The 273514-nt window shown below is 41.4% G+C and overlaps 8 protein-coding genes and 1 non-coding gene across 19 annotated transcripts; 4 read left to right on the top strand and 5 right to left on the bottom strand.

The window, feature by feature from the left end:
- Positions 1-35802: 35802 nt before the first annotated feature.
- On the bottom strand, positions 35803-57602 carry calcrlb (calcitonin receptor-like b). 2 transcript variants are annotated; one of them, XM_072683630.1, is made up of 13 exons: positions 57375-57602; positions 46545-46643; positions 46285-46423; positions 44214-44327; positions 43843-43955; positions 43568-43659; positions 43340-43466; positions 42672-42825; positions 42514-42574; positions 42298-42364; positions 40805-41023; positions 38551-38592; positions 35803-38343 (listed from the first exon to the last, which is right to left on the bottom strand). In XM_072683630.1, exons 2-13 carry the CDS (start codon positions 46593-46595, stop codon positions 38125-38127), a joined length of 1398 nt encoding a protein of 465 aa, XP_072539731.1. In that variant the 5' UTR covers positions 46596-46643; positions 57375-57602; the 3' UTR covers positions 35803-38124. The 2 variants fall into 2 exon arrangements, with proteins under 2 accessions (XP_072539731.1, XP_072539732.1); XM_072683631.1 differs by having other exon boundaries at positions 57379-57602.
- A 35362-nt stretch (positions 57603-92964) lies between these two features.
- On the top strand, positions 92965-156610 carry gulp1b (GULP PTB domain containing engulfment adaptor 1b). 4 transcript variants are annotated; one of them, XM_072683626.1, is made up of 12 exons: positions 92965-93327; positions 130355-130423; positions 138431-138492; positions 141352-141423; positions 143833-143931; positions 144242-144379; positions 145776-145892; positions 148254-148352; positions 148511-148738; positions 149839-149974; positions 151436-151530; positions 155442-156610. In XM_072683626.1, the coding sequence occupies exons 2-12, from the start codon at positions 130393-130395 to the stop codon at positions 155511-155513; spliced, it is 1149 nt and encodes a 382-aa protein (XP_072539727.1). In that variant the 5' UTR covers positions 92965-93327; positions 130355-130392; the 3' UTR covers positions 155514-156610. The 4 variants fall into 4 exon arrangements, with proteins under 4 accessions (XP_072539727.1, XP_072539728.1, XP_072539729.1 ...); XM_072683627.1 differs by lacking the exon at positions 130355-130423; XM_072683628.1 differs by lacking the exon at positions 148511-148738 and having other exon boundaries at positions 92971-93327.
- A 286-nt stretch (positions 156611-156896) lies between these two features.
- On the bottom strand, positions 156897-176483 carry col5a2b (collagen, type V, alpha 2b). The gene is made up of 48 exons (XM_072682965.1): positions 176478-176483; positions 176146-176223; positions 175904-175948; positions 175755-175808; positions 175551-175604; positions 174854-174907; positions 174697-174750; positions 174313-174366; positions 174164-174208; positions 174010-174063; positions 173818-173862; positions 173612-173665; positions 173370-173468; positions 173210-173254; positions 172968-173066; positions 172695-172748; positions 172255-172362; positions 171765-171818; positions 171491-171589; positions 171042-171095; positions 170806-170904; positions 170588-170641; positions 170406-170459; positions 170263-170316; positions 169084-169137; positions 168948-168992; positions 168763-168861; positions 167452-167559; positions 167240-167293; positions 167056-167109; positions 166873-166926; positions 166530-166583; positions 166297-166404; positions 166053-166106; positions 165911-165964; positions 165561-165722; positions 163864-163971; positions 162547-162654; positions 162401-162454; positions 162128-162235; positions 161948-162001; positions 161741-161848; positions 161580-161633; positions 161338-161445; positions 160692-161010; positions 159621-159808; positions 158517-158759; positions 156897-157678 (listed from the first exon to the last, which is right to left on the bottom strand). Exons 1-48 carry the CDS (start codon positions 176481-176483, stop codon positions 157532-157534), a joined length of 3969 nt encoding a protein of 1322 aa, XP_072539066.1. The 3' UTR covers positions 156897-157531.
- An 18155-nt stretch (positions 176484-194638) lies between these two features.
- On the top strand, positions 194639-198058 carry pjvk (pejvakin). 2 transcript variants are annotated; one of them, XM_072682885.1, is made up of 6 exons: positions 194639-194849; positions 195094-195289; positions 195687-195828; positions 195915-196032; positions 196190-196333; positions 197760-198058. In XM_072682885.1, the coding sequence occupies exons 1-6, from the start codon at positions 194639-194641 to the stop codon at positions 198056-198058; spliced, it is 1110 nt and encodes a 369-aa protein (XP_072538986.1). The 2 variants fall into 2 exon arrangements, with proteins under 2 accessions (XP_072538986.1, XP_072538987.1); XM_072682886.1 differs by lacking the exon at positions 196190-196333.
- A 2433-nt stretch (positions 198059-200491) lies between these two features.
- senp2 (SUMO specific peptidase 2) lies at positions 200492-208109 on the bottom strand. The gene is made up of 17 exons (XM_072683625.1): positions 207771-208109; positions 206960-207015; positions 206617-206729; positions 206381-206465; positions 206200-206287; positions 205957-206107; positions 205764-205870; positions 205541-205614; positions 205012-205069; positions 204793-204874; positions 204496-204651; positions 204273-204404; positions 203916-204122; positions 203457-203536; positions 203264-203348; positions 203064-203159; positions 200492-202468 (listed from the first exon to the last, which is right to left on the bottom strand). The coding sequence occupies exons 1-17, from the start codon at positions 207944-207946 to the stop codon at positions 202403-202405; spliced, it is 1812 nt and encodes a 603-aa protein (XP_072539726.1). The 5' UTR covers positions 207947-208109; the 3' UTR covers positions 200492-202402.
- Positions 208110-209872: 1763 nt separating this feature from the next.
- Positions 209873-213754, bottom strand: c7h21orf58 (chromosome 7 C21orf58 homolog). Its single transcript, XM_072682884.1, has 9 exons — positions 213698-213754; positions 213444-213501; positions 212465-212538; positions 212095-212280; positions 211817-211928; positions 211043-211170; positions 210763-210941; positions 210023-210061; positions 209873-209933 (listed from the first exon to the last, which is right to left on the bottom strand). Exons 1-8 carry the CDS (start codon positions 213752-213754, stop codon positions 210037-210039), a joined length of 819 nt encoding a protein of 272 aa, XP_072538985.1. The 3' UTR covers positions 209873-209933; positions 210023-210036.
- Positions 213755-215117: 1363 nt separating this feature from the next.
- Positions 215118-252674, top strand: pcnt (pericentrin). 3 transcript variants are annotated; one of them, XM_072683622.1, is made up of 56 exons: positions 215118-215293; positions 218902-219075; positions 219806-219994; positions 220589-220738; positions 220991-221086; positions 221238-223265; positions 223500-223688; positions 224010-224105; positions 224233-224376; positions 224596-224851; positions 225473-225549; positions 225630-225864; positions 225963-226063; positions 226329-226440; positions 227003-227249; positions 227412-227490; positions 227647-227863; positions 228371-228612; positions 228731-229173; positions 229827-230433; positions 231020-231229; positions 232187-232339; positions 233052-233198; positions 234957-235117; positions 235321-235499; positions 235803-236017; positions 236123-236285; positions 236507-236698; positions 236967-236993; positions 237357-237589; positions 237801-237920; positions 238074-238094; positions 238565-238801; positions 239000-239167; positions 239293-239445; positions 239534-239695; positions 239967-240905; positions 242322-242492; positions 242707-243201; positions 243840-243942; positions 244039-244211; positions 244460-244654; positions 245341-245511; positions 245764-245959; positions 246168-246390; positions 246480-246630; positions 246874-247362; positions 247575-247772; positions 247946-248116; positions 248219-248377; positions 248763-248927; positions 249126-249352; positions 249713-249789; positions 249877-250018; positions 250322-250452; positions 252221-252674. In XM_072683622.1, exons 1-56 carry the CDS (start codon positions 215246-215248, stop codon positions 252262-252264), a joined length of 12891 nt encoding a protein of 4296 aa, XP_072539723.1. In that variant the 5' UTR covers positions 215118-215245; the 3' UTR covers positions 252265-252674. The 3 variants fall into 3 exon arrangements, with proteins under 3 accessions (XP_072539723.1, XP_072539722.1, XP_072539725.1); XM_072683621.1 differs by having other exon boundaries at positions 235800-236017; XM_072683624.1 differs by lacking the exon at positions 236967-236993 and having other exon boundaries at positions 235800-236017.
- Positions 252675-254055: 1381 nt separating this feature from the next.
- Positions 254056-254128, top strand: trnak-uuu (transfer RNA lysine (anticodon UUU)). Its single transcript has one exon. It is a non-coding gene; the product is annotated as a tRNA-Lys (tRNA).
- Positions 254129-255837: 1709 nt separating this feature from the next.
- On the bottom strand, positions 255838-268232 carry atg9a (ATG9 autophagy related 9 homolog A (S. cerevisiae)). Of its 4 annotated transcripts, none has more exons than XM_072683617.1 (16): positions 268102-268232; positions 267685-267825; positions 266627-266747; positions 266288-266331; positions 265779-265843; positions 265436-265585; positions 265175-265316; positions 263995-264743; positions 263751-263904; positions 261906-262085; positions 261519-261767; positions 260130-260368; positions 259769-259886; positions 259289-259493; positions 258806-258948; positions 255838-258145 (listed from the first exon to the last, which is right to left on the bottom strand). In XM_072683617.1, the coding sequence occupies exons 3-16, from the start codon at positions 266727-266729 to the stop codon at positions 258137-258139; spliced, it is 2550 nt and encodes an 849-aa protein (XP_072539718.1). In that variant the 5' UTR covers positions 266730-266747; positions 267685-267825; positions 268102-268232; the 3' UTR covers positions 255838-258136. The 4 variants fall into 4 exon arrangements, with proteins under 4 accessions (XP_072539718.1, XP_072539719.1, XP_072539720.1 ...); XM_072683618.1 differs by having other exon boundaries at positions 267685-267822; XM_072683619.1 differs by lacking the exons at positions 267685-267825; positions 268102-268232 and adding an exon at positions 266849-267671.
- Positions 268233-273514: the final 5282 nt, after the last annotated feature.

Here is a 273514-nt window from a genome sequence, read left to right as displayed (position 1 = left end):
AACTGGACGTTTGCCTGGACACTTGCACACTGTTTTTCTCTACGCTGAAAAAAGTGACGCACTGGATTCGCTTGATGTGTCAACATCATTTCAGCAGGAATAAAACATGATTACATCAGGACACTTTTGTCTTTTAGTTCAGTTACTTTTGACAGTTTATGAGTTTATGTGATGTATTTTATTAGTGTGGAAATTTGAATCATGTTTGAATTATGTACATTTAGAGTATTCGTTAATCCCTTAAAACTAGGGATTCTCCGATCACAGCTAATCCAGGCATATTTTAATCCCAATCCAGTTCTGAGTCTTTATTTTAACCATGGTGTTCAGAGCACCATCTGGTGTCCTCAAGGCGCCATTAACAGACATTATTGCCCAGCCGGCAGCAGTAAGGACGATCTCAGAAGGTATAGAAGAGTTTAGAGTCTGCAGTGTGGAAGATTTTAACCTATTTTCTTCTCAATTTGGATCACCTATTACCCACCTCATACATAGTCTCCCCCCATCACATGCAATGCTCCCGACACTGGGAGTGTGAAGACACACGCGCAGCTAGCCAGCATCTCTTTTTCCACACTGCCGCCGATGCAACAGTGTACCTGGCTCTGATGCATTGGCCAGCAGACGCCAGTCCCAGCCAGCATTGCACTAAAGTGATTTGGGGAAAAGGACCATCTACCAACCCTGGAGAGAGCAAGGCCAATTGTGTTCTCTCAGGGCCCTGGCTGCCGAGACCTGGCAGCACAACCCTCTGGTCATGGTGACAGCGCCTTATTCCACTGGACCATTCGCATTTCAGAGAGCTTTCTGACAACTTGAGCACTGCCAAAATAAATGTGCCCTGTGTCACGCCCCGTTTAATTTTTGGGTGGGACAAATGCAACTGTTTCTCACTCTCGTCTCACTAGGTTCCTACACCAATGCCAGGGGATCAAACTCATGCCCCACTCCTAGTTGTCCTACTGAGGACACTCTTTACTGTGTTAACCTTTTTTAAATGACGTAAGTACTGTGTTTTCCCATCTTGCACCAAATGTCACAGCAAAAGGCATCTTTCGTGAGATCATTCTAACCAAAAGCACTCTGCTATTAGTTTCACTTCTTTTCCCACCATGCCTTGGTGCTCGGCGAGGGGATGAGGAGGGGTCTTCCCATGGGAAACTGAAGCAGATACAGTGCTGTCAGAGAGCGTTAGTATTTATGTTAGAGCTGCTCCAGCAGGGCTGGGGTAGCGCAGTGCAGCCGGCCAGAAATGTTTCCCATGTGGGTGTTAACCGTGACGGCCCACGTCCACTGAGCCTTGCAACCAGCTCCTCCTGATTACAGACTACAGAAGAAACATTAGCTGTGCCAAATTTGTAGAACTATCGGGTATAATTCAGTATACTCTAAACAATCCAGAGTGAAGTTTCATGTATGACGTTTAATTTAAAGTGCAGGTGTAGAAGCCACTGGAAAACCACTAGGAACCCATTAGTGTCTCATTACTGTTGCACAAATACTTAATATCTCCAAAATAGCTTCTTCACCCCAGTTAAGATGTCCATGTGGGGCCTGTATGGGAAGCTCATCTGGGAACCAGACAGTTTTGTCCTCTGGTTCCATGTTGGCCCCACATATGGATGGCTACCAGGGTCAGTGATATGACCAGGAGGGGTCAAACATGGGCCCCATCTGGGTTGTACACTGTGCACTGTGCCTAGATGGGACCCATGTGAGATTACAGTGGTCTGTAACAATACACACAAACGTTTGTACAAACTCACTCACGCCAACCCGGAACCCACCTAGCTCACGTTCCACCTGTGCAAGCTCCACATGATCAGGACTGGGACAGGAGAGAGAAAAAGGAAGTCAATGTAACGAGATTTAATTCCAGGTTATTTTGGAGCATTTCTGTTAGTCCATTCATCAGGATACAGTATTAAGGAAAACTGCTGGATTTGCATTACGTTGAAAAGTTGGTGGCAAAATCAGTTCAAAAAAAGGTTACCAATGAAACAGCTGGGGAAAAAAAACCCTTTTTAGTTCATGTGCTGCTCAGATTAGGAACTTATTCTTCATTTCACACCATTTAAAACAACATTTACTAGCAGTTATACCTTAAAAGCATGTTTTTAAATCCTGTTGATTCTCCACTGACTGTTATAGGGAGAATGGCGTCTCAGTCATTTCCACCCCAGGCTGAAATGCTGCTACTGCACTAGACTGAACTTTGTAAGAACTTTACAAAACTTCTCATGGGAACTGTGTACCCACACTGCGTAACCCGAGTTATATTTGTGTAGAATTCTTTAAAATGACCTTACCTTGTCAGTCCACATGCTTCTTTTACTTTAGCCTGTCAAAAATATGCACGTGTACAGCTGTCCAAAAAAACATGATTTGTATTTACAGCAGTGGTGTAAAAGTAAATACACTCCCCAACTGCAGGGGAAGCCAGGTAGCAACAAATACCAATTCTTTTACCACTGCTATTAATCAGTTTTAAGAAATTGTGAAAACACTCAGCTAGCTCTCTACAGAGTGCTGAAAGAAAAATGTCAATTCACATCAACTTTTAGATGTTCTTTGAAAAAAGGCAATAATGCTTTCCGAGAAGATCACTTGTTTCTATGTTGCCATGCCCCACTATATTAATGGGTAAAGGTCAATACATAACTTCTTTGTAACTGTATGTAACTTTCCAACATAAACATGACCACACACATTTACTACAAACACTATTGCAGCAGTGTCTGTCCTTCAAATGTCTTTATTTTCCATTGGGTCAGGCTGTAGGGCAACTGTTCTTGGTACAGAGCTAGCATTAGGTGGACGTGGACATACACAATCATAGACCTCCAAAGTCGAGCACTATGCCCAAATTAGCTACCCTAGATCTGCATGTATCTAGAAGGATATATCTTTTTTTTTTGCTAAAAGTTCTGCCAGTAGAAAATGACAGGGTGTAAATTATTTAAGTCATTTTATTGATCAAAACAGACAATTAGTTATACTTATATTACTTAGAGGTTCTTCAGTTTGAAACTGTGGAGGGACCTCTTAAAGTGCTTTAAGGAACCTTCAAGAAAAGGTTTTTAGAAGAAAAAGGTTCCTTGAAGGTTCTGAGCCCTGCAAATGATCAAAGGCATTTTAAAAATCCTATACATTTTTTTGATGGTGGGGATAACCTCAGCTGCCAGAGTTGTATTAAACCACTGGAAATCACCCAAATGTCCAACACTCCAAGAGTGTTGTTAGCTAGAGGGTCATGTTAGCCAAGGGTTATGTTAGCTAGAATAAGGTGCAAAGGGCCTGTGGAACTGGGAATTTGGGATTATTTCATGGACCATCTAACCTCTAACTAACAGCCTGATTATAAGACTAAAACTAAGAGATGTTTGTATACCTTATTATTTCACTTTATTATTATTATTATTATTATTATTATTATTATTGAAGGATTGGTGTTTGTACAGTGTGTATCAGTATGTATATATGTACCACATGAGCATTTCTTTACTGTGTTTAATAAAAACATTAACAATGAATAGATTTAATAAAAAGGTATGGTACCAGATTATGTTCTATTGTTGTTACAAGCCCTTTCTAGTTTGAGTCTGTGTGTCAGTGCATAAAGAGAAGGCATAACTGGCTTAAAGAAGGAGAGATGGACAGGAATGGAAGGCACTGTGAAAGAGAAACAGAGAGAGTGCAGCAGATATAAAGATAACACAGAGGAGAGGAAACAGGGCAGGGAAAAGCTGTGATCTCTCATTCCTGTTTGGATCCCAGGAGGTGCAGTGGAGACGCAGGCTTTCCTGCTGTGTGTAAATCATATGGCCAATAATAAGCTTATTCTCCTATTATAGTGCTAATGCCAGCTTACAAAAGCACACACATACACACACACACATACATAATAAATCAGTGTGACACAGAGGCCTAAAGAATGCGAGGTAACATGACACCAGTATGACACCTACATAAACTGTTTGCAATAACTGACACAAACCCTCATAAACTTTTTATAAAGCCTTGTTTTACAAGCCTCAGTTGTCACAAAGACTGCTGACTTTTGTTCATTTTGGAGAATTCTACCCCAGAAAGCATAAAAAAATTGGCGCTTAATGGAATAAGCGCATGTAAGACATGTACATACACTGATCAGCCATAGCATTAGCACTACAGTGGAATCTGTCAAGGGGAGTGTTATATTAGGCAGCAGGTGAACTGTCAGTTCTGGAAGGTGATGTTGGTGTTAAAAGCAGGAATAATGGGCAAGAATCATAAGAATCTCATAAGAGTCACTTTCACAACAGCCAAACTGTAATGGCTAGACGACTGGGCCAGACCATCTCCAAACATCAGGCATGTCTTGTCTGGGTTTTCTGATATGCAGTGGTCGATACCTACCAAATGTGGTCAACACAGCATATCTGCCCATTCTTACTCACAAAAGGCTTCTTGGTCCGTCTTGCTGCACTGCTCGTTTGAGGTCTATCCACAAGGATATTTAGGGCAGGAACTGTGAGGTCTATGGCAAAACCTTTAGCCTGCACCTTTTGAGGTAGATTTTGTTGTATACCCTCATCATCATGTTTACAGATGGTGGGATGTTTGCTTCTAGGACTTGCTGGTATTTAATTAATTCCCTCTACAAATGAAATGTTCCCAGTGCCACTGGCTGCAACACAACCCAAAACATAACTGATCCACTCCCATGCTTAACCGTTTTAGAGGTGTTCTTGTGATGATATTCTGCATACCTTCATCTTCATTGTGGTCAAAAAGTTGTATTTTAACTTCATTAGTCCACAGGAAATGTTAACAAAAGTCCTCAGGCTTCTTTAAATGTTCCTTTGTATTTTGCTGTGGGGATGTAGGAAAGGTCTTCTTCTGGTGATTCTTCAGTGTGAGGCAAATTTGTACAGTAGAACAGTGTGCCACTGCTACAGAGTAATAAAAATACATAATTCTTCACACAGATCATTTGCAGTGAAAAGGGACAGTTAAGACAGTTGAGAGTGCTAGACAGCTGCTAAGTGGAGCCCATGGCTGCTGATTGTTGGGACAAGGTTTGAGGGGTCAGAGTATTTATAAAGCTTTGAAATTTAAATCACATGGCCCATCCTATCGATGATTGTGAACAAGCCATTTCCCTAACAAGCTAATTAGGGTCTGAGAGCTTGTTAAATGTTATATGTGAGCTGAAATCTATTGGGGTTCCTAAACATTTTGACACTTTCTTCTGACACTAATCTGGTTAGAAATTACTCACGTTACACAACTCTTAGAAGTCAAGGTGCTACAATGGTTCTTTGAGTGATGTCATATAAGAACCACCTCTATTTCTAAAGAACCTTGCCTTGATGTAAAGGTTCTTCACCAATTCAAGTGGTTCTTCTCACTCAAACATCTCCCTTACAAACATGAAACCAAAAGTGGATCTTTTTTGCCATCACTCAAAGAACCATTTGTAGCTCCTTGATTTGAGTGTATTCACAATATTTTTTATAATAAATAAACAATTATAATAAAAATATATAATATAATAAAAGATAATATAATAACATATAATACATTTGATAATTAATAAATTTTAAGCAGGGGGCCCAGACCTTGTGCATGCCACACTGAGTCTGCTGAGAAACACTTTAGTCTGCTGCAAGCCCTACTCCACTGAACTCCACTGAACATAAGGCTTAATGTACTTCTGCTTATCTACTATCATCTACTGACATGTTGGATTATCCTTCTCAAACATGAGCTGTCAGCTTCCTCATGGAAGGAATTACACCAGAGGCTGCTCTGTAACATGTGCACGTTCAGAACGTGGGCCATGCCGGCGGTTCCACCCAGAGAAATGACCTAGAGGGGCATGCGCTCATTCGGCTTTATTCTTTCGTTACTTATATTATGTGATCCCTGTTTTTTTTTCTCTCCCTTTTTTCAGAGGAAGGAACCTCAGGAAAGGAGCGGGCTAAAAGTTCACGCAGCACATGTTGTAAGGTCAGCACCTCATTCAGCACCAGGGGAGGCGATGCACTCTCCCTCCCTCCCTCACACCTTCACTTTTGTACTCCCTCACAGAGATACATATGCTTGCATACTCACATGGACACATGTTTACAACCAAAACGTGGTACTTTGAGACATATTTGACATGTCTGATAGAACCAGAATTGAATATGTATGGGTTATTTTATGTGCAGTGCTTGTTAAGACTGTAAGGTGTATAACATTTTCCCTTCAATTTTAAAAAGTTAAGGCTAATTATAATAATATTCACACAATTAATCTGCAAACTTTAAACTGTTAACCTTTTTTAACACAAATCAATAATCATACTTTTTTTGGCCCCAACTTCCTCCCGTATGTCACTCCCTAGTGATGTATTAGTGATTTTGTTTAGCGATGTAAACACAGCGTCGCTACTGTTGAGCTCAGAGGAGAGATTACACTTTATTTATACTGAAATATGGATTAAATCTCATAACTAACTCTTATTCTCTCACCCCTCCATTATTTCTCTCTCTCTCTCTCTTTCTCTCTCTCTCTCTCTCTCACACACACAGCTGCTCCTCTCTTAGCTCGCTTAATCCAGCTCAATGACTGATCATAAATTTATCTCATAAAAAGTTTCTGTATTCAAGCTTTGTCGCATTCGAGACTAAAGTTTATTTGTTTATTAGGCATTTTTCATGTGGTACTGCCAATAAACTCATCTGTTTGTAGCTCCCCCTAGCATTAGCATTGTTCCCAACACTAGGAAGGACTTAACACACGTCTCCTCTGATACATGTCAAGCCAGCCATTGCCTCATTTCGAACTGCCACCAATGTGGCATCACCAGGCAGCCAACATGTTCACCCGCAGCACCAGCTAACAAACTCCTGTGCCAGCCAACATCGCTTTTAGAGTGACAAGGCAAGAGAGCACCATTTACCCACCAGGAGAGAGCACAGCCGATTGTGCTCTCTCTGACTCTGGCCGCTGATGGCAAGGCGGCATGGCTTGAGATTCGAACTCGTGACCCCCAGGACCATAGTGGTAGCGCATTAGTCCACTTAACCAAGTGAAAATTAAATAATCTTAATCAAATGAAATCATTGTGATGTTAGAAATGTACACACCTAATATGGACTGATTTTTGATTGCATAGAATTCTGTACATATTGTACATACAGCTGGATCACACTCTGAGAATGTTCCTGGTAGCCACATTAGACCGCCTACCCACCATCTAGCTACTGCTACCTGCCTGGGCTAGTAGCCCACCCTCCATTCCTCACTATGTTGAAGCTTACATGGGCTCTAACTATTTGGATTGGTGGAGAATGTTTTTTAGATGATTAAAAGTGGTTATATAAAAGTGGTTAGCTGCATTTGTTAGCTGCAGCTCTGACAACAAACAAATCAACTAATCGACTACAGCTGGGTTAAATAAAAAATAGTATACATTCGACTTCTTTACTTCTTCACTTCAGTTACAATCACAGAACCTCTTTTGCTATGAAGGCAGTCCACTTCAGTCTACGTAACCAACTGCGCTATCTGTGATTTTTAGAAACTAGGAGAAACTCTTGGTATTAATGCTTGGCAGATGCTGAGGGATCACAAGAGCTTTAGGGTTTCCTCCACAGCGTGGGGGAGGCCTGCACAGGCCTGTGAACCATCGGTCAACCGTGAGGCACCGGTTGACCCCCAAGCAAGCACTAGAACACAATATTGCAGAGTTTAAGGAAGCAGCCCTTAATTTGTACTGCTTGTTTTTCTTTGGGAGCTCATGCTTTGGGTGGCCTCCGGTGAATATGCTTGCGGTCAACGTCACGGAAAAAGCAGCTGTAATGAAAGATCTGACACACTGACTCTTAACTCCACGGTTTGGCTCCCCTCGCTGTGACATGTGTCAAGAGGGTGTTCAGGATTAGGAAAAATCTCGCCACAGGCCAAGACCAGGAGGGCACTTAGTGCACTAAATATAGCCTTGGCTGCAGAAAACTGTAAAGCAGAAGTTTGAGGAAAAGTCTACTTTACGCTGGGGTTTAATCCCACAGCATGTTTAGTGACGAAAGTGCCATCAGTAGTTTGCATTGTTCAAATTTGGGATCCACTACCCTCCAGATTGGATCCATTTAGAGCTTAGTGGCCCTTGGTTGGAAATTCTGGAAAATCCAACCAAGGGCCACTAAGCTCTAAATGGATCCAGGCAATCTGGAGGGTAGTGGATCCCAAATTTGACTTGAGGCACTTAGGAACACAGCTAAACACCTTGAAGCTGCACTGCGTTATTTGTTTTGGCTCAACCTTTAAAAAATAGCTGCTGACAGAAACCGCCAGAAGTGTCTTGCTGATTAACCACATTTGGGATCTGAGGGAAGATTGTGTGTGTTTCGCTTTTGATCGGACTGTTGCTTCATCTGTAAATTGGCTCAGAAGTTTAAGTTTTAACGGCTTGTTCAAAGATTTATGTGACTCTGTGGCGTTTCAGCTGTTGACCCCCTGTCTGTTCCTGTCTGTACACAGTTAACCTCATTCAGCTGCTCACAACACAGCTATGAAAGTTAATTAGCTAATTGGATTGACATGACATTTTTGACCTACACAAATCAGCAAACCCAAATCCGATTGCATCTCAATCTCGTCAGATTTGTAGAGATTGTATCTCTATGTTTGGTGGTTACAGATATTAATGGATTTTTACCTGCCCAGATATTTTCCTCAGTATTATTCTGTGAAATTAATCACATTAGTGTTTTAATGAATGCAATTAATTGGGGTTTAATTTCATTATGTTAGACTAGTGACATTTTGTACTGCTTTGTAATTAGTAAAGTAAAGTAAAGTAAAGTCTTGTTTATTAAATCATGATTTACAGCAATCAGCCATAACATTAAAACCTTAACAGCTCTGTCCTGTCGTGGCATTCACAGACTCCATAAGACCTCTGTAGGTATGAGCAGCAGATCTGGTCCGGATCCTTCATTGACACATTTTTGGTAGGTACTGACTACTGCATACTTGGAAAACCCCACAAGACCTGCCTGATGTTTTGGAGATGCTCTGACCCAGTCAGACCCCTTGTCAGACCCCAGGCTAGTGTGTTAGTGAGGGGCTAATATATTAGCTTGTGGCTACAAGGCTAAATCAGGACATTAGAAAGCATTTTTTTTTCGTTTTGAAGTGACGCACATCAAGCAAATGAAATACCTAGCTTCTTCTCTGAAGTCTTTAAAATGGTGTAGATAAAGCCCTTTAGAATATTGACTTCTGATGGGATGTTCTTATCTGAAATCCTGAATGTAGGCCACAGACACCCAGAAACATCTGGTTCTGCTCGGACGCTTGTCCAAATCCTGTGGACCCTCTCCAGCCTCTCCAGGCCCAAAGCAGAGTACAGGGGCTCCTCGGGTCACGTAAACCCAGCAGTCACACACACACACACACACACATACACACACACACACACACTCGCACACCCACCGCGCCACCCAGATACAGAGCTACAAAGCTAATGGGTGGACAGTCAGCTAGCATGTAGTATAGCTAGCCCTGTAGGCGGCAAGCCAGCAAGCCAGTCAGCAGCTGAGCCAATAGAGTGGACAGTCAGCCAGCTAGCTGCACGGCCGACCGGTAGCCTCCCAATGCAGTGTGTGTGGCTCAGTGAGTTGTGGAGTGTACAAAGCATGGACAAATGGTTGATAGTAAAGAGTAAAACTTTCTTAGTATGGTAAACGTTTCATAACATGAATTGATATGCATAGTAAACGTGACCTAAAGATTTTGTCCCATTACATGTAAGATTTAGACCTAAATGTATTTTATAGTTTACTTTGGCCTGATCAGGCCTTAAAGGCCTCAGATTTGGCTTCCCTTACTACGTCACAGGCCATCTCACAAGGCTACATCCAGCTACAGTCAGAAAAACCTGTAGGCTATGTGTGTGCTAACCGCTTAGTGTCTGCTTTCCCAACCTGGGTCAGTACAACAAAGTCCTGTCAACGAAACTTTGGCTAACAGAGGGACTAAATAACTGCCCATGGTATTACTGCCCTGCTGAAAAAAGCAGCCTGGCCAGCTCAAGCTGGACAAAAAGTCTGTTTAAGCTGGTTGCCCAGCTTAGCTCATGCTTTAACTCTACATGATCAACCTGGTCAAGCTAAACAACAAGAATGCTCATTACTTTTTTGACCAACACAAATTGGCAATCCCAAATTCAATTATATCTCAATCTGTTCAGATCTGTGGAGATTAGATCTCTCTGTTTGGTGGTCTTTGATGAATTGGTACTTGCCCAGGTATTTTCCTCAGTATTATTCTGTTAAATTAATCACATTAGTGATAGTCATTATCAAATTTAACAGACACTATGCTGGTCGAGTGCTGGGTAACTAGCTGTCTTACCCATGTAGCGTATGTTTTTCCCTGGGTGACCAGCTATTTAACCACCTTGACCATCAAAAACCAGCTAAGACCATCTTAAAAGAGAAAGACCAGACACTAACCATAGCTGTTATCAACATTTCTTACTTATGGGGAAACAGTTCAAAAGTAGGTATTTTATTAATCATTTTAAATTACAGATGAAGCATTCATTGTAGCTGACAGATTAAACAATTTCCATCAAATTAACATAAAATGCGTATGTGTAGGAGAGTTAGTGAGGTCAGGATATTGGATGATCACCACAGCACCATTATCCCCAACTCATCCCAAAAGAATTAAATGGAGAACCAACCATCATTCCATACAACACAGTTTCACTGCTCCACAGTCTTTTAATGTTGGGGCATTGTATACCCCTCTAGCACACACCTGGAATTGGGCATGGTGTCATGTTTATCTTCTCTACAGGGACTGGACAAGTGGTGTAGGTGTGCATTTGCACATCAGTATCAGCCATGGGGGCTTAACTTAAAGTAGCTGGATGCTTTCATTACTATTTGAACTTCTTAAATATTGTAAATGAATGCTAGTCAGTTGATTTGAGTAAGACTGACTCTCCAATGCAATAACCAATCATTGTTTTGGCTCATAATAATTTGTCCTTATGTAATACAGTTGTGTAACTCAGAACAGTACAACCAATCATGCCCGTATAAATAAAGTCAAGGTTTCTCAAACAAGTCATAACAAATAAACTCCATAAAATTGTTTCTGTGTAAACAGAACAGCTGGGTGGCTTTGCAGTGTAACAGAGCCTGGCTGTGAATGGGCAGGGCTTGGAGAGGGACACTGAGGGGAGCTGTGTGGATTGAGTTCAGGCGGTTCATGGCATGAGGAAGGTCCTGACAGGGCATGGTAAAGACACTTGTGGAAGCTTTTTCTAACACACCCAGCAGAGGCAGAACCTCAAACCTTTCTGTGTTCTGTGCCGCTCCCCGGACCCCAGGCCCCACACTGCCCATCGGGGAGGTGAATATTTCTTGTTTCCTGGGGAAGTGAATTTGGGCCCGCGGCTAAATCTGTTTAATCTCTGATTCGTCCCTGAAGGCAGATGTTACACAAGGCCGAGCCGCGGCGGTCCGAGAGGCCTCTCCGTGCCCGTGACCTTCCTCGGGACGCCCTACGGTGACGGCAGCATGCTGGCAGGGGGCTCCTTCATCACGCTACGGTGCGTGTGTCTGTGTATGTGTGTGCATCTGTTTATGTGTGCTCTGGGCCTTCCCAACCTTTTCCCAGACTCCCTCCTTATCCTTCCTGTCTCGAAAATGCCCCAAAGAACCCTGGGAAGGATCTTTTCCCACCATCTGAAGGAGTCAAACACCTCAGTACCCTTCGGGACCCGGCAGACTGGGCGTTTAGCTCCTTTTTTTACGTTTCAGCCCATCCTCCGCTCGGCCGTGGAAGACACTGTGTACAGTTACAACATGCATTAATATGTGTTGTAATGGACAACAGAGACAGGCCAAAACGCAACATCTGTCTTCCCTTAGAGAGTAAAAGCCAGAGACGATTCGGGGTTGCTTTATGTTACATAATTGAACCTGCTGATTTTAGCGGATGAGACAGAGACTAGAGCACAGATGGTAAACGCAGAGCTATTTATGCAGCAACTTCCAAGCCAAATTCTCAGACTATGAGCAATCTGCATTAATAATTAGGAACAAAACAAAAACACAGCTTGTGAAGACCACAGTTTGTAAAGTGCAAGTGCATAGGAGACACATTTTACTAATAATTAGCATACTATTGCTATTACTATTAATACTGTACTATTAATACTACACACATCACATGGTGCGACTAGTACTGGGAAAGTGATGTGTAGCACATGTTTCATCTGAGACGTGGAAAGCACCACTATATCTTGTGGAACACTCCCTACACTAACTCTGATGGTTAACATAATGACAATTGTGTAATTATTGTCTCAGGAACACACTGACAGAAAAACGTGTAGTGGTAGTGTTGGCTACCATATGTATAAACAAAGGCTCTAGATGGCGTGAAATCAAACCTACGCCTTTGGATCAAGTCAAATGGATGCTTTCTGTGTGCCACTATGTTTTTTAATGCTGTATAAATGCTGTTTTTCCTTTCTTGTTGGATGTGTTTTTTTTCCTGGAAACTCATATCATTGTTGTTTATCCGAGTAATGCTCAAAGATGTGTTTTCTTGTTAAAATAGAGTCATATACTGTACACTAAGTACAAATGTATGAATGTTGGGCTTCCCTAGATCATGTTCATTGCATACCATTGCAATGACCTGTTCTAAGACTGCCCGCTGGGGTCCCCTGCACCTGTGTCAGACCAGCTGCCCACCAACCAGACTAACCACCAGGCTCCCTTGCCACCCGTGTCAGACCAGCTACCCACCCTCCTACCATTTCTATCTGCCTATGTTAACATTTACTTCATGTTAACATATGCTGTGACTATGTTAAAATGTACTCTTAACTTTATGCCACTATTATTATTACCACCATTAACCATCATTACTTTCATTACTTTTACCATAACAACTATCTGTATATTATCTGTATATTATTATCTATATTAGTTATACTACATAATGATTATTTCAGCACACCTGAGCAGCAGACCAGTCTTATGAGGTGGTATGGTGACACATACCTTCGCATTATTGACAGAGACATGTAGGTTGGGGCAGTGGTGGCTCAGCGGTTACAGCTCAGGGCTATTGATGACAGGGTTGTGGGTTCAGCAAGCTAACACTGTTGGGCTCTTGAGCAAGGCCCATCACCTTCTCCGCTCCCTGGGCGCTGGAGTTGACTTCCCACGGCTCTGGGTGTGTGTGTGCTCACTGCCCCTGGATCACTAGTGTGTGTTTGTGTGCTCACTACCACACATTTCGCTGTACATAGTACAGTGAAAAATATGTGCACCTTTACCTTCAAAAGCAAATATGGTGGGCTTCGATTATGAGAATCACCTCAGTGCTTATCTCCACAGTGATTACACATCATTTAAATTAGTAGCTGCACAAATGAGAGAGCACATTCATTTTCCATAACCCAGTGGAATGAACTGAACTAATTATTTTTTTGTGGTGCATGTCTGTGTGTGTGTGTGTGTGTGAACCAGCGACGGAAATGTGTTGCAGCCTTTTTTTTCCCCATTGCTCCAGCTGTTTTTCAAACTGCCCGCACACAATGCTACTATTTCTCAACAGGCCAGCTGGAGTTTGTGTGTCAGCTTTAAAATCCTCTTTGATATACAGCCCCGACTTCAGCCAAAAGTGATGGGAATCATCCCTACTTTGACCAATAACTTGTGACCCGCTGCAAAAAAGCTTCAGCCAAGTCGCACGTCTTGTTCTGGTGCTGGAGGTGCCGGGCTGCGAGCACTGAGCTGCGAGCACTGAGCTGCGAGCTCTCTGCTGTGAACACTGGCTTGTATATTTGTGTCCAGTATTACCTACAGTCCAGAACTCGCACTTCTTTCTCTCTCTGGAATTCCACACTTTATTTTGAAGGTCAGAGGTCGTGGGCCGCCCCGCCCCTGTCTGTGGTGTTTGGCGGCGGTTCCCGCTGACGGACAGGAAAGTGTGTGATTTAACATCCCGCCTTTTTCCCCTTTCTCCCAGATAGCAGCAGCGGTGCCCGGCCGAGCTGCAGCAGCACCGCTGCAGAACAATCACAGGAAACTGCAAATGATGAAAACGTACACACTCCATCAGACACACCTCACAGAGAGAGAGAGAGGGGGGGGGGGGGGCAGAGTGAGAGAGAGAGAAAATGAGTGTGAAAAGGATGAGAGACAGAGAGAGAAAGATCGAGACAGAAGGAGAACGATTGAAAGGAAGGGAATTGAGAGAGAAACAGACGGGATGATAAGAAATAAGAAAGAAAAAGAAAGACATGAGATATAGAAATAGCGATAGAGAGAAAGAGCATGTGAGAGAGAGAGAGTGACAGAAAACGTCAGGGTGAAAGAGAAAGACTGAGAATGACAGACAGAAAAAGAAAGGGAAGTGAGAGACAGAGAGAAAGCGGGAGATATTGAGAAAGAATGATAAAGATGAAAAACAAGAGAGAGGAAGCAAGAAAGAAGAAAAAAGGGAAAAGAAGGAAGAAAGGGAAAGCAATAGAGGAAGTAAGACAGGGAAAGAGAAGAAAGAATGTATAGAGGGAGAGAGAGAAAGAAAGATAAAAAGGGTAAGAAAAAGATATATAGAAAAGGCAGAGAGAAAAAGGGGGGAGAGAGAGAGAAGTAAGACAATATAGAGGGAGAGAGAGAGAAAGAAAGTATAGGAGAGAGGTAGTAAGAAAGAAAGACAGAGAAAAGGAAGATAAAGAGAAAGAAAAAAGAAAGAAGGGATAGAAAGAGGGAGAAAGAGGAAAAAAGCTAGAAAAAAGGATGTAGAAAGATGGAGGAGAGACAGAGAGAGACAAATAGTTTCTAGGAGAGAGTGACAGACTGTCAAGAAAAACAGAAAGATAAAAAGGGGGAAGAGAGAGAAATAATACAGAGAGAGGTAAAAAAAAAACAGACAGAAAAAGAGATGGAGGAAGAAGAAGCAAGAGACAGAAAGAAAAAATGGAAGAGATAAAAAATGGGTGAGTGAGTGAGAGAACGGGGAGAGAAAGATAGAGGGAGACAGCAGTAGATAGATAGAGAGAGAGAGAGAGAGAGAGATGGAGGGAGACAGTAGTACATAGAAAGAGAGAAAGAGAGATATGGAGGGAGACAGCAGTACATGGAGAGAGAGAGAGAGAGAGAGAGAGAGAGATAAAGAGATGGAGGGAGACAGCAGAAGATAGGGAGAGAGAGAGTTGGAGGGAGACAGCAGTAGATAGATAGATAGATAGATAGAGAGAGAGAGAGAGAGAGAGATATAGAGGGAGACAGCAGTACATGGAGAGAGAGAGAGAGAGAGAGAGAGAGAGAGAGAGATAAAGAGATGGAGGGAGACAGCAGAAGATAGGGAGAGAGAGAGTTGGAGGGAGACAGCAGTAGGTGGAGAGAGATGGAGGGAGACAGCAGTAGATGGGGAGAGGGAGATGGAGGGAGACAGCAGTAAGTGGAGAGAGATGGAGGGAGACAGCAGTAGATAGCAGGAGAGAGAGATGGAGAAAGACAGCGGTAGATAGAGAAAGAGATGGAGGGAGACAGCAGTAGATGGGGAGAGGGGGAGATGGAGGGAGACAGTAGTAGATGGAGAGAAAGAGATGGAGGGAGACAGCAGTAGATGGGGAGAAAGAGAGATGGAGGGAGACAGCAGTAGATGGAGAGAAAGAGAGATGGAGGAAGACAGCAGTAGATGGGGAGAGAGAGATGGAGGGAGACAGCAGTAGATGGGGAGAGAGAGAGATGGAGGGAGACAGCAGCAGATGGGGAGAGAAAGAGATGGAGGGAGACAGCAGCAGATGTAGAGAAAGAGAGATGGAGGGAGACAGTAGTAGATGGGGAGAGAAAGAGAGATGTAGGGAGACAGCAGCAGATGTAGAGAAAGAGAGATGGAGGGAGACAGTAGTAGATGTAGAGAAAGAGAGATGGAGGGAGACAGCAGCAGATGGGGAGAGAGAGAGATGGAGGGTGACAGCAGTAGATGGGGAGAGAGAGATGGAGGGAGACAGCAGTAGATGGGGAGAGAAAGAGAGATGTAGGGAGACAGTAGTAGATGGAGAGAGAGAGATGGAGGGAGACAGCAGTAGATGGGGAGAGAGAGAGATGGAGGGAGACAGCAGTAGATGGGGAGAGAGAGAGATGGAGGGAGACAGCAGTAGATGGGGAGAGAAAGAGAGATGTAGGGAGACGGCAGCAGATGGGGAGAGAGAGATGGAGGGAGACAGCAGTAGATGGAGAGAAAGAGAGATGGAGGGAGACAGCAGCAGATGGGGGAGAGAGAGATGGAGGGAGACAGCAGTAGATGGGGAGAGAGAGAGATGGAGGGAGACAGCAGTAGATGGGGAGAGAGAGAGATGGAGGGAGACAGCAGTAGATGGAGGAAGACAGCGGTAGATGGGGAGAGAGAGAGATGGAGGGAGACAGCAGTAGATGGGGAGAGATGGAGGGAGACAGCAGCAGATGGGGAGAGAGAGAGATGGAGGGTGACAGCAGTCGATGGGGAGAGAGAGATGGAGGGAGACAGCAGTAGATGGGGAGAGAGAGATGGAGGAAGACAGCGGTAGATGGGGAGAGAGATGGAGGAAGACAGCGGTAGATGGGGAGAGAGAGAGATGGAGGGAGACAGCAGTAGATGGAGAGAGAGAGAGATGGAGGGAGACAGCAGTAGATGGGGAGAGAGAGATGGAGGGAGACAGCAGTAGATGGAGAGAGAGAGAGATGGAGGGAGACAGCAGAGTGAGAGAGAGAAAATGAGTGTGAAAAGGATGAGAGACAGAGAGAGAAAGATCGAGACAGAAGGAGAACGATTGAAAGGAAGGGAATTGAGAGAGAAACAGACGGGATGATAAGAAATAAGAAAGAAAAAGAAAGACATGAGATATAGAAATAGCGATAGAGAGAAAGAGCATGTGAGAGAGAGAGAGAGAGTGACAGAAAACGTCAGGGTGAAAGAGAAAGACTGAGAATGACAGACAGAAAAAGAAAGGGAAGTGAGAGACAGAGAGAAAGCGGGAGATATTGAGAAAGAATGATAAAGATGAAAAACAAGAGAGAGGAAGCAAGAAAGAAGAAAAAAGGGAAAAGAAGGAAGAAAGGGAAAGCAATAGAGGAAGTAAGACAGGGAAAGAGAAGAAAGAATGTATAGAGGGAGAGAGAGAAAGAAAGATAAAAAGGGTAAGAAAAAGATATATTGAAAAGGCAGAGAGAAAAAGGGGAGAGAGAGAGAAGTAAGACAATATAGAGGGAGAGAGAGAGAAAGAAAGTAGAGGAGAGAGGTAGTAAGAAAGAAAGACAGAGAAAAGGAAGATAAAGAGAAAGAAAAAAAGAAGGGATAGAAAGAGGGAGAAAGAGGAAAAAGCTAGAAAAAAGGATGTAGAAAGATGGAGGAGAGACAGAGAGAGACAAATAGTTTCTAGGAGAGAGTGACAGACTGTCAAGAAAAACAGAAAGATAAAAAGGGGGAAGAGAGAGAAATAATACAGAGAGAGGTAAAAAAAAAAACAGACAGAAAAAGAGATGGAGGAAGAAGAAGCAAGAGACAGAAAGAAAAAATGGAAGAGATAAAAAAATGGGTGAGTGAGTGAGAGAACGGGGAGAGAAAGATAGAGGGAGACAGCAGTAGATAGATAGATAGAGAGAGAGAGAGAGATATAGAGGGAGACAGCAGTACATGGAGAGAGAGAGAGAGAGAGAGAGAGAGAGAGAGAGATAAAGAGATGGAGGGAGACAGCAAAAGATAGGGAGAGAGAGAGTTGGAGGGAGACAGCAGTAGATGCAGAGAAAGAGAGATGAGAGAGACAGCAGTAGATGGGGAGAGGTAGATGGAGGGAGACAGCAGTAGGTGGAGAGAGATGGAGGGAGACAGCAGTAGATGGGGAGAGGGAGATGGAGGGAGACAGCAGTAGGTGGAGAGAGATGGAGGGAGACAGCAGTAGATAGCAGGAGAGAGAGATGGAGAAAGACAGCAGTAGATGGAGAGAAAGAGAGATGGAGGGAGACAGTAGTAGATGGGGAGAGAGAGAGATGGATGGAGACAGCAGTAGATGGGGAGAGAGAGAGATGGAGGGAGACAGCAGTAGATGGGGAGAGAGAGAGATGGAGGGAGACAGCAGTAGATGGGGAGAGAGAGATGGAGGGAGACAGCAGTAGATGGAGAGAGAGAGAGATGGATGGAGACAGCAGTAGATGGGGAGAGAGAGAGATGGAGGGAGACAGCAGTAGATGGAGAGAAAAAGAGATGGAGGGAGACAGCAGCAGATGGGGGGAGAGAGAGATGAAGGGTAACAGCAGTAGATGGGGAGAGAGAGAGATGGAGGGAGACAGCAGTAGATGGGGAGAGAGAGAGATGGAGGGAGACAGCAGTAGATGGAGGAAGACAGCGGTAGATGGGGAGAGAGAGAGATGGAGGAAGACAGCGGTAGATGGGGAGAGAGAGAGATGGAGGGAGACAGCAGTAGATGGGGAGAGATGGAGGGAGACAGCAGCAGATGGGGAGAGAGAGAGATGGAGGGTGACAGCAGTCGATGGGGAGAGAGAGATGGAGGGAGACAGCAGTAGATGGGGAGAGAGAGATGGAGGAAGACAGCGGTAGATGGGGAGAGAGATGGAGGAAGACAGCGGTAGATGGGAGAGAGAGAGATGGAGGGAGACAGCAGTAGATGGGGAGAGAAAGAGATGGAGGGAGACAGCAGTAGATGGGGAGAGAGAGAGATGGAGGGAGACAGCAGTAGATGGAGAGAAAGAGAGATGGAGGGAGACAGCAGTAGATGGGGAGAGAGAGATGGAGGGAGACAGCAGTAGATGGGGAGAGAGAGAGATGGAGGGAGACAGCAGTAGATGGAGAGAGAGAGATGGAGGGAGACAGCAGTAGATGGGGAGGGAGAGATGGAGGGAGACAGCAGTAGATGGGGAGAGAGAGATGGAGGGAGACAGCAGTAGATGGAGAGAGAGAGAGATGGAGGGAGACAGCAGTAGATAGGGAGAGAAAGAGAGAGATGGAGGGAGACAGCAGCAGATGGGGAGAGAAAGAGAGAGATGGAGGGAAACAGCAGTAGATGGAGAGAGAGAGAGATGGAGGGAGACAGTAGTATATGGAGAGAAAGAGAGAGATGGATGGAGACAGCAGCAGATGGGGAGAAAGAGAGATGGAGGGAGACAGCAGTAGATGGGGAGAGAGTGATGGAGGGAGACAGCAGCAGATGGGGAGAGAGAGAGATGGAGGGTGACAGCAGTAGATGGGGAGAGAGAGATGGAGGGAGACAGCAGTAGATGGGGAGAGAAAGAGAGATGTAGGGAGACAGTAGTAGATGGAGAGAGAGAGATGGAGGGAGACAGCAGTAGATGGGGAGAGAGAGAGATGGAGGGAGACAGCAGTAGATGGGGAGAGAAAGAGAGATGTAGGGAGACGGCAGCAGATGGGGAGAGAGAGATGGAGGGAGACAGCAGTAGATGGAGAGAAAGAGAGATGGAGGGAGACAGCAGCAGATGGGGGAGAGAGAGATGGAGGGAGACAGCAGTAGATGGGGAGAGAGAGAGATGGAGGGAGACAGCAGTAGATGGGGAGAGAGAGAGATGGAGGGAGACAGCAGTAGATGGAGGAAGACAGCGGTAGATGGGGAGAGAGAGAGATGGAGGGAGACAGCAGTAGATGGGGAGAGATGGAGGGAGACAGCAGCAGATGGGGAGAGAGAGAGATGGAGGGTGACAGCAGTCGATGGGGAGAGAGAGATGGAGGGAGACAGCAGTAGATGGGGAGAGAGAGATGGAGGAAGACAGCGGTAGATGGGGAGAGAGATGGAGGAAGACAGCGGTAGATGGGGAGAGAGAGAGATGGAGGGAGACAGCAGTAGATGGAGAGAGAGAGAGATGGAGGGAGACAGCAGTAGATGGGGAGAGAGAGATGGAGGGAGACAGCAGTAGATGGAGAGAGAGAGAGATGGAGGGAGACAGCAGAGTGAGAGAGAGAAAATGAGTGTGAAAAGGATGAGAGACAGAGAGAGAAAGATCGAGACAGAAGGAGAACGATTGAAAGGAAGGGAATTGAGAGAGAAACAGACGGGATGATAAGAAATAAGAAAGAAAAAGAAAGACATGAGATATAGAAATAGCGATAGAGAGAAAGAGCATGTGAGAGAGAGAGAGAGAGTGACAGAAAACGTCAGGGTGAAAGAGAAAGACTGAGAATGACAGACAGAAAAAGAAAGGGAAGTGAGAGACAGAGAGAAAGCGGGAGATATTGAGAAAGAATGATAAAGATGAAAAACAAGAGAGAGGAAGCAAGAAAGAAGAAAAAAGGGAAAAGAAGGAAGAAAGGGAAAGCAATAGAGGAAGTAAGACAGGGAAAGAGAAGAAAGAATGTATAGAGGGAGAGAGAGAAAGAAAGATAAAAAGGGTAAGAAAAAGATATATTGAAAAGGCAGAGAGAAAAAGGGGAGAGAGAGAGAAGTAAGACAATATAGAGGGAGAGAGAGAGAAAGAAAGTAGAGGAGAGAGGTAGTAAGAAAGAAAGACAGAGAAAAGGAAGATAAAGAGAAAGAAAAAAAGAAGGGATAGAAAGAGGGAGAAAGAGGAAAAAGCTAGAAAAAAGGATGTAGAAAGATGGAGGAGAGACAGAGAGAGACAAATAGTTTCTAGGAGAGAGTGACAGACTGTCAAGAAAAACAGAAAGATAAAAAGGGGGAAGAGAGAGAAATAATACAGAGAGAGGTAAAAAAAAAAAACAGACAGAAAAAGAGATGGAGGAAGAAGAAGCAAGAGACAGAAAGAAAAAATGGAAGAGATAAAAAAATGGGTGAGTGAGTGAGAGAACGGGGAGAGAAAGATAGAGGGAGACAGCAGTAGATAGATAGATAGAGAGAGAGAGAGAGATATAGAGGGAGACAGCAGTACATGGAGAGAGAGAGAGAGAGAGAGAGAGAGAGAGAGATAAAGAGATGGAGGGAGACAGCAAAAGATAGGGAGAGAGAGAGTTGGAGGGAGACAGCAGTAGATGCAGAGAAAGAGAGATGAGAGAGACAGCAGTAGATGGGGAGAGGTAGATGGAGGGAGACAGCAGTAGGTGGAGAGAGATGGAGGGAGACAGCAGTAGATGGGGAGAGGGAGATGGAGGGAGACAGCAGTAGGTGGAGAGAGATGGAGGGAGACAGCAGTAGATAGCAGGAGAGAGAGATGGAGAAAGACAGCAGTAGATGGAGAGAAAGAGAGATGGAGGGAGACAGTAGTAGATGGGGAGAGAGAGAGATGGATGGAGACAGCAGTAGATGGGGAGAGAGAGAGATGGAGGGAGACAGCAGTAGATGGGGAGAGAGAGAGATGGAGGGAGACAGCAGTAGATGGGGAGAGAGAGATGGAGGGAGACAGCAGTAGATGGAGAGAGAGAGAGATGGATGGAGACAGCAGTAGATGGGGAGAGAGAGAGATGGAGGGAGACAGCAGTAGATGGAGAGAAAAAGAGATGGAGGGAGACAGCAGCAGATGGGGGGAGAGAGAGATGAAGGGTAACAGCAGTAGATGGGGAGAGAGAGAGATGGAGGGAGACAGCAGTAGATGGGGAGAGAGAGAGATGGAGGGAGACAGCAGTAGATGGAGGAAGACAGCGGTAGATGGGGAGAGAGAGAGATGGAGGAAGACAGCGGTAGATGGGGAGAGAGAGAGATGGAGGGAGACAGCAGTAGATGGGGAGAGATGGAGGGAGACAGCAGCAGATGGGGAGAGAGAGAGATGGAGGGTGACAGCAGTCGATGGGGAGAGAGAGATGGAGGGAGACAGCAGTAGATGGGGAGAGAGAGATGGAGGAAGACAGCGGTAGATGGGGAGAGAGATGGAGGAAGACAGCGGTAGATGGGAGAGAGAGAGATGGAGGGAGACAGCAGTAGATGGGGAGAGAAAGAGATGGAGGGAGACAGCAGTAGATGGGGAGAGAGAGAGATGGAGGGAGACAGCAGTAGATGGAGAGAAAGAGAGATGGAGGGAGACAGCAGTAGATGGGGAGAGAGAGATGGAGGGAGACAGCAGTAGATGGGGAGAGAGAGAGATGGAGGGAGACAGCAGTAGATGGAGAGAGAGAGATGGAGGGAGACAGCAGTAGATGGGGAGGGAGAGATGGAGGGAGACAGCAGTAGATGGGGAGAGAGAGATGGAGGGAGACAGCAGTAGATGGAGAGAGAGAGAGATGGAGGGAGACAGCAGTAGATAGGGAGAGAAAGAGAGAGATGGAGGGAGACAGCAGCAGATGGGGAGAGAAAGAGAGAGATGGAGGGAAACAGCAGTAGATGGAGAGAGAGAGAGATGGAGGGAGACAGTAGTATATGGAGAGAAAGAGAGAGATGGATGGAGACAGCAGCAGATGGGGAGAAAGAGAGATGGAGGGAGACAGCAGTAGATGGGGAGAGAGTGATGGAGGGAGACAGCAGTAGATGAGGAGAGAAAGAGATGGAGGGAGACAGCAGTAGATGGGGAGAGAGAGAGATGGAGGGAGACAGCAGTAGATGGGGAGAGAAAGAGATGGAGGGAGACAGCAGTAGATGGGGAGAGAGAGATGGAGGGAGACAGCAGTAGATGGGGAGAGAAAGAGATGGAGGGAGACAGCAGTAGATGGGGAGAGAGAGATGGAGGGAGACAGCAGTAGATGGGGAGAGAGAGAGATGGAGGGAGACAGCAGTAGATGGGGAGAGAGAGAGATGGAGGGAGACAGCAGTAGATGGGGAGAGAGAGAGATGGATGGAGACAGCAGTAGATGGGGAGAGAGAGAGATGGAGGGAGACAGCAGTAGATGGGGAGAGAGAGATAGGGAGAGAGAGAGATGGATGGAGACAGCAGTAGATAGGGAGAGAGAGAGATGGAGGGAGACAGTAGTAGATGGAGAGAGAGAGATGGAGGGAGACAGCAGTAGATGGAGAGAAAGAGAGATGGAGGAAGACAGCAGTAGATGTGAAAGGGAGGAGCATCTCGGAACGCCTGCACTCCAACCGGGCCGTGCTGCCACTTCCTGGGATGAGAACTTCCTGTTCTCAAGGTTCATTTCCAATTCCTGTAAAACTGCAGTAGCGCAGGAAGACCGTCCCTAAACAAAGCAGTCATCACTGACGCTACACTCAACCTGCACACACACATCAAACTCCCAACCATTCCCAATCCCAACCATCTAAATATGGAGAATTGAACTACTCTGGCATCATTTATTTATTGGTTTGACCTGTTTCTGACTCCAGAGCAACACTTCAGCTCCATACTGTCCGTGACTTACTGTGAAACTCTCTGTGGAAATTACTAAAGAAGGGATCCTCTGTGGTAATATGGGCTAAAACCAGCCCATCACTTCCTGAAAAGCGAGAAACTCCATGAGACATAGAGTGGGAATCTCTGTCAGAAACTGACCTGCCCAGTGCTTCCTGATGGTCAGCCATCTTGAGTCTGCACGGTCACTTGGGTGTCTGCGCGCGTCCATCCAATAACCCGGACACGCCCTTTTTCCTCTGCTTGTGGAGTCCGTTCATTGTTCTCTGGAGTGGAGGGATCCTGCTCTTGGCCATGGCTGCAGCGCAAGTCTTGTTTTGTGTGTTTCCAGATGTGTATGTGTGTGTGTGTGTGTGTGTGTGCGTGTGTTTTGCTCCAGTTGCACAGCTGTTTATGTCTGAATTCAGGCCCATAGGTACATTTGAGGTTCTAATTTCAAATGATTATTTTTCTATGAGTGATAATGACTGGTCCATGGCTTTTAGGCTCGGTTTTGTGGACATGGTTTGAGTTTAGTCTAGGACTAAGTTGTAATGTCAACAGTGACGAGTGGGGAACAAACTAACACAGGGTGAACTGGAACACAGGCTTTTTATGTAGTTACACAGTTTCAAGCTGGATGTGCTTTTGATGATCTTGTGGTCCCATAGCAGACACTGACAGCAAGCGGTCTCCCTCCATCTCTCTTTCTCTCCATCTACTGCTGTCTCCCTCCATCTCTCTTTCTCTCCATCTACTGCTGTCTCCCTCCATCTCTCTTTCTCTCCATCTACTGCTGTCTCCCTCCATCTCTCTCTCTCCCCATCTACTGCTGTCTCCCTCCATCTCTCTTTCTCTCCATCTACTGCTGTCTCCCTCCATCTCTCTTTCTCTCCATCTACTGCTGTCTCCCTCCATCTCTCTTTCTCTCCATCTACTGCTGTCTCCCTCCATCTCTCTTTCTCTCCATCTACTGCTGTCTCCCTCCATCTCTCTTTCTCTCCATCTACTGCTGTCTCCCTCCATCTCTCTTTTTTTTTTCCAGACCCCCATTGACTGCATAGAATCGTTAATGGTAATTCAACAATGGGGAGTGTGGGGCCAAAATTTCCACTCTTTATTGTGAAAAAGGTTCTGTGGCATAAATTGACCTCTGTTTTGCTTCATGTACCATTTCATGTGACCCTGCCTGGTAAAGGAGCCTTAAGATGCAGTAGCAAAGCTGTTGCCATGCTAGTGATGAAGGATGAGGCTGGTGTCCGGTGTGATAGCGAGCCTAATGCTTATGTGAAGGCTCAGGACCTCATGAATATGTGATAAATGCTGCAGTAGCAATAGTAACACTGTGGTAGCAAAGATATCGTCATGGTTGTGATGCTGGATGAGGCTGGCGGCCATCATGGCCATATCACGCCATGGTAGCCCAGTTTCAAGTGTTGGGTTAATCAGTTTATTGTATGTTTTGTCAGGGGTCCAGAGAGCTCACCGCTAACTGAGCTTTTCATTAAAGCCAAGAGGAAGATGCCATTTCTCTTCACTCACCAAACAATGAGCACTTACTAATCAGCGCTCTTGTAAAACCGAGCTGAGTGCCAGTAAGAATGTACAATCAGAGGAAGATTTCTTTTGAAATGACTTTCGCTGCAGATTTCCTCCGCTGATAAAGGTTCTCCTTCAGGCAGCACCTTTGCCCTTTCACACAGTGTATCTCCTGAAACTTCAAATAAAACTTCAAATGCGGTGCGTGTAAAACGCTGGCCAGATGGTTTTCAGGTTCCAGGCTTGTTGTGGGAATGTAAAACGACAGATCTAGGCCCTGTCAGCAACTACGCTGGGGAAAAAGCAGTGTTAAAAAGAAGAACAATACAAATCAAATCAAGAAAAAATGAATGAAATGATTTGACAATATAGGGAGATCTTAGACTAGCAGAATTTCTTAAATACAAAGAAAGAGTAAATTCATTTATTAAAAAACATTTATTTGACATGATGTCAAAAATAAATAAATAAATAAATACATTCATAAATAAATAATAATAATAATAAGTAATAATAAATAATAATAACAAAAAGATTCATATATTAATCTTGTTTCAAGCAATTTCCAAAACCTCACTCAGTACAAAATGTTGAAGTAAGAATTATAACATAATTTAGCACTTGTAATTTGTAATAACAAAATGTGCTTTAATCAGACAAAGCTGCCAAAAGATCTTTTACTTTCACTATTTCATAAAGCCAAAAAAAGAGAAAGTAAATTCTCTTGTAATCCTAAACTCTATATAAAAATATTTAATTGGTTTAAGACATTATAGCTGGATTAAATAACATTGATTTGATGTGATGATGTAACTATTAACATATCTCTTGTTTCAATTGTTTTTTCAAAAACCTTATTCTGAACAAAATTTTCAATAGAAGTGAACAAAACTAAAATCTTAAAGGAATAAGTAGATGATAATCAAATTACCATAATTTAGCACTTAACCCAGATGCAGTTGACCAGCCCTGTTTGGTATCTGAACTGTGTGTCTTTAGTGTAGAACAGTAGATTATAAACACTATTGATGTGAACTCTGAAAACCCGAAGCGTTCTGAACAGTGAGAGAGAAAAAACTCGGCCAAGCTCCTTAGCTGGCTGTAATGAATGGAAAACTAAATGTTAAGAGTTTTTCCTAGTAAAATTAATGACTACGAATTATTGCAGTGATTGCATGAACACTAATTGGTTTAAAAGAAAGTCCCACTTTCCACTCTGAGTAAAACACTAGTGTCCAGATGTTTGCACAGTCCCTCAAGTTTATCAGCATTTCTATCTATTTGTGTCTCATTAAATCAGTCGTACACACAGTACTGTCCAACTTCAATCTGTGGACGTGTTTCCATGGTGTTTCCATGGCGTTTGGGTGTGCACAAAAAATACAGTATAATGTGTCGTTATCAACTACTATTGCTAACAGTGCTAACCTGGAACAATGCTAATGATGCTAACCTGGAAGAATGCTAACGATGCTAACCTGGGAGATAAAGTTAGACATATTTTACCTACAAATTCACCATAAAACACCAGTTAAGGATTGTTCAACCAGTTGTGGTAACCTCAGAAGTCTTTAGCGAACTGTTTTGAAGTAGTGTACAGTTATCAGAAAGTTTAACTGGAATGCGGTCAGCTCGGATATGATGTCATTCCCAGCTCCGCTATCCTACATCAGAGGGAAAAGGAACACGTTGGGATGGTCAGTTTGTATTCCAGTGACTCACTAGAATGGAGGTAGAAGCAACCCAGCTAGCATGTCTATGTGGGGCCTGCATGGGCAGCCCAACTGGGACCCAGAAAGTTTTGTCTTTGGCTTCCATGCCCCTTATATGGACGCCCACTAGAGTCAGTGATGGGACCAGTAGGGGTTAAGCATGGGACCCATGTGAGGTTGGGCTGTAACAATGGGGCCCAGTAACAAAGTGTGTACAAACCCTCTCAGAGCCCATGCCCACCTGAAACCCACCTTGGCCATGTTCCACCAATGTGAGCCCCACACGAGCATGCCGGCTCTGTAGCTGAATACGTCTTATTATGCTGTTTTATCTTTAATCTTCAAACCATGTGACTGTGAACACTGTCCTGGATCTCTGTGTAAATGAATGCACCACTGTCATCTGGACACACCAAAGCTCCCTCAAGACTATTGTGATATCTAAGGGTAAAGCAGGTCCAGCTATCAGTCCTGTTTCACATTTGTCTGAAATTTGTCATCATACAAGAGTAAAACTGACACGCTTGTAGGATAGCCAACATTTTTGAAACATTGAACCGTGAACACGGCCACCCAGGTCACTCATGTCAATGACCATATGTTCGGTCCAATGACATCACTACTATGTGAAACACATCCACTCCCAAACACAAGACGGTAAACATGCTCACGGCCACCGTGCCACTGGGTAAACTGCCGGAGAGCATCGACGCAGGAGCGTGTTTTCCTGCTTCCATATAAAAGGTTTGTGGTTGAGCTGTGGGATTGCCTGGTATATAGGTTACGCCATTTGCAAGGAGACAAAATGGGAGCCTGGTAATTAGGACCAGAGCTAATAAGACTAAACTGGGCTAATGTAACACTGCTGTGGTCATCACTGATTCACAGTCACGTAATGGGCAAAACATGGTGAAATAATGAGCCACAAGAATGCTCTCACAAAGAACACAGTTTAATTACTTCAGAAAGAAAAAAAACATCTTGTACTGTTTAGCTCGCTGTGCTTGTAAGTTTGTTTTAGTGCTTTTTAATAATCACCTACCCTTGTGGTCAGAAGTTTACAGACACTCATCATAGGCGTGAATGTCATGGCAGTATTGGACTTTCTGTTATTACTTGTTCATTTTCTTTATTTCTTTAGTTTTGTTTATTTATTTATTGAAAGGTTTTATGAATTCAACACAGTCTCAGCATCATACAGACATACAAGGGCTGTCTCTTTAAGCATCTCTCTGGACGTTTGAGGTGAGGCCTCTGCCTTGGTGGTTATTGGGATGTTCCTGACCATCCAAACTAATTTCCTCTTAGCTGAGGGTGGCAGTTTGGGTCTTCATTCAGGCCTTGGCAAAGGGGCTACAACTTATACTTACACATGGATTCTGCTTGTATGGACCAACCCCAAGAGAGTTGGAACTGAGCTCATTGGATTTTCCCAGTGTCCTGTGTGATGGTCAATCCTTTCAGCACCACTATTAACTACAAGAAGTGTGTCACTGTCCAAATAGTCAGGTCAAGTCAAATTTATTTGTATAGGTATTTTTACAACTGTTGTTGTCACAAAGCGGCTTTACATAATTAGTAATTAGTAAAAGACAGAAAAAAAGAAATAACATAAGAAGACATGAAAGATCTAAGACTGTGCTGAACTGTTCTAAACATAATCATAATATATTAATCATGCTGTAGTATAACTTAATATAGTCATGGCAGTGATGGTCAGAGTAATGATAGTTAATAGTGGTGATATTAATAGTGGCAGACAGTTAAGAGTCCATTTAGGTTTGAACATGGTCATTAGGCAGGTGGCAGTGGTAAGAGGGTGTGCAGCTGATCTGGCATGGGTGGTGGTGGGGGCGCGGCCCGCTGGTTGTACTGGTAGTTGGCAGCTGGTCTGACGCAGGTAGAGGGGACCTCAGCGGGCAGTCTTCCAGCAGGTTGATTTACTCTGATAAGGTAAAGAGACAGAGTTAGTTCTGAGAGGATTTTATGGATAGCAGAGAATTTTGAGCAGTATCAGACTGACCAGAACAGCCTAATTAAAAGGAAAGAGCCAGAAGGTAACACAGACATGGGAGCACCCTAAAACAATTCCCTTTGTCCGCGAACCCCTGGGCCTACAACCTTTATCTTAGGGGAATCATTAATTACCAAAAGCTAAACTAAACAGATGAGTTTTCAGCTTAGATTTAAAGATCGAGACTGTCTGAGTCCTGAACATTATCTGGAAGGTTATTCCAGAGTTGGGGGGCTTTATAAGAAAAGGCTCTTCCCCCTGCTGAGGTTTTCTGAATTTTGGGAACTACTAAGAAGCCAGCACCCTGACATCTAAGTGTTCTTGATGGTTAATGATATGTAATAAGATCCCGCAGGTACTCAGGAGCGAGGCCATGTAGGGCTTTGTATGTTAATAGAAGAATTTTGTAACTAATACGGAATTTAACTGGGAGCCAATGAATTGCTGATAGAACTGGACTGATATGGTCAAATTTTCTAGTTTTAGTAAGGACCCTGGCTGCAGCATTTTGAACTAGTTGAAGTTTATTGAGGTTCCTGCTGGAACAACCTGACAAAAGTGCATTACAGTAATCTAGCCTTTAGGTAATAAAAGTGTGTGCTAGCTTTTCTGCATCCTGTAGAGATAAAGAGTTTTTAGTTTGGAGATGTTCCTAAGCTGCATAAAGGCTGTCCTACTAATATTGGCTATATGTTGCTCAAATGATACATTTGAGTTGAAAATGACAAGATTTTTAGCTGCTAAACCAAGAATAATGGAAGCATCAGCCAAGTCTAACATTAGGTCTGATAGTTTATTTCTAGTGTGTTTGGGCCTAAAAGCAGAACCTCGGTTTTGTCACTGTTAAGAAGAATCCAGAGTTTTATATCCTTTACACAGTCCTCCATTTTCTTTAATCTAAATATATCATCAGGTTTGACTGATATATAGAGCTGTGTGTCATCTGCATAACAATGGAAATTAACGTCATGTCTGCTTATAACTGAGCCCAGTGGTAACATGTATAATGTAAATAATAGTGTTCCTAGAATAGAGCCTTGCGGAACTCCATATCTTACTTTTGTGTAATTTGAAGATAAATCTTTTATTTTTACAAACTGATAGTGTTCAGTTAGAGATTTTTTGAACCACGATAGGGCTGTTCCTGTGATTCCAACCATTTTCTCTAATCTTTCTAGTAGAAAAGTGTGAACTATTGTATCAAAGGCTGCACTGAGGTCTAGTAGGGCTAATAAAGATACATAGCCTTGATCAGAGGCTATAAGGAGATCATTTGTAATCTTCACTAGGGCTGTCTCTGTGCTGTGATTGGGTCTGAATCCAGATTGCAATTTCTTATACATGCCATTTTTACTCAGGTATAAGCAGAGTTGTTGGGCCACAGCTTTTTATAATATCTTGGATATAAATGTATAAATATAAAAGTTGGAGATGGGTCTGTAATTAGACAATACACTAGGATCAAGATTTGCCCTAAGCTAGGGGATACGTTTACAATTGTTAAAGGAGGTCTGATTATAATTGGGAGTATTTCTTTTAGAATTTTAGAGGGAATTGGGTCAAGTGCACAGGTTGTACAATTTGCCAAGGAAATATTTTTTTCTAGTTCTAGCAGAGGAAGTGGGCAGAAGGCTTCCAGCCTTTGTTCTGCAAACAAAGTTATGTTCTAAAGCAACTACACCAGGTGACGGCCATGTTTGATTTAATAAGGAGGGTTGGATTTGTTGTCTATTGTTTTCTATTTTATTATTAAAATAGTCCATAACAACAGTACTGGTTAAAGTAGCTAGAATCTGGGGTTGAGTATCTGCCTTGCTTTTAGTAAATTTAGAGATCTCACTAAAAAGTACTCGATCTGCGAGGCCAAATACGCTGAGCAAACTTTAATGAGTGCCTTTCTATATTGACTAAGCTCTAGTTTCTGCACTGTTTGTTTTGAGGTACGAGTTTGATCACTGTACCATGGTGCGAGCCCTTTTTGCTTTGTCATTTTATTTTTAAATGGTGCTAAAAAGGTTTAAAAGGTTGATCAATGGATGTTTTCTAGACTGTTTGTTAATTTAACTAGCTCTGTTTGGTCTGACAGAGTGTAAACTAAGGTTCATAGGTCTGTGAGGTTTTCAGTAAGCTGTACAGCTGTCATTGGGGTATTGCCCTCTTTAGACAGTGTTGGGGGGACAAATTAACATTTTGCCTTAGATGTATCTCAAAGGAGATTAGATAATGGTCTGATATTACTGAGCTTTGAGGTACAATATTTATATCAATGATCAATGCTAACACCCAGGGTCAGGACTAAATCTAGGGTATGATTACAGTAATGTGTGGGTCCATTTATGTTTTGTGTGACGCCTACAGAATCTCAGATTGATGCAAACGCCTTTGTTAATGGATCATCTGCTTTTTCAATATGAATATTAAAGTCTCCTACTATTATAACTTTGTCGCTGCACACTGCCAAGTCTGCAAAATCGTTATAGATATTAATTAGTGTGAATGCAAATACATATGGGCCTGACTGTAAACTCAATAAAAGTTATTTCTTTGGATGTTTTCTATAAACAGATTCAACAGAATTGAACTGCAGATGTCTTGACATTTTATTATGGTCAGAAAGTATTTACACTAATTACATTGATTTGGAGATATTTTTATGTATTACGTTTAGAGAGCTTATGTGGATCCATGGACTCTGTCCTTAGTACTGCCAGTATCAGTGGACTCACTGGTGTTCTGGAAATCATTAAACTGTTAAACTAAACTATGCCCATTGTCCTTCTTAAAATCATCACTTCCAAGTACATTATGAGGCCTAGCTGTGGAATGTGCACGTTTCGTCCTGTCCAGCATTCAGGATCTTGATATTACAGTGACAGGGCATCCGCAGGATGGCGAACATGGGGAGTAGGGGGTTTTCAGCCAAGGTATTATCTTCTGCCCTAGAAAGCTTGGAAAGTTTGTTTACAGTTATGGCATCATTGGACGTGTTAGGCTTTGAAAGCGCTGAAAACACTGCTAGCAGCTCTAGACAGGGCAGCAGTTCAAGCGATATAATTATAGAAGTGGGAAATGGCTCTGTCTCGAGCCAGCAGATTTGATTAAAGAAGGGAACAGATCTGTGTGCTGTTGTGTTGATGCTGAACAGACCACAAACAACACATTTGGTTCTTGGCCAGAGAGACTTTTTGAGACTTTTTTTTAAAGGAATGGTTCAGTGAAAAATCTAATTTACACAATTTCCCCCAAAACCCCAGATGTAGTCAATCAGCCAAGGCATGTTTGGTGTCCAAATTCTGCTTGTGTTGTACTGGAGCTGGGAAGCAAATGTGCTAACAAACACTAATTGTCACAAGTAAACCAAAATATTTTTTTCTGTAAATACGTGCACACACTCTTCTCCCGACTCGTTTAAACCCCATCCAGGTCTGCATTTTAATTCCATATGTTGACATAATCTAAAGAACATCTGACAGATTCAAATTGTGTCAAAAAGTGAAAGACAACAACAATGGAGATTGTTGCAGTCCAGGATTCGATTGTTCAGCCTGGCTCCTAACACCACATTCACCTACCTGTGTAACATGATTCAAATGTAAGTCATCCTGGATAAGGGCTTCAGCCAAATACCACAGTTCAATTGTCATAGTATCTAAGGTCATAGTCATGCAAAGCTCAGTCTGATGCCAGGTCCAGGTCCAGGTTGATATTAGCTAGGCTCTTTAAGGTAGAATAGAACATGTAAACTTGTACTTTCTTAGACAGACTAAGAACATTTGAGTAATTCAGATTTTTCGCTCGGATCTTGACAATTCACCTGTGACCTCTATCAGTCTATAATGCGGACAAATGAAACGCCACTCCATTGTTGTTTTGCTGCGCTGCTGCTTCTGGCTGATGATCGAATCCAATGTGATCCAGTGTTAAAATGTGATTAGAATTGGGTTTGTACAGATGCGTCTCAGTCTGGATTTCAAAGTATACTTTGCATTACTAGAAACATGACAGATAATAGCCAAGTCGAATCCAGAGAGACCTCCATCTCTCCTGCTTCCACGTATGAAAGCAGAGACGTTGTTAATGAGGAGGCTGGTCACTGGAAATTGATCTGTTTAAAGAAAGCCCCACTGGACTGGAAATGACTGCTCCATGTCATTGCAAATATGGCTGCAGACTTGCCTATAAGGACTTTGATGTAAACATCTTCATCAGTACCACATCAACCCATGCTGGTTTATTATGTCTGGAAAATCTGATCTGATTACTTGAAAGTCTGAAAGTCAGATCTGATTTGAGAAATGAATCCAATTTGCCTGCAGTCTAAACATAGACTCAAATTTGAGCCACTTCAGTCTGGTAACATGAACATAGCCTAAGGTGATGAATTGGTATTTTTTGCTCCTGGGCTCCCCCTACAGTTGGGATGTGTAATGAACTTTTATACCACTGCTGTAAATACAAATTACACGATGAGCAGCCTCTCATAAACTGATGTGGCACAGTGATATTACAGGATTTTAAACAATTATGATTCAGTTATGCAGCATTATGTAGTTCTGCCGAGAGGTCTTGTCCAGCTCCACCAAACAATGTTTGATAGTGCAGTAGCAGCGTTTCGGCCTGGAGTGGCAATGACAGAGACGCCATTCTCCTCATTACAGTCAGTGGAGGCTTAACCTGATTCTGAAACTACTATTTTAAGGTAAAATCTTACACCTTAAAAAAAAGTGTTACTGCTTGTTTTTTGATTGTTAAAAAAATCTGCCTTCAAGCGCTAAATTAATAAATATACATGTCCTGTCTGGTCGGCTACATCTGGGAAAGTGTAAAATTGTGTAACTTTGGTTCATTTTCCATCATGATTGGGAGGGTTAATTGCCTGTGACCTAAACAGTTCACTGCAAAAGTAGGATGTTGGTATAAAAACTACAAAAGAGCATAATTTTGCTCATGGCGCCGAGTTTTATCATTTCTCAGGCCCTCCTGTGCGTAATTCATCTCAGAAAGGCCAATGAAGCTGGTGAACAGGGAGGGAGAGTCCTTCCCTTTGGCTTTTTCATGACTGCATATGGAACCAATGTAGAATGATCACAACAACCAGATGCTCGGCTTGCAGCAAGCTCCGAAATTGATTGTAATTTCACACAAAAATATTTGCAAGTGTACTCAGGCAGACACACACATGCTCGTACTGACACACACACACACACACACACACACACACACACACATACACAGGACTGAATTCTGGTGTCAGCAAGAGTTTGTGGCAGTACCAAATCTGAGGCTTCTTCCTGTGCTGTTCCCACAGGCAGAAGCACATGTCAGCTGCGGGCTGTTTACTTCTGCATCTCCATTTTCCATCGTGTGTGTTCTTGTGTATGTGTGCGTGTGTATGTGTGTGTGTGTGAGGAAGTAACACATCCTGTTGGACTAAAGCTACCACCGGCAGTCACATATCACTTAACAGCGTGACCTTCATGGTATCTTTAGCAACCAGGCAACATGAACGAAGCACCCTCAGCAACATCACTTTTCCAAGAGGGACAATAAAAGAAAGAGCCCCGCATTCCGAAGTGCTTGGAAATTAGCAACTGTCTTATTTGCCCCAAAAATGAATTGGGAATTACATGTTTTCACAATTTCTCTGTAATTAAACTGTCAGTTTGTCAACCAAGTAATTTAGAGTGGTTCGGTTTGGAATCCGTCGTTCTAAAGAATGTTTCCGTGTCAGAACTGTTCACAGAGGTGGTGATAGGAACCAGACGTCCACCCATCCAAATGTTAATACTGAAAAAGATGACAAATGGCTAAGGCATTGTTTTCTGATAAAAAGGTTTTGGAGTGCAGGTCCTTGTAAGTCAAAATAGTCCCCCAAAAACACCATTATACCATTACCAACATGTAGGTTCACTTGCGGTTTTGGATAGTAAATAAAATAGCTGTATATTTGTGTTGCAGACATTGTGACACCCTGGTTCAGTTCACCACCATTGTAAAGGAACCCAAATTAGTACCCAGTCAACATTCAGCCGTGGAATCAACTTTGCAATCACACACATGACCGCTGTTAAATTCACATTGAACAGATGAAAGTGAGTTACAAAGACGAGCAACAGAGTCACTGAGAGATGGGCTAACACCACGCCGTGCCAAATTAGCAGCTTCATAGTTATGCTAAGCTAAGCTAAGCCATTCTGTGTGGCTCTGGGCCGTCACTGTGATGTAAGCCAGCCAGTAAAAACAGAGCTTAACTTTTTTTTTCACAAGCCCTCCGTAAAAAAGAAAAAACTGTGTTTCATTCAGAGACAAAATAACAGGGTGGTAAATAGACTTGTAAAACGGCATCTCAGCTTTTTTTTGGCCCAAACAAATAATTTTATACTTTTATGGAAGGCCTGTATGGTTAGCCCAACTGGGAACCAAAAAGTTTTGTTCATGGGTTCCATGTTGGTCCCACATATGGATGCCCACCAGGGTCCCACCAGGGTAAGTGATGGGACCAGGAGGGGTTAAGCATGGGCCCCATCTGGGTTGTACACTGCACATGAGGCCTGGTTGGAACTTGTATGAGATTCTACACGTCTAAAGAGGTGTTCCAGAGTACAAGTGCAACAGACTACAGGAGCCTTGTCTTTTCAGTAGCTACACTGAAACGATTGGGCGTCAACTTTCATTGTCAGCAGTAATGAACTGTACGTAATTTCAACATTAATTCAGCTAACAGACATTCGCTGGGTACGTTTCTTTACGCCAAACCCTGAGTGTCCATCTCAGCATCTTTGTGTTCACAGCTTACACAGTGCTACTGCTTCATTGCTTTTACTGCAATACCAAATTCACTGCAGTGGTATGCAACAGTGTGTGCCAGATGTTTGTGATTTTAAAACCACAGGTGAGCCCTAATTTATGCTCCAAATCTAATCAGTGTCAGATAGCAAAGCCTTGTCTGTCCACCAGACCTTCTCAGACCAGCTCAGTTACTTCCCCTGAAAGTTGCTAATCCCAAACATCAGATAAAACACAAAAAGGGGGGGGGTGATCTGAGTCAACCTGATTTAGGTTGACTCAGATATTCAGATATTCCTTTTTTTCTATGAAAGTTGGAGCTTGTGCTCCAGTTGGACTAGCTTTAGAAGGTATCGAATGCAGCTAAACAGGTGGATTTCCACCAACTATGACGAGATAAGCTTTTCTCATTCCCGTTGCTGAAGGGTAGAAACCTGGAGGTTCTCTCAAATATATTTTATGCAGATCCTAAGAATGAACTTGAGTTTATCCAAAAACACTGACCAAGACTCTGCAGTTTGTTTAAGGCCTATGATATATTTGTCTTTAAGTACAATAACTTAAAAAGGAATACCAAAATGCAATTTGGCACAAAGAAACGGCAACATTGACACAATGTGTTTAACATGCAACTGAACATGAGAGAAGACACAATTAGAATTTGCTATCTCGCCGCCGCCACCACCTGCGCAGAGGCAACTTCCTGACATCAATAAGGATTAAACCAGCTGATCGACATGTATCATAAATCTAACTGTAGTAATAATGCCTAAACCTTAAAATATGTTGACGAATAGTAACCGAGAGCATACTATGCCTTTATAAATATACACAAATTGCACTCACACAGACATCCGTCACACACCTAGAGCGAGAAACATATTTACAGTCTCCAAGTGTGAGCAGGTTCCTTTCCAGCATATGAACATTAGATTGAAATGCCCTAAAGAGAAACATGAGGAACCATCAAAAGCGCCTGTATGTTCCAGACATATAGACACGCTGAATAAGGCCTCGATTTAAAACTTTCACCAGACCTTAAAAAACGTAAACCTGTGTACTGTATGCTGGCTGTAAAATCAGTGAAGTGAGGGAACTGTTCCCTTTCAGGTGCAGCCGTGCTAAACTAGTTTAGACTCTAAACTGTACTAAAGATGTTCTAGATGGAGATGGAGATTATGTGGAATGGCAACTGTGGTAGTTTCATTTGGTCACATCTATCAAGGTCTTGTTTTTACAGTACTCTGCAAGAAGAGTGCCCTTCATTTCATTCCATTTCATTTCTTGTCAAAAACAGCCATCAAGTCATCAAGTTATTGTACAGACGTTTCTGAGATGAGATATAAAAACTAAAACTCTAAAAACTGTGCAAGAACTGGCAGACCACCCGAACTGTCCCCGTCTTTCCTGCCTATCCTTCCACTGTGAGAAGACGACTCTACACTCTGGGACGTGGAGCTTATCAAGAAGTAGCCCTTACTAAGAACTTCTGCTTAAACTGTTGAAGCTGTCTGAACAGTAGACAGAAGAGTCTAGACTTCAACATCATTGGCTAAGTTGCACCCATTGCTGATACAGATGTGCAAATATACACACACAGCTTGTCTAGTCTCTGTAGAGATGTACTGCCAGTAGGATAAACATAAACCTAATGGCACCATGTCTAATGCCAGGCATGGGCTAGATGCGTTTAAAGCCCCTCAGCACTGAGCTGTGTTCTCTGCAATGATGGTGGTGCTCCACCCAGTACATTTGGGAAGATGTGGGTAGTTGGGGATGAGATGGGGTGGTAATCGCCCCATCCTGACCTCACTAATGCTCTTGTAGCTGATTGTCTGATTCAGTCCTCACAGCAAATCTAGTAGAAAGTCATTCCTGGACAGTAGAGTAAATAAGCAGGTGTCCCAATACTTCTCTCCATATAGCGCATGCTCCCTGCTTTTTCCCTGACACTAAAAGAGAAATAGCTTGTACTTAAAGGTTGTTTTGACTGGAAATGAAAGAAATGGATGTTGGTCTCTGACTTTTGCACAGTACTGTACAGTATATTATCAGTTTAGTCCATAATCAAGACTATCCATATGTAGTCCATAAGTAGTGCTAAAGAAACAACTCAGAGTGGAGCGGGAAATGCAACCATCCAAAAAACACATGGGATAGTTCTGAATTGATCTGAGCTGTGGATGGTCCTTCGCATTACCAGTCGGATGCAGTGAAATTCCCATGTGCTTTAGTATATAGGCTTTAAGACATAACAGCCTGGAATGCATCAGTGCATTCCATAAGTGTGGTTTTCCTTGCTGTGGTTTTTCTCTGTCTCATTTGAAAATATAAAGTCCGCTTTTCAGAAACATTGCATTTCAAACTGTCAAGTGCGGAAACAACAAAGAACAGATGGAGTTTCACAATCAACACACCCTCAGTATAGAAACCAGAACTTTTTTTTCTGAATCTCAAAGAACTTCCTTTCACTGCCAGAGGGAATGTAATCCACATCTTAGCTCTTGTAAAGACTCGAGTTTCCATGTGCTGTCCTGTTTAAGACTGGAAAAACGCAGCTGGATGGATGATGCTTTCATCGGAATTAATTGGTGGAGGGAAGAGGTGATGTAGGTGCTAGCTTCCCTCTGTATTCCTTTGTGAACAAGAATCCCATCTTCCTTAAGAAATCAATGAGGTTATTGTTCGTTGGCTTGAGAGCAAATGGCCTCTTGGTGCCAAAAGGATTTCTGAGATACAATCAGAAAAAAGATCCCAACTGGGACATCTGAACATGATGTTCTTGTGGTCAGGTCCTCTGAGCGCTTCTAAGAGTCAAAGGCTCATGCCAGCGGCCTCCTCACATGTACAGGTTATCTGACCGAAGGATGGTGGCTTCCATGTTGTGGAAGCTCTTGCCATTCAGTGTCTCCATGTGCCCGTCGATGCTGTAGCAACGGTGCACTTCTGTCATGGAAGAGGCTGTGTAGTATGCAGAGCGCAGGGCTTCCTGGTTGGAAAAGGTGCCGCCGAACTGGATGCGGTACTGGTTCCAGTGCCGCCGTAACACGCCTTGGACCTGGAGACCAAATAGAGATACAAGGTTTGGTCTGGGGGGGCAAGTTTGGCTCAGATGACAGATGAATATGGCCATGTGATGACTGAAAATACCCCACTGTGGGACTAATAAAGGATTATCTTATTTTATCTTATAATAATAAGTTCTTTTGGCATGATTTTAAATCAAGCGGTCACTAAAACTGAGTTTGTTATTACAGTGACTCACCTCTCCGTTAAAGAAGCAGAAGATTGTTGCCACCAGGAGACCCTAGAGTGTGGAATGAAAGTGCATAGATTAGACTAGAGAATATCATCTCAAAATCAGAATACACCATGTGTCCCAATGTTTATGGACACTCCTTCAAATGAATGCATTCAGCTAATTTAAGTATATGTCTATTGTTAAGTACTGCCAATATAATAGGAATCTCTGGAATAGATTAACATGAACCTGTTGGCACCACCGTGCCTAATGCCAGGGCTAGAGCGGTATGAAGCCGCCAACATTAAGCTGTGGAGCGTTGAAACTGTGTTATCTGGAATAAAGGTGCTCTATCTAATAGTTTTATGTGGTGATCACCCAACATCCTGATCTCAGTAACACTCTTGTCAATGAAAGCAATCACATCCACACAGCAATCTTCCAGAATCTAGTAGAAATCCTTCCCTTGACAGTAGAGACAGTTACAGACAGAAGCAGGAGGCACTCTTTTTTAATACCCTTTAAAAAAAGATTTACAAAGAAACAGTGAATGAGCTTGTGTCCCAGTACTTTTGTCCACATAGAGTACTCACTCCTGAATGGTCCTCTCTACTTGAGCAGTCATGAGCAGCCTTAAGTTCTAGGCAGAGACCTCACAGTACAGTTTTTCTTCTCCTAAAGCCATTCTGAGTAGCGGCTAATGAAACCACTAAGCTTTAGAGGGCTGTTTTTAATCAAATCACCTAAGATAAGCATTTAACAGTAGTTTCACAATCAGCACACAATCCAAACAGACACAAGAATGTATTGTCTGAAATGACAAAGAACTTCACTGCCAGAAGGAGTGTGTGTGTACTCCACATCTTTACTCTTGGAAAGACTCTTGGTCTCCTGTGGCATCCTGTTTAAGTTCGGAAAACAAAGCTAATGCTTTCATCAGAGCTAATCTGGGCTCCAGTGGTCCAGTGGACTAAGGTGCTGCCCCTATGATTCAAGGATCACTGGTTTGAATTCTGGGTCATGTTAGTTGGCTTCAGAGTGATCGGCCTGTTCAAGTGCATCTTGGTGCCAAAAGGACTCTGAGATACAGTCAAAACAAATCCCAATAGGGACATCTGAACATGATGTTCTTGTGGTCAGATATTATATATATAAGATATATATATAAGAAAAAAAATAAGCTTTAAAATAAACTGGTTTGATTGAGGACCACGTAATAAGAACATCTACAAGTGGGCTATTATGCTTAAACTACACTCTACCACCCAACAGGTCTAATTGAATGTACTGTTTTGCAAAAGGCATGAACAGGTACAAGATCAGCGTTCAGAAGCTTGATAAATATTGGCTATTGTGGACAAAAGTATTGGGACACCTCATTCACAGTTTCTTTCAAAATCAAGAGTGTTAAAAAATAGTTTTTCTATCTTGTCAAAGTAATGAGATCAAGATGTTGGTTCATCACCACCCTACCTCATCCCCCCCTAACTCCCCAACTCATTCCAAAAGTACTGGATGGAGCACCAGACATCATTCCAAAGAACACAGTTCCACTGCCCCCACAGCTCAACGCTGGAGGGCATTTATACCCCTCTAGCACATGCCTGGCATTAGGCATGGTGCCAAAAGGTTTGTGTTGTTTATCTGATCCAGAGAGTCCTATTCTATTTGCTTCTGTTTCTATATACTTCTCTACAGGGTGTGTGTATTTGCACATATTTGCAATGAGTGCAGCTTAATGTAGCTGAATGCATTTATTAGAAGACTCCATTCAATCCAGCATTTTCTGATGATATCAGGCCACTAAGTTCTGATCTTGGATATCTGGATGTATTCTTGGCAATACATCCAGATATCCACTGGGGACAACAGTTACAACAGTATTCAGGGAACAGAGCATGCTAGATTAATCTTTAATCGTAACTCATTGGTAAACAGGCATGAAGGACAGAACAAAATTCATCCTCTTTACTATCAATAAGAAACGTAACAAAGTAGACCTGCTCCAGAGTGTTGTTTAAGAGGCGGGTTATTGGGACGGTACCCCAGTGGTTCTCAAACTTGTCCTCAGGGCCTACAAATGGCCCCCTGTGAATTAATCTGGATCTGGAAAAGCACAAACATGTGGACCCTCTGGGGAGCCCTGATGACTGGTTTAAGAACCACTGTACGCAGTTGGGTCTTCAGCAGAACAGAACAGCAGCCCTCAACCAAACCATCTATCTTCAGTTTTACAACCAAGTTGGTTCTCTTGCAACTGAAATCGAGCAGTTCTCACCTGGTAATTCATCAGGATGTTCATCATGTACTCGTATATTTCGAAGGAGAGACTCCCCTCTGGTTTATAGGGCAGCAGAACGAACTGGATGCCCAGGAGTGGCACCAGGATCAAGGTAGCTCTCACAGCCTTCATATAGAGGCTGGATTCCGCCTGGTGGGTCACCTTCAGCTTGGTGATCAATACTCTGACGATGTTCAGGAGGAAGAACAGATTGACCTGAGCAAATCACAGATAATGAGAGAGACAGAATTAAAGTATGAGGGAGAGCTTGTGCATTTAAAGTAGGTCTAGGCCCTCAACTTTGCCCAGCTCCAGTCCTGGAGGCTCACTTGCTCATTTGTATATTTTCCCTTGCATTTAATGTCTGGTAATGAACCTTCTTGGGCTGAATCAGGTGTATTGAGGTAGGTGTATTATGAAATGTTAGCCTCTTGATAAATAATATGGATAAAAGTGGGACACCTGCTTATTAATTATTTCTTCCGAAATCAAGGGTATTAAAAAGAGTTTATCTTGCTTTTGTTGAAGTAACATGGAGAGCTTTTTATCAACATGTGGAACATTGTTCCAAGGATTTTATAGCATTTACACATTATTTGGGATAGCATTATCTGGAAAAGCATTCATGCCTTTCAATAAACACAGAAAAAAGCATTGTTACTTGACTTGTAATTAGTAGTTATACTGTAATGGGTAGGAATGCATTAAATGGCATAGAATGCATTCGGAAAAGATATGATTAGTTTCAGGTGAGTGTTGGCACTCGTTTATTTCTCTCTGAGGTTACACAGGAAATAACGTGAAGTCATACACATGGTAAATGCTTTCAAATGTTTCAAAGGTTTTATTTACAGAGGCAGTAAACACTGTCAGATCTCATGTCCAATCAAGGAACCACATTAGCCTGAAGGAAATCAGTGTATACGATTCTCACAAAAGATAAGGTGCTGCTAACCACTTCTGGGCGGACCGTCTTCGGGCTTTGGGTTTGGTGTGTTGTGGATTTGTTGTTTTTCTAGTACTGAATACCTGTATGTTTCAGGGAATCGTGTATTTCATATTATGATATATACCACCGTATTTCTGAAAGGGTGCAGATCTTGCCAGTGCCTTTATTCATGCGTTTTTGTCTGTAATCATTGTAGATGTGTTTTGTTCCCATTGCTGGGCTTATCTCCTGGTTCTGACCTGTTGGTGCTCATGGATGTCTGAGGTAAGGTAACTTGCTCTGCAGAAGTCATAAAGGGGATTGCTTTAGAGCTAACGGCTAGGTTTTATTTGTAGTTATTTTGTGAGTATATTGGTGTGCAGTGGCTTAATCAATAACTGTGCTGGAGGAAATAGTTCCACAACATCGAGCTGTTCCCAACTAACTCAATTAAGAACAGCTAACAAATCCATTCAAATTAGATTTCTAGCACAAACACAAAGGGAAAGGGCAAAGGAGAAAGGGAGGGGGAGGAAGAGGGCAAAAGAGAGAGAGCACTCACCAGTAAAGCAGCACAAATGGGCCCATGGATAATATAAAGCAGAGATGTATTGTGACTGATCCAACAACTGCAATGAGGAGAAAACAAGATGCAGATTTTCACATTGTTACACTCCACTCTCAATGCCATAACAGAATGACTGTGTATTCCTGATTTCAACAGCTCAGCTGGTCTCTTTTTGTGGCTTCAATGTGTTTCACTAGCACATAAACTTACTTGTCGTTGAAGTAATAACTTCTGGCTATGGCGTGTATCAAAGCCGGAATGAGAGGAAATCCTGAAAAAAAACACACACACTCTCAGTCACATCAGTTGTGGACCAAACAGTTAAGCCATCAAAGCAGAGAAACAAGAAGTGCACATGACCAACGTACCCCAGCCCAGAAGATAGTACCACATCAGGTGCTGCTTCTCTGCAAATACAGCCACCACAATGAGTGTGTGTAAGTAGATCCCTTCGCACAGCATCCAGAAGTACACGCACCCAAAAGCATACAGGTGGATGAAGGTGGCCACCTTACAGCTTACCTGGAGGCAATAACATAGACACAATGTTATGTGTGTGTGTGTGTGTGCATGTGTGTGTGTGAGCAGACATATCTTAAAGTGTTATTTGGAAAGATTATATTGTCCCCTGTGAAAAAATAACAGTCTGGCTAGTTTAAGATGTTCAAAGTAGTTTTAGTACATCAGCTAGGTCAAGTTGGTTTTTCTGGTAGACCACTTAAAGCAGGGGTGGGCAACTCTGCTCTAAGGGGTGGATTCATGCACAGTACTTTTCCTGCGCAGGCACACCTGATTCAACTCACCTGTAAATTGCAGGTTTAGTAGGTCTGTTAGAGCAGAGAACTCAGCAAACTGTGCTGGACTACAGCCCCCGTTGCCCACCCCTGACCTAACTCAAACAAAAACACACCTTATGCTGCTCGAGCGGCAATGCAGTTATGAATTTGTATTAGCCTTATCATTAATGAATATTTAATAAACCAAATGGTCATAGTGTTGATTTAGGTGCATGGCAATGAAAATGTGGACTACTCACTGGGTTTGCTTGTATTAACTCTTGGTTGTTGACAACAGCAGTGAACCAAATGATGGTTATAATCGAGTTTAAGACAAAGGAGGAGAAAAGGTTCTTATGGAGAGTAATCCTCTGGCAACTTAAGCTCCTGGAGGACGAGAAAGTCAGTGAGTATGTGTGGAGTAACATCACAGGTTCTTAGTCACTGTTGTGCAAAAAGAAAATGGACCAGCATCACTGTTGACTTACTTGAAATAGAAAAATATTCCCAGAGAGGCGCACAAAAATATCAAGGACAGTCCATGACCAATAAGACCCAAATAGTAGAGGTTTATCGCCACCTAAAAGAAAAGAAATCCATAATGCATCAATAATCCTTTACTTATAGACATTTAGCATGTGCCCTTGAATCTGAAGGCAGTGTACACAGAGCCTAGTATCTGCTGTGGATCTCTGTGTATCCCTGAGTTTAGTTACGCTGACCTTACAGTAGCAGTTGTAGGACAATGTCAATTCCAACTGACCTGTCTGTGTTCGTTGATTAACTTTTTACAGCTTGTGTAATTGGTCCACGTTCGATTGCTCTCAGGGTGGATGAACCAATAACCATCCTCGGTGCAGATTTTCGAGGCCTCCTCTGAAAAAACAGCATATAGACCAGCGGTCAAAACTTTGCAGTCCTGCTCACTGCGGGGTGGCTTTATATGCCTCTCGCACACACCTGCCATAAGGCATGGTACCAATGGGTTCATGTTCATCTGCTCCAGAGAGTTCTATACAATTAGCAATACTTCTCTACAGTGACTAGACATGCTGTGTGTGTATGCGCATCTGTCAGCTATATGTACATGGACATGTATATGGACTATATGTAGACATAGGAGTGAAAGAATACCTGAGGTGTCAAAGTCATGGAAGTAATCTGGGCAGTGTTGAGTTGCAGTGAGTCCAGTCTGTATGTAATCCCAGCACAGCCACCCATCCCACGTGCGGTTACATGACGGCTCCTCTGCAGCCACAAACAGCACAATACTTTCAAGATTGGATTCACGCAGACTCGTCATAGACGTGTGGACAGGGCAGAAAAGGAATTTTATAGGACATTAGATTAGGGAGAAGAAGCTTCAGGCATGTTCCTCTGCCAAAACGTCAGTAAATTCAGGTACTTTTTTACATTTGATTCCAATTAAATATTTCTTTTTTATTAATCCAACAACTGAATTCAGCAAAATCAGCTTATGCTGACTGTAACCCTTTTAACAGAATGAAAATGTGTGATGCTATCTGGATCCTAACACCACCACTGTGAGCACTTTTCTAGAATGATGCGTTTCACACCAAACCACCCCAAATGACTTTGTCTGCATTTATCGTAATGATTTACACATGCAGATATAAAAAATGGTGGAATTTCACATTAGGAGAGGCAATCATGCACTGTAGCTCATGCATACTCACTGACACATAAACCTGATTTACGCCAGCTGGTGACAAAAACCACAAAGCTCAATCTAGACAAACACTGACGATCTTCAGCGTTTCTGTCAAACAAATGTCTGCCTGGAAATGGCTGGAGCCGTGCCATGGGTCACAAATATATAGTTGAGTGTTTGCAGATGAACAATGCATACTGTCGGACACACCCGGCGCAACATACAATGACATTCCAATGAGTCAGTTGTTGTTTACCCATCACAGCAAGGAATCATCCGAAGAGTTTGTGTGCCAGTCATTAACTGTGTGCAGTGCCCGTATAGAGTTAACAGCTGCTCATCTCCATTATTTACCTTACTTATTGTTCTGTCTGTGAGCATTGGGGCATCGTCGGCCAAGTGACAAATATCTTTTAATTGAGACGCAGTAAACACAACCTCTGTAACTAATCATCAAAAATTTAGATGGCCTGTAAAAATAATTGGACAGAGTTACAGAGTAACACCCTATTTGGCAGAAATCACTACTTAGCAACTAACAGTTTTTGCAGTTGGAATTTTTTCCCACTCTTTTTCATAGAAGGCCTCAAGTTCTGAGATAGTTTTGGGCTGTCTTTCTGCCTTGCTTGTTTAAGGCCTATCCACAAATGTTCTACTATATGTAGAGTAATGGACTGTAAGGGCCTTCACAGGTAAATGTTGTATTAGCCAATGCCACTGGTGGCTACACAACACCAACGGATGATAGATTAATGCGTAACAATTGGCAAGAGTACTATTTTGACAGTCCATCAGTCCATAGCACTTGCTTCCAAAACTTATCTGGCTTGTCTAGATGTTCTGTAGCATACTTTAACTGTTGGGCTTTGTGAGGAGTGGAAAGGCGCACCACCACTTTGACTCAGTTGATCTATCCGCCATTGGTAGTCCAATAGTATCCAGGTAGTCATATTGGGATATGGGGGTTCTGATTAGCCTTTTTCACCAGCATATGATCAGTTCTCTCAGACAGTTTTTTGGTCTTCCAGATCTCAACTTGACCTCCACAGTTCCCCTGAACTACCCTTTCTTAATAATAGTCTATACTATAGAGGGTGGAAATATCTCTCATGCGACATCACCATGCAACAACAGTATGGTAATGTACATGAATACATACACATGAACTCATTTAGCAGGACCACTAAATATCCTTAAAAATCCTCTTTTCAGTTTCCTAAATAAGGTGGATACCCGTGTGTCCTCAGTGTCCACTTCTTTTAATGGTCACCCTAGCATTTGGATAAAATATTTTAGGGTGATAACCACCATACATTTAACCAGGTGTGTCCAAAACTTTGACTGATACTGTATATCAGTGTTAAAGGCTGATCTGTCCAGATGGTCCTATTTAATTGTAATTGACTGTAGTTTGAGGGTATGTGCACAAAATTGTGCAGCTAACTCTATAATTAGGCCCACAGTCTAAACATTTACCTTTAAATAGCATTGTACAAGGAAATACTCTAAAATGTGGATGTTTGGAGTTCTTACCTTTGTAACTGTGGTAATCTTTCGTAATCTTCTGGTAGCATTCAAACTGTGCCAACACAATCTTGTTTTGGGTGACATCCAGGGCGCTTTTAGATTTCTCCTGAGTGTCATTCTTTGCTGAAAGGGCTACTATAAAGAGCTGCAGGGATTACATAATAGATTTTACAATAACATAAACAAACTTGCATAAGCTTCATATTTCTGTGTAAAAATGTGGCTCTAGTTCTTCCAGGGAGTTTAGCATTAATGAAGACTCCTACCTCGCAGGTTGTGGACAGTAATAGAAACGAGATGGTCCATTTTCCAGACATGGTTTGTATACTCTCTGACTCGATATCACAATGTTGCCTGTTTTTCACCTGAAAATAGGAGAATAGAACTTAAACAAAAATTCCTAGAACAATAAACTATTCAACATCACAAATCAAAAATATTGGGACACTAGTTCATTCACAGGGTGTTAAAAAAAGAGTTTATACTGCTTTTGTTGAAGTAACTGTCTGGAGTACTATCCAGGGAAGGTATTCTACTAGATTCTGAAGCATTGCTGTAAAATTTGATTGCATTCATCAACAAGAGCGTTAGTAAGGTCAGGATAATAAATGAGCACCACCCCACCTCATCATCAACTCCTCAACTCATCCAAGAAGTACTGGATAGAGCACCAACCATTATTCCACAGTGCACAGTTCCACTGCTCCACAGCTCAACTATAGGTGGCTTTATACCTCTCTAGCCTACATTTGCTATTAGGCATGGTGCTAACAGGTTCTATCTAGGTTCAAGAGAGTCCAGTATCCCATATTTTTCTGCTCCTGGCCAATACATACTTGCTACTACAATCATTTACAAATGCTCAAAGTATGTTGTGCCTTGTGTTGTGTCCATTCTGGTGTAGCTCTAGCCTAATGATTTACAGCTAATCTCAGCTGAATCAGAACAGATCTGAATACGATATATTAAGTATAACCAAATATTAATGAAATGTATGTGTGTGATCATACATATAGTATATTTAATTCCATAAAATATGTGGTGGGTCACAAGATAAACACTACCTTTGGCATGAAAAGTTTGGGAACCCCTGCTTTAGACAGATGGACAAATGGACAAAAACAGCACGTTTCTGATGGTTCACTATAGTAAAAGTAAACTTCCAAGTTTCTCTAAGCAAATGGCTTGGGATCTATCAATGCATTCTTCAAGCCAGGACTGTGGCAATGGAGCCAATGGAGGCCAAGTGGAAAGAATCCAGGCCTGTTTGACATAACCGTTCAGTCTGTCAAGGGACCCCCAACCACAACACAAGGGAAGCAAGAATATCCTGAGACACACACTACAACACTCACTGCGCCTGCTTTGGCTGTGGAGGACCAGGCCAAGGCCAAATTTTAAAGAAAGAGAAAACAACACATTGTCTTTGTGCTGTGATGACTTTTGCCTGTGAAGACCTGCAGTTTACCATGAGGGTGAAAGGCTATAACGTCTCTAGGAAACACCTCAGTGGCTGCTATGAGTAATGTAGCAGTACTGTTGTAGGCTTCGAGGAATCTGATTCACACTGTTAATCTATACCAAAATAAGACATACTTCAAAAAGGGTAGTGCCATCAAATAACTGCTTTTGGTTCCTTAAAGAACAAAAAAGATTTATGAATGGGAATAACTTTTTCAAAGTCTAAGAGCTTTACATTACATTAATTTTATTACAACTCACTCATACACTCACATCTCATCAGCAAAATTGGTTCTCTAAAGATCCACTGAAAACTTCTTCAGGACACCAAAGGTTGTTCTTCCATGGCATCCTGCAAATACCAGAACCCACACTCTTAAAAATAAAGGTGCCATAAATAGTTCTTTGAGAACAAAAGGCTCTCAAACAGGTCCTTAGGGACCCCCAAGTGGTCCAAATATTTGCTCCAACCCAACTCGCAACACATATGGACACATAAAAAATCTGGAAGGTCTGGGTTCAGTGAGAATCACTGCTACAGAAGATGCTGTAGTCCCTAAAAAATATCTTTCAGTGGATGGTTCTTCAGAGGAACATTTTTCTAAATCTGCCAAGGGGTGGATATATTATACAGCAGCAAGTGAAAGGTCAGTTCTTGAAGGTGATGTGTTCAAAGCAAGAAAAAAGGCCAAGCATAAGAATAAGAGGTATTTTAGCAAGAGCTAAACTGTGATGGCTAGACAACTGGGTCAGAACATCTCCAAAACACGTCTTGGTGCCAGACATAACAGGACACCTTCAGAGCTCTTGTGGAGTCCATGCCTCAAATGTTCAAGGGGGACCTCCTCAGTATCAGGCAGGTGGTGCTAATGTTATGGCTCATAGGTGTAGGAGTGTGACGAACCTTTTGAAATCGGAAAAATCCTCCTTAAAATGTTATTTAATGTTCTCGTAAGAACCATTACACTCTCACCGAACATTACCACTATGTGAAGGTTTTTGCAACCTTGGTTTTAGGGAACTAAAATTGGTTCTTCTCTGGCATCAATCCCAGAATCCTTTGCAGCACCTTTAGTTCTAAGACTGTTGTCCACTAAAACCCATTACAGTTCATTTACTATAAATATGCCATTTTTAGCTAGAGCTACAGCTTCAGGAAACACTTAAGAGTAATATTTCTTCAGGCTGTGATTCTGTGGGACTCACAGACCCACACAGACCCATTTTTTTCAGCGAACCTTCACAGAACCTGGTTAACCACCACAAGGCTGTAAAACATCTCTGACATGTTAGTGGGTCTGTTGTTGTTTTCCTATTTTAGTCAGGACCTGACAGACTGGCTGTGGTCAAGGGGACGAGACACCGTGTGATTCTTTTGTTCGGCCTCGAAACATTTCCTGCTCGGACAGGGAACGAAACCAGATGACGGGGCTCATGTGGAAAATTATCCGACGGCCTTTTGCCTTTATGGAATGGTAAAGGACACGCTTCCGAGAAGTCCAGGCAGACATGCTGAATTAATAAGAGTTTTTTTTTTAAACATCCATTTAGATGGGAAACACGTTTAAGCAGGAAATGCCACTCCTTGTGGAGACTTTGATCATGGTAAGATGACAAGAACATCTTGCAAAGAAAAATAACCTGTGTTCCGATTTTTAGGAAGTTTTCTTTCTTTAGCTTAACGCTGTTCCTTTTTTTTCAGCTTGTGGCTTTATTGTGGTAAATCAGTGGTTCCACTTCAAAATCCGGCTCATGGTTTTGGACAACCCGCGGCATTTGATTTCACAGGGTTAATAATAAAATGGTGCTGAAAACCATATGTGGTGTCCATCCTTTTAAACCTTCCTTCCTGCCTTCCTTCCCTCATTCCTTTCTCAGCATCTCTCGCTGACAGCGCAGAGCAGGAGAGGTGCATCCGTACTAACAAAACGGCATATGATCTAACCAGAGTAGCTTTATTGGCCTGCTGTGGCTCTTTTGTCTGAGTGCACCCTTGCTACATGTCTCAGATGGAAACTAAATCTCCTAGACTGAAGTCTTTGAAATAGTCTTTCTTTAGCTCATGCTGTCATTCCAGTTAAGTCAATACAGGAGGTGTGCACTCTTGACAATAAAGTCATCAAAGGGAACCCAAAAAAGGGTTTTATGGCAGTGATTCCCTAAAGAACCATGATTTCCTAAAGAACCTTCCAGGCTGGTTTTGTAACTGAGATAAGACTTTTTAAAGTAAAAAAAAAAACACCAGCTGCATGTAAAGGCTTCATACCAATGAAAGTTTTCCTAGAACTGGACCTCCAAGTCCAACTCCATAAACTCATCCTAAAAGTAATGGAGCACCATCATTCCAGAGAACACAGTTCCACTGCTCTGTATCTCAGTGCTGGGGGGCTTTAAACCCTTCAAGCCCACGCCTGGCATTAGGAATGGTTCCAATAGGTTCATGTATATCTGCTCCAGAGAGTCCTAATTCATTGGCAGCACCTCTCTACACAGCTGTTTCCAATGGCTGGTTCTTTTTGTAAATCAAATACCAATGTAATTTCCTAGAACTTCCAAGCCACCCAGGAACCGTTATTTTCAAGAGTAAAAAGTTCTTCTTAAGGTGGTTCTTTAGTAAAAACTGGATTCAGTATAGACCCATGACCACACAAAGAGCCTTCTGAATTGGTTAAATGGTTCCACATACATAAGGAATACCACCAAAGAAAGTTCACTATGGTTTCTACAATAGGGTCATAGAACCATTTTTTCTACACTACAATACATGAACTATGGGGTATTGGGACAGCATTGAAATCAATGGTATAAAAAGAGTTTGCATTCAGCGATAAGAGAATTAGTGAGGTCAAGGTGTTGAATGATCACCACCCCACCTCATCTCCAACTCCCCAACTCATCCCATAAAGTATTGGATGGAGCACCATCTATCATTCCAGAGAACGCAGTTCAATTAAGCTGCTCCACAGCCTAATGCTGGGGGGCTTTATACCTTTCTAGCCCATGCCTAAAAGGAATCCTTTTTGGCATAGGGTGTGTACAGAAGACATGCATGTTTATTGATTATTTGTCACCACTACTTTAAAACTAAAAGGTTCCTAACAGGTTCTTGCTGTTCTAGAAAAAAGTATATTTGGAGATTTCTAAACCTTAAAGAAGGTAATATAGCTATTCTATGCCAAAGTGTTTTGAGTGTACAACCTCAGACAAATCTACACTCTGCCACAGAAGAACCAGTTTTGGTTATCTATAGAATCTGGATCCTTAAAGAAACCATTTTTGTAAATGAGATGTGTGAGTGAGAAGAACCCTTTCAAAGTTAAAAGGAAATAAAAACCCATCGTTTGCTATCTTATTTCTGTATTAGCTTCTGTAATTTCTGTATGTTTCTATAAACCTTTAAAAGGTTCTTCTAAACAAAAAAAAATCTCTTAATAATAATAATAATAATAATAATAATTAATTCCACATTAATAATTTTCTTTAAGGAACCAGAGGTGGTTCTGCTATGGTATTGCTCAAAGAACTCTTTGTGGCCCTTTTCTTGAAAAGCGTATCCTTCACCTCCAATTAGTCTTTGAGAAAGCAGCGAGGATCAGTTTCTGTAAAAGTATGCGTAGAGCCAAAGCTTTATGAAGTAGCCAATGAAAGCTGTCATGCAGATGAGGTCTGCTTTTCACTGGATGAGAACATGATAACTACTGGATCCGACTGTTTTGTGGTTTGTTTTTAAATTAAAACCTCAGCATGTTTGAAAATGTCACCAATGTCAACTAAGATGTCCATTACTGGGTTCTCCCTCCAGACATCCAGGTTTGGGAATTTTAGGCCCAAGAGTTGGAGTATAGTAAGCCAAGATGGAAACCTTTGAACTTCAGTCCACACGGGCACTGTATGCCCAATTACAACAGGACAAGAGTTTTACACTTTTAAAAATAAGGGTTCAGTAATAATATAATTAATATATCAGTAATATTATAGACAAACCAGGTCTGGGTTCCCTAAAGAGTCAGGAACCTTTTAAAGGTTTGAAAGACCTTCACCTGATGCACAGATTCTTTATCCATTTAAAGATTCCTCACACTCACACATCTCCTACAATAGTGGTTCTTTAGGGAACCAAAAGTGGTTCTCCACACCTCTGTAATGATGTAACGATTTTAGAAAGAATCAGAAAATTGGTATTAACATCACAGCAGTACAACCGAATGTAGCCTCTAGATTTACCCCATCTGTGTAAGTGAACACACACACACATACTAAAGGTGCACGTATTTGTCACTGTACAGTGTGGACTGTACAGCGAAATGTGTCCTCCGCATTTAACCCATCTGGTTAAACACACTCACACACACACATGTGTTAGGGGCAGTGAGTACACACACACACACACACCCAGAGCGGTGGGCAGCCAACTCCAGCGGGTAAAGGGCCTTGTTCAAGGGCCCAACAGTGGCAGCTTGCCGAGCCCGGGAATCGAACCCACAACCCTGTTATCGATATCCCGGAGCTCTAACCGCTGAGCCACCACTGCCCCTTTTAAACTACTAGTGACTAGGGGCAATGAAAACACACGGTGGGTAGTCAACTCTGAGCTTGGGGAGCAAATGGAGGTTAGATGTCTCACTCAGGAGTGCCTCAGTCATGAATGTCGATGGAGGATAAAGAGCATTTCCTTTACCCTCCCCCCACCCCCTCTTCCTGACAGTCCAGGGGATTGAACCAAGGACCTTCCGGTACCAAACTCGCTTCTCTAACCTTTAGGACATGGCTGCCTAAAAGAGCTTAAGAGCTTAATTGTATAGAACCTAGGATTTTATACCACAGAAAGGTTTTTTTTTCCTGGAACTGTACATCCAAAGACCAAAAACCACCCAGGAACCATATTTTTTGAGTATAAGGGAGGTATTTTAGGAGTGTATGAGTGGAGGTAGTTTATTGATGGGTTCTATGAAATAAAGAACCAACACCAGTAAGAAACCTTTTAAAGGCATACATTTAAGCCTGACTTAATGGTTCTTCATATGCATGGAAATACCCTAAAAATGCTTGGTGCTCTATTCAATACCTGGACAGTAAAGATAGTTGCTCAAATGCAACAAAAGCAGGATAAACTCTTTTTCAAAACCCTTGATTTTGGAAGAAACAATGAATGAGCAGGTGTCCCAATACTTTTGCCCACTTAGTGTATTTCTTGTATGTGGTTCTTTAACTGGCCTTCCTCTTTGAAGTTTAAAGGATTTCCACATAATGGAACAGTTTTAGAGGGAACCCTTAAACTGGTATAGAACCTTTACATTACAGGCTCTTTAAACCTGGAAATGTACTTTACACTAAAAACCTCTTTAGGACATCAAAAGGGTTTTTTCTTTTTCTTCTTTTTTTTTTATTTTTTATAAAAGTACTAGAACTGGCCACCCCTGGCACAGAATCCTAAATAAATGAGGCGTTCAAACCAGAGGGAAATGTTTCAGGTAATTATTCCACTCTGTTATTGTATTGTTATTGTTGTAATGTAGCAATGGCCGCTCCGCGATATGGAAGTCTTTCCATATCTATATTGGGATTTCCTTGGGTGTGCTCGGGGTCACACCAGGAAGCTTAAAGGCGGTGACTTGTTTGTTTTTCTTTCAGCAGTCCAGCTTCTCTTAACAAAACAGTGAGATCTCAACTATAGTCTGCTCACACATGGCCTGATCAGGAAAGCCCTGACCAAGCCTAAGTGGATTCTTGAGACTTGACAGGAAAGCATGACCGAAACCTGTGTATCTCAATCCAAGAACCAACAGACAGTGTTAACAAAAAAAAACAGCAAGCCCATGAAACTGATCCACCCCTTCTGAAGAAAGAAGTCCAAGACTTGCTGAGGTGGATTTGGTTTCCCATGACCATCGGCCTTTAGTCCTCAGCTAGATATTATTAAAGATAAGCTTGAAGACAAGTAAAGACTTCAGTGTATTGAAACATGCCACATCAGATTGAATGGCTGGACACCGGCAGGCTGGATGAACTGCAGCACTTGGTAGAAAAACAAAGCACTGAAACATGATAACATCTTGACCTTCCTGGAGAGCCTAAGGAGTTTATGGGATGTTAAGTTCCCAGTAACACTCTCTCTATCTCTCCCTCTCCCTCTATCTATCTATCTCTGGGCCCTGGCCCCTGCCTGGTCACTCTCCAGCCATTAAATCAGGAAGCCCCTGTCATGCGCGCTGACAGTTTGTTTAACTTATGTCCGTTTGGGAAACACCCATGGATATCAAACCAAAATTTTCCACTTTACACCCACAGAGCTATAGACTACAGCAGACAGCCTACGCTGTGGATACTGTGGATACCTAATGTGTAGAAATGCATGGTCCATACGTGTACAGTAAACTTCCACTATATGGACAAAAGTTTTTTGACATCTGTTAAAAAATAAGAGTTGATCCAGCATTTGTTGGAGTAATCTAGAGCTTTCTATTAGATTCTGGAACATTGTTGTGAGGTTTTGATGGCATTCAGCGACAGGAGCATTAGTGAGTGTTAGTGTTGAATGATCACCACCCCACCTCCTCCTCAACAACCTAAACGTCCCAAAAGTATAGATGGAGAACCATCATTCCACAGAACACAAATCCACTGCTCCACAGCTCAACGCTTGGGGGACTTTGTACCCCTCTAGCCCATGCCTGGCATTAGGCATGGTGCCAACAGGTTTGCGTTTATCTGCAGGGACAAGATAAGCTATGTGTGTGCGCATTTGCACATCTGTGTCCGTAATGGGTGCAACATAAATTAGCTGAATGCACCAGTTCTCCATCCAATGCACCCTATGTATTGCAAAAGACAGAAAGCGAGGAATGTAGTCTTAATCTCAAACCCTAATCCAGTTCTAGTCACTGTCCAGTCAAAACCTGGTATCTCTGAAATGTTTACAAGTTTACAAAAGAAATTGAAGTCATTTCTAAGTTACACTCCTGAAACCCTCATAAAGGTTCTTTAGATAGGTCTTTGAGGGATGCCATAGAAGAACCACTTTTGGTTCCATTTAGAATAATGCTTGTATAAGAGATGTGTGAGTGTGAAGAACCTTTAAATTGGTACAGAACCAAAGAATCATTTAAAAGCTAAAAATTCTGAACTGTGAAGTGTGCACGGGTAAATGACTCAGCTTTGAACTAGATTATAATCATCAGTGTAAACCTGGATTATATGTTCATCTAAATTCAGACTGATCCATTCTACCCTTTACACAGATAACAAGCAGCATATCTTAAAAACTGCAGCAGTGTCTGTTCACTTCAGCCTGTTGGTGTCAAGATCTTTTAAAATGGACAAAGTTTCAGTGAAACCAACAGAAAACCTGATACTGTCTTTTGATAGCCAAGGTAAGGTCAGCCACACTGTAGCTATAATCTAGAGCCATTAGACTGAGCCATTCTACTCTTTATATCGTCGCTGTTCAATGAAAACCGTGTATCTCCAATATCAATATCTGGTGACAGGAGAAGGCAAAAATGGTCTTAACTCTGAACAGAAGTCAATGTAAAATAAGAGATTATTCCAAGTCATTTAGAGCATTTCTAGTGGTCCATTCATCCAGAATTATTTACACCATGTACAGCAGAGCAGCTCCAGGGTTTAAACGACGGAGAACACTAAGAACGCACAAAAATGGAGATACATGGTTTTACATTGGACTGCAGGAATATGCACATTAATATTTTCTTCTAACCTACACATCAAATCCTTTACTGACATACAACCCGTCCAACCCGAGTGCTGACAACTTCATTTGTGTTGATCTTGGTTTAGTCTGATGCTATGCAGCGACTTTTCAGGAATTTCAAGGTATTTGAGTTTCACTGGAATTAATAGAATCACTGTTTAGCTCTACACAGCCTCTCTAATGCAGGGTAAGATTAGCTAATTTTGCCCCCTAGAAACAGATCAGAATACAGTTCTGGGATAACTACGCTGGGTCACTTTACTTGGATAGCAGGATTTGTAGGTAGCACATAGCTCCCTACATACAGGGTTAAGATTAGGACTAAGTTTAGCTTTAAGATCAAGGTGAGGATAACGTTAAAGTTTTGGGTTGAGGTTATGGTTAAGGTTAGGATTGAGCTATGGTTAGGTTAAGAACCAGAGTGAGAATTAGGTTTAGGTTTTGGGCTGAGGTTAAGTTTAGGACAAGGATGAGGATTAGGTTTAAGATATGAGTTGAGGTTATGGTAAAGGTTAGTGTGGTTGTGTTAAGAACTAGGACGAGAATTAGGTTTAGGTTTTGGGTTGGAATTATGGTTAAGGTTAGGTTTAGAACAAGGATGAGGATTAGATTATGGTTAGGATTAGGACCCAGGTTAGATTTAGGACCAGGATGAGAATTTGGTTTAGGTTTTGTCTTGAGATTATGGTTAAGGTTAGGTTTAGAACAAGGATGAGGATTAGATTATGGTTAGGATTAGGACCCAGGTTAGATTTAGAACCAGGATGAGAATTTGGTTTAGGTTTTGTCTTGAGATTATGGTTAAGGTTAGGTTTAGAACAAGGACGAGGATAGGTTATGGTTAGGATTAGGACCCAGGTTAGATTTAGGACCAGGATGAGAATTTGGTTTAGGTTTTGTCTTGAGATTATGGTTAAGGTTAGGTTTAGAACAAGGACGAGGATTAGATTATGGTTAGGATTAGGACCCAGGTTAGATTTAGGACCAGGATGAGAATTTGGTTTAGGTTTTGTCTTGAGATTATGGTTAAGGTTAGGTTTAGAACAAGGACGAGGATAGGTTATGGTTAGGATTAGGACCCAGGTTAGATTTAGGACCAGGATGAGAATTAAGTTTAGGTTTTGGGTTGAGATTATGGTTTAGGTTAGGTTTATAACAAGGCTGAGGATTATGTTATGGTTAGGATTAGGATTAGGATCCAGGTTAGATTTAGGACCTAAGTGAGGATTAGGTTTTTGGGTTGAGGTTTTGGATGGAGTCAGAATCCACATTCTTTAAAGGGCTCCTCAGCGGTTCTTCAGTCTATATAGAACCATGTACTTTATTGAACAACCATCTGAATGCATAAATAGCTCTTTACATTATCTACAAAGATTCTGCTCATACTAACCATAAGGCAGGCAATCTCTAGGCTATTGTACGGGAAGATATATACGTGGAACCATTTCCAAAAGGTCCATTTAAGAACCCATATAGGCTAGAGAATCCTTTAGCAGGTAGAGAATTTCAGTTCTTTCAGCTGGCATGGTTATTTATTTACTAAAGAACCCTAGAAGAACCCTGATTTTAAGAGTATAGCTATAAAGAGCAATGTAGTCCAGTGTACTCTGCTTTCTCACTGTTTGTGTAAGTGTCTAGAACATGGAGCTCAGGATCTAAAGCCAGTGTGACAGTGTTTGCCCATATTTCGTAACTTCACTCTAAACTTCCTAAAACTTGGGGAACCTTAATTTTAACTCAACCAGTGGGAAAGTAAAGCGTGCTTTATGGAGCCCATCACCATCAGCAGTTTACTGTCAGTTTACTTGTCAATCTCACCAAATTGCCTTGAATGACCAAATCATTAACACCACTTCACTGTGAATCCCCTCCTAGTCTCAACCCTGGTCTGAACACAAGCGAATAAAACAGTAAAAGCTACTACCAGCAGTTCCAGTAGTGTCTTTTGAGCTCAGAATGAAGTTGTCCTCTTCATATCATCTCTTGGTTGAGTCCCATTAGAAGAACAAGCACAGACACACTCGCACCCTCACTCGCACCCTCTCTCTCTCTCACACACACACACACACACGCGCGCGCACACACACACACTCTCCAGCTCGTGCTGAATTCGGCGCTCTGAGGAGCTAGTTTGTAAAACACGGCGCACAGACCAATGGACGCGAACCCACAGCTCTCACGCGCCTTCTTTGTTTTCCCACTCGTATTTAGACAGAGCCCCGCCCCCTCGCTCTGCGATTGGCTGACAGGCAAGAGTGGGTGTTGTCTACGGCTCCTGTGTTCTGTGTATGGTGTTGGTGGGTTTGGCCTTTTCTGAGAATATTCAGGCGCGCTTGGCTTTATGTTTATGAGACAAGCGGCTCTACTTTTCGCTCTAGACTTTATTTAAACAAATTCATTTATTAATTATGAATTAATTTCCTGGACTGCTTTGCCGATACTTAAAACCACTCATTATCCTTAGCATTGTACTTCTGAGTAATACTGTAATAATAAGCTGGCTGGGACTACTTTCACACCCCCTTCAGCACTGTTCATTGAGGAATGGATTTAAGGTAACTCTGTAGTGTCCCTCCTATAGATTAAAGCAAATATGATGCCAAATTAGGATTCCTTAGGATCAGCATATAAATACTGTGTAAATTACCATCTATATAGTCAGAGCAGGTCCATGGCGTTCATTGAATTCACCTCATGCCAGTATCGCCCTCTAGCGTTTACTTGCTCTAATGATTAGCTGCTTTTACAGTGGATCCAAACGTTTACTGAATAACCGTGTATCGTGGTCTTTTATATTTTACATAAACTTAAATATTGATCTGTTGCTCATATATTAAAGTTACATTTATTTAGATTAATTGAATATTATTTAATCCCATTTTCCCAACCTGAAAATGTAACAGGAGAATAATCACATTCAAACTTCAAGCAATTTTCTGCTAATGGATTCTTTGTTTGTGTTTTCTCATTTCCTAAAAGTTCCCTCACAGCACAGTCTGAAGCAACGCTTGCATTCATTAAAAGTTTCCAATATTTCAAATTACCAACAATTCATAGGTCACTAGAAAATAATTGAGGTCTGAAACTAAATCTAAATGTACAATCTAGCCTCTGAAAGCACATTTCATGGTCTGGGAAAGCTATTTGAGGAGGCAATTTTCTCAGAAACAAGCTAAAGCCGTGATGGCATTTACCTTACAGGGAAATCCCGAGCTGTGTCCCCAACAGAATGGGTTTGAGTGTTTTCCGGCTCTGGAGGATTACTTGGTGTTTAGTCTGCAGCTCTCTTCAGTCAACAGTTTGCTGTTTTCTGAGAGCATTGCAAACATTATAGCATGAGCATAGCATTTCATTATACCATGGCAAAAGCACCATCAAACATCCTACACAAACAGAAGAGGTGGAACTGCATCCGCCTTAAAACTCACTTAACTCACTTGGGTTGTATTTTTAACATGATCTTGAGTGTAAGAAAGGTGCTATATAAATTATATTGATGACTATTATTATTATTATTATTATTATTATTATTGTCTCTCCAAGTCTTATTACACACTAAGGTGTATTACTCAGTAACTACAGGGACGTCTGTACAAACAGGTGGGGCTATTCCTTGGTAATAGAAGCTTTTAATAACACTTTCATCCCACCGGCGGTCCATAGGCTGTTTAGGGGGTTTCAGTAAATATCAAATACACTATTATTGTTCACATGGTACTTAATATGTTTCGAATGGAGAAAGTAGACATCTCACAAATCAGTGAAAGGAGATATTGATCATGATGAGGAAATTTTAGACAGGGGGTGCTGCCTTGCGCAATTGTTTGTTTGCCAAAGACAAAGACAAAGACACAGGCAGAAAGATGTGAAAGCACCCTGACAGCATACATTACTGTATATGCTATTTTCTTAATTAGTTTCCAATATGTTCAATTCAGCAAACAGAAATTGTGATCTAAGGATCCGGGCGCATGCGTTCACTTTGCAAATCAACAAAGCATCATTTGAACAAGGTGTCCAAACTTTTGCATACGCCTGCGGCTTAAAAACAGGCAATTACATTGACTGTTTTTTAAGCAAACTGTCATTTAGAGTCATTAAAAAGTGAGATGGTGTTGTGTGAGTCACCGAGCGGCGTCCTTGGGGGGTGTGGAGGATGAGAGAAGCACTAAGCCTGGTCCATTCTCCTGTATCCTCTCTGGGGGAGGAGTGGAATTATTCACAACACAGCTCATTAAAAAGTTTATCCAGAGCCTATCAATCATCCAGTTGTTGGAACCCCCCCCTCAAACACCTGACCGCCTCCCTCAGTTGAGAATAGAATATGCAAAACATCCGTCCATCCGCCTCACTTTTGTTTGCTTATGCTAGACGACTGGCAAGCTACAGTCAGCTCCCAGTACTTTAACGGCCTGTAGATCATTATGAGGAGGCCCATTTACAGCAGGCTGCATTCTAGGTGTGCAATAAGAGAAGATGAGGGGTTGTGTGAGGCAGATGAGGGAGTGTGTGATCCTTTGTGTTTAACCATTGCGAGGAATCTCCAGCTGTAGGCTCGGTCCCAGCATGGTGCTATTAGTCACTAGATGGAGACAAATGTGCGCTACTTCCCAAACACTACAGTAGACCTGGGCACATGAGCACAGCACTCAGAACGTCTGAGCAGCAGACGCCATTCTGGATTATGCATGGCATCTTTTTAGAGGTTGAACATGTATTTACTGTGTTCTAATGAGTAAGAGTGTTGTATTTGTGTGTACACACACACAAGTAGGTGTGTTCCAGACACATTTTCAAAATGTAGGCCAAAAACGGTTCCTAGTTAATTACTGTATAAAATCCATATCCCACTCATATATTCCTGGTATGTAGGGGACGCATAATTTGCTATTCTGGGGACACACAGGCGTCTATTGTGGTTGGGGGTTGTCATGGCTGAGGGGTAGGGCTTTAGGTAGGGCTATGTTGTAGGGCCATGGTAATGTGCGTGTGTGTGAAAGTGGGATGAAAAGTGTGTGAAACCATGCATCTATGTTAATTAACATAATACATTAACATTAATTATCACTTTAAAACCCCTTAACTGTTTCACTAGATACTGTTCAGTCTTTCTGGTGTGTCCAACAGGCTATAACTGGCTATAACCTTCAGAATATTTAGTTCACATGGTTTAATTTACGCAGCCTGTGGCCCACTGGCGGTTATTACAAACCTCTATTACCAAACAATAGCCCCTCAAGTCCCTGTAGTTACTGAGTAATATACCTTAATGTGTATAAAAAGTCTTGCTTAAGGGGTTAATCAAAACAGCAACAGATTTTTTTTCTAAAATTGTGAGAAGGCATGCCTTAAACAGATGCTGTTTAAGATGCAACGTATGGTCGCCCTATAGCTGCGCTCCAAAACCTAGGCTGCAGCAGAGGTAGGGCAGGTCCTTAGTAGGACTGTCCAAAGAAAGCTTCTTCTTAAAGGCTGCGTGGTGACGTCACTGGAAAGGTCCCTCCCTTCAATTTTGGCATGAAATGTGTGTGCTATTTCCTTTCTTCATTTCTTTTTCCAATTCCCCCGTATGTGTGAAGAGAACTGTTGGTAACCGAGGGCCGGGAAGGATACATCGGTTGTGTCCTCCTAATCACAGTGAATGTAGGGCAGAGAAATGTACAGTCAAGCTGGAAAGTCTGCACACCCCTTTCACCATCTCCCTTTCCTCTTGGCATATCTTTGCAAGCTCCGTCAGGTTGGATGGGGAGCGTCTGTACACAGCCAATTTCAGCTCCTTCCACAGATATTCAATTGGATTCAGGTCTGGGCTCTGGCTGGGCCACTCAAGGACTTCCTCAGACTTTGAAGCTACTCCACTGTTCTCTTGGCTGTGTGCTTCGAGTCGTTGTCATGTTGGAGGGTAAACCTTCGCTCCAGTCTGAGGTCTATGGGAAGTACTATGGAGCAAGTTTTCTTCATGGATCTCAGTGTATTTAGCTGCATTCATCTTTCACTCTATCAGGACCAGTCGCCCACGGCCCGCTGCTGAAAAACATCCCCACATCATTAGGCTGCCACTGCCATGCTTCACTGTAGGGATGGCATTAGCCAATTGATGTGCCTGTTTTCCTTTAGACGTGAGGCTTGATATTCAGGCCAAAAAGTTACATATTGGTTTCATCAGAGCAGAGAATCTTGTTTCTCATGATTTGAGAATACTCTAAGTGCCTCCAAGTGGGCTGTTGTGTGTCTTTTACTAAGGAGTGGCTTCCGTCTGGCAGCTTTATCATAAAGGCGTGATTTGTCGATTGTTGCCTGGATGGTTGATCTTCTGAAAGGTTCCTATATGTCCACAAGGATCTGTTGGAGCTTTATTGGACTCCAATAAAGTTGTAGAAAGATCTCAGGCAGTATCAGTGAAAACAAAATGCACATCAGCTCACTTTTGGGTTTCATCTCAAATGATCTATCAATCTATTGTAGAAGAAACCTGGAGGAGGTGAAAGGGGTATGCAGACTTTCCGGCTTGACTGTAGCCTACCTTGACAGCTTAGCAGCCTAGGCTTTGGAACGCAGCTGATGTAATATATGTATTAATATGCAAAGTCAGGTCCACTAAAACTATAAGGCAGACAGCTGCACAGCTTTCTTAGTTAAAGATGCTGTGTATGATTCTGGTGAATGACTACTGATATTTCAGTAGCTCCTTCAGTGCTCTCTTCAGTGCTCTTCAGCTCTTCATGCATACGCATTGCCAAGGTAACAACACTGGGCTTGCAGACCAAAAGACTGCAAAACCTTTTACAAATGATGTACAATCAAATACTATGACATAACACTAGAGGGAGTGATTTCATGGTAAGTAATTAGCTTTAGCTATGTTACCTATAGCAAACTCTAGCTGCAATTGCTGCTGCTAAGCAAACCTAACTACGATTGAGAAAGACGGAGGGGGTGGTGAACTAGACCTCTTATAAAAGCATGCTATTGTCCTATCTTACACTCAGCAGAGATCATCATGATCGCCTATTTTACAAAAGTATTGGGACACCTGCTCATTCATTACAAAATATCCTGCTTATGTTGGAGTAATTGTCCCTACTGCCCAGGAAAGGTTTCTACTAAATAGGTTCATGTTTGTCTGCTCCAGACAGTGTGTAAATATTTTCCATTGACAGGTTTGATAGGTAAGCTCTTATTTTTGGAAATTTGCTTATTGACCCACCTTTAGCTTAGAGTCATCAAGACATGGGTCAAAGATATTAGGTGGGGCACTTCCTATCTTTTTCAGCAGGAGCACAATGACCAAGCTGTTGTGTGATTTACCATTTCTTGTTTGAATTCCCTCTCCAAATTACCCTGTTTATTTATTTCCATAATGCTTATGATTCTATAGAATATCAAAAAAAAGAAAATCTAATTCTCATTGGATGTCTCCTTCTTGCATGTAAGCATGTAATCAGTGGAAAATGAGATATAGGGCTAATAAATTTCCAGTAGTCGTGAGACTGGTTGCAAGCCGTTGCTCTTTCTCTCTCTCAATTTAATGAAATATTAAATTAAATTCTCTCCACACACTTTACGTCTGACAGGCTACAGTCCTGGCCTGCTGGAGGTCAGCTATTAGAAGAGCTGAAGTGCTCCTCCAAAGGGCTTCACATGCTCGGTGACCTCTATAATGAAAATGTTCTCTATCATTTCAGGTTCCCCACATCCCCGCAGTGCCTTCTTATTAGCCATACTCCTTCATTTTCAGTGCTGTTCTACAGTATAATAGAATAGACCTTTACATTGCCATCCTTTGAAATAATGGTGGTGAGATTAGAGATGTATATGTGACAGATTCATTTCACACATGGTGTAGGTACAGTGGGGTCAGCCGACTGCAACCAGAAGTGTAACTCTCTACAAAGGACCTTTACAGCTAGGGTTGCAGACAAAATTATTAGAGTCAGAGTCAAAACAATGACTTTGTAGTAGTCAAGTTCAAGCCATAACCAACGTTTGCAGCAATTGAGTTTGAGGCATGAGTCCAGGTTAAAACCGAGATTTTATAGTAGTTAAGTCTAAGACTTTGTAGTAATCAAGTTCCAAATATGACCAAGGGCCCTATCTAACACCTTGCGCAAGGCACAATGTGATGCTCATTGCTAGCTTACAACCCTGCCAACAGTTGATTTTCATGCTTATCACCTGCGCCATTTAAATAGCAACAGTGCTTGTGAATATATCTACACCGATGGGCATGGTGGTCTCGAAATGAGGTGTGTTCAGGTCAATTTCTGGCAGATTGCTATCATGTAAGGGAAAACACAGGAGCTTCACTCACTAAAAACAACCTAGGCAGTCAGACGTTCATTGCTATCTTGGAAGTGAATTGCAGCAGTGCACAAAGCCACAGTGCAAACTTTTACATCCACATTAAACAGAAACAAAATAAAATAACATTATTCTAGAGGCTAGACACTACTCCACTACAGCAAGCCTTCCCAGACTGAGTGCGATGCCCCAGTGAAATAGCAGTCCTCCAAAGTCAGACCACACCTGGAAATTGCAGGTAACACGCTGATTGGTTAATTGCATGTTACACCCAAAACACACCCATGATTAATTGAGAGAATTAGAACATGTCTTTTGCGTGTCATTATGATAGCAAAGATAGCAAATGCAGATACGCATCGCTTGGGTGGTGGATAAAGGCCCGGGCACTTCAGCGTATTGCATAATATCTCTCTCCCTATGCAATCATGAAGCATCTGGTGCTAAGCTGGTGCTATGGGGGCCCCAAAATAAAAATCAGCTTAGGGCCCCATCTGCTTGGGCAGGCCCTGGACCCGGTGCTTTCTTTCAAGCGTGTTTTGATCAAAAAGAGGCAGTGGATGGCTTCACATGAATCAGGCTTTATCCTCCTAGTGTCGGGAGCATTGCTAGCGCTAGGGGGTGTTGACCTAATGAACGAACTAATAGAATAAGCTGTTGATACGAAAAACTGTCTAGGGTGACAGGGGTAAATTCTACCAGGAGACTCTAATGCTACGTCTTTTAATATCCTGACCGATCACCAGCTTCTACCTGCCTTCAAAAGAACTTTCACACCTACTCTGTAGCTTTCAGAAACCAGTGTCTCGTTCTTCCCCTCATACTCCCCATCCAGTTTGGTCCTGCCCAGTTGCTCAGGGGATTGGCCCTGCCTCTGCCATGCAAGAATGGCAGAATCTGCGATGGTCCAGATGTTACAAGACCTGGGCAGACAACAACAACAAAAAAAAATTCTCTAATACATTCTCCAACACATACTTTTAAAACTCATTCCCTTTTAATTAACTAATCTTTGGTGTAAATTGAGCTTTAATGTATAGCCTTCTTAATTTCTTTTTCCAGCAATGACCTGAAATTAAATCTCTTCTTTCAAATGAATTCAAATGAGCACACCCAGTGTGACTGATCTCCGCTAACCCACTCTTGCTCTGTTCCTCTAATTCACAGTAAACCCATATTAACAGCTTTAGAATGAACAGTTCTCCCCTTTCTCTTTTGTACCCACTGAATTTCAGGACTGCAAAAAGACCTCTATAAAAGAGTTCACCATCTTCTCTCTGAAGACTTCATTCCATTCAACTGGAGCAAGCTAATTTCTTTCTGGGTATCTGAAAGCACAGTCACTCTTACTGCACTATTTAGGTGGTAGAACTATAGAACTCTGAAAGTGAGCCATTAGCCTTTCCCGTAACGCAGGAACTTCATGCGTGAAACCAGATCAGGAACGGTGCAGCTTGACCTCATTCCTGCTTCATGTGATTTCGCCTGGATATTTGCCCCAGTCTAGAGGTGGAATGTAAGAAATTACTCATAAATCATTTCAGAACGTTCTTTTAAAAAGTTCTAGAGGTTACCATAATGACACTGCACTTCATCAGCAGTAAAGCTGACCAAGCTCTAAATACAAGTGATAAACTCTGCCAAGTTCCTTGTTACCTAAATTTACCACTGGGATGTATTACCATTGAGAACATTCTCTCAGACCACTGGAACGCAGTAGATCAAGCAACAGTTCATCATTCGTGAATCCACCAGCTGACTCCACTTTCAATACAGTTCAGGGTACATGAAGCCTGCCCCCAGTGAAATGCCAGGCCCTATCAATGAGCAATCAACAACAGTGAACAATGCCACTGGTCTATCACAGATAATACCTTTTAAAGTTTACCTACCAGTTATCCAATGATCATTTGAAGTTGGTGATGGGACAGTTTTCCAAAAAGGATGGTCTGAATTCATACTTCAGAGCAGAGGAGGGCAGTGAGGGCCAGAGTCCAGCACAGTTTGCTGATTTCCCAGACCTACTCAACTCGGCAGTTACCAGGTGAGTTGGATCAAGTGTGCTTGAGCAGGAAAAGCACAAACCTGTGCAGTAACCTGGCCCTCCAGGAACAGACTTGCCTACTCCTGCTTTACAGATACACCATAAAACATGGTTCAATTCAACCCTCAGCAGTTCAGCACTTAGAGCACTGCGCTATTGACAGGGTCGTGGGTTTGATACATGGGCTTGGCAAGCTGTCACTGTTGGACCCTTAAGTAAGGCCCTTAACCCTTCCAAGCAGTTTATCTAGCTCCAATAAATACATTGTATTTATTAGTTAATGCTTCATTTTAAGTGTTTAATTGACACCAATCAACCATAACTTTAAACCATCTGCCTAATATTGTGTCAGCTCCACCTGTGCCCCCTAAACAACTCTGACCTTTGGAGGCATGGAATCCACAAGACCTCTGAAGATCTTGTCCTGTGGTATCTTGCACCACCAAGACATTAGCAGCAGATCCTTTAAATATTGTTGAGAGTAAGTTGTGAGAGTAAGTCCATACATCACATCAATGAGCCTTGGGTGTCCATGATACTGTTGCTGGTTCCGCAGGGCCTGCCTGATGTTTTAGAGATGCTCTGACCCAGTTGTTTAGACATCGCAATCAAAAAGTGACTGGTGGACCATACTGGCAAACCAGTCATCCAGTGTGGTAATGTTGGTCAACCAGCTTGGTTATACTGGTCATGCTAGTTGACAAGCTTAGTCATTCTGCTTAACTAGTTTGGTTAGACTGGACATGATGGTACAGCAGCTAAACCATTAAACTCAAACAAAAGATTAACCTAAGCAGGTCAAAGCTAAGCTAAATTGGCCAATCAGCCTAACCAGCTTGACCAGCCTGAGCTAACAAGGCTGTTTTTCAACCTTGTCTTAGACAGAAGCAAAAGAGCAAATGAACAAGGAGTCAGTGGAAGAGATAGTTAAGACACTGCTGCCATTGATTTTCTTTTTTTATCTCCCTTCAGTGTTGTGGAAGTGGCTTGATTTCCTGCTCATGTGGTGAATAAAGGTGATCCCTTGCAGAGAAGCTATACACCTCTTCCACTGTGCTGAAAAGCAGGCAGGAAGTCAGAGCCCTCTAAATATTTCCCTTCCTCTCCTCCTGGCTGTCAGTCAAGAATCCCCAACAAAGTCTGAAACACCTCTCACGCTTATCTTTCTGAAGTTTATTCTTAGCTTTCCAAAGGAGAAAGACTTTTAGGTCGGAGGTTTATGACTGAATCTGCATATGAGTCATCCTCCACTAGGAGATTCACTGGAGTGAAAGGCAGGTTTGAATGCTGGATGATGAGCCTAATGAATTTCTGGCTTCATGCTTCTGGTCCTGGTCAACGAAGGCCTTGAATAAAGACCTTCTCACGTTCAAATCTGACGTACAGCCATTTGTCATAGACTTGAAAAATAACCTTTCAATGAGGTTAAAAATAAAGATGCCATAAAAATGCTTTCGGAGCGACTCAATAGCAGTACAACTTTTGGTTCGGTTCCCTCTCAAGTGCCATTCAATTGGGTCCCAAAATGGTTCCTCTATGGCATCGCTTCAAAGAATCGAACCCCCTTTAGCACTTTTATTTTTAAGAGCGCTGGGTACAAAAGCTCAAATTCACAGGAGTAGGGTCTATTACACACACCATCAACCAGCTACATGTATTGTACGAATGTGAATTCAAACTAATTTTGACAAAAGTATTGGGACTCCTGCTCATTTATTCCAGAGAACACAATTCCACTGCTCCACAGCTCAACGCTGTGGGGGGGCTTTATACCCCTCTAGCCCATGCCTGGCATTAGGCATGGTCCAATAGGTTCATGTTTATCTGCTCCAGAGAGTCCTATTGGCAGTAATTCTCCACAGGGAGCTTGTCATATTTGTCAGTCAGTTATCCATCGCTTCAGTAGCATATTTTTGTATTAATCTATGTTCCTCCAGGGTCATCAGGCATCGATCCTTATGTATATTAGGCAGCAAGTAAACAATCAGTTTTTAAAGGTGATGTGTTGGACAAGCAGAAGAATCTGAGCCACTTTGACAAGATCCAAACTGTGACAGCTGGGTCAGAACATCTCCAGAACATCAGGCAGGTCTTGTGGGGTGTTCCCAGTATGCAGTGGCCAGTACCTACCAAAAGTGGTTAATGAAAAGACAACTGGTGATCCAGCACCTAAGGCTCATTGATGCGATCCTTGAAGGTCCCCCCACCTCACAGGAGTGCACCTCTAAACGATGCATTTTGGTGTTTTTCAGGAGTGTTTTATTATATTTCTGCTTAGTGTTTTCTGTTTAAACTTTGCTGAATGCTTTACTTTACAACCAAGTTTAGTGTAATACAAAAATTCAATATGTCTAAATGTGTTCCCTGGGGCTTTAAAATGCATCCAAAAACTGTGCAGGCCACAAACTCTCATGCTGTGGCAGCCAATAAAATCACCAGATTGAAAATGACCTAACAGCATTTTACTAATATTCTATATAATATATTTTCTCCCTGACTGTTCAGGATGTTGAAATGTTGATTTCAGTACTCAAGCTGCTACACCTCATTTCTCTATACATACTCATTCCCCTTCATTCCCTTTTCAGTCAGTTACCGTCACACTTTCAAGCAAATCAGCTTTCATGCTGCTCTGTCTTTGGCATTGACGTCAGCGATAAGCCTAAAAATAAATCACATCGTTTTGGCTCCACCTGCACATGTGGTGGAAGGATACTCTAAGCGCTGATTTAGTCTGCTGCAGGCTCCCATTCGCTCCAGCTCTGTGTGGTCTTTAAATCAAACATGTGGAGTGTGTGGAGGTGCACCAGACTGTTTGATCTGAGCACACATTCTTCTTACATCTTCTTCAAGCCAAGTCTCTGTGTGCATTCAGGTGTGTGTGAGAAAGATAAAGCGTATGTAATTTCTTATATAGATTAAATGAACAGACATATTCTTATTATTATTATTACTATCATTATTATTGCAAACACTGATCAGCCATAATATTAGCATAATATTAGCAGGTGAGGTGAAAAACATGAATCTTCTGCATCTACAGCAACATCTGGCCAGGCGTGGATATATTAGGCAGTAAGTAAACAGGCAGTTCTTGAAGGTGATGATGGTGTTAAAAGCTAAGTCTAAGAATCTGACCACTTTCAGTTGCTGCATCCTCTCTGGGCAGTGTGTGTTTGACTCTGTGCACACACCTGTGAATGTGATGTGTGCTCCCATGTCTATCCATGTCTAAGGTGTTTTTGTGAAATAAGTGTGTGTTAGAAAATCTCTCTCCATATGGCAGGTGTGTATGTGTGTCTCCGTACTGCTTGCAGAAAGTGTGCGGGCTCTGCTTCGCCGTGGGACACGCAGCAGTTGGCGTCAATTTCAAACACTGCAAATCAATAAAGCATGTCAAATCCCAGAAAACAGTGAGTCAACATCAGCAATCCATCAAACAGCGGCACATCGTTCAAACCACTATCAGAGGAGACTTTAAAGAGGAGCCACTGAAGGAAAATGATGATAGACAGAACAGAGAGATGGATAAAGAGCACAACAGGTGTGTCTGATTAATGGTGTGTGTGTGTGTGTGTGGGGGGGGGGGGTTGTGTATGAATTAAAGTTTTTGCACTCCAAAAATAAAACATCATTTGCCTCACAAATGCTCACCCTCAGGCTGTATCTGAGGGCTCTGTGACAGGCGCTGATGCTCGCTGAAAAGATCTTTTTTTCATGAAAAGCAGTGAGACCATCATAATAGAAGCTCAGGAGATGTGTAGAGTCTCAGGCTTGATAAGGTGCACAGCTGCATGCATAATGCAGTGCTCCATACACTCGCAACAATACCGTTTAGATTGAACTGATTGAAAAAAGCTACTTTGTTCAAAACCATAAAACCATCCGTGTGTGTATGTGTGTATGTTCAATGCACGGATGGCAGAGGTCAAACACACACGGTGAGTACAAGTGTGAGGGTAAAGGGTCTTTCTCAAGGGCCCAACAGTGGCAGCGTGCCGAGCAGGAGTATCAAACTCACAACCCTGTAATCGATAAACTGCTCTCACCACTGAGAATGTTAAAACTACAATAAATAGACTATAAAGGTTACACAGCTGTCCCACTTCCAGGCAAATGCTAGGCTGTTGCTACTTGGTCGGTTGCAATGGGTTGCTATAGTACTCCATGGTGGCTCTGGTGTTGCTAAGTGGTTGCTATGGTGTTGCTAGGTGGTTACTACAGTATTGCTTGGGGTTCACAATGGTGTTGTTATGTAGTTGCTATGGTATCCTTGTGGGTTGCTATAGTATCCTAGGTTGTTGCTATGGTGGTTGATAGATGCATGCTATACTGTTGCTAGGCAGTTGCTATGATATTGCTTTGTGGTTGCTAGGCAGTTGCCATAGTATCCCAGGTGGTTGCGATAGTTTTGCCCAATGGTTGCTATGGGATCACAGGCGGTTGCTATAGTATACTAGGTTGTTGCTATATGGATGCTCCATCCAATACTTTTGGAATGAGTTGGGGAGTTGAGGTGGGGTTGTGATCATCCAACATCCTGACTTCACTAACACTCTTATAGCTGATTGCAATCAAATCCTCACAGCAGTGCTCCAAAATTTAGTAGAAAGCCTGGCCAGGACAGTAGAGACAGTTACTCCAACAAAAGCATGATGAACTCTTTTTAATGCCCTTGATTTTGGAAGAAAGAATGAATGAGCAAATGTCCCAATACTTTTGTCTATATAGTGTATAAAGTCTCCCCCAACCTTGACCCTGTCTTCACTATGCTTTACCAATATGCATTCTCCACAATTGGGCCTTATTTGGACATATGAGATAACATTTGATTGAGAATACAGCATGAGATTACAGCAGCTAGCTGTAAGCGTCCATTCAGGTCTGTTGGAATTGCCTGAGTGAGCTCTCGCGCCTTCTGTCACATGACCTCCCGGTCAACTATAACTCAATGTAGATTCAGTGTCATTGCTGTTGGAACTGGCAACTTATACTGATATACTTATACTTATACTGAATGATGTATCAAAATCATCTCGCTGTCTGATGTGAACTGATCACCAATCACGAAGCAGAAAAAGGTTGAAAATGAAAAGAACTTTAGATGTTAAACATGGTGGAGGATCTGTTATGCTTTGGGGTTGTGTGGCAAGCATGGCAACTAGTGGTACAGGAGATATCGCACTGAACATTGAATTGGAGGTTCTCTTTAATGTTCATTTATGGGTTTGTGAACTCAGAAGAGTGCAAAGGCATTTTGGATGGAAACCTACAGAAGTATTCCAAGCAGATTCCTCCAACGCTAATGATCTGAACCCACCCAGCCGCCGTTTAAAAGAATGCCAAAAAGACAAAAACCTGCAGTCCTGGCCTGTTCACAATTGATGCTAACCAGTGTTTTTCTGTTGTTATATGGTGTTTTACAGGCAAGACATTACTGCTGAGATAAACATTTCTTTTTATGAATAAAGCATAACCCGACATGTATAATTGCTTCATGCTGGCTATACTTAATTGGACGCTGCAAATGAGCAAAACACGTGGCTCACCTTTGCTTGTTTCAATTTTGTTAGTGCCATCAACAAATCAACAAACAAAATGTCAAAAAGCGAAGACAGCACAAATGCTGTAATTTGGGTGTGTGGGCCTGTGGGTATAGGGTCGGGAATTGCGCGCCTACTCCACCGTAGATAATGAAACGGTGAATATTCATGCTGTGGAGATAATGAGGTAAAGTGGGAATTGCATCTCCAAATGCACCTCAGACTGTCATCAGACAGATTCTGCAACCAGAAAGAAACATGCTCCAAGCACTCACACACTTAGCACAGCTCCGCACACCTACTGAGCTGAGAGATTTGACCCCAAAGCCCTTTGATGACTCAGAGATTGTGCTCGCAGGATACTCCTGACCAGCAGGGAGGGAAAATGAGTTGCTGGGGGTGGATCCCCAGGTACTAAATGCCTTTGAACTACCTGCTACCTGCTGCTCTGTGTGCATAAATAGCAGTCGGCTTATTAGGTTTGAACACATGCAAAAGTGTGCTGAATAATGTTGGTAAAGGCTGTACGTTTCTGAGTTGTTTAGAAAGGAATCGAATTAACCCAGTTTTCCCTTTACCTAAATGTAATCAGGGTGGGGGTGTTTAACACAGAGAGCAAGCACACCTAGATGAACCAGTCTGCTAAATGTGCCTGAAAACAGTCATACCCAGAGAGAGGAAGGCATCCAACAAGCACTGCTATCTAAAATTAGGCACCCACTAGCCCTACATGATTCCCATGGATGTGCTGCACTGGTTGAACAGACGTTATCTGCTTAGCTAGCTTCTAGCTAGTTTTGTGAACAGATCACTGAAGACCAGAACACTGATCAATACGGGCCGTTAATTAACTCCTAAGACTATTCACTAAGATTTGTGCTCTCAAATATGAGACTCAGTTAGCTGGAACTCGGTTTAGCCTACTAGCCAACTTATCTAAGCCTAGTTAGTCGGCTCCAAGTCCAAACACCCCATAAACTGTTGCGCCACCCGCTTCAACGCAGGTCGCTTGTCTTTGCTCTCTCTGACACTCAGTTTTTCTCCAACAAAAATGGAGATACATGTTTTTCATTGGACAGCAGCAATATACAGTTATTAGTGTTTCCTAATTGACACGCCCCCAATTCCCCAAGTTGCAGCTCATAGAAAAACCCAAGTTCATGTGCCCTCATCTCATAATTAAGAGATTTCCAACAGGACTTGAAGGCAGCAATAGAACCATCTGCGCTACTGGCACAGCTTATGCTACTCCCTGCTTCAGGTAATACTCTATACTGTGGTAATATTTAGAGACTATGTGACAACATGAAAAAAGTGGATACTCCCCAACCCTGACAGGAGGCAGAAGGCTCATGTAGTTACCAAACATATCATCAGTCAGCATCTTTGAAACTGCATGTTTATTAACCTTTCAAAGCCAAGTGTATCCTTGAGACATCTGCAGCATCACTGTGATGAATAATTATTGACCTCAACATTCATCAAAAACGCTGCTTACGTCCTTTCCTGTCCATTTCTATGAGTCTGCCTGATCTGTGTCCCATGACTAGCTTGTAATGCATATAGCTTATAGATCAGCAACATCTAGGAAAGGATGTCCGTCCAGCCATCCATCCTTGGGATTGCAGCTAAATGGGAATTTGACTCAATAAATGTGTGCACCATGTTAATTGATCCTATAGGTGCTGTTTGGCCTGTTAAGCACAGGTATTTGGTCACTTACAGGTAATGGGAAAGCTGTAGTGTTTAGTGACCTTGCCAGCCGTTGCGTGTGTAAGCTCAGCTCGGTGAGTCAGTGCTTATTGAATCAGTTACACCGTGTTTCATGTTTCGACTCAAGTGAGCGTTCTGCCCCACTTCACAGCAAAAGAGCTCCTTATTTTCCGATCGAGAAAAGCTTCCTAATTCCTCTTGTGTTCAGACAGCACAGTATACACATATATCACTGTCATGCAAAAACCTTGTATCTCCAAAATGGCAAATTTAGAGGAGAAAGACAAAACCTTCTTAACGTTCATTTGAAGTCTTTATAATGTCGTGTTTAGTAATGTCTAAAGCTTAGAGGTATCCTTTGAATTATAGGTCTATTCTAACTAGCTAAAGTCTTTCTTGGGTAAATAGCAAAGCACTTTGTAAGTCGCTCTGGATAAGAGCGTCTGCTAAATGCCGTAAATGTAAATGTAAATATAAGTCTTTTTGCTGCATTTCTATTGGTCTGTTCATCTTGACATTTTTATATAATGTTAATGTTAATGTATATAATGTTAATATTATGTCTAAATGTGAAAAATGTCTAAATGTTTTTAGGATACAGATATTCTAAATAAAAATACAAATATTTTGAATAAAATTACAGATATTCTGAGCTCTAAACAGATACAGATAATAGCAACATTACACCCTTCACCCCTCACCTGAAGGTTATAATATCTCAATCAAACTTGTTTTCATATAACAAAATAATAACAGCCAAAAAAAGTATATATATACATAAAATAAAAAAAATAAAAATAATAAAATGTTCTGTAAAATCCTTTCTCTGAAGTGTGCCAAAGTGTGTTTTCACAATTAACTCATTATCCAAATCCATCCAAAGAATAGAGTTTTATGCACATGCATGTGTATTTATTGAGATAATGCTAACAATATCAATAATCAACTGGCAAATATTGATTGAAATTGAACCAAACTGAATTGACCTGAATCAGACCTCGCAGCCTGCTCCTCTACGCAGTCTGGCACCTACTCCAGTAACCAATCTGCATTTGTATTCCTTCTTCCGGTGATTGAGGTGTACTTTGACTTCTGCATTACAGTTCTCCGTATTCCTAGCCCTAGCTCAATGCCATCTGATTACAGACCTGCGGTACAAACCTGCCAGCCATCCGAGAGCCTTTTCCAATCATGTTGGAGAGCAGATTCACGTGCAGAGTCTGCCTCAATGCCCTTGCCTCTAGCAGCTCATCAAGGAGCTTGATGAAAGGGCTATAATGAAACCTGCACTCATAAATTCAGCCTAGGCATGAAGAGGCCGGTCAGAGGCTCAGTCTTTCAGCTGCCATCATCCCAACAGCACAGCACTCTAAAGACTGCAATTAACTGGCAATTATTCAAAGGGAACTAATGTGCAATTGTGGTTGTGGGGTGGATGGTAATGGATGCCATAAGGTTAACTCCAATGATGAAAACAGCGAAGAAGTGTGGACGTGTGAAAACACTCTCAGAATGGAAATGGTTGATTGTTCAGCCAGACTTCTGTGAAAGTAGATGAAAGTTGGGCATGTTTAAATGGACTTCCTGAGCCGACAATCATTGCTTTTTAAACGATGTTCAGTAAAAGGGGTTTGTTGTAGACAATAGCAAATTCAAAGCCAGAACTTTGTACTTTGTCTAATAGAGTTTGATGGATTGCTCTCCACGTCTGAAACCACATCTGACTTACCTAATGGAGATTTATCACAAATATCACGCTTTAATTTAGATTTAATTATAGGTCCTTTTTGTCTAATGGGTCGACTGCATGAAAGGCCTTCCGAATCTATCTATGTTCAGCAGAATCTGTCCATGCATCCAGTCCTCATGAACTTCTCCCAGGCTTCAAAAGGCCTCCGCTAATGAGCAGCTAAAAGCACGAGTCAAGAAGAGGCATTACGGATTCAGAAAAGAAGTGCAGTGTCGAGCCTTTGTAATGCACTAAGGTTAACATCACTAGTTTACAAAATTGCCCAGCTCCATTTAAATGCGGTGGAAGAATAATACCATCACACTTGATGGCAAAACATTAAAGTGTGCACTTTAAAAAGAAGGTCTAACTAGAAGCCTAGAAGGCTCACTTTCAATGCCTCCGAAGTTCAGTCTTAAGCCCTATTTGGACAGGATTAGTTTTACATGAAGGTGGGGTAATTATTACCAGAGTGTCTCAGTCATTTTAGTCCTGTATAAATGCGCCATGTTGATAATTTTTACAGACTACGTGCTCCTGCGTCAGTAAGCATTATGCTGCCATTTTTTCTCAAGTATGTAGGCACTCAAAGAGGCATTCGTTGTTGTTGTGCATTGCACTGATACCTCGGGTTGTTCTGTGGCAAACCTTAGTCAAATCCAGAAGACAAGCCAAAGGACTTGATGTGTCTGGCAGCTTTAGGCATGTCATTGTGTGGCGTAGCCCATAGCCTACATATGTGTTATAAACATGCTTTATAACATCCAACTTTCCTTCCCACTTTAAGATAGCCCATTACCTAACCCAGGCAATTCCTACTCTCCCCCTATCACATATAATACTCCTGAAAATGAGAGGGTGGTGTAACCAACCAACACATGCGCACCCAGTCACCACCCTTTTTTCGCAGCAAAGCACCAAGTACTCAGCTCTGATGCATCAGCTGCTAGCAGATGGGCCCATACCAACCAGCAAGCCTCACACTGAAGTGATGTGGGAAGAGAGAGCCATCTACCCACCTTGAGAGAGCAAGGCCAATTGTGCTCCCTCTGGCTCCGACTACTGCTGGCAGGCAGCATGACCCACTTGTATCAGCGCAACACACACTAACATGCCACCACGAGGTCAGTGTCACTGCAGTGATGAGAATGACCCACCACCCAAATAATACCTGCGCTGTGGTGGTCCTGTGTGGTCCTGAACATTTAGAAACAGGGTGAAAAGAGTTAATAAAGTATGCAGAGAAACAGATGGACTTCAGTCTAGAATTATAGATCTACACAGTGCTTCTATGTGGTAACTTCTTTCCAAACCAGGGGTGGTCATAATATTCTGATATGACTGTGTGTTGTCATATTGAGATAGAAACATCATCTGTATGGAAGGCTATGGAGAGATAGGCTTTTTCGGTATCAGACAGGATCTACACTGTTTGGTCACTGTTTAGCCACATAAAGTCAGAGCCCACAGTCCTGGTCTCTACTTCACCACATGCCCACCCTGCACATGTATGTCTAAGCACTTCTGTCCCAGGTGCCTGGATCGATGCGTCTATTGACTGCGCTGTATGGGGAAGGTGAGAGCTGATTGGTTGATTGATCGAGAGCAAATCTGCAGCTTCTTTAGGGCCAAGTGGTAAAGCAACGATGTTTCGACTGCAGCACAACATGACTCGCCTGCTAGAAGATCTCAGCCATGGTCAATAACAGGTTATACGCTGAGCCTTTGCACAAACAACATTACTGTACCTGTACCACTACCTATCTGAAGTCCAGAGTTAACTGTTATTTTGTTATACATTTATTTTACATTCTGTAAATAAAAAAAAAAACACACACCTTGGTCCCAAACATGGAGGACATGGATGGCACTCTGTGACACATTTCAGATCATCTTCATAAGGCAGTCAAGGAAACTAAGAACCAGAGTACCTTACTCAGTTAATGGACAAAAGTATTGGGACACCTGCTCTTTCATTGTTTCTTCAGAAATCAAGGATATTAATATATTTTAGGGCATTGCTGTGAGAATTTGTTTGCATTCAGCGAAAAGAGCATTAGTAAGGTCAGGATGTTGGATGATCACCACTCCAGCTCATCCCAAAAGTCCTGGATGAAGCACCAACCCTCATTCCAGAGAACACGGTTCCTCTGCTCCACAGCTCAATTATACTCCTCTGTCCCATGCCTAGCATTAGGCATGGTGGGAATAGGTCTATGTCCTAGTATATTGGCAGTTTCTCTGTATCGGGACTAGACAAGCTGTGTGTGTGAGTGCACTCAGCAATGGGTGCAACTTAAAGTATCTGAATGCATTCATTAGAAGGAGTGTCCACAAACTTTCAGATATAACCTCCCATGGTTTCGATCTCCAGTTTTGAGGGAGTTTTTCCTTGTCACTGTCCTTTGCTTGCTTAGTGGGGGTCTTTACATCTTTACATTCTTTTTTTTATATATCTTCTCCTGTTACGGGACGCATGTAAAGATTCCTGCTTTGTGACGACATCAGTTGTATAACCAAATTTGATTTGATAAAGTGATAAATTGGGTAGTGTTGGGAAATGACACCAGCTGGCCTTCAGTCTGTAACTGTATACCCCTTTTGGGCCTTTCAGGTAGGCAAAAAAGTGGGCAGTGAATGGAAGTTCACGTTAGATGTTTCTGATAAAGTGGCCAGTAAGTGTAATTTCTATGTATTGCGTGTAGGCCTACAGACTGTGGATTAATGGGTCTCTGGAGAAGAAGATTTCAGCAGTGCCTGTCACATTCTTTGTCATTCATTTTTGACAGCTTCTGCCTTCATTATTTGTTCAGGTTTCGTCCATTTGTGCTTAGATTCAAGAAGTCTATTATCGTTACACCCTCCATGTTTTTCATATGCAGATGTGGGATGTAAACAAACAATCCCCATCATTGCCTTGAAGATCTGTGATGCAGTGTATAGCAATTATACATTTATGCAGATTATTTATGTAAATTAAAAGGGGGGAATACACAACATCCTATTCACTTTATTAAACTCAGGGATATCTATACTGCCATGAATAATTTAAAGCATATCAAAACTTAATACTGATGACTATATAGAAAACCATCGCCTGGCCTCTATCAATATGGCTACATCAGCAGTGTCTAACATCTTGTTCAGCTCCGATGGCCGTTAAAAGGCTCCACTCTGGGGGCTCAGAGAGCTTAAGGATGAGCACAACAAGCTCTTACCTTGTGTCACTGTGTCCTTTTCCAGGAACAAACAGTCTTTGTACGTCAAAGAGCCTTTAAGTGTCTTAAAGTCTCAAAAAAAATGGTGAATGGTGACATAATTGTCTTTTGGCCTGAGTGCAGTTCTATGCTGTGTAGGACAGGCATGCATAGAAATCATGTATTTATGTGTTATAAATATGTTTTTTATGTATTATATTGTTATTAAATAAATACATATTTTTAAACACAGTGTATAATAAAATATACAAAAATACAACAAAAAAGAAATGATAGATTCTAAAGCAGCATTATGTGAGAATTCTTTTTTTTTTTTTTTTTTGCTCCTTTGCTTCCCCTACAGGTCGGGAGTGTAAGTCACTGTTACACTGTTGCAAGAAATACAGCTCCTGCTTTGAGCTCCCCCTTTACACATGCATTTCTGGACAAGCTGGGACATACAGACCTGGCACTGAAAGTGAAGGAAGCATATGGACTGAAGTGGTAGATTTCAATGCAGGATTGTACACAAATATGACTCGGGTAACACAGTGTTAAGCAGTTATGGAGAGTCTTGTGCAGTCTCTGGCCCTACATAATATTTCTACATAATGTTGGTTTTACATGTAAGTAAAAAGGCCCAAAGGCTCATCTGAGAACCGCTCCAGACCATCTGAGAGAGTGTGCCCCCAGCCGTGGCAGCGTAGCTCCACACTGTTCTGCTTGTCTGAGACAGCAATGAACACGACATGGGCTAAATTCACATCACTCCACTCTCCGCTTCACTGAACCGCCATCGCACCACCATAACCACTGAGCGAGACGACTGCAAAGACAATGATGTTACCAATAGAGTGAGAGAGAGACAGAGAGCAGTTGTGAAAAAGAGACAGAGAGCGAGAGAAAGGAAGGGAGAGTGAGAGAGACAGACAGGACGAGAGAGAGAGAGTGAAAGTATTTAAATCATATATATACATCACAGGGGGACATGTTGTGATCAGGTAAATAAATAAAACCATTTTTAATATTGTACATTGTTTACAAATAAATGAATAAATTAACACATTTTTAAAGTAAAAAAATACCTTATGAGAGAGGGGCATGCTGTGTGTGAGTAGATTAATAAACAATCTGGTACATACATTCTTAAATTAAATAAATAAATAAATAGGACATAGGTATAAATATTTAACATTTAACATTAGCGTTTAAAAAAGTTACATTAAATCAAATGAATAAAAGAGGGGGCATGCTGATCTATGTGTCTGTGCATAAATAAATCATCGGGTAAATACATAAATATAGTAAATGGTAAATAAATAAATACATACATTAATAAATAGGTTGTAGTTAAAAAAATAACAGAGACAATAAGAGAGAGACTCCAGGTACTGCATGTGTGTGTGTGTGTGTGTGTGTGTGTGTGTGTGTGTATGTGTGTGTGTATGTGTAGCCGTGTTACTGGCCTCATAGATTAAGAGTGTTCTGCAGAGTCTCAGCAAATCAGCAAAATGCTCACTGCTTCATTCTTTAAATCTAATTTATATCCTCTATACAGCATGTGTTATGTCTCCCAAACACACACACACACACACACACACACACACACACACATACAGATACACATGCCTACACATGCACACAGACACACACACACACCCACACCACAGGAATCCACTTACAGTAAAAGCCAGTCCAGTGCCCTGCAGTGCACCTACACTCACTACAGCCCGTGTTCAAACAGACAGTGAAGATTACAACCACCTGCTGGTTCAGCAGAGTGTGTGTGTATGTGTGTGTGTCTGAAGGAAACGTGTTATATTAGTGCTGTTTTCCCAATTTTCATATGTTCTACTCTTCAACAAAGTTGGCTGTGTGTGTGTGTGTGTGTGTGTGTGTGTGTGTGTGTCCACCTTCACATTCATACTGGATTCAAATGGTTTAAGTGCAGTCTTTCTCATTCAAAGCCTTTTTTTTTTTTACCTAAAATAATAAAGTAACAGAGCATTTTATGTGGTAACTCTACTTAGCTTAGTCAAAAGTTCTCCTAACTCACATTTCTAACTTCTGCATCTCAGTTTGGTCTACAGTACATATTGAGTTGAGCCTCAAAGTCATTAGTAAATGAGCTGCAGCTGAAACTGTTTAAATATAGTGAAAATTTTTTAGTCTGTGGCTCCTCCCCCTGAATCTGTTTACTGTTTATTCCCATCTGCAGGTTAGGACTCCTTCTATCACATGACATTCCAAAACTGGGAAGCTTTTGACAAAGGAACGCTGAGCCCTTGCTCAGATTTGAACTTAAGAACTCCTTAAACTTAATGAGCAGCAGTTAGACCGTAGGGCCAGTCTAGAGCTGTGCAATTACACTACATAAAAACACAGTTATGATTAAATGTATCCTACTGTCTGTCTTGCACACAGATATGTAATGTAAAAGGCTGCACAGCTCTACAGTGGCCCAACTGTCTGAGGACGGTCAGAAGGTCAGTTGGTCAGGAGAATAGGAAGGCCTCCTCCAATGAGATAGAAGGAGTTCTAACCTGCAGATGAGAAAAAAAACTGTGAACAAATTGAGGGGGAGGAGCTACACACTAAACATCTTCCACGCAATATTGAATCAGTTTCAGCTGCAGCTCATTTACTAATGTTTTGAGGCTCAACTCAATATGGATTGCTGACCAAACTGAGATGCAGAAATTGATAATTAGGGAGGAACTTTGAACTAAACTAAGCTAAAAAAAAAAAAAAAAAAAGATACCGTGTCATATTAAGAAGGCCTTCCTTTACATGTTTTACAGTGTAGTTGATGGTTTATCTCAAAGAGGACTCATATTTGACTCAGTCCACCTTAGACTTAGTCTTGACTCTTAAAATCTTGCTATAGTATTGAAAAGGTCATAACAAAGGCGGTCTTGACTACAGCCTTGATGATGATAATAATAAGAATCCTCATAGTGATATAGCACTTCAACTGGAACTGCTGGAACAAGTGTTTTACGTCACCAAGGGCGCTTTCACACCTATAGCTGGTTTGCTCTGGTCTGAATCAGGTAAAGAATTTGTAAACTTGTGGTGTCACATTCGCACCTGCCAAAACGAATCACACCAAGGTGGAAAATGAACCAGAGTCTGAAAAGTGAACAAGACAGAAAAGTGCAACTTTACAGTTGAGGAAAAAATAGCTTTAAAAGTTGGCAGCAGTGCCTATTGTAGGATAAAACTCTCTGAATACACTGATTGTATCTATCAGGGCTAGCCTACGACAGCTACAGAAAGCACTGGTGAAAGGGTCGCCTTGTTGTTGACAGCACAATAATGTGGAGTTGCTCTGATATCAGTGCCAGCCTTAAATGCAGATTCTGGCAAGAGTTTGGATCTATAATCCAATGTATTCACCTCTTACTATTCTCAAACATTACCACTGAATAACACTTCTCACCACAGCAAATCTCATTGACGGCAGTGCCTGAACCAGATCCAGCTACTCTTAAATCCTTAAAAAGACTATGGCCCACCGGCGGGCTGGAAGTGTTTTTACAAACTTCTATTACCAAAGAATAGACCTACCACTGTAGTGTGTAATAAGCTTTGGAGTGTTAAAGGGTTAAACCAATAGCAACCTATCTGTAACTGTACTCTCTGTGCTACACCTAATATCCTGTAGACATCCTGATTTTTTTTAAATGCCATTTTTTCACATGCAAGTTTGGAACGTTTTGCCCAGACTGTGCTGAGCGGCAGGGAAAATGATGTCTTTAGGACACGTCTCAAATATCACGCACAAAAAATACATATTCTGGAGTCCTGGGACGGATTTAACCAGGAGGTTAAAAGAGCATAAAGAAAATTTTCTTATAAAAACTTCATGAAACTGTGGAGGAACCTCTGCTTTGAGGAACTTTTAAGAACCCTTGACAGAAAATGTTTATTGATGGTCCCTCATTGATATTTTTAACAATGAATGAGTGGAGGAACCTCTTAATGTGTTTAAGGAACCTTTGATAAACATTTTTCTTTTAAGGGATCTTAAGGATTCCTCAAAGCACCTTAAGAGGTTCCTCTTCAAAGAGGTTTCAAATTGAAGAACCTCCAAAAGTTGTTTAAGGATATTTTAAACAGTTTGATTCTTTAGTTTTGCACTAGATCTATGAAGCTCCTAGTCCAATTATTAGCATCATATAAACTGCATATATAAATCATAACACACTTACACTATATGGACAAAAGTTTTGGGACACCTGCTCATGCATTGTTTCTTCCAGAATTAAGGGTCTCTGCCGTCCAGGAAAGACTTTATGTTGCATTTGATTTAACTGCATTCAGCGACAAACATGTTAGTGAGGTCAAGATATGGGACGATCAGCCCCCCCAGCTCATCCCACACAGTTCCACTGCCCCACAGTACTGGGAGGGCTTTATATCCCTCTAGACCATGCCTGGCATTAGGCAGCATGGTGCCAAAGAGAGTCCTATTCTACTGGCAGTACTTCTCTGTAGGGACTAGACAAACAGTGTGTGCGCCTTGGCACATCTGTGCACCTAAAGTAGCTAAATGCATACATTAGAAGGAGTGTCCACAAACATTTGGATGTACAGTCATGTTGAGTTTGAAGTAAAAGCCTCTTTCAGACCTGCAGTGCTACCCAGGAATTTAATGGCAATTAAACAGGCAGGAGGAAAGTGTGAACACAAGCTGGAGTAGAAAATCCTGGTACAGTTGAAGGGGTAATTTAGCTGCATGAGACCCAGTGCAATACCAAGGTAATTGCTGGAGTAGCTTATGTGCAAACAGAGGCTGGAAGGTTACTGGGAAATACAATAGAGTAGTGCAGTAATTCTTCCCACAGACACCCACTGGCCATTTCACCCATGTTTCTTTTTACTGGTTTAAATCTGTCACCAGAGACGTTATGGCATATTAATGTATCAGTGTGTGGAATGTTTTATTGCTGTATAAAAGATTTTATTTTGTTTCAAAGTGAGACTAAGAGCTTATTCAGAGCACAATGTGGATCGGTAGACTCTTAATATTTTATTTTATCTTAATAATATAATAACAGAGTAACAGTGAATGTTTGCCGCACTGCTAACTGCACTGTGTTCAGAACTGTTGTTCTGCAATATCATAATAATTTCATGTAATATTACCAGTTCCCATTATGTACAATTATTGTACACTATGCTATGTTCAAAAATGTCTTCCGTAGAAATGCTGCACTCAATACAAAAATCCAAATAAACATCAAATCAAATCATTAACTACACACATACTCTGAACTACACTCAGAAAGATCAGAATGTACTTCATCCTGATGTTCATATTAAGGAATCATATGAACTGGTTATATGAACTTGATTCCCAGCAGAGTGTAAAATAGATGAGCTTGACCAATAGAAAGAATGGTATCTCTATTGTTGGCACTCCAGGCCCGGTTGGCTGCTAAATGCACTAAATGCACATCTCTGGTAAAGCAGGATAAGGACAAGGCGATATTGTGGTATTTGTGTCCAGTAATATCCGGTAATGTTACTCTACCTCAGTTCATTAGGGGTGGTCCATTAAGGGTTGCAAATTAAAGTGTGAATTTCACCTCCTAACTGTAGGGGGAGCGCAGAACCAAGAAACGCAAATATGCACATAATGCTGCTTTAAATGGATGGAACTACTGACAAAGGTTTCGCCCCAACTGAGCTTTACCAGTTAACACTATAAGATTAGTACTGTATACTAATCCACGAAACGCAAAAATGTGCACAAAACGTTAACATAGCAACCCATTTTGTACTAACAGGACGTAACGTGAAGTAACGTGTAGCTTTGCATTGTGGAGTAATAGTATCCATCATAGCGGCACTCAAAATCCGACCGGATCTAAGTATGCGTCATGGATATTTTGATATATTGAACTTTGACATTTTTATCTATATTACATACTCAAAATCTAGATTGCATTACTAATTAGCTGCTAAAACAGCTTTTAGCTGTTTATATGTAACAGTTTGCTACACAGTGTCAGAATCCACATTAGCAAGTCTATTGACAGTGTGATTCAAGCTTGCAGTTAGCAAGATGCTAATTTTGCGGGCGCGCAGTAAATTCTTAGCTACGTGAGACTCGTAGCTTGAGTGTAAAACTTAAAAAGGCACGATTTGGACGGAAAACTTGTCTTGGCTTTTTGACTCCATATATATGTGGTAAAGGGAAAAATTGGGTGAAGTCTACTACAGCTTTAATGTGGGAAACACTGCTGCGGGTCAGATTCCCTCTCCCTCCCAGGACACATCTGAAAGATTCACTTTGCCTCTCAACCACTGACTGACTGATTGCTGGTAATGTTTTGAGTCCCAGCTGCTGCGTCTGCTGTGTGCCATCGCCGTGGCCCCCAGGCCTCACTCGCAAATCTTCGGTTGCCTCCCCACAGACTGACTGACGGGTTGAGAGACAACGCGAGAGGTGCGGAGAGGAAGATGAATTGGTGGCAAATGATCGTCCTCTGCGTTTAAATAGCATCATTAGCGCGGCCGTGTGATGCAATTCTCCGACACCCTGCCCGCACCCTCCACAGAGAGCAAATCGACGGTGACGTCCCGTGGAGGCCGCTTTTGGACCGCACTGCTGGTTGGAGGCATCAAAACAAAAAATTCTGATGGAAGGGTTATTCCCAGGGACTGATGCTGACGACTCTTTTGCAATAGCAATAACAAGCCTATTCAGTATGTTTGTAAGGCCGTGGATTTTAAAGGACGAGTTCATTCTCCCACATAACTGTAGTCGGTAATGGATAGAAAGTTATACACACCTGAATTACAACCTGAATTCTGCCTGTACTTTTGGCTATTTCTATAAAATACAGCAAGGCCATTCCTTGCTATAAGCCATGTAATTAGTTGATAATTAGGGCTCCGGAACCACAAATCCCTCATGTATGTATTTTTTTAAAATGGCACTTATGTCAATCATACTGAGAAAATATAAAAGAAGACATTTGATTTGATTGGAGTGGCTCTGGCCCCCCGAGTGGGAGGCGTCTTAGGTTCAGGGCCAATAAAGGCTCAGAAACAGCCTTGGATAACACAGTCACACAGTGTCAGAAGAAAAGTCAGCAAGTGTAAGGCTTGGCATCTACGTTTAGGTCAGGAATGTTTTCAGTACTGTGGAAGCCCAGATCCACAGTAGCGTATTTCCGCTTGCATGACACTCGTGTTAAATGTAGACGAGATCCGTCTCTGACCACCTCTGAATGTGGTTCGAGTTATCCCATCACAATCCAATCACATCTTGGGGGGTGTTTACACCAGGCTTTTCATGCAGACACGTAAAATCTGAACGTGATCTGATCACCTGATAAAAAGGGTTGCACAGATTATGCGTATGTTTCCGCCTTAACCTCTTAACACAGAAAGGCTCATTACACACTACAGTGCATTACTCAGTAACTACATGGACTTCTGTGCAAACTGGTGGGGCTATTCTTTGGTAATGTAAGCTTTCATAACACTTTCGTCTTGTCTCCGCCCCTTGCCCCGCCTGTTCATTAGTGTTTACACGTGTGCCTCCTTTGTAGCCCTGACCTTGTCATAATCCCCAGGTGTTCCTTGTTCTTCCTAGGTGTGTTTATACCCCTCTCTCTCCCTTCATTCCCTGTTGTGCTTTGTTTGGCCTCCCGCGGTTTTGTTCATTGTTAATCTGTAGCCTGTTTTGTTTGGCACGTTGCCAGTTTTGTTAGCTCTAGCTTGTTTCTTGTTCTTGGTGTTTGTGGGGTTTTTTGTATTTCTCAGTTTTTTTCTTTATGGATTTAAATAAAGCCCACTTGCAATCAACATGTTTTCATAAAAGCATGCACACTGCTTTCACTGACCTTCATGGAAAATACCCAGTATAGAGGAGAAGAATGTATTACCTTATATTTACATCTTTACAGAAGTACTGAATCAAACTGAATACTGTAGCCATTGCTTCATTGTTTAGTTTTTAATATGGCCTCATGGCAACTGAATATAAATGAACAGCTTATTATAAACAAGAGCAGCAGTGTAGGAGTGGGTCTCTGATATCTTTTGTCTTCTTTTCACTATCTATGTGATATCCATTATTCGTTATTCATATATATTTATTGCATGACGGGGTGGTTGGGTTTTAACATGAAAGCACAAAACAAGTTAGTGTGACAGGGTAGTAAGTCAAACTGAGGGAAGCACACAAATCATAATATTTGTAAAAAAAAAACTGTTATTTTACTTTGAATAAATATATCTTATGTAAACAGGAAGACACATGTAAAATTATAATTTTATTTGTAAAATTGTAGCATTATTATTATTATCATCGGTATTATTTGGTGATATAGTAGATGAAATTGTCATGTCCCAGATAGCAAACATACATTGATTTTAAATGCACAAAGATTTTATTTATTTATTATTATTTTTGAAAATATTACAAATGTTACAAACAACTGAGAGAAACATAATACACAAAAATAAAATCTATAAATCTATAAGAAATTAGTTTAAAATTTGGCTAAAACTGAGACTTATTTACTAAACTAGACTAATTTATCAAATAATATCAAGTTGTGTGTAGTTTCAGTGTCAAAAATTGAAAGAAAAAGTTAGTAAATTAGACTGTTAATTTTCTCTTACACTCTGCTTAGCCACTGGTGGGCTGCCCAGAAAACACTGAGAAAACTGACAGTGGGCCAACAGTGATCTGCTATCCTCTTGCTATCAGAGGTTAGTCAACACAGACATGTGACAATGGCCTTGTGAAAGTTGACTCTTTAACCTCTTAAGACCCTGCATCCTCATATTTGGGGCTTTATATTTTTGCTTATCTGCACCATGATACTTATTTATTTATTTATTTTTACTTTGACCCTTTGGCCTCATATGAGGACATAGTTTTTTTGCTAAAATGACTTCCTGGACAAAGACTTTTTATACTTATTAGATCCTAGTAATCCTAAATAGGAGAAATTAAAAATGCACACCAAGCAAAAGTCCAGGTCTCAGGAGGTTAAGAAATAGTATTTTCTCACATATCATTCTGTCCTTCCACTAAAGAAACTGCAGAGTTTCTGTCTCAGCTTGCTGTTTCCAAACGCAGACTGAAGGCCCACCTCTTCCATAAGAACTCAGGCAGTGTGTGGTGTATGGTAAGTATTGTGGTCTCCATAGTGACTTACTGAATATATTTAGCAGTATCTAAGCTTAGAGGTATCTTTTGGATGCTAGTCTATACAAAACAAGCAAAGGATATTTTCTAAGTGAACAGTGAAGCTCTTTTGTAAGTCACTATATATATAAGAATATCTGCTAAATGCCTTAAATGTAAATGTAAAAGTTAACAAGAAGACTTAAATAAATAAGCTTTACAATATTTTTTTGCTAATATTTATATTAGACATATTTAATAATATTTAACAGTAATATTTCAGCTTTAGGAACACACTTAATGCATTTCATCAACAGTTGCGGACATAAATGGCACCCATTTCGTAGAATAACTCAACTAGTGACTGAGATAGAACTGGTGTGTATGGTGCAACCCTGTTGGTTTAGCAACTGGTTTAGTAAAACGTGATCTTAATAAACACGGTATAGCTAGCTTACGCTTGTTTTACGCTCTCATACAGACAGTACAGTGCAACTTACCCAAGTTCTGCACCTGTTTCTATTCAGTAAATGGTACAAATGTGAAAGCTCTGGCATAATCTAGTTATCACTTTAATGGCGTTTCTAATGACCAGTGCATAACTGTTGATTATCAAGCCCTGATGTATTGAGCGCACATCTTCTTGTGGGAATGAAGACACTGCAACATCGACCAAAAAGACCTCACTTTCAGGAGCTTATTCCATAACAAATCATGTGTGAATTAAATATTCATAGATATAGATTTATACCCCCACATACAGTCTAATAATCTAACGGTAATCAGTGTCTGTAAGAGAAAATTATAGAGCAGCAAATGAGAGTGAGTCTCTTTCTGTTCCTCTAATGGACTTGTTTATGAGGCGACAGGTCTAAACGAATGGCAGCACTTTGTATGTTTTCCTTGGACTGGACATTATTGGAATTAAGTCTACAGTCTGAACTGTGCTAACGCTTCTATTTTAAAGGGCCCATATCACACTTTTTTTGGTAGTTTTTTATTTTATTCCTTAAGAAACACTAATTATATTATTTTTTGAAAAACTGACATGATTTTTATTAGTGTTATAAATTTTTCTAACAAACCTTTTGTTTACTGTACCATTTTACTCATTTTCTCTCCCGACACTGGGACGGTAAAGACCGGCACATGCTTCCTCTGACACATGCACAGCCAGCCATCACCTCTATTTCCGCCTATGCAACATCAACGGGCAACCATTGCTTATAGGAAAGCGACGCCAATGCCGGCCAGCACTGCACTGGAGTGATGTGGGGAGAAAGAGCCATCTACCCGTCCTGAGAAGAGCAGGGCCAATTTTGCTCTCTTGGGGACCCATTAGCCTATAGCTAGCAGCATGACCAGGTTACTGTACCTTCAAGACTAATATAAACAATATGGAGAAAAGTATTGGGTCAATAGAGGGTATTAAAACTGTCTCTACTGTCCAGGGAAGGCTTTCTACCAGATTTTTGCAGAGCATTGCTGTAAGAATTTGATTGCATACAGTGACAAGAGCATTAGCGAGGTCAGTATGTTGGATGATTGAGGGGGTGGGGGGGCTTATACCCCACTAGCCCGCACCTGGCAAAAGATTCATGTTTATATGGTCCAGAGAGTCCTAGTGTATTGGCAGTACTTCACTACAGAGACTAGACATGCTGTGCGCCATGTGTGTGTGTGTGTGTGTTGGCATTTGCACATCTGTGTCAGCAATGGGTGCAACTTAAAGTAGCTGAATGTATTCATTACAAAGAGTGTCCACAAACATTTGGACACATAGTTTATGTAAAGAATGTCTGGTCTGATTGGCTGGCCTGCATTAAGCTCAAACTGAAACAGTGTACGACTTCAGTGTGAATGGGTGGGGCTAAACTGCTGCGGCTCATTTTGCAGTTTGCTTCCTGGGGAATGACACATTTAGAATGTTCTAGTGTTTCTATGACATCTGTTACAGCTTGAGGGTATAGGCGCTTTAATCTTAACCATAAACCATAAACATATAACCACAATCAGATATAGCATAACATACACATATTTTACATACACATATTATATTTTGCACATATTATTCAGCATGCTAGCTGTGTTTTTTGTGTTTCGGTGTGTTATATATGCACCCAACCAAACAGTCGCCCACTTTTCCATATTAATAGAGTGAGTGAACTCGAGCATGCTGCTGTTCTTTCATTCGTTTCGCTGGTTTATCCGAGAGTTGTGCCCAGCATCTCTTTGATTTGAGATTCATAATGAGAATTCCCTGACCACAAACCGTCCTTAGATGTGTTTAATTAAAAGCACTGGTGAGCTGAACACCTGCCGTGCTGCTGGGATGTGAACAACAACATAAATAGATCGGAAGAAAATGAAAAGAATTAACAATAATAACTTAATAAAAAGATCAAATAGAAAACAAAGGGACAGAATTCGTCAACACTGTCTTAATAGTTTAAAAGCACTGAATTCCTTTAAAAGTATTATTGTATTTTATTATTATATATTAATATGGTGTCATGTATTATTTTTATGTTTATACATAAACTAAAGTATTTAGGTTAGGTGACTTGAAGGGACAGCATAGCTAGCATTAGTGTTACATACTATGCTAACCAGGGATGTGCTGAATAATTACCAGGATTTAGGTGACCCCCCAACCCCCACACACACACCTATAGAATAATTCAAAATATAATGAATAATGACAGTGTTGCTGTTTTTGTACAACACAAGCTGAGGTGAGTTAACAGCTGTCATACTTTCATTAGATTAGTTAATGTTATATATGCTAGCTGTGCTGTTCTATTCATGAATTGCATGATGAATGTGATGAAGTAATTATGAAGAAAGAAAGGGTTAATTATCCTAAAATTTACATGTTATATGTCAAACATGATGGAGGCACTGTTATGGCATGAGCATGTATGGCTGCCACTGGAACTGGGTCACTGGTGTTTACTGCTGCAGACCAATAGGATGGCATTTCCTAGTACAGATAGATAATGATCCAAATCTAACGACGAAGGCAACCCAGGAACTTCTTAGGTCAAATAAATAGAATGTTAATAAATGGTAGTCTGACCTCAACCCAACTGAGCAGTTTTTTACTTACTGAAAACAAACCTGAAGGCAGAAAGACCCACAAAAAATGGGCTGCCATCCTGTCCAGTGGTATTTCTGCCTTGTGGACAGGTTCTGGATCCATCACAGCCCATCTTGCCTTGACAGTGCAGTAAGATGTCCCTTTACCATTTTTATTTTAATGTGCTATAAAAACAAAACTGACTGCTGTCCCCGTTTGTTTATTTTGACAAACTGTGTGTAGCTTTACGCATCATCATTATCTTCTCCGCTTTTCTTTTAATTTACTGAGAAGTGAAAGAATAAAATTCCAGTTATAGCCTACTTTCAAAGTTTTTATGCACAATAAATTATAACCATGTTTCTCTTGTTTTGGGCTTGCATTTGATCCCAGCAGCAATCTCCTCTTTTCTCCATGTTTTGTTGTCTTGAGTACGTTTCTGCAGTGTTCCAGAAATCATTGCAAAAAAAAAAAAAAAGGACCAGATTATCATTTGAGCAGATAAAAAAAAGATGGAATGTAATCCAGCTGGCTGGGTTGCACTCAACACATTTGTGCCATTCTACCCCAATGAACAAATCCCACTCATCTGGGGGCTGGTTATTAAAGTGCCTGCAAACAAATCATGGCTAGCAAATGGGATCCAGATTGTGGATTCTGTTGGCAAAGCACACAACATTGATTATGCACTACATCTGAGGTGTGTGTGTGTGTGTGTGTGTGTATGGTTGTTTATGCTCGTAATCAACATGTGCAGACGAGCAGAGATTATACAATACACAAACACAGGTGAGCAGCATCTTCCGCTAATTGTTCTATCAGACACTGATTAGCAAGAACAATCAGGGGCCACAGAAAACTGTCTTTCCATATGTGCATATTAGCTAGTTACACGCTATTCAAGGTTGGGGCTATTTCTTGTTAGCAGGTCTGCAAACAAATCTGTCTGTCTGCACAGACGTGCAGCTCAAAAGCAGATGATGCAGCATCGAATTTATTATTATGATAATAATAAATAAGCAAATAAAGGGCATACAATACACTTTTATCAGAAGTGCTACTAAGGCTACAAAGTCACAACAGGTACTTGGTATCGGCACATACTTGAAGATCAGGTATCAGTACCTAAATGGGAAGGGAGATTCTTGCACATATTCTTAGGCTTTACCTCTGAGTGTTTTCTCATTTGTCCCTGTTTGCACTAGCTAGCTAACTAACTAACTAACTAACTAGCTGTTTACTTCACCTTGAGTTCACATCTCTCTTGCTCTCTCTTGATCGCTCAATCACTTTACTGCACCCACCCAGTGTTTCATATTCGCAATTGTGTTTCGTTTGTAGCCCTGCCCCCTTTATTCATCTTTGTCCGGTGCTGTACGTTCATTGCGGCGTCATGTTACTACTAATGCTCTTGTATTCTCTTAGTTTAGCCTCAGTCTAGTCTAGCCTCAGTCTAGTTTTGTTTTCCAGTTTTCTTATGTATGTCTACCTAGATTTGCTCTGTTCCTGGTTTATTCATGATTTTGTTTCAATAATGTTTACACACACTTACGTTTAGCCCTTGCATTCGCAACCCGCTTTGCCAATGTATTATTACAGACAGAGGAAAAATTGCTTAGCTAATTGTGCCACATATTTTCACACATTCAAATCTGTGTACATTAAAATATGAGTACATTAAAGTGTGTATGTTCAAATAATAGGTGTGTGCCCTATGTTAAAATAACATATTCTGTTAAAATCATTATTCAAATATAATATATACGTATAAAAATATATATATATATGTTTTGTTTAATGTCTGATTTCTGTGTGTACTTTTTACCGACCGGGCTGTCTGTACCGCCTAACTACGGATTCTGATTGTGGTCTTAGACCCAAACTCACTACATACAGAAGAAGGGGGTTCACTTCGAAGGTCAGCTTGCTTACTTATTTCCATTACAAGAAAATGTGGTTGTATGTACATGTTCTTGGATATACAAACTGACAGGTACAAGGTGTATTGTGGTGTATTCCAGTTTTGGTAGTATTAGTATGCCTGTCCTGTTTGCTAGCTAACATTTTCGCAGGAAGCTCAGAAACTTGTTTGTCCGTTCAATTCTACTGTAACTTTTCCATTAAATATGTAATATATAAATATTATTTGTTTTCATTTTTTTTATTCATATAATGTTTAATTATAATGTTAAATTACAAATGGCAGATTTTGGCAGATATTGTGTATATATATTTATTTATTTATTTATTTATTTATTTTGAGTGCAGCTTGACCTAATCTTGGAAACAAATATGTGAAAATAGCGCCACCAGTGGGAGTGGCAAGACTGGGTAGTGGAGGCGATGTTAGGCGACAGCTAGGTTTCAATAAAACGTTTAAAAGTTATAATTTTTTTATAGATATATTTTAGGCCAATCCTTTACATCCCGCTTGCACATATGCAATGTTTACAAACTCTACATAAAGCTTTATTTTTATTGTATATTATGAACATCACTGTTATGCAAAAACCTTGTATCTCCAAAATGTCAACTTTACAGGACAAGGTAAAAAAAATAATGAAAGTAAAAAATAAAATAAAATAATAAAAAGTAATTTTGGAGCATTTCTATTGGTCCATTTATATTTATACACAATGCAAGAACTCCTGTCAGAATCGCGGCAAGAATGAAGACACACGGTTTCTGCGTAAGAACGACTGTACGGTAATCTACCCAATCTACTGTATTCTACTGTATTCTACTGTATTCTACTGTATTCTACCGCGCTAATGCAGGTTAAAGGGCTTAAGGTGGATATATGGGATTTCAGAGCCGGAAACGTCTCTCTGTGGAGTGCTCGGGGTCGTGCAGCAGGGGGTTCTCATTCAGAACACAGCTGGAGCGCCGCTGCTCCTGTGTGCAGATGTGGCGCGCGGACCCTTTAAATGAACAGCAGGCTGCGCATTCCAGTAGAAACGCGGCGTTTTAAACGCTCCACTGACGTCATGAAACTTTTTAAGCAGCTCGAGTAAAGCGGAGTACAGCAGTCCGGCTCACGGCAGCGCGGAGCAGATGCGCCCCGACCAGCGCGGCTTTACTGAGGACTACGACCAAAAAAAAGCCTCCTTTCCGGTGAGTTACTCTCTTACTTTGCTTCTGTCCGGCGGTTGGAGGCTTTGGGGTGAGCGCTGGAGTTTCCTGCTCTGGGCTTGTTTTGGTCGCTCCGGTTAAAGTTGCGCTGGACGGTGTTTGGAAGTTACCGAGCGCGGTGAAGTGGAAGTGCTTCAGCGGCACGATAAGTTGTGATGAACCGCTGTGTAATGGCTGGTCTACTGTGCCTCTGCACTGGAGGCATGGAGAGGTCCAGAATTATCAGTCAGACAGCGAGCCAACCTGAGGTCCATTAGAGAGAGGGGGAGAGGCTGGCTGGCTGGCTCTGAGGAATTTACAGTGGGATTATACCCATCATACCCAATCAGATATATGACCATATACAATAAATGACTGGGCAAATATTTATTATATCACAACATATGTACATATATATTGTATACATATCTGTAGGTGTCATATCTTGAACACCTATAATATATAATGTATGTAATATATAATATATATAATGTATATAATATATAGATCATATCTGTGGTAGATACATTAAACACATATATGTGCATATAGTGCATATTAGTAATGCATGTAGTATTCATATCTTTAATATCTGAATAAAAAAGCATTTTTCACTTTTTGACTTAATATGAGTCCGGCAGGTGTCCTTTACATTGTGTCCAAATTTTAATGACAAATGGACCAATAGAAATGCTCTAAAATGACTTAATAAGAAGGTTTTTTATTCTTCTGTACATCCAAATGTTTGTGGACAGCCTTTTTATATGAATGCATTCAGCTACTTTAAGCTGCACCCGATGCTGACACTGATGTGCAAATGCACACACACACAGCTTGTCTAGTATAGAACTACTGCCAAAAGAGCAGGACTCTCCAGAGCAGATAAACATGAAGCTATTGGCACCATGACTGCCATGGGTGAACTAAAGGGTATAAAGCCCAAAAGCATTGAGCTGTGTAGCAGTGGAACTGTGCTCTCAGGAAGGATGGTTGGGGCTCCATCTAATACTTTTGGGATGAGTTGGGGAGTTGGGCGTCCCAAATCTAGTGGAAAGCCTTCTTCCCTGGACAGCAGAGACTGTTACTCCAACAAAGGCTGGATAAACTCTTTTTTTAATGCCCTTGATATCGGAAGAAAAATGAATGAGCAGGTGTCTCAATACTTTTGTCAATATAGTGTATGTTGAATAGAAGAGAAGTTCATATATTTTAATATTGCTCAAATTTTTACAATCCATATATCTTATGTATCAGATTTTCATATAGTCAGTATGGGTCATCGCTAACTGCTTCTAGAATCGTCCTCTTGTTCAAATACTGCCTATAAAAGTGGTATAAAATAATTATTCTTATTTCCTATAGCTTCACCAGTTGTAAACAGAGAAACAGTGAAAACCTGCACCATATAATGGTTAATAATAGTTAATGATTCATTGGGAGTAAAATATGTTACATAAACATAACTGCGTTCTTCAGATTTGCTTGTTTCAGCCATAGCTGAGTGATGTACCACATGTCTATCCATTTGCAACCACTTCACACATTCATACCCTTTTTTTATTCAGTCTAGTAAACACTACAAATAAAGTGGGTGGTCTGCACAACCTTTATGATCCCCGCCTTTTTTCAGAGGTCCATTTTAGCCATTCAGGTCCCCCCTTAACAAGCTGTGCTTCCTTCAGCAATTTTCCTTTGTATTGTAAACCTAAAGCTCTGACCCAGATTGGAGCCTCCAGCCCCAGCTGTCCAGACCTGGGTGCTGTTTGTGCTTCCATTGCTGACGACATGTCTCTCGTAGCGAGGGTGTCCTTGAACATTGCAATCACAGAGTGGCACAATTAGATTCCGGTCATTCTCCGACTGGCTTAATGGCCCTCCGCTGGAGTTGTCAGTCTCGTCCTGTTCTTCCCTCAAAGGCACTGTGACTTCTTCCTGCTTTGAGCAACTAGTGTAAAAACACAGATCCAGCACATACATATAAGCACAAGCACTGTAGCTAATCATATACTTCCTCTTGTTGGGTTGGGTGTACATGCTGGGTGTACATGCATAATTACCAGGCCATGATTTGCATGCACCCAAGGGCTCCGTACACACAGAAACATTTGCATATGATGCTTTACGATGCCAGAGTGGACGTGTTGATTAGAGCAATCTGCGGGTGTCCGTCCTGACACTGACAAGGCACTCATGAGATTACAGTCACTTTGTGGAGTAGTCTCAAAGCCCAGAAGGGCTGTTTGTAATTAAACCTTTGACACATACTGTATATTTATTACATCTGCTGTTCAGTAAAAATGTCATGCCGCCACGTTTTCTTTCCAGATGTTGATACTCAACATTGTGGAATTGGCTGACACTGATACTAATACTGCTTTAAAATTGACTGTTTTTTTTTCAATGAAGCGCTTAATTAATATTCAGATCATACATGTTGTTTTATGGGGGGGTCAGATTTCAGAAGTTCCAGTTTACTCCACCTAGTGTCATATAGGCAAAAGATGCACAGATCGTTTGGCCGGTTACCAGAACCTGTTGAAATTCAGCTTGATTGGCCATGACTGGTGACACACCGGTCAATTCTGTGCTGGTCACATTTACATTCTTTTGAGGCTGGATGGTTTACTTTATGTGACAGCAGCACAGACACAGCCACTAACACATACACACTTACACAAAAAAGTTCTTCACAGCGAGGGAAGACGCCAACAAGCTTGCAGTTAGTGGTTGTGGTTTGCATCAGAGAAAAGCCGTGGGTGCCCAGCTCCACTGCACCAGCTAACAGATGCCTATACCGACCAACATTTCTTTAAGAGTAATGAGGGGATCTGGAGAGAGCACAGCCAAATTGCGCTTTCTCTGACTCTGGCTGCTGATGGCTCGGATCACGTCTTTCAGCAGTTCACACATAGCAACCGAGTCAGCGCCACGTAGACGCAAACTTGCCTTTGACCACTCAAAAATTGGGGCTAAAATTGTGTAGTATGAACCTGGCTTTAAAAGACTCTGCTATCTTTCTTCAGCAATGAAAAGACCAAAGCCTTTATTAGGAAAATAATGAAATTCATAGCACTGGATGACCAGACAGTTTCTGATGTCGAGGAGAGGAGGTTTAGAAACTTGATACATTACTTGAGCCCAAGATGCTCAATACAATGTACCAGAATTGTCACGGCACACATGCAGCCTACTACCTGCCAGTCCCAAACCAGTAAAAATACTGTACTTCATTTTTTCATGGTTTGTAAAAAGAAAACACACCCTAGTGCTCTTTATTCTGAGATTTGAGAATTTTACATTGCAACATATCTGTCAATGAACATAAGAATTGGTCAAAACCGGAATCAGTTGGTCAGACTTCAGTAGGTCAAAAATCGCAAATTAGAACTGGCCAAGAGAATGGCATTTGGTACATTTCTAGCACCAGGCAGATATTAGCTATATGATTTATTCATTCAACAATGGTATCGGATCTATGTTGGGTGTGTGCGGATACACAAAGTTTATGTAACAATATCAGACCAGAAAAAGTAGGATCGGTGCATCCCTAGTCCCTATCCAAATTCATTGGCACAGCTTGCACTGTGTTAAGCAGTAAACCTTCGCTTAGATCTTATTTCTGTGTAGCGCTGATCAAAAAACAATGCAATAGGTCACAACTGGCTACACAACTGAAACTCTACACAACTCGGAAATCTCTTATGTACTAGAATAATAAATAAATAAAACATGGGTTAGGAGGAGGTGGCAGCATCCTCGCTGATGTAAAATAAGAAGGTGGGTCTTTGGGCTTTTCGGAGCGCTATTTCCACTTGTTGCGGTCAGACGCCAGTCAGCTTGAGCTCAGCTTAGCATGGCATGCTGCTAACTTTCTTGAATGTGGTTGTGTACTGCATTCATCCTATAGAAGTCTGTACACTTCAATAGTCTAGCGAGATGGTTCGAGAAGATTACTTAGCGACCGTATACAAAGGATCCTACACCTCAGAACAGCCTTATATGACGTATGATGTAGAGGCTGAGAAATGCAGCCTACCTCAGCTGCAGCCTAGGCTTTGGAACCCAGCTACAGTTATGCAGTTACTAATAGAAGAGGAAAAAAGTGGTTCCTGCTTCAGTGTGGGTAAACCATACTGAGATTGTGCACAGCCACTGTGTTCGAGTAGGTAAGCTCCTCTGTGGCCAGTCATGTTCTATGATTAAATCTATTTCTCATTGTTATTGTGTTTGGAGGATAAGAGCAGGAGACAGAAATAGAGACGTGCTTTGTAAGAAAACCTCAGATGGAAAAAAAAGTTATAGTCTTTAGACATAATTAGCGCAGTGCAAAAACAGATGTGGTTTTCATAAGTACTCGCATCGGGGTCTTCTGTATGATGTAGAAGTGCTCCTTTCATTTCTGCTCCAACACCAAAGTGAAGTAATTAACTTTAACTGGCTACGGTTGGTTCACACATTGGGCCTTGAATACTATTAATATTCAAACTGCGAATTTTGAGTAAGTGAGTTTATTCAAGGTTACTGCATTCCACTCAGACTTTAGGAACTATTTCTGTTCCTTGCATTTCTAAATAAGTTTCACTTCAACCAGGCTTGGTAATGAGTAACCTTGACTGGTTGTTTCCAACCTCTCTCTCTGAATGCTAACATTCAGCAGAAGCTGAAGGCTCTGACTTGCTGCTGGTCTGGATGTTCTTTTTTTCCATTTCGGCTTCTTGTTTTGCACTTTACATGCAAATGAATGTGGAACCCTTTTTCAGCCAAGCTCTCTGACAAATCCAGTCTAACAGTTCTCCCCGTGAGGCTGAATGTCTCCAGGAAATGTCTCCAGAAAAGCAGAATGCTTTGCAGACTTTTGATGGTGTTTAAGAAAAATATGAGTGCCATTTGTGATGATCCAGAGCTGATCATCCAACATGTGGCTGAATGCAATCAGTTTCTCACAGCAGTGTTCTAACATCTAGTGTGAAGCCTGCCTAGAAGCTTTTAGACTGTTACTGCAGCGAAGGTGGGCAAACTTCTCCGGAATGCCCTTAACTTCAGAAGAAAGGTTGGATGAGCTAGTGTCTACAGACTTTTGGACATGTAGTCATAGATGTCTGAGTAATGGAGCAAATGATGTTTTTTAGCCTCCCCTAAAACAAAACTGCCACCTGAGAGAGATATGAAAGAGAGTGAAAATGCCTTAATCTTTGTTGCGACAGTTAAGCTGGAACAAGATACACCATACCACAGATCTGCAGTTCTTTTTCCATCAGGCTGATGAGTAACAATTTACCTACTCGAACCCGCTCTGTTTTTGGCAGCTACACTTATTTTTTATGTTCAAATTTTGACTTTTTATCTAAAACAGTGATTTTCTCACAATTCAGGCGTTTATTATGTCACAATTAGGGCTCATTTCCCCAACAATCTGACTGATTATGAGGATTATGTTAGATAATGTCACAGTACCAGCTTATTTGCTCATTATTTTGACTAATTATGTCACAATAACTTACTTTCAATAGCTTACTTTCTCAATATTTGACTCATTGTCACAATAATGGAGGATTTATTTTTGACTGATAACATCACAACAAGGGTTTCTTTTGTCACAATAACAGTTTAATGTCTCAGGATTTTGACTGAAAATGTCACAATAATGGCATATTTTCTCAATATTCTCATTGTACTCAATATACTCATTGACTCATTAATGGTAGATTTTAACAGTTTGACAGGAATCTCAATTATTATGTCACAATAGTGGCTTATTGTCACTGGATTCTGACTGATTATGTCAGAATAATGGCTTATTTTCTCATGATTTCAATTGATTATGTCACAATAATGGCTTATTTTCTCATGATTTCAACTGATTATGTCACAATACTGGTTTATTGTCACAGGATTCTGACTGATAATGTCACCAAAAGAAGGGTAATGTTTCAGGATTTTGATGGATTGTATCACAATAATGGCTTATTTGCATGACGATTAGGCTGATTATAAAACAATAATGGCTTATTTTCTCATGATTTTGATGGATTATGTCACAATAATGGCTTATTTTTTTCAGGATTATTACTGATAATGTCAGAAAATTGGCCATCGAGTTCCTTTTTATTAATATTTAATGTTTTTTTAGTAAATACAGTTGTTCTATATACAACAAAGACAGAGAACCATTTCAATGCTTCAAGAACCATTTCAATGGTTCTTTGCCTGGTTAAATGTCTTTGGAATTGCTGGAAAACCTTTTAAAAGTTCTACATAGCATCAAAAATGGTTCAGTTATTGATTTAAAGAACCTATTTTAAGTACTGTACAAAGTAATCCAAACAGACATTTCAGCCAACTTTGTTCAGAATGCAAACACACACACATACACACACACACACACACACACACACACACACACATACTGACTGATTTTCATAGTCTGTATTTGTATCCTTAGCATGCACTCAGCAAACTCTCAAAGTCAAAAGGCACTCTGAGTTTGCAGAACTGAGGAACGAGGAACAGCCAATGACACTCAGAAATGGCTGAACTTTGCTGTTTGTGTGCTTTGAATAGATATAAAGAATAACAACCATCTGTATGAGTCATCCCCCGAATGAAGGAACTGTCCCTTTGGTTCTGTCGTATCTGAAATCAATTGCTCTCTTTGTACAGTAATAGTCTGACGTTTTTCCTTAAAAAACACATTTTCTTGTTTTGTAGTTCTTAAAGTATTTTCTTTTCATAGTAGAACTTCTGAAATAGGCTTTGCCGTCTGGATTAAATACCAGCAAATATGTGATATTTGTCAAAGTGTTACTAAGTACTGACTATGCAGGGTGCCCAAACTTTTGCTTTGGGCATGTTTTATCTTTTGTTGTTATTTGAAACTGCGAAAGATAGAAATAAGCTATATACCTTGTATTGCTGCAGTATGGAGAGGAAATTTGCTGTTTCTTTAAGCTGTTTAAAATTCTGGGGTTTGCTGTAGTATGGTGGGCCTGTGCCCATGTGCTGCATAACTGTGCAAACAAATCTCATTATCTTTGACATGCCAGTTTTCAGCCTGATTTTGAAGCTTTATTGATCAGAGAGTAAACAAGAATTACTACATCTTTTTCCTGCCATGCGTCATGTTCATATTGATCTTACAAGGCAAAGCTAGGACTTTATTTTCTGATGACTGGAATTATTAAGACATGGAACATCTGTGTGTTTGGTGCGTGATATTGACAAAAATATAAAGGTACCCTTTTCAGCAAGTCTAGGCTTTGGTATGGTCTTTTCTGTGGTTTAGATGGAACATTTTACAAGTCCTGCCATTATGTCATAATGACAATAATAGTGTCACATAGGGGTGGGCAAATGACAATTTTATTACGTATTGTGATCAGTGTTGTTATAGTGGTACACAATATGCTTAAAGTATATTGTGGATCGTCAGCACTTAAAGAAGACTGGTTACCTGCACATTTCATTACAAAGAGTGTAATCACTCTTATTTAATTGAATGTAGTGCAGTATATTTTGTGTAAAAATCACAGTACTCAGTATGGGAGAGTATTTGGATACGAGTTGTAAAAAAGCTTTTTCATGCTGTTGGTGCATTTTGTCTACATCACGAAAAGATGTGATTAATAACGCATTTTAACGCAGTCTTTAAATATCATGATTAGGGATGCAGAACTACCACTTTTTTGTTTCCGATACTGATATATACTGATACCAGACCAGATTTGCAGAGTACCCATACCAAGTCTGATATAAATATTTGACAGATGGCTATAAATTCTAATATAAGATATAATACGCTTGTAAGGGACGCATCATCTTGCTAAGTTTGCTAAGCTTTTTAAAATTCACATTTCAGAGCAGTAAAAAAATGGCAATTTAGAAACAAAAAGAAACTCAACTAATGAAAACAAATATTGCTGTACATGTAAAAGTTCCATTAAATGTCTGTTTAATGGTAATTACTATTAAAGACTGGCTCTAACTGGCTGGTTAAATGTTTGGTTTCATAATAAAGTATGCAGACAAAATTGTTATATGTAAAAAAATGTAGGGCTTCATGGTATCGGTGCTCTCTATTGCTGATACCGATACTGTATGTATATGCCAGTATCGATGCGGTATATAGTATCGGTACAACACTAATTATGATATAACATTTGTACCATGTCGCTCAGCTCCAACTCATAGTAGTGTTTAAATGGGACACCATTGGTTGTTCTCTCAAACTTTTCAGATGTAAAAATAAATATGTTGACATACTGTGTATCGTTTGTCCAGGATTTAGTGTAGCACTGGATATAGAATTAAATACAAATGGACAAATATGTTGGTACCCTTACCAGCGAGCTGTCACTGTGCTGAAAACCCGGCAGGCTAGCATCTTTGTGTGCATGGAAATACTTTCAAAACAGAGGGGAAAATACTCAATATATAAATTCTGGGGTACCTCTCTGGATGTGGCCACAAGAGGGAAATCACCCCTGATTGAAGAGAAGGATAGTGTCAATGGTAGCCATGGTAAACTTTCAAAGAGATCAAGTTGAACTCCAAAGTCAAGGTACATCAGTGTCTAATCGCACCATCTGTCACTGTTTCTACAACAGGACCCAGGAGGACTCCACTGTTAGAGAAACAAGTGAAACAAAAAAGCCAGAATGGAATTTGCTAAAATGCACATTGACAAGCCACTGTGCTTCTGGGAGAATGGCCATTGGACAGATGAGACAAAACTGTCTCAGAGCTCTTTGTCAAATCATATCAGCTCTATGTTCACAGATAAAAGATGAAGGTTTCATACAATCCTTTCATTCGTGGAGGAGGATTTGTAATGGTTTAGGTTAGCTTTGCTGCATCTGGCATGGTGTGCCTTGAATCTATGCAACATTTTCGTAAAATATTAGGTCTTTTCTGTGGTTTAGATGGGACATTTTACAAAGTCCTGCCATTATGTAATTACTAATGTCATAATGATAATAATAGTGTCACATAGGGGTGGGCAAATGACAATTTTATTTATGTATTGTGATCAGTGTTGTTATAGTGGTACACAATATGCTTAAAGTATATTGTGGATATTGTCAGCACTTAAAGAAGACTGGTTACCTGCACATTTCAAAGAGTGAAAATCAAAGAGTGTAATCACTCCTATTTAACTGAATGTAGTGCAGCATATTTTGTGTAAAAATCACGGTACTCAGTATTAGGTATATTAATATAAGGGTCCCTTAATCACATAAAAAAAGTTTTTAATAAACATTTTAGTCATTTTTGGATCAAAATACCACATGATAAATATCCTGAAAATTGTATAAAGTCATACAGATGTCTTTAAGTATCATGATGAAGTTGTTGTCAGCACTACTTTTCCTGTGCAAGGCCCTGGTGTGAAAAATTGACCTAAATCAATGATATAAACATAAGAAAACACCATATCTCTAGAACTTCAGTAACAATGTAACGATTTCACTTAAGTAGGGATGTAACAATACACTCGTCCAGTGTCCACGATATCCACGATACTAAGATTTAGTATTCTCTCAATATTTTGAACAAGATCTTATTAAGTGAAGAAAAATGTTGAGATACAAAAGATTTGTTGCCGAACTTGATATCCTTGTTATGGCACAATGGTGTATGGATGTTCCTTTCAGGTTTCACTGAATTCCATTCAGGAATTGCCTATCTAATAGGTTATAAAGGGACCAAGTCTACAACCAATTTGTGAGTGTTTTGCAGCCAAGACAGTAGTCTTGAGAGGGGGAGGTTCTGTTGATGTCACTGTGGGGACTCTCTGCGAATTACAAATGATGGCGACTGAAACGGAGCGGATGATTTTGGAGTTGGAACAAAATAGCTGTTGTGTACTTTTACTTCAATTTCTGTAACTCTCCTCTCTGAGGAGAGGACAGACTGTATGGCAGCTGGATTTGATGATTTGGTTCGTCACCTGCAGCCATTTATCTAACAGCGCACCCACAGTTCATGATCCATGTTCTTCCATATGAAATTAACCGATGCTACCAGGCAGAACAATCACAGTTGTTGCGGATTGCGTTGTCTTTATCCGTATCTCTGCCAGAAGACTCCGGAGACATGAATTTAGTTTTGACAAATAATAAATAATGAGACAGGAACAATGTTAGCAAGTTAAAATCATTGTCGATGGATAAAGTTTTTGACGTAGGCCCCATCATCAGCCCAGGTCTTGCAACATCTGGACTCTAGCAGATCCAGCGAACTCACAGGCAGGGGGCCGAGCCCACCTCAGCGCAGCTGTTGCGATCAAACTGGTGGCGGTGGGAAGGAAGGAGGGAGAGGTGTGACGTCACTTCTGAAAGCAGAAAAAAAAGGTGTGTAAGTAGAGGTCTTTTAACACAGGTGGAGGCTGGTGATTGGCTGAAGAAAGGTGACGCTGCATTAGAGTCTCCTGGTGGAAATTTCGCTAGAGTTTTCATCGCATAGGGAACAGTGTAGGGTACATTCATCACAAAAGCATAAATTGGCCTTTAGTGTTTGTAGAGTTGCTAAAATAATGCTTGAATTCTTAACGGCTGTATGAGTACTTCTTATAGATTCTTTCAGGAGAGATCCATGTTAATAGTGGACCTGGCTAAAAGAATTGGATTGAAATACTCCCAGTCCAACTCTTGCTTTGGAGAGACCACAGAGAAGTAAACCATACATTGGGTGTTGCATTCAAAATAAATTGGCAATGTTTATCTACCTTTTTCTGATAAGCAGTTAGAGGTGGTAATGGAATCATCATACTGAGAAAATGAATATGAGGTAAAATATTCATTGTAATCATTAAAATTCTTGTCTGGAGGGATGCTGACAAATTGGCCCATCTAACCAAGTCATGCTCTACTTTCTTGTACATTTTCTTATAATTATGTTTAACCATAGAATTTAAAGTAGTCTGTTCATACCCAAATGGTTGTAGCTGTGGGGTAACAGGATGTCTCTCAAAGTATCTATGAATATCTTTGGGATAATACAGTACAGACATTTCCTAAACATGTAGAGTCCGTCCTTTCCAGTGCATTTTATAGAGAGCTTGTAAGTGACTCACATCCGTAGTTGCGGCGATATGAAGAAGGTCGCTCGCTACGTCTAACTGGTGGATTTGTGTGTTCGCCGTCTGCTTCTCATCTGTAATTACTGGATTTGTGCATCTGTCTATGCTTGGTGTGAAACTGACGAATGGACACTCAAAAACTCATCTTCACCCCCTCCCCCTCGCTTTCAGCTGTCCTCCATTGCTGATATTTAATGAAAAAAAACTGTAACTCTAATCTGCCGATTTGGGACACTTCTGGGACTCAAAACAGTGCTTGATTGTGTCTGCCTGCTTGTGTGCCTGTGTGTATGAAAGATCCTCCGCTCATCCCCGCATCCTCCCTCCACTGCTCTAGAGTAAACAGAGCAGGCTGCTGAAGGCGATGTGTAGGGATTGTAGCTGTTTTTCTGAGCTGGATGATGCCCTGATAGTTGATGGCTGCTTAGATAGGGTAAGTCTACTGTTTGCTAGTATATGTATGTATGTTACTCTGATCCTGAGTTATGAAGCCTAGAATACCAGCGGTGCGACAATCAAATTCAGTCCCATGGATCGGCCTATTTATCTGATACCTGATCCAGTTCATTTTGTTAGCATCGAGATCGATTTCTGATCCTAGTATCGGATCAGTGCCATCCCTAAGATATTTCACTACTTTTGTGTACATCACACTCTGGTAAAATCAGACCTCTGATATAAAACATATTATCTATAAAAGATATTATCTAATATACAAGTGCCTTTAAAGGCAAATTTAAGAAGAATCGAGAAAATACTCTTAGACTCCAGAGGGTTCACCTAAATTCTCAAATACTGGCTACAGATTAGAGATGAGCTTAACAATATCTGTCATATACAGAATGATATAATCCTCATAAAGGGACAAGATGTGAAGACGCTTACATTTGAATAAGAGATGTAATTTGGTTCTGTCTCAGATGCTGAGCTAAAGCCTTAAGAGATAACGCCGTGAAGAACGCTGGAGGTAAAGGTGACCCCTGGCAGAGAAAGGGACTGAATGCGAGCCGCTTGTAGTCCCGCTATTAAGTTGTTCAAGTAAAACAGTTGTTCGTATCAAAGCTCAGACAGAGCACTTTATCTAATGCTTGTTTTTATAGAAGAGCCTCTGTAATAGGAAGTCGTCTGCGTGTGAGGACGTACTGCAGCTGCGTGTTTAAACTGTTAGCATCTAGTTTGATCAGACTTTATCAGTTCATTTGCGCGGAGTCAGGCTGGTGAGTGAAAAGCGTGATTAACGATAAAAGGATTTAACTCACACATTGATTTAGAGGAGCGTCGTAATTAGACAGTATTCCTTTGTGGTATGCTGCATAGATTCCTCTCCCTTGGGAAGCTCAGTCTGAGCGAGAGGGAGAGGGAGAGCGTGAGCGTGAACGAGGGAGATTTCCTTTCTTTTCTTTTTTTTCTGCAGGGCCACATTTAATTAGACATATCAAATGGCATTCAGATATGCACTGAACCTTTTGTGTCTTGGGTGAGAGAGAGAAGAGCGATATAATTACACATCATTGTTCAGTCTGATTCTCCGCTATAGGAACTAATCACTGAGAGATTCTCAGAGATTCTCTCACATTCTCCTAAATCTGCCTGATATGTGCAGAAGGCCTGTTCTTGTGCAATCAGCCCAGTGCTGTCTTACATCAGGCCTCTGTTTTATGCAGAACTGAGCGTTGATTCTGAAGCACAATCACTCGTTATTGCATAAGACTGGGCTGAGTCTCGGTTGTTGTTGAGAAGTGTCTTCACATGAAAGCCTGACGTTAACCCTCTGGAGTCTGTAATGGCATCTTCTCCATTTTGCAAATCTTCATAAATTCACCTTTAAAGGCACTTGCATACCAGAAAATACCCACATGTTTTATATCAACATGTTCCAAACTATCTCAGCTCTCTCTATAATGAGACCCCATGTGACCTAGAGAGCACTGTGTCAGTCTGATTTTAGAAATTCTTCATATTTCCTGTACAAATAAAGAAATGACAGCAATTATATGCTAAGCATTTAAAAAGTGAGGATGTACCATCAAACAGACTTCAAATATTAGCACGGTATACAATATTACTGATATCGCAATGTTAGCATTGGCTTAGCTTTGCAACTTTAGCATGTTTGATTCTAGCTGACCAAAACCCTATTTGATGACAATGCTTCAAATATGACTGATTAAGTCAAACGAGCGGTAGAAACTGCAAGAAAACTGAGCCCACTTGCTGAGCTAATGGTACGTTCCATTTGAACTGAAATATCAAATTTTTCCAGTTCGAAAAATCAGAAAATCGTGAGAGCCTCACTAACCCATGGCTGAGGAGACCAGCTGGGCCGACACCTGCTTCCATGCTTTAATGATAGGTCATGATAGGTTTCAGACTGGTTTTGCACAGATTGTGTTCAGAAATATATAAAACTACCTGACACAAACACTGCTTTCCTATTGGCTGTTCCTAGAGTCGACCAGTTCCAGGAACACAGAAGTTGAAAACATTTGAACTTTATATGACTTCACATGTCTGGTGGTGGACTCCATTTAATGCTGCACTTGCCGCACTGAGCTCCAAGGCAGCGAAAATCCGTTCTGCACATCCCATTGAAAATAATGTGTTTGAAATAGCAGCAGTGAATTTTCTACGTTCAGTGTGAAAACAGCTTAACTGAGGTTCACCATGGAACTTGTGGAACAGTGAACATCAGAGACATCATCATTTTGAAATATCATCCTCATTTCATAATACTGTGATATACACCATTACTGTCTCGCATTGTTTACTTCGGGAAGCTTAGTCGTAACACTGGGTTAAAGCTATCACACCATGTGGAGGCTGTTCTTTAGCCTGACTAACTCTCTCTGTGAGTTATTTCTATGCTTTAAAAGACCACCAACTTTCCCTCGTGCAAATGAGGTCATTCTCTGAGCCGTGGTAATAAATGCATTTTCACGCTTTCAAAAACCAGCAGCACCTCTCCAGACCTAATAGCTGAGATGATACAAGCTCATGGCTTCCATAGAGAAGAGACAGAGCAGGAGAGACCCATTGTGAGAAGCTGAGGGCATTCATTTTCAGAGAAGAAATGGAGAAATGGATCCTAAATGTGTTTGTTAGTTCAGAGCCTGGACCAGATATGGGCTTCTAAAGGCTTCTTTGTTAATCAGCACTCGCATGAGAAAAACATGCATCTGAGCCCAACTGCTAGAGAAGAAAAAACAGTGAAATAGCTCAGAGCTTGCAATGCACTGTGACAGACAGCGCCAGTTCACACAAAGTGGCCTAAAAACTGCAGAGTGCTTCTTGTGAAGCTGGAGATGAAAGGCAGAAGGTTTCATGGCCCTCGGGACCAGCACTTGACATGTGTACTGTAGAGAATAAAAAGCCAGCCAAGTGATCCACCCCGGAGCTTCGAGGGAGTGCCTCTCTGGCCCAGTTCCAAATCAAATAATAGCCCCCTCTCAGGAAGGGTCCTTATTCTGTACTCACTCGCGCCCAGTTCCCCTTCGGCGTGCATTCTTTGCACGACTTCCTCTCCGGGGGGAAAACAGGAAGAGGGTTGTGGGGATAGGGGATGACATAATGAAGCTAAGATTAACAAGGGTGTATGATCCTATCCTATTCTCAGGTTTGTGGTCACGTTTACAGAACGCTGCAAGACACAAATTTGTTCTACTTTCTCTCCTTACTTGTTTAAGTTTTCAGAAAAGTATCACAAGTGCTGAAACCCAAAATCTGAAGGCCTAGAACTGCATGTGGAGAACAGTTTTCTCTTCCCCAATTCTAGATTTAGCCAATTTCCCAACCCACTCGTTAGTACACCCCGCATAACATGTAATACTCCAGAAACTGGGAGGGTGGGGGCAGACACGTGCCTCCTGCGCCACATACACAACCAGCCACCTCCAGGGCACTGCAGCATTTCTGCCTTTTTTTAAGCTTTTATTTTCTGACAGGAATTGTGCTTGTGATATCAGATGGTGAAGTTACAATAAATCAATCAGTCCAGCATGTCTAATTATAGAAACTGTTACTAAAAACAAAGTGATGTTACTTCAGTATTAATCAGCAGCTCATCTTATCTAAATTGTGTAAATCGGTATCGGCTGATACTCAGCATTAAGACTGAGATTGGATCAAGGAGGGGGCGAGATAACCTGATCCGGACATTTTCGACATGCAGTTGCTGTATTGGTTCCCCCTTGACATGCAGTCTCCTTGTGTTTGTTTTGTAATAAAAAAAAATGGGTCTGTCACTTGAGCTTAATTTTATTATTGCTCCCATGTGTGGTTAATATGAAATATGGATGGATGAATAATTGCTGAAACAGCAGAATCCAGAACCAGAAATGACTGTGGAGCAAATAGAATTAAGCATCTCAAGGTTAATACCGGCCACCAAGCATCGATCTGCGATGTCTAGTTGTATGTGTGTGTGAGTATGTGTTCATGCAGTACATGGTTGAGGCAGACATTGTGTAAATGTGCTAGGCCGCCAGAGAATGTGCATCAAATATTTAAAGTGGAGTTTATCCTTCGGCAGCCATGACAGAAAGCATCTGCTGAAGTAGTTCTGACCTCAGCTAGTATGAAAGAATACATTATCTGTGTTAAGGTTTCTATCAGGACTTTACACATCTGCCTCAGATCTAAAGAATAGCCTTGATTTTACATTTAAACCTAGTCCATGTATGCTCTTTAGTTATGTAAGTTTTAGTATTTTAAAACTTTTAACTCAATAAGTCTTGGCCTCTAGTCTTGCTTGATGCTTTGATGCCTTTTGTTCATGTTCATTAAGTTCAACAGAACTTTAATTATCCCCGAAGGGTAGTCGAGAAGGAAGCCATTCCAAGGGGCTATATGATATATGGAAGAGCTCATGTGAAATGTTAATGGCTTTCCTAAAAAACCTGCTGTGAACAAAGAAGTCCTTAAAAAGTAGCTACCTTTGGTGCCCCCCTAATGTGGGAAAGGGCCTCATGGACCTGAATCATTGAAACATCTGACAGCAACATAGCATAGCACAATAACATGGCCTAGCATAGCTCTTCAAACTGTTACAAGAGCTTTTAGGTATTATGTCAGAGTCTTATCACATACTGTCCTTTCTGGGTTCTCTTGGTGTGTCCAGTCAACACGATGAGCTGTTAGCTTGTAATAGGGTCTTAAGGGGTTATATTTTAGGCTGGAACCTGTAAGCACCAACCTAGCCTTACCCAGCCGGTGGCGTGATCCTATCCCCCCAACTGTTCCATTGGTTGGAACCAATTAATTTCCATTGATTGATTAATTGGCCATCTTCACGCGGCTGACATACTTATATGCCAGATCAAAATTTATCCAAAGATATTAACTGATTATTACTGAGAGGTTTTTATCTTGATAAAGCGTTTTATTTATCTTTATTTATTTAATGTGAATCACATATTAGCAAGTACAACATAATGCTGCATAATACTGTTGTTGCTATGCTGGCATGTTAAGCTGATACTAACAGGTAGAGCTAGCTATCGTGCTCTTGCTATCCGCTATCGAGCTAGCTCCTTTAGCGTGTGTTAGCTTGCTAACAAATACTAGCAACAGTTTTCCACATCCTATCCCCTGACACGTCATCTCTCCCGACTGTTCCATTGGGTGAAATTATCCCTGTGATTAATTGCCTATTCACGATTGAAATAAATGGAAATATGTTTTTTTATTACTGTGTTCTTTTCTTGACAGTGTTGCTGTTTACTTTTTTATCAAATGGAAAACACATATTACCAAATTCACTTGCTCCATTTGCAAATAACAGCATTAAATATGTCCTAGTAAGCAGTTGCTTAGGGTCCTAAATGGTCCTTTTGTAAGAGAAGATAGGATGTGTCCGGGGGGGTTGGATGTGTCACGACACCAGCACCCCCCCATATGGTTGTAGCACAAAGCTACCTCCATAGCTTCCTTGGCCTCCCGAGGTAGCCCATGCTTTTAGCCTCGAAAGGCCACCCAGCTAGCTTTATAGCCTCCCTGGCTTTCTGAAATAGCCCATGAGTCATTCTGAATGAGGAGACCGGCCACTGGTTGAAATATGAATAAATGAATGAGGTCTTGCATCTGTTTACGGATAAAGTCTCTCAGCATAAAGAGCCCATCAGCTTGCTGGTTATGCTGCAGAGGGTTACATTGGGTCTATTGGGTCGCAGTTGCCAAAATAATCAGAATTTTTTTTTGTGCATAATTGAGCCCAATGTGAGGTTGGTTCATAAGGTGAGTGATTTAAAATCTGTTTATGAACGTTAATTTTATATTCAGTTTAGAGTGTTTTGGTCTCTCCCCAATCACAGAGATTGGAGCCTGGTCCTGTGTGACTGTAAATAACTGCCTGGCGCTGTTGCAAAGATGGCCACACAGTTTACAGACTTGCTTTTAAGGACTTCCATGTGCTGAACTCTCATTGTATAACTACGCCACAATAAATCCAGTTTTCCATTTTAGGGCACCTTTAACTATCGTATCTGAAATAGTGCCTACATTAGAATGATAGGTCAATAAAATGGTCTACAGATACAACTTGGAATTAGATCCTGTTACATTAAAATAAAAATAAAGTAACAAATCCCTCAGAGCGGTCAAGAACAACCTACTTCAGCCGAACATACACTCTGGCATGGAAATATGGAGGTGGAGGTGGTGCTGCAACAACAATACTATTAACTGCTGTTTGCTACTGGTGATTTGCTCACATTCACTGCTGGGCAATAATAGAGGAGAATGAGAAAATGCATGCCTTTGTGTACATAGTTTTTCAGAGAAACCATTTCTTTATTTGTTCGTCTGTGAAATTGAGCTAATTTACTGTGCTGTTTTCTGTTGGCTCTTCCATTCTGCATTCACCCGTCTGTTCCTTGGGCACTGAGATACTGTATATCTTGGTTTGGGCATTGGGTTTACGAGTAATGAATATTCAGCCAGTGTATCATCTTTTTGTTATCAGATAAAAGGGGGCAAAACAGCTGCTGTCATATGAATGGCGAATGTCTAATGGAAGCACACAGTGCAGAAGACAAAGTGGCCAACAAATGTGATGCTACAGAGGCAGATGAAGGACTGAGAGGGTAGAACTTGCTTTGCAGTGCATCCATCATAAAATGAGCCATTATGAAAATAAATGGCTGCTTGCGCATTCCCAGGCCTGGTGAAATATAGCGCCTGATGTGCATTTTTCACCTTTGCATTACGTGATCTCCTCTGGCTTGTGAAGCAAACCTGGACCATCATTCATTTGGAGAGGCTGATAACATCAGCCAACAATAAATTATAGTGTGGTAAATGGTTGCTTGTAGCACATTAAGTAGATAACACACTATTAGTGGGGGGGGGGGGGGGGGTAGGTAGAACTCCCACAATTTTTTACAATACTTGACAAGATCTGTACCTGATATGATTCTTTTATGTCATTTTACAAGTTATTGTTACTTTATATGAGATCTTGTCATTTTGGAGATTATTCCTATCTGGATAGAAAGGGTTCATCCTAGGAAGTAGGTGGCAAATGGACAGACGGCACAAACCATGCCAAGAAAAGGCTCCCACCAGCATAACAGAGCCAGTCATTGATTGTAAAGGATTAAAGATTCATGCGTTTTCAGCTTTGTCCAATTACTTTTGAGCCACCAAATATGGGGGCTATGTATGTAACAGTTCTGTACTTTGAGGGCATTTTCATCCAAGTCGGGCGAACAGTGTTCAACAATATTTAGTGGCATAAAAGTAATTGGACAAAGCAGAAAACTTAACTAAACTAAATGATCAAGTATCATCTTTAAATCTTTTAAAATCAATCCCTGACTGGTTATGCTGGTAAGAGCCTTTTCCTGGCATGGCTTGGGCCGGCTGTCCACTTGCCGCCTTCATCCTATGATGAACCATTTATATCCAGATGGTCTCCAGAATTACAAAGTCCCTGCCTACAGGCCATGAGGGGTCACTGAATTTGATGAGAATGGAAATGGTGTAAATCATGTGCTTTGCCTCACACAGATGTGAAGATATTCATCTAGTATTCTGACCACACACTGCATCTGGGTAGAGGTGTAAAAAGAGGAATGAAATAACGATATATAACATAGTTATATAATAACATATAAAATAACAAAGAGCTCTATGCTTGAAACTCCTCCTTCGTCCATCTGACACCTATATATTAGCATGACAAAGTACTAGCACGACTCCTGAGCACCTCCAAGAGCACCTCCTCTTAAGTGTCTCGGTTGGGTTGCTTTGGTCTGCAACCAAGTGTGATTACTGTCTTCACACCTGCCCAAACAAAATTGCACCATGGGTGAAAGCGAACCAGGGTTCGAGGCAACTGGACTAAAAATTGCAAGTGTGAAACACCCCCTAAAACCCTTGTTATCAGAGCCAACTTCTTTATGAGTCTTACATGACTTTACTGTACATGTTGTTTTCCTAAAGTGCTGCACTGCTTCTAGGCTCCAGCTGTAAAACCAGACGCGCCCATACAGCGTTTTTAATGTTCTGCCGGATCTGTTAGATCATCCCAACACCGAGCAAGCCCTCCAGTGCAGCCGCAGAGACTTGCAGAATCTGTACTGAGGCCTACTGAAGTTGTTCTTACATCTTATGGTGGCTAAACACCTTACTTAAGACACTTTCCTCACCCGCCTGTAATGTTTCACTCAATACTTTCTTTGTATTGATTTTTGCTCCTGCATTTTTGACGCACTCAGTAAAAGTGCCTCTTGGCAGCTGACATTTAAGTTCAAGTGCTGCTTCTGCTGTGTACTCAAGAACACAATTCTCTTTGGGGAGAAGGATGCTGAGTTCTCTTCCATTTCAGTCAGCCACAGAAAAGCTCCTAAAAGGGCTCAGGCAGTGCAGCCCAGGGCAGAATTACCTGGAAATGGACTCCATTCTGCTTCACATTCTGCTTGTTTTCATCACCCAGGCGCTCCAGTTCAGGTAACTGAGTGTGTTGCGTAGTGCCTCTGCCGGAGGGAGCCTTATCCTCCGTTTCCCTGCCCAATCCAACATAAAAGAGGCCAGTAACAACTCTGCCAGCAACTTCAGCTTAGCAATACCATTCACAACCTCCCAAAGAGGCCCTGCGGTGTGTTATTCCGAGCCAGCATTGTCTATATTGACGCACGGTAACTAATCCCGCATTGTTAGCAACGGTGTGCTGTGTGTAGCAGGCGGCTGTGTGCAGGCAGCAGATGCTGGGTCTTGTTGTCCTCCCTTTACACAGGAAGCACAAGAGGATGCATAATATTCTAAGTCACTGCTGGCATGCTTATTATTTGCATCAACACAGCAGTAGCATTGCTTTTGAGTTATTATAGGCCATGATTATGCAAAAATCCTTGTTTATGTGTGTTCCCGTTTTTATGCGTGTGCCTATGTGCGTTTTAAAGAACTCTAGGGTTGCTGAGCTTAGTAGATGGTTTCTTTTGTAGCAAAAAGCATCTCCGTTTGGCATCGACTTCAAAGCCCAGCTTTGTTGTCTACCCATAACCAAACACGCAGAGAACCAACCAGCAGATAATGGCAATTCACAGCATTATTCATATTTTTGACCCTCATAAAGAATACAGAACAAATCTGCATTACACAGGCAAACGTGATTAGGAAACGGCGTGATATATGGGGATCCCAAGACGTACAGAATTCGCTCAGGAGTGCTGGCTGAGTTGAAAAGGCGCAAAAACTAAGATGGATGGCTGTAATTTCTATCCTATTAAATCCCAGAAGGAACCTATTTAACATTATGGCATGACAGAGGAATATGGACAGGGGTGACGCGAGACTGCACTGTCCATTTACAATTTTACATCGCAGCCCATAAAATATGGATAGAATTCGTGTGTTCGGTACAGCTCTATACAGAGCACTAAGAAGGAGTCTCAGTTGGGAACAGCATTGCTGTCACGTAAAAACATTGTTCTCCAAAAAACTCCATGGTTTATCATGTGTTTGGAATTAATTTATTCTGTTTCTCTACATTGTACCAACACTTCTTGAAAGAAATGTGGCACTGTGGCGCAACAGATAAAACCACTGCTTGCCACACACTGTGTGGGAGACTGGGGTTCGATTCCCAGTCTCAGCTGCGCTACACCAATAAGAGTCCTTGGGTTAGACTCCTAACACTACATTGGCCCACCTTTGTAATACAAGTAACCTTGTAAGACACTCTTGATAAGAACGTCAGCTAAATGCCATAAATGTAAACTTACCTGGAATGAAATCAACATTCAAAATAAAGAAAGTTCTCTTGTAAAATTGGCAACTTGGAGATACAAGATATTTGCGTCACAGCAACCATTTAATATGAATTTAACTTTTACTTTACCTTAGACACTGTTCTGTCCAATCCAACATTACTAAAACTAAGCTGTAAAACACATTGATTTAAATCCCCCCAAACTGTTACATCACAGTTTTATCATATTTTATTGACGCCCCCAAAATATAGAAATACCCAGTGCATTAGTGAAAGTCTTTTGAGCCAAACAGTTGTGACGCTGTAAAAAAAGAATTTGGTGTTTTTGATACTTTTGGATTGTGTCCCAGTTGCGTACTAATTACAAATACTAACATTTTTGAGTATAAAGGATGTAGCATAGAGAAAAGTGTCAATGTTGAGTAAACACAAATATTCAAGATATTTATGTGTCTTTTTTTGTGGTTACAGTGTAAACTATTATCCCATATTGCAACGTGAAGCAAAAAGGGAGAAGCTACTCATGTCTGTAACAATTATTAGAAAATGCCGAGATGACATAGAGAGGAAACTGAGAGGAAAGCATTAGTATCTTGTAAGACTCGCAAATAATTACAAAAAAATATTATAATGTTGTTCTAACAAAGCTATGCTATGCTATATCAGTCCTGTGAGCTATTGCATTGCTGAAAAGCAGCAAATAAAAGCAGAGCTATTATTCACAAGCCTGCCATAGAAAGGGTCACATTTCATTCTGAGGCAAAATAACAGGGCTGTAAATAGGCTTTTCAAACCACATTTGGGCAGTTTTCAACCCAACCAGTCACATCAAGCCAGTCAAGTCACGTGCTTACTATTTACACATCAAAGAACAGCTTACATGATCCTACAGGGAAATGATGGGTGTTGATGCTTGGTAGCATTGTGCTATGAGTATTTCTGGCAGATGACCTCATTTTAGTATCTTTTCATTATTTACCTTGTTGAATTATAAATTCGTGCCCTGGGCTTTAGAGATGTTGGTGATTTTGCCCATGCAGTGGGCGAGTACACAAACCCCTTTGGCCTCTGAGTGCTAAATTACGGAATGGCCTTATGCCTAATGCTTTAATATCTCTAAAAGGATCTCATTCACAAGCCATTTTATTCACTACATTACTCGTCTTAAGGTTCTTGAGCAGCACAGAGGAAAATGGACATGGTATTTTTGTCTAAACACATCAGATATGGAGGTAAACTAGGGGGCACAGAACTCATCTGGTTATCTGACCGCAAACCGTGGCCGGGTAAAGATATAAAAAAAAACACATTTAGCTAAAAGACTCTTGTTTTTAGGGGCAATTGGGTAATGAATCTTACGTGACTTCACTGTACATTTTTGCAGCTGCTGCTCCTGGGCTCCAGCTCAGGCGCTGTGTTGCCAGTTCAAGGCAACAGCAGCGTATTTTCTTGTTTAGTTTGGGGCATGGAAACATCAAAGATGACCCAGAATATGATGAGATGTAATGCGAATTGATGGAGCTGCACTATTTTCAAGCTCCGTGCTTGAAACAACATCTTCCTTGTAGAAACAACATCTCAGAGCACATTTCAGTTATTTACTCAGCTCATCAAACAGCAGCATAGGTGCAGTGCTCTGGTACTGCTCTGCTTTGGTTTGACAAAAAAAAAAAGAAGCAGAAAGCAGAAGGAGATCTCGAATAACGCCAGAATAAGAAAGACTGTGGCGTTTCTAAATGAATCCACTTTAGACGGATGTTGAGATGAGCTCCAGTGCGTTCTGTTAAGTCCCCATCTGTTTAACAGGCGCTACCACACCTCACTGATTCCTTATTCACCAAAACTCTCGAGACTGATCAGACCACTGATGCTTTTTATTAGCTTCTCCAACAGCCTAGATCGCAAAGATACAATTGCACTCAACACTACAGCCTGTTACAGTGGTAAGTTTGTCTCTCTCTGAAGGCCTCATTAAAGCCCATGGCTCTAAAGTTGCCATGGCTGTACCCCTTGAGCCCTAGGTCTATTATTCAGCTACTATTCCTAATGCAGAAATGACTGTGAGTTATTTGGTAAACATTTGGTGGCCTTACCATGCATGTCTTGTGGAGTCCCATAGGGTTCTATTTTGGGGCCTATAAAACTGATGGTAATTGTGACAGTAAGCTCAACTGCCCTTGATGTAACCTGCTAAATGCAGCTTATGAGTAAAGTTTGTTGTTACATTACCCCCCCCCACCCCCACTCCACCACCTTCCATCCAATCTTTTCATTCATATCTTATAGAGGTGAGAAGCCAAATGACACGCATTTGTTTGGATTGCCCTTGAGCTGCTGGAGAGGGTTCCTGCCTCTTGTAGACGATGTGGAAGAAAACACACATACATAAACGCTCTCAGAAATCAATGGATGACAGTAAAATATGGGCACGTTTTAAGTGACTTGGGCAGCCGCGGCATTCCACGAGGGGAACATCCTTATCATGCAGAAACAGCCGCGAAGATTAGAGGGAAATTATTAAAACGGATTTAAGCTCTAAACGGGTGCTCGCCGCCACCGCTCAAGATTTATGAACCTGCTTCATTATTCCTGAGCACTTTGTCTTGTCTGGGGAGGAAAGAAAAGGAGCACCCGCCGCTGCCCACGAGACCAACACAAAACCTGGCACGCCACTCGCAGCCACGCTGGGTGATACACTGGACTTGAAAAGGGCTTTATGCTTTAGTCTGTTTCATACAGCAAAGAGTGCTTACTTCATTAGGTCTCTATGACCAATTCATTAGTGTCTAGCTGCTATACAGTACTACAATTAAGTGCCTTGGCTTGAATACAAGCCAAGTCTGTGAAGAACACGACTCCACTGATCACTGCTGTTTATTTCCAGTGCAGACATAACTGTACAGCAATCACCAGATGTGTCAATTCTGTTTAGACTCCTACAATGGAGATAGATCTTGTCAGTGAGAATGGACCAAAGGCTTTTAAAGAGGTTACAGAAATCATTGAAAGACCAATATTAGCAACAGCAATTCATGATGAGCTAATGTAAACGGATCTTATTTTTTGCGCTCTGTTTACGACATTGTTGTAGAGATGGCATAAACCGACAGCCTAAAGCATTGAGGGATCCATTCACAGAAGGTAACAGAACGGAACATCATTCATAATTCCTGCATTGCTTTTCTCTCCAATATTTTGGATTTGTCTACAATGTAAAAACATTGGAAACACTGTAAAGCTGTACATTGTCACTCCACTGAACGCTTGCCCCAAATATATTGTTGCGGTCATTCCAAATGACATTTTGCCAAGCATTTTCTCCACTACGTCTTTGCAGGACAGCAAGATATCGGAACTGCAGCCTGTGCATCTGCTGGATTAAACCATCTGCATATTCAACACTCAGTTATTCTGTATGCTTGGTTGTGTCCTAATTGGTTTTCCTAACTGTCCATATAATGAGATTATGTGCATCATGAAGCACATCATCATCGTACCCCTGTTCCCTAGATCTGCAGCAGAGAATAATTTATATTCTTTTAAGAAAAAAACAGAAAAAACAGGAATGTGATGGAATGATGTGCTACCAGTTATCTATCTATCTATCTATCTATCTATATATATATCTATATGTTTGTGTATATATATATATATATGCATTTTTAAGGTGGTAGTAACTTGCAAATGCACTCCTGCACACAAAGGACGAAACTGATGGACAGAGACTGCCAGTGGGTTTCACAGCTTGTGAATGAAAATGGCTTTGCTTCCAGGCAAGAATTGCTTTTAGAAGTCAACACATGTCCTTCACCACCTATTTCTGAAAGAACCCTCCGCAGGGAACTGCATTTTCATTCACAAGCTGTAAAACCCACCGGCAGTCCCTGTCGGTCAGTTTCGTCCCACAATTCTGACAAGAATTGGCTGTAGACTGGGATTTCTGCCACTGCTGGTAGACCAGTATGACCACATGCTTCGATACATCTGCAAATTCAGCTACCTCCTTCACACTATGGCCTTTGGCACACCCCAAATGCAATCACTCCTTTTGCCAATCATTTGCACATCTGCTTTGCGATCCATTTTCCACACATCAAGCGAGACAATCCCGCGTATTAGATTATTATGTATTAATAGTTAACATGACCCAATATACAAAAAAATCTTGAAAATATATTTATATAATATTTAAAAGAATTGACAGCAGTAGCTCACATATATCCACCTTCCGCTGCTATGTGTATGGTCTGTTTCCAGAAAATCCAGAAATGCATTTTCAAATGCCTGTTAGAATTGAATTGGCCTTTTCTGAATGGAAGTGCACTGAGTGTTTGCGCATCTCATCAGCAATTTGTTATTACACAGATGTTTCTCATTTGTATAACATTACTCATGCATGTGCACGTACTGATCTAACACACACACGGACGGCTAGTGACTGGCTAGCTAGTTACAGTGCTCTCCTGCAGTCCTTCAGATGGCTGCCAATTCCAGGCCTGAGTGTTTTAATCAGTGAGAAGTGGAGCAGCAGCTGTTTGAAGGAAATTTTATCAGTATTCAGATTCATTGGGGGTCGGTTGGAGGTCAACTTGCGGTCATTGAAAATGCATTAAAAAGTCTAGTTCACACCTAATCCAACAGTTGTGATCATAGAGAAAACAACAGGTTTAGCACTAGCATCAAAACATTAGTGTTATACATGTCAGCCTTTGGTTAATGCCTCAGATCTTTGTAAAAAACCTACCTGTATGATAATGCTGACTTATGCTAGCCCATTTATGGAATGCCAGTAGTATGTTAGCACTAAGCTAATGTATTTTGCATATTTACAATGTGTTTTGGACATTTCTGTGGCCGCTATATATCAAATCCGAACATTCAAAGCTTGTGTAAGACATTTAATGTTAAATATGTCCGTGTTTCTTTCACCAAATCCAGGTTACATTAAAACTCATGTTTACAATAAGTGATGTACACAGGACTTCCAGAAGACTTTTTTTTTAGACAAAACTGGAACCACTCACTGGAAATCATTGGATTGTTAGATTCCTCAGCCAGTTCCTAATTGTGTTGGTGGCTAATCTGTTGTCCTACACCTTCAGTTCTACCCAAGTAAGTAAGTAACTAAGTTCTAGCCAAAGGTGAGAGCTTGTTTAGCTGTGTCTACCTAGATACCACTGTGCAAGAAAAATCTGATTGGACTCTTTTCCATTTGCCATTTAATCCTTTTGTTGCCAATTAAAATTGAACTGTAATCTTAAAAATGTAACAAAAAGTAACTAAAGTACACACATGCATTTTAAAATTCCCGGTAATTATAAGACATTGAAGGCCCTTGGATTCCCCACCAGGGAGATCCAAGGGCCTGGAGAAAAGTGTCTAATAATAGCTAATATTATCTGTGTATTCCATTGGTTTCCACTTTAACCAGTTATTCTCTGTGACTATATTACACCGTATGGATTTCTAATTGGAAACTACATGCAAAGCAGAGCAAACTGGCTGAGTTGTTGCTAAGTTATAACATTGGGGGGAAAAGCCAGGAACCACCGGTGTTTCCGAAGTTCCGAACTTTAGAGGTTAAAAATTGGATTTCTAACTTTTCTGTTGGCAAGAATTGTGGGTGTCTAATATGTCATTTAAATATGTAAATTTATTGACATATTTATATAATACTGTTTATTACAATGCAGTTAAAATAAGAAGATTTTTGTTTTCTGTACATGTTGATCATAGGGGGCATTAGGGTTGAACATGTTCATGTCCATTTTTTTCAATGGGTGTTTTTGCTCATTTTCTATACATTGCAATCTTACATACTGTTTTTACATGCACATACAAACTTACTGCTGAGATAAACTGTGTTACAATCCATTGTTATGGCTGCCTAAGGCTTTTACACAGTACTGGACAGTACCTGGCTCAGCTGGGGCTTGAATCTGAAACCCCGTATCTGGAACTATGTGGTACAACACGGCTTCTGCATCTAGGAGAAGGAATGGGAATCCAGTAGGCTTTTGTAAAACCGCTCAGAATGCCGAGCTCTTCAGTGTCAGGAGGGTCCCGCCTGGCAGATTTGGTGAATGAAATTAAGCCCCGGTGTTCACCGGCAGCGGAGCATGTGAGGTTGTGCATTGATTGTGTGCAGCTGTCTGCAGGACTGTGCAAGCGGTGGGTATAATAAGTTATGAACGACCCTGCCTCCTCCGGTGGCCTTTTGTTTGACTTATTTCTGCCCTGGTCCAACAGGAACCTGCCTCTGTCAGTTTTTTAATAAGCTATCCATCAACATTGCATGCATAACTCATGGTTGTTTTGTGTGGCACAGGGCTGTGTTCTTCTGTTTTTTGGAGTCGTTGTTTGTCATGTGCTCCAGAACGTTAAAGCCGTGGTCAAAGGCAGTGTAGGATGTTATATTGGCCATGCAGTTTGATGTGACACCAGGACAGACTTGAACTGATTGTGTTGTTGTGTTTTATCATGAATTTGGTCATGATTCGAGCGTGAAGTTTACCAGACTGCTGCTGCAAAGCATTAAATTACAAATATGGACATTACTGTTAACTTTTCCAAGAGTTTATTGAGTCGAATGGTCATCCACAGACAAAACATTGCGTTAAAAAGGCCGGAAAAAGCAGAGGCCAGTATAAATGTTCTATTCTGACTGCATCATTCATCACTGGTCAGGACACTGTGACCTAAGCTAAGAACTGTGTGTATGTACGTGTGTTCGGCCACACATTAATGATCATAAAGCACCACACAAAACGTCCATTGCCATTTAAATTCTTGTCGCCGAGTTCGATTTGATCTGTTTCCTGTAATGAAAGATGATTTAAACAAGATTGGTTTCTGCACATGCCGCTTCCACCTCAGTTCCCCCCATTTTCCACCTCAACTTTAAATGACTTTGTCAAGAGTGCTCTTTGATTTTTTATTTTTTATTTTTTATTCTTTTTTTCTTCTTCAGGCCGCCGAGACGTCTTCTGCAGTCGAAACGTAATTAAATGTCCATTACATTCCATTCCACACTTTTCCTCGCAGGTCCCAGCTCTCTTTAAATATATAAAACCATCACATGCCCGGCAGCTCTCGCTGATAACAGTATCTCTGGCCTCTGTTGAAAGGCTCTTGGTAATTCCTTTTGCCGAGACACTTAAGTGAAAGTACATTTTAATGGACTGAAATGGAGTGAGGGTGCTGGAGTCTTGTCAATAACCGTTATTCTCCAGCGCTGAAGACATTGATTTCCTCTGAATAATTTAGACTTCTGATATCTCTTTTGTTGGCCTGTCACTCTGGCTAAACATGTCACCCTTTAGTGCTTTTTAATTCTTCTTGCCTGCTCCGGTGAGGCTCTTAATAGTGATGAGGGTCGATTGTTCATGCAGTTCAGTTTGCTTTACATACTGCAGAGGATTAAGCTTGAAACGTTTTTGGTGGTTTTTGCTAGTTTTCACTGTTTTTTTTATGAAATAGTTTTCAAAGGCACCTAAAGGACAAAATCTATGATATGATATTTAGTCTCAAACACCGGTGACTGTGAAGAGTAAACAATGAGACAACAAGAAAGATGTTTATTATTATTAATTAAACTGCATTTTAGCTGTGTGTTCAATTTAGAGAATAGCATTTCAGTGGAATTCCTTAAAGAGATGAGTTGTGTTTACAAAAGGACAGCGAGAATAGCACTCGATCTTTTCTGAGAATAGTGACTAGCTACGTTATGTTAAAAAAAAATAAAAAATCAGTGTTAGCAAGCTAACTACTAATACAACTGTACTGTACTACACTGTAACGTAGGTACAAACAAACCCCACAGCAGTGCTACTCTGGCCTGGTTTTAGTAGCTAATTATAAAAAATTTAATATCTTTCCTGCTTACCTGATTCTTCAGAGGCAGTACATGTCGCGAGAGTTCGTGAAGACGTGACATGGCCAGAAAAACTTTTGCAAAAATTGACCAGAACACTTTGTTAGTTTTTAGAATGAATATATTAGGCTTTGTAGGGATTTGTCCTCTCTCCTCTCAGGAATACTACTGCTTTCAATTAAAAAAACAATCGTAAGGACTGGTGCTCTGATTTAGTCAGACGTATAATAGATTTACAACCTGTATCAGCAGGTTTTAGGTTCTAAATTTTTTTGGATGCAGCAATATTGAAATTCTGGGATGTTCTCGGATTATCATTACAGAAAACTGTAACATTAATTTCTGTAAAGTTACATAAAAGATATTTTACTGCAGCAATCTAGCCCCCTTGATTTAACATCATTAGGCACTAATTTGCCAAACCAGGTGTTGAATGATAACAACAAATAATAACGCAGTGATGTAAAATCACTACTTTTTGTATGAATGTTGTTCATATTTATTCTAATATTAATGTTTTATTGAGGAAATCAACACTGACTTCACAGCTTTTTAGCTTTTTCATTCTTATTTACACAAGTACATAAAAACTATGTGCCCACAGTTCCCATATTTGTGTTACAAACACAAAATCTGTGTCAATTGAAAACCCTGAATTAACACTTTCAATGAAAACTCTGAGAAGTCATTTTAAATACAGTGGAAGGGAATTCAAAGTGGCTTAGTAGGGTTAAATCTAAGTCTCTGACACAGTAAGAATTTTAATCCAGACAAACTTGCAGTTTTGTGTGCTTGTGTGACGTTTCTGTGCTTTACAGCAAGCGTCCAAATGTGTCGTATCCCTTAAACCTGTACAGTGTGCAAGGCCACACTTCACGAAATATAGAGGTTTTAGACACTTAAGTACAATATTTAGAAGCATTGTTTTCAGCAATAAGAAAGTTTTCTACTGTAGAAACTCCAAATCCCATTAGAACAGATACAGGTGAACATAAATCCAGGAATGATCTCATTCAGAAAAAAGTAGTTGAGATCTTGTGAGCTAGTCTGAAGAACGAAGTTTGGTTCCAGATTTGTCCTGGAAGTCCCCAGCCAGCACAGGGTGGATGTGCTGAATTCCATTACCAGCTCACCTGATATACCATCATTAAGCACTGAGTTACCAAACCAAATGTGTTCATATGAATATAACTATAATAAATACTTCACAAGGAGAGCTTTGGGGTGTTTTAATGAGTACAGTGGTGTGAAACCACTGCTTTTGTATTAATGTTATTAGTATTTATAGTATATTTAATGAGTAAATACACATCCACCACCCAGATAAGGAGCATTTCTATTATTTTCTATTTACCTAAAACCTTTGCACAGTACTGTATGTTGCAATACATAAGTGTGACTTCAAACAAACCACTAACAGCAAGAGTGGACTTTGGGATACATCTAACAATGGTTGAATCCTAAAAATAGTCACAAAGTAAACCAGATCTAATTAATGTTGATACCTGGCTCAGCCTGTGCTTTTAAAATGTGCTTTCTTGGCCATGGGGAAAGCCACTATCAGTCTACCTCTTTTATAAGAGAAGAGATAACTGAGAGGCATCTGCCAAAAGCAATAACACAAGGGACACTAGATCTGTCACCCCTGATACCACTGAGAGAAGTGATACGACAGGAATGAAAACCTGCTATCATTGACAACGTCCAGAACATAAAGAGTTATGCGGCAGAAGCATTTCTGAAGCAACCAATTTTGATTCTGATTCTACTCTGATCATCAGACAAATAAATGTAAACAAATATGGCGGTTACATTCAGGCTCATGTTGATTTGTCCAGCACCTGTGAAAGGCAGCGTCCTCTTGTTGTTGTTGTCCCATTATTTGAAGACTGTATTCTGAGTGCTACATTTGGCTTCATTTGTCTTGGTCGCTATGCTCCTGCTGCATACAAAATGCTTGGGTCCTCATAGTATTTTCCAGAGCTAATAATCACATAATTATCCCTATACTAAACATGTGCTTTGGTGAATCTATAGACTGCATCCCAAACCACATACTGCTATACCATATACTTGAGTACTACTATTTAATACGGCAGTGAACTGTTTTGGACCCTGTCACAGTCGCAATCTTAGTTATATCCAAACTAAAGTGTCCACAACTGATTATATTGTCAGTTCCATACTGATTGGAAAATGCATATCTTTGTGAATGTACTTGCTTGCCTGTCTTACAAGAAACTAACTTTTGCAACATTGGCCTGCTCAGTCTTTTGGAGCATAGATGCTAGAAAGTTCACAGCATAATATTATAAATAGTAGAGTAACAATACTCTTTTTCTTTCATACTCTTAAATATTATTAATTCATTATTTTTTTCTTATATTGCAAATTCATTTTTGACAGAAATGTACTAGACTACATTATTATATTATTATTAGACTATATTATTACTTATTAGGTCAAAGAAATATCTCACAGTCTTCAAAAATTCTACATTAAAAATGCTACTTAAACTACAGATATCCTGATATTCTCCTGTGGAATTTGCTGGTACACTCCAGAATTCATAAGTCCATCAATAATGGCAAGCTGTCCTTTTCTTACTTTTGACAGGAACTGACTGAACCACATTTTAAATAAGTTAAAGAAATACCACACTCATCATTTCTACATTAAAAATACGACTTAGAAAATACTTCTGCAAAGTTTGAGAAACTTTACTGCAAAATCAAGCATCTAAGTCCCCAACAATCACAAAAAAGGCTGTGAAATCCCAGCGGGTCTATTGCATACACTATTCTTACAGACTTATACAGATCATAAACTGTGCGCATAGGCGATATTCACTGAAAATGAATAAAACATACACCTATCAGCCATAACATTAGGACCACCTGCCTAATGTTGAGTAGGCTCTACTTCGTACTGCTAAAACAAATCTCGGCATTTTGTGGCATCTGGCACCAAGATGTTAGCAGCAGAGCCTTGCAGGTCCTGTGAGATGTGAGGTGGTGCCTCCATGGATCACATCAATCTTGGACAGTTTCTGGTAGGTACTGACCACTGCATACACGGAATACCCCACAAGCCTGATGCTTTGGGGATGTTCTAGCCCAGCCATCTAGCTGTCACAGTTTGGTTCTTGTCAAAGTGGCTCAGTTTATTGTGCGTGTCCATTTGTCTTTAACACCCAACATCATCTTCATGAACTGACTGTCCTGTACAGTTGCCACTGTAGATAATGATCAATGTTTTTCACTTCACCTGTCAGTGGTTATGTGCTAATGTTACGGCTGGTTGGTGTACATAGCCAATATGAAATGTGCCGTATGCTTGTGTAAGTATTATATTGCATGAAGAAACTGTATGAAACTTTTCAGATTTTCTGAAATGTAAATCAGACAGTGGCAAAAGAGTAAGTAAACATACACGGGGGAGTAGCAGCAGGTTGTTCGTAAGATATTAATGAGATCTAGGTAGGCCTGTCACAATGAGGGTGACAGTTTGGCTTGTCAGTGTTGAGAGGAACGTCGATTTCAGCATGTTAATAATTCATATCGTTTGCTGGGCGTTGAAGCAGAGTTTTGTGGCCAAGCTTCCGAGTCACAGGGTCATCATGTTTATAACGGTATGGGACTTGTCGCCTCCGCAGTCCAGTCTATGCTTGTTTGCAATTACTAACCTTTTGTGCCTAGATCTCAGTTCTCTGTTGAGCCTCTTTGTTTCAGGCAGGAATGCTGTCCTTCCAGATGTTTACCTCATGCTGTTAACAACTGTGTTCTTCTAGACTTTTGCATGCCTGTTTTCAACTCACCAGATGCAGTGCTGCTAGAACGTTTATGAACCCTTTACAGTTTTCGTGTTTTTGCAAAGATGTGACATGAAATGTGATCATCTCCTAACATTTTTAAAGCCCCTAAAATGTATTGGGCTAAAAGTACTCTATATGGACTTTATATTGGGACACCTGCTCAGAAAAGGTATTAAAAAATAATTAGAGTAACTGTCTCTGCTGCCTAGTGAAGAAGGCTTTGTACTAGAATTTGGCTGCATTCAGTGACAAGACTGTTAGTGAAGTCAGGATGTTGGATGATCACCACCCCACCTCATCCCCAGAAATATTGGATGGAGCTCTAACCATCATTCTAGAGAACACAGTTCCACTGCTTTACAGCTCAATGCTGGGGGGGAGTGTATACCCCTATGACCCAGGTCTGGCATTAGGCAGTCTGCTAATTGGTTGGCTAAGAGTTAACAAGAGCATGGCTTACTGTTGTTAACCGACAGATAACCTGAAAATTCTTCTGTAGAATTTCCCAGTACGATCATCACTAAATTAAAATGCAGTGATTGAATTAAAATCTGTCCACAAAACACTCCCTCGGTAGGCCTCTGGCTAATCCATGTGGTTTTGAGCAGATTTCACTCAGACAGCAGTGCTCTTTTTAGAGAGAGTGACTTCTTCCTTGCTGTCTCGTCATTGTTCACACTGTTCTTGTTCAGCGCTTGCCTGATGCTAGACTAATGAACATTACGCAATACAGGGCAGGCCTGTAGGTCCTCAGAAGTTCATAGAGACTTCCTGTAATATTTCCGATCCTTGTGCTGGTGGTGCTGAATTTCCTGCATTTGTATATAATCTGCCAGTTTGATATATGAATAGATTTCGCTGCAGTTTCGCAAACACACTTTATGGCTATTTGAATGGCTACCTTTCCCTGGAAGTGAACTGGGTTTTAGCTTGAATCTGTGTTGTTATGTTGACGACTGTATCTACGCCTGTCTTTCTATGACTTCTGAGTCTCTAGTCTTTTGAAAGGGCATCTCATTGCTTGCCCTTTTGCTTTCAGGGGACCGCCACAGCGAGTTAGGATGTACATGCCATTATAAGCTGTAGGTGACTTATGCTAAGTCTAGTGTAATAAATCCTAACTCGCTGACCTTATTAAGATTAAGCTGAGCCGTTCCTGTACGCTGTACCGCCGGGTCTGAAATGTCCCACATGTTCATGATGCCTCTTATAAAGTCTGCACTATATGGCTGCAACCATTGAGATCCTGAAAATGGGAACTGTATGAATTAAATGTACTATTAACATTGTTTTTACTGATTTTGTATAATTTGCCAGTAGACCTGTGTAAATTGTGGGTAATGTAAAAATATACACTGATGGTTAAACATTTTGGAAAACCAGTTTTGTCCATTTTAAGCACCTCATTTAAGCACCTCAAGGCCAGTGACTGCAAATGGTACGACGAAAAGCAGGGAATTTGAGAAAAAACTAAATTAAAAAACTGAAATCTGAAAAATTGTAAATTGTAAAATAGGATTGGATTCAGTAAATGCAGTAAATTTACAATTTACAAACCCTTTGTGCGTCTGAAAGCAGTGATGGAACAGACTGTAGTACTGCACTCTCTACCACAGTATTTAGACAACATTGCACTCCTGGATTCTGGACATTGGACTCCTGGATCCTGGAAAGTCTGTTCTTTAGAGAAATTACAAAACAAGCCAGAAGGTGTTGAGTACTGTTTCCTACACCATCAAAAAACTCTTGGTCACTGGAAAAAACTGTTAAGGTCTGTTAGAGGAAGAGGTCTGACAGACTCAAACTCACTACGCCATCAGAAGACAAGTTTCTGAGAGTCAGCAGCTTGTGTGATCAGCAAATCTCCAGAATGGGATACAAATACCTCGTGACATGCCTAGCCTAAAGCCCGGGCTTAAATACTGATCTAAGATTCCTCCATCACATGTACAGCAAATGTCCGTTTCTAGAAACCTGACCTATATTATTTTACTAAATATATGTTTATAAATATATACATTTCTCACCTTAGAAAATGCCCCTTTTATCTTTTGATTAATTCCATTTTAATTTTCATAATTTCCCATTAATTCCAATGGTAAATCTTGCCTGGGCCATGCAGCACTGCCAGTGGATTACTGAACATTGGGGGGGTTCTAATTGTAAGTGTATATTGTGTAAAAATGTGTTAATAATGATATTCTGGCAGTATTGTCAGTTCCCTGAAGCCCCTGCCCTGAAAATGAAGTAAAACCGCCTGCAAAAAACTTGCTCAATAATAAAATAATAAAAAAATAGTTCACAGCTGGTTCTATCTTAAACAGAAGCTGTCACTTCACTCCCCTTCCCCTCAATCACGGCTTCTTAGCCTCCCCGCTGCCTCTCTGGCTGGCAGACTGTAGTGGTGCTGTAAGATGAAATGTTTGGAGGCATGCACCAGCGGCCCAGAGAGCGTGCTTTCCTTTTGCCTTGCTCTTCAGTCACAAGCCGGCGGCTCAGACTTTATTGAGCCGTGACAAGAAGTAGAGCCGTCTTCCCCCTGCTGCGCCGCGACACGTGGCTCAGCTGGCTGTGTTTTTAGCAAACGCTGCTCGCTGCTCGTTGCCTGCCACTGTCACTCACTTTGCCACTTACGGGCCCATCCCCAAACGTGGTGCGCCACCGGCAGAACTCTCCGGAAGCTTTGTTTCAAAAGCGTCTCATTGGTGGAAAAAGCTCCAGGCAGGCACAGTCGAAGCAGATTGTTTACTGCTTTGCCGACTGTGCAGCACACGGCCTGACTGAAAAGCTGAAAGCAGCCTTAAAAACAAAGAAGCATTGTGTTAAGAGTGGCAGGGAGCCAGGGCTGAGCTGTGTGTTTGGTGTGTTAGCAGGACATCAGTTGTAAGATAATAGCAGCGGTTGGCAGAAGATTGAGATTTGTGATGTGGCATGGCTTTGGTTGACTGTCTCCCACTTTTACATGGAATTGTTGATTTCTTAACCAGGCTTTGATGTAGATCTGCATTGTTGTTTATGCTCAACACACTCGCCTTGATGAAGGCCAAATCGCATTAGGGAGGCTTTTTCACATTTCGTTCATAGTAGTGGCTTAACTACCGGTGGTGCAGACGGGGCAATCGCTTTGGGGCTTGTAGTGTGTTGTGACTGGACCCACTAATGTCTTTATTGGATTTTTAACACTGCGTAATAACTTATTGATATACTTGTAGTCTGCATTAAAGCTCCAGCTTGGTTGAGGCAAAAGTAAGCAAACAAGCAAATTACATTCTGTTATTATTCATTGAATCATTGTTGATCATTGCTTGTTCATGGCCCATTACATCGTAGTTATGCTAATAAAACTGGTCCAAATGCATAGTTCTAGCCAGAGCCATGATAAAATAATGTATTTGTTTGAACATAGAGCAAGGGCTGGGCGGTATAACAGTAATGATGTATACCACAGTATTTAAAAATGATGATGATATCTAGAAATGAGAACAGTATTTCAAAATTTAAAAGTGTCTGATATCAAATGTCTGTTCTGTGGCTATCTAGTACCAAATATTTGACAAAATAGCTCATTCATTATTGTATGTTTAAGATGGACACAGGGTGAGGCCTCTGTGGGAGCTCAATAATAATAAACAAACCCACCATAGTTTAGTTTCTTGCTGAGCTCAAATGAACAGGAAAGCAAGCAAACCTGGATGAACCAGTCTGCTAAAAGTAACAGTGGAAACAGTGGAAACACTCCTACGACTTTGTGATCTCAGGTATGAGGCTTCACGTGTGTGATTTTAGCCTGAGTTAGCTGGAACACAGTCTGTGCTGTGGTGTTTAGCCTGCTTGCTAACTTATCTAGGCCTAGCCATCAGGCATCCAGTCCGAACATGTCCTAAACAAAGGCTTAAGAAATAAAGTTGAGTATTGAATAAAAGACAATAAGAAAATAATGTGGATCAAACTTAGCTATTCGTATTTAACAGTCTTTCTTTTTGTATCTCTCTCTCTCTCTCTCTCTCTCTCTCTCTCTCTCTCTCTCTCTCTCTCTCTCTCTCTCTCTGTGCTTCTCAGGTGGATCCTCCTCAGATTAGTGCGCCCCTTCCACCTTCATGATGAACAGAGCCTTCAACAGGAGGAAGGGTACGAGAACAGGCAGCACCACTCTGTCAGATGCCAATAGTCCATCGTTTGATTGATCACCTCAACCTGTTGTTTATCCCTCAGTTTTACTGGCCTGCCTGTGTCCAGGCGGTGCTCCTGTCCACCTTGTTGATTTTGCATTTCCGCTGACAGAATTGCAGAGTTGCTATTAAAATGAGGAGGAAACTTTGAGCGTTGAAAACGCTGAGCTAGCCACATGTTCTGAAGACAGAGAAAACAAATTAGGTTTTTAAAAGTGAGATCAGTGAGGAATGTCCTTCTAAACAATGTGGGAAACGATGCTGAAACAAAAACACTTTATCCCGCAGTTCACCTCACATTATTCACTACTTTATACACTTTACATATATGCATTATGATTTTGATATTCTTGTAGTTGGTTCATCAAAGAAATGCGAAACACAGAACACAGATACACAGAACAGTGTATCAAGTAGGTGTCTGGTTAGTATGGGACAATATCTTTTCTTGTGATATTACTGATCTGAAGTAAAAAATACAGTCATGTAAAAAAGTCAGGGCAACCGTAGTCTTTTTAATACATTAAAACATATGGACATTTGATCTTCACAATGCTGGGAGATGGAGGTAATATAACTAAACACATACAACTGAAGAAATGTCTTTATTAAAATGTTATTAATAAAAATATTCATTTGAGGAAAAAGTTAGGACACATTTATTACTACTTCAAATTCCTAAATTAAGTGATTAAGTGGAGGAGCATGTCTTATTTAAAACCTGATTGTTGAAGTGAGTGTTATTAACATGGTGAAATCCAAAGAGCTCTCTGCGGCCTTCAGAAAGAAGGTTGTAGATGCAGATCTCAGAACACATAGAAATCAGCTGTCCCATTGTCTGCCTAATCAAGTGCAACAACTGTCAGGCTGTCCTACCCAGCTCAGTCCAACAGCGGATCACAAAATGCATAAAGAGGTCTTCAACAATCCTAAAATGTCATCACAGGATCTACAGGTTCCTGAAGTTTTCCAGAGAACACTTAGACCAAGACCAGGACATCTGGAACAATGTGCTTTGGACAAATGAATCCAAAGTTGAATTATTTGGACTCAGTAACTGAGGACATGTTTCGCATTTGAGCACAAGAACCCATATCAACTGTGAATCATGGAGGTGGAAATGTCATGGTTTGGGGCTGCTTTCTGCAGTAGCCTGTTGTCACAACTGAAAGATTTCTGCATGGAGGAGTGGAAAAAACTCTCTCCTACATGATGTAAAGCCAAGGTGGGAAATACCAGCTATTATGGCTTTTAGGACTTTTTGTCCTAACGTCTTTCTTTTTTTTAAATTGCATTTTACATTTTACAAGACATTTCTTCACTTTAATGTGTGTAGTTACATTACCTCCCCCTCTTAATATTGTTTAATTGAAGATAAAATATTTCATGTTTAAATGTATTTAAAAAGACAAATCTAAAATAAATAACTACAAAAGTGAGACTTACTCTAATCTGTTTCGATTGAAAACGACCCTCATTTTCCCACAAATTTCCCACAACTGTTAATTTCTACAGATTTCCGGTGAGGCAGATTTAACCGCATGATTATTGAGTCCCATGTCTCAGCTTTTCAAAGCCACATCTTCAGCACTCTCTCCCGATTCTTTCCACACCCTTGGACCAATGGAACGCAATAAATACGACATGTTGGTGTCTGGAATCTAAGTTGCCCCAGTTCTTGTTGGTTATGAACCTGCTTCCTGCAGAAAGAGCCTGTCTCGCAGGCTGATGTTTTATTAATGGCAGTGACAGGACGGCCTCCGGACCTGCCTGTTTGGTCACAGCCCACATTTGGTGGAGTTTATCTTCAGTTGCAGCCGCTCCTGTAGGTGGGTTTGAATATTTCATGGACCCTGTTGGGATTTGCTGGTTGGCGGAAAGCTTTGTTAAGGCCACACTCTATCGCTCTCGTTCTCTCTCTCTTCTGGATATACCCTCTCTCCCATTGCCTCTCTTATTCAGAAAGAGATAACAGTACCTTAACAAAGTTGCTGTTTCCAGAGAATGGCAAGTCATTTACTTTTATTGACCTGCTTTGAGATACAAGGTTTTTTGATGCCGTGGATCAGTAATCAAACTTTAGTTTAAGAACACACGGATCAGCCGTAACATTATTACCACTGACAGATAATGTGAATAACATTGCTTGTCTGATTCCAGTGCCACTAGTCAGGGGTGGGATCTACATATTAGGCGGGTGAACAGTCAGTTCTTGAAGGTGATGTGTTGGAAGCTAGAAAAATGAGCGAGCATAGGATTATCTAAACCACTTTGACAAGAGCTGACTGGGTCAGATAACTTCCACTTGCCGGTATGCAGTGATCAGGACTAACTAAAAGTGCTCCAAAGAAGGACAACCAGTGAGCCAGCAACAGGCTCATTGATGCTCATGGAGGCCTCACTTCAACTTACAAAATTTAAGGAATCAACCGCTAACATCTTGGTGCCAGATACCACACAGGGACACCTTCAGAGGTCCACTAGTGGAGTCTACTAGTCCACTATATTAGCCAGGTGGTTTTAATGTTATCACTAATCAGTATTCTGAGGCAATACAGCCAATTAAATTCCATAATTTAAGTGAAAAAGCAGTATACCATCTCTACAGACTGTGATAAACAGTACATGCTGCATGTTGGAGCTAAGCAGAATGGCAGTATTTATCATTATCATGATATGTTTGTCACAGTATGTTTTTTTTTAGTATATTGTGAATATTGTCAAGGCTTATAGACCACAGAACTAGAGCCAAATGTGTCCTCTGTTATTGGATTGGATGTGAAATGTGGTATGAACCCTTTCTGTAAATGAAAATCTTAGAAAAACACCCAAAATGTAAAGCATTTCCAAAGCATCTCAGAAGAATCCTTCAATTGTTTACCCTTTATTATCCGTTTTTTGTTCATTTCAACTTATCAGATGTCAGAAAAAGTATTTTGTGAAATATTGTGACAATATTGTGCCTCGTAATATCATATTTATGCCCCATTGCGCCCCATTCCCACTTCATGAATTATTCATGTTTATTGAATTGAATTGTGATCTTCTGTTTAATGAGTAATGATTTCTATTATGTTTTCCATCCCTTCTTGCAAACCTCAGTTTGACTGCCCTTCCGAAACAATGTACACCCAGAATTCAGTTAATAGCATAAGACACAAATTCCTCCCTTATTGAATTAGTGGAATTTATGCCACGAAGCAAATCAACTTGTCAGTTTCTTTCAAATGTGTTCTGCTGATAATGCAGATATAGATTAACTTAGATTAACTCAGATATAGATGAACAACTTCTTGTGTGAAACATTAGACAATAGAAGCAGTTTCAAAATGAGATGTGAAATGTTGCCTAATGGGCTCAATCAGACAGAACTGTCCAAACATCACAGGTTGTTTTTATTGGCCTACGTACTGTGTATTATCCAGCATTGGTATACGGCAGGTAAACGGCACTTCCCAGTTGTTATAGCTTAGAAAGCTATTGCTAATCACTAAAGATCCATTTTTAACTCCTCACACCCATAGCATGCTCAATGGCCCATTCCACAGGAAGCATTTTGCTCCATGGTCAGGTATGATTAGTGTGCTATCTAGACGGGTAATGAGGCTGGACATAACGGCCTGACCTTTTCCTCTCAGGCCCTTTGAAAAGAGAGAAGGGAGCAGAACCCAGTAGTGCTGTAACCTTTCGCACAGTACCACAAAGGTTAATGCTAAAAATGGACACTTCTCCCCCTGTGATACATAGATGGTAAAGACCTTGATGCTACCTAAAACGAACCTGTGTTGTTTTTGAGGACTATTCGAGTCGCCAGCAGTATGTTGAAATTAGGGCTGCACAGACAAAAATAATTGGGACACCTTCCCTTGCTCATTCAGCGTTTCTTCCAAAATCAAGAGTATTAAAAAGAGTTTATCCTGCTTTTGTTGGAGTAACTGTCTCTACTTTCCAGGGAAGGCTTTCTACTTGATTTTGGAGCATTGCAGTGAGGATTTGATTGCATTCAGTGACAAAAGCTTGATGTTGGATGTACACCACCCCACCTCATCCTCAATTCCCCTACTCATCCACGATGCATTGAATGGAGCACCATCCATCATTTCAGATAACACAGTTCTGTGCCACAGCTCAATACTGGGGGGCTTTATACCCCTCTAGCCCACACCTGGCATTAGACATGGTGCCAACGGGTAGTTTATCTGCTCCAGAAAGTCCTGGTCTATTGGTCTAATGCTTCTCCACATTTGCACATCTGTGTCAATAATAGGTGCAACTTATAGTAGCTGAGTGCATTCATTAGGAGGGGTGTCCACAAACATTTGGACACATAGTGGAGCTAACAAGTAAGGGATGCCAATTTGCACCAATTGGCATCATACAAACTACATTTCTCAGTCATCAAACACTTGCCTCACACCATGTCAAGCTGTTGAGTAATCTCAAACGGACTTACTTATGTGTGTTCTGACACTGTATGGACTGATGCTCTGACTTAATCATCCGAAATCCTTCAGCAAAACAAACCCATTTCTCCAATCTGATGTAAAGTTTCAAAACCCTGCTTTGTTGTCACATAGACTAATGGTTTCGGGTAGAGATGTTCACAAGTTGCTTCATTCCAGTTGAGTCGAGTCTCTAGTGTACAGCATGGCGTTGTACCAAAGTAAACCCGTCAGGTTTGACAAAATCTCCAAACAAGGAGTCTTTCATTATAGAAAAGCCTTCAGTCTGAGGAACCGAACTGAAATCCTACATGCAGTCAATACACAGCTTAAAATAAAGGGGATTCAAATTGATCTGTTAATCACTGGTTTTTGTAGCAAGTATCCTAGCTAGCTAGCATAACAGCTAATCTAGCTGACGTTTTTGTAAGTTATTTGATCTGTAACTGTCAATATTGCTGATTTCCAAGTAGGACATTTCAACTGGAACGCCCCCCCACAAGTTGTATTTCCTCCTGGGAAAGTCGGGAGAGGCTCACCACCTCCAAGATGACCACACTGCAACAGTAATAATAGCAAGTAGTATTATACAGTGTAGTAGCACTTCTATATATTTGTGTCTCATTAAGTCAGTTGTATACACAGTACTGTCCAACTTCCATCTGCAGATATGTTTCCATGGTGTTTAGATGTGCAAAGAACCGTATAAGGCCTTGTTATCAACTGGCATTGTTAACAATGCTAACCTGTGAGATAAAAATTGTGGGACATATTTTGGTTACATCCGCCATAAAACACCAGTAAAGGGTTGTCAAACCAGCTGTGGATAAAAATTAGATGGTCAAATTTGTGGTTACGAATAATTTGTTGCTTTGTCATCATTTTTAAAATCCATTTTTGATGCACATTTAATTATTATTTACTATTATCAACATTATATATACTAAAGACTGAAAAATCACGCTTTAATATCAGAATCTATCAGCATGATGTGCAGATGCGATGCTGACATGCCTTTTTACAACCCTGTTATTTTGCCTCACACTGATTTTCCTTGAATGAAGGGCTTGTGAGGGGATAAAAAAACAATAAGCTCTGCTTTTATTGGCTGGTTTACGGCACTATGATGAGCTCACAAGTGCCCATTTTAACACTTTAATAAAAACACTGTCATTATTCCGTAGTCTTAACGGCTAGGGTTGCTGTCCTCTCATTGAGTCCTCTCAGCACAATGTGCTGTTAGCAAGCTGAAGAGATTGTAGCCGGTTAGCTTTTAGCCTGGTCCCCATTCACTTCCCCGAGTGAGCGGGGGCAAGGCTTTGGCTTTCTTGAGTCTTACTGTTAGACTTCCTTTCTAACGTTACGTTCATCAAGTGCTGAGTTTGAGCTTCCCTTTTGCGAACACTGGCATAGGAAAGGTCGCAGTCAGGAGGCCTGGTTGGCGTAGTAACCTGTATTCCCATAACTACTCCTGTGGTGATGTGCTGCTTTCTAATATCAACAACACCATAGTCTCTCAAAGTCACTGTTGCGTCTTACCATTTCTCCAGGACCTTTGCTAGTGGGCTGGGTGTGTGCCAATTTTGGGGTGTAATTTTAAGAAGTCATCACTTCAGGTGAGCAAACAGTCCTGGGGTTTTGGAATTTACCTGTTTTACAGCTCTTTTTTAGTTAAGCTAACAATTATTTTCTTTTGAATGGGGAGACATTCAACACAGTTGTCTCAGTGTGAAGCTGCCACACAGCAGTGCTGTCAGTGCCTGTAACTGTCCTTCGTTAGTTGCAGTGTTCTGGGTGAGGATGGGACCTTTTAGTAACACAAAGTACGTGTGACAGCTGAAGTGTCAGTGGATGAGTTCATATTGGCTCTTTGATGGAGGTGTCAAATAAACATTGTTCTCACTGCCCAAGACCTAATTTTACAGAGAGCCTGTTTTGGACAGTGTTGCTCTTTCTCACTCTCTCTTGCCCACTCTCTCTCTACGCTGAGCCTGCTGACTAAGGTGTAAATGGTGTCAGGTCATTCTGCCGACCATTGAGGCAGACACCCACTATCCCATTTGTCAAAGCTTGTTTTTTCCTTTTCAATAGAGGATAGAGGGCAACAGAGACTTAAAAAGCTTACGCAAGTACACTTGCACACACACCATTTGCACGGACACCACCAGTATGTGTCAAACACATTTAACACGTATCTTCTTTTTACACATTTTAATTCCTTCATTTCATTTTGTCATTTTGGTTTTTCAGTTCTTTCCCTTTTTCTCCCAATGTGGTACTGCCAATTAACCCACCCATACATAGATCCCACTAGCACTAAGAGACACCTCTTCCAACCTATGGAGATCTATGAAGGCCCCACCTCACAGATACCACAATAAACACCTTCTGAGGTCTTGTGGAGTCCATGCCTTCAATGGTTAGATCTGTTGTGGAGACATGAGGAGGATCTAGACAATATTAGCAGGTCGTTTTAAGGTTATGGTCGATTTATTTAAAAGATTGTTTGCATTATCAGGGTTTTAGTGGCTCATAGAGTGAAGATGGAACACATTTCACAGACGGAACTGAGAGTATGACCAATCATGAACTTTGAGAATATCAGCCTCACAGCAAGAAAGTAAGAGACGACATTCTTGCTTATGTTAGCAGATTGGCGTGAAATCATGACTTTGAGTCATGTGTTATGATCTGCTGAACAACACTCTGCACAGTTCTTCACTTCCTGTATTCAGGAGTACTTGCCACTACCATCAGTATCACGAGTATTTCAGACGTCCTACTGTTTTGCAGAGAGAATGTGATTCTAAGTTGTATTTGTAAAGAACAACAAGCATACAAAACCTTTTTTAATGGTTCTAATTTTATCCCATGTTCTACCCCTTTTGTGTCTTGAGTCCAAAAAAGCATAATTGGCCTTGCTCTCGCTGGCTGGCTGGCCCTCCCCCATCACTCAGTATGATGCTAGCCAGTGCAGCCATCTGTTAACTGATATAACAGAATTAGAAGTTAGCACACTGCACTTTACACCTCCAACAGGCTCCAATGGGATAGAAGTGGGGAGGGGGGGATCCTATATAATAATAATAACAATGTTTTGAGATATTGGATTAGTATGAAATCATGACTTTCACATTTTCACACTTGTCCTGAATACACAAGTCTGCTTCCAGGACTAATTCTGGGCTCATTCGGGTGAAAGGCTCATTATCAGACCTCACCAGAGTCCGCTTGAAGCAAACCCCAGGCCAGCGATTTCAGGAGGAGCAGAGATTGGTTCCAGGTCCCGGGTTCAGAAACAGCTTTCACACTTGACCATACGTCCAAACTCTCAGAGCAAGCGCTCTTTGGTCCAGGAAAAAAATGCTAGTGTAAAAATTCCATTTATGTCAAGTGTCCATGAGTTGTAAAACTGGTGGTTGCTGATGTTTAATATTCCTTAAGTTGTTTTGTTGTTGTTTTGCACTGACATGACGTTTTCCTCAAATTACTGACTCTTTACTTACTTTTTTTTCTGCTTGCAGATAAACCCAGCATGCACAACCCCGAGGCCCTGGTGAAGCATCATGTAGCATACAGTGCTAAGGTACAGTCTTTTTTTATGGCCAGTTCTCTGTGATGGAGAGTGTAGCTCATTCATTGCACCGCATCAGTTTCAGACTGATGAAACTCTTACAACTGTCACACTTTAATATAGCAACCTGAGAGATTCAATCTACAGGCTAGACTCAGTGGCGAGAGCGCGAGCAGAACACCCTCACCTGCAATCCATCCCTCTGTTTTACTGCCCTGTGTGAACGTACTGTGTGTGTTCTGTACGGGCAGGCTATTACGCAGTGTAACAAGAGAACTCCAGCAGAACTACAGTGCACAGCAGCCGTGTAAAAATGCATCAGTGTGAAGTGATTCATTGATCTGAAGGTGGCGATTGATTTCGGCTGCATTGATTTTATAATGTTCAAATCAATTAGAAGAATAATGTCAAGTCACTCTGAGGTGAGATGTTTCCCCCGTGTGTGTTTATGTGAGAGTGTGTGTATGTGCAAATGTCTGTAGATTTATGAATGCTGCCTGGTTTGGTTGCTTGTTCGCGTGAGGCTGCTGTAATGATGGTTGTCATGAAAGCTGAAGGAACAGCTGTAAACGTTCAGGGAGCTGTAATGGCCAGAGCAGCCATACTTCACTCCTCTCCTTCGCTCCCATCAGCACAAACACTGCACGCAGTCAGACCTCCTGTTCTTAACTCCTACAGGTCTGGACTTATTGTTCTCAGTTGGTGTTCATTTAATGTATAGGAGGTACACCCATTTTAATGAATGCTTTCATCTACAGGGGTATAATGCCCCCGAGCATTGAGCTGTGGAGCAGTGGAACTGTGTTCTCTGGAATGGTGGTTGGTGCTCCATCCAATACTTTTGGGATGAGTTGAGGAGTTGGGGGTGAGGTGGGGTGGTGATCATCCAACATCCTGACCTCACTGATGTTCCTGTCGCTAAATGGATTCAGATCCTCACAGCAGTGCTCCAACAAAAGCAGGATAAACTCTTATTTTATACCCTTGATGTAAGAAGAAACAATGAACGAGGTGTCCCAATACTTTTGCCCATATAGTGTATATTTATTACTTAGCATTGTAAGGCTGCCAGGTTGTGCACAGTTTTCAAGTTTAAATAACAAGTTGTTTTCACACTGTACTGTACTAATTATGTAGATCTAATTTCACAGTTGTTTATAAAGTTTGTTCATGATAATGAATTACATCATGAGATGTGTTTACATCCTTTATTTTTTCCCTTCTTAGTGTCAAGAAATGATAAAAACATAGCAATTTGTTTACTTAATCAAAGAGCTAGCTAATGTTTACTTTACCTTGAGTTCGTGTCTCTCTTTGTCTCTTTAGTTCTCTCTTGCTTGCTTCCTCACTGTCCCGTGCCACTGTCTCTCTCTCTCTTTCTCTCTCTTTCTCTCTCTTTCTCTCTGCCAGCTGTAGTCTGCTCTACTTGCTAAACAGCCAAAGGAACACACGGCATAATTATTTTTAAACTACTTACATTTCCCTCGTCTGCAGTTTTGCCACAGACATTTAGTACAGAATCCTCCTTTAAGAGAAGTTTCCTTGCCAGTCCTGCAATGTAGGCAAGAAAGTGAGGCACAAAGCACATACCAGAACAGTGCAATTCCTATGCTTAGATCTTAGCATTGACACAATGCCAGTGGGTCCTGCGCCTATGAGAAAGAAAGTGGAGCACTTGTTTTCTCAAGTGGTGGGTGAAGATATTCAGATGAGGAGGTGATATAATTCTAAAATCTCCCCCTCTGATGCAGGAAAGGGGCAAATTCACAAGATATCAGGGCTGATATCTTATTACACCGTTTGTAGGTTGGTAGGCACTCTGAGTGCCCAATTTGTTTTTCATGATATGTCTTTATAGATTCTGCACTGTTTACAGGTAATCATTCACATTTAAGGTTTTTATTCTTATCTTTTCCATTGAAGCTAAGGTTAGACCACTTTCAGGTAGATCTAATCTACATATCAGAGCCCATTCAGCCAGCTTGTGGAGTCTGTGGTAGCTTGAGTGCACTCTGTCATGAACACAAGAGTGAAGACACCCCACCAAATACTAAGGAATTCTGGAGTTCATGTTCAAATGTCAAAGAATCGACGAGAATTTATTTAAAATGTAATGCTGATATTCTGACTTCCCAGACTTTTGGAGCCCACAGGTATAGATTAAATTGTAGAATCTGAACATTGGACTTTCTTTTTTTCTGCTTAAGCTTCAAGTGAGAAAAAGTGAATATACAATCACACCATGCTTGTTATTACCTTGTTACTAGGGTTGCAACGATATGAGATTTTCACAGTAAGGTTTTATGGTATCTTAGTAAACAGTATTTCACAATTCGTCCTGTTGTTGTTGATGCTCTTCTTATTATTCTTATTATTCTTAATATTATTATACGCTGACCCTTGACGGAGCAAAATGTTTTTTGGTTGAACAAAAGCTCCACTCTAGTTTAAGATTAAGATAATAATAGAAGTATATGTAAATTGTCATCAGCAGCTGGAGTCAGAGAGAGCACAATTGGCATTGCTCTCTTACTTTCTCACTTCTAGTGTAAGCACAAGAGTCTGTTAGCCATTGTGTCAGTTTCCTCTGAGCGCGCTGGCTACCTAGCGATGCTGCATTAGTGGCAGGTCGAAAAGAGGCATGTCTGGCTTCACATGTGTTGGTGGGGACGTGCTAGTCTCCACCCTCATTGCTTGGGGGGTTCACATGAACAAGGGATTGGGTCATTGGCCTTCCAAATTGGGTAGAAAATGGGCTAAAATCAAGGTTAGACCCAGATGTAGATCTGTGTATGATGTTCTTCAGTACAGAAATAAAGCAGTAAAATGTGAAAAGGTGTTGAAATGTGTGTGAAATCTGCTTTCTTCTAGTTTTTGGGAATCACAGAAGTTGACCAACCGAAAGGAACAGATGTTGTTCGTGTAGCTGTGAGAAAGCTGAAGGTGTGTATATGTATGTGTGTGTGTATGTGTGTGTGTGTGTAAGATTATTCCCTGAATTTACGAACCGTAAAAATGTGCTTATGCATTCTTAATTTACCCATGCACGTTTATGGGCTAGAAGCTGTAACTTCCATGCTAATTAAATGCCAATCTGCAGACATTTTAACTGGCAAGTTTACTTTCCAGTCCAGCTTAACGGACTGAAGTTCTGTTCCAATTTGTGCTGCTGCCCCTACATAAAGATAGAGGTGTGGGATGAGGCTCTGTGTTGGGAGAGATAAAAAAAACAGGGCCTTCTGTTTGCTCCTCTCAGTCTAACAGCTTCATTCATTGGTTCGGTTTATGGTTAAAAGGGACATGTTCCTAAATGTCATGATGCATTAGGTGCAGAATGGATTTCAATAGACCTCAGCTCAGATTATAATGGAGCTTGTGCAACGTTGACACCTTCTTTCACATCCCCACACAAAAGCTCTTTAGTAATACGTGGGCTTGAATAATAAAATCTGACAAAACAGGGTTTTTGCGTAGTGCCTGCTTGAAAACGCCCCCAAGGTTTGCAGCTGTTAAACTGTATAATAGAAATCTAACAGTTAGACCTAGATCAGGCTGCTCGAAAGTATTCTTTTTTTATTAGTTCAAAATTAAAAGTAGTGCATTTCAAATGGAGGAAAGTCATGCTCACAGTTGCTTTTCATACCCTGTTCTACATTGTTGATTTGTTACGCCAAGGCTTGCTTCCCCAAATAGCACACAGTTTTACGGTGGATGTTGGCCTCCAGTCAGACACACTTTAGTGTGGTCACTTGAATTAACGTTGCCCTCTAGTGGCCTTAAAAGAAGCAGTCAATTTGATTGCAAATATTGCAACTAGAGACTTGGATTTTAGAAGTGCGGAAGCTTCAATCATTTATTGAATGCCAACAGTATAAGAACAGTGTGGTAAATGTGGTTATATATGGCAGTCTAAGCCATATAGTCCCTAGTCTAACCCTAGTCTTTGTACTGTGTACTGTGGATAAAAATAACAGCCTGTTGTCAGATTTGGCATTGGAATTCTATCAAATAAAACTGATGACTGACTAAGACTGATGATCCAGAAACTGATGAAATGATTCCTCTGTGAGCACTTTGCATTTTACTGTATTGTTTATTGTCATCCAATTAGATCTGAGCTTAACCAGACTATGGTGGGCTGAAAGTGTCATTACAAACTTCTACTACCAAACCACAGCCCCACTCGTTTTAACAGAAGTCCCTGTAGTTACTAAGTAACACACCTTAGTGTGTAATAAGCCTTTCTGCATTAAGGGGTTAAGGTTAAGACATAATAAGGGCTATAGGTCAAAACCTTGGGTGAGCCAAGACATACAAAGGGGACATCTTAAATTGTGTTTTAGGCTGCCCACATACTGACAGTGGTTTACACTGTCAAATAAAGGTGATACAAATAGTTCTTTAAGTGATGCCATAGAAGAGCCACAAAAATTGTACTTTATGGAACCAAAAGTGGTTCTTCTATGGTGGTCCTCAAAGAACATTTGGAAGCACCTTTATTTTTTTAAAGTGTAGCCAACACAATGTAAAAAAAACCCACAGCAGCAGACCTTTCTTTTGGGCGTCAGTTTTAAAACATTTTCTGGCAGAAGTTTGATTTTTCATTTCATGAAAAGAACGCCTTCCCAACAGTCAATCATGCATTGGGCTTGTGTTGCAGCCAGTGGCATGGGGAACATTGCGCTGGTAGAGGGAAGAATGGACTCAATTAAATACCAGCAAAAATGCTGAAGATGTACAGAGGATGACTTCTACAGCAGTATAACTATCCTAAACATCTCAAAATCCACAATGGACCACATCAGGAGGTGCAAGCTTAATGTTTTCAATGGCTTTCCTAGCCCCCTGACCTAAGTGTCATCAGAAATATGTGGATGCACCTCAGAAGGCCAGTGCATGCAAGATTGCAGTGCATAGTAAATACATTAACTCTGTGGAAAGTTTAGTGGCCAACACAGGATAACACAGCCTACATCAGCTTAGTCATGTAACTCACTCACGTTTAGCAAGCTAAGGATTCTCCACAAGGGGGCACCACTAGTACTCAGTTTTTGTCAGAAAGGGCTAAAAGTGTTTCCTTGACATTAGCATCTTCTAGTGTAGTTCTACCAAACTCAAATCCAACAGCGGAAACATGAAAAAGGCAAAAGTCTTTAATTTGAAGTGACCAACTGTGTTCTTTGTTTGGCAGCACATTCCTGCCGGATCCCTATAGCTACAAGCATAAGCGGATTACCAAAATAAGCAGACAACCCCTTTAAAATAGCACCAGACTGTCTAATCTGCTCCAGCTGGATGTTATTGACTGCTCGCCTGACACAATCATGCAATAGAGATTTTCTCTTTCCTCAGTTTCAAAGGCATATCAAAAAGTCAGAAGGCCAAAAACTGCCAAAGGTTGAGCTGCAGATATCCATATATGGAGTGAAAATTCTGGATCCAAAAACGAAGGTAAGCATTACGTCATCACAGTGATTGTGGCATACGTGAACCATTTAAAGCGCTGGATTGCAGTACAACTGTGATGCCATGTGAATAGAACACACAGGTCTAGATAGTGTCACACTTCTAATTCAGTGGTTCCTGAAACCCAAACTCAGTCCTGGGAACCCCGCTCTCCGTTTCTGGCAGTTGATGGGCTCGTTGCTTAGTTAATGAGTTTACTCAGATCTGAATCAGATGTGGAAGAGAAAAACTGTGCCTGGTGTGGGGTCTGCGGGACTGGGATTGGAAACTGCTGTTCTAATTTCCTCCGTTTTAGGAGATACAGCACAACTGCCAGCTGCACCGCATGTCCTTCTGCGCTGATGATAAAACTGACAAACGGATCTTCACCTACATCTGCACTGAGCCAGAGACCAAGAGGCACCTGTGCTACGTGTTCGACAGCGAGAAATGCGTAAGTCTGAGCTGCATGTGTGTCCAGGAATTGTGCAATAATATTTAAAGTAATAAGTAATTGTGATGAAGTAATTTGAGTACTTTTTAAAAAGTAATTGTTAGAGTAAAAAATTTATACTTGGGACCATGCCATCAGCTTACAAAGATTTGGGAGGAGACTGAAAGAAAGGGGGGGGAACTCAGAGGACCTTGGACTGGAGTTCAGGTGGCCTCTACCCACCCTCTGATTTGTGGAGCCAGGAATGATAGATGACAGGGTTAAAAGGAAGTAGACTGAGTGGTGGTGGGCTTGTCATACCTGGATTTATAGGACATTCGATTCTTCAGGCATATTCCTGCTCCCACAATGTGGAATTTATATGGTGATTTAATCACAGTTCCAGTTTAAGTCCAGGCAAGGACAAATCTTGAGCAGTGTCTTACTTGTCAAATAGGCCAAAAGCTGCCTATGGATGCTCATCCTCAACTGCTAGAGGAGAAAGTAAATGTTTTTGTCTCTCCAGTGTAAACATGATGACTTAATGTGAAAAGTCTGACTGTTTAACTGAGCAATAATAAAACTTTCCTGAAATTAATATCCCATGATTTTGAGGTATTTTCTTAAAGTAAGACTTTATTGTGTTGTTATTTTATACATTTTGTCAAAATGAAGATTTATTTTCTTAAGATTTTGACATATTTTGTCAGAATAGTGATTTTGTTTTATTTTAAGATTTTTTATTTTTATTTTGCCATGTTATCTACTGTTTGCTCTTCTTTTTCTTGCTGTTTTGACAAACTGAATGTTTCATATATCTGAATTTCATGTCTGAAACGTGCTATGTTAATGTTAACTTCCACTATTATTATTATTATGTAACAAGCGTGACAAATTCTCAGTCTCAGGTCTGCGTGGGAGTGATGTTTTGACATCCAGGTATTTGACGCAGTCTCAAATAAGGGATTTTCTGTCTCTGAAAATCTGGAAAGAGCCTGTTTACTTTTACTGTGCAATAACGTAAGTTATAAGTTGTTTATTCTCAGTTAATAAATAACAAGAAATAAACCACAGCTTGTTCATTCTTGGTGGATAATCTTACCATTCATCTGCTATCTCTGTATTTCTGTATCTTGCTTATATGCTATTTAGGTTCAGCCAACAAAAAAGCAGTTCATTAATTTGCAGGATTTGTCGTCCTGCACTTTCCCGCACTTGGCTGGTTGACTGCCTTGCTCCCGCGCACGACCCAGAAAATTAGCCTGTGCTCTTGCAGGAGTGCAGCCCTCTACCCTCAGTTAGCCATTTTTTGTGCTTATCCTCATACAAAACTACTCTGCTATCTGACCAGTGTTGAACAATGTCTTACCTGACTTCTCCATTTATTTCTGGCTGCTGTGGGTGAATGAATGTGTAGGCAGAGGAGATCACCGTAGCTATTGGCCAGGCGTTTGACTTGGCCTATAAAAAGTTCCTGGAGTCTGGAGGAAAAGATGTGGAGACCAGAAAACAAATAGGCAATTTACAGAAGCGGGTAAGAGCAGTAATTATTCACCTACAGTACTCTCTCACATACAGTACTTGGTATTTGGTATTTGGACAGTGACACAGCTTTTGACTATATGTAGATGTATGTTCAATAAAGTAGAATGAAAAGAATGCCTTTAGGGTTGACGTCCCTGTTGGGGGTTATTAGAGCATACGAATTCTAAGACTTTTTGTACCTCTCGTAGGACCTCTCCAGGGGGGCAAAAGTAATTGGACACTTGGCTGCTCAGTTGTTTCTTGGCCAGCTGTGTGTTGTTGCATCATTTGTTCATGCACAAGGGAGCCATCTGAAGGTCATCTGGACCTCAGGAGTATGTTCTTGTGATACGCAACCTGAAGCTCACTGTTAAGGGTTTACAGGAGAAAGAGAGGAAAACAACTTTGGATAAGCTATGAGTCAATTTCAAATGAAATACTCAAATGCTTGCTTGCTGTGAAGAAGAAGAAACAAATTTGTGCAACTCACATAATCAAAATGTTGTTCTGGTTCTGGGAAAAGCACCATTTCCAAAAAACGGTAAAAACAGTCAGCAGCATGTACTGTGAAAACTGTGTTTTGTGCCAGTAGCAGCACTACAAGGCAATATACACTCACAAAGCAATTGATTAGGAAGACTATTAGAACACTGGGAGAGCCTCCGTTTACTCTCAAAACAGCCTCAGTTCTTCATGGCATGGATGTTGGAAACAAGATGTTGGAAACATTTCTTTAAAATTCTGCTCCATGTTAGCATGAGTGCATTACACAATCCCTAGACATTCCTACAGGAGCACTTCTGCTGGCGCTTGTGCTTTGGTTTGCTGCGAATCTTCCTTTCCACATACTAAATCTGTTCTATTGGGTTCAGATCCAGTGACTGGGAAGGCCCCTGAAGAACACTGAACTCATTGTCATGTTCATGAAACCAGCTTGAGATCCAGCTTGACCTTTGCTTTATCATCATTAGAAGATACAGGGTAAATTAAGGTCATGGAGGGATGCACATGGTCAACAACAGTACCCAAATAGGCCCCAGTATTAAACCGATGATCGATTGGTGTTAACTGGTCCTCCACCAGCCTGGACTATTGACGCAAGAAAGGTTGGGTTCATGGATTTATGAATTCATGCTGTTGGTGTTTTGAGTTTTGACCCTTTCATCTGTGTGCCTCATTAGAAATTGAGATTCATCAGACCAGGCGACGTTTTTCCAGTCTTTAACTGTCCAGTGTTGGTGAGCCTGGTGTCCACTGCAGCCTCAGTGTTCTGCTCTTGGCTGACAGAAGTGTAACATGATGTGGTCTTCTGCTTTTGTAGCCCATCCTCCTTAATTCTGTAACCACAATTTTGCAGCCCAAGATTGGCTGATTAGATAATTGCATGAATGTGTATTCAGACAGATCTTCCTAATAAATTGCTCAGTAAATGTAGACTATAAGAAGCATTGTGATAAAATACTAAATTAAGACTATATGATGTCTGGGTTTATATAACTAATTTCTCATTTTAGTAATAAAGCAGTTTATTTACATTTTGTTTCTATTTACCAAAAACCTCCACTCCGTGGGGCTCCGGTGCTTCAAAACTAAGACATTGACACTATGGCCTGAGGATCACAAGTTCAAATCCTAGGTCATACTCCTTTGCCATCATCAGCCGGAGCCAAAGAGAGCACGACTGGCTCTCTCTGGGTGGGTAGATGGTGCTCTCTCCCCTCATCACTCCATTGTGATATCGGCTGGCACAGGCGTCTTTTGGCTGATGTATCAGAGCTGGGGATCTGAATGCAGTAGCCACCCAGTGCTGCTGCATCGGCAGCCATTTTCGTAAAGAGGTGGTGGCTGACTTCACATGTATTGAAGGACGTATGAGCTCGTACTTACCTCCCTTGTGTCGGGAGCATTGACAGGGGGTCATAGTGAGTGGGTGAGTTAATTGGCTCAGCTAGATAGGGAGAAAACTGGGTAGAAATCTTTAAATAAATGAAACTTTGCACATACATTGCACATTACATAAAGTAACAGGCAGTTGTGGTGCAAGATCCAGCACAGTTTTTTTTTATTTGGTATTGAGTGTCTAGTGTCAGTATTGTTGCTGTGTCAAAGGATTGTGATCTTAATTCTAAGACAAAATGTGATCAGCAACATATACGCTAGAAAAATCTGCTGTTAAGAGGTAAGAACAGCTAAGAGGTAAGAGGTAAGAACAGCTAATAACAAGTTATAGCACAGCTATAACAGAAACAAAAACCGTGTCCCTCTTACCTAACTTCCCACACCTCCATATTTGTGTTTTTGTCTGTAATAATGGCTCTATTTAATCCTGAGTTGACCTGATTTTTAATGGTCAAAATGTCTGCTGTTTCAGATTCAAGATTTGGAAATGGAGAATTCAAAGCTTAAAAAGCAGCTTCAGGACCTGGAGGATCAGCTGATCAGCACTCAGTCATCACCAGTACATGAAACGGTCTTACAAATTCAATAATTATTCATCAGCACATTAACCTTAAAGAAGCAGTCAGTGCCTAGTGCTGTTCTATTCACGTCCTCTTCCTAAAATCTTCCTTCCTCTTCCTTCCCATCTCTTGCAATCCTTCTCTTTCTCTCTCTCTGTCTCTCTCTCAGCTGCTGCATGTAAACTCCTCTAATGAAGATTACATGCTGCAGAGGCCCTCTGCACTCTTCTTCTGTGCTGATGACATTACCTCGGTCTCCTCTCTAGACATTTCCTCTGTCACACTAACGCCTGCCAGTTCACCTGATTCCAACCAGTCAACAGGCCTGCTCACCCCACCTCCTGCTAAACCCGCCCACTTTCAGCCAACCAATGGCTACAGTGTCCCTCGACCTCGAGTAAATGTGCTTTTTTTGGGTTTTTTTTTTTTGTTTTGGTTTTTTTTTAGAGTTGCTCCTGCATATGTATACCATATGGCCAAAAGTGTGTGGACATCTAAATATTACAATCATATGTTACATCTTATTTCAACATTACTGGCGTTTATACAGAGCTGATGTGCTTCTATAATAGCCTCCACTCTTTGGAAAAGGTTTCCCACTGAATTGTAGAACATGAGGCTGAGGATTTGCTTCCATTCAGCCAAAAGAGTATCAGTGAGGTCAGTCATTGATGTTGGCCAAGAAGGTCTGGTGTTCCAGTGCATCCTAAAGGTGTTCAGTGGGGTTGAGGTCAGGGCTCTGTGCAACTCCAGGCTTATTACTCCTCCACCAAACTTGAACCAGATAATAACCAGACGGTAAAGCCTGACTCAGTACTCTAGAGAGCATGTTTATTGGATGTTTTATGGCACTGCAACGACTCACAGGAGCCATTTAGCATAGCATAGTATAACATAGCTTTTTTACAGCCTTATCTGGGTAAATACAGTTTTCTATTGTAGGGCACCTTTAAGCTATCCTTCATAGATGGAACTAGTTTTCTGAGGGATACATTTCTGGTAATAGTGGATGAAGTGTTCACAGGTTTACAGGATACCAGTAAGCATTAGAGAAAGTGTACATAACCGGAACTACTACTACTAACTACTGTTCTGGAGTTTGAAAGTTGGATAAGACAGCACTGGTAAATATAACTAATACTAAGATCCTAAGACATGTGTTATTGGAGTGTAAAGATGGTAAATTCAGTGTTATTTAATATAGTCACATATTTCAGACATTTATTGTGCAGAATAGCCTGGAATTTGTTTCTTCTGTGGTAATTAACTGTTGTTTACCAAGACTGTATTGATTACAATTTGGGATATGCATACAACCTGTACTGCTGTGTTGTAGAGATGGACAATTCAGATGCAGAACGTAGAAATCTGTCCCAGGATTTCGTCCCAACAGCCTGGGCAGGGGCGGATTTGTACTTTCTGCACCTGAACTCTCCATCTCTACTGTGTTATTGATCAGACTGAGTATAACAAAAAAGTTTGTGCCTGTGTCATTAGGCTGGAAGCATCCCAGCAAGAGCATCCTCTACCGACATCTTTGACATGGTGCCGTTCACACCCACATCCTCCATGCCAAGAATATCAAACAGTAATGGGATGTCACCTCTCCCCCCACTGCCTCCAAAAGATAGAGGTGAGTGTTTGTAGGGTTTTTTTTTATTTACACAGTGAGCATTAAACCCCTCTTCGTTTCACCCATTACTCTCCTGTATGACGGATCAGAACTGACCCAGCTTTCAGCACGTTGTTTCCTGCAGCTGTTGGGTACTCACACTCATAGTAACCAGCCAGTGAAAAAATGTCGTTTCTTGTCTTTGTCAAAAGAGAAATAAAGCAGACTCAGTATGGTTTTAATAAAAGATCACTGGGTTCTGCTTTCATTCTCCTGGGTTAGGAGAGAGAATTGAGAAACCAGTGATCTTTCATTCACACTCACATCAAGAAGAAGAAGAAGGGGATTCTGGACACAAACGAGAAAAGCATGTGATCTCCATCTGCTGGGAAGGACAGCCGAATGGTTTCTTAGATGTAGGAGAAAGCTCTAAAGAAATGAGGAAATCTGACACTGGTGGGAGTATTATTCAGCTGAGACTGTGCTGAGATCAGTCTGATCAAAAAGAGACATTATTTTGCTCAAAGTGAGAAAATTAGTTGTTTCTTGAGGCTGTAAAGACAAGTCGACATACTCGTCTCTGCCTCTCTCCCTGTCTAAATGGTGCATATGTGTGTCTGTCATCTGCCTCTCATCTGTAATTGCTGGCTTCATGGATTACTAAATTTTAGCAACAAGAGTGTCAGTGAGGTTATGATGTTCACCACCTCACCCCACCCAAGTCCCCAAGTCATCCCAAACGTACTGGATGGAGCACCAAGCATCATTCCAGAGAACACCGTTCTCCCTCTCCCTGGCTCAAAGCTGGGGAGCTTTATAGCCTTCTAGCCCACACCCGGCATTAGGAGACAGGCATCAATAGGTTTATGTTTATCCACTCCAGAGAGTCCTATTCTATTGGCAGTACTTCTGTACTACCTCTACTGCAGGTATAGCTGAATGCTTTCATTAGAAGGGGTGTCCTCAAACATTTGGACATATAGTGTGCTTGTGTACAATCTAATAACTAAGTAACTAAATAAATAGTAGTGTTCGTTTCATCTCTTCACTCAGATATAGAGTGATCTTCAGTGAGCATCTCAGCTGTTCAACCAGTGAGGACTGTTGTAGAATTGTTTGTAGAACCATGTAGAGAAATAGTTCGTCAGTGTTGATGGATATGGGTGGATGTTCTTCCTGTGGGGTAGTAGTGTGTTTGAGGAGCCTAGTTTTAGATGCTTATCTTAACTAAAGTGCTTCAATTAAAAATGTAGAAGTTTTTTAAGGAAAGCTCGACTGTTAAACCAGTGTACATGTCCAGTTCTGTTAAAGTAGGATGTGGAAACCAAATGGAAACTTTTCTATTTCTATATATTTTTCATGAACACAAACTCCATCTTCTAGTAGGTTGCCATTGACAACCTATAATGACGTTTGCACTGGTTTCAAAAGGAAAATAATACAATCAAGAAAGTCGTTGAATTGGGTTTGTCTGTTTTGCAGCTATAGATCTGTTCGGAGCCGTGCCCTTTGACCCCTTCATCTGCGGCCTTGCTGACTTCACTCCAGATATCCAGTCCAAGCTGGATGAGATGCAGGTGGGCTCATGAGGTTCTGCCCAGACAGGCTTGTTTTCAGGCATCCGAGCGCAAAATTAAAAAGCTTGATATAACACAGTTATTAAGTTATAAGTAAGTATGTGACACTGGATAGCAGTGGATAACAGTGGATAGCAGTGGATAACAGTGGATAACAGTGTGTAACACTGGATACTGCTGCCTGTCAGCATTTATTGTCTGCTCAGCTGTGGAGAACAGGGTTCCATGCATTTTTAGCATCCTTAAATTCTGGAAAACCTGGAAATTAGCAAACCAATTTTTCCAGTGCTGGAACCTAAAATGACTTGCTAAAAGAAAGATTTCCTGGAAAGGTTGAGCTGTTGAGCCGCTGAGATTTTTAGCTAGTGATGCCCTGTTTGTTATGCTGCACTGACAGACAGAAGTGACAGACATTTATCAATAATGAATGCAGCAATAATGAATTTCAAACCATTACCCATATCTTCAAGCTTTCACTGTGGCTATGTTCACACAGCAGGTAAAGTGGCACAAATCAGATTTTCTCACCAAATCGTAATTTATTTATCTGAATTCACTAAATTTTAATTTTCTACACAATTTTTCAAATCCTCCCTCATTTTAGATTTAACCAATTACCCAAGCCACTCATTAGTAGTCTGACAGCTGATCATATCACTGAGAATGCTTACAGATAGCACATCTGTGTCACATATAACAAATAAGATTTGGGCCACTTTTACCTGCTTTGTGAAAGCTTACTCTCTTGCAAATTGACTTGGTTTCCATATAGCCATGAATTAACTCTGCCAAAAGCACAAACTACCAAAAGCTGTCACCTCTCAAACAGCAGCTCTAAGACCAGTGAGCCTCACATTTAAAAAATTACAGAAGGATTGGCATCTGACTTTAAAGATTTGCATATAGTATGAGGTGTTGAATAGTGCATCCAGTAAGCAGTTTATACTGAGAGGCTTATAATTCACTCACTGTATTCATGTTGTCATGTACGAAAGTCATGGAAAATGTCCTGTAAAAATCCTGAAGGATGTTTTCCTAAAAAGTGTGGAACTCTGAGTGAGTTTTAATTTTCATGCTGCCACGGGACAAGAATCTCTACTAGCGTCTTACATCTACCCATGTCTTCACACTGTCTTTGAGCTGAGTCGACGGTTTCACTTCAGCTTGTGGTGCGAAGGGTGTATTTGTAGGAGATGCTCAAATATGCAGCCCTCACACTTTGAAGTGGGATTATGACAGAATTCCAAATTTAGGCGAGGGGGAATTAATGCCAATTGCGTTAATCACGAACAGACTTCAAATATTTGTCAACAGCAGAGGAGATTGGCAGCTGGTATTAATAGATCAAAGAGACCACACAGGCAGCAGGGGCTGGGCTTGGCTGGATTTGCCCTGATGTATCCAACACCAGATTTAATTCACACCTCAGTCTCCTCTAATACCGAATTATTAATGAATATTAGAGACGTTCTGGATCTGAGGCCATTAAAACCATGCGACGGACTGGTATCCTGTCCAGGAGGTATTCCTGCCCTGCGTCCAATGATTTTGGGTAGGCTCCAGACCCATTGCAAGAAGATGGGGGGCACAGCAGTCTAATACGCTTCCACTATGGCCCGGGGGGTCACAAGTGCCAAGTGGTCACTTTGCCATCAGCAGTCTGAGTTCGAAAGAGCACAACTGTCTGTACTCTCTCTCTCTCTGGGTGGGTAGATGGTGCTCTCTTCCCTCATCTGAAATAATGTTGGCCAGGACAAGGCGTCCGTTAGCTGGAGCAGCAGAGCTGGGGACCTGGTGCTTTCCTCTAAGTGTGTAGGCTCCACGGCAGTTCGAAAGAACTGTTCTAAAGTTCGAAAGAGGCGCAGCTGACTTTGCATGTATCCTCCTATTGTTGGGAACATTGCTAGTGGTAGGGGGAATTACGGATGGGTCTGCTAATTGGAAGTACCATATTGGGAGAAAAATGGAAAATTGGACAAACAAAAATTCTTAAGAAGAAGACAGGTGGATGGATGGACTATTAAAACCTGCCTGTCTTCTAATTCAAACGGACACATACAGAATACTAACGTCACCTATCTCTCTCTCTCTCTCTCTCTCTCTCTCTCTCTCTCTCTCTCTCTCTCTCTCTCTCTCTCTCTTTCCTCCTTTTCCTGCTCCATTACAGCGGCAGAGATGGTTTGTAAACTATTTGTAAACTTGTTGTTCTCCATCATACACTACATCCTTATCTGTCTTACTGTGTGGATGTCAGGAATCACCAGATTTACACTGTGTAATCGAGCATGCCACCGGTGCTTCATCTGCATGCTTAAGGTTTCTTCTATGTGTGTTCACATTTTTTGTGTTTTTCACTTTTTAGCTGTCAGTTGTGAGTTTCATAATGAATGGACAGACAGAAATGCCCCAAGATGTCTAAAAGAAGTATTTTTTATTTTCAAAAATAAAATAAAAATAAAAATAAAACCGGGTTTGACCGTTCACAGCTTTAGTTATAGAAAGGCTCTTACTACTGGGCCGGTTGTACGTAACTTTTTGCAGTGTATATTTAATGAGTCAAGACTGTGATGGAACAGTTTTGCAATTGGCCTGTGGTCCAGCTTTGTGGTGATTATGCAGTGGTTGAGGTTAATAGTTTGTCACTTTTAATTATTTAACTATGCCAAAGTACATATGTTCTTAACTTTTAGGGCACCTTTAAAGTATCAAATAATAAAAATCATATGTATTTTCACAGTTGCAAATATCAAGTACAATCAGACCAGAATTATCATGTAAGTTTGAGCACACTGTTGGTACCATAGAATGCATTTATTGAGTATTTTATGTAAAGTATGTTATGTTATGGTACTGGTTGGGGCAAAAAAATGCACCAATGCAGCTTTACAAGCCTTTTTACAACCCTGTTACTTTGCCTCTGAATATCTTTCAGCCTAGCACCAGCTTTCCCTTTCCCTAGAGTTGGGCTGGGTGTTTTTAGTTGTATGTTGTTGAGGTAGCTGAGGTAGCTCCAGTTTGTTTTTAACAGAGCAGACAATAGAGAGAAGAGATGGCAAAGCTAGGATTAGCTAACTCACTATTGCCACCATTAATCCGAGCTGGTACAAGAAAAGCCATGGTCAAGAGGCCTGGTTCACATAGTATTCTGTATCCCCATAACCAGCGGAATAATTTTTTTATGAATTAATGGTTAATGTTTTGTCACTTCTGTGTACTGAATACATTATTCAACTATGCCAAAATACAGACATTCTAACCTTCTAGGTCACCTTTAATATATAAAAACAAGCGTAATGGTATTAATAGACATTTAAATAGGGTGTCCGCTGCCAACCGAACCGTTATATCAGCATTATATTCGCCAGGACTGTCTTTGTTCTCTTAAAACATCAAATTAAATAAAACACAAAGCAACTAAGCCCAACATTGAAGATTAAGTTGTAGACTCACTCCATGTTTCTCAGAAGTGTTTTTACCGGACGTGACAGCGAATCCGTCCTCTTACATTAATTAGGCTGATGGCAATTGAGTCTAATTTGCATTTCACTACTTCATTCGACAGCTGGGTGGAAATCTGGCTAGTGAGTTGAAGCTGATCTAGTTTTCTATGGTTATAAGAGACGGCGCAGTGAAGCCACCAGGGTTCCACCCCTAATGCTTTCTATCTGAGAGCAGGAAAAACTCTGGGGAACGTATTAGACCACTTCAGCACTGTGTTTATGTACCATTGGTTCAACTCTGTCAAACTAATTAAAGTACTCTTAGTATCTCTTTGGATGAAGTTTTGGATTGAATTGGTGCTCTGTGTTTATACACCAAAGAATTCAGGTCCGTCTACATTTGTGAGTTCACACCATATTGTAAAAATGCTGGTTTAAAAGTTGACGTTCCATTATTTTGTCTTCTGTTAGGAGGGGTTCAAAATGGGTCTGACTTTGGAGGGCACTGTTTTTTCCCTGGACCAAGTGGACAGCCGATGCTGATGTCGAAATCCCTTTCTGTGGACGCCTGAACTCGAAACAGGATGTTAGAGCAGTGTTTCTATGAGTGTTTCTCTAGGAGTGAAACTTAACAAAGCCATGGGACAGGTTGTACAGGTTCTTTCTATTTTTATATTGTACAAAATCAGTCTAGAGAGATTTTACATCAGATTTTACTGAATCACTGATTTCATCACCTGACTGAGGAACTGTTGAAAGGACACCATCATGCTGCACTAACATTCTAGCACTTTTTAGACTTTTCAGAGTTTTGGAAATGTTGTTACTATTGAGTTCTGTGTAAAAAAAAAAAAAGGTATTAGGCACCTGAGACCTGAAATTGAATAATCATTTTTCTGGGCTGGGTTTTCCAAAAGCATCTCAGGACAAAGATTATTCATAAAGGGCCGAGCGAGCATCACACTGAACACTTTCTCTGCCAGATACAATGGCATTCAGCAGTTTGGGCAGCCCTGGTTAAAGTGGCTGTTACTGTGAATAGCTAATAAAGTGAACTTATGACAACTACATTTTTGGAGAAGGACCACGCCCCAAAACTCCTCCTCCTGGCCTTCAAGCCTGTTATGTCATTGTAAACATCATTCAACCATTAAAGCTGACCTTGAGGAAGTCCAGCCTTATCTGTAGTTATCATCTAATTCCTGGTTTACTGGTAGTTTTGAACAAATCTATTCAGTGACTGGAGCATCAAGGAGAAGTTGAGACGTGTGTTCTGCTCACTAGCTCATAACCATGTTTTTGACAAGACATATTTGCCCAAGTGAATGATTTTGAACAGTTTGCTTAGGTGTTTAAGACTGCTCATCTGCTGTGTAAATACACATCCATTATTAGTGCTTATCAGAAGGCTGTGAACTTCCTTCTTCAGACACTGATGAATAGCAGAGGGCTATAAAAGTTGGGGATGTAACATTTTTTAGATGCTTTTTCCTTTTTTCATTTCCACAGGAATGTTTGCATTTTCTACAAATACACACTTACTTTACCACCAATGACGTCTGTGTGAATAAACAGCTTTGACTGTTTCCTTTATGAGGTGTTCAGCATAGTGTTTGGTAAATAAAGGAAAATTCACCAAACTTTCTGATTCTACCTGGTTCTTTTATGCCATCTTTAGCTAAGACTGTTGTCTGTCCAACTATATATATATATATATATATATATATATATATATATATTTTTTTTTTTTTTTTTTTTTTTTTTATTTACAACCTTTTGTTTAAGGGGATGCAGATATTCTGGGAAGCAACTTGAGGTATTATGATAAGCATGCATATAAATTATTATATCACTATAATTTAATACAATCATTCTTTAATGAGACACTGTATGGTCAGTAAGTGATAGAAAACAAAAACCTATTAATGTTCACTTGTGAATGAAAGGTCAGTCAAAAGGTCCTTTATCGACAGAAACGGCATCTCTCAGAGGTAGCACAAATAACATGTACACAAAGAAAGAGTGGGAAAGGAGGGGCTTCCTGTGGGAGTCAAAAAAGGGCAAATGTCCTCTCCATAGGAACACAATAAAACATACTTTTGCATTCCCTTTAATCCTTTAGTTAATCTAAGTAGCACCTTTATGTAGCACCTTAACATGATACAACCAACAATCTAACATCCAAACAGAGAGCAACCGCAGCAGCGGCCCTGACGTGAAAATATATTACTCATCTGTACGTCTTCAATTCAAAGTGATGCTCTTTTTAATGATATTACACAGCAGTGCAAAGGGCACATGGATTATGATCAAGACATAAATTATTAAAAAGTCCACACTGTCTCTCATATATTCATATACCCCAAGCTAGTGGAATTCCTTAATAAAGAAGAATAAAGGAGGGGAATACTGCTGTGGCTCATGATGCTGGTGAAGGCACTTCTGAATGGTCTGGAACAATAAATACTGTATAATAGAGCTGAAGTCCTAACGCTGGTCGGTTGTAGCTTGTTGTACAGTATCCGCAGGTAAAGGCAGAATCACAGCGATGCTTCTTTGTTTCATGAGAAGCACACTGGGCCGATGTCGATACCAAACTCCTGATCTGCACCGCCCACATCCACTGGAGCCAGGTCCACGATGGGCAGCCTAGATGGCTTCTGCGTGCGATACTCAAACACAGTCCTTCCCCACTCGCCATTGGATTTCTGAGGAGCACAATCACAGAGACAACAGAATAAGACCCGGCTGGATATCCCCTAAACAGAAGCTACACATGCTCATAAATTAGAGCGTGTAAAGATTCACAAAATGTGAATAAATCAATTCTCAACACTCTTAACCACAAGCTCATACACCATATGTTCAATGTTTTTAAAATGCATCAGTGACAGTTTAATACCCCTGATTTCAGAAGAAAGAGTAAAGGAGCAGGTGTCTCAATACTTTTGTCCATATAGCGTATGATATAGCCATATGCTATACAATACAACACAATACTAGATGTAATGTTTAATGAAGTATCAACAGACATGATATGATTCCTGTGTCACTGGCTACAACACAAACCCCATGCATGATCAATCCACCCCCCTATGCTTAACAGTTGGAGAGGCATGCAGACAATACTGTTGAAGGCGATTCTAAACTTTTTAAACCACTGTTTTGTTAATAAGCACAATAGGTCATATTTAACTATTACTTTTATTTATTATTTGAATTCACTTGGCAATACTCTAGCAACCACCTGTGTCACCATAGCAACTGCCTGGGATACAGTAACGACAAGCAACCAACCAATTAGCAACACCTTAGCAAAAACCTAGCGACCACCTAGCAACCCTATTGCAAAAAACAAGCAACTTCATTGCAATTGACGTAGCAATGTCATAGGTTACACTTAACAACACTATATCAACTATCTGGGATATCATAGCAACCACTTAACAACAACAGTTTCAGGCTTGCGACCACATAGCCACTGGCTAGCACCTCCTGCATTTTTCTAGTTTAGCAACACTGTATAAATGTAACTTCGTCCCCTACCATGCAGCTGTCCTCAGTGACGGTGTACTTCAGCCGGTTGTTGCTGTGTGCTTTGATTTCCAGCCCATCTGCTGATTTCAGTATAGCAGCTTTCTTAAGGTTGCTGTTCTTCTCGTCCTTGTAGGCCACGCTGTTTTTACAGTGGTAAGTGAGCGTCTGCACTGCTTCCTTAGAGTGGAGACGCAGGAACCTCAGCTGTATGGACACTGTGCTGAGTGAATCCTCTTTGTTGCCGTAGGTAAACTGAAAAGAACATTATCAATGTGTCAGAACAAGTCAAGAAAGGTAAAGATATACAAGAGGAAATACATCACAAGAACTGAATGTGTAGAAAGGAGAGAACAGGGCACAACAGGGTTTTGCTGAATATTTTAAGTGCACATCTGCATATCTCTGCTATAAACAGAAACCCAGGCTTTGTTTCTAGCACGTACCGTTCATGACCAATTTAGCCAAAAGTGGAGAGGTTGCAAACATTATAACTCACTGAATAAGCAAGATTACATGTAATAGACTGAGGGGCTGTTACACAATTTATTCGTGTAATACAATTTATTCCAGGAAAGCATATTCGTAAATTTGTGAAAGCTAAAAAAATTAAACTAACCCTGTTGTTCAGAGGCTGTACCAGTCTGGCTCTCTGCTGTTCTCTTTATTCTCAAAATAATGTTATATTACCACCACCAAGAGAATAATTCAAATAATATAGGTGTGAAAATATTACATGTGCACGTAACTGTAATAGGCACGTAAAACCTTGTATTTTTGTACCTCCATTTTTGCCGGTTTTCACTTTTTGACATTATTTGAACCTGGACATTGTTCTTTACTTTAGCTGCATTCCAAAGCCTGGGCTGCAGGCAAGGTAGGCTGCATTTCAGCCAATTTTCGAAGCAATTTCGAGGAAGCAAGTTGGAAGTTTGTTGGTAAATGTGCGTTTTCATAAATAGAATTAATTTCCGTGTAGAAATGAAAAAGCACACAAGTGTCGTGCTGCAATTGCAAGAGGAAGATCTTTTCTGGTGACATCAACACACTGCCTCGTTAGACTGTTCCATCTAAGTATAGGACAGTCCTACTGTAGTTTATGAACGTTTTACTGACCTTGGCTCCTCTGTTCATGGTGGCTCCGTACCACACAGGTTTAGGCATACTAGAGCGTGAACTCCACCAGGTCTTGCGGGGAATGCTGGAGGGGTTGGCAGAGATGCACGTCTCACCGGTCTCCAAGTTGCAGTAGACCTGGATGGCATCCTTTGAACTTCCCTCATTAGGGTCCACCCAGTAGTTACCTGTAACGCAATTAGAAAAAGGGGGGTGAGGGTGTATTCATGCATATGCAATAGATTCAGAGCCAAGCCTAAACATGCATTTAGACAAACTCTAAATACAGCTTTGCCTTAAGGTGTTTATCCTGGTAAACAGTAAGGACCAGGTTAAACAGCTATACACTTCCATTCCTCACTCTCTTAACTACATAACTTGCATATTAGTTTTATAAGGGGTGACCAACTAATTTACTTAATGACTGCTAATCTTTAATATTAATAACTGAAACTTTAGTGTTTATGGTAATACCTTTGACCCCTTAACACTCCAAGGATTGTTACACACTAAAGCATATTACTACACTAATACAGGGACTTCTGTACAAACTGGTGGGGCTAATCTTTGGTAACAGAAGTTTGTAAGGGGTTATGCTTTTTTAAGAGCTTTTTATAAGGGATTCAGTTTGCATTCTGGAGGCACATAAACACCATGGTAATTAGATGATGAGTTAAATCAAACGTACAATGTAGAATTATGGTAAAATGCTAAAGTCTGCCCACTGATGGTGCTCCATCCAGTACTTCTAGTAATACCTTTCATTTTGGAAGAAATAATGATTGAGCAGAATGTCCCAATACTTTTGCATATAGTGTATGAGACTTGTCAGGAAGCTTTTGTGCACTGTGTGAGTTTTAGGTGTAAATATTTATGCACTCTGCTTTTACAGTATTATCTCCAGAATTGCTTAAGTGCTCCAATGACCTACTACAGTACATCCTCTCTGTAGCCATAAAAACTAGATGTCACTAACTATCCCACAGTGGACTCACTGTTGACTTAATTGACAGTGAATCAGCCTAGCCTTTAGAAAGCACTCTATAGCATTCCTTTGCACCTGCTCCTTACCGCTTTTCTTCAGTGGGTAACACTGCTTCAGGTCCTGGCAGGTACGTGCTGGGTGCTCCCGGCTGCCGTCTGGGCTGCGCAAGCTGTCCAGCTGACTGCCCAGAGCCTTCAGCGAGACATGGACCCCGCTGTCCATCTGAACCACAGCTGAGTTGTTATTAGGTCTTGCCTCATCCTCATTGAACTCTGGAGGGGGTGGGGCCTCAGGCTCAGATTCGCCATCATAGTCAAGTATTGTGCCAAAAAGGTCGTCCACAGCAGCGGTTGGGGGGCCGGGGGCACCGGGAGGGCCAGGAGGGCCAGGTTCTCCTTGAGGACCCTAAATAGAGAACAATAACAAAGTTAAAAGCGATAGTTAAGTTTTTAAATTATTATAAATGTATTTGCTTACATGGTTTACTGCACTGTATGACATACTGCTTTGTGTAAGAATGGACAAACATATATTGCATAGCTAAAAACCTTAGTAGCAGCCAGTTGAAGCCTACATTTTTCCCATACCACTGCTTATGCAGGTTACATGACGCTAACTGTTGGGGTATAAGCTTACACTAATTGCTAGCTACATTAACGTTATGCGGTCTTTGACTTTTGAGGTCTACTGAATTAGGAATTTTCATGTAGCATGTGTTTCATGATTGCTCACCTCCGGTCCAATGTCTCCAGGAACACCCCGAGTTCCAGGCGGCCCTATTGCTCCGGGGAGACCCATTTCACCCTCTTTACCAATAGGTCCAACAGGCCCTGGAATTCCCTGGTAATATATGAATTCAAGTTATCAGCAGTTTTACATTGCCCATATACACTTCATAGCATGAGGAGTAAAACAAAGCTCACCAACACTTAAACGTGGTAAAGCTTTGTGATTTGGAAATAACAGGTACTTACTCTTTGTCCACTAGGTCCAGTGATCCCTCTTGCTCCTGCATCTCCTGTAGCACCCTTTGTTTAGAGGAGAAGACTAAGTGTCAAGATCATCTCTACTGATCTTCTTGAGTCAGACTACAGACAAGAGGTGGTGAACAATGTGTGCTCCATTGTATACTCACAGTTGTTCCTGGTAAGCCTTGCAGTCCAGTAAATCCACGGTGACCTTTCTGACCTCTCTCACCAGAATCACCTTTGTCTCCTTTGTCTCCCAAAGGTCCTTGAGGTCCCTGAGGGGGAAAAAAAACAAACCCATATAACACTGTGTCCACATTCAGTTTGTTTTTTGTTGTACAGAATATCTGGTAATGTTTATACAGATCGCTAACCTTTTTGCCTCTGGAGCCTGGCTGGCCAGCTGGGCCTGGTGGACCTCTTGAGCCCTGTAATAAAAAAGTGAACAATATGTCGATAAGGTCCATAGGGCCATAAGGCAAGATCTGCAAATGGAACTGTAAAAAGAGAAGAACAATATAGGCTACAGATATTGTGTAGCTCAGATAACATACTACTTCTCCTCTTAGTCCTGGACCTCCAGATGTTCCTACTGGTCCTGGTGGTCCTTGGGCACCCTGGGTTCCGGCCAGACCCTCAGCACCTGCATTTCCTCTGTCCCCCTGAGAATAATCAACACACGATTGCAAATCACCATTCACTTCAGAAGTGCTAGTGAGAGAGGAAGTCCACTTTACTCTATTTTCATCCTCACTTTACCTCATCAATCATTCAGCATTATATTTATTTTATAGTTCACTTTCACTGGGTTCTGACTTTATGCTTACTTTGATTCCAATGGTACCATCGGCTCCAGGAACGCCATCTTGTCCAGAGAGACCCTTTCAAAACAAGACAAAACACAGTGTAAAATAATACACATAATTTCATTAAAATGCAACTGAATAAACTATCGGAGATTAACAGGCCAAACCTCTGGGCCAGCATCCCCACGAGGTCCAGTTGATCCAGGCAGGCCAACAGGGCCTGAAGCACCTTTAGTTCCCTGAGGGCCTGTAGTGCCTGGCTTTCCAGGTGCACCCTGAAGGGAAAATCACACATGTTTGCTGACCATACTGAGAAAAGCACTGAACACTAAATTCTTCTAAACTTTTTCAAGAACCAAAAAACAAGTTAAAGAAAGTCTGTCTTCTTAAAAAAAGTCATTGCGTGTTTCTAAAACGCCACTAATGTTCTCCAAATGCTAATAATCATCATCATAATCATCAAGCTAATCACCACATGTGGTTCAGAAGAGAAGCACTGCATCTCCTGACTGTGACTTGAGGCTAGTCAAGCACATACTTAGAATACCTAATTAATGCCCATTAACTTTATTTCAAGTGATATGTTTCTTAAATTAGATTTTTTTATTGCTTATTGGTTGTGGCCAATGGGCCATGCACTGCCAGGAAAGCTGGAAGTGGGGGTGCTAAGGGTGCTGCAGCCCCCCTACTGTTATGATTGTTTAACTGTCACCCATGTGTGTCTGCAGCAGGGAGGAATTCATATTTTTATTGTGTTTAATTTATATATTTAAATAATCTGCAAGAATCTACCACATTTAACTCTGCCGCACTGCTCTGCTGAAGTTGCTGTTGATGTAGTGGTTGCTCTCTGGCCTCTGCAGATCACTTGTTCGCTATCGGAGTTATACCCGGGCCCATCTGACAAGCATTCTGAAAGTTGCAATATGCTGCAATGTTGTGTGCGAGCTTTTTAATCACACAAAAAGAGAAGGTATCTGAACTGAGTTTAAAAAACAGTATGAAAGAACACATTGCCAATTCAATACACCTAACTATAATTAAACTGCCCCCCATCTTTCCCAAGTTAACTACTGCCTAGCTAAGAAATTCTTTCTTTGCTATTGTTAACCCCTTTCTATGTAACCTACAAGTTAACTGAAGAGGTTCCCCACTTTGTGACTGTGATCTGTAGGTTTTAGGCTCTATCTTTAACTTTGTTTAGTTCTAATCGCATTCAGATGCACAATGGAAACCTTTTTCTTTAACCTTTACTGACATTGTTTCGTATACACTATATGTCCACCCTGCTCTCATTAACTGCAATGCTCCAAAATCCAAGGGAGTAGGGCTCTGCAAAGGGTCAGGTTATCTCTGATAGCCGCATCTATACACTAGCCACAAATTTCTGAAAGATATGCTCTACGTCATGTACATTATCCAACATATACAGTCAGGTGGAAAGTAAGTGTTTGGCATAGAATTTAGTGTGACGTCATACTTACAGCAGGTCCAGGAAGACCCCCCATACCACGCTCTCCTCTCATACCAGGTAGACCCACCAACCCCCTTTGTCCTGTGGTTCCTGCAGGTCCTGGAGGACCTGGTGGACCCTGATGGATTTAATGGGGAATCAACGAAAGAACCTAGTTACTTTTTTAAAGAAAAGACACGCCAGAGAGAAGCACCATTCCACAGTTTAGCATTTCTCAACTTTCACACACCCAATCCAACTCCAAACGACTTGTAGCTGGAGGTCAAAAGGCCAGACATATTATAAGATTATAAGAACACACTATAAAAATAGTTAAAGAAAGTCAGCTGTCACATTATATGTCACATTACTGATACTAATAACAAAGTGGTTTTACTGTAGTTAAGATGAGATCAAGAGTTAAGATTAAGGTGCTCAGAAAATGAATAGTGAAACCTCCTGTGGTCAATGGCCAATAAATTCACACAGTTCTCAAATCAGGTAAGATTTGCATTGTGTTAAACGTGTGAGTTTCACTCCCATTACACTGTTTCCATCAGCATTTTTCTGCTATTGACAGAATTCACACAAGTGGTGGATAAAACCCACTAGTGTAATTCTGTAATAGCTCTGTATGTCAGCATACTTCACTACTGCAGTATGTAAGTAACTGGACAGCAGCACTGCAAGTTCAATTCAAGACAATTGGGTGAAAGTTAGGAACCATAAACCAGAAAGAGAAATCCACTGGAGCAAAGGTACTGCTTGATAATGTCATGTTTGTCATGTTTAATATTTCCTCTGCAATCAATGGCTCCCTGATGTCTGTCTGTCTTCCCTGGTGATGCAACCCTTTTCAGTTCCTGTTTGCATCAGGGGCTTTTTGTCTTCTGGAAGTAAAATGCACGCTCAGTGTTGTCAGTCTATAACCTTTCACCTGGTTGGCCCTGAATAACACTACAGAATTTAAACTGCTGCCATCAGGAATCAGATCTTCAGTAAATACAAAGAAACAATTTGAGAGAACTACAACAGACTGTTGCTACAAATGCCTATAAATCTGGCATTCTGCCCTTTAACCTTATTGCTGGCAATCTGTTATTTTTGCTTTTTTATGTAAATTATTGCTTTTTTATATACAAAGCCAAGAACGAACCAGCCCCTCCGTATCTGATGGCAATGGTCAAAAGCCGATCCACACCAAGAGCCCTTCGAGCTTCAAGTACGGCTCGGCTCGACCCGCCATCCCTCCGCAGAAGACAAGCGTCCAGGCTTTTTTCTGTCCTGGCACCAAAGTGGTGGAACGAGCTGACCCTGGGTGTCCGAACGGCCGAGTCGCTCGCTGTCTTCAAACGCAAACTGAAGACCCACCTCTTCAGAGAGTACTTGGACGAATAGTTTTATGGTCGCCTTATTGTATTGTGTTAAGCAATGTCTAAAGCTTAGAGGTATCTTTTGAATTATTAGTCTATTCTAACTAGCTAAGGCTTTTCTTGGGTAATTAGCAAAGCACTTTGTAAGTCGCTCTGGATAAGAGCGTCTGCTAAATGCCGTAAATGTAAATGTAAATGTTATGTAATTATTATGCAATTTTCTCCCCAGTTAAGACACAACCAATCCCTGATGGCTGTGGCATCACTGGTAAATAAACTTACCAGTTAATATTTTTAATTACATTTTAAAGTCAAAAGAGCTTGCATGTGTCAAAGTCTACTCCATTTAGTTTACCGGTGGTCCATCTTCTCCAGAATCTGCTTTATCTCCAGGGCTTCCAGCAGGTCCAGGGTTTCCACGCTCCCCTTGACGTCCAGGAGCTCCTGGTTCTCCTCTCAGTCCATGTGGACCCTGCTTTCCTGGGGTACCTTGTGGACCAGGCTCCCCAGTGGGACCCTGGAAAACAACACAGGAAAGATTAAGTTGTAGTCCACATAACATCCTTCTGCACTCATTTTTGTTTTTTATTTTGATTAAAAGTGATTAAAAACATCCAAAACTTTTAATCAAACGTCTTTCAACTTCCAGCACTGGATATTTTTTAAAGAACTTATAAGCACAAGTTCTACTATTGAGAAACTCACAGCAGAGCCTGGTGGGCCTACTCCTCCTGGAGATCCAGGGAAACCACTGGGGCCCTGATGACACACACAGAAAGAGTATGGGTTGAGATGTGGGAATATCATTTCTGAGATTATCCTCAGGAACGACTGTGGTAAGACTTACAGCAGCCCCCTGAGTTCCTCTGCCTCCTTTCAGTCCAGCTACACCAATTGCACCCTACGGAACAACAACAAAAACACAAGTTTTATACACATATACATGACTATCATAAATTGTTCAAACATTTAACAAATGTTCTCGTGAATATGGACATTTAGTCCCATCTGGGCCTCAAGGCCTTTTTTTCATTCTCTGGTTTAATAATCCTAATAGTAAAGTTTAAAGCAGATGACATCTCCTGACCCACCTGAGGTCCAGGTTTTCCAGCCATTCCCTGAGGGCCTGGAGCCCCAGCCTCACCCTTTCCACCTGGCTCTCCTGGCTCACCTTTCACACCAGGCTGACCATCTGGACCCTGTCGAAAAGAGCAAACAATAACACGGCCATTCAGATCAATTAAATAGGCAATCCACTTTTCAAATATACTTTTAAAGATGGGGGAATTGATGGATGGGTGGATCCATTGGTAGACATACTCACAGGAGGTCCAGGAAAACCAACAGCACCAGTAGGACCAGGCTCACCAGGAGAACCCTAAAATGCACAACAGGGTAACACAAGCTCATCATTACTTCTTTTTATAACTTATATCTGTCAATGGATAGGTTTGAACAGGGGTGGGCAACGGGGGCCAGAGTCCAGAACAGTTTGCTGATTTCTGTACTCTAACAGACCTACTAAACCTGGCAATTAACAGGTGAGTTGAAACAGGCGTGTCTGAAAAGCACGCAACTGTGCAGGAATCCAGCCCTCCATGATTAGAACTGGCCACTGAGTTAGAAGCATATAGAAAGCCTTGATGCATAGACAATGGCACACTTACAGCCGATGCTCTGGCACCCTGTGGTCCAGGAGGCCCTCTGGGGCCTGCTTCACCCTGAAATCAAAGATGTAGGAGAACCAATAAATACGATATGCTGAAACAGAAAGTAATGCATGTGTCCAAAGTATAAACCACTGGCAGGGTTAGTAAATAATAAATTAATAAATAAAGAAGGATAGTTGCCTTTTCCCCAGATGGTCCAGCTGGTCCAGTGGGTCCAATGGGTCCAGGAAGACCCTACAGAAATAAGTATAGTTACTCTTTAGCATTGTTGTTTAGCATTGTTTCTTCACACAGATTTTAAACAAATGACTATAGTTTATGTGTCTTCAACTGTGTTTGGATGTTTGCTCTCCATGTTACTTACTCGAGCACCATCATTTCCAGCAGTTCCCTCTGCTCCTTTCTCACCAAACGCACCCTAAAAGAATCAGACACAGAGTTTTAAAACCAGACAGTGTCATGTATAGTGAACTAATGAATGCATTCATATTTATTAATATTTTTTACTATTACTTGGAGCTTTAATCTTTAGTCTTTAATATCAAATTCTTCAGTTACACACACAATCTCACTTACACGTTCTCCTTTAGGTCCAGCGGGTCCTGAGATGCCTCGTTCTCCAGGCATTCCCTGAAGCCCAGGTGGACCAGGCTCTCCTACTGTCCCGGCTGGCCCCGCATTACCCTGAAGAGTGCAGAGCAACATATATATTTACAAATCAGAAATGTTTGTGATTGCAGATTAAAGAATAGATCTATGACATGGAGGAACGCCAATGACACATTGGCCCGCTAAATAATTTTATTTCATTGGCTCAAGCCTGCATAATTTAGGGTTTTATTTAAATATAGTTGTGCATGAACATTTGGGCACACAAACTTCAGATAGTCTCTTCAGGTAGTCCGTAGAGGATTTGGAGTTTTTAAATCATCCTGTTAGTTATGTAATAACTGGGAGAAAGAACACACCCAAACTCCTCTACATTACTATGTACTATATGAAAATTATAAAAAAAAACTCCTCTCTCCTCTCCTTCTCATCACAAAATTTGCACTTCTCCACCACCCCAGCTCGTCCTTCTATTCTAATTTATGCTTGGTCTCCGCTTGGCAGAGCAGAGGAAGTCTGGCCTCGGGTCTCATCAGCTCAGTGCCACCCAGAAATCCAGCCCAAGTTTCTCGAGTTCTCCTTCCTTGCCTTAGCCCAAAGAGAGTGTGGTCTGCACTTTGCAAAACAGATAGTCTGATACTTGCATCCAGGATTTGCTGGTATTGTGTGTAATCCGTTTTCTCCTCCACTTGTGCAATACCGCCAGTGGCAATGGCAGCAGCACAACCCAAAGAATGATAGATGCCAAGCTTCACAGTTGGCAAAGTGTTCTTTTCATTAAATACACTTCTTTTTTCATAGTTTCTAACTACCTACTTAAGACCTTGTGAAACTGAGCCTGTGCAACAGCCAAATTGTTACACAGGCCATACTGATGATTTTATTTTGTATGTACATTAGAATTTGCCAAAAATGCTGTGTTGATGTTTGGATAGCTACAGTGGCTGTATTTACTACTTCTCATTTACAAAAACGTATGAATATGAGGGACGTGCAATTTGCAAATTATATGTAAATAAGAGACTAGTGTGTGGGTGCTTGTTCCCACACAGCTGAAGCTCATTTATCATTTGCACTCAAGTTTCCATTTGTAGTTTGTAGGTCATTCCAGGCACTTACATATGCTCTCATTTGTATGCAGATTAGATTAAAGGGATCAATGTGAATACTTGTGCTCAATATTTTGTTGTGTATAAGCAATACACAGCACAGAACAAACAGAACGCAGAAAGAGAGAGATACTGTTCATGTACTTGATATAAAGTCTGATAGACTTACCTTTGGACCATCAGGGCCGGGTGTTCCTGGACTGCCCTTAGGCCCAGGTAGGCCATTGGGCCCTGGATCTCCTCTCTCTCCTGGGGTTCCACGCTCACCCTGTTATGTGAGTAATGAGTTGTCAGTAATACTGTGGAGTAAACAGTGCGTTGTGTTCTCTTAGTATAGACTTAGTATAAGCTTACTCTTGGACCAGTTTGACCAGCAGAGCCTGCTTCACCATGGACTCCCTGAAAGGAAAACAAAGTCATGATAGTCCATGGAAGAACATTTACAGTATGCAGCAAAAAATGTACCGTAAACTAAAAGCAGTAGACTCACCTCATCACCTGGTTTTCCTGACTCTCCAGGTGGGCCTGCAGGTCCTGGTAAACCCTGCAAAGCAGCAAAAACTTTACAACTCAAATTTAAGGAGCTGCATGTAGGCAAACAGTCAATCCAATTAATGATCACCAAGTTACTATTACCAACGTCATCACTCTACACTATTTGTTTTACATAACATTAGCCCAGCTCTACATGTATGTAGTGGAGAGCAGGGCACAACCTAACGTGGAAAAAATAATATAATAGATTTTTTTAAGTAGAGCATTTTATCTTTTGAAGCATATAAACTACTAATGACAAGAGCTAGTCAGGATCAGGTACAGCCTCCACTGGTGGACTTTGCTTCAATGCTATAACAGCAAAGCAACTCAAAGAAAGAAGTGATAAAAGCCTTCAATAATGATTGATAATTTAAATTCAAAACATGTATTAATCAACACACTACATACATCATATTTCAGTTTTATCATGCTGAAAAAAAATCCACACTTGATGAAGACTCCTTAACAAGATATTCTTATTTTGACACAGATATACACAATCTGGACAAATGTATTAGGATACCAGCTCATTCATTGTTTCTTCTGAAATCAAAGGAATTAAAAAGAGTTTATCATGCGTTTGTTAGTGTAACTGTCTCTGCAGTCCAGGGAAGGTTTTCTACTAGACTGGAATACTGCTGTGAGGATTTGATTGTACTTTGATTACACAAGAGCATTAGTGAGGTCAGGGTGTTTAATAATTACCACCACACCTTATCCCCAACTCCCCCGAAAAGTATTGGCTGGAGCAACATCATTCCAGAAAACACAGTCCCACTCCTCGCCAGCTTAATGCTGGGGGGCTGTATACCCATCCAACCCATGTCTGGGTTCATGTTTATTTCTTTTGTCAGCAATGGATGCAATGGCAGCCTATGGGAGGTAGGTATAGGGATTAAAAATTAACCATGCCTAATGTGTTGGTTGCTTTGCTCTGCTCACCACTACTTAAATACATGCATTATCAACTATCAATCTTCAACGTCTAACATGGCCAAGACCCATCGTTGGGTCTACACAGCTTATACATACAGTACTTCTGTACCTTCAGAATAAATCAACTGTATTGTGATCATTGTCTGAATAATAAGCTTTAGAATGGAATTTTAAGGGGTTAATTTATTTTACATACCTGAAAACCTGTCAACCCAGGAGGACCCTGCTCTCCTCTCTTTCCTGCAGTACCCTGGAAACAAGCAGATAGAGATTGATTACAATGGTAAATCTGCTGGAAAAACACATTTAATTAGTACAGTGATACATAAAGCATCTCACAGGTGGTCCAGCAGCCCCAGCAGCCCCCTCCTCTCCATCTTTCCCATTGACACCCTATAAGAGTGAGAAGAGAAGAGTTTTTTTATAAATGTGTTTATTGTATACATTTTATTACCAACTGTTTTCTATTTTCCATTCTCTGTCTTATGATAAACTGAAGCAGTAATTATTATGATACTCACTCTCTGTCCTGGAGCACCTGAGGATCCAGTCTCTCCTGCTTTTCCTGGATCCCCCTGGAGATCAAACACAATCTTACTTAACAGATGCTGAAATTTGACGAAGGGTAAATTAAAGCTTGTATTATTATACAAAAGGCAAGTAGGAATACTATCATGTTAGTTTACAGTGCATAGTATTACATTTACGATATACAACAAGGAGGAGGAGGATTGATTACACTGAAGCCTTTTGGACCAGGCAGACCCATAGACCCCGCTGGACCTCTAATTCCAGTGGACCCTGCAGAACCAGGATGGCCATCATCTCCAGGGGCTCCCTGCAGAAAACAGTTCACAATACACACGCTGAAATCTTCAGTTGCATTTATTTCAGACATTTCATATCAAAACTGCCTTAAGATTACCACAGTCATGCTGGATCTCACTTCATTTATAATCTATTCAACATGGATACCTGAGGTCCAATTTTCCCTTCTGGTCCTTGGAGTCCAAGAACACCAGTCAGACCCTTCAGAAGTGGACAGAAAACATGTTGAAAAGTGACACATTTTGACATTTTGACACATTACAAGACTCATTGTTCAAGTCTCACTGACTTTTTGCTCAGATCTAGTCTTGATAATTCACATTCATTAATGTGATTATATATATATTATATATATATATATATATATATATATATATATATATATATATATATATATATATATATATATACATATATATATATATATATAGAGAGAGAGAGAGAGAGATTTACATTGAAAGATAACTACTTAAAGTGCTTTAAGAAGATTTACTTAATGTAATGTGTGCATCCGCACAGATCTGAAAACCACATATCTGTGTCACATTGAGGCTAATGTAGAAATGTAAATGTAGCCAAAAAAGATATTTTCTTACCCTTGCTCCTGGAATGCCTGCTTCCCCAGGACGGCCAGGATCCCCAGGAGCACCTTTAGCCCCTGAAGAGCCTAGAAGGCCACGCTCACCTTGAGCACCCTGGTAAAATTACAGTAGGAAATAGGCCTCAATAGTGTTTATATTAACTATAATAACACTATATTAACTGCAGTAAGGTGGTCAGTGGACTAAACATATTACTTAAACATTGCACTACATAAATATAAAATATAAACATTTTTATATGCAAAAATATAAAATATACTTTCCCTACCTTAGGTCCAGGTAACCCATCAGCACCCGGAAAGCCACGATTTCCTGGAGCACCCTGGAAAAACAGGAAAAATAAATAATCTAACCGAATACGCCATATTTTAAATAACTGCAACAACATGTTCTCATTTATAATAGGGCTGGGTGATATGGTAAAAATACTATATCATTATATTTAAAGACTTTTTCTGCGATACACAATATTTATCATGATGCATGTAATCACAGACTGAAAACATCAGTAACGACAGATTCAGATTACACCGTTTGTAATGAAACCTGCAGCTGATCAGTGTTTATTAAGCTCTAACAGTATCCTCAATATGTTTAGAGAAGCATATTGTTATCGCGATAACAAAATTGGTCACGATACGATAAAATATTGTCATATTGCCCAGCTCTACTTTATATTTTATAAGCCATGTTTCTAACCACGTCAGGCTAAATCCAATGATTCCACCAAAGGTAAGTCAACAGTTTACTGCCCTTACCCTCTCTCCAGGAGGGCCAGGTGGCCCCAGCGCTCCTGTGTCTCCTCTTGGACCCCGTTTCCCTTCCTCTCCCATTGGACCCATCTCTCCCTGAGCTCCATGTGCACCCTGTGACACAAACAAGCTTGCAATCAACCTTGTAACAATCAGATTAGTCACTGCAGATTATTAGGTTAACCTTTTTAGGGCATAATATTCAGCATTTTTGTAAATTATTTCGTAACAGCTGTAAATGTACCAGTAACTGCTATAAACAATTCAGAAACTGCTATAACTGACTCAGTAACTACTATAAATGATTCAGTAATTGCTGCAAATGGTTCAGTAACTGCTCTAAATGATTCAGTAACTGCTGTAAATACTTCAGTAAAGCTTCACTGTAACAAATATTACGAGTCCTTCTTTAACAAATATTAAGAAACAGATTTTTAAAAACTCACAGCTTCTCCTTTAAGTCCAGCTTCTCCTTTAAATCCAGGGGAGCCCAGGTCACCCTATGATCACACAAATACGAGTAACTAGCATTATCTTATGTCAAATGTGTTGTAAATGTATCACTGAAATTACATAACAATTTCAAACGTTCAAACATTCAAGATGACATCTGACACAATGTTTACACACATCAATCTCTTTCACTTAATGGGCCTTTTAACTGAAGGAAGTGTCCCAGGGGTCAATTAAACAGTGTATATATAATAGTAAATCATTACCAATTGACCTTTGACCCCAACAGGTCCAGTAGTTCCTTGAGGTCCGGGTGGGCCAGGCTGACCGATCAGTCCAACTGGACCCTGCACACCGGGTGTGCCCTACAACAAGAATTTACATAAATCACCTATTCAGAATTGCCAATAAGCATCCCATCATTATACTGCAAATAAACATTTAACAATAAATTATTTTTTTAAGTATTCATGTGCATAGCCTCATTAGATAAGAGATGAGGACTTACCGAAGGTCCTTTGCTTCCAGGGGCACCATCTGTGCCTGGTGGTCCCTAGAAGTAAAAACACAGAGGTGAAAACACATTGACATGTCAAAACATACAGTGCCAATGAATGTCACATGCCATGGAACCACAGCATGGTTTGTTAGGACATGAGGAAACAAACCTGGTTGCCTCGAGCTCCAGGTAAACCTGCACGTCCTGAATCTCCTCTGGGACCCTGAGGCCCACTCGTGCCTCTCGGGCCTGTGGCTCCGGCCTCACCCTTTAGAAATACAGTAACCAAAATCACAAATTAACTTACGTATACAACTAATGACTCTTTTAATGCAGCTCATTAATTGTGATTGTGTTGGGTTGTAGAACAGTAACTGAGAATTATAAATGAATGTAGAAGATCATGCTAACCTTCATGCCTGGGCTACCTGGAAAACCTGGAGCTCCAGTGATTCCCATGGGACCCTGTGTGGAATATAAAACAACTAACTGAGATTACATGTGATTTTAATAAAGGTGTATTTAGGTTTATAATATAGGATTGCAAATGGGTAAATGTATTCAGTGTATCTACTTAGACAGTGAAACAGAAAATAGAAAAAGCTGTTTAATCATACCAATGGACCTGGTTTTCCAACATTTCCGGCAGCACCACGTTTTCCCTACAAGGAAAACACTAAACGTTGAATATATGGATTCTACAGATAATCATTTACTACAGACACGCAGTAACAGTGCGATAGTATACTTTAGATATATAGCAACAGTGCAATGATATACTATAGTTAAAAGACTTTCTTTTAACTTACCACAGGTCCACTGGGGCCAATCCGACCCCTTTCTCCAGGCATTCCAACTGGACCCTGTAAAAGTATAATGTGTTTAGCATTATTATGGGAAAGATAAAGAAGGGCTTTGTTTTGTGCAAAATGTTTACTTTCAAAAGCATATTATATTACACACCCGTTCACCAATTGGGCCCATTGTCCCAGGTACACCTGATGCACCCTGAAATTAAACATGCCAACATTTACTCAATAACATTTTCTTTGACAGGACAATGACATCTTAAAAAAGGAGCACACATGGAGAATGTATAACGTGTATCTGACCTTCGATCCAACAACACCTGGCTCTCCTCTGGGTCCCTGTGAACCTATGTATCCCTGAAATAATAAAAGATCCATTAATGTTCAAATGTCTGCACAGTTCAGGTGTTAGATTTTCTGAAATGCAACAATTACTTAACCCTTCGTCACTCTTAGTCAGAAGCCAATCTCAAACTTCTCAGTAAACTCTAAACTATAATGTACTGTACTATAAAATATGTTGAAACACTACAGAAAACAAAAGCAATGACTCTTTCTGAAGTGTAATCGAGGCCGGTTAACTGAAGTACTTGTTCTGAACTGGAGTAATCCCTAACATTTTACTGGTTGTTTTATGGTCATAATGCAACCATATACATTTTAAAGTTAAAAAAGCCTTCAGCTCACCCTTTGGCCTTTCATTCCTGGTTGACCTGGTAATCCTGGAAATCCTCGGGGGCCCTTAAAACCAAGCATCATACTTTTAGAATCAGTTCTGTGCTTTTACACAGAAATGCACTGAGCTCCGCCATGTGAATATGATAGAATAAAGGCATCAATTTACCTGAGAGCCTGGAAATCCAACTTCTCCCATCTTTCCTGGAGGTCCAGATTCACCCTGACACAAAAAGAAGAGACTCGTACAAGGGTCATGATGAAGACACAGAGAACTAGGTAGATGGTATTAAGATAACATTAGTTGTGCTTTACAAAATGTCCACTTGAGCTCTTGAAAATTCTTGGTTTATAATAGTAAAAACAATTGCACTGGAATAAACCTTTACATAATGTGGAGGTTTCTGCACTTTAAATTTTAAGGTCTGCATTGGACCCAATCTTTGCAGCAAATGTTGTGTGGCAGGAACAGCATAAGACATTAGTGAAAAAAATAACATATATAATAATTTGCTATATTATTAATATATAACAATAACAGCAAAATAACCAAAATGAATAATCTCATTCTGCATACTTGGGAAGCAACCAATCACATAAACAACATGTAAACTGCAGGCAACAGAGGTGGCAGGGCTTTCAGATCACCACAGCTGTGCATAGCCTACCAAACAATGATTCTGTTTTTTGGTGAATAAGTAAATAGGCCAGATAATCATGCTTTCCATATGGCAGGTGGCAGCAGGACCTCCCATGTAGACCTCTAATCACAGTCACACAGTCATCTCAATTGCTAAAAAGCTCTTTTTGTGCTTTTGTGGTGGTTACGTAGGTTAAAAAAATAAAAAGCTGTTAGGGCTACTTACGTCTGGACCAGGCTTTCCAGGAGGACCATCTGGACCCCTTGGGCCATGAGAACCCTGTTCAGATAAAAAAAAACCTTAATCTTATTTCCTCACAACATCTTCCTAAAACTAGTCAGTGATCAGATAAATGAGTTTTATTTTTACATTGCCGGCATCTAGACTGTTCAGTGGGTGTGCTAAATATCAGCTACCATTTTCTCTTACCATCGATCCAGGTTCTCCTGGATCTCCGGGGGTTCCTTGTGCTCCGGTAGGGCCCTGGGGGAAAACACAGAGGACAGTGAACTTGGAGCACTGCCAGCTATCTAGGAGAGATCTGGAGACCTAGGTTAGGAAAAAACTGTTGGACTTACTGGTGGACCCGCTGGCCCAGGATGTCCTCTTGGACCTGGTTCACCCTGAAAACAAAATAAATATATAGCTTTGATTAATATTTCTATCAATTTTATTTCAGGCATGAATTAATCCCCAGTTAATCCCTACAATTTTGTCCGACCATGTGGATATGTTAAAATAATGTGGTACAACTAAACAGTGCTATATTTAAGAATTACAATTACCACTTTCACCATTGCTAAATCCACACTGGCCTTACCGGTGATCCAGAGACTAATCCTGGCATTCCCAGTTTCCCATCATGGAAGCCTGAGGCCATATGAGAGGCAAATGGACTCTGCAAACAAGTACACATGAATTACACATTATATACTTTTATCTATGTGCTGCAGGTCAACACAAGTTAAACTTCAACCCGTTAGAATATTTAAATAGACTTTAGATTCATTCTTTGAGCCGTATAAATTGTTCTTCTGTTCTCTTCTGTTTTTCCTATTGTCCCTGCCAGATGGTAGCAACTCTGCTCTAGCATTCCAAGCCAAGACCTCCAAACTCCCTATATAAAACAAACCATCACAAACTACTACCCACAGGCATTTCCCAAGTGGTTTAGACACATTTAATATGGTGTGAAGGGGAGGCTTTTGGCAAATTTCATAGCCTGTTTTGTTTTTTCATAATTTGTCAAAACAAAATATAAAAGTTCTCATAATTCTGATTTCTGGAAGCAATAAGGGAATACCCTACACTATGCCTACAAGCACTGCCTACATTCTTACAGATTTGTTTATAATCCTTCATGAACCTATTTTCCACTGAGAAAACGCTGTGAACAGTTGGCGCCGCTTCTCTGCTCCAACATTGTTTGTTTTGCTTTGTTTTTTCTTTGTTCTATGATTTTTCAAATGTCATAAATGCCTATTTAATGCATTTTGTACTACCATTCTTACATAACCTTAAGCATGGGAAAAGCTCTGTATATACAGAAATGATGATGATGATCTTGAATCTTCCCATAGGAAATAGGTTCAACTTCAATGTGGTGCCATCTAAGAATAGGAGAAATGGCCCACTCACAATCACTCACAGTGCTAGAAAATACATGGTGTTTGGTAGCTAATGTAACATAACTGGCAGGTAGCGCTCTTCTTCTCTGATATTGCACTAGCAGACGGCTTCATGTGTCTCAGAGGAATCTTCTCCAGCATTGTGTATAAGATGGAGACCTAGTCAGTAGGTGGGGATTGGCTGAGACTAAACTGAGGTGGAAAAATGAGTGAGAAACTGGGTAAAACACTCACGCCTGGTAATGAAGGCTGCCCTGAAGGACCCGCTTCACCTGGCATACCAGGCAAACCAGGTTCCCCATCAAAACCAGGGGGACCTGCCACACCCTTAAAAAAGAGAAAATGTGCTGTCAGTCTAACAGTGTTCATGTATATACAAATGCAAACAGGATAGAAAAATAATCTCTGAATATACCTTTCTTCCTTTACTGCCTGGATACCCTGGATGTCCTACAGATCCTGGAAGGCCCTTTTTTTGAAGAGAAAAGCAATTAGGAACAAACAACATTCTTAAACAAGTAAAGTATATAATAAAATATTGCTAATTGTTAAATGTGAAAGATGTCTGAAAGGCCTCTAATGTTCTCACCATTGGTCCAGGTCGGCCAGGTACTCCCACGATCTGAAAAGTAACATGGACACAGTTAGGATGTGTAGTACTTGGAGAACAGCACATCCATAACAAGGTTTGAATCTGCATATTGCTGCTGTGCAAAAATAATTATTAAAAAGACATAACTTGAACTTATTAGTTGCTCTTTACATAATGTCAACATTTCATGATGACTTTATCAATAGAGATTCTCCTAAATGACTTGGAACAAAATATTTTTACTTACATTACTTACGACTTACATTAAAAATAATTTTTTTTTTCCTCTCCAGTAAAATTGGCATTTTGGAAATCATTTTTTTGTTTCAGTGACAATACACACATTTTAGTGATTTTTTTATGTCAAAAGGAACAATTCTCCATATACTCACATAAGGAATATCACCTGGTTCTCCTTTCTGACCCTTAAAATAAATATCCAAATTTTCAGTAAAACGCATTAAAATTACATTTAAAGCATTCATAAAAACCCAGATGAGATATCGGGCATTCACTTACCTTGAATGCTATTATCTCTGCAAAAAAAACAAAAAAAAACAAAAATGAGATCAACAATAGTTTATAAATAATAAGACATAGCATATCATTTCATTCATCACTCAAAACAACAAACAAAGTTACTACTCTCACAAAAGACAGTGTGAGTGTAAAGTGCAATGAGTCATGCATTATAACTTCCTCAGGGTAGTTCACAGGCGTTGTGTGGGACGTTCAAGCCCATTTTTAGAGATCTCCCACTCTGCAGAGTTTGGCTCCAATACACCAAGCTCTGACCTTCAGATGCTATTAATGGCTTTATTAAACCACTCGACTTACAGGCTTCTGAAACAGTTATTGATCATATGGCTTATTATACAGTAACTAGTGTTGTACAGTTTGAAAAACGCAACCAAACACCTAAATGCATGAGGCTAGGTTTCTTTTCAGTAATTTTGACAGACAGCAGTGAAAGTTACAGTTTGTTCCTCATGTAGCCCCTTTGAGGTATATGGTACAGCCTGTAGTGTATTAAGAAGTAAAATATAAACAGTAAAAACACACTCATAAATAGGGCACATTTTTACATAAGCCTGAGAAAAAAAATAGCTACGGAACTGAAACACATCTTCTCCCACCTAGCACTATGTTGTTAAAAGACCTTCAATACAGGCTCTGAGTGACTCAGCTGTCTAGTGCTCTGCCACTATGGCCCAGGAGGCCCAGGCAGTTAGAAACCCGAGCCATGCCACTTTGCCATCAGCGGCCAGAGTCTGAGAGAGCACCACTGGCTGCACTCTATTCAGATGGGTAGATGCCACTCTCTTCACTTTTGACTCTCATTCCCTTATGATGTTTTTTGATTTGATACATTTTTTATAGACATGGCATGCCGCGTTTTATTTTTATTATAACATATAATAATGTTAATGTTAGTAGACAGGTCTTTCAATCATTTAAGATGTCAACAGCTCTGCTCTGCCTATTATTTAAAAGGAATGTATATTGGAAATATTTTATACAATTACCAGCAACCAAATGAAAATTATTTTATAAAAAACACTGACTGCAAACTTCTGAGCGACAGTTTGAGCTCTGCAGAGTGATAAACTGAAAGGCAGGCCCACAAACTGATTTTCTTGCAGATTAAGGGGTTGTCTATTAAAGTCAAAAGTCAAAGCCAACTTTGATTGTCAGTCCTTATCACCACAGAACTGTTGAATAAGGAGCACAATATAGTTTCTCCAAAACACTGTTGAGTTATAATGTATGAAGGACAATCAATCAATTGAACTGTCTGACTGTCTGGGGAGAATTGTTTCAGGTGTGTTAGATAAGGACCAGGACTTTTCTGAAATAGCTTACTACACTGTTTGAGTACTGGTTGTGCCCATAATGCAAAAGTAATTCCAAGAGAATGACCTTGTAGTACAATATGTACTGGAGCCTGTACTGTATATACTGACGTTCAGGGACTGTGATTTAAAAACTAATCTCAATGCTGCTCTCTAGAGGGCACCTTGAGCATTACTCACCGATCCGTCCCTGAGCGCTGGCATATTTCTCACATACAGGGCAGCACTCTCCCTCTGGGATGTTGAGCTGCTCGCAGCCCTTTAGCTCCTCACAGCGGATCTCCTCACAGAAAACCTTGCCCTTATCACACACACACAGCCTACATGGTTCTGGCTTCCAGATGTCGTTGTCTAAATAGGTCACATCGCCCTCCTTACAGCTGTTTTTGTCGTCTGGAAAGAGGAAGGGAGAGAAAAAAGCAATTAGCTGCAGGTCAAAAGATAAAGTCTCTATATTGGCGATATTTATAAGCTCTATACTCTCATTTACATTCTCTTTAGAAAGCATTCGTCTTTACATTTCAATGCTTTTAATGCAAAATTACTGGTTATTTATCTAAAAATAATAATATATGATAACAGGGATTTATGCAAGCTTTCCACAAGCATACAAGCTGAATTATGCTGTAGTTTATACTGCAAATACTACATGTAGCATATTATTATTAATTATTATTAAAATATAAAAGGAAACATGTGTATGGAATTTAGTAGGCCGTTTTTACAAAAAGCATTAACTTCCTATAAGTAATGATACCTATTAAATTCATGCTCTTTTTCATACTGAAAGAGACATTTCTGGCTTAGTCTGATATCACAGACTAACCACAAGAGGGCAGGCCAGAATCAAAAGACTGCCTCATCTGCAGCTTCATCTTTAAGAAGGTTATATTGAGGATTAAGGTGCAAAAAAGGTGGTCTATAATCAGAGATTATGTTAAATATCCTCCTTCAGTGGAACTGGTAATCCTATTACTTACACATGCAGGAAACGATGTCAGAACATAGAGATCAAGGTTATTTCCCTTGAGCTTCTCAGCAGTATAACTGAAGGGAACTGACAGAACAGTCAGGATTATCTAAATGCTCATCCATCTCCCCAAGTCATCTATCAAGCTGCTACAGCACAAGTGATGGAACTGCTAACAGGGCAACATGTCCCTACATTTAACATTTCTGCCCTGATTAAAACACAGGCAAAGGGACAAACCATGCCTTAAAATTATAAGCGTCACACCGATGTACATATGTTCATTTTAGATTATTTAGCACTCAAATTTGATGCTCAGTATTTTGTAAAGAGCTCTCATTTAAACATAAAATGTCACTGCATTTTACAGACAACTTTACAGTATCAAAGGGGACTCTTTCTATCATGATATGAGTACAAACTGAAATTATTTTTCCACACTGCTATAACATTACTAGATTTTTAATAGTGTTACTGACTAAGTGTTAAATGACTTTAATCCCCCCAAAAAATCAATTAATCATTTAAATACATCTGAAATGATCACCAGTACTACTGTTAACAACTAAACTACTGAAACAATAAAAATACATTCAAATTATCCACCAACATTAAAAACATTATATTGAGTGGTGTAGCTGTCTGAGGGCTGATCACAATCATTGGCAATTCACTGGTTTGATTTCTGGTGACGCCACAGCCATCCATGGCTGGAAGTACCAGAGAGCATAACCCCCCAACATAACTCAGTCCAATGCAAATGCAGCATAGGCATCAGTTAGTGCTCTCCTCCAAGCGTGTTGCGCTGTCCAATGATGTGTTAGCATTAGTCAAAAAGAAGGTGGTTGGCTGAGTTCATATGACTTGATATGACATATGACTTGGAAGTACATGCTGGCCTTCACCCTCCCAACACTGGTACATCATATGATATGGAATGAGTAACGACTAAACTGGTGAGAAGAAAAAAAGGAAGATAATCTTATCAGTAAATATTTCACTGGTTTAATGCATTGTGGTTGGGTCTGAGCAGTACTGGGTCATCTTCTGAGTCTAGTCCTAGTCATCTTCCAAGTCTAGTCTAAAATGTAGGATTTTCCGGCTTGGTTAGATTCAATATTTTGCACTTTATGTAAACCAGTGTCTCAATGTATGTTGTTTTGTAGTATTTTTAGTAGTTTGCTAGTTCCCCTAGCACATGGTGATTTGGGAGGAGAAAGAAGATACAGTGGAGAACTCTGAGACCTTTGGGATGAAGTTCAGGCAGCTTCTGCTTGTGACAGTAAGCCAGTCCTCCCTTTCTGACAAGTAATGAGAGATGACAGTGTTAAAAGGGGAGGGGGTTCCAAGTGGCTCAGTGGTCTAAAGCACTGCCACTATGGCCCAGGGGTTGCAAGTTGAAATCCAGAGCTTTGCCACTTTGCCATCAGGGGCTGGAGCCTGAGAGAGCACAACTGTCAGGGCTCTCTCCAGGTGGGTAAATGGCAATGTTGGTCAACCATCACCTTCCTTTGAAAGTGCATTGGTGGCAATTTGAAAAAAGGTGGTGGCTGGCTTTGCATGTATCTGAAGGGATGTGTGTTAAGACCTTAACACACTCCTAGCATCAGGAGCATTGCTAGGGAGAGGATTGCAAAAACATTTTTCAAAATCATTTGAATCTGGCAGTTGTTCTTAAGCCATACATAATCAAAATTTCATGATGAATCAGAGAATGGTCCATTAGAGAAATGCTCCACAATGATATGGAATCATTTTTTTTTACATTGACTTCCATTGGAAGTTCAAAAGGGTTTTTCCTACTCCTTTAAAATGCATGGAAATATACTGACATTTCAAAAATATGCCAACCAAGAATTATTAAAACCTGAAACAGTAAATTACTATTGTCTTTTTTCTGCCAAAGTATATCATTGAAAACTGGCAACCTTCCTATTCCTTGAGCGTACCTATGACCACCTGACAGAGTAGTAGTCTGAGGAAAGTAATCCAAGGTTGTTTGCTCTTTATGTCTCTCATCCTTCCATCTTTAAATCAGAGCCTAAATCATCTACCACACCCTGTAATTAACGTCTGCAGCAGGCGAGTCAGTCATACTGGTAATTCAGGACAGAGTGCTCCCTATAGAGAACCACATCAAGGCTTCGGCCCAATCAGAACACCACCCCCCCCTTTAGAGAACCACTTCAAAGCGCCGGCCTGTTCAGAACAGCACTAAGCCTCCGTTCTAAAAATGGGGGCTCGCCAAGAGGGGGCAGGCAAGAGCCAAGCATATGATTATCTCACCGTCACTCTTCAGACAGTCTTAAGTGCTTACTGTGGAGATTACTGTACAAGAAAGGTGGTCTGTAATCAGGGTGTTGAGTAATATCCTCGTAGAGTGAGGGCACAGGAGAGACTATCAAAGCTTCATGCCAGTCAGAGCAGCAGCATGTTTTAAAATTTGTATTCATTCATTTAGCTGCTAACCAGAGCATCTTATAGGATGTGCACACAGTGGAGGCCAGGCTGATGTACGGTACTCAGAGAGTCTGTAGATCTAGACGACAGATAATGGAGTGCAACCAACACAAGTGTTAAGTTCAGAGGATCAATGAGAAAAGTAAAACTCAACCAATACATTTTCAATAGTCCACACAATTGGCCGTGCCCCCTCCGTGTTGGTAGATGGCTCTATCTCTCTCCCCACCATTGGAAGAGGCATGTGTTAGTCCTCACCCTCCCAGTGTAGGGAGTATTACATGCTATAGGGACAGAGTACTAAAGAGTGGGTAACTGGCTATCAACAATTAGGAAGCAACATGGGGTTCATAAATAAAAAAAAAACTTTTTCAGTACTCCAATGTGGCAAATAAATGTGAACAGTGAACATACACTCACATACATACATTATACAGCTGTACAGTACAATAAAACTGAGTTCAGATTCTCCCCAACTCATAACAAAAAAGTATTAGCTGGAGATCCACCATTCCAGAGAACACGGGTGCACTGCTCCACAGCTCAATGCTCAAGGCATTAGGCATGGCGCCAATAGGTTCCTGTTTATCTGCTCCAGAGGGTCCTATTCTATTGGCAATACTTCTCTACAGGGACTAGACAAGCTATGTGTGTGTGTGTGTGTGTGCATTTACAACTTAAAGTACCTGAATGCATTCATTAGATAAGGCTGTCCATAAACCTTTGTACTTTTGGACAGTGTATGTATGTATAAACAGCAATTGTGAGCAGAGGACATACATTTCTTTTCACTTAAAAAAATAAAATAATAAATAAACAAGTGCCTTTATAGTCATTATACTTGTGCAGTATTGTTCACTTCACATATCCTAGTCTAGAAACCTGGGATCAGAACACAGGGTCAGTGTTACGGCTTTGCTCAACGGCCCAAAAGTGGCAGCTTAGCGTACACTGATATTGAACCCACAACCCTGTGATCAATAACCCATCAATAATCACTGAACTACTATATTTACATGGACCAGAGGTGCCCAAACCTCTGCTTACTACATTATAATCAAGATAATCAAGATAAAAAAAGTCTGTTAATGGGAGCAAAATAATAAAAAGCAGGCTGCTTATGAAACACTGCAGTCTGGTGAAAGTGAGCCTTTGGCCTTTTGTTCAGAGATTATAGCACTCTCACCACAAACATCCTGATGCCAGAAGCGTATAATTCATGGTTTCTTAAAAAAAAAGAAGAAGCAGAAGATGACAGCCTGGCGTTCTCTGCGTCTCTTTTTAAACACTTAAGCTGTGTTTGTCTGTGATTTTAAGGCTCATCGCCAGACGCTGATAACTGTCAGACTGACGCTCCGGCACGCTCAGACGACAGATCAGAGAGTAAATCGGGGTGATTATACGCCATGCTTGTCTCAGCAAACGCTCAAGGGAATGTTTTGCTGTCATCATACAATAACGCACACGGCTGTGCCGTTAAGTGCTCTTGTTGTTTGATTCGGGGTACAAGGAACTGTGAGATGTACCGAACATCTCAGTGGGCTTCATTGACAAAGGAGGGATTGTTTAGTGGTGATTACGTTCTTAGCACTTCTGTCTTCAAATGTGAATTCATCATTTCTAAATGTGAAGGTGGAATTAACGTCTGGGTGGTAACAGGACAACATGTGGAAGTGGCTTTGCTACTAAAAAAGACTAGAAAAGGCCTTCAACCATTATTGCCCACACACTCTGACTGCTTCAGACATCCAGTGTTGCCCACAGTAAGGTTAGATCGGCCAACCTCGCCTCAGTCCTCCACATCTGTAGTATATGGTGGATTACCACAGACAATCATTTCAGTCTGTGTCTCTGTAATTAGTCAAAGAACAGAAACCTGTTTGAAATACACTTAATAGAAGCAAACAATAAAAGCCAATAGACAGTTACTTTAGCCTCAGCACCTGCCCACTGTGTTCTATTATATACACTACATGGGAAAAAAAAGTATTGGGACGCCTGCTCATTCATTGTTTCTGCCAAAATCAAGGGTATTAAAAGAGTTTATCCTGCTTTTGCAGAGTAATTGTCTCAGCAATGGCTTTTCACTAGTTTCTAAATCATTGCTATGAGGATCTGATTGCAACCAGGGGGCAAGAGCATTAGTGAGGTCAGGATTTTGGATGATCATCTCACCCACCTCATCTCATCCCCAATTCCCCAACACATATAGCGCTATAGAGGTAGCAGGGAGAGATGGGGTTAAAATTCATTTGACCCTTTAAACTCCTAAGAGACCCTTTGACCCTAAAGGTCTGTGTGTCGGGTCTAAAGGCTACTTCAAGTTACATATTAATTTCAGAGCAGTGGCTGAATAATTTACTGCATTTACTGACAAATTAGTAATTACTGTATAATTAAAATTAAAACCTATAAATTGAGGTTTGGGGCGGTAATCCTTTGGATGTCTACAATGCCGCCTTCAAAGAAAAAAACATAATTTTCTTATACATTATATAATAATTCAAATAATTTACTGTACAGACTAAATTGAATTTTGCTGTGCAGAAAAACAAACTTGCTATTCCAGATCAAACCCGGCTTGAACAGTTTAGTGGTGAAATAACACACTTGAGTTATAAAATGTAAAGGTTCTTAATGTATATATTTTACTATTCAGCTTTTACTGTGAAGAGTACAAACACAAAAACAGATCAATTATAAGCCTTTTTGTTGAGCTCACTGCACACAAATCCAAAGTAAGTCTTTTCGTTTTTTATTATAAGGACCCAGACAACAAAAGATCAGCACTATACACATATCACACATCTCACATTAACTGATTTTACTGCAGTGTTTTAAAGGAGCTGGGAGCTGAATGATCAGGGAGGTCAGTTAGTCTGTATTATAATATAATAAGTTAATAAACACATTATAAAACAATAATTTTAGTCTCTACTAGAAATTCTACTCTTTTAAGTCTCTACTAAAGTACATGAATCAGTCCAGAATGTCTCATTATAGAAACTACTACTAAAAATAAAGTGATTTAATTGAACATAATAATCATATTAATTTTAGTTAAATTGTGTGTCTGTATTATTTATACAAACACAAAGATTGGATCAGTATTGCCCAACACTGAGCATTAAAGAAACTCTGGACTGGATCTAAGGCCAAAACACTGGATCAGGACATTCCTAATATTTACTGCTAAATCTCAGTGTCAAATGTGTATTGAACCAAAACTGCTACCATATTCCACCCATGCAGAGAAGGCAATTAATAACACTAGTTATGAGTTCAGTGATCACACACAATAAAAAAAACAACAACAGTGCGTTCTCTGATGATGTCGTGGAAGAACCCCTTTTGGTTCCATAAAGCACCTGTGAATTGCTAAAGAACATTCAAATCCACATCTTTAAACCTTTAAAAGGGTTCTTCACATTCACACTCTTTAACAAAAGGGGGTTCTTCCATGGCATCACTTCAAGAATGCTTTGTAGCACCTGATTTTTAAGAGTGTGAAGATTTTTTTAAATGTGTAAAGAATCAATCACTAAAACCCGAATCTCTACTAAAATATATGCCGGGCACCTGCTGCAGTAGGCCTGAACCATATCTGAAACAGCATTTTTTCGAGGCAAAGAAAAAAATAGAAAACTGCAAGTACCAATTTAGTGGGAGAGCACAGACGTTATTTTAGGGAAACCACAGAGCCCTCTATTATACGTTCAGCTTAACTTCTGCTTTGCGGGCAAGTTTTATTTCTGTCAGAAAGAGAAGACACACCCTATGTCTGGAGCTCAACATAAATATCCTCACCATTCTGGAGTATACATTAAATGCTTCCAAATACATACAGAACATAATTGTGTTTAATGTATAAGGCTCCCTGACCTTAACCAGGGGGATCCTAAATAGGGCCTGTTAGTCTCCTGAGGCCTCTCTGCATCACTTAACAATGACACAGTTCATTAAGGCTGATTATTGACAGTTTCCCACCATCATAAAACAATACAAGCTGGCTCACGAGAGGATCGTGACGTTTTTCTGGCAGACAAAATTACTGAGGGAGGTCACACACGCCGCTCTGAGCTCATCACTGATTTCACACCACAGCCGACAAATTTCAGCTTTAAACCTCGTAACAGATTAACAATCAGATCCAAACGGTGCTCGGCTGAACAGATGAACGAGCCGAGATTTCCTGTTAGATACATTAGTAGTGTTTAACACAGAAGGGTTCGTGAACACTGCAACTGTTGTAATTTTACCTGTAATGTGCCTCAGACTGTCTCAGACTGTCAGTAATCAGACTGGGTTGAAAAACCCCTCCGGGTAAAAGGTTAAGCCTAAACTGCTAAAGGCTGAAGAGGAGGATATACACTACATGGGTGAAAAATACTGGGACACCTGCTTATTCATTGTTTCTTCCAAAATCAAAGGGTATTACCAAAAGAGTTGCTGCTGCTTTTGTTGGAGTAGCTGTCTCTACTGTCCAGTGAAGGCTTTCTGCTAGATTGTGGAGCACTGTTGTGAGGATTTGATTGATTCAGCGACAAGGATGTTTGATGATCACCTCACCACCCCACCCTCCCCAAATCATCCCAAAAGTATTGGATGAAGCTTCATCATTCCAGAGAACACAGTTCCACTCCTCCACAGCTCAATGTTGGGGGGGTTATACCCCTCTAGCCCACACTGGGCATTAGGCATGGTGCAAATAGGTTCATGATTATCTGCTCCAGAGAGTCTTAATCTATTGTCGGTACTTCTCTAAAGGGACCAGACAAGCTTTGGGGGTCAGCAACGGGGGCAACTTAAAGTAGCTGAATGCATTCATTACAAGAGTTGTCCACAAACATTTGGACAACACAAAAACACTCTAAACAGACAGAGATTTCGCAGTACGGCACATTTTGAAACTGAGGTAATGTTTGTTTTTTCGTGGTACAGTCCCTTTAACAAAATTCACACAGCACACTGTACAATTGGGTGTGCCCTTACGTCTCCTCATGGAAGGCGTGCTGACCAAAATTGTCGGCCCACGGCAGTCACCATGAAACCCTCACATCATTAAACACACAAAGCCATGCGAAACCTCTCATTCTCTGTAGCGGCTCGCTCTCAAATAGCACGGCCTGAGCACCGTCGAAAACCACTTTCTTCTGGGAGCCATTCGGGGAGTGCTTGACTTTTTCGAAAGTGTCCCTGCAAATAAACATTTGTCCCAGCCGTGGCATTTGGGCACCCTCAGTTCATAAAACACTTCAGATCATAATGGTTTTTCCAAATAAATGAGTTCCTTGTCCTGAAGTGGGCTGCTATATTCAGATCCAGCTGGTTACCTTCCTGTGTGGTAGCACCTTGCTGCCTAGTTGAATGGGATGTGTGTAGCCTACCTGAGGCACATTCAATAAAAATATTAGCCTGAAAGCCACAGACTTGATTTAGAACTGTAGGCCTCTCTAAACAAAGCAGCATAAACATAATGTCTGACACTTAGGGCATGTAAACAGAAGCAGGAGTGAGGTTCCTGTCTCTGTGAAGATCTGTGGAGCCAAGAAACATCTTCAGCTCAAACAGAGCTAAAACACAAGTTGTACTTTGTGACATTTATACCCAGAAAGAAACCCCAATGTTGAATGTACGCCTACAAGTGTTTATACCAGTCCAGATGGACACAAATGAACACTGTAGGAGAGAATTTCACACAATAGGTGTTGATTCAACAACTGTAGAGCTGTTTAGATGCCAACCCCACACTGTATTTTTTTTGTTTGTTTGTTTTAACAGAACTAAACAATTAATTACAAGATATTATAATCAGTGAATCTGAATTCTCTGGATTTTACCGAACGTACCTAGTTAGCAAGGAGGAGGAAATGCTGAATCTCCTAAGCCTATCCAGTGCTAAATCACAATGTACTGCAATTAACTCTCTAAGGAAATCATATAAACTCTTACACTGTAAAAATCTTTGCCTAAAGCCTCAATATAAATACATCTCCACATATAAAAAACATTTGTGTGGTAATTTGGTGCTGTAAAAGCTTACTAAACTCTCTAAACTTTTATTTAGCTGGGGATTGTGATCTGTTTACAACCTGTAGACTGTAGACTGGGTGTCACCTTTAATCCAGTCCCCAAACAACTGAGGACCCAAGTTCATGTCACTAAAGAAAGACACCTGAACCCAGGGCAGGTGGGACCCCACTGCCCAGCAATTCATTCTCTGTTAATTCTCCAATTTTATCCTTTAAAAACTCCCAAAACTGCACATTTTCCCAGTCAGGGTGATGTGGGTGATACTCACCGGTCTTAGCAGCATCTTGGCACGTGACGAGCGATACCTGGACCAGGGCGAGCGCGAGCCACACGCTTATCCTGAGACGAGGGGTCATTTTCCACCGCGGGTCTGGACAATTTGGGGTCCAGAAGGGATGGGGAGGAGGGGGGTTACCGGTTGCCGGTTACCGTTCGCCGGAGTTAGGGCTTTAGCATCCAGCAGAAATGCCCCTCTGAACAGCAAGAGCTGCAAACACCAGCCAGGCTCTGCCACTGGCGCGCGCTCGTGGCAGCTCGTGCAGGCGTGGCCCGCCCACATCTGTCCTCGAGGCCTCTCATCACGGAGCTCAGGCTAAAATAGCATCTGCAGAAACGTGGGTCGTACAGAGTCGTGAAATTGAATTCAACAAAGTAAAGCTTTTAAGCGTTTTAAGAGGTAGAAAATCATAATTCATAATTTTATTAATTTATTGTAATGAGGATTTAGTACGTTTTTTTATTTTATGGAAGTTATGGTTTAGTTAGAGATGTACCAATTTACATATTTATTTAAAAATACATTAAGCTGTTTATTTCCAGTTTATATGAGAATGCAATATTATAAAAGTAATATAATATAAAATATCTTTTAATAAAAATTTTGCTGTATAGTGTCCCAATCTTTCTAGCCACAAGCTAACACACTAGCCCCTAACTAACATGCCAGAAGCTTGTGATGCGTGATAGTCCAGCAGTACTGTCTAAGACCATATGTTGCATTACAGTTTGATCCAAGCTGATCTCTAGATGAAATCTATGATCTTTAAAGGTCAGCGGTGTTTCACACTGACCAAAAATATCCAGACACCCTTGTATGATCCCTGGAGAAGAGCATTGGCAAATAGTAAAGAACACTGCAGCAGCCGCACGCGAGCCTGCACCATACCTTTGCTTTTCTGCTGTTTTGGGTTTAATAAAATGATCTATTAATCCTCCCTTAATGTTAAATATACCTCAAAATCGTTCACACAACACACTCTGCTGCCATGTTCCAAATTGGGATCGTATGATTAAGTCGACACATCATTTCCTGGATCCTGGACTTTATTCCATGGGGTAATCGACTGTTTAGTTGTTTTAAGGGTAGGCCTTGATTCCCCTCAATACCTGCAGATGCTGAAAACAGCTGTGTGAGAGGTGGTAATTGATGTAGATTTATCACCAGGCCTCTGGAGAGCAGAGTGAAGAAGTGGATGAAAGAGAAGGAGGCTGTTGCTTTGTGGACTCAGGCTTTACAACCGAGGGTTCCAGGACTAACTATTTTGGGTGGCCTACCAGGTACCTTGGCTTAATACTATACTATATTTGGTTCTAATAGTCTCATTATGACAGTAACAGCCTCCTGGCTGCTAAAGTGTTAGTTCCCCATCTCTGCTCCAGCACACTGGCTTTGAGAAAACACAGTCATACTGAGACTAAATACCGTTACATACTCCGTTTCATTCACCATGCTCAATGCCAAGCATTGGCTAGAGGGGCATCAAGCCCTCAGCACTGGGCCGTAGAGCAGTCAAACTATGTTCTCTGGAGTGATGGAGCTCCACCCAATACCATTGGGGTGAGTTGGAGTGGTTGGTGTTTGTTATCCAGGGCTGATCATCTTTCAGCAATACCTGACCTCATTAGTTTTTCTTGCAGCTAAATGTACATGCACACTGAATGCTGAATGTTAAATATACCACCTGTACAATCGGTCTCCTGCTCTGTAATGGCACAAACAGAGATGTAGGTCATGTACGCTGAAGAGGTACCTTCATTATGAATGCATGTTCCTGATCCCTAGATTTGTTAGTAGGACATGGTATACATTACTACAGGTAGCCAGAAGAGATGCACTTTATTTCGGACAGTCTTTAATGGCTAATGATCATTTGATGACCTACTGTATGTTAAGAAGTGTAGATAACACCATGTCCTAAAAGGGGCTCTTCAAGCTAAACTAACATTTTGACCATCATTACATAGGTTGTAGCAATGCTTGCTCACCTCCTGCAGTGGTTCCCAACAGTCTCTGAAGAGAGATTTTCCAGTTTAAAGAATAGGAAAACCCCCATCTGATGATGTATCTTGAAGGTGGGAGGAGCTTTTGATAGCTACAAGTGGTTTAGGATGGGCAGTTTAAAATGTTAGACATCACATGTCATGTCTCTATTTATTAGACTCTACATGAACAGTCAGGATTTTACTGTGGCCGTGTGATGCATTTGCGTAATGCATGCTAGGAAATGTAGTGAGGGATTCAATGCTACATTAGAGAATCTAACAATCTGAGAAATAACTTATTAAATGTTACTTTTAGGACAGAATGCCCCTTTGACCGTGGACTCAACTGAGGAAATGTTCATGTACGATAGTTAGACTGGACCTGTAGTTATTTTAGGCATGGTTTCTGGGGAGTGTCCGAGAAGAACATCATTATAGCCCTTCCTTGCAACTGTTGTAGTTGGACCTCTTAGCTCTATGGCATGAGATGAAGGTAGCTTCCAAAGGGCACAGACCGTATCTCTCTATGATCTCTGCAAACTTAGTAACTCTCGCAAAAAAAACAAAGTGAACGACGCTGAGTTTCCCTCTTGCTCATTTCCCCCCTTTTCCTGCAGTTGCCCACTGTACTAAATTAGGCAGCTTGTTTCCATGGCAAATCACAGGTACGTATTTACTGTTCTTATCGTCGTAACTGCCCAACTAACACTCTGACCTCAGGGACGTTCCAGGCCAAGGCCACAATGAGCCTGTGTAAATGCTGGCCCGATTGCTTGTTTTCTAACAGCTACAGACAGAGCTGTGTAAGAGCTCTCTCTCAGACAGGTTTTTGCAAAATGTTCCTCAAACAGAATCTGGCTTTACTTTCTCCACCCAATAGTGAAATTACAGGGAGAACCACATGAGGTCATGTGTGAGTGACTTATTCCATGCCTTTGCCCTTTGAAGAGTGCAGTGCTGTTTTACATGGGCACCACTCAGCAGTGGTCTTTGGCTCAGTAGGACAGTAGGCAAAGGGCAGTAGCACTGGCATTTGAATGAACTCTGATCTATATAGAGGTAATTAGGAGTGCCATTATTTACTACTTCCATTTAGTTCCAGGGAAGCTACTGTTAGGGTTTCTGCTCTGATCTGTCTCTGATTCTTCCAATACACTTGGGACAACTGACAGCTGTTTCCATAGTGCAAAGTATTTGCAAAATACACTAGTTTGACAGGCTCTAGACCCTAAATTTCATACACCGGATACAAAAATAGAAGAGCAGATGTTACAGATGATATGCTGGTAGGACAGGACATGTGTTCTATCATTTAATTGGATCCAGAATGGTTTTCTCATAAGCCATTCAGCATTTTCCTGGACACTTAAATAATACATATTAGTAAATATGATTATTTGACTGATTATTTATGTAGCTGAAAAAAAAGCTCAAGCAGTGTTTATAGGATGCTTAGAAAACGCTTTACTTAAGACTTAAGAACTCCTTCTTGAGAATTGGGCCAACCCGCAAATCTGTTGTGTCCATCCAAAACAGCAGACCTACTGTAATTATTAAATCAAATAAAAAAGCAAATCAAATTTGATTTGTCACATACATAGTCATACACAGTATAACTTGCAGTGAAATGCTTTTATGACAGTCTGCCCACATCAAAGCTATACAATAAAGATCTACATTTAAACTTAACTAAACCTTAACTTAATGAAGTAAAGTGCAAAAGAAAAATAAAATAAAAAAATAAAAATAGAATAAGCTACATTTAAGTTAAAAAATAAAATATAAAAATATGAAAGTATAGAAATATAGAAATATAAGCAAAAAAAAATAATACAAATATATATACACAGATGTATATTACCTATTACCTTGTAGACTGGTCCCATCAGGGGCTTCAAGTGGTTCAGTTGTCTACTGTGCTACCATAATGGCTTAGGGGTTGCAAGTTCGAATCCACGCTCTCTCCAGGTGAGTAGATGGCGCACTCTTGCCTTATCACACTTGAAGCGATGTTGGCTGGCACAGACATCTATTAGCTTTCCTCCAAGAATGTTGGCTGCCCAGCGATGCCACATTGGTGGCAGTTCGAAAAGAGACATGTATCTGAAGATACTAGTGGATCATAGTAGCTGAAATTTCTAAAAGGCAGGAGGATCTCAATCATCCTTCACACTTGCTGTAGATCTGAAACTATCCACAGACGTTTCTGTCCATTCTTCCACTATGACAAAACGACTCAATGCCGTGGGTCTAAAAGAATTTGGGGCTGATCAGAAGCATGCCACATCATCTGGCAAACATGGTGGAGGCACTGTTATGGCATGAGTCACTGGAACTGGGTCACTGGTGTTTATTGATGATGTGACTGCTGAAAGAAGTTGCAGGATGAATTCTGAAGTGAATGGAGCTCTACTATCTGCTCAAATTCAGTCAAATGAGGCAAAAGGGATACGACAGTGCTTCACAGCAAAGATGGATAATGACCCAAAACATACACTAAAAGCAAGAGCTTCTAATGGCAAAGAAAGAGAGTCTTCTTAAGTGGCTGAGACCCAGTTTACACCTGGTCATTTAATGTGGGTTGTATCCTGAGTTGATTTTAGCCACATGCATTTACACTTTGTAGTCAAATGCCTCCAAAGTTAGTCAGATTGAAATACGATCGCTGTTTGGGACAGATTAGCAAATTCGCTATTTGCATGGCAATTATTACTAGCTTTTCCAATGTCCTGAGAGGAGTTTTGGTTGAAGTGGTTTAAGTGATTGGATTTTTATCTGGTTTAAATGCATCTTGGGTTCGTTTGCACTTTTATGTGGTTTGACCTTGTCCAGATATAATCTTCATACTCAAGAAGTATGAAGTGACCAGGTCTGAGTCAGTCACCTGACCTTTAGTACGGTTAGGTAGAAAGGTTAATGCCGTGTTATTGTTAAACCACTTAATTAAAAGCTGAAAGTCTACACTTTAATAACACCTGTCACGGACCTCAGTGTATGTAAACTAATGTTGCCATAATTTGTGTCCACTCTCCTGTTAATTGCCAGTTCAGATTACACCCAGTGTGGCACCCAGTCCATTATACCACAGACTGTTCAGCCTGCAAACTGCTTTTTAATGACAATTAGCCAAGTAATGACAGCACAGCGTGTGCGATTAGCGTATTGACTGTTCCATGTAATAAACATTAACTACTGCCAGCACACTAATACCAACTCAGTGTATTGCTGAGTCATTTAGTTGTTGTAGTTATGAGATATCAGGCCATCTAAAGTTGACAAGGCAGGGGAGGAGAGAACACAGTACATTTGACAAGAAGACACCCCTATCAGCTTACTGTTCCTTCTTCATTATTTATCACCCATGTGCCTGAGCGGCCTCTGCACGCTCCCTCCTCTCATTCTGCCCACAAGAGGCGAACATGCAGTCCAGGCGAAGGCCATCTCGAGCCGCAATGGATATGAGGACACTCCTGTTCTTCTGACTGAGCCTGTGGATCGGTTTCTGAACTTTTGCCATGTTTGCAGCTGCGACTAAGAACTTTGTGAAGCAGGTGGGGGACACAGGGCGGCTGATCCCCGTCCCCAGCCTCAGCGAGGCTGACCGATACCAACCCCTCAGCCTGGTGACCAGGAAGAGGAGAAGACATTTCTGGAAGAAGACCAAATATGCCTCAACACCGTTCTCGCTGAAAGACATACTCGTGGGCGAGAAGGAGATCACTGCAGGTAGGACTGTAACACTTATTAATATGTCCCATTAACATGATGTTTATGATGTAAAGGTGAAAATAGGGCTGGACAACATGCCAAAGGAAGAGGGAAAAAAACGTAACACGTGTATAGCAACTGTTTAAACTATGATAAAAACCACATGAACAGCATATTAGCACAATGTGAAACAGAGGCCAAGAGAGCCACAGCATGAATTGATTATGAGTGATGTGTAATCCAATCCATTTGTGGCTATTAGGAGTATCATCCTACCAGCTTCTCAACTATGAAGACAAGTCAGATGTGTCCTTAAACGGGCGCCTGGGCAACCACCTGATTCATGAAGTGGGCGTCAATATCAGCGGTTCAGACTCTGTGGCTGTCAAAGCCTCCTTTGGAATTGTCACCAAGCATGAGGTGGAGGTTCCTACCTTGCTGAGGGAGCTGAACTCAAGGTACATTTACTCCAGTTTTGGAAACAACATTTACATGAATTACTTGGATATATATCTATGCGATGGGCAGAATTACAGCAAATATCCAATACAGTTACCCTAAATTGCTGGGCACAACTACACTGGCCTTTCATAACAAAGATTGTAAACAAGTTGTAGCTCTGAAAAGCTAAGGTCTGAGATCTAGATAAAAGTTAACTGAGAGCTCAGCTCTTATGGGGTGCCCAAACCTTTGCTTGGTGACCCTTTTTATAAACTGTATAAAAGCAAGAACTTGACTATCTTGAAGAGACTTGACTATGTGAATTTTAAGCCATTTGGAGATCATCTCCTAATCAATTAACAGAGAATCCCAGCATTAATAATGTGTTCTCTTCCCTTTCTTATCTTTCTTCAGAAAAGTTGACCTGGACCACTGTCTGATCCGTCAGTCAAAGGACAGCGGGCGAACTGTGCTGTGTGTTGTCATGGAGAGTATTCGCACCACACGACAGTGCTCTCTCACTGTCCATGCTGGCATGCGTGGGACAACCATGAGGGTACTTATAGACATACAAATCAATGAACGTATGGCTCCCTGCAAGGTTCACACATATGCACATCACTCAAACCATGTCTCTTTCAGTTTCAGATAGACGACGGCCGAAACCCCAAAGGCCGTGACAAAGCCATCGTTATTCCAGCTCACACTACCATAGCCTTCAGCATATTTGAACTATATGTGCGCCTTGATGGACGTCTAGGTGAGCTTCATACAAATGTACATTAAGAAAGTTTTCCACTCCCCATGCTCGGAGTGCCAACTGAGAGATGTTATTAAGTGAGGGTTGTAAAATGAGCATCATACAGCACTGCATGTATCAAAACTTGTCTTACTTCTGCTTTTCGCCCTCCGATCAGATATATGTGTAGCACCAGAGTCAATGGGCGGCTTTGAGAGGGAACAGATCCGAGAGCAACTTGGAGGATTCATCGGCAGATTTTCTGTGGGCAGACTGCGAAGGTTCCTGTCAGGGATCATTTATGGGAACCCCTTTAGAGCAGGTAATGTGTCATATGTTCTATTATAGCTTTTTTAATTGAGGATATGTCTCTCTCTCGTGGGTCCATCTCCCTGGTGGCCTTCACAAGTTTTCACATTTGGGCTCGTCAGTTCCATTGTTCCATTATCCCAAATGATGTAGTCCGTCAGCCAAGACAGTCAATGACTGATCAATGACTACCAACATTTACAACTTTCTGGGAGTGACATTCAGGTTAGTCCAGAGGCAACTGTAAATCAAATTCCTCTGGAGGTGTGGCGTAAAAGCGTGACTCTCACTGCCCGTGGTTGAGCGCCGGCATCCCTGTCTGATATGAAATTCTTTCATTTTTCATTGGAGATTTAAGGCTAATATACTTCACAGGCAAAGTTAGCATACACCAGGTAACATTCTACTAACTACGTGCGTAAATCATCACACATTTCCAGACTGCATCTAGTTACATTACCTAATCCCAAATAGACTTGTTTGTGTTTTCTGACACTGCATGGCAAACTGATATCTATAAAAATGGACAAAAGTATTGTTCTAAACAGCTAAACAGGATCTTGCGCCTTAAATTTTAGTCAGGTTTTAAGAGAGCTACAAGTGGACTAAGTCGCTGCCATTATGATCCAAGGATCGCTGGTTCAATATCTGGGTCATGCTGCTTGCCATCACCATCCAGAGTCAGAGAGAGCACAAGTGGCCCTGATGGCACTTCATTGCCACGTCACTCCCAGTGTTATATTGGTCAGCACAGGCGTCAGTTAGTTGTTATATCAGAGCTCTTTAATGTGAGTTCGAAAAAGAGGCGGCTTCACATGTGTCAGGGGGGCTAGAGTGATAGGAGGCGTTCAAATGAACAGGGATCGGCCTTCCGAATTGGGTAGAAAATGGGGTACCTTTGTATTAATGAAAAAAAACACATATTTTGATAATGGTATGTACAGTTTAACTGATAGAGCTGTTAGAGAGTTTTTGCAAAAAATATGGCAACTAATACTACACCACTACACTTTGGCTTATTTGTAATGTTGACGATTGCAAAATATTAGTTAAAAAAAGGCTTTTGGGTACTGTTTTGCCTCACAACTCCCTTCTGACATGACTGGATAAAAAAATCTGTGTAATAACTTACAAACTTTAACAGGTCTCTATCACCACTGCGGTGAGCAGTACTTACTCTAGAATCAAGCATTTTACACCAAACCATGATAATGAAATATGTTGTCTACATATCTGCAAAACAGTGGTACAGAAATGTAGAAAAATATATGGACTTTATTTTGGTCCACTAGATTTAAATTCAGCAGGGTTAATGCCAGATTGGGCCACCAGTAAACAGCCATAGTCTGTAATGCTATCTAAAGCAACAGTTTAGCCTGTTTTCCTAGTTCTGGGTCAGTAAATGTCTCTGATGCCCATTTTCTTAAAACATGTTATAGACGACAGAACGTTTGAGGAGCTTACCCATTCAGACATGTACATGGACGATGTGGTGGACTACTACGAGAAGGCTGCCAGCATGACTGATCTGTCCACCTCTTACCTGCGAGAGGACAAACACACCCGAGTCAACCTGCTCAACCACAACATCCCCAAAGGCCCCTGTGCCCTCTGTGGCATGGGCCACCAGCGCCGTGAGACCGTCTACGGCTGCCTGGAGTGCTCCTCCAACGGCCAGAAGTACGTGCGGCTGCACGCTGTGCCATGTTTCGACCTGTGGCACAAAAGTTTACGGTGAGGACTACACTGGATAGAATGCAGCCTTATGCAGGGTTAGTGGGACTAGAGCTGGTGCTGGAGACTCATTGGCTTTGGTTTTGTGGATTCTGATTAAGCCTAGTCTGGGAGTAGAAGTAGAAGTGTAGAAGTAGGCCTAAGCTGTATCTAGAAAACTGCCTATACACTGCATACCTTAACTTCTAGACTAGTGGTCTCCAACCCTGTTCCTGGAGAACTGTCTTCCTGTAGATTGGAATGGACTCTCCTAAACTAATCCAGTACACCTGGTCCAACTAATTATTGCTATCAGAAGTCCCTGACTGGCTGAATGGGGTGTGTTAGATTTGGTTGGAGTTGAAACCTGCAGGAAGGTAGATGTTCCGGGTCGGAGACCACTGTTCTAGATCTAGCATATAGGTGTACAGTTATAAACAGTAGCCCATCTGTGGACAGATACAAGGAACGATGCTGACCAGAGGTTATTATTTAGGTGGTCAACCAGAGATGCTACTGTCTGTAACTGTACATCTGCAAGGTGGGCATTCAGTAAGGGTCTATTAAAGTGGTGAGTGAGTCCCACTGTGTTTTTTCTGAAATTGAATCAATTGGTTTAATCTATTTGACAACCTCTCCTGTGCAAGTAACTGCCATTATAAAGAAATGCTTTGAGATGTACAGAAATATGACAGTGGACAGATTGTAAACTGCTTGTTAATGCTTGTTAACGTTAAGTACTGTATTGCTCATCCATTTTGTTTACACACCAGCCGCAAAGTCCTGATCTTCCTTTGAATAAAAGTAAAGAGGTATCCCGTCACCATGATATCATATAGGACAGTGGGCGTGCAGCCTGACCAGATCCTCTTACCCTCACATGAGCACCAGCTGCTGACCTCTCTCTCTCTCTCACACACACACACACACAAACACAGACGTACTTGAATAATTGAGTGTTATTAATAAATTAACCAGTGGATCATGTGAAGGTAGAGCAGGAAGTGGGTTCTGCCTTAGCTCAGGTGAGAACGGCTGTTTTTGTTTCCGAAGGGTAATTCAGGCTAACACAGGCCAAGCAGTGAAGGCCTACTTACCAGCACCTGAAAGAACCTCCTTACAGTGAAGCTGTGTTCTCTGCATGTTTGAGAAGGGACAGTCTGAAATGTCAGCATTTGTTTACTGTTGTGTATTTTGTCAATTTTATGTCCTGGCCTTTTTTTGAACCAACAATAAAACACAACTGGGTTAACAGTGCTGGGCCTACAATGACTCAACATAGAGCGCTGCTGCCCGTCACATTCTTACACCAACTAATGTAGGGTCAAATCTAACATGGACTTTTTAAAACATTAGTTAGACATGCCTTTGGTCAACTTCTCATGTCCCCGTGCCAATGTTCTTAGTGAATTTTCCCAGCAGTAAGACATTGTGAAGCATGTAGCTAAACTACAGCCTCCACGCAGAAGGGTTGTACGGAGCTTAGCCTTCTGAGATGAATGATGACAGAAATCCGGGGATTCATCTCCTCACATATACATTAGTATAAGTTTAGCAGGTCTACAAGCATGACCAATCTAACCATGCTGGTTAAGCAACATGACTGGAGTGACCACAATGGTCCACCAATATGACCAGTTTGACCAAATTAATCAGCTAGATTGCCACATTTTTGAACAGAAGCATATGCAATGCATGTTACACATAGTGTGTTTTTGCCCAGATGACCTTTTTGAGACGAGCTTTTTAGCCACCCTGACTATCAAAGATCAGCTATAAGCTGTAAAAGCTGGTCTTGAACAGGATTATTCAACAGGGATCTCTTCCATTTTCCAGTATCAGTAGTTACTGGGATGTAGATATTTTATTATCCATTAAATATTACTTCAATAATAAAGTTTTATAGTATAAGAATTGGTGCGTCGATGTACCACTTTGTGGGTATGTATGGGTGTATGTGGGACAAATAGAATTTTGCCCTTTACTATCAGCTGAATTGCTCGTTATTGGCTAGCGCTGGAAAGGCAGACATGGGCAGATTGCTTGTGTAATATTACTCTTGCATAAATACTTTAAAATATTTTTGAAGTGTTCGTTTGAGCCCTTTTCCTGCCTTTGAGAGAACCTTAGATGAAACCAAGCTTGTTGCATAAGTAAGTATTTACAATTCTACCCAAGGCTAATTTTAATATAATCTTTGGGGTTGTAATTGGTTAAGAATTGGTAAGTGAAAATCATTCTCCTTTGAGGACAATTCCTTTCCCAGCCACTTATTTAATTTTTTTTTTATATAGACTTCTCTGCTACGTTTGGATCTACTGCTTTTGGCGCTACTACAAGAGATTTAACATAGCAGCTCCACCTGGTGGGGCAAAACTACAGCTACACTTCCATTCTTACATGTTGAGTAGCATGTTGGGAAACACAAGCCAGACCAACCAAACAGGACAGAAAAACATTCCCCGTTCACAGTCCTTTATTACTTAAAAAAATAATTACCAACAATCTGCATGAATGAGAAAAACCATCTCAGCGCATATACAGTAGACTTCAGCATCTCTAGCTGTCTGTAGTAACACACACACACACACACACACACACACACACACACACACACACACACACACACACTCTCTCACATCAAATCAAGCTCGAATTCTGCCATCCAGCTCACACACACACACTCCTCATTCTTACATATGATAAGATATAAACAGGTTAAGTCAATAATTAAGCTCAATCAAAATGAAAAATGTAACCTTCTATAAATAAAGAGAGCAGTTGCTTAATTCGGGTTACAATTCAGACGGAAGGAGCAAGAAGTAGAATTTTTTCATCAAGGAGAAACGCACATTTCACAACAGTAACAGGTATGGAATGTTGAACTCTGGTTGTGACCGAAGCGGCAGGGTCGTCTGTGTCGAGCACCTTCCTACACCAAAACCAAATCCTACTATCAAACCATCCACACTGCACTAATGCAACTGACTGGCTGAAGATGAAAATGCTACTTGCTGCTCCTGTTAAAGGCCTTTCACGCGTCACAAAATGTGCATTTGGCATCCGTTATTGTTCTCTGCTTCCAGTTTCATCAAAGACAAATCCAGAAAACACAAAAGAGGAACACATATGAAAGATAGAAGAATCCCTCTGATTAATCACATGCTCTTCACAATAAAGGTGCTTTAGATGGCCCTTTAAGCGATGCCATAAAAGTAACACTTTTTATAACAGATGCTGAATGTGTGAAGAACCTTCCCAAAAAAATAAATAAAATAAAGATCTAAAGAAGCTTATGGGACCAAAGGTGGTTCTTGTACAGCATCACATTAAAGAACCATTCAAAGCACCTTTATTGTCGAGAGTCCAGACCCATCAAACACACCCATCATGTAATGCACGCGCACACACGCGCGCACACACACACACACACACACACACACACACACACACACACACACACACACACGTCTCCAGTTCCATTGAAGCAGTGTTTCAAACCTTAACACTTAAACCAGGTTGTAATTAGTACTGAAACTTAAAGAGAACAGGAGAAGCACAATGTTGTATCAAGGCACTTTGGGCTGGGTCGATGCATTTACGCACAAGGACGAAACCAGTCCGCTGAATAAATACTGTTGCTTTACACTGCAATACACAGCTCAAGTACCTCGGTTCTCATTTACATTCACTTCTGCCATTGCTTACGATTGCTGTCAGCGAATAACAGTCCAAAGTGTGTTTCACACCCAGCTGAATTAAGACTCACACTAATAAATAGGTTAACGTTTTTCCTCTTAACTTGTGTTAGGATGTGTAAGAATACTGTACATCCACTGCTAGGATCAGTTTACACAGCCGGTCACACTGAAAAAACAAACAAGTCTGCAATTTCAGCACCTCTACACAATGCTAAACAGGATCATCTCACACTCCCTCAGTGTGCATTCACATCCTCCAACATGAGCTCCTGCCGAAAATCAAGGGAGTCAACCGGACAGGGCCCTGCATCTATGCAGACTGACCCCTAGGGGTGATAATGCAAGGAATGATGAGGAGCTTTATGAACAAAGCTGCCTTCAAAAAACAAACAAAAAAAACAAACAAAAAAACAAAAACTCCACTACATGATCCAGTCTGGTGCCTTACTGTCTTGCCTAATCCATCAGCACTCTCAGCAGACAGATCCAGTAACGGGTAGAAAAGGAAACAACACGGAGTTGTCAGACTGATTGGAAAGAGTAAGACTGGAGAGACAGATACTAGAATGGAAGCAGGCATCTGTTCTAAATCTCTGTAGATAAACATGGAGTATGAACATGTGTTGTGGTCCTGGGCTTTGGTCAGGTTCAGACAGTTCAATGTCGTCCTACTGCAGCAGCCTCTGCTTCAGAATCTCCCAGATCATCGCCTTCCGGAAATAGGGCATGTGACACTACAGAGAGTAAGAGACAGGATTAAGAACATGCAGTATAAAAAAAACTAGAACCTCAAAAGGTTCCAAATCATGGACCAAACTTTCCTCACTTTTTTCAAACAGCATGTTGTATGCAAACATGGTAATCATTTTAAAATGCATCATACAGTCCTTTGTCCATTTGGTTGCTATAAGCTGAAAAAACAACCCCTCTGAATCCACAGTTTTGGGTTATGTCCGAAAAAGCGACGCACTTACATACATTTGCTTATTCAGCTTAAAGAAGTTAAGCATAACCAGCCACCTTAAAGTTACAATGAACATACCAGCATGAACTGTTTTTTTTTTTAATAAGGTGCAATACAAGGCAGCCAATCAGAACAAAAGGGGGGGGACTTGTAACATTTGTGGTAATAGACATGAGCATGACTTAAGAAGACTGGCTTAGTGTAAATTTCAAGCCGAGTCATCTACTATTCCTGTTTGCGGTCTTTTTCCAGAAAGTGGAAAAAAAATGGTGCCATTACCGCACAACTGCCTTCAGTCTCAAGAGGAAGTATAAAATGACGGACATTTAGAAAAAAAAATAATAATAATAAACAGCGGGCATTACCTGTCTGAAGGTAAAGGGCCATCCACGGGCAATGTAGTCTGCGTACTTGCATACAAACACACCACAGTCGCTCCCATTCCTTTGCTGGGGAATCTCCTGAAAAGATAAGAAAATTGTACAGACACCCTGATTTGAAACTATCATTACAAGATTGTATGTGAACTAATTTTAGGTCTGTCCAGGTTTATGCTCATGCTTACAGTGGCTCGCAAGCTGCTCACTGTCCACTTCAACTCTTCCAGATCTTTGCCTTTCTTGACCATGTACTCTTCCTTCAGATACATCCTATGGAAAAAGTTGAGCATGAAACAGTTAGCGAGGTGTGTGATTCTAGTAACCTCTGCCAGAAAGATGGACTGTTTGTCCCCACAGAATCACATCCTGCCGACTCACAGTATCAAGTTACAGATGTCATCATGCCTTTGGCCCATGGAGTCATATGACCTCACGGATTTAGTTCTGAAGTCAACCGCCTACAGGAGACAGAAAGAACCAGGGGCTTTTTAATGTCAAACTTACACCACACAGTGCCTCTGAAACAAATCTAGAATGGAAAACTGTGTTTACCTAAAACAGGCCAATTCTAAAACCCTAAAACTGCGACAAGGCCTCGTGACTGTGACTTTAGCTGAGGCCTTATCTGAAAAAGGGGGAATTCAAAAGCAAGCGGGTATCAGTGCTCGACTGAAAGCAATCCCTAGCAGGCCAGTTTTACAATCTCTTCAACTAGCTGAACTAGTAGCAATAGTAAGATTTTGCTTACTTAGCTTAGTTGGGAAAAATAACAATTACAATAGTAGTTACAAATACATTCCATGACACCATGATGTGATATTTCAGTGCTTGACTCACTACGAGAGACCAGTGGACGCCCAGGTGAAGGGGTATGAGGATGAGGTCATACAGGAAGAGTTCGACAGCCTTTGTCCAGCGACGGACAGCAGCGTGACCACCCCCATGGAGCTTGGGGAAGAAAAACGTACTAAAGCAGTAGACTTTTAGGGAGCCTGCATTCTGTTCACTGCGTGCCATCACCAGGTTAAGGTAGAAGTTGATCACCTTATAGAGAGGGAGAGAGGGGGAAGGAATTAGGAATATATATATATATATATATATATATATATATATATATACACACACACATACACACACACTATATCAAAGGGTGTTCAAATCAAGATCTTGCTACTATGGACACTTTGGTTGTACCTCATCATTGAGCCAACTGCCCTCCTGCAGCGTTGCCAGATCTCGCTGTGTGATGCGGAGTTTAAAAGCACTGCTCAGGACAAGGTTTGGATCCTTCTGTGCAAGAGCAGCACTTACCTCATGATGCATTTCCTAAAATACATAAATACAAATACATATGTTAATTTTTGCCCACATGTAAAAGCAAAGTAGAAGAGGACAGAACTGTCACAGAATGCCTCACCTTAGTGAGTCGGGGGAACTCCTCTTCACAGCGCCTTCCTGTATCAGGGAGAGGTTCAGGTCGAGTCTGCGCAGCTGCCTGGGACACGATAACTGTTCCTCTTTCTTTCAGATTCAGCCTAGTCTCTACCTCAACAGACAAATCCACATCTACTGGCTTGAGTAGGAAAGTGAGATACATAGAGAAAGAGGAGAAATAAAAGCCAATGCATCAATGTGAAAATCCTTGTGGATGAATATTTCTTGCAGAAACAGCACACTATATTCACAAATCAACCTAAAGCACACAAATTCTTACCACAGTCTTTTTGGAAGACTGGTCATCTGGTTTCTTGTCCTTTGCATCGCTGACACGTGCACTGCAAGTGACATCAACCAATCTGCAGCAGAAGATTGGTTAAAAAAAATCAGAAAAGACTGAAAGACTGAAAAAAAAAAAAAAAAAAAAAAAAAAAAAAAAAAAAAAGTATAAGGCTAGTGGATAAATACTGGAAAAGGGTAGCGAAAAGCGAATTACCTATCCTTTGTGCGATTTAAAGAAGCTGAATCCCTCCACACAGACACATTGGGGTTGACTGCAGAGAAGCAGAAGCAACATTAAAAGGCATTATAAGCCAACTCCCAGGTATCCATGAAGAAGCTAATAAAATGTTACGCAACTCCTCAGTAATTAAACGTTCACATCTGGATGGCAACAAAATTACCACAGGATGAGGGAGAGTATATAAACCGAATCTTTGCACACATTTACAACAACTGTGCCCAAATGATCAAAGAGACACTGGCTCTCCAAGTTAAGGGCAAAGAAAAGTTCCAAGATCAGGTTCATTACATTTTCATTTCACAAATTCATAAAGTTTAAAAAAAAAAAAAAAAAAAAGAGTAAAAAACAAATACATGACCCATCCGGAAGGAAATGAAATCACTGAGGACTACAAAAAAATACGAACAAAAAAACAAACACTTTCAGTTCCATAAAAAAAAGCATGTCAGTCAAAGAGAATAAGAGACAGGATGGACCGTCTCAGCTGAACAGCTGAACTTACCTCTGAATTGAGCAGGTTTGCTGATTTCAGTAGTACGGTTAAAGGATTTGTGACCATCCAGGGGAAAAGTTGTGCTAAAATAAGAACCATGCCTCTACGTTAGTGCAGTCCATCAAGAACTAGACCACCTCAGAAACACTAATATTTATTTTATTTTTATTATAAGGGTGCAAAAAGCAGACAAAGACAAAAATAAGAAACGTATGAATCATTAAGTTCCTACTTTGGTGGCTTCACCCGTCCAAACGGTAGTGGTTTATTCTTAGAATATTTTTCGGACACCATCTCTACTAGCTTCCTGTAGTGTTCTCGATCACTTTCCTTCAGTGCCTAAAATATAAGATAAGTACATGATATAGCTTCCATTCATACGTTCCACGATCTTCATTTTAGGGGCCAGGTTCTGTGTAGCCTACCTCCTCCACCGCAAGGCAGGGCTTGTGGGTACGGCTGGGGGGCTCCATCTCAGGCAGCCCTTGGCCAGTACGAGAAGGTAGTAGCTGCAGTGACCTCCTCTGTGGCCGCTCTCTCAGTCTGTCCTGGTTCCCCATATACAGGACTGCTCCACTAAATACCAGAAGAAAGCCAAACGGTTGTAGTATAGTATGGAATGCGTACATTTGTTCATGTGAACATTTTACGAACGTGTCAATATTTACTCTGGTTTCTTTATGAGGGGCTGGGGATTCTGGTAGGAACTTGGCATGGCCCTCTCTTTACACGTCAGCCCCATTTCTCTCTGTTTTTCTGAAATAAAAAAAAAATAGATAAAGTAGCTGAGAATCGGAGACAATGCACGAGTTGATCCACTTTACAGTGTAGGCACTTAATTAGACATACCCATTTTAACATCACCATTAATCGTCCACTTATTCAGGCTGTTGCTGTGAATTTCATCAATTCCCATTAGAGCAACATGACCGACCTGGGTCAAACACAGAAAGAACATGGTAAGAGACATAGTCGCATAAATCAGAAATTATATAGACCTTATCATTCTTGTCAGATAACAAAAACAACAACAACAACAACAATAACAATAATAATAATAATAAACAACTGAGGTGCAGCTGAACCTGTGTTCTTTTATACTCCTTGTCATTTCCATAATGGCACGTCTTGTGCTGTCGTAGGCGAAACAGCCCTGCAATCCCTGCAAAAGTCTTCTTGACCACTCGAACGATTACATCTGCAAAACAGCCTGGATTAATCAAAGAGGAAAATAGTTTCCAATAGGCACATCAAACCATTGTTTTCCAACCCAGCCTTTGAGAAACTTCATCCAGTAAAGTATTTCAGCAACACAAAATGTTCACTGCCTTACTGGGAGCTGAGCTGGTCCCCAAAGACGGGACTGTCAGAAACTGCTTGCTGAGGTGTCAAAATGGACTAAACGAATGGGCATGCATGCCTAGTTACCTCGTCTTGGTCTTTTGATCTCCAAGTGTTCAGACAAACCATCAGGAGAGTCAACACTGCATTAGAAAGAACACAAAGCATCACTATTTCCAGCTCATAACAACATTAGGTCAACTGGCACCTTACTCAACAGGTCTAACTGAAGTAAGAGTTGGTTGGTTGGATCTGTTGTTCCCGAGCCTGGTCCTGGAGGACCCCCTGCACACTCCTGCTCTAACATACTGCCTTCAACTCAGGAAGGTCTTGTTAATCAGCTGAGTAGCTTGATCAGGTGTGTTGAGAGCAGGGTAAACAGTAAAATGTGCAGGGCCGGGGGTCTTCCAGCTAATCACTGGTTTAGATAGCTAACTTAGTTTATCATGCTAAGTCTTATCTCTGGCTAGTGAGAAATGCCTCGGCTGTTGACACAACAGGCTTTTCTTAACAGCTAGCTGGTTAGATTGCACAACAGCAGGTTTACAAGCCTCTAGCTAGCTACATTTTCACTAAACGACCGGTTCGTTATTCGAACAGACGACAAAACAAGCTAGCTATTTAGCTAATGTAGCTAGCTAATCTAGCTAGCCATGTCTACCAACTACCCTGACTAACAAACGTTAGCCAGCTAACTAGCACTAGCTAGCTTGCCTGTGCTAGCTAGCTAGCTAAACAGCGTGAGGAGACTAACGTTAGCTGGCGCTGGGTAATGTTAGCTACCGTAAGCTTAGACAGAAACGAGGTCACACCCTGGAACTGTGGTAAATATAGAAATAGCTATTTAGTTAGTTAGTTAGTTAGTGCTATATAAACAGATCACGGCGTAAACACCGACCTCTGATAGTGGCGTTTCGCAGGCCTGTAGTGCTCCTGTTGTTGACGCTGTGTCTCTGAGGTGGTCCGCCGTGGCGCTTTCCCGTCACCGTTACTGTCTGTAGGCCACACCGCCAAACTCCCTCCAGAAAAAGGCACGAAGAGCGACGACAGCCCGTCAACTATCCATTCATACATCACAAACCACCACGAAGAAAAGGACACCCGCCCGCTCGGTAATGCCAGGACTATGCTGGGTCTTCTGCCAACAAGCGAGATTCAAACACGACGGCTCCCACAACCGCCACCACCGCGCTCGCCTCAGTCCCGTGGATCCTAGCTAGCTAGCTCCGCTGCGCGTGATCTCCGCCCCTCGGCGCGCGCCGCTGCGGGAAACGTCACCGGTCAGAGAGCAGCAGAAAGACCACCGAAGAGCGGCTTAGGGCGACCCTGACTCTCCTGCGTGTCACATTTTCTTTCTTTCTTTCTTTTTAATAAAATATAAAATATAATAATAAATAATAAAATATATATAAAATATTATATATTATATATATTATATATTATATTATATATTATTTGTTCATTTTTATTGACTGTAGCCATGTCCATTTGTCCGTTTGTCAGTTTTTGACATAGTGTGACACGTGTGTGTGTGTGTGTGTGTGTGTGTGTGTGTGTGTAGCGGTACATTTTAAAGGTTGCTTAAGAATGGAAATGTAAATATTTATAGATAGATACAGATAGAGCTATTGATGACAGGGTTCGATACCTGTCCTCTGTTGGGCCCTTAAGCAAGGCCCTTCACCCTCTCTGCTGGCTGCCCACCGTTCCGGGCACGTGTGTTCATTGTCCACTGTGTGTGTTTCGCTGGTGTGTATGTGTGTGTTCACTGCACAGATTGGATAAAATTCCAAATTTCATCTGTGTCACAAATGGTAGATATGGTTGTCTCTTCTTGTCTTGTCATAGTAGAATAATGAGAGTTCAGTACATGGCAGATGTAAGGGACATTTTTTTTTACATCAAAATAAGTTAATGCATGTAAGACAGGTCAATTCCAAATCTCCCAAACTGTTACAAACAGTTGTAACACCCCCATAATGTAAAGATGCATGTATTTGTCAATGTACAGTGAAATGTGTCCTCTGCATTTAACCCATCTGTGGTAGTGAACACATACACATGAACTAGGGGCAGTGAGTAACACACACACACACACACACACACACACACACACACACACACACACAGAGCGGTGGGCAGCCAACTCCTGGAAGCAGAGAGGGTTAAGGGCCTTGCTGAAGGGCCCAACAGCGGCAGCTTGCCGAGCCAGGGTATCGAACCCATAACCCTGTCGTCAACAGCCCAGAGTTCTAACCGCTGAGCCACCGCTGCTCCACATGCACTCAGCCCACTAGCAAAGGCCATGAAGCTATGCACTGCGGCTACTTTGTGAGAATATGGAAGTAAGGCTGACCAGACTAAAAATGAACGCCAGGCCGACAAGCTACAATCTCTTTAGGTTTGTGCATAATGGGCATCAAGAGGAACTAGAGAGGACAGCAACACTAATGCACAAATCTGTACTACACTAGACAAGGCTAGGCTATGGTCTTGTGGGCCATAACTAGTCAAAAAAATGCAGAGCTTTATTTTTTCGTGATTGTAAAATTAGTGTGTTTCATTTAGAGGTAACATAACAGGGTTGTAAATAGGCTTGTAAAATCACTAAAACCAACTAAAATCACATACCACCTAAATACCATCCCATACTTAGTACAGTGATTTTTTTTCATCAAAATGTGCTGCACTCCATTTAATTACAGAGAACTGGACAGGGGTTTTCAAGCACCAACAACATCCACGATATGCCCAGTAAAAGCATATGTGTATCACAATAACAACATTTAATATCATATGATAAAACAGTTATACTACCCACCACTATGCATTTGTATACATTTCTTTCTTTCTTTCTTTTTATATTCACACTTATAGATGACTCTTTTAGAAGTATGTATATATGTGTACTGTATTAATCAATTCATTAATTAAAGTTCATATTGCAATGCTTGATTGTTCATTGAACACTGTGTGAACAAATAAAAGTAAAAAAGTCCAGTGACATAAAATACGCATGGATTGTTCCGTTCTTCATTGGTGTTGAGAGGAATAGGGGCGGCTAAGAGGAATAAACAACAAAGTATATCAATACAGAGGCAGAGTATGAATTTGGATATGTTTTGAATAAAATCATTTGCTTTTACACACCTTGTGTGTTGTCTTCACTTCAGTCCAGCGATGCTCATTCTGTAAAATGATAGTAAAGCGAAGCAAAATAGTAAAACCTTCCTCATTGGCTATCTGATATTCACATAAAACACTGCTCTGTAACTCCAGTAAGGCCTAAGAGGACATACTCTTTTTTTTTTTTTACTAATGACACTGATTAACTGAAATGTGAAATGAAATAATTCTTTAGGGTTTTAACCCATTAGTTACCATTTATAACATCAATAACCAATTTGTAACTCATTAGTTAAGGTAATTCTACTTAAAATAGTCCATTTCAATTTGCCAGGATTCCCAGCTGGAGAAGCTGTGGTCCTGCAGTCTGCAATAGTTTAGGCCCACAAGAACCACAAGAGCATAGTGTGCCCCATTTTTCATTTGGAGTTACCCAGGGGTGTTCATGAGCACCCCCTATGTGCTTGTAGTGCGACCTTTATGCGACCACATTAATGTCAACTCTTTTAGGAATAGTTTGGGCAAAAATCGAATATATGCTATTTTTAATCCTGGTCTTCATCATGGTTGTACAGATTTTTGGAAAATGAAGAAAACCTTATCACATAGCTGAACACTATGTATGATACAGCACGTTTATCATTACTGCATTATTGGTATAGCGCCTGCATAGCCTGTCCCTCTGAAGAAATCACCAGAGTGTGACCTTCTGGAAGAACCACAGGGCCTAAGGCACCTTTTGGAACAGTTCTATGGACGCTTACGGGTTTAGAGCTGGAAGAGTTACTGGGCCGGTCACATGATGAACGGGTGGCTGATAGGCTCCGCCTCGCCCTGCTGGCATGACAGTCGGCCAAGCCGAGAAGCCAATGGGAGGCAGCGGTGGAGGGTTGTAGTGATGGTGATGGTGAATACCGCCTCCCCTGGCCTTTAGAGCATTCTCCTTAGCATAAGAGATAATAGTGCATGTTAGTGAACACTGTCAAGTAATCAAACAAGCATCAAATGTAAAATTAATAACAGCAAACATTCTAATTCGGTCACCTGGGCTGGGTGCAGACTTCCTGGCCCACCCTGAGGGAAGGCCATTGGAGGAAGTGCCTTCAGCATCATGTTGTGCATAATGATCTGATGCATCTGAGCGTTCTGCATTAGCATCAGCTCCACCATGTCTGAGAATCCACCAGAATTAAAGTAAATTATAATGACAGTTTATTAGCAACCACAATTCATTATACACCCAAATATACAAAGGGGTTCTTTGAGGGTTCCTTAGTAAAGGTAATGGTTCTATACAGAACTATTATAGTCTGTAAAAACAACAATACATGTTTTGCACGGCTGAATAGTGGAGCATGTATTACAGAGACGAGATTAGTGACAGTCTAAGTCTGGTGTTGGTTTGCAACATTAGTCAAGCATCTTTCTTTATAAACTAAAGAGGCAAACATCAGATTCCAAACACATTTTGATTGATCGGCTGCATCTGCGTTTTTTTGCTGACCCATTCCTTTAATGGCATACAGCTACAGTTTGTAGCCCATCTGTCCTTACGTTTTTGCTCTTGACTAGATATTGTTAAGTGGAGGCCCCCTCTCAACCTAGCTGTGACACTAATGGGGTTTTCTGATACATGTGTTAGCAACACCCACACTGCACTACTACAGTGTTACTGAAATGCCCACCATCCAAATGTACGAAATGATGACTGGGGTGGAGGAGGGTTAATAAACTGAGGGCCGCAATAGAGAAATACTGTAGATGTAAACCCATAAAGTGGTAGGTGGATCAGGTGGGTGTAAGTGCAAAAAGAGTTACCTTCTTTAATGCTGCCTGATCTGGACGGGGCAGGCAGAGGGGGTGGAATCTGAGCTATAAGGGGCTGTTGCTGTGGCAACTGCTGGATAATGGTGGCGGGCTGCTGTGGAATCTACAGTGAAGAGGGAATGAAGAGTTTTATGAGAAAACCTGTGCACAGCATAATTCTGAGGCAGTTTGTGATATGGGAAGACGAGCCAAATCTGAAAAGTGAATTCTCGATTTTCTCTCACAGGCAGCTCCCAAAAACTGTTATATTTACTCATGTATGTTCTCACAGTTTGTTGGATGATCCGAGGAGGCAGTGGAGGAGGAGGTGGGGGTAGAGGAGCAGCAGGAGCAGGATGAAGAGGAAGAGGAGGAGGTGGCTGATGGACAGGTAAAGGGAAAGATTCATAATGATGCTGTCTGCGGGGTCCGGCCCATGTGTGCGGCCTTCCTAACTCCTCTAACATGTGCTGCTCCTGTCTCACATGCAGAAACACACACAAACACACAGAGACATATGCATTCAGACATTCTGCACTGGACCAACTGTGAATAAGACACTGTAGGCTCCATTTAGGCCTCACAGCAGCATTAGACAGCGCTGTAATGCAGTTATCTATCAGATCATGCTGTGAGTGTTATCTGAGATTATTAAGCCACCCTCAGCCTCTGCAGCAAGTCTCTCTTGCGTCTCAGAGCGCTGTGTAATGCGCCCGTCTGTCCGTCGTAACTCCCTGTGTCAAAAAAAAGAGTTTGTGTCAGTACTTTGCCGTACAGATTGTTCAGCCGTATGTAATGATTATGTTTATGTACTCAAACTTCTTGTATTGTTTGAAACCACCAGTAAAACAACAGTGTGAAAGTGTGAAACCACTTCATTAATAAATACATTCATTAACAAACAAACAAACAGAAGAAAATAGAATACGAGTTCCTAAAATGTTTTAGAAAAAAATCCTAATGAACACAATGTAAACAAAAAGGGTTCTGAATTTATCTATATTGGAAAAATAAGTAAGTAGGTAGGTCAGTAAGTAAGTAAATAAATGAATAAATAAACAAACTGAAGAAATTAGCACAAGAGTTGCTAAAATGTTTAAAATTGCTTTAGAAAAAGCTAATAAACACAGTGTAAAAATGGTCTCTGAATATATTCTAAATGGGAAAAAGTAAGTAAATAAATAAATTAACAAAAAGAAGAAAATAGAATAAGAGTTCCTGAAATGTTTAAAATTGCTCTGGAGAAAAATAATAAACACAATGTAAAAATTGGGCTCTAAATATATCTAAATCTATTTCTGAAAAAAGAAAAGGGATTTCTCCAAACCTGTCATTGTGCACAGAAAAAATGGTTAAAACAAATAGATACAGGGTTTAAAGAAACTCTGAATTTGCTGTTAAATAGTAATAATAAAATAACCAATCATTCAATCAATCAATACCAAAAAGAAGCTCTATATAAAGTCATCCTAGGTCTGTTTGTTTGTTTGTTTGTTTGTTTGTTTTGTTATGTGTAATAAGTGATACATTTGTGAATGTCTGTCAATATCACAAAATGTTTCTCCTTCAATATATGAATAATTGAATTTGTCCCCAAGTTTATTATTATAAATTCGGTTCAACTTAGAATTTACATTACTTATGGAAAGTGCAGAATTTCCCCGTTCACCATGAGCTTCTCTCTCGTTCTCCAGCCTCTAAATAATAAAAGAACAAAATAAAATAAAATAATGATAATAATCAGCCATGTTTCTCTGCACCTATCAAACACACGGTAAAGCAACAGTGTGGAGCAATGCAACTCAAAGGCATCTTAAGGGAGATTAGCTTTCCCCCTAAACCAGGTTTCACATGTTTTAAAACAGAAGGAATGAAAATCAGAAATCTTCTCGCCTGTTCCAGCAGCTTTAGTCTCAGTCGGGTCATCTGGTCGACCACAGGATCCACCATTGTAGGGAAATATTACTAATGCTAGCTAACCCAGTGTTTGTCTTTTTGCTGGTTGCCAGAAACACTGTGTTTGAGCCGGACCTGCCCGGCCCACCTGTTGCCGTGTTACACACTCGGCTGTGTTTGTGTGACTGAGATGTTCCTGACTAAAGCCTCAACATCTGCACTTCCTTCTTTCTTCCTTTCTTTCTTTCTTCTCTCATTCTCTCTCTCTCTTCTTTCTTTCTCTTGTTTATTCATTTTTTTCTTTCTTTTTTTTACCTTTTTCTTTTTATTCTTTATTTATTTCTTAAATAGTAAAGTACACCCTCTATATTCACAAACAAGTAGTCTTCAGCAATATGTCTTTCAGAACCAGAAGGTTTCCAAACCTTCAAGAGGCTCTCAAGAGGCTGTATAGGGACAAGAGGTCGGGGGCTACCCACAACAATACTAAACATGACAGCTCAGGACAGGATGAGAGACATTTCACTTGTACTGCATTTAGGAGACAAAGCAATATAAAACATGGGCAGCTACATGATGAACTATAGAACATAAGATATTTTATAAGAACTTATAGAATCACTGTATCTCGGTAATTCAAAGCATCCTTTAAATATGGATCGTTCGATCAGTTCGATCAGGCCTCTCCTCTGCTCAGAGCCAGAGTTGAGCTTATCATTTATTATGAAAATGAATACATGAAGAGCTAAATCAACAGATATCACAGATAAATTATTATTATTTCAAAAAATATATTTTTTTCAGTAATGCTATGAGGTAAGACGCTCTTCGCTGAATCTTGTTAAAGAGAAGTCTTTCCAGGTAACTCATAGTAAAAAATAGTTTACAAAAGAAAAGCTTAAGAGAAACAAAACTCAGCATAAGAAAGGTCAGAAGGTCAGAAGGTCCTGTCTGTTTGTAACAGAAGCTTTAATGGGAGTCAGTTAAAACCAAAGGGGTAAACCTAGTCAACGAGAGCTGAGCTGCGATTGGCCAGACTGATTTCCCCGGGCTCATGCGCGCCTTTTACTATAGGCCCTGTTCACGACACCCATTCAGCCAGGAGACAACAAGATTGGCCGTTTAACAACTTGGGAGGGAATATAAACTTAACACAAATCGTATAGCAGCCTGCTTATAAAATACTTACAAGTTATTAACAATCATAATCACACTGTTTATAATTATTATTATTGTTATTCTTATGTTCCCGTATGGAACTTTGTGTATAAACAGAGGAGGGCTTTAACGACACAGGTGCTTGGAGACAATGCGAGAATCCCATTGGCTACAGTATTTGCATCGGTCGTTCTGATTGGCTAGCAGGCGTGGAGAACCTCATAAGGGCGGGGCTAACAGCACTTCGCGGCCATGTTGAAAATCGTACTGACAGTTATTCCGCAGATTTATCTGAACTTGGAAACAAGAGCTGCGTTTGTTTGACCAACAGATTTCTAACACCGCACCGCGCTCAGACGGCCTATATGAGCTCACCTGACCCGAGAGATGGACCAAGAAGAAAGGCAACGGAAACTCGAGGCCGGGAGAGCAAAGGTGCGTTCAAGAACGCTAGCCGTAGTCTGGCTCGTTAGCCTCGGGTTAGCGGTGTTTGCTAGCTAACTTGTTAGCTAGCTAGCTGGGTCAGGGAGCTTCGCTTAGTCCTGCAAACTCGCTGACCAAGCGCCCAGAAAGTCGTTTTTACACCTTCTTTAAGTGCTGGCCAGTTTTGTTGGGCTATGTTTACGTGCTAGTGAGGCGGCTAGCATGCTAGCTAACGTTGGGCTTCTCTGAAAATGTAAAACTTTGAGCTCGAGACAACGTCAGCCAGGGTTTGGGTCTGAATGTCCTGCCCCGTTTGCTGCTGTTTATAGCTAAATGCTCTGATTAATTGCTTAATAAGACTAAATAAGACAATTCGGTTTGTTCAGAAAACCAGTTTCATATATTCATTATAATCCAGGTATTTGTAGTGAACCTCTCTTACACACATGCAGCTTAAATAGTTGAACAATAGAGCAGTGTGCCCACACATAGAAGCACACAGGCAAAACATCTGCTAGCAAATCTGTAAGGAATATCGATAATGATGTTAAGGTTTTATAGATATATAAACTAATTAAGAAATAAAAGAATGGAAGAGTATGGCTATAAAGCTAATTTATAAATTATATTTTTATAGATTATTTAAAAAAGCCCCAAGCAACGGTATGAAATGGAGAAAGTAAGCAAACCGTGTGAAATATGGAGCTGTAAAGTTAAAATGAAAGGAAAGTCAAATGAGTGAGAATACTTTTACAACTTAAATTATAATATATAACATGACAATTGGTCTTAGTAGTAAAATCAGATAAATCATGAACAGAATTTGATATGTTTTTAGTCCTTAAAGGTGCACGTATTTGTCACTGTACACTGTACAGCGAAATGTGTCCTCCGCATTTAACCCATCTGGTAGTGAACACACACTCACACACACACATGTGTTAGGGGCAGTGAGTACACACACACACACCCAGAGCGGTGGGCAGCCAACTCCAGTGCCCGGGGAGCAGAGAGGGTAACAGTGGCAGCTTGCCGAGCCCGGGAATCGAACCCACAACCCTGTTATCGATATCCCGGCACTCTAACCGCTGAGCCACCATTTACAATACGATAAAATCTCAATGCCCAGCCTTAATCCACTGCTCCTTTGAGTATGGATTAAGGCTGGGCATTGAGATTTTATCGTGTTGTAACTCTGCACTATGCTTTTCTAAGCATTTTGAGGCTATTGTTAATGCTTAAAGAGCACTGATTAACTGCAAGTTTCACTACAAACAGTAATTAGGCTGGTTTAATTAGATAATGCTTGTCTAATTTCAATTGGTGATTTATTCATTACTTTTTTGCTGTAAAAATACAAATCTCTGCATTCCCAGATAATGTTAAATATGGCTAATTGGTTAGTTGTTCTGGCCAAAGTCTTAAAGTATAGCAAGCAGTCTCTCAAAGGTGATTGAAAGATGTATGTGTGTGTGTGTGTGTGTGTGTGTGTGTGTGTGTGTTTTATTTCCACTGGCCTACTCATTGCTGTTTTTGAGCCACCCCTTCAGCATTAGATGGATCTTGTTCTGTTGAACACACTTGGATGGCAGGTCTTAAGTGTGCAGTAAGCTAATGCTACGGCTGGGGTTGTTGTGGGTAAGTGGCCAGAGTTAATATGCTTAGAAAGCTCTCTTGTCTGGGATAAACTGAAATAATGATTCAGCACAACTAAAAGCGAAGGCTAAGAAGGTGCATGTAGCTGCGTTTTAAGTTCCAAGTGTACAATGGTGCAATAGCTTGATTTTAAAGATGTGTGGTTGGATTTGGTGGGATAGATTCTCATTGTTGGTTCACCGAATGTAAGTAAATTTATGTTAGGAAAAAGCAAATATGCTCAAACATTCACATTGAAATGAGACCTCAAATTGCTATCTACTTTGTAGTTCTTGTGACCCATACATGAAAATGAAACTGCAGGAAGAGCCATTTGAAATCAGTGTTTTTCCTGAAGTCACACAAAGCAACCTTTTCATATTGAGCCACCTGTTCAGTATGCGGCAGGTCAGCCCCGCCTGTACACAGTGCGGTTGGAAGTGTCTGTTGGAAGTGCAGCCTGCCTTTTGAATGAGGCACAGTGCAACCAATCAGAACAGGTCACTTGCATATCAGTCTTAAAGGCACCGTATGTGTGTAGATGAGATGCATACTGATCAAAACTAATCTCAAGTGGACTTTGGTGGGGTTGGGTTTGGGGGTGAGGTTGCATGCATGGTGATATAGTAGGATAAGGCCTTAAAATAACTTTCCTTGGGTTTAGCTGAATGAAGGCAGGTGGTTATAGCTTTTTAGTCCTATAGATGGCACACTCTGGCCATAAGACCTTTCAGAAATGTTTGGATAGGAGTGCATGCATTGTAAAATTGGCACATTTACTATTAAATGTAAGGATTGCTGTTCATTTGAGTAAAGTACTGCACCTTGTATTGAGTTAATATTGATATTTTTATATAATTTTTATAGAACTGCCCTAAGCTCTAATTCTAGGTTTCAGATTTCACATGCACAAAATTCTCAGTCCAGTGAATCATTGAGATCTTGCATACAGCTGATTTACTTAGTGTGTGGTTCATGCTTGAGGCTCTAGCTGCAGCTCCGTGTGATCTGACATGACAGTGGGTTGCGGGGTAAACTGGCTGTGCACATATTTGCTGAAAGGAGGGCACATGTAATCTAGCGGAACTGCCTGCTTCTGTGGGCTTATTCCTGCCTTTTTCTGGTAAAAAGATCTAGGTCAGTAGTGCAAGAGAAACCTGGGGGGCAGTTCTGGGCGATAATACTGGTTGACCACGTTTTGGTGTGCTTGTTTATATGATGGAGTTGCATGATTTGCTCCACCCCCTTTCCCCCCTTTTCTTACACTTCCAGCATTTTAGCTGAATTCTGGGACGTAGTGAACTGATCTCCAGATAGAAAATGTGGTGTTGGGCGCGTTTGATTGACTGACGGGTTGATGCTGAGTGACTGTTGCTGTTATTGAATGACTCCATGGGAACAAGGGCGCGGCATGATGTAAACAGGGTCAGGGATGCGCATCATTTATGGGGCCTCTTTCGGATGTGCTCTAATCTGGAGTAAGCTGCTTAAGGAAGCTGTGGAGAGATGGCTTGTAGAATTGGGTGTTCAGACAGGTTCCTGTGAAACGAGAGGCTGTCCCCATGGTTTGTCTAAGAGCTTGATGTTGCGAGAAACTGGAAGTGACCTCTTGTCTAGAAGTACTATTTGGACCTGTAGGAGCCAAAGATCTTGACGCGTCTTTCTTTGCTGCCTCAGAAACAGGATCTGTGTGGATGTTGGAGGTTGTTTGCTCCCAGTAATGGACAGCCAGCTTTTTTTGGGATGAGGCTAGGATGAGGGCTGCTGCCCCCCCACCATTTTTTTTTTTTTCCCCTTTTCTTTTTCTTTGTTTTTTTCTTTCGGTCGGTGAAAGAAGAAATGCAGCTGCAGTTTTGGTGTCCTGTGTAGTCTTCTCTTTTGAGATGGCCAATTCTTGACCCTCAAGACAGCATGCTGATTGTGTATTCCTGCTACTTCATCCTGACGTATCTCTCCTTCTACCTGTCCCTCAACCTGTGGCGCAGCTTGCGCACTTTAGACAGCGGAGGGCGAAAAGTGACAGTGCGAACACGCAGAAAAAGACGCAGAAGAGGAAGGGCCAGGCTGTCCAGACGAATGACTGGGCAGCACAAGAGCACCACTTAGAGGAGCCCCAAATTGACCACTCCCATGGACAGGACAACACTGAAGATTCAGAGGTTTGATTCCATATAATCACCTGCTTATTGTAAAATGTGACCTGCTGCTATGCATTAATCTTTCGCAAGACGTCTATCTAACGAAACTGATGGTTGGTGACCCTTTTATTAATGTGTCTAGGTCATGGTAAACTAAATTTCTCACCTTGGGGTGTACATAGTATGTAAACATATCCATATAAGAAAGCTAGGCTTCATAAACAGCCATATAATTTAGTTTTTGACACCATATTTACATATACATCTCTTCAGCCCACAACAGCCTATAGCCCTACCCATTTACAGGGTTTAACTGTGTTTAATAAAGCAGAGTACAGGGCAGCCAATGAGAAGAGGCCTTTTACCCATCAGTATTTAAAAGCACAGCCTGTTTAAGCTTTGGTGCTAAAGAGCTGGAGACCTGTTAAATGAATTGAAACTGTATTTGGGACAGAAAACCACACTATTGTCCTTTATGGACCTAGTGGAGGAAAATTAATACAAAGACAAATAACAATTTGGGCTGTTTAATATATACTGATTTTGTCTTTTTTTTATTAATTTTTTTTAACCTTTTTAAGAGCTGATATTTGGTCTGTGTATTCTTTCTAGAGTAGAATCCATCTGCTGTACAGTATTTGTGTGTAGTTTGGGGCTATATAGGTCAGCAACAGTGAAATATCTTGGGGAGGTGTTGTCATAGTAATGCTTGCAAGAGTAAACATGCACATATTTATGACTAACCCTCCAGGAGTCATTGCAGCCTGATGGCATCACTGGTGATCCAGCAGCCTGTCAGTGGAGAACAGGGAAAGATGAAGCAGATGCCCCAGAATGGAGTTGCCTTCCTGGAGACGGGGTTACAGCAGAGCTGTCCGCTGAGACTGAAAACCTTCTTGGAGAAATCATAGTTACACACACTGGCAAAGAACAGCTCAAGGTGCACAATATATTGAATATATCATCCACTGCATCTGTTTGACAACACTGAAAGCAGGAGGCCATTGTGGTTCTTCATTTTTATAGTGACTTATTTGCTTGTTTCTTTTATAGGAACGCAGTTAAAGGTCATTTTCTTTCCTGATCTCTGCCAGTGTTCAAAAATAGCTTGATTTTGTAAACTAGGTTAAATGTTTGTTCATATGGACTAATTTGTGTTCATGCTATATACCCATCTGAAAAGCCTATGCAGCCATCTGTACGTGCTGTCATAATTGGCTAGGTTTCCTTTTTGCCTCATTCCCCTCAGTTTTTGCAAACTCTTTCTAGAGGGGTGTATGAAGAATTTGAATTATTAAAAAATAGGCTCTGAGCAGTTCTTATGAAATGTCCACTGTTCCATCCCCATTTTTAAATATATAAATAAATTGAATGCTTGTGTTCTGGCTTGTGGCCCATCAGTTAAAAAAATAAAAATCCTATTTGATTGAGTAAAGGTGCATGTCCCACACATTGTTTAGTAGAGTGTTTTCTTTTGTTTGAATTGGAGATGTGAGATTAAGGGCTGACACTGGTGTTTTTCATGGACTTGCAGCAGTTGCAGGCTGCAGTAGAGAAGCGGAATGAGATCATCTCACAGCTGAGCGTTAACCTGCAGGCAGCCCTAATGAGCAGAGACCAAGTGCAGCTTGAGGCTCAACAGCTGACCGGCCAAATACAGGAGCTTCAGCTGCAGCTACAGCAGGTAGGGTTCTAAAACCAACCATGCTGATGCTTGGTTTTGAATCTTACAGCGCACTTGGGTAAAAATTTAAATTGTACAATACAATCATCTGGTATAGGTTTGTTCATAGCGGTACCTGCTGTAAACGTGTGTGTGTGTGTGTGTGTGTGTGTGTGTGTGTGTGTGTGTGTGTGTGTGTGTGTGTGTGTGGCATTTATTTATTGTTATTTTACATTAATCACCTTATAATACTAGTGTCAACATTTCTCTCAGGCCAAAGAATACCTGCGCAGTAAAAGTGTAGGATGGGTGGATTTGTCTCAAGCCCAGCAGAACCAGTGGCAGCTACAGATAGAGGACTCTCAGAAGGTAGTACCTCCTACCACACACCCTACAGTCAGCTTAACACATTTGTCTTAAAGGCAATATTGGCTGATGAAAGAAAACTGGCAGTTGGAAATGTCCAATTGCATTACTAAATGTTTGAAAATATTGACTGGGTTTTGTTCATGCTTTGTAGGTGACTAGAGATCAACAGTGCATTTTGGCCCAGAAGGAGAGTGAAATCACAGCTCTGCAACAGAAGCTAAGTATCATGGAGGATTCCCTCTGTCAGCTCCACAGTGCCTTTTCTTTGAACAACATGGAGCAGGTCAAGGCACACTTGCTCAACCACAATGAACAAAGATCAATGACTTGTACAGAAGGAAGCCTGAACTCAGACACTGATGCTGTGCTTCAGAAATTAAGAACTGAGCTGAATGAAGAGCGACAGAACACCAAGCGTGAACAAGACCGTGCTAACACCCTGCAGATGGCAATGGATAGTCTGCAGAGTGAGAAGATTGAGATGGAGGTACGGCTAACAGTGGTTCAGGCTGAACTTGGGAAAGCTGAGGCACTAGCCCAAGAGGTGCAAAAGTACAAGGCAGAGAAAGAGGAGCTCAACCAGGATGTGGCTCGTCTAGATGGTTTGGTTGAACAGCTTCAGAGCAGGCTTCGAGAAGAAGAGGAAACTGGTAAGCACCTGCGCTCCAAACATGAAGCCGAAATTGCCAACTATGAACTGCGTCTCCAGACCCTTGAGGAGGAGAGCGGGATGAATGTAGCCCAGTTAACTGAAACCCACGAAGCTGTGCTCAAGCGTCTGCGAGAGGAACATTTGGAGGAGGTCAAGCGTATTCAGGAGCTGCTCAGCAGAGCTCAGCAGCATAACCACTCACTGAATCAACATGGTGTGTCTGAGGAATTTGATGCCAGTCTGAACTGGGTCAAAGCCTCCAAAGAGCAACACAACCAGGAGACGGCCAGTGAGAATACTGCTAGAACTGGGCCTAGTTTAGATGTCTCAATGACCGAAGACCAGAATGACTTGATGGAGAGATACCTAGCAATGGCTGTGCAGCATGAAAGTTCATGGGTAGAACAAAGTCTAGAGGAGCACAGCCTCATGGAAAACTCTGAAGCCTCTAAATTGGAGTTGGAGAGTGAGGTTGTATTTGAGTCTAGGTTTTCTGACCACCATGACCGCACCGATGACAGTAACCTAGCATTGTCTGAGCAGCCAGATCAGGCAGAAGGTGAGCCACCAGACATGGCTGGGATGTCTTTCACCCAAGCTCAGTGGCAGAGCTTTACCTCTACCTCAAAGGGACTAAATGAAAGCATGGATGATGTGGATGGTATTGATTTGGGCAAGGAGCTTCTGATTCAGCAGTGCAGAGACTTGACTGAACAGTTGGAGGAGAAGGAGCGGCAGCTAGAGGTTCTTCAACAGGAGGTCCAGCGCTCAGCTGAGGAGTTGGATGAGGCACGAGAGCGTTGGAGTAAAGCATCAGATGAGCTTGAGGAGGCGAAGTGGGAGCTGGTGACAGAACGAGACAAGAGACTTCATTATGAAGAGATCATCAGCCAGAAAACCCACGAGGAGGACAACCTGAAGAACAAGCTCAGCTCCCTACAGAGCCAGCAAGAGAAAGCATGCATAACCCCTGATGTTGCTGACTTGAGTGTGAGGCAGTCAACTCTTTCATCCACAGAAGTTCTTCTTAAGGAATTGAAGGAGGACAAGGCCATGCTGGTGCTGCAGCTCAAACAGCAGGAGCAGCTGGTCAGGGATATTCAGGAGCAAAAAACAGCTGGAGACTCAGTGAGCAGCGAGGTGCAGGCTCTCTTCGGCCGGCAGCTCTCCTCCCTGCAAACCCAAAGGGACCAGCTCATGTCACAACTGGAAAACCAAAGGGAAAAGAACCAAGCTACGTCTGTGCTGCTGGGCCAAAAGACCCTTGAAATAGACTCTGTTAATAGTGAAATCCAGCAACTCCGAGCAGAAGTAGAGGAGAAGGTGAAAAATCTACAAAAGCTGGAGAAGGATAAATTGGACCTGGAAGCAAAATTGATGTGCTTTAAAGAGAACTTGACTAATATGGAGGAGGCTTTGAGTCAGGGGGCTGCAGAGAAAGCTGCTCTGGAGAAGCGCCTGCAGGCCTTGGAGGAGCAGACTCGAAGTATGGAGGAGGTTCTGGAATCTGAGCTCACCAACTTTGAGGTTTGGGGCTTAAACTCTTACCGAACTATAGGTGGTGTTCTCATTACTTTGTTTGGGTCCATCTCCTCAGCTGTCAAGATCTTGTGTACCGTATCTTGTGTACTGCCTTACCTATTCTACATTTAACCATTTACACCTAATTCTGTTGAGCAACTTATTTTGAGCATCTGTAGATATGTATAGGGTGCCTCAAAGTAAACTTTGTGTACATTTCCTGTGCCGCCCCCTTTTCAGTCACAGCTTGAAGCAAAGGCTATTGACCTTGAGCACATGAAAGAAGCAAAGGAGAAGGCAGAAGATGAGCTGATGGAGAAGGAGCGCACCTTCCAGAAGGAGCTGACTGTACTCAGACAGTCTCTGGACAAGCACCTGAAAGAGCAGGAAGAGGAGAAGAACAAACTTGAGGAAAAGCATCAAAAGGAGGTAACAACTGATGCTATCGTGTGCATTTTGTCTACCTAGTTAATGTACTGGACAATGACGTACTTTACTGCTACATGTACTACATGTATTTAAAACTATATATTTCTACATCAGTTACATGTATTTAATTGCTTTTGCTTTTATGTCCCATGTTAATGAATTGGATATGCTTTTTGTTCAGTGAATTTTTAATTAAAAATTAATATTTTAATTAATTGATACAGTATAATCTTTACATGTTCCCTCAGGGGGCAAGTGAACACTCCTATGTATCTGTGTCTAATGCCGTATTTTCTCAAAACTAACCCACATTCCTTCCAGGTACAAGATTGGAATTTGCGCTTGGAGAAGGAACTCTCTGAGCTGAAGGCCAGTCTGGAAGAAGAGCAAAGGAAACAGATCAGCCTTGTTAAGCAGGTGGGGGTTAAGTTCTTTTATTTACCATCAAGATTTGCATTTCTTTTAGTTTCTCTTCTATCTTTTATGATTTATTTATTTATTTATTTATTTTTTATAAAGACTTATCTGCTGTTATCTTCTGCAGGTTCATGAGCGAGAACACCATAGAGAGCTGTCACAGCAGGCAGCCCAGCAGAGGGAGGAATTGAGCCAGCTGAAGGCTGAGCTCATTGAGGAATTGAGGGACAGCATGGAGGCTGCACATCAGGCAGAGCTGTTGCAAGCCCAGGTATTTATTGCACTCCTCTAAGATGGTCTATAATGCATGACTGAAATGAACTGCTTCTCTATTCTGTATGTATAATGTTATTTTTTTGTTAAGGAAAGTTTGTTGCATTTTGGAGTCCACATGGGTGATCCATCTTGTCTAAATTTGCGTAATTGAATGTATTAAGAAGAAAGTAAAATAGTTGATGTAAACCGACGCATCTTTTAATCTTGTGTTTAGACGCAGCAGGCTCTGGAGCTTGAAGCCTTGCGTCTGAGCCTGACCAACCTGCACACAGCTCAGCTGGAGCTGTCCCAAGCCAACCTGCAGAAGGAAAAGGAGGCAGCGCTGAGTGAGCTACAGGCCAGTCTGAGGGAGAAGTGGGCCCAAGAAAGTGCCATGCTCCAGACCCGCCAGCAGTTTGAGCTGGAGAGGCTCCGTGAGCAGCACCGAGAGCTAGAGAAACAAGCTCAACTCCAGCACCAGCGAGAGATTGGCAAGTTTTACATGTTAATAATGACCATTTAAGCAAATTAACAACCAGTATCATTTAACAGATATTTAGTGTGAAATTCCCATTAAAAAAAGAAGTTGAAGCTGTTATGTCCAATTGCATTGGGAGTGGCAGTCAACAGGGGTCACCTCATTAGGTTGATCTCATTTATAATGAGATTCTTGGATTTTATTAGCATAGCTTTAATTGGTGTACTTGTTGAACTCAATTATCTACATTTTACAGCAGTTAGCATTATATTTAAGTCATCAGAGTGCATCAGAATGCACCAGAATTGTTAGTTTTCTCCTGATGCTGTTGTAACCCACGACAGGCTTTTTGGTTTATAAACTTCATTCTTTGCTCATGAGTTTGGAAATTACACAGTTGAGTACTAATGTCTTATCTGATCTGGGGTTCACTTAATTAACAACTCATTCCTGGAAAAAGGCAGTTCTGAACATGGAACATGTTGGCACGACAGTAGACTTTATAGTGAAAAGCTGGATCCCTTGAAGATGATGTCCACTAAAAGCAACACTACAAGCACTTTATGGCTAGTTGGGTTTGTCCAAAAAAGTGTATCTGTCTGAATTGGGTTTTGAGGTGTCTTCTGTCCTATAGATGAGCTAAAGTGCGAGTGGGAACGAATCTTGGAGGAACGGACTTCCATGAAGCAACAGCAGGACAGTGAACTAGAGGTAAAGTATGGTTTTGTATTAATATTGTGTTTATCTGATGCTTTTGACAATACAATTCTGTTCTTTTAATCTCTGTTCAGGATGAAAAGATAAAGTTGTTGCAAGACTTGGAGTCTGAGCGATCAGAGCTCGAGAAACGTTTACAGGAGACCCAGCAGAAGCTGAGTGAGACCCAAGCTGCTCTCACCAAAGCTGAGACAAACTTGACCGAAATTCAGGATAGACTGGAGGAGCTTCAGCGAGCTAAAGAGGAGGAGATTGGACATCTCGAGTCAGACTTGAGTCAAGCATGGGCAGACAGGGACTCTGCTGCTCGTAAGTGTCAATCTGCTTCTGTTGAACATAATTATTAATGGTGTAGCTCCCTGCAGTGTTTCCTTAATTTTGAGCGGTTAACGTGGATTTGTGTTTAGGTGCTGTTGAAGAGTTGGTTGCGAGTCACAAGGTGGTGCTACAGGAGCAGCAGGCTCATACTCGAAATCTAGAGGAAAAAGAAAGACAGCTGCAGGAAGAGGTATAGCAATCATGCAGTAAAGCTGTTGACATGTTCATGGGTTTTGGCTTTTTGGGAAGATGGTCTTGGTTTATCAGAAATGTTTAAGCTTTGCGTTGTTCGCACATGGTTTTTAAACAGTATTTTACTGTAATTTTCCCCTCCCTTACATTCACACCCAACCATTTGATTGAATTACTCTGTAATACTTGGATAAAAGTGAATGTGACAAAGGCTACACCTACTGTAGTTGCTCACGTCACCAATTCCATTTCTGCTGTTTTAGGTGGATCGCCTGCATGCTGAGCAGGAAGTCTTGAAGTCCACCTCAGAGAAGGAAATCGCAAACCTCTGGTCTCAGCTGGAGAGCATGAGGACTAGCAGACAGGAACTAGGAGGTACAAGAACTTTTTTTTTTTCCTTTAATCTTTAGGCTTTGTAGCTTCTGACTTAATCATATTCTTATTATTATTTACTAATAATAACAAATTAATAAGAATAATAATGATAGATAAAAATATATTCTTGGTTATTTTGGCTACAGTCTTCCAGAGGACTATTTGGAGGATATTTTAGTTAGTTTTAGTCCAAAAAACTAACGCAGCCTACAGTAGCTGTTTTAAAATTGGTGTAGAACTGATGACTGAAGTCCAGCATAGTTAGTGCTGCTCTAACACCCGAACACATTTGGCAATTAACTTATTAGTTGAACCAGGTTTGTTTGAGCAGTAAATTAATAACTTCCTGGAGGACTGAATTCCTGCATGGAGTTCCAAACCCTTAATCTATAGGCAATCTCACTGGTTAAGAAGTGCTGTTTGGCACTTGGAACAACCCATACCCCAGATGTGGTGGAGTAGAGTATAAATGTGGTGTTTCTCTGTAATTCCAGTTCAAAGCTAAATGAGTGACTGATGGAACAAACTGAACAAACTTGGCTACTTGAACATTTTTTTTCAGAGCTGAAGGAGCAGTTGCTGGCTCGCTCATCGAGAGTTGACGATATTGAGCGGCTGAAGCAGGAGTTCTCACAGCAGCGCCGGGATCTAAAGGAGCAGAATGAAGTGGAGCTGGAGAACCTGCGCACATACTTTGAACAGCGCTTGCGTTCCAGTGAGGAGAGCCACCGGGAGGAGATTGCCCTGCTGCAGCTGCGCCTTGTAGAAGGAGCCCTGGAGGAGTCGGTCCTTAAGACTGGGGACGCAAGGTGGGGTCACTTGGTAGCCAGTGATGCTTTCTTTGGGGTGTCTTGGTTTTAACTTTTCAGTGCACAGCTCACCTGCAAAATGTGTTTTTTTTTTGTTTTTTTTTTAATAATTGTGCTTATGTCACTTAGTTTATTTTGTTGGATTCTCTTGGTTTTCTACAGTTTCCTCTCTGAAGGGAAGGTGGAAGAGGAGAGGGCTGATGCACTAGCTGAGATTACAGAGCAGCTAGAGAAACACAAGGTAGTATTCTTTAAATTAATTGCAGCATTGCACATATCCAATAATAAATAGAGCTGTGCTGTCTGAATGACCTGCATGTAAAGCATAATTTATAGAAATGGAGCGTGTAACGCAGATTCATGTTTACCTAAGTGCAACGCTTCATGTGTTCGGCAGGTGGAGCTGGACACACTGCGTTTGCAATTGGAGGAGAAGCACCGGCAGGACCTGGAGCTGCTGCGCTGTAGCATGGCTCTGTCCTACAAAGAAGAGTTGCTGCAGGCTCGCACGGAGCTTACTGACCGCTACTACAGTGACATCGAGCAGCTCAACACCAAACATGCACTAGAGATTGAACAACTGCGAGCTAAGCTCTCTGATAACCACATCAAAGGTGAGGCCTACTTTAGGCCTTCTACAGGGGGTGCTGTGTAACTGAATGGCCTGAATTTAAAGCACAGTTTGCCCCTTTTATTATTACATGTTTCATTTCACAGTAATAATCTTGATGAGATCCTGGTGAAATAGAACAGTTTTTGAATAGTTTGTTTTATGATTCCTATAATCTTTGGTGGTCCTTCCGGTGAGAGGTTTAAAAAAAAAAAAAAAAAAAAAAAAGGCTCAAAACTTGGGTAGCAAACATTTCCTCACTGGCCCACTACCACCATCACAAAAAATAAGACATTTAACATCTCAAAGGGATCAGAAATTTATATGGTTGGAAAGGCCTGCAATTTGTTGGATGTTCTCCTGGAACCTTTGGTAACTTGTTAGATATGCTGCTTCACTTAGATTTTGGCTCAGTTTATTGACAAATGTTTGGTGATGTTCCTGAATCCTTGAATTGTATTTGCTTCCAGTATTCATTCAAGGGGTTACACCCAATTCCACTTTCTCATAGAAATAACTAAGTTGCGGCTGCAGTCGGCAGCAGATGTGGCACGTCAGGTGGAGGCTGAGCTGGAGGAGAGGACACGGGTGCAGACACAGGAGCACCAGGCCCGACTAGCCCAGCTGGCCTCAGAAACTGAACGCATACTGATCCTGGAAAAGCAGCTGGCCCAGCTCACCCTTCAGCACACCCAGGAGCTGGTGAGAGCCATGGAGCAGCACACACAGGAGCTGAAGGAGCTTGAGGACCGGGTGAGTAACACAGAGTGGTTTTGTGAGTGGTCATATGACTAGTGTTGGTCTAAAGGGCCTTTGTTCGTTCAAAAAACAAACAAACTTTATTGAGCAGTTCATTTCTTTTCTTTGTTAGCTGCGGCTGAACTTTGCGGAGGAACTGCGCATGCGTCTTGAGGAGGTGCAGCAGGAGGCAAGGAACAGTGTGAATGAGCTCACTCTCCAAAGCAGTGAAGAGAAGGCCCTGCTCCAGGAACAGCTCCAAAGTCAAGCTGAGAAGAGCCTGGCCTCCCTAAGAGAGGAACTCCAGCAAACAGCACTGGAGGAAAGACGGGAGCTAGAACTAAAGCTTACTCAGGCCCAGGAACACTTGGCTGTGGAAAGGGAGACACTGCAGGCTTTGCAGTCTAGTCTGGATAGTGAGGAAAGCCCTCAGGTGGTGGCAGTAAAGCAGAAGCTTCAAGCTCAGTACGAGAGTGAGCTACGCACAGCCAAGAGCACCATGGCAGCAGAAGTGAAGGAACTGAATGCACTGCTTCAGGAACAGACTGAGATCAAGCTGAAGGAGGCCCTCTGCAGGTCAGTACTTGAAATGGACAAATTCAGGAAAATTTGTGCTTTTAGATGTGTGGGGGGTTGGGGGTACACTGTTGGGGGTAAATGTTAATACCAGCATATGTGATATAGACTTTATCAACATGCTTGTTAATATAAAAGTAGCTTGAAGCGTCTGGTAATTAACACTAATTCAGTAGGCTGTTGAGCAACTTTATTTTAAGTAGCAAGAAATATATATTAAACGGTCTGAATTCAAACCTTAATCATTTATGCAGTTTCCTGCCAGGCACAGTAGGAGACACTAGTAATTTCAAGAGATAAAGAAATACCCAGTCTATAAGGAGTAAATGCACTATTAAAAACCTGTGCAGTCTTTACGTTAATGGCCACAGATTACTGGAATAGTGACTTAAAATGTTGTTGCCTTCGAGAGATGATGCCACATGTACTGGTAACCGCCATCAGGTTTAAGATTGTCCTTTTTTTTTTTTTTTTTTTTTTTTTTTTTTTTTTAAATTAGTCCTATTGTGATTTAATTTCTTATCATATTTGGCTGCCTCTATATTTAAACAATGATTCTCAATTTTAAAGTCAGCCAAATCATTTGTATTTCTGTCCAGTCATATTAAAGATTGAGCTATTGAACCTCTATCTGGTTTTTGCTGTTTGTGTAGGCATCAGGAAGAACAAAGTCAGCTGGAAGAGAAACTCACCCAAAAGATAGAGGCTGATCTCAGGGAGCAGCAGCAACATGACCTGGAAGCCCAGAAAGTGCTCTTTGAGCATCATGGTTCAAAACTACAGGCTCTTGAGAAAGAGTGCCAGGAACTCAAATTGCGGCACCAGGAGGAGCTTGACTCACTTGCCGCCAATCACAAGGCGGCTGTAGATTCCTTGCAGGCAGAGCTGTCTGAGAAACACCGGGCTGAGCTTGATAAACTGCAGGTGGTCCTTGAGGAGACCAACCTGGCGCAGCTTGAAGCCCAGGAGGCGGAGCTTGCGGCCCGCCACAAACGGGAATTAGAGGAGCTCGAAACCAGGATGCTGTGTAACATGGACACTCTGGAGAGTACATACCTGAAGGAGGTCCAGGCTGCGCAGGAAGAGAAGGAGGAGGCGCTGCAGGAGTTAGGAACATCCTTGAAGCAGCAGCATGCTGAAGAGATGGAGAGAATAAGGGAAGAGGAACTGTCAGTTAGGGAAAAGTTGAGGCAGGAGCTGACTCTGGTCCACATGGACAAGTTCAGTGCCATGGCAACCGAACTCGACCACGCCCATCAGGTAAGCAGGGAAATGACGACTGGTTTGAGTAGTCGGTTTTCTACATTATTCCTAATGTAATTTGATGAATGCAGCATTTATTATTGTTATTGGATAAGAGCAAAGTGGGGGGGAGACATGGCTGTGAATTGTGTGAAATGTCTTCTGTTTAAGCATAATTGCCACTGCTCCCCTCATGACCACCTGCTGTGTGTGTGTGTGTGTGTGTGTGTGTGTGTGTGTGTGTGTGTGTGTGTGTGTGTGTGTGTGTGTGTGTGTGTGTGTGTGACATTAGCCCTCCCTCTATCTCCCTTGGTAGTTACTGCTGTTTTTTTGCCAGTAGTGTTAAAGGCTTCTGTTCATGTGGTGTGACTGCAAACACAAAACCTGTTTAACATGAGCAGTCGCAGTAAGATGCAATTACCTCTACCATTATAATAGAACAGTGGTAGAACAATGGTAGGTCAGAATGGCTCATTTGCTTTAGCATTTTAGAAAACATTAATTGCCTCAGGCTTTCACTGAGATGTTTTTTCTTGTGTAATGGTGTCTAGGAGGGTTTGGCCTGTGATAGTGGCTCCTTTTATTATGACGTGTGTTTGTGTAGGAGAAGTTGTCAGAGGCCCTCTTGTCTCAGAAGGCCACTCTAGAAGCAAGTCACTGCTCTGCATTGGAAACCCTTCAGCAGCATGTGTTGGAGCTGGAGAAGCAGCACAGTGCAGCTCTGCAAGAGATCACAGGCCTGACCGCCATGGAAAAAGAGCAACTACAGCAACAGTTGGATACGCTGACTGCTCAACACCAGCAGCAGCTACAGGTGTGTGTGTGTGTGTGTGTGTGTGTGGCTTTCATTTTTGTACAGTTGGGATATTTACTAGCCTACCCCTCCCAAACAAAAAGGGTTTGCTCTTGAGTGCACTTATGGGCTATTGAGGACATCGGCTAATGAACTATGAACATGCATACTTTAAACACCATGTTCAGTCTGATGAGGAATAACAGAAACTAAGAGCAACCCCAGCAAATGGGTGCGTACTTGAGGTCTTGGTAAATCTTGTACCTGAATGTTTATTTATTTTTATTTATTTATTTTTTAACCCCCCCCCCCTTTTTTTTTTTTTCCATTTTTTTTAGATGGTTTAAAATTAGGGCTGCAACAAAATCAACTGTCACTTGTTAAAATGAATAATTTATTTGGATTATGAATCACTTAATTACAAAACTTAAATCTATCAGCTTTTAATTTAGCTTTAGCTTGTGCATTTGATTGGTGATCCATGTGGTTGCATGAAAACGCTTACCGACAAGCCAACTATTAAATAAGTTTAACTAATTTGGTTGTCACGTTTAAACTAGGGTTGCAACAAGTAATCAACATTGTCGACTAAGATTTACCCAAAATGTTCAGAATTGAAGCTTGGAGGGTAACATTCTACCCCTGTGCTGGCGAATGTGGAACCTGGGTTAAAGTCTCATTTTGAGCATCGGCAAAGACTAATACTAAAACCTGAGATTCTAAAATTACATGGCATTGGGCTATTTACTTATTTTTATAATTACTTTATTTCATGAAGACCATTTGACTTTTTTTTTTTTTTTTTTTTTTTTTTTTTTACTGTTTCAGTTTCATTCTAAATAGCAGTGGTTTTGGTGCCTTTTGTGCCATTTTAAGATGGGATGGAATATTTGCACAGAAAGCAAACTTGCCAGGTTTGCCACTGTACTGTGGTGTTGCAGCGTTTTACTAGAAAGTAACACTGGTTTAAATTAACAGGAACTTAGAGGAGCTTCTGCCAGGGAGATTGAGGCACTGCGCAGGGAGCTGGAAGAAGAGGCGTCTCGTCAACGTCTCCACTTTCTGGAAGAGGCGGAGCTTCTGAAGTGCCAATCAGAGGAGCAGCTGCAGCAAAAGATTGCACAGGTTAAGGTAGGGGAGTTTATTTGAATTGCATTAATGTTTATATAGCGGTCTTCAAGCCTAATGACAAAGTAGTCCTTTATTTGTTCCGAGGGCCGCACTGAGACTTAGGCTCGTAATGTTTATGCGTGAATCACACATTCATGAACGCTGCATTTGCTGATGCTGGGTAGCAGGCAGGGGGGATGGGGTCAACATCTGGAGCAAGGGCGGTCCTCTTTAGGGCTGAGGCACGCTAAGCTTAGCATGCCACTAATCCCCTGTAGCAGTTGCTCCAGTGATGAACAATCTAGATTTTTTACTATCTGCCAGCGTTTGATGGCTTCGCTCTTGGCTCTTGGAGGGCAGAGATGTATGTGTGTGTTCGGCAGCTAGTCCAGCAGCAGCACAAGTTCTTTCCAAGGGTTACATTGTGGTTGGCCCTCATCCCAGTAGAGCTTTTTCTCTATCTCCTTAATAATCCTGCCTATGGGGAAAAGTGATGGGCCACGTGAGGCATGGCTAAATAGGGATTTGTGGTCCAGTGTACAGTATAAGTTCTGGCATTGCTTGCTGGTTGCGCCTCTTCATCTACAATAGAGGCTGGGTTAATAGTTTCTCTTTATTTTTTTCTATGTGTACAGTGAATTTCAGGCTTTGTGTGCATTGAGTGGTATTTGTATGCATTTTTATTGTTTTTATTTATTTTTTTTTATATTTCTGTGGCCTGTTTCTGGTTTAGGAGGAAAGTGAGCGGGACAAGGCGGCTGCTCTAGAACAACTGGAGAGGAGACTGCAGGAGCAACACCATCAAAACGAACACTGCTACACAGACAAGATGAGCCAGCTCACTGCACAGCTCCAACAGCTTGACACAGTGGTTTCACAGGTGAGATGGATACCACACATGCATACAGTGTTTCAGTTAATTTGGTATCCCAAATTTGGTATTTGGAGTTGGATTTGGGAAAAACGGTCAAATTTAAACATGGCTGATATTTTAAATAAATAAAAGTGAGTGAAAGAAAAAATAAATGTTCTGCTGGTAGAAAATTCCTGTCTTTCTACCCTAATCCTTTTAGCTGGGATTGTAAAGGCTATTGGTATTCTAGAATAACGCCCATTCTGTTATGTTGCCTGTATTAAGTGACTAACGTAAATGTCAGTGTGGTAAGGAAAATGTAGGACCCTCACAGAATCGTATTGAAGAAAGCTTGACAATAAGTTGGGCCGTCTCGCCCACCCCCATTTATTAAGTTGGAGCTTTTATTTTCAGTAACTGATAAATAATTTATTTTATTGAAGAGTTGTTTTCAATGTTAAACACACATTTTAGATTAACCAAAACTGACTACCTTTTGTTTTTGAATAAATTAATAATAAAATTAAAATTACCTGTTGCATTAAGAAAACACAACTTGTAATTTGAGGACTGGTCCTCAAACATTTGTTTGACTGTAATGAATGTGCTAATGAGGTGCTAAGGATATGTGTTGGGATATTTAGAAAAGAATACTTCCCATCAGGTGGCTGGAGTCTGAGACCACAATTGGCCATGCTCTCTCTAGGTGGATAGGTGGTGTCCTCCCCCCTCATCACGGAGTGATGGCTGGCACAAGTGTCTTTTAGCTGGTGAGGTGGAGCTGGAAAGCCAGCGCTTTCCTCAGGACGTGTTTGCTGCTAGTTTGAAAATTGGCAGTGACTGACTCCCGCATGTATATGGGGAGACGTATTACCCCAACCCTTCTAGTCTTGGAAGAATTACTAGTTCATAGTTATGAACGGGTGGTTTCATTGGCAGTACCAAATTGTGAAAAAGGTAAAAAGTATTATTAAAAAAGAAAAGCACATTGAATCTCACAAATTATGAATATTGTCACATTGCCCTGTCATTCTGTACAAGTACAAAATGCTTTAATATTGTTAGCTAAAGCCAAATGACTGTATAGTAATAAGAGTGAAAATCAAACCAAGAGATTTTAGTAAACAAGTGGGAAGGACATCAATTACAAGATTTTGTCTTTGTTGGAATTCTGTTTTATTTACATATACATACATTACATATGTATATTATGCCTGCAACCTTTGTTTTCAAACTAGGCTAGACCCTTTTCAGACAAAATCCTGTCGGATGACCTTCATAGTCTCTCTTTTCAATTGGGATACGTTCTCCTGATCCTGACTGTACCAGATTTTGTGTGTAGTCAGTCTTAAATGTTCTTGCTTGTTACTGTGATGCCGTTTCCATCAGATTAGTTGAGAGGGTGTAATACTAGACTCCATGTTAAGCTCTCGGAGGGATCCGGTTGCTGTGGTTACGGTGTTGTGCATCTACTGTGGCGGTTGCCATTTATTTTGGTGTATGTTTGGCTTGTTTTTTTTCCCCTCCCCTCTCTGTGCCTTTCTAACTCGGTCACTCCCACACAATTTTACATCATTCTGTCTTTGTAGATCTGCTTTCTCACTACTTGTACTCTTATGAAATTGTTTGGGTCATTGAAGGCTGAGCAGCAGCAATCTGGCAATTGCATGATAACTGTCTGCTGGGCAGCCTTTTAGTTCTGAACATGTGCTCTTAGGCTATGCATGTTTAGTCCGTGTGATGACTGGATTTCTGTCTGTCGTGTCTCTGCTGCCCTTCCCTCAGCTGCGTGCCGAGGTGAGTGGCCTGCAGGGGGAGTTGGAGGGCAAGCGTTCAGAGATGGACACACTGGAGACACTCTTGCAGCGACGAGAGCGGGAGAGCCAGGAGGGAACCAACCTGCTGGCTATGCTGCGTGATGACCTCAACACCGCCACACAGCAGAGGTTAGGGGCTGTGCAAAAGGATGGATTTTTTTTTTTTTTTTTTTTTCACCTGAAGTGTCCACTTGTGGTCCTAATCAGGCTTACTTGGCACCTGGTCTAGTTTCCGGGTTTAGTAGGTGTGTGGGGTGTGTGTGTGCTTGTATTTAGCATTTCTATTAAGTTTAAGGATTAAGTTAAGTTTCATGTCCTCATCATTGTCTTAGGCAAGATCTGCAATCAGCCCATGACCGACTACAGCGGGTCTTCCTTGAGATGCTGCGGGTTACCATGGCAACAGAGGAACATATCAGCCACATACTGGGGGTTTCTGCAGGTGCTTGCCCTGAAGACCTCACCACAAACACCAGGACACCTAAGGACAGTCGTGACCCTCAAGAGACAGGTTTGGGTGTTTGTTTCCAGATTTGTGTATGTTTGCAGATGTCTGTTGCTGTAAAACAAAGGCTGGCCAGCAAAGCTTTTCTTTGCTGAGAGTTTTTACTCTGCAGTTTAAATGTACTAGCACAGTATATTCATGTTTCTTCTGAAGTTTGCCTGCAAGTACTTAACCCTCTGTTGAATTTCAGCATTATTTGGATTAGGACCATGTCCTGTTGTGAGTTAAGATTAATGTTTGTGGATAAGTTGCAGCATGTTTGTGTGTGTAAATATTAACCACTCCTTCCTTTTTCTCTGCTCTTAGCAGATGGTGGCGCTGGAGAGGGAGGGGTAGATTGCAGCGTTTTTTCTACAGTGACCGATGAAGGTCTAGAGCTGTCTCAGCGACTGTGTGAGAGTTTGTTTTCTGGGCCGGAGGGAGAGCTGGACCCTGAGAGGGAGGAGCTAGTCCTAGAGCCTTGCACTCGCCTACGCACTGCTGTAGACAAGCTGCTGGAGCTGGTCTCAGAGTCCACATTACAGGTACAGTGGCTTCTGCGTTCCGAGCTCTTTAGCAGAGCAGGATCAGCAAGTTGTAGGTAATTGTTCTTGTTCTAATCTGTTCTCTTTACTACCTTCTCTTCATAGCTTGAGCAGGTGCATGCTCTGCAGGCTGCAGTAAATGAGCAATTCAGCGAGGGTGATGAGGCCAGGAATGCTCTGCTGTTGCAGCACTCTCAGCTCCTAGAGCAGCTGGACCAAGAGGCTAGCCTAAAGAGTCAGCTCCAGCTAGAGCTGCACAAGGCTGAAGGTGAGGGGATGTACTGAGGCCCCCTAGCCTCAGCCAATTGTGCCATTTCTGTAAGCAAGGGGTGTCCAGTCTTTGACTGCAGATTTTTTTTTTTTTTTTTTAATCTAAAGATCTGGTTCTACTTGTCTAAACAGTTTTCATGTGTGCTCCTGCTTAATTGGAATCAAAAACCTGCAGCCCCACTGGCCCTGCTGTAAACTGTAAAATCTTCACCTCTTCAGGCCTGATGGAGGGCTATGTGGCGGAGAAGGCTGCCTTGGAGGAGGCCCTCCAACAGAAGGAAGCACAGGAGCAGAGGCTAGTGGAGGAGCTGGAAAGCACTCGGGCCCAGCTGCAGGAGCTCGGCGAGGATCATGTCCTTTTGCAGCGACAGAGAGATGCACTGTCCTCAGGCCTCGGTGATGCTGAGAAAGGTGAGTGATGACCTGGTAATGGAGCACTTGTTGTCTGGAAAATAGAGGGTTGGCTTTCGTTTGTTATTAGCGATTCTAGATTCAGGCCAGGCTACATAAGCGTGTGACATTTACACTTTACAGTTGACTGGGGTTTGCCCTGCTTTCAGGATGCAGCCTTTTGCTAGATAGACATTTCTTGCTAGATAATTGTTTAATAATGTTTTGAATGAATTGTTGTATTTATTTAAGGGGATGTTTTATTTGATGCTTTGTGGTTTCCCTGTAGGCTGTCCTGATGTAGGGGAAGAAAGAGGTTTGTCATGGGTGTTTGAGATTGAAGTGTGGCCTTCTTTATTTGTTTGTTATAATTCAGTGAAACTAACTGCTTCTTTTTTTTAGATGTTGCCTGTTTTGGCCTTTTTAATTTGACTACCTTCAATTCTGTTAAATTTGATTTGTGCTTTGGCAGATTCTACATTCTAGCGTTTTTGTGATCCTAAAGGTCTTATAATTCTTGCTGGATAACTGTACATTCAGTCTGAATGAACAAGATGAACCAAATGTCTTGTGCATGACTGCATCTTGTCTGTGAGTTTGTGTATCTGTGAGCTCTCATCCGTATGGCGTTGAAGTCCATTTCACTGCATTCATTCTTTCCCTTAACTTTCCGTGGCAGCCCTGCTGGAGGAGGCAGAGCGACTGGGGCAGGAGCGTGTTGACGTACAGCGGCAGGCGGAGAAGGATCGCAGCGGGCTGGCCACTCGGGTGAGGTTGCTTGAGTTGACGTTGGAGGAGCAGGAGAACCGCACTCAGCAGCAGGAAGAGCAGCACCGGGCCCAAACTGAGGACCTACAGCAGCACATCCACGCCCTGGAAAAACAGCTCAAACACCACCGCCAGTTCATAGATGTCAGTGTAATTGGTTGCGTATGTTTTAAAAAAATTAAAAATTACAATTTTATGAAGCTACTTATTATTTTTATTATTATTATTATATTTTTTTAATGGCTCTATTAAACTTCATTGCATTCAGAAATGTGACTGGTGCCAACAAATGCATACTAGTTCAGTGACTATTCATATAGAATGCAGTGTTTTAATGCTTTTGGCCTGTGCACAGGAACAAGCTGTGGAGAGGGAGCATGAGAGAGATGAGTTTCAGCAGGAGATCAAGAACCTGGAGGCTCAGCTAAAGCTACCTTTCAAAGGACACTCTGGAGGGGACTCCAAGGGTCGGAGGGTAAGCACCAAACTCCATTCGTTGCTCCATTTTATGAGCTCATAGATCGTGTATTTTGTGATTTGTCTGGTGTGAAAGCTCTTGCATGTTCAGAATAAAATTGTATTGTTAATGGTTTGCTTGTGTCCTTCATCTGCTTTTTTGAAAATGTAGATTGAAGACTTGGTTATTCAGGTAAGCTCTCTAGGTGTGGCTGTGTCCTCCTAGGCTTTTAGCTGCTTTTATCTAGCTGTGATTTTGTTGCAAGAGTTTTTGCATGTAGTTATGCTTCTCTGGCCTCCACTTTAACAACATAATCTAAAATACCCATCTTTTATTTGTGTAATGCGCTACGTTTAGTGTCTATAGTGGAATTGAATGGCTTTGCTGGCTTGGTCTAATTGGCTGTTGCAGTAGAATGCCTTGTCTTGCGTTCTAGATCATGCATGTTCTAGCTTTGTTTAATCTTTATCAGAAACTGTCTGCAAGCTCATTTTACGCAGGTGCAGCATAAATAAATAATTTGGCGTAGGGCATAACTTGCATGTTTTAAATGCAACTACATCATAAAGGTGCTGATGCTCAGTACTTGATGAAAGCCTATCAGGGTCAATTCCAGGGTTTCCTCTGAATTCAGTGTTTATAACTGCTGCTGTCCCTCTCAGGTGGAGAGTCTCCAAGCCCTCATTAAAGACAAGACCGAGGACTACACCATGCTGCTGTCAGCTAAAGAGCAGTGGCAGCGTGACCTAGAGGAACGCAACGATGAGATCGATAAGATGGCATCCCGAATCCGAGAGCTCGAGCAGGCTCTCCTGAGCAGTGCTGATGCTGGAAGGGCAGTCACACAGCTTGAGCAGGAGCTGCAGAGAGCACGCAAGAGCCTGCAGGACCTCTCTCAGGTGGGCCTGCTCTACAGTAAATTTGTGACCAAAAGCAAAGTAATACAGCTTTTTTCCACCCAGCTGATTAAGCAGGCGTCACATTATGATTTACAACCATATGCACCGATTTATCTCTCGAACAGGCTATTTCAGAAGTGCCAGGATGTAGCTATGCTTTCTTAAGGAAGAACTGTTGTGTTTCCCTGTGTGTTTTAGGACAAAGAGGCCTTGCAGCAGCAACTCTACTCTAATAAACTCCAGATCTCAGCCTTGCAGTCCAAGCTGGATGAGACTAGACACCGCTTCCAAGATCCTAGTGCTGACCCTGGTGTCAGAGAACAGCTAGAGGCACTCAAACAGGACCTACAGAACAAAGAAGAGCAGGTCAGTCTGAATGGGTGCAGAAGGGGTGGCATACCATTTTATGAAGTCTAACATGCATGTCTAATTTGAGTGTCTAAAAGTTGATGGTTCTCAAAGTTCAATTATCTGAAAATTCCATGGCTTAGGTGGAGGTTTTGCTGGAACGAGTAGAGGAGTTGGAGAAGGCTCTGACAGTGAGGGAGGAGGAGGTCAGACAGCTCACGCTGCAGCTGGAGCTAAACACCAGAGAGAGCCAAGCCAGTGAGGAACAACTCCAGCTGCAGATTGCACAACTGCAGGTAAGTGTGTGTTGAATGCTGGTCATCAGCTTGGTTTTGTGCATGTATTTAAATACCTGAATGAGAGCTGATCTTTCATGTCCTGCAGGAGGCAATGAGTGCTCTAAAGCAACGTCAGGATGAGAAAAGCGAGGACTCAATGCTGCCTCTACCTGCAGCTCTGCTGGAGGAGAAGAACCTGGAGATTGACCACCTTAACCAGCAGATCCTCCGTCTACAGCAAGAGTTGGACACAACAAAAGATAACAAGGTGAGACTGTCCCAAGATTACATTTTAATGTACAGTTGTTACTTCGGTCTCCTCAGTCCTTATGGTTTATTCAACTGACCAAACTAGTAATGGTATTTAAACCCTTTGGCAGTTAGCAACATCTAGATGTTCACACACACACTCTGAAATTACATATATTTTCATTCAGCCAGACACAAACATTGACCTGAAGGGATTGACATTCTGCATTCCGTTTTCTGTGAAATTAGTGGTTAGTGTTTGTGTTGTGAGCAACTGTTATTTTTGTCAGGCTGTGGAGGAGAAGCAAGCGGAGATCGAAGAGCTGCACACTCAGATTGAGCGTCTTCGTGGCGACCAGGAGCGCCTTCGGCAAGCCAAGGAAGAAGAGGCAGAGCAACTGCACGAGGTCATCAATAAGCTACAGGAGGAGCTGAGCCAACTGGACGCCAACCGTCATGAAGTCAGTGACCCAAGCCCTGAACCCCCGGACTTCCCCTGGTCCCCACGGCCCCAGCATGGCACTGAGGAGAGCCTGTGCCATGAGCTCAGCAGTCAGACTCTGCAAAACTCTCGCACCAGGCTCAAGGAGCTCCAGGCAGAGCTAGAGAGCTCTGCAGAGGAGAAAGATTCACTGCAGAGACTGCTCCTGTCCCAGGAGGAGCAGTATGGAGAGCAGGTGGAGGCATTGGGTCGGAGCCTAGGTGAGCAGAGGGGTAGGCTTGTTGTGTTGGAGCAGGAGGCAGAACATCTGAGACTCCAGCTGACTGAGAAAGAGGATGAAGTGGCCAGACTGCAGGCTCGTCTGTGTGAGCTGGAAGATGCAAAGAAAGACCTGGATGTCCACCTAAAGAGTGTGGAAAAGAGGAGCGAGGAGGCACACGAGGAGGTCCGAAAGGAACAAGAAAAGCGGGAGAAACTGGAGGGTCAGGTCAAGGAGCTAATGCACAAGTCCGAGGATAGCCAGAATGCTGCGGCAGAACTTAGAGCGCAGATCACAAAGATGGAGGAGCTTGTACAGCAAGGAAAAACTGACATCTCTACCTTGGAAATGGGGAAGAAAGAGCTGTACATGGAGAGACAGGCTCTGAGAAAACGGGAGGGAAAACTCCAAGAGGAAATAGAGAGACTAAAGCACGAAGTTGCATCCAAGTGTGAAGAGATACTGGAACTCAATGCAGAGCTGGATGAGAGGGTGACTAAACAGGAGGAGGCCCATAAAGAAGTGCTGGTAAGATTCTTGTAAATCAATCATGCTCCAGTGGGTGGGGGGTGGGTGGGGGGTGGGGGGGGGGGGCTCCCCCTGCAGGTAGTAAAATAATTACAGGATTTTACATATGTCAAGTTCCACAGTTCTGCAAGCGGTGTCCTGTCCACTTCACCAAAGTTTTGGCCTGCAGCAGCAATGATGGGACATTCTGTTGGTCAATAAAGCACTAATATGATCTTTAAATTTGTTTTTTTAAGGTAAAAATGTTGCTTTAAATTACTGTTACAGTACTGATGCTGTTTTCTAATGTAGCAAAGACAATACACGGCCATATCATTAAATAAACCACTGGCAGTTGAAGCGGGAAACATTGGTTATCTGGTTACAGTGGCAACTGTCAATTGGTAGAATACGCACAAGGCAGCAAGTGAACGGTCAGTTCTTAAAGTTAATGTGTTGGAAGCAGGAGCGATGGCTAAATGGCAGGTTCTGTGGGTTGTTCCTGATGAGCAGTGGTCAGGACCTACCACAAATGCTTCAAGGAAGGACACTTGGTGGACTTGTGACAAGGTCATGGGTACCTTAAGGCTTATTAATGTGCGTGACCTATGCCTCTATGCAGTCATTGGTCCGAGTTGCTCAGGCAACACGAGGGGGGACCTACACAGGTTTTAATGTTGAGGCTGATCTGTGTATGTTGCAAGATTTTGTACCAAGTAACAGCAACAATTTTGTGTGGTTTGTTTTATCATGCAGCTTTTAAATTATGTATTTATTTAGGCTGTTCTGAGTAATTTTGCTATTGTTTTACTGCTGTTACTTTGAAAGTGTACAAATTCTACAGAGCAAGGATCTTTGGAAGGTTTGTGTGCGAGCTCATTATTCGGCCAGTTGTCTGCCTCAAATTGCTTGCAGATCTGCTGTATATACACTCTAGTAAAAGCTCCAGCTGAAAAACGGCCACTCTGAGGTGTGGTTAGCCCAGCCCATACTGCTGATCTGGCTCACAAGAACTTTACTCATCCAGGAAGTAACAGGAGAGAAAGAGGAAGACTGCAGGCAGCACAGTCAACCTTGCAAGCTATGCTTTGGCTTCTTTGTTGTGTGCTAAGAGGACGTTTAACCAAATGTGTGGAACGAAGAAAATGAGATGGTGTTTGCTTGGACTGTTGGATAGTTCTGGTATGCTTACTTTGAAGTTAACCACTACTATTTAGCACATGTAGAAGGAAACGAAAGAGTGAAGGTTTTGGTTTGTTTTTTTATGGAAGCCTTTGACTGGTTACGTTAGAGGTGATGCTTGGTCTTTTGGTTTTGTTCTGGTGTGCAAGGTTTGTGTGACCTGTTCTAAAAATAAGAGGATTGCATCAGAGGGTGACCTAGTTCCTACCGCTTTAGGATGGCTAATGAAACTAAAATGATTGTGTATGTGTGTAGACTTGTGCAGAGGAGACCCTGGCCAAGGCAGAAGCCGCTTTGTGTGAGCGAGAGGAACAGCTTGCACATCTGAGGGCTGAGCATGAGTTGCTCAGGGCGGAGCTCGCTGCCGTGAAGGAGGGGCTCAGTACCAGTACAGAGAGGGCAGAGAAGCTACGGGAAGAGGGGCAGGTGAGTGGTTGTGTGGGTTACGTTTTTCATGTGGGGGTCGTTAATGGATGAAACACTTTACATAACATGTTGATCAGGGAAGCTGATTTCTTCTTACATGCTATATTCACACTACATTCCTTTTAGTACTTAGTACAAAAACATCAGTGCAAAAACAAAGAAATGTGCATTAGTGTGAAGAGAAAATTAATTTACTTTTCCTGTTATTATCTAGACGAAGGACCGTGCTTTGGCAGATCTGGAAGTGCATAATCAGCATCTCCGGGCCGAGCTCCGAGGTTTGCAGGATGATCTGGCCGTGCAGGAGGAGGAGTTGGCCTACCAGCAGCAGGAGCTGGATGAGCTGAGACTGCGCTGTGCCCGTCAGGAGCACTCTGAGCTCCCCAAACACGAGCACCGCTTTCTGGAGGGCCTGTCCCGGGAGGCCTCTCTCTCATCTCCGGAGGTGCTGCGGCGGCTGGACTGCAGTGAGGAGCGTCCCTCTCATCTCCATGCCTCTCACCTGTCGGAGCTGAGTGGCCTGCGCAACACCAGCCTTGATCTGGTCACCAAGCCCTCGCCCATGGAGCGGGACCGGGATGAGCTGAAACGTCCGCTTATAACGCTCACGGAGACTGATGCACCCAGCACACATTCACCCACTGCCTCCCCTCGGTCACTGTCGATTTCTGAGAACTTGTCCGTGATTGATTCGCTGGATGCTGACAAGGTAAAGATATTACACCAAATATGTATTTTAGATTTGAAAATGTAAGCTTGTGAATTGTACATTTCTTCTGGTTTTAAAACGCTAATAAGAGGAACATATTTATGTAATTTGTATGTTTTTAAAGCAGCGTTATGCAAGAATAACTATTTCTTGCTTTTGGCTTTTTTTTTTTTTTTTTTTTTTTTTTTTTTTTTTTTATTTATTAGCTTGGAGATACATAACTGGTAGTGATTTTTACATGAATGTAACTGCTTTTACACTGACTGTGGAAAATTCACAGCTGCTTTACAGCTGTTTTAAGCACATGATTATTAATGTTGTGCAGACAGATTTATGCTGTGCCGAGCTCGCGGTCATAGTGCAGCGCATATGTGTTCAGTGTGAACTGCTTTTCTGAAGCATTGCGCATTCTTGTGAGGATTGTCCCGTCTGCTTCACTATAGTTACTAAGCAAAGTTAGCAGCATGCTGTGGAGTAGCAACAAGAGATGCCATTCACCTTATTACAGTCAGTGGAGTATCACAATGATGCTGCTGATTATTTTAAGGTCCAAATGCTACATAGTCACTTGAACCGGTCAGAGCAGGTTCTAGAAATGTGATTTGATGGAGCGCTAATGTTTCATTGATCCTTCTCAGGCGCACGATTTGGAGAATCTGGATGTGACCTCGTCTCACTCGCCTCTTTGTTCTACCTCCCCTGTTTCTGTCCCAGAGTGGGCCAGTGATGGATACGGCAGCAGTGAGTAACTCTTGCGCACACCCATTTCACAGTCTTACTAATTGGCTAATGCTTAAGTGACAAGAGGTCTGCGCACATCCTGTTGTGTTTGTGTAGATGTGAGCTCTGAACTCGAGGCCAAGCTAAAGCTGGACCTGGACCATACTGAGCGGCTGGACTCCCACTTTGTTGAATACCTACGCTGCAGGGGAATGGATCCTGATCCACATGCTGAAAGCGTCTTAGACAGCCTGCACCACAGCCAGGAACTGCTTTCACCTGAGCTGCAGGTATGACTGCGTGTACTATGTCTAATAGTATGAAATTTTTGCAGGTGCTCAAATTAGCACACTAGTCAACCTGGGATGTAATAACATAACCCTAACACTATTGACAGTTAACTAAAGTGGGATTCTGTTGGGGGGGTGGAGCATGCCAAGCTTCTACAATGGATCCTTCAAATGGTGTTATGTAATCCAGCCCCCCCCCCCCAAATTAACTCATGTTTTACAGTGTAGTTACTGCTCTGTGTGTCTAGGCCATGCTGAGGCGTGTGTACCAGGAGAGCTGCAGGGTGCTGTCTCTTTCCCATCGCCCTCCTCCCATGGGCCAGCCCCGCCCAGACTCTGAGGAGGCCCCACCCCCTTCCTGGCAAAGGGAGAGACGGGCCTTGCAGGAGACTGTGCTGTCACTCAGAGAGCTGCTCTGCCGGATGGCGGAGCGTGAACCTAAGGTCACTGACCTGACAATTTCATCTATGCTGTATTGAGTAGGGTTGCATGATCAGAATTGTGTCTAGGCTTGTCTCAAGCATTCTTATTTACTAGAAGATGGTATTAGATGCATGCTTCCTGTGAACATTTATGTTCCTCTGAATACCTCATCTGAAGTGTGTACCTCTTCACCTCTGTTGGGACAGTTTTTGATCGAGTTACCCTTGCTAAGTGTGGTTAGCCTTGCAAAGAATGAGTGTGAACTAGAAAACGTAATTTTATTATATATTTTACCTAAACATTTTATTAGACTAAAACGAACCAGTTTTCTGAATGCAAATCAGTGGGCTGTTTAAAATTCACTCTCTGCCCACCCCGGCTATTGAGTGTGGAATACAGCCATTTTCTAAGAATATGCTTTCTAAGATTGAACAATCTTTCATTAGTTTTAATCCAGGAGGTTGTACAGAATTTAACTTCATTTTTCATCAGATATGAGTTTCTTTTTTTTTTTTAAGTTTAAAATTTATTTAAAAAATTGGTGTTTGAAAAGCACTGTACCAGTACCATGTGGTGTTGGTATGTTTGTTGTATAACTGCTTGCTTCTATACTTTTGACCTGCTGTGTTTTCATCTGACCATTGACCTGTATTTCTGGCTGTCCTGTTTGCTGAATGAGGCACATTTGTGTTAATTTTGTGTGTAGGCTGAAGGTGACAGTGTGGACTGGCGAAAGGAGCTCTTGCAGGCTGTACGGAGTGTGTTTGACAGTGAGAGGGAGTGGCTTCATGCACAGCTTCAGACTGTGATGACTGTTAACACGCACATAGATCATACGTCTTTGCTGGAACATTTGGAGAGACTGCTTCAGAAACAGGTACCACTTGGACTAAACTACATTTATGAAATGGAGGGTTGTAAAATAATAATGTGAAAAGCAACTGACATGATCTAAATACAAGATATGGGCCTATTAAAAGCATAAAATTGGCTTCTATTTTAGGCACTGACATAATTTAAAAAGCATGTATATTAAGTGACTAATCCTTCAGACTTTAGTCACTCATTCAAGACCTAATGATTAAATGCTACATAGCTTTTCCAAGGTTTGGTTTATTTCCCTTCTCAGGAGGAGCTACAAAGGAGATCTTTAGAGCAGTTACTAAGTGCCGACCGGCGCAGTCTCCTGGCTGAAATCCGCAGTTTGCATGCACAGCTGCACACCTGCACACTGCAGAGTCAGGAGCAGCTGCGAGAGCTGCAGGACTCCCTCCACACAATGAGAGAACAGGGTGTGCAGACGCAACAGCAACTACAGAGACAAGGTGACTACTGCCTCGTGTATATTTTAATGTCCTGTAGATTGGTGCTAACTACTGCATGTGTAACACTCAAATTAATTGATTTATTTGGAATGACTTTAATACTGTGTAAGAAGCGCTACAGAAATTAAAATGTATGTATTTACTTTGCAAGCTTTTAAATGCTCTGTGCTGTAACTGTCAATTTCCTCTTTTGATGGCCTGGGTTTAGTTGATGATCTGGAGAAGCAGTTGCAGCAGGAACAGACAGAGTCACGTGATCTGCACTGCCGTCTGGAGGAGGAACAATCCAGAATGGCTGTGCAGCATAACCAATTGGAAGCAGAGCAGAAGATGGTTTCTGAGCTGAAAGCAGAGCTTCAGGAGAGCAGTCAGCAGCTGCATTCAACATGTAAAAGCCAAGAGGACCTGCAATGTCAGATCCACAAACTCCGGTAATGTGCGCACACAGGTTTTAGCAATTTATGCAGGTTAATGCAAGTTGTCTAAAAATCAAATCCATTTTCTTAAACCCCTTTTTTAGGCTGAAACTGGAAAATGCAGAGCAGGAGCACCAGGCTTGTGTGGAGACTGTGAGAAAAGAGCAGGTTCGAGTGAAACAGCTCCAGGAGGAGCTCAATCACGAAAGACTCAACAGCCAAAATGCCCTGGAACAGAATGCGCACACGCAAGAGGTAAGGCACAAATGTGAAACTCTTAATGGTGGCTGACTTGTACTTGGACAGGTAACGTAGCCCTCCAAAACTGTCAAACAAAACCTTATTGGATCGGTTAGAACTGAGGTGGGAAGCCAAATAGGAGCCAATCGCAATACTTGCATGTAAAATATACAGTGCAGTAGCCACATTTTACTACTTTCATCCATTAGATTTTTACTGCAACTAATATGTAATATTTTGCTTAATTGTCTTTTGTAGTCTCTGCGTGCCACGCTGAGTGATCATGCTTCCCGCCTGAGCCAGTTAAGCGCAGAGCTGGAGCAGGAGCGCACGGCCGTCAGTAATCTGCGCTCAGAGCTGCAAATTGAGCAGTCCCGCTGCGAAGCCCTTCTTGCCCAGGAGCGAGAACGCACCCAGCTAGCCCTCTCTCAACTGGACGAAGAACGCTCACGCACAGCCCAATTGTCAGACTCGATTTCCCGTCAAACGAAGGAGCATGCTTGCCGTCTGGAGGAGGAGGCCCGTTCCCAGGAGGCGGCTAGCGCTCATGACAGGAAGTTCATTCAGGACCTGCGGGTGCAGCTAGATCAGGAGAGACAACAGGCTGAGGAGTTTGCTGCAATGGTGGAGCGGCTGCAGGCTCAGGTCCTGCAGAGCAAGCGCAGGCAGGAGGAGCAGAGGGAGCAGGAAATGCAGAGGGAGCAGGAGGAGGTGGCAACGCTGCGTGCAGCTCTGGAAGGTCTGCAGGTAGGGGTGAGCTATGTGGAAAAGCGACACAATGTAGGTTTGCGAACAAGGTGATTTCATGCACCAAAAATCACTCCTCAACTAAAAATGCTAATTACATTTTTGAATGTAATGAGAAACAGGAATATCCGTCATAACATCTTTACATCAAGCATGTGCACACCAGCCTATGATGGCCTCATGCGTCACTTTTACAACACCCCTCACTGCAGGCCCAACGGACGGAGGTCGGTCGCAGTCTGGAGGCAGAGAGACTGAGAGCCTCGCAGCTCCAGACAGAGCTTGACTCTATGAAGGAGAAGCTGAGGGCTGTGAAAGAGAGGGAGGAGTATCGGGAGAAGCAGAGAAAGCATGAGAAACAGGAGCAGGAGGACAAAGAGCGTCGACAGGAGCGCACCAAAGAGAAACTGGTATGAGGAGCTTCCTTTTCCTCTGCGACATGCCTAAAATCACTTGAGTGTCTGTTGTGATTAACGTAAGATTGTCGCTATGCTGCAGAGTTGATAATATTCTCTATAAAATTTCATTACGTTAATTACTCTACTGAATGAAGTCAGAGGTGTGCTTGATCACCTGTGTGTAGCTGGAGTTGGAGGTACTGCGCGAGCAGGATCAGCAGCGTCTACGCCAGCTGCAGCAGACTCTGGCTGACCTGGAGCAGCAGGAGAAGCGGCTTACTGCGGAACACCTGCACAGAGACTCTCACATCACAGAGAACACGTCACTGAGCCACACATGTGTCAGTCACACACAGGTAATAGGCTACAATGAGGTGGCTTCTTTTTCCTCTTTAGCTCATGTATAACTTCTGTTAGTCACCTTTAAAACGGGATACTTGGCTTTGTGTGCGTTACAGACTTCTCCCTCGTCTTCTACTTCTCTGGTGGAACGCTTGATGACGGAGAACTCTGAACTAGCGCAGCGTCTGGCATCTCTGAGTGAGGAAAAGATTTCTCTTAAACACACACTGTCTTGCCTGGAGAGAGACCTACACAACCTTAAACGAAGTGAACAGGTATGTGTCTTGTGTGTAAGTGGTATGTGTGTTTGGCAATTTGCAGGGTCCCTTAAAAACATAATGGATTGCAGTTTGAGTGAATGCCAATAAACAGCACTTGGTAGCCTTGGGCTGTTTAAGTGCAAATCACTTGCACGGATCAGGGGCCTGGCTCAAAAATGGTGCATTTGCCATAGCTTGAGAAGCACTTTTCTTTATGGCTGTTGGGGTCTTATTTGTAAAGTTACCCACCCGTGATTACATCATGACGACCAGTGGCCGTTCCTTTACAAATTGGAAAGGAGGTGGGGCTAAAACGCTACTAGTGTAGCTCAAAGTTTTGCATGGTATATAATTGTGCTGTTTGATGGCATATAATAGACTGTCTGGTTTTACATTCCAGGAGAAATTTACTGTACAGGTGGAGCAGTCACTGTTGGCAGAGAAGCAGTCCTGGCAGAAGGAGAGAGCTGTGCTGCAGACTGCTCTACACAAGGCCGAGATGGACCTCTCAAAAGCCACGACAGGCAATGAGAACAGACCCTTCGGTGACCTTCCCAACAACAAGGTGCCTTTGCATGATCTGCTCGGTCAAGTCTTGTATTAATTGAGGTTGAATTGATTACTGAGTTGATGACTGATAAGGATGGGTGTCACTGGAATTGAGGGTGTTTTGGATCCTTTACTCTCCAGCACTCTTAATGTGATCTGTACTTTGACCATGGATGTGTAAAGCTCTTCTCTGCACTCTTTCTGTCTACTGCAGGTACAGAGACTCTATGAGAAGTACCTTAGGGCAGAAAGCTACAGGAAGTCACTAGTGTATCAGAAGCGCTACCTGCTGCTGCTCCTTGGAGGTTTCCAGGACTGTGAACAGGCCACGCTTGCACTGATAGCCCGCATGGGGGCCCAGCCGTCCCTCGGCCAAACACAGACCTCCAGGCCACTCAGTCGTTTCAGGAGCACAGTGAGGGTGCTCATCGCCATCTCTAGGTAGGGGGTGCTTGTGGCATGTTTCCATGCTGTCTCAGGATTTATCCAAAAGCTGTGTTTGAAATATAACATTTTGGTGTGTCTTAATATTTATACTTTTTACATAGTAATACTTTTTGTACTTCTGCAGTCTAAGCTAAATGGGTTCAATATAGTACTGGGGAAAAGGTCCTTTGACTCCTAATGATGGTGAAACTCCTTTTGATGCTATATAGAAGTGTAAAATAACAATTTACTAAAGGCATCCCACTTAGATAATAACCCAGTAACCAGGCAAAGTATTCAAAGGGTTTTTTAAAGTTGTCATGGTTCCATATAAAACTACTGCTTCTAATCCTGCATCTTTAACTTCCCCTTCAGATTAAAATTCCTCACTAGGAAATGGCAGAGAGCAACAAGGAAAGGCTCCATAGGAAGTACCACGGTGAACAGTGCAGGTTAGAACTGCATTCATTTCAACTTTGCTGGGTCCAACTGAACTTTTAAGAAACACTGGTTTGTAATCTCCCATCTTTGTCTCCTAGCTGTGAGGGCAGATGTTCTGAAGCCACAGCAGACTGGAGCTGCATTCAACTCTCCACCCACCCGAGACCACATTCTCACCCAGCGGGGCATGGGATCATCTTTGGTGCCCCCTGTTAAATCTCCCTTCAGGCTACATAACAGGTAACAGCTCCATGGGGCAGTTTCTTGGACATGAGTTAAGCTTTAGACTATGCTGCAGTGCCAGTAGTGTAGTCTTGACTTGGATCATGTGTATCCAGGTCTGTTCAGGCTAGTCTGCACTAGTCATTTAGGTTGAACTGCTTAAAATTTGCTGCTGCCCTGGAAACCAAAGCCCCTCCTGCCTTCTAATTTTAGCATATCAGGCAGTTCAGGATCACGTTCCTCTGTAGTTGAATTGTACGATGATGTACTGAGCTGCTAGTGTTTTTGTGTAGCTCATATGTTGATTCATGTGGTTCTCAGGGGATACCCCAGCAGCCTACTGGCCCCATCCGAGCGCACCCTCACCCCTTCCCAGGACCAGGAGCGCTCCCTTGCTGAGTACATTCAGCACTTGGAAAATGTTCAGCAGCGCCTAGGAGCCATTCAGCCAGGTAAAGGCAGAAAGATGCAGGGCATTGACGCTAAAAAAAAGCTGCCTAGTCGTATTTGCTGCATTTTTCTATAAAAAAAAATTAGACATGATCACAGTTGGGCATTTCCACTGTGCTGTGAAATAATGGAGTGATTCACAACTAAGCACTTTTTTTTTTTCTTTTTGCCAATTTACCAAAGCAAGATACTTTATTTCTAAGTAGTACATTTTTACAAGCACCTACCATTTGTGAACCGCATGAGTGCAAATGTTCAAGAGTCACAAACACTTCTGTATCGGTCACTGGCCACACTGTGAAGGGGGAGGTAGAACGCACTGTAAGACGCGGTCACATCCAGGTTCTCTAAATTTTACACCTGAAAAGGATTTATTAGTGCTTTATCAAGTCAAGATATCCTTGCAGGATAAAGTGACTTTATGGAGCATTCGTTTTAAAATCTGTGATGCTCCAGTGACCTGTAATAGAATTTCAAGCATTGACATTCCTGGCTTGGAGCGCTGCTAACTGAACCGTAACTTTGGGGAAGCGGTCAAGAAAATGCTCACGAGAACTGTGCTGAACTTTTTTTTTTTTCAATCCTGGAGTTACTCTACAGTCTCAGTCCACATAAAGAGTCATTTCAGTGACTTCTGTATCTCTGTCCAGAAGTGCAAGTGGAGTATCCTTGAGTGGAGGCTCAGTGTAAATGACTCATCATGACATTACGGGGAGCCCAGGAAGGAGCAAGAAATACAAATTCTCACACAACACTGCTTTAATTGTAATTAACTGAGGGCCTAGTTGTCACAAATTACTCCATTATAGGTCTGAGAGCAAGACAAGCTTTTAAACCTAAAAGTAGAACAAAGATGCATGTAGTCATTGACGCGAAACACTGAAAGCTGCCGGTTGGTGTGGTGCTTGGTGCATAAACAAATCATGAAATTAGTGTTAAACACTTGATAATTAAGTGATTATTTAAATAGCAGTATTTTTTAACAAACGCATTTTACTGAAATCTGTATAACTTTGGTTGTGCCCTGCTCTTTCCTTTACACTTTCAGTCTTTAAATGTTTTGGCACCCTGCAAATGTTTGCTTACACTGACCCCTAGTGGACACTTCACTGTAATTCATGTTGGAATCCCACTGGTGTTTTCACTGGCAGTTCATGCTGCACCGATTTCACTTGGGTAATGGGAGAGAGAACAAGACACTGGCCCCACATTAAAGTCTGTGTAATCACGCACCATGTTATATACTCTTATTCCTGTAGTGTAGAAAATGATTTGGAAAATCTCTTCAAAAACCCTAAATGAAATCTTTACATTGACTTCCATTGAAATGTATTGTTTAAGGTAGTGTTTGCGTGACCATAATGAATTGCTCATGTACTATAAATGTGACTGATTACACAAGACTGTTGGTTAGATCTGTGACAAATGGGAAGGGTTTTTAAAGATCCTGGATGGATGTTTGCGCTGACCTCATGTGCCTCCTGTCCTGCAGTCCCCCGTGAGGTGCGGAGGCAGAGTCTCCCTGATACAATGGGCTTTCGGCAGAAATGGTTGCTTGAGAATAGAACCTGGCCGTACTTGAGTTGTTTATCACCAGGTTACAGGTGGCCTTTAGGTAAGTGTAGGCTTGGCCGGCCAATTTCGTAAAGAGTGCCTTAAGAGCCCAGCAAGAGACAAATCTCCGCATCTTGTGCGGTCAGTCACATTTCCTACTTTGGTGTAAAACTTGTTCTCTATTTTAATGCCTCTTTCCTCTGTCTTGTCATTTAGGTTCCCCCACCATGCTGTCTTATACTCGAAAATCTGACCGGTGAACGACTGAATGACTGTCATGAATGAGCAGTGACTCCTTTTACCGTTGCCAGTGTCTACGTATGTTCAGTATACATGCCAGTTCATATACTTGACCTTTTATAATGTAAATTATTTTTATGTACTTTTTTTAATATCATTTCTTGTTTCAACTTCAAATTATCGACTACACTGACCACCTGAATGTGTTTAGTAATAGTCCTAGCTATTTTGTACATCATATCTTTCTCATGCCGGATGGTCTGTAAATAAGCCGTTGTAACATGTTAAAGCTTCAGTTTTTACGTTTGCACTGGAATCTGAAGAATCGGTCACTGTTAAACTGCACAAGGATGCCTGTTTTGTAACCTTTTTTTAACCTTTTTTTTATATATATATTTCTGTGACTCAATAAATATTTTAATATTTGAAATGGTTGGTTTTTCTATTATGATTTTGACAAATTAATTTGATTAGGAGAAATCTGATTTGTAGATGGAGGGAATGGGAAGCTCTGCAAGCTCTGCACCAATTTTCTAAGTAAATATACACCAAAATATAAAATCTGCCAAAAGTATTTGCTCGCCTGCCTTCGCCCTAAGTATGTGATGTCGGGCCACCCTTTGCAGCTAGAACAGCTTCCAGCCTTCTGAGAAGGCTTTCCACAAGATTTAGGAGTGTTTGTGGAAATCAATAACCCCCTGCTTCGATGATTTGGAGAGGTTAGTGAATACTTTTGGAAATATAGTGCATTTCTAAAGGTGCCATTGACTTGAAATTCTCACCAGGTGTCAAACACCCCAGTCAGTCCACACATGCACACATGCAGAGACCATATAATGTCCATACAGGAAGTTCTGTGCAGTAATGAGAAATGACACAGGGGGAAGTATTGAACACATAAGAGAGAGCCATTAGCTTGGCTAGCACTAAGTGGATAAACAGTTGCTGTATGCCAGCAATCCTAACCGAAAGCCACTGTAGAACTCTAACACTGTAGCTAACATGTGGTAAAACACTTCTCTGACTCTTATGAGCTTCAAGTTGGTCTAACTAGAAGGCCTAGAACTAGTTCGCCGCTGGTGGGATTCACTCCGGTTAACTGGTGCTTTGGCTGCTGCGACGTTTTGAGCAGCAGGGGGCGAACTGGCCACTTTCCTTCCTTCACATCTCTTCACAGCTCTCTGCTGTTAGCCGTTATTACATAGCTGACGGCTGATGACTTGCATGAATACATAGCTACTTGATATCTTTTTATATCGTACGTTTATTGTGGTTTAACTACGAAATATTAAAATGCCTCTATCTAATATAGCTAGCTAGTTTAGGATGAACCCACAGCCCCCTGTGTTGACCTAATCCTAGCGCTGCAGCCAGCGTTAGCTATAGCTAGAGGCTCATAAACGGGACGAGTGCCCTTTACCGTTAAGCCGCTGTTTGACTATTAAATTAAGGCATATTTTTGTTTGTTAGCTAATTATCTGCCTCGATTTCGTGAGCGTCTGTATTTTTAAACGCTTTAACGTGGGTCCATGTTGGCTCTAGCTAACCCGATCTGAGCATCGAGGTAAAAACACTGCCTTTCCTTCGTGAAGTGAATGGAGGTGTTGGTCAGAGATCAGCCGTCATGAGTCTCTTCCTATACAGGAACTATAAACAGACATGCCTGCATATTTAATTACTGCAGGACTGTCACTCTCTTTACCAAACTATTAGCTAGCTATGCAGATTGCCTGTAAATGCAGCTCAACCAGCAAGTCCGACACTTCAGGTGTATTTTCTTTAAATCTGCGAAGATCAGGCTCGCTGTCAGAGCCCGGATAGCTCAGTCGGTAGAGCATCAGACTTTTAATCTGAGGGTCCAGGGTTCAAGTCCCTGTTCGGGCGATCGCTTTTTACTCTCATGAACGTGGCTAATCTAGTAACTGTGTGTTTTATTGTATATATACATATTTATATATATATATTTTTTAATATAAAAAAGAAAAACAAATGTTACTAAGGCTCTTTGGCTTCTTTGTAGCATGGTCGTTTTCTATGTGCACAGTGCCACGAAACCCCAACACCTTCAGTGGTTCAGCCCGGACTGCTTTTTAAATGAGGCACAAATTATTTGCATGGAAATCATTTTGTGTATTTGCTAATTCAATGATAAAAATAAATAAATAAATAAATAAAAATAATCTTAAAAATAAAATGTCATACATATTTGATATTTACATATTTCACATATACACTACTCACAGTTAGTATGTTTGGCTTTCAGGTGAAATTTCAGTGTGAACCTAAAATGCACTCTAACCTTTACAGGTGAACGTAAAGGGCCCTTGAGCAAGGGGGGCCTTGACCCTCTCTGCTCCCCTGGCGCTGGAGTTGGCTGCTGTGTGTGTGTACTCACTGCCCCTAGTTCACTAGTGTGTGTGTGTTCACTGCCACAGATGGGTTAAATGCGGAGGACACATTTCACTGTACAGTGACAAATATGTGCACCTTTACCTTAATCTGACCTTCTAAAATTTTGAATGCATGTGTCCAGCTGTTCTCTAACAAGAATCTTAACAGCAAAATTAAAAACAGCTGTTTGATCCATCAATTGACCAATAAATGTCCGGGTTCAATTAGGATTGGTATTTAAACAGTCCTCCTCATCAGGCTGTTCACATTCTCTTAGGGAACGGCTGCTGGAGACTCGGGTACCTCAAATGATCGGCCTGCACTTTCTCCAGACCTGAGTCCCATAGTAAAACCAATGAGATCAGTATATAGTACAGAGGCTCGTAACTCTGTTACCCAGAACCTCAGTGACCTGAGGGCCACACTTTGAGTATAGTGGGATGCCGTGCCTCAGCAGACGACAGATCGACTTGTGAACAGCGCAGATGCAGAAGGGCACATGACAAGTTATTGAGGTTGGGGTATACTTTTACATTTTCCATAAATTTCACTCGAAAGCCAAATATCCCGAAGTTTTTGTGAGTAGTGTATATTTCAGTGTTTTCACAGATGTATAAATAGGATGTTTGTCTTTGGTTGGGGTGAAAAATGCTCAGATGCGATTTTCTGCGTTAAATCTGTGTTTATTGGCTGGTTTACGCCACTATGACGGCCCACAGTAGCGTAGCATAGCCTGGCTGAGCTTAAACAGTAACAAGAACATAGTTATATATATATATAACTAACAAGAATATAGTTATATAACATTGTAATCATTCCCGAGTCCCAACACATAGTGTGTTGCTGTTCTCTCTCTGTCCTGTCCTGTGTGGTTAGTTAGCTAAAGAGACTGTAGCCAATCGGCGAGGTTAGCTTTCAGACCCGCTCGCTCCCCTTCTCCCTTCTGCAGTCGCCCCCTACAGTTGGCTTGCAGCTTCTTTAGCTTTGTTTCAGTCGTTCTCCCAAAGCAGCCATTGCGTTTAGCCTGGAAAGGCTTTCGCTAGTGAGCTGTGTGTGTAAATGATGGGGTCATAAATAGTCGAGACCTTTAGGATTTTGGAATTGACCAAAACTAGGCGACTTTTCTGTTTGAGATTCATGGCATGTTAACTTCCATGCAGTAATGGCTGTAGCAGTAGTAGAAGTGTCACCACACAGAGCCGTTTTTAAATGCGCAAATTATTAAATACTTTAATGATGAATTTACATCTGTACAAAATTTAAATATACAACACAGTCTATAAAAAGGCCAAAAATAAACAAAAAAAAGATGCACATGTAGAGCTGATAAGTTAAATCAGGTCAGACGCCTTTTTACTACTCAACATCATTTAACGAACAATGGCAAAGAGGTTGAGCATCATGCATCAGGTGCAATCTTGGAGCTGTTCTACTGAAGCACACAGGGGCTTTTTTTTTAAGTGGTGTCTGATGATGTGAGGCAAAATTCTTAATTTACATATTTGTACATAAAATGACCATTTGGGTGATTCAACGAAAAAGACAAACATGTTCATTTTTGTAACACGTCACATCTTTCAGCTCATCTATAGCAAGTCAATAATAATAATAATAATAATAATAATAAGCCATGATATCACCACCATGATACTGCACACCCATCCTGCTTTTCCCTGCTGAATTCTTCTACTCACCTGCAGATCAAACTAGAAACAGAAGCCTGGAATTTCTGCAGACACTTAGGCACCGAACATTGTATGAAACATGTTTACAAAAAGCAAAATGATATAAACTCCAAAACATCCTTTGGATTCGAGATGAATGAAGTTAAAGTGCATTCTCATTTCAAATTTGTGCAAACCGTACAAAAGTAAAGAGCATGCATGTCAGGGTGCTTCTCCAGCGCCATGCTTCAATACGTATCAGTGGTTTCCCCTCAAAGCTGCACTTGCCTATGAAATATGTAGTGCAGAGGTGGACAATATGACAACGGTTTATCATATTGTGATTAAAGTTTAGCGTGAGAATATTGTGACTTAAAGAACACACCGACCAACTTTGTCTGGTCCTAATTAGTCCTGTTTAACTGGATGGAGCACATTTACAGCACATTTTAAATCAATATTAATTGACTATACTAAGTATAGGATAGTATTTCGATTAAATTTTTAATATATGGTTTTCATCATATCGCCCACCCCTAACGTGGTGTTTTCAAGCTCTCTGGCACAGAACTTAAGATAAGAACACAATGAAGTCAATCAGTAATGATCAGTAATCCAAATTGCTTCAGCGACCTCTGGCACAGCACTTACTATTCAAATAAAATAAAATTAGCCAATTTTGTAATCCAATATTCATCCAATTTTATAATTTTGTAAAGTATTCAGAGTGGTTGGATGTGAAACGGTTCATCTTAAGAAAAACCTACTGGGCTAGAATTGTTTTCTGCAGTGGTGACTGGAACCAGACTTGTAAAGAACCTAATGCCCCCTAATATAAAAAAAAATCATAAAAGAAAACCATTCTCTAAAATGGGTATAAATATGCATGTTCAGTTTTGAGATATTATTTTAGGTTATTTTTGACATTAATATTTGGTCTATAGCATTTTTTAAAATATATTCATACTGGAGATTTACTTACAGGCTATTTTATGGCAAACATTCTAAATTTCCAATATTTTACCATTATCAACATCAAAAATTGTCACCATCACAAAAACTTGTATCTAGCAGTTTTTACATTTTTAATTATCTTAATTCAGTCATTTATTTCTCCCATCATGAATGGACCATTAGAAATGTTTCAAAATCTTTTTACAGATTAAAGGTTCAGATGTTTGTTCCCTTTTCTTATAAAGCTGTCATTTTCAAGTTAAAAGGTTTTTGCATGACAGTGCAGATATAAAACTCTATGTATGCTCACAAGTCACTGTGCACAGTAAATAAAAAGGCTATACTTGCTTGGAAGGTTTTGCAAGCCCTGGTTCCTATAACCACCACTGTACAAAAAATCCAAGCGGTATGTTCCTCTACAGCACGTCATTTCAAGTCAACCACTCTGAATCTCTCTGTTTACATTACATTCATTATTTACGTTCTGTTTTTCCCTTCACCCATCTAAAAAAATCTCGTCTTAGAAAAAGAATGCAAAAGATGTATTAAACTGTGATCCAATTGATCCAGGATTCCTTATTTCTGCATCATATGTACCTCAAAAACATGGTGGAGTAAGTAATGCCTGTATATCTTTGCTCAATGATGGAAACGATGATGATGAGAATGACCTACTGTGGCACAGGAAATGGGGAAATGGTTGAGAACCCACTCCATTTGAAACTCTCTTCAAGTCATTTGCTTTTGTCAGCGCTGTTGATGCAGGGTAGCAAGCTGTTCTGAACGTCAGTGCTGTCAAGAGTGAATAAATATGTTTTTCTAACTCTTTGAAGTAGATTCCTGTTGTAAGTCCTCCAAAGGTGCACCGCTGAGAGTTCACTCACTATGTCACCTAAAACAAAAAAACGGATTAGGTCTTAAAGAGGAATTGTCCAGCTTAAAACTAGCATTCAAGGTTATTCAATAGGTTATGAAATATTCTATAGCGCCAAATTCTAGCCATATCGCTTTGACATCATCCATCAATGCTCTCGCACTACAATACCCAGCATGCACTGTACAACTACAGATCCTCCCTATGACAAAATAAACAATCTGCCCATTAAGAGACATCATCAGATGATGGTGTTTCTAGTCTTTAAACTGTAAAATCTCCCTCTGCAGACTGCTGGGACACCTCTGATGGAGGCAAGTAGGCATGTTTACAACAGCTATAGAAATAGCTACATTATTAATTTTGGCAAGACTGTTCCTTTAAATGCATTAAGTGCACAGTGTTCTATCTGATGAACTCGACAGTAATAAAATGTACTGCTACGAATAAAAATTAAGCATTCATATATTTTAGTGATGCATCTTTGCATTTGATGCTTATTTGATATCACTAAAGTGCACAATTGTTTTGTTTGAATGTTTCCATAGGTCTAAAGAAGGCCATTTCAGTAACTGGGAAACACATTTTTAGCTGCTTGTGTCCCAACACTGACAAAGACTTTATTACAAGACTTGGAAAAACCACGGCTGTTCCTTGTGCAAATGAGTGCAATCTTACCTTATGGACGTGTGGCGGTAGCTCATCTTCAGAGCCCTCTTCTGGTACAGGGTCATGGTGTCGGCCTGACTGGGATTCCTCGGACCAGCCACCCATTGGCATCCGAGCCGTTCGCTGAAACCGAGGGCCTCCACATAATGATTCTGTAAGAGAGACAATAATGACATCTGCCCTAACATCTGCAGAATGAATTCCAATGGAAACACCAAAGCATAAACACACTGTAAAATTTTCATGCATCATGAAACACATTTTGCCCAAAGGTGGTTTGAACAGCTGAGAGGTTTTAGTGCTGATTCGCACTGGCATTACAAAGAGGCAACAAAATATATGGGATATGATGTTATTCCCAGGAGACACGGTTATATTAAATACATATACTATCTAATGTCCAGACGCCATACTTCCACTTACTTTACACCCCTCACTGTGGTTTAGTTTGCTCTTGAAAAGTAAGCCAACACATTTGCAGGTTGTTGGTACCTGTAGTTCCCCCATAGCGGCGCTGGCTGCTGCCCTGGAGTGCTGCTCCCTCCTGGTTGGGAGTGTTGGCACAAGGGAATGTGCTGGAGCGGGGGAGGTTGCGGATTGCCTCCACATCGTCATGGACACTCTCACTGCTCTCGTCACTCTCCTGGCGGTGCCATGTGTGCCGCGACAGCTCCCCACGCGACTGCTGCTTATGCATCTGGACATGAGAACACGTTACATCAGTCAGAATCATAGGACTTACAAACCTTAATGAACTCTAATATACTGGGACAATTTCCCAGAAGAAGAGCAGGACTAAAATGATTTTCAAGAGTATCATCACTGTTACTGCAATTTAGTCCAAGGTCTTTACAGGACCCGTTAGCCAATCTCCCCCTTCTGCATGATCTGACAGGTTCTTCCGAGCTTGTGTATGTGTTTCTGCATGTGTGGTTGCAATCAAGTGACCAAGCAAACAGTCAAGTGCTTTACCTCATGCATGTAGAGGGCATGAATGCTCATCTCTGTTGATGCATACTCTGATAGGACCATGCTGGTCAGCTGACCTTCCCAGGCACTGCTGCCTGAGCTGACAGTGCGGGCATCCGTCCTAATTGAAAGAGATTAGAAAAAACAAATACAAACAGTGTTGTTATCAGGACTGTTAGGATCTGTTCTTAGGGTGGTGATTTGAATAGAATGGACAGGGAGGTACATTCAAAAAAAGGTCAACAGCAACTTTAAAACCACACCCTGGACATCTTTTTCTGTCTATGTAACTAAGAGAAAAAACTAAATCTACTTTTAATCTAGTAAAAACTCTGAGAGTCAAAGGCCAGGCAAATTCTCCTACCCTGAGCCTGCCATGGCTCGTCCTGCTGCCACAGCAGGGTGGTCAGGTCGGGGCAGCCTGGAGGAGGGGAAGCTGCCTCGCAGGTGCAGGCTGGTGCTGAGCGGAGAGAGCGAGCGCAGGGCAGATGCCCCCTCACTTACACCGATTGACAAATGATTGATTATAGAGCTCTCTCGACCCAGGTGCAGGGAGGCTAAAGATGGTGGTCCAGCCAGGAGGTTAGCAATGAGACTTCGAGGCTAGGATTAGAAACACAGGTTAGATTCACTAGTCTTCATGGAAAAGTGATGAAAGCATAAACCTATATTTTTCTTCTTCTGTTCTTCCTTTACAGGGTCTTTTTGATGATGTACAGGGTCTTTGTGATGTACTGTATGTTCTTTTCCTGTTCTCTGTTTTGTGCTTTGTTGTCTCAGGGTACTGAGCACACTAAGGCCAATTTCAAAGAGTTCTGACAGTATAGCAATAAAAAAATACTGAATTTTGAATCTTAACATAAACCTAGTTCTATAATTACAGGCTGTAGTCCACCTGTTTCTTTTCATACTCTGTTAGCCTCCTTTCACCCTGTTCTTCAATGATCAGGACCCCATAGAACTGACCATCACAGAGAAGGTATTATTTGGGTGGTTGGTTATTCTCAGCACTGCAGTGACACTGACTGACATGGTGGTGTTAGTGTGTGTTGCTCTGGTATGAGTAGATCAGACACAGCAGTGCTACTGGAGTTTTTAAACACTGTGTCCACTCCCTGTCCACTCTATAAGAATATAATTTCTTCTACCTAGTTGATCCACCTTGTAGATGTAAAGTCTGAGACAGAAGCTCTCTGATCTGTTGCTGCACAGTTTGTGTTGGTCACGCTCTAGTCTGACCATTACTGGTCAAGATGCTGCACACAGGACAATGTTGGCTGGTTATTTCTGGTTGGTGGACTGTTCTCAGTCCAGCAGTGATGCTGTTGTGTCTGATCCACTCGTACCAGCGCAACACACACTACTAACATGCCACCACCATGTGGTCCAGTGTCACCGCAGTGACCCACTACCACATAATAGCTGCTCCATGGTGGTCCAGTGGGATCCTGATCATTGAAGAACAGGGTGAAAGAAGGCTAACACAGTATGCAGAGACAGAGATAGATTACAGACTGTAATTATAGAACTACAGGTCTACCGGAGTGATCCTATATGGTAAGCAGAGCTGATATAATGGACAATGAGTATTAAAACAAGGATCTGGTGTTAATTGTGTGGCTGATCGATATGTGGGATAATACTACTACTACTTCATTTCTTCCTAAGTAAAACTTTATGGCTGTGCCTGTGGCTATGTCTTGGTCTCATAATGTCCACTACACGTACCGCAGTCGTTATAAACACCGCTTACCTCAGACTCTGACTGTAGAGAGTGGGTAGAAGCGAAACCATGATTTTCGGGTGCATTGGGTGCATTCCCTGGTTGCCCCCCTGTGGCCTCCCTGTGCACTTTCTCTTTCAGTTGGCTGATGAAATGGGTGCTCTCTCTTGGTGGTTGCCACTGCGGGTTGGTGATGGCAAAGTGCATAAGTGACAGCTCAGTCTTCCCGTCCTCAGCCTGCTGATATATAGAGGCCTCCGTTTTCCCTGCGGACATCCACTGGAAAGGACCAATTAGAATCAAGTCAAGACACATCAAAGATTTATCCAAATTTACACACGAAAAAAACATTTACAGGTTTAATGAACAGAGCAGTCTGGAAACAGCTGTTTAAAAGGTTTTACTGCACGTCCTCACCGCTGGATGGCCATGTTGGCGGACGTCCATCTGAGCAAAAGAACATGTGTCTCCCACACCCACAACCTCTACAGTGAAATTCCTGAAGAAATCAATTATCTCTAGAGATTTGCGGCGCAAGCAGAAAATGAGGATGAAGGGCGTGATGACAGGACTCAGAAGCTCCTCCAGAATGAACACCTGCCACACAGGAAGAAGAGGAAGAGGGATGAGCTCTTTACGTGAGAGAGGAGAAGGGCAGAGAGGTTGTGCATGAAGTTAAAAAATATCCCCATTTTTCCCTTCTTCACCAGAGCCCTTTACAGATTTGCAGATTACACTATATAAACAAATGTCTACTACTCGATTTTGGAGCATTGCAGTAAACTACATCCCCAAACTTTTGAAGCACCATCCATCATTCCGGAGAACGCAGTCAGTTCCACTGCTCCACAGCTCAATGCTGGGGAGCTTAATACCCCTCTAGCCCACGTCAGGCATTCGGCATGGTGCCATATTTAACTGTTTCAAAGTGTCCTTTTCTATTAGCAGTACTTCTCTACAGGGACTAGACAAGTTGTGTGTGTACATTTGCACATCTATGTCAGCAATGGGTGCAAGATAAACTAGCTGAATGCATTAATTTGAAGTGGTGTCCACAAACACCTAAACAAAGAAGCCTAAACAAATACTCAGGGTGGTACACTTTGATTCTTTGTGTGTGTGTGTGTGTGTATGTGTGTGTTGGGGGGGGGGGGGTGTCAATGTAAAGAGTTAGAGAACACAGGTATACATATGTCAAACTGGTTGAACAGAGGACACCTATCATTACCGTTATACTGTAATGATATCTAACTGTAATAATTTTCAGTAATAAATACAAAAAAGTTAACAAAAATAATTTAAAAAATTTTTTTTAAGGAAATTCTTTTCATTCGTTTTTAACAGACACTGAACAGATGGCTTTTATTGTTTTGTGGACCACTTTGATGAAATTTAAATGTCAGATTTAATAGTGTTGTGAATGTGCTGTTTTGATGTTGCTCTAACACACACAAACTGCTGTTCTCCCTCTATTTTAATTGTACTATTAAGCAGCACTTTTAAGACAGAAAAGGCACAGTAAAATACATTAAAGGCATGTATTACCCACCTAGTTTAGGCAGCTTGTCAGGGTACACGGCCACGCGTGCACACAGCTGACACAGCTGCCCTGTTTCATTTTCCAAGGACAGTGTAAAATTCTTATAATTTATGGTCATATATTATTATAAGTCATCTTGATACTCCTCAAATTTAGCTCACATGCTTTCAGGGATTTGCCCCTGGATTTGCACTAGATGAAAATGAAGAAAAAGTAAATGGGGGAAGGTTTTGTGAGAAGCTAGGGGACATAATTTCAAAATGGTACCTCATCCTCTATTTGTATGATAGTAATATAATGTGCATTATAACAGTAGTATGAACAGTCCATTGACATGATTTATAATGATTTATTATCCTCTTTCATTGTTATATGTTGTACTTTACAGCTATTTTACAGCTAAAATAATACTTTAGTTTACAGTAACTAACAAAGGCAGCTTGCTACTCTGGGCTTTCTTTCTATGTCTTGTTCAACACAGCACAAACAGGTTGTTAAAAAAGAAACTATCTTGTGGTGTGGCAAAAGGTTTCCATGATGCTTTCACTTTTAAACCAGTACCTTCATCGTGTGGCAGGCTCCACAACACATGATATACACTATATCACAATATTTTTGACAAAATGTAGTGGTACTGCCAGATTGTGGTACCCTTAATACAGTCATTTTATTGAAACTTTTCTGCATTACTTCAGTATACCCCAACTCCAACCCCAACTTACAGCTTTATATTGGAAGAGCTGGGCAAACTCGTCTCTGGTCTCATAACGATGGGCATTGCCTTGCCAGTGGTCCGGCATGTAATGGATGTGTGCTAGGATCACTTTGAGCAGCTGCTCCGGGCAAAACACCATATGCTTGTCAGGAATAAATGACCTGTAGCAGGACAAACACAGAGATGGGTATCTGAACCTCAAGCCAGTATACACAGTGCATCTAATCCAAAGTCAGATATGGGGTACACACCTGCAGATTGTAATGCACACCCCCAGGAGCGTGATGCTGCTGAGAACGTGCTCCACAGCCAGCACATCCTCATCATAGATCGTCAAAGCAATGAGCACAGCTAGTATGGAGCCAGCAAAGAACGCCACGTTCTTAGCCACCACAGTGAGAAGTGGCGACATGAAGCAGTTCATGTACTTGGAGGAGGCCTTGTAGCCCTTGCTGAGCCGTGACATCAGCTCATGGTCAAGCTCGTTGAAGTGGCGCAGGTAGCAACGGCCGTACAGAGACCAGCAGCGCGCACCCAGGCTGCCGGGCTCACGCTTGATAACCTCTGTGTAGCTGAAGAACGCATAGAGGATCTGCCAGATTAGAATGACTGGGCACAGAAGCAAGTTTGCAATACCGATCCATAGGATCCTCGAACTCAGGCGGTCTGCCAGCTCTAACCGGTTGCCTCCACGTTTGTATTCTGACTTCAGACTCCACTCATTCTCAAAGAGAGAGCCTGGACCCCAGAAAAAGATCAGCTCAAAGTTGTACTTCAGGCCACGGGTATAGAAGACAGAGTCCCCCAGAAATGGTAAGCGGAAACGGATGGGCAGCAGGGACTTATTCACCATGGCCACCATGTAGTTCTTAAAGCGCAGAATGCGGTGGTAAATGTCCAGCTCAGTCAGTTCCTTCTTATGTATGCAGATCTGATGCTCTTTCTGGATCTCGATGATTCGTGCCTGCACTTCCTGCCAGGTGAAATAAGGAAGATCTGCCTGCAAGTGAACAAAATTGCTTCAATAAAACCATAAAAATAAGGAATTCTGTATTTGTCTCTCCCCAAATTTTAGATGACCAATTACACAATCCTATCACATTGATGCTCCCGACCCTGATACATGCGCAACCAGCCACCACCTCTTTTTGAACTGCCACTGATGCAACATCCCTGGGCACCCACTGCATTTGGAAGAAAAAGACCGGGTACCCAGCTCTAATGCTTTGGCAGAGCATCACACTGAAAGTATGTGAAGAAAGATACCATCTACCCACCCAGAGGGAGACCAGGAATTCAAACCAGCAATCATAGTGGTAGCACCTAAGTCTGCTGTCACTAGGAGACATTCTGGTCTTTTATAGAAAAATCTGACATTAAGTGGAAACAAAACATGCCATAAAGTTATCCAACAGCATCCAGCAAACTCACCATTGACATTTTCAGAGCATTGATGTAAAACGAACGGATCTCCCAGTAGCAGCAGACATTGTAGATAAATTTTATTAGCCGATGGAGCCAGAAGACCCCTGAGATCACCAAGATGAAAATAACGAAGACATTATCACGGATCCTAAAAGGTCAAAGAACAAGAACGTGTATCTGATTAAAACGTTGACGATTATCCACCTTGATACTGTATGATTTCCAGCAATTCGGTTTTACTTACTTATTGATGCTAACTAGACTTACCGAGCACTACACACCTCCACTGGAAGAAAGGCATCAGGAAGGGTCACCTTTGAAGAGTCAGTGTGATTGACAAATTTGTTGGCAAAGAGGATATCGTAGTCCACACAGTTGGCCAGGAACACTGTGAATGCCACCACAAACACCAATTGTCTGAAATGAAATTAAAGAGGTATGTAGAATTTACAGAACAATTTCCCACACTTTCAAGTCATAAAGAGGATGTTTCTACCAAAGGATGTGGTTATGATGATGGCAACCTTCAGAATGTGCTTTTATGTTCAACTCTTAACTGACACTGCATACAAACGACATGCATGTGGTAAGATAAGCTGTTTATACTTACACAAGCTCAAAGAGTTCTCCCAAAAGCATGCAAGTGAATCCATTCTTCTGATGAAGATTATAGACGTAACAGAAGTTAAAGAAAACCTTGGTGGTCCGATGGTGAGAGCTGATTCTGACCCAGGGGGGGACAGATGACAAAATGTATTTATATTATGATAAATTATGTCACAGTATGTAGTTACATGCTGAAAACCAAACCGGCCCTTTGCACAGAAGGCTGATGTGAATCATTAAATATACATCAGTGTATTCATAGTTTTTGACAAAAGCACTACTTGTCCTTCTTTGTTTGGTCCAAAGTATCAAACTGAATATGTCATAAAAATGTACTGACATGTTATGGTATTTTTTCCCATATCACCCACCCCTATTAAAAAATAACAATAATGATCATAACACTTTACTTTACAAAAAAAGTCGCTTAAATGTTCTTTAAACAGTCACACAGGATCATACTTATAGGTGTTTACTCTGGCAATACTTTAATCCCAAGAGCAAAAAGGATATTCTCTGGAAGAAGAGATCCAAGTTTTCTATGTGGTGCCATGGAGCTTGAGAGGAAGGGGAAAAAGACTATTATTAGGACCACAGTACTAAAGTCTATCCATCTGCAACCTTGCATACAGTCGTGCAGGGTTGCAAAAGCTATAAAGAAGTACAGCTCACAACAGACGCGGCCTCATTAAAAGGGTTACTGACAGGTGAAGGTCTATTACAGAGGTATTCTCAACCCTCTGAGCCTTAGCTACAACAGATGTGTGATGTCAGAGTGTTTAATGTAATAACAAGTGATTACAAACGAATCTGAGATGTAAAAAAAAAAAAACATCTGGCTTGTTCTCTTACATTTGGACCCCTCAGGTACATGGACCAGAAGGTTTTCCTCTCCTGGAGGGGAGTCGCTGTAGGATGCCTCCAGGCGCTGGTACTCTGTGTCGAAGTGGGCCATGCTGCCGCTGTCTACTGCCTGGACCGTGAGAGAAGAAAGGAAGGCAAAGATAAGGTGCAAATAGTGGCTTCTTAATTCTGTATTCTGATTGCTCATGTTCAGCACATGTTGGTGTTTACCTTGCTCTAGGAAAAGACAGGGAAACACTGAAATGTGCTGGGCAGGATATTCCAGGACCACAACAGGGGTCCAATGTTTTAGGAAACAGTCAAGACTGAAAGAAGGTGCTTCGGAAACATGAGGCCATGGGTGTATGGATTTAGGTAACAGGATCCAAACAGGAAAAGTCAAATAGTGTTTGGCTAATGCTGCTATAAATGAAGGAACCTCACAAAACAAGGGCGAAGGCACATGTCTATTGCAAAAAAGTGAATTGTACAGATCTCTTAAAGCAATTCTGTGTTCCCCTGAAGTTCTGGGCCAGGTTTCCCAAAAGTGTCTCAATATTAAGATCCTCTTAACTGGTACAGAGTGTTCCTCTACCATTAAATATATATATATATATATATATATATATATATATATATATATATATATCCTGTATTTTGATGCTAAGATGCTTTTGGAAAATCCAGGACTGGGGACTATTCCACAAAGCAGGAATTCCCTATCTGAACTTCAGCCACAAAGTTCAGATAGGAATGTTTATCAGCTCTTCTCCAAAGGGATACTCCGAAGGCTTTGACTGTGGGCTGGCTAAACTGAGAAGTACTGCTTTGGGAAATACTGTGAAGTGGGAAGTACTGGGAATCAGTACTGTGAAGAACAGCCATGAGGAAAACAAGTCTGGGCATTTTTGGGAACTACCATTGCAAAACACTGGACTAAACCAACACAATGAAATGATTCATATGCATTCTGTCGAGTGCAATGGCAGTTCAATTACATTGAAATATATAAAGTAATCTGAGCTATCCTATAACAAACCGATTTGTATTTATTAAATAATACTTACCCTATAACGTGTCTACACACCCACAAGCTGCCCTCCCACATCTCGTTTCCGACATTGCTCAACGTACACCATCGAATAATCCGGACTGGCAGCCAGTCCAAGCTTTCTGAGAGGAGGCTAAACTCGGCCTGTGAGCTCCTTCTGAGGACAGAAAATGCGTGTTAACCTCTCTGCCTCGCACTAACTGTTATTTGCACACAGCCAGCACCATAAACGTGATTTTAAAAAGGTTCAAATAAGACTATAAACGAAGGAGTCTGCTTTCCAGCTAGCGAGGTCAGAGCGGCTCGGCGACTGTCAACAACCGCCTCGCGCTACAGTAAAAACAGGACAGGCCTGCCCACCGTACAGAGCCACAACAACATAAGCAGCACCGCTGAACGATGGCGGGCGGTGCCTGTTAGTTCACATTCCTACCTCCTTCAAAGAATCCAGGCTGGCAGCGGCTAACCGTGAGATTTTGCAGACTATTTAGTTTCCCTTTTCCCTCTCCACTCCTGTCACGTTAGTTTGGTTTCGGTTCTGACAGCGCTGTAACAATCTAGTTCACCCCGCGGAGGAGCCGTGGCCAATCGAATGCGCGCTCCTCGAGATGGACAGCGAGGAGAGCCAATTGCGTGCCGAGGGCGGGTCTACCTGCGACTGGCTGCAAACAACATGTCTATTTTAAGCAATGTTATGACCCTTCATAGGCGAGGGCTTTTTGTTTCGTATCTCTGTCGCTCAGTTTTCGTTTTAGCTTATAATGGCCAACCCTAACTAGAACTAGACCTTCGGTGAGGATCATAACTTTAAAATAAAAAATTGCAAAATCATGCTAATTTATGTTATGGCCCCCATAGCCCCCATAGTGGCACTAAGTTAGTGGTAATGAACGTGGACGTGTTTGAGCTGTTCTAGATTAAACATATAGCTGAAGATATATATAAGAAGATGCTTAGAAGATGTTCCATGATTTATTTCAGCAGACAAACCATGTTCCTGTACATATCCATTTGTGCAGGAAACTAAAATAGCTCTTTAACAGAATGAGTCAATGTTAACCTGCTTCATATATATTCTAGTCTTCCATGTCTAATAACTGACTGCTGGTTATGCTAATACTCCTGTTTGCAATCACTGACGTATCCAAGACTTCTATAAGGCCTTGAGTGATTTATTTGAATGGAATTTTGTTCCATCCAGGAGATCAAAACTTTCTTGGTTCCTCTGCTGATTCATAAGTATATTAGTGATTAATCTGATTCAGTAGGCCTTCTGTCCAGCTCCTGAAGTCCTAACCAGTGAGAGAGCTTGCTTGCCTCTATTTACCCAGATATCACATAGAGATTTATTTTCTACAATTCAAACTTGGTTCAAACCCAAATTTAAGAATAATAAAATAATAAGATCTGTATAGTTTAACTTTCATAATTATAGAATAAAGAAATCTAAAATGTATGCTATGGTCCTCATAGCATAGCAGAGTAATAGCACTTAAAAGATGTTCCATGGTTTATTTCAGTGACCAAAACATACATACAATAAAACATGAATATAAACTATACTCTTTTAGCCTGAGCAAACATATTTTACCCTGTGTGGAGCTGTTAAATAGTGCCTCTTCCAGCATTAACAATGTCCTACTAGTTTTCCATTTCTAACAACTGACTGCTGGTTTTGCTAATGCTCCTATTTGCAGTCAGGGACGTAGCTAGGACTTTTATAAGACCTTGAGTGAAACATAAGGCCAACAGCCTATGGATTAAGGACTGACTGCTGGTTATGCTTATGCTCCTATTTGCAGGCAGTGGCATATCTAGGAAGGCCTTGAGTGACCTTTTAATGAATTTTCGAGATCGAAAAGTGTTTGGTTCCTCAGAAAATTCCTCAGTCGCTTCACAGTTATGTTATTGGTTAATCTGAGTCAGTGGGCCTTCTGTCCAGCTCCTGGAGTCCTAACCAGCAGGTGAGCTTGTTTGGCTGTACTTCCCCAGATACTACATAGAGAGGGTACATATACTTTTTTTTACTTAGCTAACTGAAGAAACCAGGCAGAAACAAAACCTAACAAAACCTTATTACTATTGTAAATGATCCTTCACAGTTTGTTAAACTGCACTTTACAAAAAAGCACTGCCAATGGAATGGGATGAGCTAGAGTAGCTGCACGTGAGGTTAAAGTTACCTAACCCAATGCCAATTGCCGGCCCCCAGCACTGAGCTGTGGAGCAATGGAGCTGCGTTGGTGCTCCTTCTAATGCTTGGTGAGGTCAGAATGTTGGATGATCACCAACCCACCTAATCCCCATCTCCCCAACTCATCCCAAAAGTACTGGATGGAGAACCACCATCATTCCAGAGAGCACAGTTCAGTTCACTGTTCTACTGCTCAATGCATAAGGGCTTTATACTCCTCTAGTCCTCATCTGGCATTAGGCATGGTGCCAGTAGTTTTTTGCTCCAGAGAGTGCTAATCTACTGGCAACATAAATACATCATGTTCACAAACAATGTATTTTACTATGTTAAACTGTGATCCATTGCTTGTTGATATACTTTAACTGAGCCTAGAGTTGATATTACAGTTACTTGTCTCATCCCTGGTCTGGATAGGCTGCCCTCTTGTGGACAAATACTGTAAAAGAGATGGTGAGAGATCCAGATACCTCTTCTACTGCTTGTATTCTCTCAGACCTTACTTCTGCTTTCCTACCCTGGAACAAGGAGGAGACAAGAGAAGGAGAGGAGCAGGAGGAACAGAAAGAAAGAAATGTAATTGGAGAAAAAGGACAACTGATCCCCTTTTGGCTTCATGAGAGCTGATACTGAGTATTGATAAATTCTAAGGCCAATCAGTCGAGAAAATCATGCATGCTTTCTGGACCTGCCCGCCAGTGCTGGGTTTTTGGTGTCAGGTTTATGATTGTATTGGGAAGATACAAGATCCGCAATTTGCTTTTACTCCCCAGCTATACAATTTTAACTGACCCTCCCAACCTAGATGGTGTCAAAGGTTGTTTCCCAGTTGGTTCATACTAATATAAAAGGAGGTTTCTGGTGCAAAGCTGGAAGGTAAACAGGACTTTAACTGTATGAGAGTTTTGTCCTATGAAACACTGACTTACAGACTAATTAACAAACCAGGGTTACTTTTAGAATAGAACTTAGGATGGAAGTGAAAAAGTGAAAAAGTTAGCAAATGATGAAAGCCATTAAAACCATTGTCTTTTTAAATATATTTTAACATATGGACATTTGATCATCACTTGAACAATACTGAGTGATGGAGATAATATAACTAAACAAATAAAACTGAAGAAATGTCTTTAAAAAATCTTTGTAAAATCTAATTAATAAAAGTACCATTTTTCTGTGGGGAAATAGTTAGGACACCCTCACATTTATTACTCACATTTATATTAGATCTAGAATTAGGTCTAGAATTAGGATCAGGTGCAGAACATCAGCTGTAGATGATTAGAGCATCATTAGAGAGGATTTTAGAGGAACCTGTCTTATTTAAAACCTCAAATTAGCTTGGTTTGCTCTGGTTTTGACACAGTGAGAGCTATTACCATGGTGAGATCCAACGATCTTACTGAGGCCTTTGTAGATGCAGATGGGTTTAAAAAGATCTCAGAACAATTAAAAATCAGCAGTTCCTCTGCCCACTCAGTCATTTACAAGAACGATTGCCAACATGACCTGGTCAGGCCGTCCTAGCAACTTTAGTCCAACAGCAGACCACAAAATGCTAAAGAGTCTCCAACAATCCTAAAATGTCATCACAGGACCTACAGGTAGCGCCTGACACAGCTAAAGTTTAAATACAGCATCTACCATCAGAAATAGATTTTTGATTTCCATTGGAGGTGTACAAGGAGAACACCTAGACCAAGACCAGGACATCTGGAACAGTGTGCTTTGGACAAATGAATTCAAAGCTGAATTATTTGGACACAGTAAAAGAGGGCATGACACAGCAAGAACCCATATCAGCTGTTAAGCATGGAGGTGGAAAGGTCATTATTTGGAGCTGCTTTTCTGCAGCAAGGCCTGGAGAGCTCTCCAACATAGAATTCTGTACTGTATCAGAGGGAGCTTGAGGACAATTGAAGACCATCTGTCTAAAAACTAAAGTGAAACATCACACTGCTGAAAGAATTCTGCATGGATGAGTGGGGAAAAACCTTCTCTCAGTTAGAGACTGGTAGATCATTTTAGCAATTGTCTAAGTTATTTCAGACAAGAGGGGGAATACCAGCTATTGGGGCATAGGATGTCCTAACATTTTCCTTACAGGAAAACTGCATTTCTAATAGTTACATTAATTTTAAATGATTTTTAAAGACATTCCTTCAGCTGTATGTGTGTAGTTATATGACCCTAATTAATATTGTTTAAACGAAGGTTTTAATGGGGTGTCCTAACTTTTTCCCATGATTGTAGCTTGAGGCAAGTGTGTGATGATTAAACATGCAGTTTTAAATAAAGCTAAGCAGTATACATAAGCTTTCATTACTTGTTAGCAACAGTAGCCTCTTAACTCCACCTCAGATACTTAACAAATGGCAAATACCAAACATGTCTTGGCTGATAGACTACATTGACTAAATTGTGAAAATGTGAATTTGGGCAGGACCATCCCCTTAATCCCTGATTGCTCGAGGCCTGTCTGGCACTGTTGTCTCCCCTATCTGGGCCCAGTGCCCTCATGAAGGAGCAGGTTCATTCGGCAGCCCTGCTGTGATTAGAGAAAGGTATGAAAGTCTCATTTTTTATGAGGGAAAAGAAGCACGCTGTCTAGGACCGCTAGTTGAAAACAGTCTTCAATTGCATATTCATGTTCTAAAGGAACTGCTGTGGCAATGCCTTTTATGTTGCATTTCACTCTACTTGCCCCTCTGGGCTTCTTTAACATTATGCACTCAGCAAGACCCATAGAGTTGTTTTTTTTCCAGACACAGATTAAGACTAATACTATGTTTTGAACACTCTATTAAGGATTAGTCCCCATTGTAAATGCATGTTCATTTAATAAACATTGTTGTACATTTGACCGATATTTCAAGCCAATATTTAATGGGTGGTAGATTTCCTGGACCACAGTTGAGGACCCCTGTCATATAAGGGAAAGGAAACCATATATGTGTCAGAAACCGTATATGTAAGCAGGCCAATTCAACAACTTACCACCCTAAGATGAACATATGTGATGATTTGGCATGTGGTTTGCACAATGCAAATAACATTAAAACCGTGTGCCTAAGATTGTGTAGGACCCCCTTGTGCCGGCAAAACAGATCGGACCGTTTGAGGCATGGTTGTTCTTCCCTGGAGCACCTTTGGTAGGTACTGACCACTGCATACTATGAACACCCAACAGGGCCTGCCATTTTGAAGATGCTCTGACCCCGTCGTCTAGCCTGTCAGATCCTCATGCTTGCTCGTTTTTCCTGCTTCCCACACATCACCTTCAAGAACTGCCTGTTCACTTGCTGCTTAATATATCATCCCCTTGACAGGTGCCATTGTATCCAGATAATCCATGTTGTTCGCATCACTTGTCAGTGGTGATAATGTTTTGGCTGATCTGTGTAAGTGTCTATTAGTTGTTAGTTGGCTATTTTAACCTTGCAGCTCCAGTTCAGAACTGAGGAAGCAAACTTGTGGACACCAGACATGTCTTGACTGACTGATCGAACTTAAGGCAGGAGGACAGTTTTCACTCTGGTTGTTAACTATGGCTTATGAAACTGTAAAATGACTAATGCTATTTAGGCATAGCCTCTTTCCCTTTTACAAAAGATGTGTGCTTTTACAGGCTGTTCCAATCATCTCAGACAAA

This window comes from Salminus brasiliensis, chromosome 7 (genome assembly GCF_030463535.1).
Source record: "Salminus brasiliensis chromosome 7, fSalBra1.hap2, whole genome shotgun sequence".
In the NCBI taxonomy this organism is placed as follows: Eukaryota; Metazoa; Chordata; class Actinopteri; order Characiformes; family Bryconidae; genus Salminus; species Salminus brasiliensis.
Note: the sequence above shows the minus strand (reverse complement) of the source record. Positions and strands in the feature narration are given on the sequence as shown.

What these genes read in the sequence shown, in the direction of transcription:
- c7h21orf58 (XM_072682884.1), bottom strand. Translation starts at nt 213,754, where the DNA reads ATGGTGGATCCTGTGGTCGACCAGATGACCCGACTGAGACTAAAGCTG. An exon ending in ACTTGCTGCAGAGGCTGAGG is followed by an intron (nt 212,281 to 212,464) that starts GTGGCTTAATAA and finishes CATGTGAGACAG; the next exon opens with GAGCAGCACATGTTAGAGGA. An exon ending in ACTCTTCCAGCTCTAAACCC is followed by an intron (nt 210,062 to 210,762) that starts GTAAGCGTCCAT and finishes ATCATTTTACAG; the next exon opens with AATGAGCATCGCTGGACTGA.
- calcrlb (XM_072683630.1), bottom strand. Translation starts at nt 46,595, where the DNA reads ATGTCTGGAAAATGGACCATCTCGTTTCTATTACTGTCCACAACCTGC. An exon ending in TAATCAACGAACACAGACAG is followed by an intron (nt 43,660 to 43,842) that starts GTCAGTTGGAAT and finishes CTTTTCTTTTAG; the next exon opens with GTGGCGATAAACCTCTACTA. An exon ending in AGTTATTACTTCAACGACAA is followed by an intron (nt 42,365 to 42,513) that starts GTAAGTTTATGT and finishes TCCTCATTGCAG; the next exon opens with TTGTTGGATCAGTCACAATA.
- pcnt (XM_072683621.1), top strand. Translation starts at nt 215,246, where the DNA reads ATGGACCAAGAAGAAAGGCAACGGAAACTCGAGGCCGGGAGAGCAAAG. An exon ending in CTCTGATAACCACATCAAAG is followed by an intron (nt 227,864 to 228,370) that starts GTGAGGCCTACT and finishes ACTTTCTCATAG; the next exon opens with AAATAACTAAGTTGCGGCTG. An exon ending in GCCTGCAGGACCTCTCTCAG is followed by an intron (nt 238,802 to 238,999) that starts GTGGGCCTGCTC and finishes TGTGTGTTTTAG; the next exon opens with GACAAAGAGGCCTTGCAGCA.
- gulp1b (XM_072683626.1), top strand. Translation starts at nt 130,393, where the DNA reads ATGATGAACAGAGCCTTCAACAGGAGGAAGG. An exon ending in TAGCTGTGAGAAAGCTGAAG is followed by an intron (nt 141,424 to 143,832) that starts GTGTGTATATGT and finishes CTCTTTCCTCAG; the next exon opens with TTTCAAAGGCATATCAAAAA. An exon ending in TTCTGGATCCAAAAACGAAG is followed by an intron (nt 143,932 to 144,241) that starts GTAAGCATTACG and finishes CCTCCGTTTTAG; the next exon opens with GAGATACAGCACAACTGCCA.
- col5a2b (XM_072682965.1), bottom strand. An exon ending in CTGGGCCAGCGGGTCCACCA is followed by an intron (nt 175,809 to 175,903) that starts GTAAGTCCAACA and finishes GTTTTCCCCCAG; the next exon opens with GGCCCTACCGGAGCACAAGG. An exon ending in TTGGCCCCAGTGGACCTGTG is followed by an intron (nt 173,863 to 174,009) that starts GTAAGTTAAAAG and finishes TTTTCCTTGTAG; the next exon opens with GGAAAACGTGGTGCTGCCGG.
- atg9a (XM_072683617.1), bottom strand. Translation starts at nt 266,729, where the DNA reads ATGGCCCACTTCGACACAGAGTACCAGCGCCTGGAGGCATCCTACAGC. An exon ending in CGAGCCATGGCAGGCTCAGG is followed by an intron (nt 259,887 to 260,129) that starts GTAGGAGAATTT and finishes TCTTTCAATTAG; the next exon opens with GACGGATGCCCGCACTGTCA. An exon ending in ATGCCCTCTACATGCATGAG is followed by an intron (nt 259,494 to 259,768) that starts GTAAAGCACTTG and finishes TCTCATGTCCAG; the next exon opens with ATGCATAAGCAGCAGTCGCG.
- pjvk (XM_072682885.1), top strand. Translation starts at nt 194,639, where the DNA reads ATGTTTGCAGCTGCGACTAAGAACTTTGTGAAGCAGGTGGGGGACACA. An exon ending in CTGAGGGAGCTGAACTCAAG is followed by an intron (nt 195,290 to 195,686) that starts GTACATTTACTC and finishes ATCTTTCTTCAG; the next exon opens with AAAAGTTGACCTGGACCACT. An exon ending in TGCGTGGGACAACCATGAGG is followed by an intron (nt 195,829 to 195,914) that starts GTACTTATAGAC and finishes TGTCTCTTTCAG; the next exon opens with TTTCAGATAGACGACGGCCG.
- senp2 (XM_072683625.1), bottom strand. Translation starts at nt 207,946, where the DNA reads ATGTATGAATGGATAGTTGACGGGCTGTCGTCGCTCTTCGTGCCTTTT. An exon ending in AGTTCCCCCGACTCACTAAG is followed by an intron (nt 204,405 to 204,495) that starts GTGAGGCATTCT and finishes TATGTATTTTAG; the next exon opens with GAAATGCATCATGAGGTAAG. An exon ending in GGCCCTTTACCTTCAGACAG is followed by an intron (nt 202,469 to 203,063) that starts GTAATGCCCGCT and finishes TACTCTCTGTAG; the next exon opens with TGTCACATGCCCTATTTCCG.